The sequence below is a fragment of the Podarcis raffonei genome, chromosome 6 (assembly GCF_027172205.1).
Source record: "Podarcis raffonei isolate rPodRaf1 chromosome 6, rPodRaf1.pri, whole genome shotgun sequence".
Taxonomy (NCBI): domain Eukaryota; kingdom Metazoa; phylum Chordata; class Lepidosauria; order Squamata; family Lacertidae; genus Podarcis; species Podarcis raffonei.
The window spans coordinates 76,172,925-76,461,282 of NC_070607.1; the positions used below are offsets into that span (position 1 = coordinate 76,172,925).

At 44.1% G+C, this 288,358-nt stretch overlaps 4 protein-coding genes across 7 annotated transcripts; 2 read left to right on the forward strand and 2 right to left on the reverse strand.

Moving 5' to 3' along the window:
- The first annotated feature begins 18,535 nt into the window (after window positions 1-18,535).
- On the forward strand, window positions 18,536-114,988 carry PLCG1 (phospholipase C gamma 1). Its single transcript, XM_053394067.1, has 32 exons — window positions 18,536-19,479; window positions 55,439-55,591; window positions 56,918-57,011; window positions 58,525-58,572; window positions 68,593-68,677; window positions 69,133-69,216; window positions 70,019-70,041; window positions 70,794-70,866; window positions 77,125-77,226; window positions 78,785-78,903; window positions 79,942-80,027; window positions 81,170-81,290; window positions 82,977-83,145; window positions 84,640-84,762; window positions 85,570-85,671; window positions 86,867-87,054; window positions 87,320-87,520; window positions 88,861-88,980; window positions 96,217-96,397; window positions 97,938-98,015; window positions 99,026-99,129; window positions 99,992-100,088; window positions 101,294-101,366; window positions 102,645-102,802; window positions 103,280-103,376; window positions 104,459-104,683; window positions 106,302-106,450; window positions 108,300-108,414; window positions 110,795-110,956; window positions 111,540-111,628; window positions 111,777-111,964; window positions 113,472-114,988. Exons 1-32 carry the CDS (start codon window positions 19,278-19,280, stop codon window positions 113,512-113,514), a joined length of 3,852 nt encoding a protein of 1,283 aa, XP_053250042.1. The 5' UTR covers window positions 18,536-19,277; the 3' UTR covers window positions 113,515-114,988.
- Window positions 114,989-120,454: 5,466 nt separating this feature from the next.
- Window positions 120,455-168,017, reverse strand: ZHX3 (zinc fingers and homeoboxes 3). Of its 2 annotated transcripts, none has more exons than XM_053394065.1 (4): window positions 167,713-168,017; window positions 142,682-142,787; window positions 124,556-127,502; window positions 120,455-123,352 (listed from the first exon to the last, which is right to left on the reverse strand). In XM_053394065.1, the coding sequence occupies exons 3-4, from the start codon at window positions 127,353-127,355 to the stop codon at window positions 123,342-123,344; spliced, it is 2,811 nt and encodes a 936-aa protein (XP_053250040.1). In that variant the 5' UTR covers window positions 127,356-127,502; window positions 142,682-142,787; window positions 167,713-168,017; the 3' UTR covers window positions 120,455-123,341. The 2 variants fall into 2 exon arrangements, with proteins under 2 accessions (XP_053250040.1, XP_053250041.1); XM_053394066.1 differs by lacking the exon at window positions 167,713-168,017 and adding an exon at window positions 147,357-147,531.
- Window positions 168,018-182,465: 14,448 nt separating this feature from the next.
- On the forward strand, window positions 182,466-221,901 carry LPIN3 (lipin 3). Of its 2 annotated transcripts, none has more exons than XM_053394068.1 (20): window positions 182,466-182,568; window positions 192,377-192,577; window positions 195,432-195,527; window positions 198,322-198,575; window positions 200,587-200,694; window positions 202,241-202,358; window positions 203,048-203,498; window positions 204,139-204,238; window positions 206,160-206,350; window positions 207,687-207,783; window positions 208,448-208,517; window positions 209,393-209,485; window positions 210,604-210,653; window positions 215,964-216,096; window positions 217,417-217,565; window positions 218,069-218,155; window positions 218,988-219,140; window positions 220,434-220,548; window positions 220,650-220,753; window positions 221,518-221,901. In XM_053394068.1, exons 2-20 carry the CDS (start codon window positions 192,386-192,388, stop codon window positions 221,663-221,665), a joined length of 2,709 nt encoding a protein of 902 aa, XP_053250043.1. In that variant the 5' UTR covers window positions 182,466-182,568; window positions 192,377-192,385; the 3' UTR covers window positions 221,666-221,901. The 2 variants fall into 2 exon arrangements, with proteins under 2 accessions (XP_053250043.1, XP_053250044.1); XM_053394069.1 differs by lacking the exon at window positions 182,466-182,568 and adding an exon at window positions 182,581-182,751.
- A 6,734-nt stretch (window positions 221,902-228,635) lies between these two features.
- EMILIN3 (elastin microfibril interfacer 3) lies at window positions 228,636-249,918 on the reverse strand. 2 transcript variants are annotated; one of them, XM_053394071.1, is made up of 4 exons: window positions 249,326-249,917; window positions 238,953-239,075; window positions 232,007-232,254; window positions 228,636-230,648 (listed from the first exon to the last, which is right to left on the reverse strand). In XM_053394071.1, the coding sequence occupies exons 1-4, from the start codon at window positions 249,523-249,525 to the stop codon at window positions 228,754-228,756; spliced, it is 2,466 nt and encodes an 821-aa protein (XP_053250046.1). In that variant the 5' UTR covers window positions 249,526-249,917; the 3' UTR covers window positions 228,636-228,753. The 2 variants fall into 2 exon arrangements, with proteins under 2 accessions (XP_053250046.1, XP_053250047.1); XM_053394072.1 differs by lacking the exon at window positions 238,953-239,075 and having other exon boundaries at window positions 249,326-249,918.
- Window positions 249,919-288,358: the final 38,440 nt, after the last annotated feature.

Genomic DNA, 288,358 nt, shown 5'->3' on the forward strand with positions numbered 1-288,358 from the left:
AGGAAGCTCGGAACAAGCCTGTAATCCCAGGGGAGAGTGTTTCCCACCAGGGGTTCCCTCCTCCTTTTGTCTGCATTTAAGGCAAGTAGGAAATCCATCTGTTTCAAGGCCTCTCGATACAGTGATGCATTGGCCCTTGGTGGAAACAATGCTGCCAAATGAGAGATAGCAACAGTCTTAGAGAATCTATTCCATAAATAGTTAAGAACCAGCACCTTCTCTAGCTTCAGATCCAATTAAGCCATGAAGTTGTTTCCCCATCATTTTGCAGTGTAGAAATGCATCTCTTCTCATCCAGTCATTTAAATAAGGTCAGAGCGATCAACAGTCTTTTAGATACGTTTGTTGTATTTTGACATTGCGATGTTTTCTGAGCCCACTCGGGTGGTAAACAAAAGTTTCTCAGGCTCTTAACATTTGACAAAAATCCTGAATCTAAACATTTCATGTTGACATTTGCTATTTCTGCATCTGGTTTTGCGTGTGTGTGCTTTGTAGTGCTTCCATAATTATGTTTTAGTTAGGCACAGATTTTGCCATTAGAATGGTGAATATTGACATGCATACACATTTCCCTGTCCAAAGCTTGACCACAAACCAAAAATCACTTTCTACAGCATACGGAAAAAAAACATAATATGCACCTAGCCTGGCCTAGACCACTTCTAGTTGGCATCCAGTGGAGTCAACAGGGTTGGATTTGGCCCCAAGCACTCAAAAGCAGCTTAGACGTGGAGTTCACTGCCCCTACATTGCATATGAGCATAGGAGCCAGCCTTATACCTTCAAACTCTGCGCTGCTAAGTCATGATAGAGAATCTGCTTTGTATGTAGGAAGTTTACTGTTCAATCCCCACCGTCTCCAGGACTAGGAATATTCCCCAGGCAAAGCACTGCCAGTCACTAGAGGTGGCAGTGAGCTAGATGTACCAAAGGTCTGAAGGCCACTTTTTTGGCTAACTGGCAGCAGTGATCCAAGATTCCACTTTTTCCCATCCCTAGCTGGCTACTGAACGTGGGACTTTCTGTTGGCAAATCATGTACTCTACCATTGAACTACAGTTCTTGCCCAACTTAAGCTTAAATTTGGAGTAGGGGAGAGAGAGCATGGAGAAAGTGTACGCAGGCCTGGCAGCCTTGAAAAATATAAGTATACTTGCTAGCAATTTAGCTGCTGCTCAGGCAGTCTTTCAGAAGTCACCCTGCCCTTAGCAATAAATTGGAGCCAAGATCAGATCAGCAGTACCCGCAGCTATCCAGATGCCCTCATGATGGTAGGTACAGGAGAGTAAGGAACTTGGTTTTCCAGTGCCCTTGCTGCACCCTTGAGTGTCTGTGGTGATAAGTACAGCAAGAGGGCTGAATCACTGCCTTCTCCGCCATTCATTTGAATAATCCAGCATATCCCTGAAAACACTGTAGCTCAGTCTTCACCAATGTAGTGTCCTTCAGGTTTCTTTTGGACCACAACTCCCAACCAGTATCTGTTTGGTCAGCCTGCTGAGAATCCAGAATATTTGGAGGGCACCATGTTGGCAAAGGCTGATGCTTCAGCTGTACGCAATAAGATTGAGGGGTGTGTGATACAGATGGCTCCTCCATCAACAGTGTTTTCATACTTGCTTTGCTTTCCGTGTTTCTTCACCTTTGAAAAGCTCTCCCTATATGCCTGAGAACATTGGCTGGATATAAAATGACTGTTCAAGACTTAAAGAAGATAAATGCCTGAACTTGTACAGTGAATATTCCAAATTAGCAAAACAAATGGACTATGTACCAGTGCAGTACTGGGTTCACACTGTCAGGAAGATCATTTGCTCACGAAATTCCATCTGATGTAACCAACAATGGAAGCTCCAGACATTCATGGAGCTTCTAGTTGGCATCATGTATCTGCACCTTCATAATTTTTGTGTGCGCACACAGTTGATTATTCATAAAACAGTTTGATGGAGTCTAATAGCTAAGCATTCCAAAATTCTCCTGTAGCAAGGAGATAATATGGTCCCAGGGTGTGGTCTATAGGTGGCGTGATGCTACCACCTTGCTGGAGCTGAGCAGGTCAGGCTGGTCAATGCCTGGCTGGGAGGCAGACTTCCTGGACTGCATGTATTGGGTTTCACAATGAAAGAAAGGTGTTCTATAAATGTAAGAAAATGCTTAAATATTTGACCTCTGATATGCTGACCAGAATATGCCAGAAGCACTTCATTGGACAATGCCAGAGCTATGTGGGAGGACAAAACGTTCTATTTATAATGCTCTGTAAATAATACAAAAGAAGAAAAGGCATTGTAGGCCATTGCTATCTGACTCCCTGTGTGTCTCCAGGAAGGGGTGTGAGGATGTGAAAAGAGTGCAGGAGTGGCTTTGAGTCTTTCCGGAGAAGGACCTAAAGAGATGCTTGTGATTAGAATCCATCTGGTCAAGAGCTGTGTCCTACAGTTTCCGTCACTGGAGATGGTGGGTGGAAATGGAAGTTATTTCATAAAAACGTTTAGAGCAGCAAAGAAATGTGCCGTAAGTCATGTAGATGTCACAACCATTTTTATTCTCCCCATTCCCACCATCTAATATCGATGGAAGTGTCTCCCCTAGCACAATGTTCATGTTCTAAGCTGCTTGATGTACCCAATACATTTTACTTTTGCCCTTCCTCTGAGGAGTGCATTGTGTATGCATAGTCCTCAGTCCCCATTTTATCCTAACAATAACCCTGTGAGGGAGGTTAAGTTGATGACTGGCCCGAGGTCCTCTAGTGAGTTCCATGGCCAGTCCTAGTTTGGCACTCTAGCCCAGAGATGAGGAACCTCTTTGCCTCCAGCCATTGGACTCCAACTCCCATCAGCCCCAGCCTGCAAGGCTAATGGTCACAGATGATGGGAATGTAGTCCCAACAAAATCTGGGATGCTACAGATGTGCCAACCCTCTTTTAACTACTGCATCAAGTTGGTTCTCTAGCCTATCTTAACATCTTACTTCGTGGTTGCACATGACTCATTTTGAAAACCCTAAGGAGCAAGCTTGCACAAAACCCTGACCACTTGCATAGTGGGAGAAATACCAGCTCTAGCCTTCCTCTGAACAACTTTGGTCAAATGACAGCAGATAATTGTGGAGGCAAGGAGTTCATTCGGCGACTGCAGCGTTGAGTGATGGACTGCAGGCACATCAGCTGTGATTGACTGCAGGATGTGCGCTTGTGTGAACCAACCCAGAGAGGGTAAGCAGGGAGATTGTGAAAATAAATATCTTTTGATTCTTGTATTTTATAAAAAGGGAACAAAAGCAAAGCTAATGCTTACAACTGGTGTAGTGTCAAGAGGTGGTATGCCTCTGAATATCACTTGCTCGGGAACAAGAGTGGGAGAGGGCAGCCATGCTCCCATCCTTCTTTGGGGTTCCCTATGGGGCACCTGCTCAGCCACTGGGAGCAGAAGACTGGACTGACCCAGCACAGCTTTTATGTTCTTCACACCGCAGCAGCACTGCAACAGGGGCAATACACTCTAGGAGCAACGCACTGCAGAGACCAGTCCTACGTGATTCATCAATGCCAGGGAGGATCCATTATGTGGACACTACTTGGGTTGGCCTGTACATGGCAACGGCACATGGAGCCATGAAGCCTGTGTTTCAGAGTTCTTGCAGGACTTGGCTATAGCGGTGGGTGTGGGTGAAGAATTAACTGTCTGTCTGTTCCCTAGCACTTTTCAAAGGGTCTTTGCTAAGCAATCTTCTAGGGACCGCATGCCAGTGCTGGGCAGAGCTAGAAGCAAAGTGGGTGGAACAACAAATGTGAATTTTTACCTTTGTAGAGTCAGCCAGTTTCTGCACACTGTTGCACATCAAGACAGGCATATGCACACAAGGAAGGTCCCAAGCTGGGTTCTTGGCTTTAAAAAAATCTATAGTATGGCACCTAAAATTAATCTTCAGTTTTGCTAATACAGTGGTACCTCGGGTTACATACGCTTCAGGTTACAGACTCCGCTAACCCAGAAATAGTGCTTCAGGTTAAGAAATTTGCTTCATGATGAGAACAGAAATTGTGCTCCGGCGGCACGGCAGCAGGAGGAGGCCCCATTAGCTAAAGTGGTGCTTCAGGTTAAGAACAGTTTCAGGTTAAGTACGGACCTCCGGAATGAATTAAGTACTTAACCTGAGGTACCACTGTATAAAAAAACCTGCCATGTTACACTTCTCTAGCTAATGAGGAACCTATGTGAGTTGGACACAACTAAACCACTAGACAACAACAAAGAGACAGATCTAGTTGGTGCTGGTGGTTCATATTTTTTTTTAAAAAGTGAATTAACCATTTTAGGTGTATTTGTCCCAGATAGCTTTAGGTGTAAACTGAAACCTACATAGCACCCAGTCTAGTCAAATCTGCTACCTCCTACAGGCAAATGAGGCCTGTGACTAAATAGAAATTTTGTGGCTTCAGTGCAGGCCCCTTCCCTTCACCCCAACCCCTGCTTTGCTTAACATCCAGCCTGATTAAAAGTTCTGGGAAACTGAGGTGTTTGCTTGCTACTTTGTGCTGTTTTGGTTGGTCCTGATAAAGGCGTTGCATGAATATGGACTCCGAAAAGCCTGGTGATTGATGTGTTTCTCAGTTTGAATACCTACTGTCACACCTCTTTCTCATAAGGAAATAAGATGAGCCCTGCCTGCCTGGAGAGAGGTAGTGCTGTCCCTCCATAGCCCTCTCGTGGCAGCTTTTAAGCAATACGTTGAGGAGAAACAAGGATTTGAAGGAATTATATTTTTAAAAATTGAAATACAGTAATACAGTGGTACCTCGAGTTACATATGCTTCAGGTTACATACGCTTCAGGTTACAGACTCCGCTAACTCAGAAATAGTACCTCGGGTTAAGAACTTTGCTTCAGGATCAGAACAGAAATCGTGCTCTGGCGGCGCAGCGGCAGCAGGAGGCCCCATTAGCTAAAGTGGTGCTTCAGGTTAAGAACAGTTTCAGGTTAAGAACGAACCTTCGGAATGAATTAAGTACTTAACCCAAGGTACCACAGTAGGTGATGTTGGAGGGAGAGGGCCGCAGCCTTTTTCTTCCCATTCTTTTCTATGGTAGCTTGCAGAAAAGAATTTCAGGCCAGCTATGGCTGGAGACATTAAAGAGAAGAAATGCAAGCTGTTTCCAAGCTTCACGTGATTTGACACCATGATTGTACCCAAAAACTTTATATCTAGAAACATGCAGTTGTAAACAGCTTTGCCTCTGAGGTCAGAGGCTTTGCTTAGAGCTCAGTTCTGGGGGATTTTCCCTCACTGAAATGATGTGTTCATGCCAGTGCAAATAAAAATGCTGTAGTAACCATTTCCCTTCAGGTGCAGCATCACCAACGTTCATGTTTGAGGTACTGCAGGACGTGGTGCTGTGGTCTAAACCACTGAGCCTCTTGGGCTTGCCGATCAGACGGTTGGCGGTTCAAATCCCCATGACAGAGTGATCTCCCGTTGCTCTGCCCCAGCTCCTGCCAACCTAGCAGTTCGAAAGCACACCAGTGCAAGTAGATAAATGGGTACCGCTGTGGCAGGAAGGTAAACAGCGTTTCCATCTGCTCTGCCTTCCATCACAGTGTCCCATTGTGCCAGAAGTGGTCATGCTGGCCACATGACCCAGAAAGTTGTCTGTGGGTGAACGCCAGCTCCCTCGGCCTGAAAGCAAGATGAGTGCCGCAACCCCATTGTCGCCTTTGACTGGACTTAACCGTCCAGGGGTCCTTTACCTTTTACCTACAATATACTACTTTCCACTATCAGACATGTGAGATCACAGACTTATGCCCAATATGAACCTCAAGTTATTTTGATCTGTTCCGTTACATAATAATATGTCCTCATACATATTATTATTACAGTGGTACTTTGGGTTACATTCGCTTCAGGTTACAGACTCTGCTAACCCAGAAATAGTGCTTCAGGTTAAGAACTTTGCTTCAGGATGAGAACAGAAATCGTGCTCCGGCAGCGCGGCAGCAGGAGGAGGCCCCATTAGCTAAAGTGGTGCTTCAGGTTAAGAACAGTTTCAGGTTAAGAACAGACCTCAAGAACGAATTAAGTACTTAACCCGAGGTACCACTGTAATTACAATTTGCTTATAGCTCATCTTCTAAACCAGTGTCTCAAGGCGATTTACACATGAGATAATAAAAACAATTAAAAACAGCAAATTCATTTAAAACAAGACTAAAACCCTACTCGTAGTAAAGATCATTTCAACTGGGAAAGCCAGCTGGGAAAACACCAGTGTATATATGTGAACATTTCCCCCACGAATTACTTGAAGGGTCCAGACTTAAAACTTGGGAAAGTGTCAATATGTTGTTGTGATTAGAGTGGTGAATAAGGAGGAATCAGGTTCGAATTCTCACTCAGCTAGGAAGTTCATTGTGGGTGACCTTGGGCTGGTCATTACCTCTCAGCCCAACCTACTTCAAGGGATGTTGTGGAGATAAGAACCATCCTCACCTTTCGTTCTTTGGATGAAAGATCACTAAAGGTGATCAATACCTGTCACACATTGCATATTTCAGGGTGACGCATAACCCCCAAAATAATGCCTGCCTGCAACAACAAACATGAGTGTCACTCTGGTGCACTATTCTTGAGCCAGGATTGGTTGCAACTCCCTGTTGTAGCATAGTAGCAAACCTAGGTTTACTGATGTGCAATTAGTCCTTCAAATAACATCATTGGTTTGCTTTGAGAAATGGCCCCTCATGTTGTTAGGCTGAGTGTTCGGTTGCTACCTAAAGCCATAAAACGGCTTTAGTTAAATGTCATTGCTCCCATGTGATGATTCACAGAGGAAACAAAGAATCATCACACCAGCAAAAGCTCTTGGACTGATTGGTTAGTCTTTTGTTCATTCACTCATTCATTTATAAACCAAAAAAAGGCTCCCATAGCAGTTTACAAAAATCAGTAGTGAGATTTTCCTCTAACCTCAGGATTCCAGTCTGAAAGAAGGAAAGTGGGAGATGGGGAGGAAGGAAAAGGAAGCTCGGGCACCACTTCTTAAAAGTTATAGTTCTCATCATGACCAGCTGGGATGGGAACAGTTCAGGTAATGTGAAGAAAGGGTTGCTGCTAGGTCAGAGCTGAGCAAGGGCGTGAGGCAACTGGTCTCTCGGGAGAGGGGTGGAATTGCCCTGCTTCTGTCGCCCCACCCCCACCTCCCACTGTAGAATGTGTTTATTTCAAAATTGCAGAGACTGAAAGATGATGAGCCTCTAGTGAAAACCAGATATGGATATAAATTTCCACAAGGGCATCTCCACAAGGTGAAAAGCAGCTGGCGCTTCTGTTGCAATTTAAAAGTTGGCAAATGTTGGACTGTTGTCCAAAGGGTCCAAAATGCACAACTTCCTCCATTGCGTCACACACACCCATTCACACACCACAGTATATGCAACATGGGGCAGGGGTGGGGGAGGCACCTTTTTAAGCCCAGGCCAACTTACTGGGGGCTGCATGTCATTGGGCAAAAGAGGGTGAAGTGATGGATAGGAATCTTACCTTTAAACCATAGGGTACATAGAGCCTACATGAAATTCTGTAAGGCACAGCACCTTACAAAATTACACCACACCACAGCACAGCAGGTCTATGCAAGGGAAGGCAATCTTTCAGGTAGGTGATCTTTCAGGCAATCTATGCAGGGCTCCTCCTTGGAGTCCATTTCAGTACTGGTGCCATATCAACAGATCAGGGTAGCCCACAATGGCATGTTATGTATATGTCTGCTTATCCCTGGCCAAAAGGAGGAGATCTGACTTCAGTACCAAATCCTCTGTATTCATCTGTGGCAGGCTTGACTGGCAACTTCCTAGGCTCCCAGATTGATGTGATATATTCTGCTAATGGAGTTGGCTTTTCCTGTTGCAAGCGACAAAGCCTTTTATGCACAATTCATGGGGCCCTGCTGTCAAGTATGATTTCTCTGGAGATACCCTCCGACTTGAGTGTTTTTAAAAGCGCTGTTTCCTGTGCTGCTAGATCGTATCTTGCCAGCTAGCCTCCCTCAAATGTGCCTGCCTGCTGCAGGTGAGCAGATTCGTCGGATGTGTTGGTGGGGCAAGTGCTTCCTCAGACATCTCTAACAAATTTGGCACTGTGGTGCAAGATTCAGTCATTGGAACAGGACACCTGGGGCATGAGGCTTCTAATTGATCAGTACACAGGAAACTGACTTACAGTGAGTCAAAGCATTGAGCTATCAAGCTCAGTATTGTCTACATCAATGGTGGGGATGTGGGTGGCGCTGTGGTCTAAACCACCGAGCCTCTTGCGCTTGCCGATCATAATGTCGGCTGTTCTAATCTGTGTGATGGGGTGAGCTCCCGTTGCTTTGTCCCAACTTCTGCCAACCTAGCAGTTCAAAAGCATACCAGTGTGAGTAGATAAATAGGTACCACTGGGGTGGGAAGGTAAACGGTGTTTCTGTGCGCTATGACCCAGAAAACTGTCTGCAGACAGGCTCCCTCGGCCTGAAAGAAGAGATGAGAGCCACACCCCATAGCCAAATTCGATTGGACTTAACCATCTAGGGGTCCTTTACCTTTGCCTACATCAGTGGTTCCCAAACCTTTTTGGGCCACCTCCCCCCCCCCGGTTCCATAAACCCATCCCTAAGGCCCCCTACCCAATATAAAGCATTATTCAGAATGGTGGTTTGCATGACCCACTAAGGAAGGGGTCGGCAAGGTTTACCTCACCTGGGCCGGTTCACTCCCACAGAGATCGCTCCGTGAGCTGGATTGTGTGTGCACAGACGCGATTCCCAGCGCCATGGAAGTGAGTCCCTGCTCCGCACTGCGCTGGTTTAGCGCAGTGCGTGGGGACTCACCAAGCTGTCAGCTCGGTTCGGGGGCAGCTTGTGGACCCCCGTGGGCTGCAGGTTGCTGACCCCTGCACTAAGGAATATAGCAACACAATAAAATTCAGAACAGTGAAGATTAATTGTACATTTATTCAAAATCCAGTTAAAATACACCCACCACTGATGGGAAGGCAGAAGCTTCTACTGGCTACCATCCTACACACAGAAGCTTCTACAGGCTACCATCCTACACACAGGCACACATATCTCCAATGGTATTCAAGTTACTATACTGAATGGAAGAGGACTGGTCCCTGCCCCCAAGGAGTTTGGCATATAAAACTCAACATGGGGAAGCCACAGAGGAAGGAGAGGGAAGAGGAGCAAAAATGAATGGAAGGAATATAGTTGCTACATGCACACACGTTTGGGTGGATGCTTAAGGCATGAGAACTAAGGAGTTACAGCAATGGCTTCATTTGGTAATTATCCTCTGAGAGCTCTCAGCGTTTCAAAACTTTACATCCAGCCACATCCCCATGCGGGAGACTAGGCTGTCTGGTTTTCACATTGAGAGATTTATTTATTGCTTTACTTATTTCAAGGGCTGCTTCTTAAACTTTTCATTCCGTTTAGTCTCTTCTTTGTCCTTAGTAAATATTTCTGGTGAACTTTTATTAAAATTAATAAAATAATTAAGCTGGTGCAAAGTCAGGGTGGCTTAACCCAATGATGGAGCAATCCCTCCCCCCCCCCATTTTGTTTTAATTATGTCTATTTATCCAGATTCCTTTGCCTGGTTCTGAGGCTGGGGAGGCAAAGGGAAATAGGGGATTTGGAAAGAATGAGAGCCACAAACTCCCCCTGAAATACTTTCCATATCAGCCCTTCATTCCCATAAACTTCCCTTTGTTCTGTTTCCAATGCAGCTTTGCAATTGGCCTGATGCTTTCAAAAGCGATGGTAAACCTGGTGTTAATAGGAAAAGAAATGTATCCTCTGTCTGAGATGCAAGTTGATTTTTATATGGGACGGGGAGTATGCACTTTCTGAGTTATTTTTACACGAGGTCACTAAGACTTCTTTTCGGGCTGGAGAAGGATGAACTTCTGGCTCAGGTCCTGGGGAATGCAGATTCATTTCCTCTCTCTGCCACAGCTTTCCTTTCTGAACCTGGGTAAGTCCATGTGAAGGGCAAGATGTCTGATACGCCTGTGACTCTCAGCATGCAAATGCAACTCTTGGTACTTTGTGGCACTCTTTTATTGCTTGGAAATCATTTATAAAAAGCATCAACAACATAACACGTGCAGCTCAACCCTGTGCATCTTCATTTGGAAGCAGGTCCAGCCTTATTAGTTGAAATAAAAGATTGCAAACAAAACTGCCACAACAGCTGGGTCTTGTTATTCACAACTAAGGGTACTTACAAAAGGGACGCGGGTGGCGCTGTGGGTTAAACCACAGAGCCTAGGACTTGCCGAGCAGGAGGTCGGCGGTTCGAATCCCTGTGATGGGGTGAGCTCCCATTGCTCGGTCCGTGCTCCTGCCCACCTAGCAGTTCAAAAGCACGTCAAAGTGCAAGTAGATAAATAGGTACCGCTCTGGCAGGAAGGTAAACGGTGTTTCCGTGCGCTGCTCTGGTTCGCCAGAAGCGGCTTAGTCATGCTGGCCACATGACCCAGAAGCTGTATGCTGGCTCCCTCGGCCAATAAAGCGAGAGAGTGCTGCAACCCCAGAGTCGGTCACGACTGGACCTAATGGTCAGGGGTCCCTTTACCTTTAAGGGTACTTACAAGGGACTGCAGTAAATCAGCATAGCACAGGAGGGAACGAAAAGCAGCGCCCTGGATTCTGCAGAAAAGTGAGAGACATTGGAGGTTGAAAGGGGGAGTGTGGGGAAGCTTGCTCCATGCTGATCTTTTCAGCCTCTGACATTAGAGGTTGAAAGTGTGAGTGCCCCTCGAATGGAAACTGCTTTCCCCTCCTACTGCCCATCAGCTGATGCATGATTGTGAACGTACCTTGTTTCCAGCAAAGGAGCAATCGGAAGCCCACCGTGAAATGTCAGAATCAGCTTTTTGGAAGAATTTTTCCTGCAGTTTTGGCCTGGTGCTAAAGCAGGCAATTCCTGCACTTCCAATTCTTTGCACTACAAAAAAATTACACCCAGGAGGACTCCTGGGCCAACTGCTCAAGTGACTAGGCCACTCCAAAGCTCAGCCACAAACCAAAATTCCCTGTTGCTTCTTTCTGCTTGAATGGCATGATTATCTTCTCCTGGAACATTATGGCCCAGGTGTTGCCAGGTGAAAATCCTTTATCACTGTTCCACTCTGGCTATGAATCAGACCCTTGTTCCATTGCAAGGGATTATATCTGATAGCATCACTTCCATTCAGGAGCATAGAAGGACGCAGGTCAGCGTGGGACCATGGAAGTTCTTTAATGTGCTAGAAGAGGTACTTGATGGTGCTTTTGCAAAGGATTTCCCCGAGCCAACATCAGGGATATTTCGACGTCCACAAACATGTCTTGAGCAGGAACACCAAGTGTGAATCATCGTTACTGTTTAACTGCTGCCTCTTTTTGTCCCAGTTCCAGCTCTCGCTAGTGATCTTCTTGTGTGAGATTGATTATTTCATTAAGAAGTGGGGTTTTTCAAGGATGGAACAAGAGGAGCTGGCATTGTCTGAAAGCCAATCCATGAGGCCATGAAGGCTAGATTAAGCAGGAAGCAAACTAGCCTAAGGGCAATGAAAACATAAGGCAATGGGCACATACGTCAAAGGGAAGGCGGGGATAATTGCAATAGTGAGAACAAGGCACAAGAGCACAGACTAACACTTAGTTTGAAACTGCCTCCCTTTACCTGGCTGTTTCTTCGGATGGCTCATTACAACCTTCCCCAACCTAGTGCTCTCCAGATGCTTTGGATTACAGGTACCACCACCCCTACCATTTGATTTTGCTGGCTGGAACTTAATGGGAGTTGTAGTACGAAACATCTGGAGGGCACCAGGTTGGGGAAGGCTGGCTTGCTATCCCTGACCACATTTCCTCTGCCATTTGCTCAGTTGGGGTTCTAGCGCAGGCCTCCACAACTTGTGACCCACCAAACTATTCACCCTGTCCCCCACCTCAAAGCCACATATCGTGTTCTGCCAGGCATTTGTCAACCCCTTTTTTGGCAGTTCCTTACCACACATTGTTTAACAGGGGCGCGGGTGGTGCTGTGGTCTAAACTACTGAGCCTAGGACTTGCCGTTCAGAAGGTCGGCGGTTCAAATCCCCATGATGGGGTGAGCTCCTGTTGCTCGGTCCGTGCTCCTGCCAACCTAGCAGTTCGAAAGCACGTCAAAGTGCAAGTAGATACATAGGTAAGGTAAGATACCTCCCGGTGGGAAGGTAAACAGCATTTCTGTGCGCTGCTCTGGTTTGCCAGAAGCAGCTTAGTCATGCTGGCCACATGACCCGGAAGCTGTACGCTGGCTCACTCGGCCAATAAAGCGAGATGAGCGCCGCAACCCCAAGGTCGGTCACAACTGGACCTAATGGTCAGGGGTCACTTTACCTTTACCACACATTTTAAACACCAGCGAACACAACGTACAAAAAGACATGATTATAGGGGAAATTGTTTCACAAATGTGTGTCTATTTGACCAAACTGCCTACCAAAAATGGTATATTATCATTAAAATACTGGTGAATTTTCAGGATGATTCCCTCCCCCCATTTAAATAGATAAACCACAAACTGATGAAGAAATTGGGAGAACTGAACATAAGGCTAGAGAAATTAGAGAAACTGAAATTGACAGATTCACCCATGCCTTACCAGAAGCACCTGATTTTGTTACAGCTGCCATCCATTTGCTAGGCAGATGTCCAGCTAATAGCTCTGAGTGGCTGGCTGATGGGAGTCAATGATTAAGAGACAGTTGGGAATGAGATGCCCATTTGAGTTTGAGGAGAGACACACACATATACACACAGCATTAAGGAGAAGGGCAGATGTGTAATTGTGTATGTGACAAAAAACAACAGCAGTTTTGAATAGGCAGAAAGGGCACTTGCAATATGCAATATGAAATATTCATTGAAAATACGAATAAAATAAAACATTAAAAACAACAGGACATAAAATTCATCAAAATCTAAATAAAACCAGCAACGTTAAAAAAAATATACACAAAGTGTGTTTCCTAGGGTTGCCATATTTCAAAAACTAAAATTCCTGGAATCAACTAAGTTGTTGAGCATTTTTTTAGGAAGGCCCCACCCAACATGTTGGGCTTTGGGGGGGGGGGAGAACCTCCCCCCAAAATAATGATTTAAAGCTTTTTGAGCTGTTTCTGCTGCTTTTTCCATCGCATTGCCATACATCCAGGTTTTCTCTGACATTTTGCCACTTTGGTAAAATCCCCGCCCCCCGCCCAATGCCATTTTTACACCCAAAAACCAGGACATGTCAGGACTTTTCCTGATGTATAGCAAGCTTAGTGTTTCTACAGAAACTGTTTACTGAGCGCTCACTCATCCTGATTGGTTTGCAGGGAGGTTAGATGATGTTGCGTCAGAGCAAGTGTTACCCCACAATTTTTAGTGCAGTTTCTCATCACTTTCCTTATCTCAAAAAGCCTGATCTTTGGGGGAAGTGGTCTTTGGGGGAAGTGGGTTTGGGGGAAGTGGTTGCACAAGACCACCCAACCAACTAGAATTGTGCAATGCTGAATTTACCAGTATGTGACTGAATCCCACCCCAAAATAGTGACAGCCGGGAAGCATACAAAAATCACACATTTAACATTTCATGCCTGGGTATGAGGACATGGAGTTGAGCCATAGGCTGAGATCACACCTGAGTTTGTTGAGACAGGGCAGCTTCTCCCGCTGACCCCTTTTTAACCCCCATCTGTCATGCAGATGATCAAGGGAGCCACATGGGTTGAGCTTGGTGTTACTTCTGCAGCCCCAGGGTTGGGGAAAGCTTAAATGCGGACTCTGATCTCTCCCTCTCCAAGCCACATGCTAATAAACATTCAGAGCATAAAAATACATTTTAAAAATCAGTCAAAAGTCCTTCCACCCACAGTTTCACTTAACACAGGTGCACCAGGATTCAATTCTGAAGTACTTTGAGACTCAGGAGGAAAAATATCTGGCTGGTTGTAATTGGAAGCAAAATATTGGGGCCAATAGAGCTGGACCTTGTTCTGATCAAATAGGCCATTCTTATGAGATAATAATACAGCTGGGGAAAGTCTTGTTTTGTTTTGTTGTTGTTTTGCTTTGCTAGAGAAAGCAACATTTGCTTCTGCTTTCCATATACAGTTGCAATCAAAATTATTCGAACCCCCATTGCAAATTGGGTTTTTTCATCAAAATTTACACTTTCAGCTGTTTGCAATGAGCAAATCAGACAAAAGCAATTGAAATAGCTCAGCATAATGGATGCTTCAAGTCGTTCCCCCAAATTCAGCTGAAATTGCAACTTATACTGGCTTCTCCAGTCTCACTGTTATTCAACCCCCTACACAGAATCCCTCACAACAGCACCAATACAACTGGGGTTGTCTCAAGCACACCTGATGCAACTAATCAAGGGCTTTATTAGTTGCACCAGGCGTGCTTGAGTCGGAACGACTTTTGTTTGATTGGCTCATTGCAAACAGCTGAAAAGTCTGTCAATTTTGATAATAAACCCTAATTGCAATGAGGGGTGTGTGTGAATAATTTCGATTGCAACTGTAGATCTTAAAGGCAAAGACGACCAGCTAGAAAGAGAAAAACTTTAGCTAGTAACCACAACCAGTCCCCAGCAGGATGTCCAGGTGGTGCAACAAGTCAGCGCATCTGGCTGTTAACCAGAAGGTTGGTGGTTTGAGTCCACCTAGGAAAAGCTTTGGGCAGGATTCCTCCATTGCTGGGGGTTGGACTAGATGATCCTCAGGGTCATTTCCAACTCTATAATTCTATGACACTGTAAAAAAAAAAAAAGACCAGAGAAGTGGGTAAAAGAGGACATGGATCTGCATAAAATGTGCACATGTTCATTTATATGCACATTTCAAAATCATTACTGTACTATGATTTGAAACTAAGATCATGGGCACTGGGCCCATCACCTCCTGGCAAATAGAAGGGGAAGAAATGGAGGCAGTGAGAGATTTTACTTTCTTGGGCTCCATGATCACTGACTGCAGCCACGAAATTAAAAGACGCCTGCTTCTTGGGAGAAAGGCGATGACAAACCTAGACAGCATCTTAAAAAGCAGAGACATCATCTTGCCAACAAAGGTCCGTATAATTAAAGCCATAGTTTTCCCAGTAGTGATGTATGGAAGTGAGAGCTGGACCATAAAGAAGGCTGATTCAAAAGAATTGATGCTTTTGAATTATGGTGCTGGAGGACACTCTTGAGAGTCCCATGGACTGCAAGAAGATCAAACGTATCCATTCTTAAGGAAATCAGCCCTGAGTGCTCACTGGAAGGACAGATCCTGAAGCTGAGGCTCCTGTACTTTGGCCACCTCATGAGAAGACTCCCTGGAAAAGACCCTGATGTTGGTAAAGATGGAGGGCACAAGGAGAAGGGGACGACAGAGGATGAGATGGCCGGACAGTGTTCTCGAAGCTACCAGCATGAGTCTGACCAAACTGCGGGAGGCAGTGGAAGACAGGAGTGCCTGGCGTGCTCTGGTCCATGGGGTCACGAAGAGTCGGACACGACTAAATGACTAAACAACAACAACATGATTTGAACAGAAATGCCTCACCACAGTGAGGAAGATGACTTGTGCGTCAGCTCTGTATAGTATACACACTATACTTTTGAAGCATTTTGCTTGCTCCTGCCCACCAAAGAATCATGAGAACTGTAGTTTGTTAAGGGCATTGGGAATTGCAACTCTGTTAGGTGTACACTGCAGTTTCGAGGAGGGGTGTGTGTGTGTGCTTTCAATGTACAGTGTGTGTGCCGCTGTGTGGTGGACGGGCAACGTCAAGGCATCTGCTCTCCATTCTTAGGGTTAAACCAGGGTTGGACTGGACAGCCCTTCGAACAGAAGACTGTCTTCTGACAGCCATTCAGCTAGAGAAGTGGCCTACGCAAAGTAGGACACACGGCCCCCCAAATCTCAACCCCTAATATTAGAGGAAAAGGTCTCTAGGGTAGAGGACATGGCTTCTAAGCACGTTTGGATCCTCGTTTCTTTCATTACACAAACCAAACATCGCTCTTTACATTCTTCTTTCCCTCTCTGCTTCAAACTTTTATAATAATCACTGTTTCTCTCCCTGAACAGTATCCTTTCCACTAGACACTCAACCCTAGGTGTTTCTACTCAGAATGGAAATAGGGCTTTCTCTCAACTGAGTGTACCTATAGAGAGTTATATACCTGACTGAAAGTCAACTCAGTCCAATACCTCTGCTTCTGACAGTGGCCGGCTTGATGCCTCTGGAAAGGTCACAAGGAAGGCCTAAAGGCGAAAACTGTCCCCCAACAAGTGACATTCAGGAGTATACAGCCCCTGAAGCTGTAAGTTCTATTTATTAACCATTGAAGTAACAATGTAGAGGGCTCTCCCTCTCCCTGTTTTCTCTTCACAACGACCCTGTGAGGTAGGTTGGTTTTTGTAGTATTTTTGTGTTTTTTCTTTGGAGGAGACCAGAGGCCGACCAGGCAGGGCACAGAAGGGCTCCTCTTGTGGGGCTGTTTCCCTAGGTCCCCCATCCCACCACAGCAGTTAGCAGGGGACCTGACGAAGAAACCTCCTGTGCTGTCGAGAGGCCTCATACGAAGCCTCTGCACATCCCAGGAGGCTCCTCCGCCAGGGCTTAACTTGGTCTTAAACCATATTACTTGTGTTGTGTTGTAGTCCACCTCGGGACCTTAGGGTGGAGTTATGTATTATTGATATTACTTCACCATAACATCCTAGGGCTGGCTGCTCTATAAAAATACAATACAGTCGTACCTGGGATCCTGAACGCCTTGGTACTTGGACATTTTGGTTCCCAAACGCCGCAAACCTGGAAGTGAGTGTTCCCGTTTGCGAACGCTCTTTGGAACCTGAATGTCTGATGGCGCTTCAGCAGCTTCCAATTGGTTGCAGGAGCTTCCTGCAGCCAATCATAAATCTCGCTTTGGTTTCTGAACATTTTGGAAGTTGAACAGACTTCCGGAACGGATTCCGTTCAACACCCAAGGTATGACTGTATTAAAATCTCTTAAGATGATTTCCAATCAGAAGAACTGATTTTAACCGTATGTCGCTTTTGACATCTTTCCGCCCAAGCTTTCCCTGACTCACAAGAATGAACCCTGTGGCACATGTTTGAATTTCCGTTTCATTTGCTTTTCTGCTTTTATATCACTGCGTTACTGGTTTTAGGTTTTTGTGTCAAGGCCCTATTGTTTGTTTTCTGCACCAGTGGTTCCCAATTGGTGGCCTGCGGACCCCAGGGGGTCTGTGGCGCCATTCACATAACAAAAGCTACCACAGAGATACCAAAATTTTCCAAAGTAGGGGGGTCTGCAGTACTTGGCTTATTGGGAACCAATACTTCTAGACCATACTCCACTTAACAGCTTTTATTTTGAAAATTGAGCATACAGAATTGAAAGGAGCTGCAGCTGAGACGGGGTGCCTGACCTTACACCGTCTGGGAAACGTCAGGGCTAAGCAGGCATTTGAACCCGGGTCTCCCCAGTCCAGCACTGGAGCCACCATAACACAGTAGCCATTGATCCGAATTCCACAGCGGAGTGGCGTGTGTGTGTGCCTCTGATGCATCTTCTTCTGCCTGTCCCAACTGTAGCCTTCCACCACGCAAGCGGCGACAATCCCGACGCCCTACCCCACCGCGTCCTTTTCCTGCTTCTTCTCTTAGGCGCCGTCACGTGTTCGGGAAGAAGGCGAAAAAATAACAAACCAACCAACCCGCCACTTGGACGCGAGTCGACCCGCGACTCGCAGGCCGCAAAAGGGGCCCTGCATTGCGAAGCCCGGCGCCTCCCATCTTCCTTCCAGCGCGACCACTCCTCTCCCGGGCTCCCTTTTGGGGTGGGGGCGCGCGAAGACAAGACCCAACAGAAACGTGCCACTGCCTCACTTGTGCTGGGATGAAAAACCCACCCGCCACCCCCAAAGTCTCCTGATCTCTCTGCCCCCCCCTTCACATGCAAAGGCAAGGAGGAAAAACTGGATTAAGGAAATCTTCGCTGGGCCCTGCGGACTAGTCCTGCCTGCTCACTTTGGGGAGAGGATCTGGAGACGAGGGCGTCCGAATCCAACCCTGAGCCTCCTCCTCCCTTGTTATAATGTGCAAAGAAAGGAAGGTGGGGGTGGTAGGACCGGGGGGGGGCGGTATGCGAAAAAGAAAATCCTGCTACAACGCCCCCCCCTCACTCCGACCTTGCATACGTTGCTGCAAAGCACGACACAAGAGAGTCATTTAAGAATGTGCAATGGACTCCGATTACTGGAGGTTTTCCTCCCCCCGCTACTTCCAGCCATTACTTGCTGAGCTCTAGGGAGATCTTTATCAGCCTGTCTCTGATCGATTCCGAGAGAGAGAGATCTGCCTGCAGAGTCGAGGCAGCGCCAAAGGGGGCGGGCAGAGGAGGAGGAGGAAGAGGGAAGGGGGGCGGGGATAAGAGGGGCAGTCGTAGGGGGAGGGAGCAAGGCTGCGGGGGTTGCCAGAGCCCTCCTCTCCCCCCCCCCCCGATCGCAGCCAGCCCTTTCTAGCCCCCGGCCAGCCTTGCTTGCGCTTGGGGAAGACCGACTTGGAGTTAGATTTTTATGCATATTTGTTTTCTCTTACCTCCCGCGCCGCCGCCGCCACCACCGTACTATCCGGCCCGATTCCCTTTTTGCTCGCTTTCGTTTTAAAAGACTCGAGAAGACGCGGAGGGGGTGTGGGTAAAACCCCCAAAAGGAACGAAGGAAGAAAAGAAAGCAAGCAGAGGGAAAATGGTGCATGATCGCGAAGGGGAGAGGGGCGATTTTCTCTCGTTTTGGGGGATCGAAGAGCTGCTGGTTCCCAAGAGGGCGCCCACCGACCGGGGCTAAGGAGTTCGCCTCTTCCCTCCCGTTCGCATTATAAACACTGGTCGGTGGTGGCATCCTGGCTCCTTCCCTGGAGGAACGGCTTCCCAAGATTTGAAATTCGTTGCTTCTCGGTTGGAAAAGGCTCGGAGGATGTTGGTGTGGAGTTGAAAAAATAAATAAATCTACAACCCGGTCCCCCCCTTTCCACGCTTTTGCTTCCAGCTTTGGTGTAGAAGAAGCGTTTGAACTCCTTCTTTTGTTTGGGAAGTTTTCTGCCCCCTTCCCCCCCCCTTCATTCGCCCAGCGTTTGCTGAACCCGAGGGGGGGCGAGAAAAAGAGAGAAGAAAAAGGACTCGGGAAGCCACCATGGCGTCTGTTTTTACCAATGGACCCTGCAACCCAAGCGAAGCCGAAGTGGTTCACCTCTCCAGGAGCTTGGAAGTGGGCACCGTGATGACTTTGTTTTACTCCAAAAAGTCCCAAAGGCCAGAAAGGAAAACGTTCCAGGTGAAGCTGGAGACCAGGCAGATCATTTGGAGCAGGGGATCGGACAAAATCGAAGGCGCAAGTAAGTTGCCTGGCGTATGAAAACACACACACACACACATTTTAGGGAGCAGCGTCTGAGTGGAATGTGATGAGCATTTTCATCCATTTTTTTGACGCTTTATAGTACTTCGAGGGTTGAGGCTGGAGTCCTGGAGGGGGGGGGGACTGGCGAAGAAGCTCCATTTGCCACAACTGGACTTACTTGCAAGTAAATTACTTGCAAGGCGTAGCTCCTGCTTGAATGAATGTAGGGGATGCAGCTGATGGTCTTAATAAATTAACAGATGCATGCATATTAATTCACCCCTGCCCTCATGTAATGCTTTATTGGTTTTGCAAATCTACAAATGTTTAGCACACAAATGGGCTTTTTAAAAATCTGGTCACTTGGGGAAATCCTTACTCACTATGGCGATGACTGGCTAGTGGTGATTTACATGCCTAATTTTTGTAAGAGTCATTTGTTCTAGGGCAGCGATGGTGAACCTGCGACCTTGTTGTTGGACTCCAACTCCCATCAGCCCCAGCCAGCATAGTCAATAGTCAGGGATGATGGGAGTTGCAGTCCAACAACATCTGGGGCCCCAACAGCTGGAGGGTCACAGCTTCCCCATCCTGGTCCTAGAATAACGTAGGCTTGGGTTATTTTATGAGTTGTTTTGTGCAAGAACCGTCCCAGAGCAACTTGCTCCATGGTGGCTTATACAAAGAAAAATGCAACATCATTTACAGTGGTAATATATATTAAAAGTGACCAACAATTATACTGCCTTAAAAAGAAAATTAAAAAATCCTTCCCATTCACCAAAAGGATAACCACCTCCAAACCCAAGAGATTGCTCATGAAAATAGCAGGAAGAACCGCGACAATGTTAGCACCCAAAAACCTGGTAGAACAAAAATGCCTTTGACTGAGGATGTAAATGTTGTTGATTTTTCTTGAGGTGACCATTCCACAAGGGGAGTCTGCCACTGAAAAGGCCCTGTCTCTCTTCTCCCAGAGAATGGCCTCAGATAACTATTTCGGGGCTCATTATTGCAGAAACAGCCGTCAGTGAGCTTTTGGGGTAATAATAATAATAATAAATTATTTATTCCCCACCCATCTGGCTGGGTTTCCCCAGACACTCTGGGTGGCTTCCAACAAAATATTAATAATAATAAGTTATAATAATTTATACCCCGCCTATCTGGCTAAGTTTCCCCAGATACTCTGGGCGGCTTCCAATCAAGTGTTAAAAACAATAGTCCTTCAGATATTAAAAGCTCCCTAAACAGGGTTGCCTTCAAATGTCTTCTAAAAGTCCCAAGCCATTAAAAACTTTATATGTCAAAACCAGCACTTTAAATTGGACTTGGGAGCAATTCAGCAACCAGTGCAGCCACACCATAATGGGTGTGATCTATTCTGAGCGCCTATTCATAATCTGGCTGCTGAATTCTGCTGTGTTCTTCCTCTGGCGCAAAGGTTACTGGCCGATCTTGGGCCAGTAAGTATAGCTCAGCCCAGTTTATCCCATGGGATTGTTCTGAGGATATGAAAATACTTCTCTTCCTACAACACATAATTCATGGCATTCCCTGCTCCACAATGCGGAGATGTTTGTGGGCTTAACTTTGTAGGAGACTAGTAGTCTCACGCCCAGTGGAATTATAAAACACAGGGAAAAAATCAGTTTAGAAATCAGTGGTAAATCCAGGGGAGATTTGAATGGTTCTGTCTGCCATCTTGATTTTTAAAAGCATCCAATTGTATCCCAAACATGGACAATATCCTGCTCCTTGATCTCAGGAACTATCATGCAAAATTTCTTAAGAGGTGTCCAAATGCATAGAGAACAGCCTTTCTACAATATACTGCAAAGTAGACAAACTCATGGTTTATCAGTTGTGGTTATCTATAATGGGCAAATAGAACCTCTGGGTTCAGGGGCAGTGAACGCTGAATACCACATTTTTGGGGGGTGGGGTGGGGTCCTGCTCATGATCACATAACCTTGGTCCTTAAAGATCCATACTTCATACCAGCAAGCTTTATTCAAGATTCTGACATACAAAGCCCTGAATGGTTAAGGACTGAGTTATCTGAAGGAGTGCCTCCCTGTCTGTATTGTCCTGGCTGTGATTTTAAGAGCTACTGCTTATCATAGCATTGCCAAGTGAAATCTATGGGACAGAGCCTTCTCGGTGATGGCACCCTGGTGATGGAACAGCTTTCTTGATGTATAGCTGCCACCAACTTTAGTTATTTTTCATCACTATCTGAAAACTTTTCTGTCAAGTCTTTGGGGATGTAATCCTCTAAAGCAGTGGTTCTCAACCTGTGGGTCCCCAGATGTTGTTGGACTACAACTCCCATCATCCTTGAGCTCTGGCCTTGCTAGCTAGGGGTCATGGGAGTTGTCGTTCAACAACATCTAGGGACCCACAGGTTGAGGAAGGCTGCTCTAAAGGTTCAGGTGTGTATTGAGTGGAGGAGGTGAATGTTGCATGGTCTGAAGTGTGCCAATATTGCTTCTGTTTTTATGTGTTGGTTGATTTTATGAAGTGCTGTATTTTTATGGTTGCCACCCACCCAGAGATCACTTGGTGATAAAGGGCAGGATATAAATTTTACAAATAACTTAAATACATAAATGGTGATGGGTGGTTATTATCTTCATACCCTGCTTGTTGGCTTTTGAGAAAGATCTGGTTAACTACACTGAGAAACAGGAAGATGGATGAGACCTTTAGTCGGATCCAGCAGGGTACTTGTATGATAGAAAAAATGCAGGGGTGTGTATGTCTGTGTAACGGGGGAATCAATTATGCTTTCCTGATGATTAATAAATAGATAAGGCCCTAGTCATACATTTGTAAGGTGCCGTTATTTAACTGGGCCAACCATTGCTGTTGTAAAAGGTAATGCAGGTGTTCAAGTTTTACCGAAAGCAAGCTTACTCGGCCTGATGGTGAATTTTGTATCACCCTCAAAGGGTAGTACAAGTGTTTGGCATGCATATAATTCCAATATCCCCTTAGCTCAAACTATGGTGCACAGATTTGTATAGATACTTGCCAATGCAAGAATAACTTTTTTTAAAAAAATGCATTGTGTTGTAAGCATTCCCCTCCTTCCTGATGACATAAGTAGTCATGATCACCTAACCATTCCACAATTTTCCCACTTGCCCTGATGATACATCAGAGCTGCAAGAGGAAAAGACATTTCCTGTTTTTCTCAAGTGATTGATATATATATATAAATTTCATGGCAACTGGTTTTTGACTTGCACATTCTCAAGTTTGAATATCCTCTTGAAAACTTTTTATAATTATTTTTTGGGGGGAGATTCTAAAATTTAAATTGTAACACCTTTTTAAAAAAAGTAAAGGGGAAAGTACAGCTTTTGAAGCAATGTAAAGCTTCTGAAAGCTTTCAGTGCAAGTTTGAACTGTGTCCTGCAGGCAGGGAACAGTTAATTGTCTGGTTCTCTGTGGTGAGTAATATTTGTATCCAGGTGACAAGACAAGGAAGATTTTTTAAAATGGAAGGTATTTTTTCTGCAGTGACTGCACGATAAATGAGTAAGGTCTGCACAAGCAGATTGGCTAATATAAAGTTCACTGCACCAGTAACTTTTTTTGGATTTATTTTCAAGGCTAAGTTCCTCTGTCAGATACACTGTCTGTATATTTTCCAACTTAATTCATAGATCTTCCTCAGTGAACTTCCATTCATTGTTAGGTGCTTAAAGACTGCAGTATCCCATGTAATACAAATATTATTTTCTGTGAACCTGCCTTTTTTTTATCAGTACCTTCTGCTGCCATGTTCTCTGGAATGTAGAGAGAGAGTTGACAACTCTTCAGTCTAATTTGTTCCCCGTTTGTCCCTGCAGGGAGGTTCTTCATACATGAAATGTGGAGGTCTGGGGTGGTTGAATCTCATGCCAGATAAAATCTAGGTAGTGAGCAACTGAGATAGCAACACACTCTTTTCCGTCTTTCCTTGAGCTAGATATCACTCAGCAAAAGGTCTTGTTGCACCTTCAAGACATATAGATACACTGTGGCATAACATTTATTTATTTATTGCGGTGTGTGTAGAAATAGAAACAGAAAGACACTGAAATGTAAGAATACAGTTTATGACATTTCATGCTTCTGGACCTCACTGTTTACATCCCTCCCCCTTTGTACTTGTGCATGTTTGTTTTAATGAGTGAGAGAGATTAAAAATATATATACATACTCTTCACCAATTAAAGACAACAGGTCATGCATCTGAGTCAGTGGGCTCTGCCACAATAAATTTTCTGATTTTTAAAGTGCTTTTTTCCTCTTGCTCTTTTTTTGTTTCTGAAGTAGACTATCACAGCTACCCCTCCTGGAAACGACAAAATAAGAAATGCTAATCTCTAGAGATTAACTATTAGTCACCAATTTATCAGCCTTGCAAGCAAATGTTTCCCCCCCCCTCCTCTGCAGGATGGTGGATTGATTAGCTGTAATCCTTTTTTAAACCCTGCGAGTTGGGCCTTTAATCATACTAATTTAATATCTCTATCCAAGCTTCATGTGCATTAATTTGGGGGTGGGGGTAGGGAGCAGGCAACAGGCCAGATTTCCAGAGGAAGAGATTTAAAATGGGATGTGTCCTTTGCGCCTCTTCACTATTGTCATTGAGGGTTTTTTGCAGGCTTCAGTGTTGGGAGTAATTTTCCTTCTTTGCAGCATTGAGCTGTGATTGATGGGGTCCTATTTCTCTTTCTCATAGTTGTTTTGCTTTCAATTCCATGAGCGGATGGGGAAGAGGAGAGATGACCACGAAATGGTTGGTTTAGCATTATTTCCGAATCCAGGACCATGGTTTGTTTTGTCCAAACCATGGTGATCACTAGCTGTTTTGAAGCCACGGCTTGCTGTTGGCTTAGTGAGCATAATTTTTTGGGTGGAACAAACTCTGTGTTGAGACATAACTAGCTGCTTCTGATCCACACACACAGCCCACTTGTGAAAGGGGGGAAGGAAGTACAGTGGTACCTCGGGTTACAGACGCTTCAGGTTACAGACGCTTCAGGTTACAGACTCCACTAACCCAGAAAAAGTGCTTCAGGTTAAGAACTTTGCTTCAGGATGAGAACAGAAATTGCATGCCAGTGGTATGGCGGCAGCGGGAGGCCCCATTAGCTAAAGTGGTACCCCAGGTTAAGAACCGGTTCAGGTTCAGAATGGACCTCCAGAATGAATTAAGATCTTAACCCGAGGTGGTCTGTATGCACCAGGATGCAGACCATGCAAAGTATGATGTAATGGACAATGTTTTCTGGCTTAGTGTTATGTGTGAATGTGGCCAAAAATGCCACATTCTGGAGTAAGGGGAGGTCTTCTAAAGGAGGAAACTCTGAACTGTGGTTTCGAGGCTAGTTTATACGTGAATGTATTAACTGATTCCAGTGGAAAGCACTATGGTTAAAATGATAAGAATGGTTCCCCCACCTTGCCAGTGGTTGCATCTGGGATGGCTGCTCATTCACACAAATTGCTACTCAACAGGAGACAGTGCTGTCCACCAACCTGGATGGCTTTGAAAGAGGATTGGACGAATTCATGGAGGAGAAGCCTATCAAGGGCCAGTAGCCATGATAGCTCTTCTTTGCCTCTACAGCCAGAAGCAATAATGCTTCTGAATACCAGTTCCTGAAAGCCACAAAGGGAGAGAATGCTCTTGTACTCTGGTCCTGCTTGCAGGTTTCCTATAGGCATGTGGTGGGCCGCCATGGAAGAGAACAGGATGCTGGACTGGATGTGCCGTTGGTGTGATCCTGCCATCCCCTACTTATGTTCTTACGTTCTTAAGCATCACTCTTCTTACGTAGCATGCCAGTCAGTAATGCAGTAATGCAGTGGCGTAGTGTGGGTTGTCAGCACCCAGGGCAAGGCAAGTAATTTGCGCCCTCTAACCCGTGGATTTGCGCCCCCTAACCCGTGGATTTGCCCTAACCCCCAGATGTTGCGCCCGGTGCGGCCGGCCCCCCCTGCACCCCCCACGCTACGCCACTGGGCGTGTGTGTGTGTTTCAAGCATTGCAGCCTGATCCTCACCTGCCTGTAGCTTCCATGTATTTGAAAGGAAAAGGCCAGATTGGAAACATTTCCATTGCCTTTTCTGGTGTGGTAGATGGGTGTGCTTGATGTAACACCTAGAAAAGGAAGAATGCTACAATTGTTAAATGATGACAGATGCTAGTATACTTTGTGCTAGAGTACTCGAACTTGGGAACAGCTGCTCTTGTGAGTTAAGGTCCTATCTTCACTTGTTCTGCTTTTCACAGTGATTTAATAAAGTAGGCCTTCTTCCAAGATGGCCTTAGAATGCATTGATATGAATATCAGTGGCTAAATGTAAGAATGAGCTTTGTATTATCAGAGGCATTAAGGAATACTGTGTGTTCTGTCTTGTGCTTAAGCTGTATACTCTTTTTGTTGTTGTTGTTGTTGTTGAAAGGCTGTCTGTCTAGTCCAGGGGTTGGCAGACTAAGGCCCTGGGGCCAGATGCGGCCCCCCAGGCTCACAAAACTGGCCCGCACTGTGAAGCCAGAACCCGCCACCTGGCGATGGTGACAGGAGGAAGAATCCGGGTGGCGGCGACTCTGCCAATCAAACGCCGCACCTGGTTTACCTGAGCGCAGCATGGGGACGTCTCTGCCAATCAGAATCTGTGCCTGGTTTGATTGGTAGAACCGCCTACGCTCAGCCTGTTCCTCCCACTGCCACTGTCCTGGTGCTCCTGTGGGTCACAGAGCAGAGTGGACAAGCTCGCTCTGCCTACCCGCTTCACTAGAAGTAGCGGTGGCGGTGGTGGTATCTCCTGGGGAGGTAAGCGCAGCGCCTTCTTTCTCTAGGTGGGGAGGAAGTGCGTTTCATGCCACCGCCGCCAGCCCTTTGACGAGTGAGGCAGGCGGCAAACTGAAAAGGCGGCAGGGGCTGGGGTGTGTGTGGGGAGGAGCACTATTTGCCCCCCCCCCCAGTGTGCATAGAAATTCATTTTTTAAATATATGGAGAGAGAGAGAGAGAGTGTGTGTGTGTGTGTGTGTGTGAGTCCGGCCCTCCACAAGGTCTGAGGGACAGTGGACCGGCCCCCTGTGGAAAAAGTTTGCTGACCCCTGGTCTAGTCTTTTTATATCCAGTGCTCTGGATTCTGTCTGAGGAGTGAAAGTTAAGCCATGGGGTCCAGTGCTTGATCTATTCTCTCTTTCTACTCCTCCAGCATATCCTATACCTCCTTTTCAGGGTTTCCATTGCTGAAGAACATCAAATTGCTCTGTTTGTATGATGACACTATAATAGGAAATACTTTAAACTACTGCAATGAATAAAGCTCTTTTATCCCCAGTGACTTCAGGGATACATTGTGGGCGATAGCAGTCCAAGGGCCAGTGCAGCTGTATCTGTTTTGGTGCCCCACAAGGTATTGTCCTCCTTCCACTTACAGTTGAGGGAAGAGGCCTGCGGAGTATTCATGATGCTTCATTAAATATATCATTAAAAGCAGTTCTTTGGTCTGTTTGGCTGCAGGACTGCCCCACATTAATGATCAACATCCATCAAAGGTCTATATGTGCTGTGCTTACTCTTAAGACAACCTTTTGTAGGGCTACTCCACGCAAGATGCCCAGCCAAGCACTTAGCTGAGAAAAGGATGCACAGGAGCAGAAAGCAAGTGAGAGGGTCTTCTCTTTAATAAATCGATTGCCACTTTGCTGTGCAACTGGCTGCAGAATCCATATCTCTGATAACAGTGCATCTCACTTGCTTGATTGCTGGATCATTTTGAGCCATTCTCTGCTCTGCTGGGCCCTTCATCACTATAGCAACAGACTGGAAGTAGCACCACTTATTTTAAAATAGGAGTATTATTTTTCCACACTATTCGTGTGCGTAGCTGGGCCAGTTTGTCACTGCATTTGCGCTTAGTTGCTGGTTGTGTTGATTGCATGGGAAGATTGTGGAGACCTTTGGTCCTGTCCTTTACAGAACATGCTAGGCTTCCATTTTCAGTAGTTCATCTAAACAGGGGTGGCTAACCTGTGCTCATCCAGACTCTTCTGAACTACAACTCCCATGATCCCCCACAATTGGGTATGCTGGTCCGAGTTCAGCTGCATCAGGAGGGCTACAGGCTTCCCATCACTGCGCTAAAGTAATCTTCCATTTGTATCTTCTGTGATGTAAAAGAGCATGGCTGAATTGAGATGATGGATTGGCTATATGAGTGGCAGGTGTGTACACTCCCTCCTCCCCTTCTGCTGAACCTCAAGGGAGGAGATTAAGCAATTCTGCTTCTAATTAGCAACAAGATACCTTTCTGTCTGTATGTGATAAACCATGGTTTGCATCAACCATCGTTTGTCCTCAAAGCAAGATACAACTGTGGAGAAGGGAAGGAGGCAGCATGTTACCCTGAAGCTCACTGTTGTTCTTGCGCCTCCAAACCATGGTTCGGATAATAGTCTAAACATGACCATTCCCTTTCTTCACTCCCAGAGCAAAAATGTCTTGCTGTCGAGAATCCCGTTTGCTGCTTGCGAGAATTGAGTGGGTGATGGAAGAAGTCTCAGAGTGCTTGTATCGTGGGAAACCGGGTGAATTATGCAAGCCTCCAGCTGAGTCTGTACAAAAGAAAGCCAGCGCAAAAGTTAAAATGAAGCAGTTATGAATCCTGGACTGACCAAATAATCTTAGCCATAAAACACTGCTGTAGGCAGCTGTGGGTCCTGACTGCCAGATGAGTGGTCTCAAGTTGCTCTTCTCCAAACGCTGTGGAAACCTCTTAAGAAAGCAGAAACTTTCTTCTTTGTGAGACTGGCTGAAACCTCTTAGCAGATGTTCAGTAATCAGTTACAGGTCAAATAAAATCTGCATTAGGAAAGTTGCTTTTAAGTGTCCTTACATATTTTAAAAACAGAGGTGTTTTTGATTTCTTTTGTTTTTCAACATCTGAGTCTAAGGCAGCGTTTAAAATGCTGCTTAGTATTGATTGTCATCTGAGTCCTCCTCCCTTTTCTGGATGCTGCTAATATAGATCCTGTAAGAATATCTCTGCTTTTTAATGCAAGGTGATGCTGTGGGTTAAACCACAGAGCCTAGGGCTTGCCAATCAGAAGGTCGGCGGTTCGAATCCCCACGATGGGGTGAGCTCCCGTTGCTCGGTCCCTGCTCCTGCCAACCTAGCAGTTCGAAAGCACATCAAAGTGCAAGTAGATAAATAGGTACCGCTCCGGCGGGAAGGTAAACAGCGTTTCCATTTGCTGCTCTGGTTTGCCAGAAGCAGCTTAATCATGCTGGCCACATGACCCGGAAGCTGTACGCCGGCTCCCTCGGCCAATAAAGCGAGATGAGCGCCGCAACCCCAGAGTCATTTGCGAGTGGACCTAACGGTCAGGGGTCCCTTTATCCTTTACCTAGAGAACCTTTTCAGGAAGTCTTCCAGGGGTTTGCAAGCTCAAGGTGGGTGGGACCAGAGGCAAAGTGACTCTTAGCTTTATGCTACAGATGTTTCTATGCCCACTCTCCATCCTCCATCTGAGCAAGCAAGAAGAATGATCATAGTTCAAGAATATACGGAAGTACTTAAGGAGGGTATGGAGCAAGGCCAATGAGAGGTGTGGCCAGGAAGGATGTCCAAGGGTCAGACAGAGAAATCTCAAGGGATGCATTCAGCTCCTAGGATTAAGGTTCCCAATGCCTGCTCAACACAGACTCCTAACACAAAATGATGCCAGTAATTTAATCAATTTTCTTGGGTTTTCTGTTGACCGTATTTCCTTTGGTTAATGCATCTGAAGAAAGACTATAGCTGAAGAGAGCAGAAATGGCAAACTAACTCTAAAAACAATAAGGTGCTTTCCCCCCAAATGACCCAGTAGCAATACCTTTGTTAGATTCTTGTTTGTCTTTCTTTAGCCACATCAAGTAATTTCCCCACCCATTGTCCCATTTCTGAACTCCTTCAACCTGGAGGTTGCTTTCAGTGGTCTGAAGGAGCATAGTTTGTGTATTTCACTGAAGAAGAAGATACCAAAGCTTGTTCCCAATATGGTTGCATTTGCAGTGTGTCAGGATTTGGTACAACCCAACCCACACAACTGAATAATGGTTGCAATTTGATTGAAAAAGTCCAATTCCTGGCCTTTCAAGACGTTGTTAGATGAGTGTTAAGATTTCTTGGACATGTTCATAACATGCCTGTTCTTGTGGCTTAAATTATTATTGAATCTTACTTTAGTCTGGGAAAGCAGCGTAAAATGCACTGAACAGTTCTTTACCTGTAAGTTTTGGAAAGTCAATTGTTTCCCACACATTTTAGCACCTCTTAAGATATCTTACGCAAAGTTTGCATGCTGGTTTCTGACATCAAAGAGCAGGTTTTCATCTGCACTTATATTCAGTTGGTTGCCATTTTGAATCAAGATATTGAAATGAATCTTTCAAAACTTTTAACTACAGATTTCAAACCTGCACTAATCTTTTTTGAATTCTGGAAGAATGCCAGGTAAAAGACTTATAGCCTTTTTTTAATTTGTAAAGTGGGTTGCAGCATAGTTCTCCCTTAGAAGAAGACCCTTGTTTTTGTGGGATGCCGAGGTTGTGAAATAGTGACTAACAGAATAACCCTTTCAAGTCTGACTCTGTGCCAGTGGACAATATTACTTCTTTACTAACCACACAGTCCAATCCCTTGCTGACTCAGAAGTCAGCCCTGCTGATCAGCACAAGGCTTCCTCTCAAATTAAAATTCTGTGAAGAAGATTGCAAGATTTGTGACTTGGTGTCCCATAATTTCTTCCCAGCTCTCCCTGTTACTAATATGTATGAAGAAGTATGAAAATGTGTATATGTTCCTCATAAGACCAACTAAGAGTCATGTGTTCTCTCTGGGGAATGGCCATGTCTGTTGGTTACATAAATGTAGGCGTAAATAGTATCTCTGTCTAATATGGAAAGTGGTGCAGATACTGGAGAGGAAGAGAGGAGGTGGGTTCTATCTCACTTGGAAGATACAGGCTGAAGGCAGCTGCTGGGATGGATTTTTTTCCTGTTTACATACTGGGAGAGGTGCCAAATGGTGATGGAAAGCCAAAAAACCGCTTTACCATTGCCTCTGTGTGTCTATGCGCATACACATTTGTATGTGATTTGTTTGGTTTCTTTATCTTTTGGAGAGCATGTGCCTATCAGAAAGAGAGCTCAAGATTTCTGGAATCTCAAAAGCTGCAGTGCTTCTATATTTTTTGATGCGTACTTATTATTTTCTATCTTCCCCCACCCCCCTGCCCAGGCAACCACTGATACGATGCTTAACAGAGCAGCTTTCCTTTTGATAAATTGCTCTTCACCTGTTGGTCCAGAGCAAGCCACTTTGCTGTCCCTCTGTGGGATTCCTGCATGCACTTTCTGCTGCCAGAGGACTTGTGGGGATTGGTAATTACAGTGCTCAAATCCCACAACCACCTCTTTCAATTGTGGCATGCGCACACACTCTTTTTTAAACACACACACACACACACACACACACACACACACACACACACACACTATGATGGAAATCATCTTACAGACATAATGACTGGAAGTGTTAGAATTAATGTTGCTTCATCTGCAACTGAAAATTGCTCACTCTGTCCTCTCGCTGGCATTTGGGTGGGGGCACTAGCAGGGAGATACAAGAGAGATTAACAACAGTGAAAACCATGCAGTAGTGCATAGGATCTGATGCCATGGTGGTAGGGGAAGCAGACAGCTCATTGGACCTGGCCCATTCTTGTCCCTTTGGACCATTGGCATTGACATAGCAATGGTTCGACCCATTCTCTGCTCTGCTGTGGCAATGCTTTGCACTGGCACAATGCTCTGGGGTTTTCTTCTTTTTCTAAGGGGAGTGGAAAATGAAGAGATTTTTAGTTGCAACTGAGACAGGTCTTCCCACTTACCAGTGTGTAGGACATGGTTGTTTCTGAATATCTGCATCCCGCTTTTTGAACCGAAGCCTCAGCGAAACTGCCAATAGCATTAAAACCAGAGACATAAGAATAAAGCATAATACACAGACAACAAATTAAGCAGCAGGGACAGTGAACAAAACCTGAGGTTACAAAGAATTCAGTAAAACAGCCAGGGAAGCCTTCTACAAACCAGAGCACTCCAATGGCCTCTGAAAAACAACACTGCCTTCTCCTGGCATTGGAAGGCTAACAGCAAAAAAGGAGAATGAAATTGTCTCTTTCCTCGCCCCCCTAGTATTTTCAAGAAACCAAAGAAGGTTGTTGAGGATAGTCTTCAGCAGGTTGCTTCTTATGGCAGGGATTGGTCTTTTAGCAGAGATAGTGCCAGAGAACCAAGAGGCTGTGTACTAGCAACATACCGTATATACTCAAGTATAAGCCGACCTGAATATAATCTGAGGCACCTAATTTTAACACAAAAAACTGGGAAAACTTATTGACTCGAGTACAAGCCGGTTCATCACACCACAAACCTGGTGGTGGTGGCAACGGTGGCGGAGGAAGAACAAGCAGCCCAAAAGGGCTGCTTTTGGGCTGCTTGTTCCTCTTCCTCTGCCGCTGACAGCAGCAAAGGTGGCAGAGGAGGAAGGAGCAGCAGCACGAAAGGGCTCCTTTTGGGCGCTTGTCCCTCCGCCGCCGCCCACCTCACTCGAGTATAAGCTGAGGGGGGCTTTTTCAGCATAAAAAATGTGCTGAAAAGGTCGTCTTATACTCGAGTATATACGATAAGCTTTTGAGAAGCTATAAAACAAGGGTAGCCAGTGTTGTGCCTTACAGATGTTAGACTGCAACTCCCATCAGCCTCAGCTAGCATGGCCAGTGGTCAGGGATCATAGGAGTTGCAGTCCAACAACATCTAGAAGGCACCACATATATATTTACCTCTGCGTTACCTTTTCTAAGTCTTACTAGTGCATGAATTTTATAATATTCATTGTATTCCAGGCTCAGTTCAGCCAGTCTTTTATATGTGGGTCTTGCCCACCTCAATCCTAACTGTAATGATTAAATTGCTAAGTAATTCCTGATGGCCTCATGGGATTGTAGCACTGGTATATTACAGAATACTTTTTACTGGCGCCCAAGGTAAGGCATCAGAGGTGATTCTTCGAATGATGCCAGCAATCTTTATTTCTGCATTAAGCTTGGATCTCTGCACATCCATCCATTTGAAAGTCATCTGCCCCAGGGAGGTACATTGGTAACATATCTGCCGTTGTCCCTTTTGGCTTGGTGCCACATAGTTGCTAAGGAAGAAGGAGATAAGCATTGGAAACCGGCTGGTTTGCAACTCAAGTCTACTGTGAATCCACACGGTGGAGTAACTGGTGACGAAAAGCAGGGTGGATTTGATTTAAATCGATTTAAATCACTAGTCAGTAAGACTTGATTTAAATCATTTTTTTAACAGAAAGACTCATTCTTGCTGGCATAATCTTAATATTTACAACCAGAGGAAGGTTTCATTTTTGGAATAATACATTTTCAGAGTAGTTTTTACAGTTATATAAAAAATTACTGATTTGGTTATACTCTTAGAAATACATAGACAGATAATTATGAAATTATTGTGAGGTTTAATAAGTTAACTGTTTATATTTGGACAACTTTTCTGCTGTACTTTATTGGAAGGAGAAGAAGAATCATTTCCTTAATAACAATGTAAACAATTTATTTAACTAAAGCAATAACATTATAGCATATGTATCCATGTTTGTTAACTGATATGGTTAAACGTTTGGTGGTGGTGTTTTTTTAAAAAATTAGACTGAGTTTTAGCACACATGAGAAACTTAAAAGTAATCCTTATTTCCTGATGAATAGCCTTTGGACTATAATGTAACTTACCTGGGAATAATAAGCATTGGCCTACCTTACAAGTTGGTTTGCTTGGAAGGGGCCATAGCTCCAGTGATCCTCAGGCAAAAGGATGTCATCTGTTTTAACAAATTGTGCCAGAGGGGTCATAATGACACACTTGCCTGTTAAAACCATGAAACTGAACTTAGATCAGCCTGTAGTTTTCCAAGGGCTGGGGGGAGCGGGGAGAGAGAGAGAGAGATCTGAGGTCAGGAAGGTGATCCTAAAGCGAAAGAAGACATGGAATGGGGAGGGAAGTGCAGGACCACCCAGGAAGCCTCAAACAATGCTTTGAATTATTTTTTGCTGACATTGAGATATTGTGGCCGTTTTCACCTCTGTCCTGTTTGGACGCAGACCACACTAAGAGCCCGCCCGAGTACTGTGAACATGCCAGTTTAATTATGACTTGACAGATTGGTGCTTTTGTGCTAAGTACTTGCGGCTTCGGGATGTTGTTTTTGTTTGTTTGTTTCGGGAACAGTAAAGATCTAAAAATTTTGTAATAATAATAATAAAAGGACTTGGAAGTGCTGGAGAGATACCAGTTAACCTCTAGGATTTTCTCTGGTTTCTTCTTGCCAGAGCATCCCTTAAGATCTAAAGCTTTCATTGTGAGTGTACTTAGTTTGAACCTTTCATCTGCCATTTGGTAGACGGTCCAGCAGAGAGCTGGAACCTATTACAGGAAGAAGTGGAGAGGCGTAGCTGGAGTATTTTAAACTTAGATTTTTAGAGCTCTGTTTATTTGTTTCTGCATTTTAAATGAAAGGGCACGAAGTTCAAGTTCAGCGTAAACAGTACTATTATCATGAAACCTTTTAACCTGTTTCTGAAACAAACAAACAAACAAAATCACAGTGGAGAGAGAGAAAAAACAGAGCAGTAAAGCTCCTTCCATTCCCTTTGTCTTTGTTTCTGTGCTGTTTGGACAAGTTGCTTACAATTTTTCTGGTTGCAAGTGTTTAGTCATCTGTATGGACTGATACAGGGTTTCCGTAAGACCTCACCATGTGCTGTGCACCAGATTGCAGATTTTATCACCATTTCTTTAGAATTCTTTAGAATTAGACACCATCTCCTTTCCCGTGTATTTCCCGCATATTGATTTCATATAGTACTTAAGTGGAAACTATGAGAACATAATGAGTCTTCCTGAATCAGACCAAGGGTCTGTCTATAATAATAATTTATTATTTATACCCCGCCCATCTGGCTGTGTTTCCCCAGCCACTCTGGGCGGCTTCCAACAAAATATTAAAATACAATAGTCTAGTCTTATCATGTCCCAGATTCATCAACCAATGATATGATATGATACTGCTTTGTTAAAATAGTTTGTAATATATTTATGTGACTTTATCTTCATCTTTTAAATCTTTGTTATACTGTATATCACTTCGGGACATTGAGGGTGGGGAGAAGCAATATATAAATTTAATAAACCTAAACCTAACTACAGTGGACCCTCTGGATATGAATTTAATTCGTTCCTGGCGTCTGTGCACACTCCAAAAAATCTGTATCCAGAGGCGCCGCTCCTGTGCATGCGTGCGGCATGCAGTGTGCTTCTGCGCATGTGTGAGCAGCGAAACTTGGAAAAATACTTCTGGGTTTGCTGCTTTCGCAACCCAAAGTTTACATTACTCGAGAGTGACGTAACCCGAGGGTCTACTGTAGATTCTTAATCCTAACCTATAGGCAAAATTTGACTCTCACAGTTTCCTCCTAGCAAGTGTTATTCAATGGCACTCTGGTCTCTGAACACAGAAGTTCCATTTGACCACATCATGACTAGTAGCTATTGGTAGACCAATCCTTCATGAATTTATTTTAAACCCCCATTTTAAAATACATAAAGCCGGCAGCTGTCATCACATCTCATGGCTGTAGACTCTCTAAATTAATTGTGTATTGTATGAAAGCTTCCACTTGTCTATGTTGAGTCTCCTGTAAACAGAGGGAGATTGCTGAAAACTGAAGTGAAATCTCTTTGTGGTGGGGGCAGGAACAGCAAGGCTCATCTACGGTTGCTCTTGTAAGGATAAACCATCGTTTATTGTTAGTTCTTTTAAACTGACCACAGCAGCTAAAAGGTGTCAAGTGAAATAAACACGCAAAGAGAGAATAATGTATATATATAGGCAAATCTAAGCACAGATAAAAAAATCCACTGTTTTTAAAGGGGTGAGATTCAAGTCTGAACTCTCCCGTTTAAATCAGTGGGACTCAATAGTTCTTAATGCTGGATGGACCTTCGCTTTTGTATGTGCACATACTCCTGCATTAATGCAATCTTTGTCAAACGTATCAAATCTTCCCAATAGCTTTTTAAACTTGTATAGAAGGACCAAACGAATTGTTAGGCAGTGTGTTGCATTGCAGCTTGGGAGGGGAAACATACTGTACTTGGTAGCAAAGGTATTTCTCTCCCCCTAAAGGAGCTTCTTGTAAACTGAAAGCTGGTCCAGGAAAAAGCAATCATATTGGCTTCATGACATGCAGCTCTGTGCTGTTTATGTGCACAATGGATGTGATTATTTGTTAAATGCTTAACTTTATTCCCTTTTTTCAAAAAGAAAACACCAGCAGCTTCTTCTTGTATCACAAATTTACTCATTCAAAGTAGATATAACAATCGGACATATTTTAAAATTTAGGCACTAGGATCTAAGGCAGAAGATGTAGAAAAAAAGGCTCTGTGCTTATGGGCGGCGGGGGGGGGGAGACGGTCCTTTGGGCTTTTTCTAGCATTCTGAATGTAGATGTATGGCCTTTCCATCTTTGCATTACTAATTTAGTTTAGATGCAGATATCTATCCACATTACCAGTATATTGCGCCACACAATTTCCTTGCCAGTGTGAGAGTGCACAGTTTATTCCTGTGATATATCCAGACTTTAGTTTGAGCCAAAAAGCTGTTTGTGGTTCAAACAGCAGCCCTGCTTTTTAAAGAACGGCTTTTGATCCTGCATTTTCTCATTCCCCATTGCCGCCCACCCCCAACTGCAGCTCTTGAATGTATTGGATGCCGAGGGGAAAGAGCTATGTCAGTTTCTCATTATCAATGGATCTTTGTCCTCTGAGACACCTTTCTCATATTTGGTTAGTGTTGCATCCGGCTCAGAGAATTATACAGGTTACGCTGTTAAGATTTGCTGGTGTGAGAGAGTTTGTGGGGGCAGATGCACCTTCTCTCAACCCTTTCCTACTCTGAATTTTTCTTCTAGCATTTGGGGTTGAAGAAGAGGAGAATGGCTCAAGGTGTGATCATTGCATAAAAGGAAAGTCAGATTTGGGTTGCAAAAGAAATATTTAGCCCGAGTCTTGTTCTGACTGATGGTGGTTATTTTGTTACTGTTATTTTGTTTCATTGTGTTATTTTGTTGTGGTAGTAGGTGGCAAGTGGCAAAAATGTCTTGGCACAATAGGCCACAACAGAGAAAACTGGAGAGGAACTTATTTCCCACTCCCTTAATTTATCCAGCTCTGTCTTGGACCTGGTGAGGTTGTTTGCTACCATAAGCATTCCAGTGGTAGTATATTGCTGCATGCATCTCTTGGGAAATAGTATTGTGTGTATTCTGCTCCTCTGATGTTAAATGCACAATTAAACAACTGTTTGCATGGTGTGCATCAACCCACCTGCAGTTGTAGGTTAATTTCTCAAGAATGCATCCTATTGCAAAAATCCAAATACAAAACAAAACCGATCACACTAGGTGAGATGGCTCACTTTGTCTGCAAACAGATTTCTTGGTCAGAAAATAAACAAGATGCATCTTTTCAATCAATTAGATTTTCTCAGCTGGTCTACACGGTTCCAGTTTGAAGCTGATATTTAAAATAAGAAGTAGAATAGATAACAGCGTAATTAGCAGACAGCAATTCAAGCTTATTGACGTGGCTCTGAAATTGATGGGAGAAGCAGGGAGCATTATGAGCCCATATATCTTGCTTAGCTGCTCTTTGAATAAAATAATCTGGCTCCCAAAGCAGCAGTTCAGATAGGATGACATACTAGGGTGATCGCATGAGACTTCCTTTCAGCAAATTATTCTGCCGGCATGGCAAGCCTTGAACGGAAATGATTTTTCAGAAACAACAAAGGGTATGTTCAGCTTATTAGCGGCCTTTTTTTCCTTCAATGCCCCACAATGTATTTTGTGTGATTTCTGGTGGTGCAAAATACATTTATATTTTTAAGGGCGTGCTAGATTACCGTGCATCCAAATCCTAAATTAGGTCACCAGGGAAAAAAACACACCTGATGTGTGACCATCATAAACAGATAAAACATCAAAAATTATAGTGGTTTTTTAAATGTTATTGGATTGTAGAAGTGAAATTCCATTCTTTGTTGGCATCAGAATCAATGCAAGAACAGTCATACCTCGTGTTGTGTTAGGTTCGTGTTGCATCTTTTCAGCTTGCAAACGCAGCAAACCCAGAAGTGTATACTTCCGGGTTTCGCCGCATGCGCAGAAGCATTCTGTGCTCTTCACACATGTGCAGAAGCGCTCTATTGCACTTGCGCAGAAGCGTCGCTCTAGTTGAGGACTTTTTGGGGTACAAACGGCACCCTAGAATGGATTGTGTTTGCAACTAGAGGTACCATTGTACAAGGAGAAAGCACCAGCAGTGCTGGTGAAGTTTTGGGTCAGACTCACTTGGTGGCCAGTTCTGTACACAACAGATATTTACCACCTTACACCAGATGCCCCTGACTGCTGTACATGCTTCTCACTTCCATCCAGAATATACAACAAGATCTGTTATATATAGCCAAGCCCTGTGATGCAGTTTCATTTGTTGTCATCTACAGCTCCCAGCTAAAAATATTCCACTGTATCATGAATGATTTGGGCAATCCCGCTCACAGGACTTGGGCTGTAGGTATATTGTTGCTTATGACAGGCCCCTTATAAAAGAGTTCTTCTCCAGCAGCAACAGGCTACATGAGAGAGATCCAAAACCAGGGACCAAAGCTTGCAACAAACCCAGACGCCAGCTCCGTACCTGTATCTGCTCAAGCAACAATCTTTCAGGGGCCTAATATCGTCAGTCACCACATCAAGGGTTTCTCTACCTGCTCGTCTTACAACATGATATATGTGACAGCTCCCCATCAGTCCCAGCATTCTTGACATAATCGGCCATTCTCTATGCAAAAATAATGAACGGACAAAAATCTCACTTCAAAAAAAGGCAGCGTTCAGAAACCTGTGGGGAAGGGGTCAAATCACCCAAGAGACTCTGCTGTTGACTTGAAAGTGGCCATTTTTCAGCAAGGAAACTTCCAAGGGGGATTCCAGTTTATCAGGAAGCGTAATTCTGTCACTTTGGGCCTGTATAAAGACCATGGCTTCCTATCACCACAACACGTGTTAATTAACATAGAAGATTACTGTGTGTTCATGACCACACCTAGCTGGACTCTGAGCCAGAGCTAGACCAGGGGAATTCTGGAGACTCAAGGAGACCCTTGTTTGGCTTCTGACAACCAAACAGAAAGTCGTATGGCAATTCTGGACTTTCTGCTGTGACTGCTGCCACTTGAGGTCCAGGGGGTGAAGGGGAAGAATCGGGGATCAAGGCAGGGCTTGGGATATTATCAGAGGAGTTATTGGGGTAGGTTGGAGGAGGGAAGAAATCAATAAGAGGGGGCATTTCAGGCTGCATTGGGGTTATGGTTGGTTCCCCCAGATCTTTATAGTCATAATAGGGGTCCAAAGCAGTCTCCCTGGGGAATGAGGAAAGGTTATTTGTGACTATTTCCAATGGAATTGGTTCAATTGTGCTTTTGCATTTTTTTCCCCATTTGGAAACATTCCCCCCTCCCCATTACTCTGCATATACAGTGGTACCTTGGTTTACGAACTGTTCTGAAAGTCTGTTCTTAAAATGAAACCTTTCTTTTCTTTTCTTTTTTTCCAAGCGTGGGACTGCTTTATTTTTCCATGTCATTTTTAAATATGCAAGAGGAGCAAGTGTGGAAGGTTTGAAAAAATTAAACAAGGTTGCCCCCTTCTAGCTAAGGGCCTTCTACCAATGGGTCTATCGCCCCCCACTCCTTACATGCTGCAAGTTATATAACTTGTCTTTAATTCATCCTAGGAGTTGAAATAGAACTCAGTTTTGTCTTTGTTGAAGAAAAGCCTTGTTGGTGGTGGCTCACCACATTGCTCTCTGTACTCCAGAGAGCTGTGCATGGTCGGCCAGGTGGCGGAAGACAATTCGGCTTAACCTCCATCGCCACACTACAGCTCGTGGACGGGATGTCAGAACACATTGATTATGGATCCTCACTGGGCAGCTGTCCCGGGGAAGGAAGTCTAAGTTGTTATAAGACTAAGACCAGGTTTTGCTGCAGCAGCCTAACATGGCTAGTCCTCTTATCCTTCCATTGATTTGTTCACTCACTAAAAAAAACCTTATTCGGATCAGGATAGTGGCATTGGGAAGGGGAGGGTTAACCCTTTTATGCTTTCCAGTTTTAAACAACCTGCTTCCAAGTTGCTATAAGTTCTCTGCACCCACAGAAACAATAGAAATAACTGCATTATGCCTGCATTGATAGTTAGTTGTTAGTTAGTTAATTGCTGTGGGGCTCATGCCAGCTTTGTGGAGTGATTTAGACCTGGAGAACGGTGTAGGTCAATATAACACCCTCTCTACATTTGCCCCCGTGAAGCTGCTTTTAAATGCAAGGATCTGCCATGGTTCATATTCAGAGGGTTGCATATGAAAGAGCGAAAAACAAACTTGTGGGAACTGGAGAGCCCAAATGGCACCGGGTTTTTGGAAACGTTGACATTATATTGCATTGCGTGTTTGAATTTCCAAGATGGCTGTTGATACCCAAGATTCACGTCATGATACATCCTCATTGTTGGAGTGAGGTGGGGAAAGGGCCACTTTCAGGAAGTGGCAGAGCTAGTATAGATAGCAAACGGTTCTTTTTGGAGTGGGTGGGAAGCAACCATACAAAAGTACTGCAGACAAATACTACTGGATGGACTTAAACATTTTTTTTTGCCTAGGCTTCTGCAGTCTAATTTTATATAGGGTCTGTGCCCTAATGTACCTCAAATAGTGTGATTATTCTTGCTTGTCATGCTACAACCTGTCTTGGTTATTGCTCCACTTTTGGGTTTGAGTGTGTGTGTGTGTTTGTGTGTAAGTAAAAGTACATCATTGCAGAAGATGAAGAATCGCAACTGAAGAGTTTTGGTACCCAGATGGTCTAATCCTGGCAGTCTTTTAATTCATGCTGAGGAAGAAATTGGCTGCTTTCTGCTGACTGGAATCGCAAAACCATTTACATAGCATCCTTTATCAGCTTGTGGCTCACTCCACTGGCCTGGAGAGTATTTGGCCGATAGCTGGGTGGGGTTTGTGGTTCTGTGGTAATTCTCATGACTGAGGCCAGATTAGTCACTAGCAGATGATAAAGGGCTTTGATACATCCCTACAGGAGTGGGGAGTGTTACTGGTATTATTATTATTATTATTAAAGTCAGTTAAAGCCAGGACAATTCTATACCTCCTGAAACTTCAAATAGTATTCTATCAACTCTCACCCAAGGTTTGTTGTGTAAAAAGTATTTGAAACAAGGAAGAAAAAGAGAACTGTTCATAAGCATCACAACTGAAGGGCAGATTCTTGTCATGACTGGGCTTAGGTGCTACCAAAAATTGCTAAGCAAAAACAGCAAAAAAAATCTTGCCATTTTAAGACTAGCAAATTAATTGGTGCATCAGCTTTTGTGGGTCTGAGCTCAGTTCCTCAGTTGCATGAGATGGTAAACCTCAGTAGGCAAAATACTAGGGGATTTAAATTTTTTTTACAGAATGAGATAGAAAATGCAGGCCACAGAGCACAAATGAAGATGAGATATTATAAAAGGAGTAAAAGATAAAAGGAGTCAGTGTGACTACTCTCAATTGAATTGGCAAAGAAAACTGAATAGTGTACATAAACCTCTAAAAAGAAAGACATGTTCTGTTGTGGGCTAGCCACCCCCAGTTTCTATTGGGTCCAAGGCTGATTGTCTCAAACTTTCAAATGAAATTCAGCTCTTCATCTTAATTGCTGGAGTTTCCCTTTGAAATATTTCTGTTGAAAATATGGACGTTTTTAGGACTTTACCAAATGGCCAGGGAAATGCTTCCCCATTGATTATAAGGTAATATTTTTTAATATTGGGAAACTTTGTCAAGATTATCATCTTGACTGAAACAAAACCGAAGCACCAGCCATAGTTAAGTTAGGAGTAATTGAAGAAAACATCCTAAAAGAAGCCAACTCTAATAATTTGTAGAGACAAGGCCTGTTCAGTGCCACATTACTGAATGTAGCTGTGATATTTTTTGGGGTAGTGCTGAGGAGATTATCCCCAGAGCTGGATGTTGCCTAGGCACAACAGCCTCTGCTGCAATGAGCAACTGGGTGACTGCTTATTCCCTTAATAGCGGGATTTGTATAAATCTCATTGCCGCACTAATTGGCAATAACAAAAGGAATGTTTAAGGCAGAAATTGGGGGGAGGAATGGATGAGAGAAGTGAAAAGTTAAGACTTTGGCTTGGTAATTACCTACTGAAATTCCCATTACACCATGTTGCCTCTGAAGCCATGAATGTGGACCCCAAAGTGTAAATTGAGAGTAGGGGTAGGGAGAAATTTGACGCACTCTGCATTCAAAGGCGAGCTTACTAAATTCTGAAACACATCTATCCTTCAAAATTCCCAGTGATCTGCATTTCACAGTGCAGTTCTCCTGCCAAGTCATGTGCTAAAAAATAATAATGATATGCTATGGTAAAGCATGCATATATTAGTGAAAATAACATACAAAAATGCATTCTATTAGGGTAAATGTGGATATTAGGCAGACCATAAAAATATACACAGTAAGAAATTCACACACAGTGTTGCCAATTTTCATGAGGTTCGTTTATTTTATATTTTACAGGCAACTCCCAATTTGTGTGGGGGTTACGTTCCAAGCCACTGTGCATTTAAGTGAAATCATATATACGGTATTTGAAACGCCATTTAAAAAGCCTGCAAATACCCCGTTCTGCCCTGCCCTGCCCTGCCCCTTTTTGTTACATTTTTGCTCCTGGGTTCAGCGTGATGCATGGTCACACACACATATCAGACGCACCTAAAAGTCACTGCCTACAGTTGAGAGAGCTGATGTAGAAATATGGATAATTTAAGATGGAAAACGGGAGACAAACCGAAAATGAATATTCACCCATCCCTACTTGAGAGAATAATACGGATGTATAATATTGCAACGTGCTCCGTGGCCTTCACTGTGCACCCATCTCTTGGTTCTACATATCTAGACCTCTGCAGTGGGTCCATCTGTTGCCCGTTGAGGCCGATGTACACCCCGCTTCGTCTCTGGACCACAGGAACAAATTACCACCCCCGGGCTACTGCGTTCTCCTTCGTGCCAGCCATCTTGCTCCAGCTGCTCAAGTCTCATTCCACCCAACTATGATTGCATTGACAAGGGAGAATGAATGTTTATGTAACCAAACCCCAGTGCGTGGGATTGGTAACCTCTGGCCCTGGCTAAAGTAATCATTGTTTGCTGGAACAAGAGCAGTGCTGTACTCGAGACAAGTGGGTGTGCTGTAAAGCCTGGAGACTGAAGAGGAGTTCCACTCTGGAAGGGCTTCCTGTTTACCTTCAGGAGGGTGGCTGGTGTTGGCCGAGGTGTTCAGTGTTTATTTGTGACTTGCATGACGCTACGCAGGTTGGGAATAGTCGGGAAGGCTTGCATTTGTTTTGTCGCAATCTTAAATTTGTGGATCCAGTGTGCTAGACCTGGACAGAAGGAAAGGGTTGCAGCGCAAGGAGTAGTAAGTAGAATCCAGCACAGAAGCTCATGCAACAATTGGAAGGGAGAATTTAGGTGAAATTAGGGCAGAGTTCTTTAAAAAAAACATTTTTTTTTTTGCTTATTCAGAAGTAGCTTCCTTCAGTATTTCGTACACACATGCCCTCTTCATGTACAGGACTAATGTTTTCATTTCTCCCCCACTTCCTCAGCAAATCCTGAATTTCCACCTCCTGTCCTTTCTAGAGTGGTTGAGAGATGAGTTGAAATGGTGCCAAGCCTTTGCCAGCCTTGGTGGCCCTCCCAGGAGTCCTGGTGGCATTTTATTTTTCCACTTCAAGAAGCATTGCCCTTACTCTTAATTGGCTTCATAGCGTAGCATTGTTATGAAGGGCAAGCGTAATACTTTCCTGCTGGCAAGAAAACCTTGCCAGCTGCCTGCCACCAGGACTCTCAGGAGCAACACCAGGACTAAGGAGGTGGTGGAAGTGATGGTGAGAAAAAAAGTGAACTGGGGTGCAGTTTTGGTAAATCTTTCACTTCATCCCAGATGTCCCCAGTTTCTCACTCAGATTGATTTGAGCGAGGGATTTTGTCTCGTTCCCTAAGGCACCCCAGAAAGAGGTCAACAGTAACTGCTCTGTTCTGGTAAAGTCCAGGTAGTTACTGACAATATGAGCTTTATTTTCTTTCCCATCCTTTAAAAGTACCATTTTCCTGCTTTGGGGGTTTGTGTGTGGTGAATGCGTGGGCTGCTTTGCCTTCTATTAGAGAAAATATTCCTCCCAACTGAGCACAGATTTCCGTTTTCCCTCCAGTGACGCCTCTCTTCCCCACCGCTGCCCGGCACAATTCATCCTCCTACAGGTTACCCTCTGCACAGCCCAAGAACTGAACAAAGAATTTCCTGACAGCTTTGTAAAAGCAAAAACAAAACGCAGGGCAAGCCCCGAACCAAGATCATTCAAGCAAGCAGATTAAAACAATCTGCATAAATCCTACAAACAATAATTTGTGTGTCTTGGCTGCAAGGGTTCTTTAACTGGATTACAACCCTTATGGGTGTGTTACCTGTGCCACTGTAATATGCAGAAGGAATACATGTCCCGATAACCCCAGGCTAGTAAAACTGATAATTTTATATGTTGCTGTTCTCTAGCACTTATCGTGTTGTCATTCTATGGATACATCAGGAAGCTGAGCTGTTTCTTCCATGTTGGGGCTGCTTGAACCTTCACCTAGAAGGCATAAATGTGGGTATTGTGCTGAGAAAGGCAGTTGCATCTCATTTTGGATGTTATTCGAGGTTTTGCTTTTAATGCAGGAAATTTGACTGTTTAGAATAATAGAATAATGGAAGGGACCCCAAGTGTCATCCAGGAATCTCGGCTAAAGCATCCATGACAGGTGGCCCTCATGACCGTTTACAACCTGGAGATGTTTGTTTTTGTGTGAGGAATAAACTAGCTGTGATTCCTCACCTGGTTCTTTCCACTGCCTTTCTTACCTTCCTAACAGAATCATAGTCGAATCATAGAATTGTTGAGTTGGAAGGGACCACGAGGGAAACTGTTGCCTGACATGATGCTTGAACCCACGACCCTGAGATTAAATGCCTCATGCTCTACCAATTGAGCTATCCCAGGGAGCAGCCTTCTATTCCACCCGTGCAATGAGGAGTGATGGTGGAAGAAAGAACAAGATATGGTTGGGAGAAGCTGGGGTTGGCTGATACCTTAGGAAACTAGACACCTGTCTTATATTGAGTCAGACCACTGGCCCATTATGTAGCCTAGTATTTTATCCACTAACTGTAGCACCTCTCCACGGTTTCAGATGGAATTCTCTCCTAACCCTACCTGGTGCAAAGTAGATGCTATACCACTGAGCTTGGACCCTTTCCCTAAAGGGGTCTCTCGCCTGACCTCTGTATATTTTGAAAGTGACAGATTATTCTCTGGGTTGCGAGCTGGCAGCCTTAGGAACCTGGTTGTTCTTGGCCAGGGGTCAGCAAACTTTTTCAGCAAGGGGCTGAAAGCAAGGTTCACTGCCCCTCAGACCTTGTGGGGGGCCGGACTATATTTTTTTTTGGGGGGGGGATGAACGAATTCCTATGCCCCACAAATAACCCTGAGATGCCTTTTAAATAAAAGGACACATTCTACTCATGTAAAAACATGCTGCTTCCTGGACCGTCCGCGGGCCGGATTTAGAAGGTGTTTGGGCCGGATCTGGCCCCCGGCCCTTAGTTTGCCTACCCATGTTCTTGGCTGAGAAAATTAATGGTCCTGAGGGCTTTTTTTTCTTTGAGGATGAGCAAACTTTCCAGGCACGTGGAGTTGAGCGGTAAAAACCACCTGGTGTACCAGAGGGGGAGTAGCTGATCTGATTCTGTAGTGGCTTCCGCAGAGCCATTCTTCGCTTCTTTGTTTGACACGCAGACGTGCCTTTCCTGCTGGTAAATGAAAGGGGTGGGAAGGAAGCTTGAACCACAAGGGTGGCAGCGAAGGGGTGCACTCTGCACTTACTGAGGCAAGGTGCAAGGGAAGTGGCTTCTATTTCTGCTGAACATTTGTGCCCGATCTTGTGCCATTCAAATACCAAAAGGCTAATCTAAGAACTGGGTGGGACAGGTGACAAGAGAAGGGGATACCCTGTGTCAATAATGTTGTGCTGTTTGTTAGGGGTAGGGAACCTATTTTTGCTGAGGGCCTCACTTAGTCACGTGCATTAATTTAAATGGCTCTATTCTAAGTAAAACTTAGTTGACTGCTACTCCATTTTGTTTTTTCTTATGCCACCTTTTTCTTTGAGACAGTCTGCCTGCCCTCAGTCTTATTTTTCTCTGTCTTTCTAACTTCTCTATCTGAGCTAGTTTATCACTGAAACACATTATAGTTGTCTACACAGATGTGGAAGACTAGGAAGAAAATAGCAACTCTGGTGGCTGTGTGTGTGTGTGTGTGTTTGTGTATACGTCTTTTTCAATGTCCTAATGTTCCAAAACAGAAAAGGACGTACAATTGCATCCATTGTCCCTGTATAAGCCTTAAAATTTAATGTAAAGATGTAATGCTTAAAATAATATGGTTGTCCATGCTTCTCAGGCAATTCCCCATCTTGCAGACTTTTGGAATTGGAAGTTGCAGTCCTCAGACTCTGATTCTAATTAAATGGGAATTTCAAAAATGCATTAGTAATCATGGAGTAGTGATGGTTCCTAGAATGACTTGTTTTATATATTGACGCTTAGTGTTGAGTTTTATGTGTTCCATGAGACTGTGTGCATATAGCCTGTTGAAAAAGTATTATATATTGCAGAGGAATGAGGAGTGGGTGGTGTGGAACAAAGGGGAGGGGGGCTGGATTCAGACCCCATCACCTGCTTTTGAACAGCCAGTTGGCAGGATTTCAGCTTTGTTTAAATGTTGGATCAGAAAGGGGAGTCATATGCTGGAAGTTTTCTGGCACTACTTCTATCACCCAGCCATCTCCAATTCCTTAGAGATCAGTGCAGCCACTTCATCAATCCCTTATGGTGTGCCTGGCATTCCACCAAAGCTCTCAGAAGGAACTGGGCAGCTTTGGTTTGCTTGAATTGGGCCACGAGAGTTTGAGTTCAGCTGAGTGTCTGGATATCATTGGCCTCTGTAACCTTACTGCAGCCTGCCCAGCCTCCTTTTAGAGTTTTTGGAAGTAAAACACATTGGTTTTACCCAAAGGACTTGAGGAAATGGTTCAGTGCGCCTGTTTTGCCAGCAGCTTCCTAAATCCCTATTGCATTTTTCATCTAAAGCTGTAGCTGAGGACATGAAGGGCAGGCAGACTGACTCTGCAATTTGTGATGGCAGTTTTGACTCACTCCAGGGATTAGAGGATGTGTGGATTTAAGGGGAGGGGGCTTCATTTTGCTTTTCTCAGTATTTGAATGAAAAAAAAGTCATGGTAAGGTTAAGTCTATTGGACACCCTAGCCATCTTGTTAAGGGCTCCATGCACCTACTAAAAGCTGCAAGGACATATGGGCTCAGAGCTGGCAGTAACCCTCATGTGGCTAGCATAGGAGTGCCAGCCCAACAGCAAATTTCAGATTTAATCCAGCTCAAATGTATATTAATATGTACCCATCAAAGCACAATACATTGTTTTATTCATATTTTTTTCAAGTTCCACTTCCTTCCACATTCTGATATTTGTAGTTCTAAATCTTGTTTGCTATAATTTTGTGTGCATTGGGAAGCAAAACATTCCTTTTGGTGCTGGGCCTAACAGGTTGGACTCATTGTGTTATTGAAAAGGAAGGCGCAGAAATAAACTTAAGTCTTGTGTTAAATTCAACACAATGGCAAGTTCTTTAAAGATATGTCAACACCCTGGATAAGTTAATATATCAAAATTGACGTATTTATTTTCTTATATTTATATCCTGCCTTCCTTCCATTATAGAATCCAAGGAAGTGATTATTATTATTATTATTATTATCCTTTATGAATCACTTCTCATGACTTGTCCTGAAGCGAAGTATGGCTCCCAGGAAGTCTACCATCCAGATCCGGACCTGCATAGCTTCAGAAAGATGGTAGCCTCATCTCACTTCTTCACTTCTCCATCTCTTCTTTAGGATTGAGTGTAGAGTTAGCTCATGGGTAAACATACCTGCCTGCTGTCTTTGCCAAAGCTGTTTCTACTTCTAAAGGCACATTTAAAAGTAAAACAAACATGAGCAAACAATGCCTTATCAGTTGAAATATGCTTATATGATAGGCTGTGGATGAAAAAAACACAGTTTTGTATTTTTACAGTAGGGGTTCCATCACACCTGGGTGTCTGCAAAAGGGTTTTTACTCTGTGCTGCTTGGAAATGTCTTGTGCCTGGAAAACTGTGAGTCACATATGTCATTAATGGATTCCACTGAGGGTTTTCACAGTCATTTTCCAGGAAGGATATTGACCTGACTCTCTGTGTGTTTGTTTTGTTAAACAAGATCCCGTGAACCTCTGTTAGTAGTGAGATGGCAGCATAAATGGTCTCTCCTCTGCTCAATCTTTTTTTTTTTACACCCATGTGAGCCTCAGTAATCTTTGTTGTCACCAGATGCTGTTGTCCTCATCAGTCTTTGAATTCTGCTGTTCCCTTCCATTATTCCTTCCCCCCACACCCCAATTATTTTTCTTTTTCATCCCCTCAAGTCATTTGTGGGCCTGAGAAGCAAAAGTGCATGCTTATTATACCTAATACTAGATTTTAGAATACATAGCCTTGGAAACACAGCTGGATAAATGCAGAACAGTAAATGTTTCCTACATAGTTACACCACTGTATGTGCATGCGTCTAGGGGAATGTAGCCCTTTGAGCCTATAAGAAACAGGTGGATTTCTCTTTCATGAGACTTTATGAAGCAGAACCAGGACCAGCTTATGGCCTCATTCCAGGTGGTGGAGAGGCTGGGGATCTCTGAAAGTTTGGAAAGACTGAGGGGAAATGGAATTGCTCTGTGAGAAGGGAAAGATGGTTAGCTTGTTCCACAGCAAAGCAGGACACTGTTTCATAAGCTTCCTGTTCCTGTCTCCTTCCTGCCTCTGCCTCTTCTTCTGCATTACCATTAAACCTTCCCTATGCTTTCCCCCCTGTCTGGTCTGAGGAAACATAGCGCAGTCATGGGGTGGGTGCACATTACATTTTACCACACGTGTGGCAAGCTAGTAAGGTAAAACATGAGTATGTGACATAGGCTGTGCACACACAGCAGTTTAAAGTAGATTCAGTATACAGTGCTACCTCGGGTTACAAACACCTCAGGTTACAAACACTTCTGGTTACAGACTCCGCTAACCCAGAAGTAGTACCCGGAAGTTAAAAACTTTACCTCAGGATGAGAACAGAAATCATGCGCCGGCGGCATGGCAGCAGTGGGAGGCCCCATTAGCTAAAGTGGTACCTAAGGTTAAGAACGGTTTCAGCTTAAGAACGGACCTCCGGAATGGATTAAGTTCGTAACCAGAGCTACCTCTGTACATCCTATATGTGCATATTTTTTGTTTGTTCACATGATGTCCTCACCCAAGTGGCAGCCTGCTCTCTTCCTCCCCCCCATTTAATTTGGATTTTTTTTGCATACAATGCAGTTGGGGGGGGGGAGATCCAATATGAAATTGCATGTTACCCAATGGTAGACATCCAAAAGCGCATTGTGTATGGGGGTTGTTGTTGATGTTTTACAGATATGTGGTGACATTTTGCAGGATGCCATCTATCATGACACCCCCTGCCTCCATTGGTGAGGTGTTCCTCAGGCTGCTGGTGAGACTTCATGAAACAGAAACAGGACTAGGATGCAACACATAGGACTTTAAAAGGGGTGGTGAGAAATAACTCCCTATTTTGTGCAAGTCTGCTATATCTGAAAACTTTTATCTCAAAAAATAAAAACTGGCTGCATGCCCAACTAAACAAAAATCTGCACACATGTCCAAAACTTGAAACCTCAAGTTTCTGAAACTCAAGATGGGTGGTCTACCCGTGGTCCCAGGCATGACACACACCTTTTAAAACCCACTGTTTTGTGCAGATGTATATAAAATAGCCACACACACAGGTAAAGAAATACCTGCATGCAGGCCCATGATGGACCTCCGATTTCTGGAAATCGGGGAGGATGAGGAATGCAAATTATGGGGGAGGAACAAGAACACACACTATGGATACTGCCCATGGGTGAGGATGGGAAACTAATTAAGAGTGCGTATGTAGGGACAAACATTTCCAAAAGCACACATAGAAAAATTGGATCTGTGTGCCCAACCATAGAGTAAATAGGATCATTGGTACTAGATCACAATGACTAGGAAAATTAATTGTTGGGAAGAAATCAAGCTCGAGTTATAGAATATATAAACCTCCACCAAAGTAAGCCAATGAAGGCAGGGTTGCAGATGCAGTATAGTTCAAACAAAACAAGGACTAGCACAGAGAATCAGTCTAGATCCCAAACATGATGCAGAAGAAAGGAAGTCAGGCAAGGCCAGAGAACACAGCAAGGCAGGGAGACTAGAATCAGGAATTTCATATTTTTTCACCCTGGCCTTTCAAACCTGCCAGGCAGGAAGCAGCACTTTACTACAAAGTAAAGCCTTTACTTCAGAGTAAGTAGCCGTTTTCTGCCTGCCCATCTGCAAGGTATAAGCCCCTGCCTGCCCGGTAGGTTGTAGAGTAAAGGGTTTTACTTTGCAGTAAAAGCTGCTTTCTGCCTGCACAATCCCAAGGTGCAAGCCGCGTGCCTCTTGCTAGAGACAGAGTCTGCATAAAAATAAGCTTCCCTGCCAAAGCAGGGAGATTCAGATCAGCAAAAGATAAGATCCACATGGTTTTTCTTTTGCTTCTGTTATGCAGGTTTAAGGCACACACCTTGCCTCTTGCTAGGCAGAGTAGAGACCCAGTACAATATCAGGTTGATATCAGGCTAAGCATGATATGTCTACAATTTAAGAAGGATATTAACAAGCTGGAGGGCAACCAAGATAATCAAGGGTCTGGAAACCCAGCCTTATGAGGAATGGTTGAAGGAGCTGGGTGTGTTTAGCCTGGAAAAGAGGAGATTGAGAGGAGATAGGGTAGCCACCTTCAAATATCTGATGGGTGTCACATGGAAGATGGAGGTAGCATGTTTTCTTCTGCTCTGGAGGGGGAAGGACCTAAATGAATGGCTTCAAGTGATGAGAAAGGAGATTCTGAGTAAACAACAGGAAGAACTTTCTACAGTAGGAGCTGTTCAACAGTGGAAAGGACTCCCTTGGTAGGTGGTACACTCATTCCTTGGAGGTTTTTAAGCAGAGGTTGAATGGCCATCTGTAACTTAGTTTTCAGGTGGCAAGTGGCACCTAGATGGTCTACCTGACTTTTTAACACTGATCTACACCAGTTCCCAATTTGTTATAGGGCCAAGTTCAAGGTGTTGCTATGGGTATATAAAACCCTTAACAGAACAGTAATATATTCTCCAGAAATATTTAATGGTATAGTTAAGCATGCTATCACTGAGTAAATCTTCATTTAATTATACACATCAAATTTAGATTTTTTTATTCCCCCCCCAATATTTTCCCCAGATTATTATAAGCCCCAGCCTTATTTCAGACATCGTGATATAGTGAGATATCGCAATGTTTAGCTGGCGATATATTGTGATATTGAAAACCAGATATTGCCCAGCCCTACTCATGAGAAGACTGATAACTCCGGTCCTTTAAACGCATACCTTGCTGTTGCTCTTTGGCCTGGACCAAAGCTCTCAAGGACCACTTCAGCTGTTCCTCCAAGAATTCCAGGACTTTGTCATCAAGCACCAATCTGCAAAGCCCCTCAAGGGGATCCTTGGGCTCAGGGGGCCCTGCCTGCTCCTCAAGGTTCTCGAGTTTGGGGATTCAGGGCTAGGGATGACAAAATGGGTGTGTGGAGAGTCACAGCAACAGATGCTAGGAGACAGTTGCTAGGTAGGAGAAGGCACTAAGGAAAAGGATGGTTGGAAAAGGAGAAAGGGGTGTGGGAAAAGCTGCTTGAATAAGGAAGGTTTTTCTCTCTCTGAAGTAGGCGTCCAACCAGCTCTATGGCCAGTAGATGGGTTTTGAAACCTGCCTGATGATCACCATGGGACAGAGCAGCTGTGAGGGACAGGAGAGAGTGGGAGGCCTGTTATATGGAAGTCTCCAGGGCAGCTTGTGGTTTCAGTTTTCTGTCATCCAGCTCTATCTGAGACACTGTGTGTGCGAAAATCCCTGGAAGCAAGGACCGAAAAGATGGCGGAGAAAGTGTTCCTATGAGAAAGAAGGAAGGAGGGGAGGGAATTTACAGTTGTTGGATTTTTAACAACCGATAAAAGCTGCTTAATTTATCCTGGTGTTTGACTGGATCGTGTGTGTGTGTGTGTGTGTGTGTCTGTGTCTTTGCATAAAGCATATAACAAAGCAAAGCGAAATAAAATATTAGAAAGAAATGTGTGGGTGAGTGCAACTGTTTTGCCCGGTTTGTACAAGATCCCCACCTTAGATCCGCATTTAGGCAAGCCTGTGGTCTAATCGGTTATAAATGCATACCTTTCAACGGCAGCAAATGGAACCCTTTAGCAAGGGCTGGAACAAAACACGGAGAGCGGTGCATTAACTTCAGTTACTTGCCTTACAATGTTGGCATCCGTCTGTCTCAGGAGACAGTGGAGGAGTGTGCCTTTGGGGTTTTACCTACAACCAGTGGGTGGGCGGGCAGTATTTGCCAGCTTCTTCCTCTGTCGTCTCAAATGGGGACAAAACACGAATTAGGTGTCACTGCATATACCTTGGCTCTGGCTCCACCTAGTGCCCATCTCCCTGTCTCCCTCCCTATCAGCCCCTCCCCCCCAGCCACCACTGCTCCTGGCCACGCCCTTTACTGCTCAATTGCATTTGCCTGTCTGGAATGTGCCTTGAACAGTGATCATGCCTCTTGCTTACCTTTGTGGAGAATGGAGAGATGTGCATGGCGGGTGGGAATGTAGAAACAGCTGACTTCTGGGTGGCTTCTGTAGCCTCTTGTACAAAGGTAAGAGCCACATCCATCACCCCAGCCACTTTTGCATATGGCTTCACCTGCCACTGGCAAGCAGCTCGCTTTTGCAGTCCAAAGAAAAACATCCATGCACATTTGCTCCTTCGGAGCCTCTAAGAAAGGGGTCGGCAACCACAAGCAGCCCACGGGGGTCATTTAACCGGCCCACGAGCCGCCCCTGAACTGAGCTGCCTGCTTGGCAAGTCCCTGCGTGCTGCGCTAAACTGGCGCAGCACAGCATGGGGACACGCTTCCGCGGTGCTGGAAATTGTGTCTGCGCAGGGGCCAAAAATTGCGTCGACACAGATGTTGGAAATCGTGGGTGCGCACGCACAATCCAGGCCATGGAAGGATCTCTGCTGGAGTGAACCGGCCCAGGCGAGGTTAAACCTTGCCAACCCCTGCTCTAAGAAGTGTCTGCTTGACTGCATTTTCCCTTTGTGCAAAGACATTACAGTGGTACCTCGGGTTACATATGGTTCAGGTTACATGCGCTTCAGGTTACACACTCCGCTAACCCAGAAATAGTGCTTCAGGTTAAGAACTTTGCTTCAGGATGAGAACAGAAATCAGGCTCCGGCGGCGCGGCAGCAGCAGGAGGCCCCATTAGCTAAAGTGGTTCTTCAGGTTAAGAACGGACCTCCGGAATGAATTAAGTACTTAACCTGAGGTACCACTGTATTTGCTACCAGGTTGTGATGCGTCACAGTGGCCTCTAGTGGTCCCAGGTGGACCCACAGAGCAATCTAGAATTACTTAGAATGCAGACAGGGCTTGAAGTGACCAGTGTGAAACTGGCAAGATGTTTTGCTTTAATAAATTCCGTGAATTTATTCCATGAAATAATAAAAAAGCTACCCCTTTAAGCCGGAGAAGGCTTTTGAAGATATACAAGCAGATGTTAGTCTGTGCCTGCACCTTGAGCAAAAGGGGCAGGATGATTGTTGCTTTAATAAGTGGATTTTGGCACGTATGCTTTGGGCATGCAAGCTACACCTGCTGAAATTCTCTCTCTTACACCCCGTCCTCCTTTGCAACTAGCCACCCTATCCATACTATAGGTTGTCTTGGTTTGCTACTGTTTTGGCTACAGTGCCTCCTTTCTCTTATGTGACTGTGACTTTATTATTGCAGATGGAGAAACAGGTGATGCCAGGAACTCACTGTGGTGTGGGCATAGTGGTTGGATCATCATCAGATGGACTCTGCCATTGTGCCCCCATCATGCTAAGTGCCTTGCCCCATCAGTAAGTGGCAGTGGCACTCATTGTTGAGAAGCTGGGTGTGCCACCCTGCCATCATTTGCCCCACCAACCACTGCCACACATAATGTAGTGATGGCCAAAAACCTGCATAGTTTAAAAAAGGGATTAGACAAATTCGGGGAGGATATCAATGGTTATTAGCCATAATGGCTTTGTTTTTCTTCTACTGTTAGAGGCGGTATGCCTCTGAGTACCAGTTGCTGGGAATCAAAACTGGGGAGAGTGCTGCTTGTGGGCTTCCTGTAGGCAGTATGAGAAGAGGATGCTGGACTAGATAGACCAAAGGTTTTCAACCTTTTAGAGTCCCTTGGGAGTCCTCTAGGCAGTAGTTGTTGCCGTCAGGGCCGTCTTACCCATAGGCTCTAGGGGAGCGGGGCACCCGGGCGCCGGGCTCTCAGGGGCACCAGGCCGAGAGTCCAGGGCAGAGATTTGGAGTCTGGGGATTGAAGAGAGCCAGGCCAGCTGACAGCCACTGCCGAGTGGAGCAGAGCCCTTCGGAGCGCCGCAGGCTTTTTTGCTGCGGGTGCTGAGGCAGCCGGCCGGCTCCGGCCTCCTGCATGCCTAGGACTGGTGGGCCGTCAAGAGCACGTGGGCCGCCCAGTGCATGTACGCTGCTTACATGAGGCACCTGGCTTTGCTCAGTTGCCGCCGCCTCCTCGGGCTTGACTGTTGTGGGCTCTGCTTGCTCACTGGCTACCCCCCCCGGGCCCCCAGTCCCGGCCTTACTCTGCCGCCACCGCCACTTTATGCTCTTCTGTTGCCACTGAGGCAGGCAGGCAGCCAGCTCTGCTGTGTGCACGTCTCGGACTGGTTTGTTGCGCTCTACTAAAAAAAAGGTCGACAATTTTGGGCAACCGGGGGGGGGGGTGCCGGGTGGATCTGTGCACCCCAGTGCCGCATATGCTTAAGACAGCCCTGGTTGCCATCCCTGTTCCCTCTGCACTCCAAAGAGAGGTACGTCCCAGAGGCACCATTCGCCTGCGGAGCTTATAGCCAGGACTGCTGCAATAAACAGCTGTGCAAGCCTTTGGGAGGCAGAGACGTGAGAGGGCATCAGAGGAAGGAAGGAAGGAAAGAGGGACAGACGTCAGTGTAGCTTGGGGCACCCCTGACCATTCAAGGCACCCCAGGGTGCCACGGCACACTGGTTGACAACCACTGAGGTAGACTGTTGGCGTGATACAGCTGGGCTGTTCTTATGTTTTTAATGACAGAGGTCTAAACTAGCATTGCAATCCAGGATCAAGCCATATTGAGAGATTGCATATTAGCTAACACAGTACATGATACTGGAACCTACATCACAGGCACCTTAATCTTGCCTCATTATAATTTATCCCTTTCCCTTTTTTTATTTTCTTACAGTTGATATTCGTGAAATCCAAGAGATTCGTCTGGGAAGAAACTCTCGAGACTTTGACCGGTATCAGGAGGATCCCTCTTTCCGGCCAGATCCGTCTCACTGTTTTGTCATCCTTTATGGCATGGAATTCAGACTGAAAACACTCAGCCTGCAAGGTGGGATCTCTTTTCCACTTTCCTATTTTTAGTGGATAAATATAGGTTCAGATGATACACGACGATTGTCCTGTTCCTCCCACAGCCTTCTAAGCACCACTCCCACAACCCACTCTTCCTTCAGGAGAGCCTGGCTTCTAGCAGAAGAGAAGGGAGCAAGGGGTGGTGCTGATACCGAGAGGATGGAAGAAGGTTCTTGGGTGCTGGTAGCAGCTGCCATTATAGATAGCTATTACAGGGAGCACGAGGCTTCTGAGCAAATGGATGCTTGTTCACATCTTATCTTGTGAATCTACTCTGTGGCCAGCCCTGTTGTCGCTTTGTGTCCATTAACTGTTATACTTATTGGAGAGTGAGGCTCATGCTGTTTAATGCATAGCAAGTATCAAAATGGATAAAGTTTGGTTTACTTAAGTTACAATACTCATTTTGGGGAGCCTATGTGAGCTTGCAAGATCGACCATTGATTTGTGAGATGTTTTGTTTTTGTTTAATGTTATTTCATCATCATCATCATCATTATCTGCTACTTCTAAAATGTTTAAAAAATGTACTGGGGCTTTGAGAAAATTCAAATGTCTTAATCATCTGGTTTAACATATTTAAATTGGGGATAGGGAATCTCCAGCCTTTCTCATGTTATCCCATCAGCTGCAGCCAGTATGTCCCCTCTGTACTATAGGGATATAATTTAAGAGTGTATGATATGAAGGATGTCTCCACGACAAACTTTCTCCCAATTTAGAAAAACCCCTTCACCTCACTGCCCAGACCTTGTGGTGTAGTGGTTAGGAGCGATAGACTCGTAATCTGGGGAACTGGGTTCGCGTCTCGGCTCCTTCACATGCAGCTGCTGGGTGACCTTGGGCCAGTCACACTTCTCTGAAGTCTCTCAGCCCCACTCACCTCACAGAGTGTTTGTTGTGGGGGAGGAAGGGAAAGGAGAATGTTAGCCGCTTTGAGACTCCTTCGGGTAGTGATAAAGCGGGATATCAAATCCAAACTCCTCCTCCTCTTCTTCTTCTTCTTCTTCTTCCAGGGCACTGGCGACCAGAGAAGTAGCTATTTATAGGTCTGCCATTGAGTATTAAAAATAAATTCTGGATTTGTTTAGAAAGGGTAGCTGCTTTCAGTCACAAACATTTGAAACACAGGGAATATTCTTGAGGTTTATGAATGAAAGCAGAGAGCCATTAAACCTCGAGCTCGGTGGGATTAGCTTCCTCCTGCTGGAGGCCAGCTGCTCGGGGACTTCCTTCTTGGAAACAGGGGTCAGTGCCTGTATCTCATATCTTTACAAGGCCAGCATGTTCTTTATTTTCACAGCCACATCCGAAGAAGAAGTCAGCATGTGGATCAAAGGGTTGAACTGGCTCGTGGCGGATACCCTAAAGGCTGCTACCCCGCTGCAGATTGAAAGGTAAATCAAAAAATTGGGAGCAGGAAGACACAGGCAGCTGGCTCTCACTTAATCCCTCTCGTCGCCGACATATTTGAGACTATGCATGCCAAAAAGAATATCTGCACTGCCTTTTCATAATAAATTTATGTACAGTTCCATAATTTACAGCTTCCGGGAGTGAAAGATCCTGAAATTGTCTTGATTGATTGATTCTGAAGCCACCATACAGCTGAGAGAATTAAGAATGTGGCTTCATGTCTTCCTTGATCTGTGCCCCATGACAGCTTCTCAATCAACCAGGCAGTCAACAAATGCACTCCCAAATCTTTCACTCCCAGAAGCACAATAATGCTGCTCAATAATGTAGCTCAGATGCTCAGCCACCTCTCTGCCGTTGCACTTAGCTAAGCTGGACACCCCCATCAGCAGGATGCCTGGGTTCCTTCACTCTTCTTTCTTCCCCTCTCCCTGCCACCCACACCTGGTGTCTCTTTATGTCTGTGGAAGCATCCATTCCAATGGGGACAGGACTTGGGAGGGGAGATCAGTCCTGCCTCTTCCGCAGAGTCTTCCTCAGCAGCTACCAGGAACCAGCCAGCCAGCCTCTTCTGCGTAATAGGATGGTGGAAAATAGCACAAAGGCTTTGGCACAACAGCTGGGCAGGGCACGCAGAGCATAGAACAATTGCCAGTTGTGTCACACATCCACATAGCCATCAGAGCCATCAGAGCAACTTTGCAATGATGATGATGATGATGATAATGATGATAATGATAATGATAATGATAATGATAATAATTTATTATTTATACCCCACCCATCTGGCTGGGTTTCCCCAGCCACTCTGGGCGGCTTCCAGCACAATATTAAAATACAATACAGTAATTCATCAAATATTAAAAGCTTCCCTAATCAGGGCTGTCTTCAGATTTCTTCTAAAAGTCAGATAGTTGTTTATTTCCTTGACATCTCATGGGAGGGTGTTCCACAGGCGGGCACCACTACCGAGAAGGCCCTTTGTCTGGTTCCCTGTAACTTCGCTTCTCGCAGTGAGGGAATTGTCAGAAGGCCCTTGGAGCTGGACCTCAGTGTTCGGGCTGAACGATGGGGGTGGAGATACTCCTTCAGGTATACAGGACCGAGGCTGTTTAGGGGTTTAAAGGTCAGCACAAGGTCAGATGTAGGTTCTCCATCCCAGTTTTATAGGATTCAATTTTGATACCTCTTCCTGTGCAATCCTATGCATGTCTAGTCAGAAGTGGCAGGGATTTATCAGACCATTTTGTTGCATAACCTTTCTAACTTTGCTTTTCAGAGACATGGGGTAGGGAAGCATTGGAGGTCAACGTAGGTTATTTGCAATTCAACCCTTGTACAATGCTGTAGAAACCAATCATGTATAGCTCTTCTTTTTCTTTATCCAACCATGCTTAGTGAGTATACTTCCAGGGTAACCTGTGGATAACCTGTGCTTTGAAAGGTCAGCACAACACTGGAAAGACTAAGATTTCAAAACCTATTTTGTTTCAGGTGGCTCCGAAAGCAGTTCTACTCAGTTGATCGCAACAGAGAAGACAGGTAAATAGAGCAAACGTTTCTCTTGTTTACAGTGTGGTCTCATTTATTGGGGGCATCCAGAAATCTGTGTAAACAGCAATTCTGTTTTATGGCTGTTCCATTGCGCTGGAAGAGTGGAAGTCTTTTTGCACATTCTTCAGTCCGAAGACTAAGAAGACTAGACACACATTTGAATTTTAAACAAGTACAGTCAAACCTTGGATCCCGAACTCCTCCATTTTGGAACATTTCAGCTTCTGAATGTCGAAAACCCAGAAGTAAATGCTCTGGTTTTCCACCGTTTTTCAGAAGCTGAACGTCCGACGCGGCTTCTGCTTGAGTGCAGTCACTCAATCAGAAGCCGCGCCTCGGTTGTCGAACATTTCAGAAGCCAAACGTGCTTTTGGAACGGATTACGTTCAACAACCGAGGTTTGACTGTATTAGGAATTACATTTTAGACCAACTAGGGCTGCAGCATTTAATAAATTCATCAGATGAAACAATGACAACCTTTAATTAATTAAAAAGATATCCTGATTAATTGTGCAACCTTTTCTTGGATATGTAAACCACCTGGATCCATGGTTGTGATTAAGAAGCCTGTGTAGAGCTGTAAAGGGGATGTACTATCGGCAGAAGTAGCAGAGAGCACCCTTCTCCAACCTGGTGCCCTCCAGATGTTTTGGTCTACAACTCTCATCTGTCCTGGCCAGTATTGATGATGGTCGGGGATGATGGAGTTGTAGCCCAACAACACCTGGTTGGGGAAAGTTGGTGCAGAGAAAGGAAACAAAAGAGAGCTGGGAAGCTGAAGATAAGTGAAGCAGGATCATATAGGTCTAGGGAGGTGGGAGAAAAAGAGTTGAAGCCAGGAAGTGATCAAATGAATGTGCAGGTCTGTGCCTGGAGATGGGATGTTGATGTAGATTTCCTTGCCAACCAAAGGCCATCCTGAGTGTCAGCCACAAGAAATCCTTGAAGTAACTTAAAAGCTGGGGGTTTTCTACCACTTTCCAAGCAGCCTGAGGTCATTGAGTGAGAAGAATACTTGGTTTGATGGATCTGCAAACTGGTCGCGGTAGTGCCAGCATGATAAGTTTGCATTCCCAAGACAACTTCACAACTTCACAACTTCTTCTTCTTCCTCTTCTTTTGTTGTTGTTGTTGTTTAACTTTGTATACTGCCTTTCATCCAAAGATCATAGGGCGGTTCACAATGTTAATATTCAAAAACAACCAGTAACTCCCCCTCCCACAAACACATTTAAAAGCCCATAGAATGATTCTACTTTGCAAGCTGCTCCCTATTAACCACTTATTTTAGGATCTGTGAGTACATAGGATACCTTTGGCATGTTGGCTTATCTTGAATCCATGGAGAGGAAAAATTGTGCTGTGCATTTGCTGTCATGTTTAGAAGAGAGCGAAATGCTCCCTTTTTAAAAAAGCCTGCTCTTGGTGTCAGTGCCAGTGTGCCTTGCCATCTGCCCTTCCATCTTAAATGTCCTCTTCTATTGCCTCTAGGTCCCCCCACTCCGCCACTCAACACAGATTTCCTTTAATGATGTTAAGAGAGTAGTACATTAACCTTTCAGTATTGATTTTTTAAAAAGAACTTTTCCCCTAGAGAGATGAAATGTTTTAACCATTACCACTGAGTGCAAAAATGGGAGTTGGAGCCCAGGCCCTGCCAATAGGAACACAATAGGAAGCTACTTTGCACTAGGTCAGACGGTTAGTTCATCTAACCCATTATTGTCTCTTTGGACTGGCGCTGGCTCTCCATGGTCTCAGGTGAAGGTCTTTCCCATCACCTTGATACCTGATCTTTTGAACTAGACATGGTGTCGGCAGCAAAAACCACCTGCCTGCAAAATAAACGCTGCAAGAAAACTTTCCGAAGGTTCCACCTTACAAGGGCATGTGCAACCAGGAATAATGCCATTGTTGCCATGGTGACTGAGCATCTGATGGATTGGGTAGTCTGCAGGATCATCTGTTTTGCCCGTTTCATTTTTTAAAAAAGTATTCCTGCGAGACAGAGATTGAGCACCTATGTTTGTTTATTTAAAAACATTTCTGAATGGTTTAATATTTAAAGATCTCTTAAGGGAGTCGGGTTTCTTTCGGCCAAGGGAATAATGCACAATTAATTCACTGTGTTAGGACATGACGTTTCTCCTTTGCAAACAGGAAAAGGGTTACATGTTGCTGGTAATATCTCTGCTCATGCTTACATTACAGCTTTCAGACCTTCCATTCCTGAAATGTAACCATTTCCCATCAGTATTGATCTTGTTCTGCAGCCACAATGGGGACAGTTGGATGTATTCTAAGGTGCACTTTTAGACTGCACAGGGGAACAGTTAAGTCCAGCACTGTCTACACCCTAGATTGCCCTCCAGAATCCTTTGCAGTACAGATGGCAAGTAAATCAATGTGGAGAGTCTTCCCTGAGATAGGTTTGGAAGCCACTGCCATGAAGGAGGAATGCTAGAGAGTTCATCCTCTCCCACTACTGCACTGATGTGCTGGGAGACACCTCACAAAAGTTACTCTGCCCAACCACTAAAAGCACAAGAGCCCGTTTGTATATTAAACCTGCCAAATGTAGTACAGTTGCACCTCTGCTTATGTATCCCTTTGGATATGTAAACTTTGGGATGCGAATGCGGCAAACCTGGAAGTATTTTTCCAGGTTTTGCCCCATGCGCAGAAGCACTAAACTGTGCCGCACGCATGCACAGAAGCAGTCCTCCAGCTGTGAATTCCTCAGCATGCGGCCGGACCTCCAGAACGAATCCCGTTCGCAACCGGAGGTACCACTGTACGTGTTTGATACCACAACTTGAAACCCTTTGCATCTCTTTCCCTAGCAAATAAATACAAGTTGCATTTCACTTGTGTCTCCAGTGCCAAAGGCTGCCTGGCGCCTCTGCTGCTTGCTTGTGTCCTTTCTCCCTTGTGCAGTCGGTCTTCCTATTTCCTGTTCTGGCAGAAGGCCTTGGCTTGATCGTTATTTAACCAGGAGCTGGGACAGAGGCAGCCCACAGCACCAACGCAGCGTGGAGGCAAATAATGAGCAACATCTGTCAGGGAGGGCGGGGTACATTTTTGCATGATTTGCATATTGATGAGTTTGTGTCGTGTCTTCAGGAGATTATTGCCACCTGCTTTCTGAATACTCTGCTCCGCGGACTTGAGGGGATGGTTCAGCCTGCAAAGCAGAAAAATGCTAAGTGCTCTCAGTGGATATAATATGCCAGCCTGGTGTTCTAAATGAATCTTTGTCATGTCTTCTTGTTTGTATGTGTCTTCTGAGTTTCCCTGTTTCCACAGTCCCTCATCTGAGAGGGCGAAGAAACAAAGACGCAACTGGCTGGTGTGCTTTGAGCAAGAGCCATTGTTGCCAGAGGAATAAATAAGCTGCTCTTTTGTACAAGAGACCTAGATGGTCAAAGCAAGGTCTCTCGAAATCTGAATGGCAGTTATCTTCTTTGTGTGTATTTGACTGGCGCTCTCTCGCTCTGTGTGTGTGTGTGTGTGTGTGTGTGTGTGTGTGTGTGTGTGTTTGACCATCTCTTCATCAAGGGAATCTTTACAACCTGAACAACAAATAAAATTTGCCATGCTGGCAAGCGATATGAGATTGAAGTTGGTTGGGGGCCCCCAGGGCAGTAATAATTGAGGGTGCCCCTCAGGAGAGAACTGAAACAGCAGAGGTGCAGCTAGGGAGGACTGGGGCGGCGGTGAGGTGCACTGGGTGCCACTTACCCCAGGCGCCCAGCTATGCCGCTGCTTGGCAGCGTCCAATAAAAAAGATACATTAAAATTACAATGCAAAAGCAGCCAGTAGACCAAAGTAGACATAAAATAAATAAATACAACCAACAGGTACTAATAGCCAGCAAAAAGCTTGGGAAAATAAATGAGGTTTTCACAAGCGCTGAAATGTCCTCTATGTTGATGCTAAGCTGGTTGCATAGAAGGCACCGCTCACACATACCTGGCAGTGGATTGCTCACATGTTTTTGCTTGCTTGTCGGCCTGCTATTTGAAACCTGCATGTGTACTTCGATTGTTTGAGTAAACACTGGATCCAACACATTTGCAGTTAGGTGTGCTGCAAATATATTTTTATAAATAAAGAACAATCAGAGTTTGCAAGCTGTTCTTTAGGCTGAGGACAGCTGGGGAAATCTGGCATGCTCGAGGTAGTAGTCTTCCTTGACAACTGAGCTGTCGATATAGTTTCTTCCCATACGCACCCGATCCACACAGTAAACCCATGTGTTGGGGCCAAAGCAGCATGGGTTGCATGCACACCAGGCCAGCAGCTGGAATTAGACTTCGCATACTTCAGGAAATGCTTTTTATCGCATAAGTTCTTCCTTCTAGCAAAGATCACCAAAGAAGGCTCTGCATTAGGTACTAAGCCTTGTTGAGAGGCTCAAATTGCCAGGTTTGGCAGAGATCAGGCATAGGCAAACTCTGGCCCTCCAGATGTTTGGGACTACAAATCCCATCACCACCGACCACTGGTCCTGTTAGCTAGGGGTGATGGGAATTGTAGTCACATCTGGAGGGCCGGAGTTTGCCTATGTCTGACATAGATGCTCCTTGGTGGTATCATCTGGTACTCTCTGTCTAGTGAAGCTCCCTGGTTTATATCCTGATATACACCTCTCTTTAAGGCACTTAAGTGGGTCTGTGTCAGCTATCCATTTGTTCATATTCCAAAAGTGGATGGACACCTTCCAAATAGCAAGGCTTTCCCTATTAAAAGGTGGGACTCCGGAAATTCAAGGATGTTTTCCCAGTTCCATCTTGCTTTGAACTTCCTGGCCTTGATTGAACTTCTTTCTTGCTTGCTCTTTGTTCTCAGAGAACATGTGCTATAGAGTATAATGGAGACTAGTGGTGGGTGTTCAGTGGCTTTGATATGGTTTTGGAATCTGTACATTTAATTTCTAGACTCCTGCAATTATGCAAGTAAGAGACATGCCCTTTTTACCATCGTGGGGGGCGGGCAGAGGAAAGCCTGCTTCTTAGACAGATTGTAAATTACCTTTTCTTGTTTGTGCCATGTGTTTTTGATTCCTTTCAGAATAAAGCCATTCAGTAATACAGTTCCTGGAATTAGCTGGGTTAAGCTTACCCACATCGCCTGCTTTGGTGTGCACACTCTGCTGATAAGCAGATATTTTGGGTTTTGTAAGAGAGAGAAATATCCCTAGTTGCCTTGAAAATTTCAGTGGTGGGAAGTGAAACTAACGTGTTTTGTGAGGTTTGGGGGTGTTTATGTTTTTAAGTTTTATTCTGTGAGGAAATAGTAGGTGGGATTGCTTGTCTGGCAAGCTCTCAGGGCCCCTCTAGATACCCCTTTCATTGCACATTCATTATGATTTGTGCTCATGATACTATTGGAGCAGTCACACATGATGCCACTTTCAATACTATTTGCACCTGCAGAAGTTTTGGAATGGCCACACCACACCACTTCCAATCCAATCTCTCGCTGAAATCCCATAACTTTGTATACTACAAATGTTCTGCTTTATCTTCGTCCCACTTTCGTAGCCACTCTTCAAAGCAGTAATGTGGTAGCATTGGGGAAGCACTGCAGAACAAACTAAAGCAGAATAAATCTACCACTAATGCACTATAATTGAGTCAAGAATATGCTGCAGAATTATTGCCAGCATCTATCTTTCTTGAGTGACAATGGAGTGTGCCTCTGGGGGTGAAGTCAAACTGTTATGTTAGCAGCCCTGAAGTGTGCAAGCCTCAGGGCGCAAGCCTAGGCAGTGTGTATGGAGCTCTTGGGATGCCCAGATGACAAGACTCCCCTCTCGGCCTCACAGTTGGGCCAAATGAAAGCAAAGCAATGTGTTTGGCACCAGCTTGGCTGCAGGAGTTGCTGGAAGGAGGTGTGCCAGGCGCCATCTTAGGGACTCCAGTCCAGATTTGTGTAGATATCCCACAAGGCAGCTAAGGTTTACAAGCCCCATGTGCCCCCCACTTCCCTCTGCAGAATATGCCTTCAGTAAAACAGCCTGGTTGGGTTCTGAGCTGGAATGTTCATACAACCTTTGCCACTGCACATGTGCAGCAACATGGAGTGGTTTTTTTACTACAATCTGAATACGAGAGTTGCACAAAGTCATTGAATTTGCAGCTGTTATAGTTACAGAAATCCCTATATGCTGATGTTTGTTTGTGTGAGTATATGTGTGTGAGAGAGGGGTGAGTTGGGGAGATGAACTCATGATTACAGTGTGGAAAACTGATTAGTGGCCATTGGTCCTTTGTTCAGTTTCTCAGTTCCCCTCCCTCCTTTTGGAATGCAGACACTGTTTTCTCACCCACTGAGATCTGGAACTAATAAATGGGTAGTTACTGGGTTCCATTTCCTGACCTAATGACTGGAGCTAATCCTCAAACTGCAAGGTTGTCTGTCTGCAACATGCATCTCTCAGGAGTTCAGCTGGGAAGGATTTTTTAACTGGATTAAGTCCAGTGCTTTCCTGTGCTGCTGTGAAGGGAGTTCTGTAGTCTCTCTTCCTGGGGAGAAGGGACCATAGTGTCTGGGTTGCCAGGAGCACATGATTTCTTTGCCAGCAAATCCTCATCTGAAACTGATTTGCTTGGATTTCATCAGTCATCATTTGGCTGACAAACTGTACTGAATTGTTAGGTTTCTTCTCTCAACATCAATTTGCTCTGTGGAACAGAGAGAATCCCTGGACAAACGTAAACCTTGGCTAATTAGCAAATGGTCAAGATCAGAATGTTGAGAAGGCCCCTTTGATTTGATTACACACTGCAGAAAAGGTAAAATATGTTGATTACATAGAACCGCTGGCAGTAGCGCCCTTAAACTGAACTCACACAATCAGAGAAGGGCAAACTCATTTAATGACAGATAACTTACTCTACTGGAAAAAAGGCTGTAACTCAGTTAGCAGGAGGTCCCAGCTTCAATCTTGCACATCTCTAAGTAGGGTTAAGAGAGACCCTTGTCTGAAAACCTGGAGAGCTAGCGGTGGTCAATGTAAACATTACTGACCTAGATGGACCCATGGACTTATTATAAGGCAGCTTTCTACTTTCCTATTTTGGTAATTGGACCAGACAATTATCCCATGTTATTGAAATTCATTTAAGTTAACAGCTCAGTATGCATGCAGGGCACTCAGTGAAGAAATGCTGTTCCACAGCACCACACTTTGGATTCTCCTTGCCAGATAGGAGCAGAGTCTATCTTGAGGTAATAGCAGTATTACTCTACTGTGTCTTGCGTTAGAGTCACCAGCAGTTTATAATGAAATGCTGCTGAATAATCTAATCAGGCCAGCAAGGGAGAATTCCCTGCAACTAGCAGACAAAAATGGTTGACTAACCACTGTTCCTGTTTTGAAACCTTACTGGATAGCACATTGGCATGGGTTCAGATACCCAGTCACATCCAAATGATCCTGGCATTGCCGAGCAATGACCCATGGGAAATAGAGTTTATCAAAAATGGGAGGCTTTTAAATAGCTTTAACATAATACGTGGAGAGGCCTTCAGTAAAAGGATCCAGAGTTCATAACCTATTCCATAACCTATTCTGAATCTGTGGCAACTAATTGCACTTTAATGATCATCATATGCCTGCTTATGGGAGTGGGTGAGTCTATAATTGGGAATATAGCTAACTGGGGGTGCAGACCACCAAGGTGAATTGCTTTCTTTGGGCAAAAGTTGTGAATGTTGCCCATTGTATAGCCTGGTATATAGTTCTGGGGCAGAATTGGTGGTCATGGTGCATATTGGCACCAATGACATGGAGAAATGTTGTCATGAGCTCCTGGAAGCAAAATGTAGATTGCTGGGAGGAAGGTAGTCCCTGAAGTCACAACCTCTGGCCAATGGGCCTAACTAGCCTCCCCAGGCCATTTCCCCCAAACCCACATGCACCTGCCCTGCACCGGATGTCATGTGTCACAACAATTGTGGAGTAGGCAGATGCACAGGTGCAGAAGGCAGGATTGAATTTCCCACATATTAGCTGGTGTGTCAGGAGTTCAATCCTGCTTGGTCCACATCTACCAGTGAGTTCCTGTAGGGAACTGGCTTGCATGTCCAAAGCTTGCAGAAAGCAGAATTTGAATCAGCTGATGTGCAGAGAATTTGATGCTGCTGCGGTGGTATATCCCACACCTGTCACCCACTTGACATTGATATGTGCAGGAGGGAAAATAAAGATCTGGCTTGTTAGGACAAAAAGGTCTAGCTTTACCCCTCTCACATTTAAACAATCATAACATTTTTCATCTTCATCTGTGGGGGAAAGTTATGTGGCACACCAAATCTTCCTCAGCTGCTGTCCATTCCCCATCCTTGCTCCCAGTCAGTTTATTTTATTTCACATTTTATTTTTATTTCACTTAAGCACCTGCTTAAATGAACTAGGTGGGCTTTTCTCTTCATTCAACAAGCTCTTCTAATGTCCTTGTGTATGTAAACTAGAATAAAGCTTGAAAAGCGTTAGGAGGGGTGAACTTCAGTATGATTATGGATGGCATTCAGTGAAATAATTGCTCAAGAATTACGCTTGTGTGAGGGGATTTCCCCTCCATCACCCCCAAATCCGCTCCAGAGGGAAAACCTTAAACAGAAGATTTAGGGAGGCTGCTGAGGAAGTGGGTGAAATGTTCTGTTATGCAAGGAGAAATCCATGCACTGCTTGAACATTTCTGCTCTGTGCTGCTTTGAATACAACCCAATGCCTTAAGACAACATTTTTCAAACGTTTGACTTTTTTCAGAACTCTGTTAACATTATTGGTGGCAGAACCACTGCACATCTGCCACAAAACCCCAATGCAATGTCATATTTTTGGCACACAAGTGCATGCAGGGCATGGGCTCCCTGCTGCCCTGTATGAATAGTTGGCGCAACCTAGAATGTGTTCCCCCGTGGCCCCATGTGGCAGAGCAGTCCTTGAGGATAGGCTGCCTTATTTTCTCATCTGGGAACCCCGGCTAGGCTTCCAGTGAACCTGAAACACAGTTTGGAAACCCATTTTCTTAAGCAGACCCATGAGACCCACGAGGACTTTTTTCCAACAGCAAACAAATAGATTTTTGCAAAAATGACTTTCCCCATTCCTCTTTTTAAAAAAAATCCTCACATCTTACATCTCAGTGCTCTGCCTCCTTTTCCTTTATTTTCTCCTCTTCTTCCTGATGCGGCTTGAAGAGAAACCATTTCCCAAACAATTTCTGAAAACTGTCCAAGTGATGGCTGGGAAAGCAAACAGACCTGTTTTTCTCAAGCTGCGTTTTGTTTTTTTCAAGCTCTTTTGAAATCATTTCAATCTGCCGTTTAGGAAAGGCCCACAGGAATTACAGCCTTGTTCCTTCCCAAGTAGTATCCTGCAGAAGTGGCAGCTTTAATAGGCTTTCTGAGGTGTGTAATTTTGGAGATATTTAGAGGTAACCACCACTTCTGCAGGGACTGTAGCTGGTTTTGACCTATCACCCTCCTTTCATTGAGTTGCCTTCGGTTTTATTGTATTTGCCTCTTATTCTGGATTTAAAGCGAGAGCTCAGATTTTAGGAACCTGACAGCAACCAGGTTGTCTGTGGCAGTTGCAGCATCTGAGGACTGGGGTTATAAACACATTAGCTCCCCCAGTGACTCTGGGGCCAGACACCGGAGACGGACATTGTGAGAGACATCAGCAGCACTTTGAGTGAGGAAGCCCTGCCCTCTGAGGAACGAACATCTGGCTGCTTTGGCAGCCATTTCTGGGCCAGGGTCATTTCCTGTGAGGCCAGCTGTGACCCATCAGGGTGGCAGTTAGAACATCTCAGGAACTGCGGTGGAGGGACCTATATGTACTTTTTGTCCCTCCTCATTGGCTCTTGGCTTTTAAATTGTATTTTAAATGTATTTTAGGTAGTCTCTGGGACTTAGGGGTTCGTGAGGGGTATAAATGCTCCACATGAACATGCCTCCAAAATTATTTTTTTATTCTTTACCACCTAGGATTTCTGCAAAGGATCTGAAAAACATGCTGTCACAAGTGAACTACCGTGTCCCTAACATGAAGTTTCTGCGCGAGAGGCTAACAGTAAGTGCTTGATATTCTTTGCCCCTTTAAACATGCGTTCTCTTCGCAGTCATTGCCATCAGCTGCACCATAGCATCAACTGGGGAAGCGCCATAGCGCAGCATTGTCTACTCCAGCTAGCACCAGCTCTGCAGGGTTTCAGAGAGAGAAATGTTTCTTCTGTTCACCTGATCCTTTTAACTGAAGATGCCAGAGATTGAACCTAGAGCCTTCTGAATGAGCGTATGCTACAGCATATGCTCTACCGTTCAGCAAACTATTAAGAGACTCTGGGCATGCACTCCCACTTTGTATATTTAAAAACACATCATGGATCGCAAGGATTGTAGTGTTAAAATACCGCAGTCATCTCAGCACTCCGATTTCCACAAATAGGAGAACTGAGGTGTCATACATGACTGAGGACGAGTGTTATTTATTAAGAGGATTTTCTACTCCCCAATTTCTCATTTTAGGATGTGGAGCAGAGAAATGGTGATATCACATATGGACAGTTTGCCCAGTTGTACCAGAGCCTGATGTTCAATGCACAAAAAGGGGTGAGATACTTCTAATCGTAATATTTGATACTTTGTAAAATCTATGCCTCCTCTTTTGTTTTGGTGCTGTTGCACTTCCTATTACTTTCCCTTTTGTTTTATCTACACATTTCAAATAGCAAACTATTTCCCTCATCTGCACTTATGACCCTAACTAGAAAAAAAAATCTGTGCCTACAAATGGAAGGTGGAAAATGGAAGCTCCTTTTGTAGTTTAGTTTCTAGTGCCGTGTACAGGTAACCCTGATCAGAAAAGTGAAGATCACCAGCTGTCTCACATCAGTTATCTACACGGACCCAGGACTTGCTATTGCTATGTGTGCTGCTGACCGGCTATTGTGAGAGAAAGGGACTCAAAGACAGACAGCAGAGTTCGGAAAAGGAAGAGGTCTCAAGTTTACTTGCCATTTTATCTTTGTTTATACAGAATAAAAGTGTTATGTGAGCTCTCACCATTTGTCCATCTCCAAACCCCAAGCATCTCTCTAACTTATTTTATGTAAGAACTACATGACACTCTTCAGTAAAAATATTTTTAGAGCAGCTTGCAAATAAAACAACAGAACAATAATAGTAAAACAATGATGAGAATGAGTGTCCTCATTGAGTTGTCCCCCCCCCCCAGCCCACATCTTTTATTTCATTCATTTCATGTGTGAGTATACTGAAATAATGATGGCAGGCACAGCCTAATATAAAAGGCTGTGATTAAGCCGTTGCATATCTCTACTGAAGTGTAAAGTGTGACACTGAATATACCAAGCAGAATCAGCTGATGTATGCATTTTTTCCCCTTATGCAGATGGCTATTCCATTCTTGGAAAGGTAAACTGCTCTCTTTCCTATATACAGTGGGAGGGTTGAGTGGGTTGGAAATTAGACTTGTTTATGAATGTATGTTGACATTTGACTGCAGACTGCTCGTTTCCTCAATAGGACCCTATTCTCAATATGTCTTCAATGAAGGGCCTTGTTATAAAAATGCTGGGCTGAGCTGTTTGGTGATGGAATTTCTAAATCAGGGGTGTTCAAAACAGACTCTGAGGCTAGGTTTCTCTCTTCCCATTCTCAGTTCACCATTGGCATGGCAATAAATCTATTTTGCAGCAAACTGCAAAATTCAAACAAGTTGGAGTGATTTTTATGCCCGTTGCCGTGGCCACAAAACTTGGAATTTTGCAGATAGATTGAACTAGCTGATGCAAAACCCAGCCAACTTTTCATTTTAGATCTGTTACTATCTTTTGATTATTTGGATTTATGCCTGCCAGTGTCCTTGCCCAGTGGTAAAGTGGGTTATCTGGAAATGATCTATGTCTATGTAGAGATCCTCTAGCACTGCTATTTCTTCCTTTGATTTCTTTGACTCCTTATTGCCCTGTGGGAGAGGGAGGAGCAGAGACAAGGAGCACGGCTGTCATGTATGAGGATGGTTGAGGCTCCCTAGTTGCTTTCAGTAATCCATCTCAGCTCTGACACTGTCTTCCTTGTTTAGCCGATTTCTCAGTGCAGCAGCTGCTTGTTCTGTAGGGTGATGCTTTCTAACCAATGTGTCTTGTCTGTGCTTCCTCCTTCAGCAGTGCAGAGAGATCTGAACACTGCAGGGTATCACTGAAGGAGTTCCAGATGTTTTTGCTAGAATACCAAAAGGTGAGTTTGTGCAATAGAAAGGGAAATGGAGAAAGAAAGCAGCACAATGTGATAATCAATGGTTTTTTGGGACACCACTCAATACTGTGTGACCACTCATAGGCAATTGAGAATTCTGAGTTCTTTAAATAAAGTTGGGTTCCTTGCACTGGTGCTGAGAAATAAGTGGGATCTTTCAGCCACAGTAACAATTAGAAAATTTAGAACAGCAGTGCCTTATTTCACAGGTTGCACTGACACATAAGAAAACAATATCTAAATCCCATGTAACTACTATTAAATAATACCTAAACAAGTGCTCTTACTCGGAGACCTGGCTTCTCATCAGGTCTACTGTGTTAGCAGTCACCTAAATAATGCATATGGAGTCCAGAGAGAAAATAAATCCTGATAACACTTTACTGGGCAAAAGTGAACAAAAACAATGTATATAATTTGAGGGGAAAGTAACAGAGAGGCATTACACCAGGCTTTGTCCATAGCAGGGAAACACTGAACCCAACATGCAGAGGAAAAGGTCCCTCAGGAGCACACAGCCAATCAGAGCATATGTTGCCTCAGTGTTGATCCTGCCACTATGCCTGGTTGCTAAGCAGGCCTCCTGTCCCCCTCTTGGCTAGTAGACTTTAACACTAACAGAGTTGGTGGTTTTTTTTAAAAAAAAACCCACTGTGTTGCTATGTCTCATTTTTATGTTTTAAAGCTAGATGCATTTTAGTGGTCTGCATTTATAATTGTTTTATAGACTTTTCTCTTTGTCGTAAGCCACTTCAAACAGAAGGGAAGTGGGATGCAAATAATTCCGATAACTGTACGGCTGGAGAACAGTCTGACGTCACATGATGCAGAACACTTTGGATGCAAAGGAAGGCTGCTAGGATGGTAGAGAGGCTGCCTGAAAATTAAGTGCAGGCCACTCTGAGCTCTCATAAGAGATTGGGAGAATGGGTGGTTGGGTGTGGAAATGCAATACGGCTATCACCATTATTACTTATTGCAATAACCCTGGTTCACAATGGTACAATGCAATTTGGCAAATGACGTTATTGGAAAAACTGACACAAAAATTAAAAGTAGCAAGAGGCCCAAAGAAACACAACAATTTTTATTCTGCCTGGTGTGACTTTATTGATTGCACAAATAATGAGGCATATGGTAGAACAGTACCCACACAGTAAGGCATGTGTGAAGTAAATATTTCATTTCCCCTCTCCCTCTCCCCCCCTCCTACAAATTCTAATTGTTACCGATGCAAAATATATTCAGAAATGTCTTTCTGAGTGTTTATGGTTGTTTTAATTTTATGTAATTATTGCGTGCCATTCGATCTAACGTAAACAAATATATATATCTCAATGCAACCATGTTAAACAGTTCAAAGAAAATGGAAATGAATAAAAACTACATTAGGGGAAAAAACACCGGTTTGAATTTAAATAGACCAGGTAAACTGGAAAAACACTCTGTGCTTGTCTGAGCTGTTTCATGTTGCATGTGGCTGCCAGCTTGCAGTGGTCCCGGGAGTGCATTAAGATATTCACTAACTAGCACAATTTCTGTTTCATCCTGCTGATATTGTAGAATGAGGACGATATGCCACTAGAGAAGTAAACAAAAAGAAAACAGCCTGTTTTCTGAGCACATAATCATAGAATCATAGAATCATAGAATCATAGAATCATAGAGTTGGAAGAGACCACAAGGGCCATCGAGTCCAACCCCCTGCCAAGCAGGAAACACCATCAGAGCACTCCTGACATATGGTTGTCAAGCCTCTGCTTAAAGACCTCCAAAGAAGGAGACTCCACCACACTCCTTGGCAGCAAATTCCACTGTCGAACAGCTCTTACTGTCAGGAAGTTCTTCCTAATGTTTAGGTGGAATCTTCTTTCTTGTAGTTTGGATCCATTGCTCCGTGTCCGCTTCTCTGGAGCAGCAGAAAACAACCTTTCTCCCTCCTCTATGTGACATCCTTTTATATATTTGAACATGGCTATCATATCACCCCTTAACCTCCTCTTCTCCAGGCTAAACATGCCCAGCTCCCTTAGCCGTTCCTCATAAGGCATCGTTTCCAGGCCTTTGACCATTTTGGTTGCCCTCCTCTGGACACGTTCCAGTTTGTCAATGTCCTTCTTGAACTGTGGTGCCCAGAACTGGACACAGTACTCCAGGTGAGGTCTGACCAGAGCAGAATACAGTGGCACTATTACTTCCCTTGATCTAGATGCTATACTCCTATTGATGCAGCCCAGAATTGCATTGGCTTTTTTAGCTGCCGCGTCACACTGTTGGCTCATGTCAAGTTTGTGGTCAACCAAGACTCCTAGATCCTTTTCACATGTAGTGCTCTCAAGCCAGGTGTCACCCATCTTGTATTTGTGCCTCTCATTTTTTTTGCCCAAGTGCAATACTTTACATTTCTCCCTGTTAAAATTCATCTTGTTTGTTTTGGCCCAGTTCTCTAATCTGTCAAGGTCGTTTTGAAGTGTGTTCCTGTCCTCTGGGGTGTTAGCCACCCCTCCCAGTTTGGTGTCATCTGCAAATTTGATCAGGATGCCCTTGAGTCCATCATCCAAGTCGTTGATAAAGATGTTGAATAAGACCGGGCCCAAGACAGAACCCTGTGGCACCCCACTAGTCACTCTTCTCCAGGATGAAGAGGAACCATTGATGAGCACCCTTTGGGTTCGGTCAGTCAGCCAGTTACAAATCCACTGAGTGGTAGCATAGTCAAGACCGCATTTTACCAGCTTCTTTACAAGAATATCATGGGGCACCTTGTCAAATGCCTTGCTGAAATCAAGGTAGGCTACATCCACTGCGTTCCCTTCATCTACCAGGCTTGTAATTCTGTCAAAAAACGAGATCAGGTTAGTCTGACATGACTTATTTTTCAGAAATCCATGCTGACTATTGGTGATCACAGCATTCCTTTCCAGGTGCTCACAGACTGTTTGCTTAATGATCTGCTCCAGAATCTTCCCTGGTATTGATGTCAGACTGACTGGGCGGTAATTATTTGGGTCCTCTCTTTTCCCCTTTTTGAAAATAGGGACAACATTTGCCCTCCTCCAGTCTGCCGGGACTTCGCCTGTTCTCCAGGAATTCTCAAAGATGACTGCCAGTGGTTCTGAAATCACATCTGCCAGTTCTTTTAATACTCTTGGATGCAGTTCATCTGGCCCTGGAGACTTGAATACATCTAGACTAGCCAAGTATTCTTGTACTATCTCCTTAGTTATTCTGGGCTGTGTTTCCTCTGCTGAATCATTTGCTCCAAATTCTTCAGGTCGGGCATTGTTTTCTTTATCGGAGAAGACTGAGGCAAAGAAGGCATTGAGGAGTTCAGCCCTTTCTGTGTCCCCTGTTTGCATTTCACCATCTTCTCCTCTGAGTGACCCCACTGTTTCTTTGTTCTTCCTTTTGCTACGAACATACCCATAAAAGCCTTTTTTGTTGCTTTTAACCTCTCTAGCAAGCCTGAGTTCATTCTGTGCTTTAGCTTTTCTGACTTTGTGTCTACACGTGCTGGCTATTTGTTTGAATTCCTCTTTGGTGGTTTCCCCCCTTTTCCATTTTTTGTACACATCCTTTTTTAATCTTAACTCAGTTAAAAGTTCTTTAGATAGCCACCCTGGCTTCTTTAGGCACCTTCCATGTTTCCGTCTCATTGGTATTGCCTGAAGTTGTGCTTTTACTATCTCCCTCTTAACAAACTCCCAGCCATCATGAACTCCCTTTCCTTTTAGTATTACTGTCCATGGGATCTCACCCAGCACTTCCCTAAGTTTTATGAAGTCGGCTTTCTTAAAGTCGAGAAATTGAGTCCTAGTATGCTTGGCTGCTCCTTTCCGCTGTATAGTAAACTTCAGAAGAGCATGATCACTCGCGCCTAATGATCCTTCCACTTCTACCCCACTAACCAGGTCATCAACATTGGTTAGGACCAGATCTAAAATGGCTGTTCCTCTTGTAGCTTCTCCCACTTTCTGGACAATGAAGTTGTCTGCAAGGCCAGTGAGGAATCTGTTTGACCTTATGCTCTTGGCTGAGTTTGACATCCAACAAATATCCGGGTAATTGAAGTCCCCCATTACTACTATCTCCCTTCCTTTTGCATGCTTGGCCATCTGTTCCAGGAAGGCATCATCTATGTCCTCCGTTTGGCTTGGGGATCTATAGTAAACTCCCACAATGAGGTCACTGTTATTCTTCTCTCCCTTAATTTTGACCCAAATGCTCTCACTTTGGCTTTGAGGTTCTAAATCTTGGATCTCTTCACAGGTATACACATCCCTGACATATAACGCCACTCCTCCTCCTTTCTTGTCTGGTCTGTTTCTCTGAAATAGATTGTATCCCTCCATTATTACATTCCAATCGTGGGACTTATCCCACCAGGTTTCAGTGATGCCTATTATGTCATATTTAGTTTGCTGTACCAAGAGCTCAAGCTCATCTTGTTTATTTCCCATACTTTGCGCATTAGTGTACAGACATTGAAGTCCATTAATCATTCCCCCGTGTCTCTTATTTAAGGATTTTTTCCTCCCACCACTAGGTTTGCGTGCTGTTTGCTCCATTCGGTCTATGACATTTGGATGATCATCTTCATCAATTGATAGACTCCTACCTTCAGGAGCACTGTCCTGAAGGAGAGGGAGCCATAAAGTCAAAGAGCAAAATAAACCATGTCTCTCCTTGCTCTTTCCCTCATTACTCTGATGGGAGTTGGAGATATTATCCGGCACAGGTCATAATCCAAGCTCGGCTTGGGAACAGTGGCAGAACCACTGCCATGTCTGAAGCCCTGTTGCTCCCCAGCCTGGATGTGGAGCAGTAATTACACTGTGTCACGCTGGCACAATAGAGAACACCTATTCAGGTCTATCACTTAGGATCCAGTGGGTCACTGCTTGGCCAAGCTCTGCTCTCTCCTTGGCCCCAAACACCCCATTTCAGGGGTTTACATTGGTCTACCTGACTTGTGAAAAGTCATTTAGGGCCTCTTGAATATGTGATTTGTTGTCCACGTGAAGCTAATTTCTGTGCATCACTGATTCCCAGAGAGGTTGTTTATTTTCCTGCAAATAGGGGGCAGCTGATGTGTGCCGGGGCCTCAAACTCTTACGCTCAGGGTGAACTAGACTTTCCTGCCCCACTTTGAACCAGGTGGTGTGCACAGATTGTTTTTTGGATGCACACAAGGTGAACCAAATGGCCGTAATGATGATACGTAAAGGGCACTGTTCTCTAACAATGAACCTCTGCTGTGTTGTTTGGGTTTGATTTGCATTTTCTCTTGTCATTTCTCTTTCTTTATCATTTTGTTTTTCCTTGCATGGAGATCATTTTCATCTAGTAAAAATGACCTGCTTAAAGTTGTGGTCGTCCAGAAAGACACACTGGCTTGGATGTTGGCATGTTTCAGTGATGCTTTGAGCAGAGAGGGGTGAAATTTTGTGCTGCATAATGGTTAAGAGCTCTGAGCTGTGAGGTCCTTGGTTGAAATTCTGGCTTGGCCACAAACCCACCATTCCACATATTCCCCAAGAAGATCAGGGCAGCTTCCTTTGTGGTTTGCCATTTTCTCTTTGTAGCTACCTTGCTAAAAGGACCCTGACCATTAGGTCCAGTTGTGACCAACTCTAGGGTTGGGGCGCTCATCTCGCTTTACTGGCCGAGGGAGCCGGTGTACAGCTTCCGGGTCATGTGGCCAGCATGAATAAGCCACTTCTGGCGAACCAGAGCAGCGCACGGAAACACTGTTTACCTTCCCACCGGAGCGGTACCTATTTATCTACTTGCACTTTGACCTGCTTTCAAACTGCTAGGTTGACAGGAGCAGGGACCGAGCAATGGGAGCTCACCCCGTCACGGGGATTCGAACCGCCGACCTTCTGATCGGCAAGTCCTAGGCTCTGTGGTTTAACCCACAGCGCCACCCACATCCCAGCTACCTTGCTAGATGTAGGCTAAGCTGAGAAATAGCTCCTTCTCCAGGCTTCATGGTGGTGCAGGGATTTGAGCCTAGGCAATTCCAATTCAAGCTCAACACAATCACCCATCTGTCGCTCTTCATCTGCAATTCAGGGGTAATAATACTGACCCACCTTACAAAGCTATTTTAAGGATTTTTGGAGCAATAGATGTGACACATGCCAAGCATTTTAGGATTGAACTGAATGCTTGGATATGCTGGAAGAATCTGGCTTCTGAAAGTTTCCTTGTCTTCCTCCTTCCTTGTGTTTGCAGGAACTTTGGGCTACTAACCTCCTCTTTGTCCAGGACTTCATGTTCAACTTTCTGAAGGACCCATTGAGGGAAATCGAAGAGCCTTATTTTTCCCTGGATGAGGTAAGACTCCCAAGAATCTACTGATGTGGGTGGCTGCAGCGGAGCTGGGGGGTGGTGAAGTAGGAAGGTACATTGCACAAGCCCCTTTTACAGTTCCCCTAGGATGCTTTACAATTCCCTGTTCTCTGATAGGCTGCCTGCCGGCCACGTTGGAACTAATGAACACTTGGCCTCCCTCCCTCCTCTTGCCCTTGCCATTTCTCTGCTGCTCCTGCGGGGGGCATCACTGGTACCTCAGTCCTGGCTGCTGTGTCTGTTATGTACTGAAGTTCTTACCCTGGGCCAGCAGGGGGATACTGTAGATAGTTATGCAAATAAGGGATCGAAAGTGACGTTCAGTGATTGGATAGTTTTAGAAAGTTGTTACAGTAATGTTGTACTGGAGCTCTACATAAGCAGGCTGACTGAATCCTTCAGTTCAGTTCTGTCCTGGCCTGTGAATAAACAAGAGCTGTTTGAAGAATCGCTGTGTCGTCTGATATGTTCACCCACAACTTAACAGTGTCTCCCTGTGTTACTGCACATGTGGACAGGTAATAGTCTTCAGGAAGAAGCAGGTCAGGAGGTAGCTATCCTGACTGCTGCTCACTGTAGTGAGTTAACACTACAATGCGGCATAGTGCAACACTTCCCCCCCCCCTTCATTCTACCTCTCTTTTTCTCCCTATCTATCTTCTGATATACATCCTTCTCTCCTGCCAAACCTCCTTACCCACCACCCTCGGTCCCACATTTAGGCTTAAGAGGGATAACTCCCACTAATGTCCCACCCTATTTTGACAACCCAAATTTCTCTGCAAGGAGCAAGGCCAAGTGGGGGAATGCTGTGGGCCAAGTTCAAAAACCTTTTGGGCCATATCTGGTCCCCAGTTAATAGCTTCCCTATCCCTGCCTTATGTGATCGATATCCTGAGAGGTCCGGAGGGTGGCAACACGAGAACGGGCCTCCTCCCCATCTGTCGAATGCTCTCCTCAGGGAGGTTCACCTGCGGCCTTCATTATATAACTTTAGGCGCCAGGCAAAAATGTTCCTTTTTAACTAGGCCTTTGATTGACCTGATCAACATCCCATACCCTTTTAAAATGTGGCTCTTTTGGGGATATTATTGGGTTATTGTTTTTATTTTATATATTGTGATCTTTTTATGTGAACTGCCCTGAGACCTTCGGGTATAGGGCAGTATATAAATTCAATTATTATTATTAATAATACCTCAGTTTTCAAATGCGCCTCAAAAGTCGAACAGGAAACGCGGCTTCCGCTGAGTGCAAGACTTTGAAGCCTAGCTGTCAACTATTGAGTTTCAGTTTTTGAACATTTCGGAAGTCACACGGTCTTCCGGAATGGATTACGTTCAAAAACTGAGGTACCACTCTAGTTTTGTTATGGTTTCAATTCTTGTTTTGTGCTGCTGCCCTTTGGATCCTATGGGATGAAGTGGTGGCATATAAATGCTGTAAAGGAATAAACACAATTTTAAAAGCTTATTTAAAAACTGCCCTTGTTTTAGTGTTTTATGTGGGTTTTCCCCTCCCTTGTTTTTTCCTCTCTGGGCAGTTCCTTACCTTCCTGTTTTCCAAAGAGAACAGTATATGGAACTCGGAGCTTGACGTTGTACGTCCTGAGGACATGAACAATCCCCTCTCCCACTACTGGATTTCTTCCTCGCATAACACGTAAGAAGATAAAGGATGTTCCCTGTTTTGTTCTACTTTTGAGAACCTGATTTGCATGATGAGTTTGGCCTGGTTCTCCCCCCGCTTTCATACCTGTCTCCCATTTGTACCAGCAGGTCAGTATGTTAGCCAACAGCAGTTAAGGGATCTCAGGATGACACAAAACCTGAAATGAAACCATCTACTTAAGTGATTTCCATATTTTTGCTAAAAGAAGTCATTAAAGTGGGACATTTCTGGACTGATACTGTGGCACTGGGGATGAGTGAGATGTCTAATTCCCTTATCCTGTAATCCCAGTCCAGGTTGCCTCTGCAACTGGAAATTTCCAGTAGTTGCTCAGGTTAGAGTAGGTTATACCTTGTGCAGCTAATGGCAGCTTCATGTGTGTGATCTGAGTTGGGGCCACACCCTCCAGCACTATGACTTCTGTACCGATTCCTCCCCTGCCCCTCAACAGCAGCTACTTCCCACAGCTACGTTACATGCATTTTGTAATTTTTGTCATCTCAGAGCTTCCTGAACCTGTGCTGGAGATGCCTGAGCTATTGGCACTTGCATTGCTTGTTTGTGGAAAACTGGAGGGAGGAGGAACAAAGTGTGAAGCTGGCTCTGAAATCCTCTAGTTTGGATCCTTTGCATAGACCTCTGTAGCTTCACCAGCATTTTGGAAAGTCCGTTGAATTCTTTTTGCTAAAAGAATTTTAGGAATTCTTTGCATTGGTGCTGTGGCACTGAAGCAGGTGAGGTGGAGTTCTACTCAGCCCTCTTCACTAATTTCATTTTGTGCATTGCTGGGAGAAGGAAAATGTCAGCACATCAACCAACCCTTCTTGCCTGGGACACCATGAACCTAACGCCTATCCTGATGCAAACTGAGTTGTACAGTGTACAACGCCCCACCAAACCCTGCTCTTAAATTCTCTGTTGCATTTGAGTCACTGATGTGTATGTGGTATTGTTTTTAACATCGCTGTGTTCATAGGACCTTCACTGTTGGTCATGTAAGCAGTTTCCCTGCCTTCTTCTCATGGATAGGTACCTGACGGGAGACCAGTTCTCAAGTGAGTCTTCGCTGGAAGCTTATGCTCGATGCCTGCGCATGGGATGCCGCTGTATTGAGCGTGAGTGCTGGCCTCTTCCCCATTGATGCCTCCAAGGCTGTTTTCTTCAGCCAACTAGAAGTGATTTCGCCTTGGAGCAGGGCTTCAGCTCAGTGGTAGAACACATGCTTTTGCACACTGAGGTTTGCAGCTTCTGTCTCCCGTTGAGGAGAACTGGCAGCAGGTGATGTAAAGACCCCTGCTTAGAGTCCTGGAGTGCTTCTGCCTGTCAGAGTAGCCAGCCCTGGGCTAGATGAACAAATAGTCTGACCTGCTATCAGAGCCATCTTTAGCATATGCGCCACTGAGGTGCAAAGATCTGCCCAGCACCCCCAAATTTAGTATAGCCCCCAAATTAACTTTTATTATGCTTATGTCAGACAATTGCCGACAGTTAGCAAAAATAAACATTATTTTTTTTAATGATTTCTCTAAACGAATTTGAACTGTAAGTGATGAGATTAAAATGTGCCGTTGTGAATGATGCTGGTGCGGCGCGTCTTTGGTAAATGAGCGCACAAAGTCGAAAGGTCTTTTAGTGAAACAGTAGGTATACATTTCGGTAATACCTAGGTATATATGTATTTTGTTTTTCTAGCTTGATCAAAATTATTTTTTATTTCATAACAGGTAGCTAGTTAAGAGCTTAGGCGGCTTTAGCGGTGGGCACCTCGTGCCCCCCAGAATTTGGCGCCCAGGTGCCCCGCACCCCTGGGTAAAGACGGCCCTGTCTGCTATAAGGCAGCTTCCTGTGTTCCACATGCCGCTACACAGGCCCAGCCCAAAGTTCTCTGCATCAGGAACTTTTCAAGGAAGCCAGGACACTTAATTACAAGAGTTTCCTGTAGCTTGTGCTCTGGTGCCAATAGCATCACCAGTGCGCTGTATGCTACGTATATTCACAAAACTGCTTTGACCTGCCTTCCCTCCCACACATCACTTCCATGTCTGTTGACATCAAGAAGGAAAAGGAAATTATATTGTTCACCAGAATGTGTGTTCTGCCAGGTTGCTGGCTGCCAGAGTGCTCATGATGCATGCCTCTAGATCCCTTGCTCACTAGAGATTTCCTGCAGAGCTATGCCTTGCCGCCTTATAAAGATAATGCTCTTTGCTTGGATTTCTTGAGTTAGATGCCTTTTCTTAATTATTCCCCTTTTTAGTTGACTGCTGGGATGGCCCTGATGGAATGCCAGTGATTTATCATGGGCACACGTTAACTACCAAAATAAAGTTTTCCGATGTCCTAGCCACCATCAAGGAACATGCTTTTGTGACCTCTGAGTAAGTAAAGCGGGGATTGTGGCATTCTGTCCTCCAGGAATTTGCAGCTCATGAACTTGGATTCCAGGGGCCTCCGACATGCAAACCCTAAATTGCATGTGGCAGCTTGTCTGGGTGCAGTACTAGAATTTATACATGTGAACCGCTCTCACAGTATTTCTGTCTGCAATGATGCATTGGCATTGTAGTCGGTAAAAACACCCCACCCTAAATATTGTCTTCCTTCTGTAACAAATATTAAAACTGGGCTGTAAATAACTCATGATTCAGTGTGCATTCCGCTCATACTTTTATTTATTTCATAAAATGTATTTACCGCTTGATTGTATGAAACTTCAAAGTGCTTTACGAAAGAATAAAACAGGAGAATCAAGAAAAATCTACAACCCTACCTTAAAGCGTGCAGAAGTTTTAAATACTAAAACCGTTTAAAATTACCTCAACTTTCTAGGCATCTGAGAAGGCATGTTTAAGCAAGAATGTTTTTAGCTGATGTTGAATAAGCAGGGAGTTCCAAAGTCCAGGTGTTGCTGCACTAAATGATCAAGTTCTTACAGATGTGCACCAGGTATTACATGCACCTGTAGGAGTGCCAGTTCCCCGAGGGAAGCGTTTGAGTGGGCATATGGGGCAAGGTGATCTCAAAGGTAAACTGGTCTCAAGTTGTTAAGGGATTTGTATACTAATAAAAGGTAAAGGTACCCCTGCCCGTACGGGCCAGTCGTGTCCGACTCTAGGGTTGTGCGCCCATCTCACTTAAGAGGCCGGGAGCCAGCGCTGTCCGGAGACACTTCCGGGTCACGTGGCCAGCGTGACGAAGCAGCTCTGGCGAGCCAGCACCAGCGCAGCACACGGAAACGCCGTTTACCTTCCCGCTATAAAGCGGTACCTATTTATCTACTTGCACTTAGGGGTACTTTTGAACTGCTAGGTGAGCAGGAGCTGGGACCGAAAGATGGGAGCTCACCCCGCCGCGGGGATTCGAACCGCCGACCATACAATCGGCAAGTCCTAGGCACTGAGGTTTTACCCACAGCGCCACCCGCGTCCCTGTATACTAATAACAGCACCTTAAACTATGTCTAGTTGGTTATCGACAACCAGTGGAGGTCTCTGAGCACAGGTCTTGCATATCAACAAAGCATCACTCTGGGACGAAAATGTTTTGTTTTGTTTTTTTAATGGAACTAAGAAAAAAACTGGCATGCATGCTGATTTAAGCTACATAATTAATTTTATTTTGCATAAATCATCATGCATTTTTTTATAAAGTTATATAATGTGTCCCTTTTCTAATCTTTGGTAGGGTGTAGGACCTATGCAAGGCAGTGAAACTTCATCTCCAGCTACTGGAAGTTTTAATCTGCAATTCACTTGACATGAAATGTGGATCCAGACATTTCAGCAGGCTCTGCTAGTGCCCTTTCAAGGATATATTTTTTAAAAAAACTTAAAACTTTTAAAAACCTTAAGCTGAGATTTTCAAGAAACTGAATACTCTGCCTGTTACATTCTGTGCTTTCTCTATGCTCCCACAGAGTCACCTGTATATACACAGCCTTGATCATACTGAGAGATGGGTGCCTGCTGAATTACCATAGAATAATAGTCTCTAGCAGCTAGACTATTCAGTCCACATTATTCTGGCCTAATGGCCATCACTTGCTGTTTTTGTTTGGCTTTCAGCTTCCCTGTTATTCTGTCCATCGAGGATCACTGCAGCATCGCCCAGCAGAGGAATATGGCTCAGAACTTTAAGAAGATCTTTGGAGACATGCTGCTAACCAAACCAGTAGATATCTCTGCCGATGGGCTTCCATCTCCAAACCAGCTGAAGAGGAAGATTCTCATAAAGGCAAGTCTTTTTCATGGCCTTTGCTGCTGAGATAACTACTAGAACTCAAAATGGGGAGTGGGGCACATGGTTTCTTGGCATTACAGCTTCAGACACACTACTTTACTGCAAGTTGCCTAAGGCTAGTTGGCTTGTAAAATCTAACAACAATTGATCTGCCTGGCCAGGGATGCTGTGGACTACAAGATGCATCTTGCAAAAACAACAACAACAAAAAACCCTGCTTTTGCAAAAAACAACAACCCTGTTTTTGTGACCCACTGAATTCCTATATATGTGCCAACCAATATAGCATCCTTGCTGTTTAAATTATTGCAGTTTAACTGGATATGTAATGTATATCATTCGTTTTTCTGGTACTGGGGATTTATACAAATAATATAGAATCACAATTATTGCATTGTGAAGGCAAATAAATGGCCTATGAAATGAGATGAAGATTACCGTAATTTTCGCCCTATAGGATGCACTTTTTCCCCTCCAAAAATGAAGGGGAAATGTGTGTGCGTCCTATGGGGCGAATGCAGGCTTTCGCTGAAGCCTGGAGAGCGAGAGGCGTCAGTGCGCACCAACACCTCTCGCTCTCCAGGCTCCAGGAAGCTATCCAGGAAACTCCCCCCGGGTGCGCAAGGCTTGTGGGCGGCAGCCTGGAGCACGGGGCGCCCTTCAGAGGACGCCCCGTGCTTCGTGCAGGTGTCGGCAAGCCTTGCGCACCGGGGGGAACTCCCCCCGGGAGCGCAAGGCTTGCGGGCAGCAGCACGGGGCACCCTCCGGAGGACGCCTCGTGCTTTGCACAGGTGTCAGCAAGCCTTGCGCACCGGGGGGAACTCCCCCCGGGAGCGCAAGGCTTGCGGACGGCAGCCTGCAGCGCGGAGCACGGGGCGCCCTCCGGAGGACGCCCCGTGCTTCACGCAGGTGTCCGCAGCCTGCCGCCCGACGCGCGGGGCGCCCTGAAGCAGAGCGCCCCTCGCGCTGGGCAGACATCGGCCAGCCCGGCCAGCGGGGAGGCGCAGTGCCACCATCCCACTGTTCCCCGACCTGGTTTTGGGGGGGAAATAAAGGGAAAAAATTTCCTTTATTTCCCCCCCAAAAAAGTAGGTGTGTCCTATGGGACGGAGCGTCCTATGGGACGAAAAATACGGTAGATTTCTTTAGTGAGCTAGGAAAAAAATCTAATATTTATCTTGTGCCTTAGGGTGTTTATGAGAGCTCAGGGGAAAGCTCTCATTAGCTACTGAATGTGCCCTATAGGTCCACAGTTATAGATCCACAGAATTCTCTCCCTTTCTGCCTAATGACTTCACCTTAGTAATATTCTCAAAGTTGAACTTCAGGCAGGATTTAGCTAGGAAATCTTCAGGGTCATTACCTTAGTGTGCAAACTCTGTTGTGCCCCATAATTAGTTGTGGGTGCCCTAGAGATATCCAAAAGGCAGGTCTTGTTCTCTTGGGTTCATTTTTTAGAGAAGCTGAGGTGTATACCTCTCGTTGCAGCACAAAAAACTGGCTGAGGGCAGTGCTTATGAAGAAGTGCCATCCACAGCTGTGTATTCAGAGAATGATATTAGCAACTCAATAAAGAATGGAATCCTCTACCTCGAAGACCCCATCAATCATGTGAGCTTCTTGTTACTGCTGCTTCTGACTCAACTGCTTCACTACTAAGTTGTCTAGACTTGGATAGTCTGTATGATCAAAACAGCAATTAAGCTGTCTGAGAAAGGATGCTGTAACCCCTCTTTTGACCATAGATGTATTGTGATCCATTTAATGCACACAAAAACTTTCTCTTTTCACTTCTACTGACACTCTGGTTACACCTAGACCTTTCACTTGCTACAGCCAGTGATTGCTGGCATCCTAGACCTGACCATAATGACACCTTAGAGTGATTAAAACGAATGCATGGTAATGGAACAATGAACGAAAGCTCCGCATGTAAATATATTTGGGTACTGCCACATGCTATGTCTCCACCCTATAATGAATAAACAAGCCAACTGGGGCAGGGCTGCCAGGGGGCTTGGGGGGCAGCATGTGGCTGAAAGTGGTGTCTTGGGTCTGGCCAACATGAACATTTATTTAAATGATCACATGGGCCTTTGCAGGGCAGTGACTGTAAGAAAAGTATGTTGTAATACAAAGCAAAGCCAAATCTTCATAGGATTCCATTTTACAAATGGAAGCATTTGACACTTAAAAAAAAGAAGAGTTTAGGCAGGTGCTGCTTATCTTTCTTCTTCTTCTTTGTATGGCACTTACAAAGCAGACAGGTCCTTGTCCAAAGGCTGTCTCAACATGTTGGTTGATGTTAGTCTCAGGATAAGCCCCCCCCCCCTCACTTCTGGTCTTCCCGCAATCCTTTCCTAAACCCGATAGACTTGATGTCTAGGATGAACATCTTTTCTACATGTGTGTTTGCAGGATTGGAACCCCCATTACTTTGTCCTGACCAGTAGCAAAATCTATTACTCTGGAGAGAGAAGCAGTGATTTGGGAAATGAGGATGAGGAGGAGCAAAAGGAGGTACGTGAAACAACTTGCCACAATTTTTCTTCTGAGCTGCTGAAGATCTTCAGGCTTCTCAGCCATTCAGGTCTGGAAGGAATGACTCTTCCTACATTAGAAGGTGCTTGTATGGGTGCAACGTATTGAGCAGTGGCAGCTGGAGATGGGCACCACTGTGCACTTAGCATCCCACCAGCCATATCACTGTTCTTACTCGGAGAGTTGAGGTGGTGGAAAGGTCAGTGTGGTGCAGGTATAGGAGCATGCATTGAACTGATCTACCTGTTGCCTCATCACCCTACTTTCCAGTAGCCAGCTGTCTCAGCAGTATATATTACCACTGTACCTTGAGCAGCATAGATAAATATTCATTAAATACAGTCATGAATTTTTAAAAAAAACACCTATGAACATTATGGGCATTTGCAGTATTTTTTGTACTGCAATAAATGACACAAGATGCCCTATTGGTGTGAAACTTAAAGAAAAAAACCAAATAAGACTGAACTTCTAAGTGGGTTCCCCTTGTTATACCATCTTCATTCAATTACCCTCGATCCAGTGATTAATGACAGTGTGCTATGGCGATTCACTTTTGGAAGGGCTAAAAGCAAGCCAGACCAATCATGTTTTCTTTCCCCTCTGTTAATTAGTAGTGGTCCACTTTAACACTGAACTCCTCATCATATTAGAAAAGCCCATCTTCATGCAGTGAAAAAAATGGTGAACAGGAAGGCCACTATAAAAAAGAAAGAAAAACAGCGAATTAAATCCCAAAATAAACATGCATTGATTTCCCACCAAAAATAATATAAACAAAGGGCCCCACTGAACATTCCCTGTGAAGCTGTGATTATACGGTACCCTGCAGCTGCCTGCACATTGACATGAGTGCACTGTTTTCACAAATATTGGTTATAGCCTGTTGTTAGATGTAGAGGTTGCATGCCTCAACCCCTTGGTCTCTCTCGAGTTTGCTTGTCCATTTATGCTGTATGCCATTTATGCTATAATAGCACATTGAGTATTTCTGAATCTCCTGAGAACACTGGTCTCCTCCTGCGCTGAATCTAGATTCCTGAAATCTGGAAGGAGATTTACTGGGAAGAGGAAGTTGAATTCCAAGACAATGTAGTATGGCTCTGCCTTCATGCAGAGCTGGTCCTGTCCACAGGAAACTAAGCTGGTGAGCCTTCTTTGGTTTCCATACTAGGTGAGCAACAGCACTGAACTCCACTCCACCGAAAAGTGGTTCCATGGCAAGCTGGGAGCTGGGCGTGATGGGCGGCACATAGCAGAAAGGCTGTTGACTGAGTACTGCATAGAGACGGGAGCCCCTGATGGTTCTTTCTTGGTGCGAGAGAGTGAGACCTTTGTTGGCGATTACACCCTTTCTTTCTGGTAAGAAACTCTTGGGCATGGTATCCACGCTTCAGCTATCTCTGTAAATAGATGTGTAACTGAAAGACACAGGTTAATGGATATGAGGCATTACACAATCTCTCTCTCTCCCTCTAAAATAATATTTCTTTATTTTAAAAAGCAATTTTAGGCTGTAATTCTAAATGCATTTACTAAGGACTGAGCCACACTGAGTAGACTGGAGCTTATTTTGTGTAAACACACATGTGTTTTCACTGCTGACCTTTGTTTTTCTTGCATGCAGGCGCAATGGGAAAGTGCAACACTGCCGGATCCATTCCCGGCAGGATGCTGGCAGCCCCAAATTCTTCCTCACCGATAACCTGGTGTTCAACAGTCTTTATGACCTCATCACTCATTATCAGCAAGTGCCGCTCAGATGCAATGAATTTGAGATGAGGCTGACTGAACCTGTGCCACAGACCAACGCTCATGAGAGCAAGGAGTAAGCCAACGTGTTTTTGGCCTTTTGCTTATGTCAGAATTCCAGTAGAATTGTTGTCTATGAAGCGCTAGGGCTGAGATCACTCAAGAATATTGTAGCTTGAATTTAGCACCTTAAGTGATGATTTTGGATATAGCTCACACTTTACTGGAGTTGTCTTATTTTGGTTAGTTCTATTGCCCTACTGCAGGGTTGGGGACCTGTGGCCCTATGGATGTCCCTTGACATCATTTCCCATCATCTCTGACCATTGGTGCGATGGCTGGGGCTGATGGGAGTTATAGCCCCGAAATGTCTGAAAAGCAACCGCTTCCCCATCCTTGCCCTACTAACCTACTTTGCTTCAGAAGAGGAACTACAATGTCATAGTTTTATGCTATTTAACCTGCTATATCTGCCTTCATTTTAGCTGTTATTCCTTATTATGTGCTTGTCTTCTATTGAATTTTAATCCTGTTATGTGGGCCCTTGGAACATTTCAGTGGAAAGGCAGGACAGACACACAACTGGTGCTTTCAGGCCATTCTCCACAACTTGGTTAACATAAAAGACAAATTGCCCAGAAGTCTCCAAAGAGTCTAATCTGAATGCTATTCTAGAATGCTCCAACCACTCTTTTACATTTAACTCATCTGCACTGTTTATGTAAAGCTGCAAAGCTTTCTCCCCTGCTGACACACATTTAATTTTAATAAAAATCTACCTCTGAACTATTATGGATCCCTAGTTTAGAGATGCAGGGAAATGAAATGGAGCTGAACAGAGCTCAGGAAGGAAGCCAAAGGACCACATTTTCCTTTCCTTCTAGTTTGCTTTAAGAGCTGGGAGAATTAACATTCTTGAGATTTGTGCCTGCAGTATCCCATTGTGCCACAAAATCCCTAAGCATAAAACCTGCCTACATCCGTTTGGAGGTTAACCATGGTTATCCTAACTGATGTGTGCAGATCAGCTTGGAGCCTTAGTTAGCATTCACCATGGTTGGGATGTGTGCAGAAGTCACCTTTAAGCATGGCTTTGCCACAGGGAAGGATTGGATTTGCACGTAAGAGAAAGACCCACAGACCATATGTCTGTTTCTGACCTCTTAACAGTGGAAACATTGCTTCTGCACTGGCCCTTAGTGAAAACAAAGTCTTGGCTTGTGGTGCTGCATTAGCTGGTTTCCTGCTTCCGCAACGAAACCACAATGGCTCTAAATCTCCAAAGGAAACAATACAGCCAAGTGCTTTCGATCTTTTTGGTATTCTTCTGTGAAACAGAGTTAATCCTGGGGTCCAGGCATTTATCAGGTACTGCTGTGCTACATTCACTTACATTGCAATATTTTCACCCCCCAGATGGTATCACGCTAATCTCACCCGGCCTCTGGCAGAGCGCATGCTGATGCGGGTGCCACGGGATGGGGCCTTTCTGGTGCGCAAGAGGAGCGAGCCAAACTCCTATGCAATCTCCTTTCGGTGAGTAGTTTGTCTCCCAGGTACCATAGACTGCCTTATATTAGGGACTTCCGGTTCAGCGCGACTCTGAGTCAGGCGGGGATCTTTTCCGTGGAGAAGAATCCCGAGCTTTTCGGAGGAAAATAGGGGTTCCACAGGGCGCCGTGGTCCCCTGAAAAGTATCTGGTGGGCGTCCAGATACATTGGTTCCCGCAGAGCCAAAAAGCGGACCTTCCAGCCGTCAGGTAACTCCGTTTTTGGAGCGAAGAGTACGGCGGGGGGGGGGAAGCGGGCTGAGGGAAGCCATAGCTGCCTCCGAAACGCGAAGCCCCGAGCCTGCAGGAGAAGCGCTGGATTCTCAAAAGAAAGGAATTCGAGCCTTAAAAAAGGGATAAAACTAAAGTGGATGTTATCTAAGGAAAGACTCGAAAAAGAGGAAGTTAAAAAGAGCTCGACTCTTACCTGAAATCAGCGTGGACGCAGAGACCTAAGCAAAGCGGGAGAGAGTGTAATTGACGCTAGCGGCTAAAGTTCTTCTCCCCCGCCCTACGCCCTCTAAGATCACATTAGAGGATACAAAATATCTGGAAAGAGAGGAAAGTAGAGGGGGAGCAAAGAAGTAACATTTGGAAACTGTTTGACATAATCTAGCCCTCTTTGAGATAGCGGGAAAGAGGAAGAACTCAGTATTATTACTGAAAGTCCTGCGCAGCGGAAGACTCCATTGCGTTACGGCGTGGGCGCCATTACTTATTGCTTTTTGTGCTTTATTGCTTTTTGTGCTTTAGAAGAGAGAGGGAAAGGGAGGTACGGTATTGGTGCTTCCCTACCCCCTCTGAAACTCGGAAATTTAGAAACTTTAACAAAAAGACTGGCTATAGTGGACATTGCCTTTCCTTCTCCGAGGAAAGGAATTGGAAAATCTTCTCCTCCCCCTCTCTCTCTCCGTGTGCTTTCCCTCTTCACTCTATTGCTGGCAGACCTCTGGTGGATGGGAGAGAAACTACAACTCATTTTGTTAGCATTTGCTAACCTCGCTGGGCTGGCTTAACGCCTTTGAAAGTATCCGAAAGTCGGATTTAAACATCTGAGGGAAGGATTTTGGTTTGTTTGGATTTCTTTGGGACCCTTCTGCTGATTAGATTTGTAGTGGAATTTAGCCCAATTGAGGGCAAGAAGATAATGAAGACAAGAAGATAAAGAGTGGTTCTACTAAAAAGATATATTCTGCAAACGATATCATAAGGAATAGACTATTAAGAGGCAGGAAGAGCTGGTTTAAGTATCTGATTGGATCTGATCTAAACTCTGGATATCTCCGACTGGAATATAATTTGAACTCTGATCTGAGCCCTGAACTTTGATTTCTGACTTTTTCTTTGGTGGGACGCTGGAATACTTTATTTAGTGGACTATTCTAATAGGGGATACCAAGAAGAAATTATTCGATATTCTAGTGGAATTGGTTTTGAGTTTTGTAATTATTGATAGAATTGAATTATCATTATCATTAGTATTTTTTTTTTTTTTTACATCTAACCGAAAATGTCCCATCAACCAAAGAAAAGTGGGAATGGGGGGACTCCAGTAGAAAGAAAGGGGTCTAAGCAAGAATCAGATTTCAGATCGGAAATTTTAAAAATGTTTGCAGAAATTAGACAAAGTGAGAAGAATTTAGAAACAAAGATAGAACAGGTAGATCTAAAGATAGGAAAAATGGATAAGAAAATAGATGAAACTGTAAACGAATTGAAAGGCCAAATCAAAGAGGTATCCAAAAGAACTCATGTATTAGAGGAAGGAATGAAAAAGACAAAATTGGAAATGAAAGAACTGAAACGTGAAGATGATAAAATTAGAGTAGGTCTCTTAGAAACTAATAAATCACAAGAGGAAATGTGGGATGCGATTTCCATGAACGAACTTAGACAACGGGAAGTTAACCTAAGGCTGAGGGGGGTCCCAGAAAACCAAGGTGAAAACATCAGACAAAAATTAGTAATAGAATTGGCACAATGGTTAGAGTACCAAGCAGAAGAGATAGCAGGTATGGTACAGAATGCTTTCAGAATGAAAGTGAAAACGACAAGGGCAAGAAGATTGCCAGGGGATTGTTTGATAACCTTCAAGGACAGAGATATGAGGAATTTGGTACTCCAAAAAAATAGAGAAAAAAGACTTATGATAGATGGGAGTTATATAATTATTTTTAAAGACATACCAATTAGATTGTTAAAACGAAGAGACCCCTATAAGCCACAGGTGCAGATTCTCAAAAAGAATAATATTGAATTCAAATGGGAGTTCCCGGAGGGGATCTCCTTTATTTATAAAAATAAGAGACATAGACTGTCCAGCCCGGAAGAGATAGGCAAATTTCAGAGGAAATATAAGGAGTTATTAATAGAGGAAGAAGAAGAGCTTAAAGGAGCAACAGGAGGAGTGGAGGTTAAAGGCATGAAGGATTTGAGGGAGAGGGAAAAATTGGGAGAAAGGCTAGAGGGAGAAGAGGAAGGGGAGGGAGAGGAGGAGGAGGAGGAGGAAGAAGAAGAAAGACTATAAAGAACTGCTATATAGGAAAAATAATTTCTTTTTGATTATTCGGAAATAAAATGGCGTTAAAATTATGGAACTGGAATGTTAATGGACTGAACGATAAAAAAAAATGGAACAAGGTGGAACAATTTCTAAAGAAAAAAAACTTAGATATAATCTGCTTGCAGGAGACACACGTGGCGAAAAGGCATAGGAAAATTTTGGTTAATAAAAGACTTGGAAATGAATTTATATCCTCAGATAAAGAAAAGAAAAGAGGAGTGATACTGTATATAAAAAGTAAACTTGAGGCTCAGCAAGTATTTAAGGACGAGGAGGGAAGAATCATAGCTGTCCAAATCAATTGGCAAGGTGAAAAATTAATAATTGTTGGGATCTATGCACCTAATGGAAACAAAACTGATTTTTATAAAAATTTGGAAGAAAAACTGCTGGAATATGTAGATCAAAAAATAATCCTGATGGGTGATATGAATGGGGTAGTGTCAATAGAAATGGACAGACTGAGAGACGGTGGGACAAAAGAAGGTAAATTACCCAAAACATTTTTCGAAATGGTTAAAGATTGTAACCTAATCGATATTTGGAGGTTTAAACACCCGTTAGAAAAACAATTTACCTTTTATTCAGAGCCAAATCAATCGATGTCCAGAATTGATCAATTCTGGATCTCGGGCGAATTAACCCCAAGAATTACTCAGGTAGAAATTGAACCAAGAGTAATTTCAGATCATAATCCAATTAAACTAGAACTTAAAGGCTTCGAAGAAAGATCATTCAGGTGGAGAATAAATGAAGGCTTATTTGATGATCAAAATCTTATCCAAGAGGCACAGAAGAAAGTGAATGAATACTTTGTGGATAACTGCAATAAAGGAACGAAGATGAGCACAGTATGGGACGCAAGCAAGGCAGTGATGAGAGGGTTTTTCATACAAAAAAATTCACTAAAAAAGAAGAATAGAGAGAAAGTTAAGACAGAGATTTTAAAGCAAATTATGGAAAATGAAAAAAAGCTAATTAAGAAACCAAATAATATAAGAATTAGACAAAGTATTAAAGCCCTGCAAACTCAATTTGCAATGATGATAAATAAAGAGGTGGAATGGAATATTAAAAGAATTAGACAAAAAAACTTTGAGTTTGCAAATAAATCAGGAAAATGGCTTGCTTGGCAGATTAAGAAAAGGAAAGAACAAAGTACAATAAACAAAATTAATGTGGAAGGAGAAGAGATAGTTAGCCCCAAGGGTATTAGAAAAGGATTTTTCGACTTTTACAGACATTTGTATAGGAATAAAGAGAAGAACAGTATGAGGAAAATAGAAAGATATTTAAAAGGAAAAGAAGTGCAAAAGATCCCAACAGAAGCAACAGAAAGGCTGAATACCCAGATTAATAATGAGGAGATTAAGGAGGTGATTACAGAATTAAAAAATGGGAAATCCCCAGGACCAGATGGGTTCACAGCAAGGTATTATAAAGAGTTAAGAACAGCACTAACAATACCATTAAAAGAAGTAATGAACAATATCTTAAAAGAGAAAGAGATTCCGGGGACTTGGAAAGATGCATTTATAACCTTCATTCCAAAAGAGGATGCGGATCAAACACAAGTAAAGAATTATAGACCGATTTCCCTATTAAATACGGATTATAAAATCTTTGCAGGAATAATGGCGAAGAGATTAAAAAAGGTGTTACAAGAAACCATCCATGAGGATCAAGCGGGTTTTCTTCCCGGCAGACAGATGAGGGATAATGTGAGGAATATAATAAATACGTTAGAATATCTGACAGCTAGGAACGAAAGACAGGCAATGCTAATGTTCGTGGATGCTGAAAAGGCATTTGATAATGTATCATGGGATTTCATGTTGAAAATTATGGAATACATGGAACTGGGAAATGACTTCTTGAATGGAATTAAGGCAATATATACTGAACAGAAGGCGAAATTGATAGTGAATAATGTGATAACAGAAGAAATCGAAATATCAAAAGGTACTAGACAGGGTTGTCCGCTCTCACCCCTGCTGTTTATAATGGTCTTGGAGGTTTTTCTGAATTCAATCAGGGAAAATGAAAGGATAAAGGGGGTGACAGTAGGCCAAAATGAATACAAAGTTAAGGCCTTCGCCGACGATCTAGTAATAATGGTGGAAGATCCGATGAATAGCGTTTTTGAAGTGTTAGAGGAGATTGAAAAGTTTGGTGATGTGGCAGGCTTTAAGCTAAACAGGAAAAAAACCAAAATTATAATCAAAAATATGGACCAAACAAGGACTGAAATGCTACAGCAACAAATAGGTATTGAAGTTGTTAAAAAGGTTAAATATTTGGGAATATGGTTAACTCCAAAAAATATCGATTTGTTTCAAAACAATTATGTCCCGGTTTGGAATAGAATTAAGAAAGATCTGGAGGGATGGGGAAGGTTAAAACTATCTTTTTGGGGTAGAATCTCAATGGTGAAGATGAACGTGCTCCCAAGGATGCTATTCTTATTCCAAATGATCCCAATATTAAAAGGAGTAAAGATATTTGAGGAATGGCAAAGAATGATCTCGAGATACATCTGGCAGGGCAAAAAGCCGAGGATTAAATACAAATTATTAACAGACGCAAAAGAAAGAGGAGGCTTTGCCCTGCCAGACTTAAAGCTATATTATGAGGCATCATGTCTTTGCTGGGTAAAAGAATGGATAAAACTTAAAAATACTAAATTACTGGATTTAGAGGGTTTCGATGCAAGATTTGGGTGGCACGCGTACTTATGGCAAGAGAAGAAACTGGGTTATAAATCGTTCGAAAACCACATCTTCCGGAAATCGTTATTGGAAGTGTGGGACAGATATAAGAATATATTGGAAATGGGAGTTCCACACTGGCTATCCCCATTAGAGATTATGGGAGTTAGGAAAATCAATATGAGAAGTAACTGGATTACTTATGGAGATTTAGTGGTAAAAGAAGATGGGAAATGGAGACTAAAACCATACGAACAAGTAAAAGAACATGTGTTTGACTGGCTGCACTACTATCAGATAAGCAATATGTTTAAAAAGGATATGAAAGAAAGAGGATATAAGGAAAAAGATTCGAGATTCCAAACAGAAATTGTTAATAATGATTGTAAGATAATCTCAAAAATGTACAAAATTCTATTGGAATGGTATACGTTGGATGAGGAAATCAAAGCAGTAATGATCCATTGGGCCAGGGATTTAGGGTATAGTATAGATTTGGAAGATTGGCAAAAAATATGGAATGAAAACTTGAAGTTTACAGCTTGCACTACGTTGAAGGAAAATACCATGAAGATGGTATACAGATGGTATATGACCCCTGCTAAATTAGCAAAAATGTACAAAATTTGTAATAAATGTTGGAAATGCGGGGAGAAGGAGGGTACATTTATACATATGTGGTGGGAGTGCAAAAAAGTGAAGGGATTCTGGGAACTGGTTTACAATGAGTTAAAGAAAATGCTGAAATATAGTTTTGTGAAGAAACCAGAGACCTTCCTGCTGGGAATAACTAGAAATGATATAAAGAGGAGGGATCGCAAAATCTTCCAATACGCAATAACAGCTGCGAGAATATTGCTGGCCCAAAGGTGGAAGCAGAAAGAACTTCCAAACATCGAAGAATGGAGAGAAAAACTGACAAATTTCGCAGAACTTGATAAACTAACGGGGAAAATAAGACTTCAGAGAGATTATGAGTTTTTAGAGGACTGGGGGAAATTCAGGGATTATTTGAAAACTGTATGTGAGGAAAATATAACGCTAGTGTGTTTTAAAGAAGCTTTGTGAAAAAACAAGGAATATTGCAAAAATGTAAAAGAGGATGGAAAATGTATTAAAATGGTAATATTATAATTAAGGAATGTGTAGATAAGAGATTAAGTATGGATGATTGTCAGAGGAGTTGAGGGAGGTCGGATAAGTTAAAATAAGTGATGTTTAAAATTGTAAGATTGGAGATATTATGAAAAAATTTCAATAAATATTATTAGAAAAAAAAAATAGACTGCCTTATATTAAAACAAATAAATAAATAAATAAATAAATAACTCTGGGCGGCTTCCAACAAAATATTAAAATACAGTAATCCATCAAAGATTAAAAGCTTCCCTAAAGAGGGCTGCCTTCAGATGTCTTCTAAAAGTCTGGTAGTTATTGTTCTCTTTGACATCTGGTGGGAGGGCGTTCCACAGGGTGGATGCCACTACTGAGAAGGCTCTCTGCCTGGTTCCCTGTAACTTGGCTTCTCGTAGTGAAGGAACTGCCAGAAGGCCCTCGGCGCTGGACCTCAGTGTCCAGGTAGAACGATGGGGGTGGAGATGCTCCTTCAGATATACTGGGCCAAGGCCATTTAGGGCTTTAAAGGTCAGCACCAACACTTTGAATTGTGCTCGGAAACGTACTGGGAGCCAATGTAGGTCTTTCAAGACCGGTGTTATATGGTCTTGGCGGCCGCTCTCAGTCACCAGTCTAGCTGCCGCATTCTGGTTTAGTTGTAGTTTCCGGGTCACCTTCAAAGGAAGCCTTTTATATGTGTCGCCGTGGCTGTGAAATGTAGGGTAGGAAAGTAACGCCCCCCCATCATCATGCAACAAGCACCCTCTTCAGCCATTGTTAAGTGGTTGTTTGGGAAATGACTGATCACTTGTTCTGCTGCTGTTTTGATCCCCAGGGCAGAAGGGAAGATAAAGCACTGCCGAGTCCAGCAGGATGGCCAGACCGTCATTTTGGGTAACTCGGAATTCGAGAGCCTGGTGGATTTAATCAGCTACTACGAGAAGCACCCGCTGTATCGCAAGATGAAGCTGAGGTATCCGATTAATGAGGAAATGTTGGAGAAGATCGGGACGGCGGTGAGTATGGTGTTAGGAATGGAATCCAGTGTGTTCTTCCTGGGACTGTGGTCGCAACTGCTCTTGTTTTTCTAGAATATGGCTCTATGACAGGGGTGGGGAATCTCCAAATCCCAGTCTTTGCTTGCCAGGGGATCTAATTTAGCCTGCAAAGTCATTCTTCAAAATCACTCTCACTTGTCCATCACCTGATATCACTGGGTTATGTCAGCTGATGGGCAGGGTTTTTCTTTCAATCCTACTGGGTGTTGCTTTTACAGCATTTTCCGAGCCCCACCCCTCTGTCAAAGTTGCCTTGCAGTGTGGTGGTGAGACCTGACCTGACCAAAAAGGTTCCCTATCCCTTCTCTAAGGAAATGGAATAGTTGGATCTCTGGTACTGCCTAGCTAGAAGACCGACCTGCATTTGTCAACCGGCCTACTGGTATCCACAATATCCTCTCTTCATTGAGATGTCCACTTCTTGAGCAAGGATGGAGAACCTCTGTCCCATGGGTCAGCCAGTGTGGTGTAGTGGTTAAGAGCAGTAGTCTCGTAATCTGGGGAACCGGGTTCGCGTCTCCGCTCCTCCACATGCAGCTGCTGGGTGACCTTGGGCTAGTCACACTTCTGTGAAGTCTCTCAGCCCCACTCACCTCACAGAGTGTTTATTGTGGGGGAGGAAGGGAAAGGAGAATGTTAGCCGCTTTGAGACTCCTTAAAGGGAGTGAAAGGCGGGATATCAAATCCAAACTCTTCTTCTTCTTCTTCTTCTTCTTCTTCTTCTTCTTCTTCTTCTTCTTCTTCTTCTTCTTCTTCTCTAGTGGTCCGAATTTGACCTGTGAGGCATTTCCCCCAAACCACACCCACTAACATCACATTGAACGTCATATGAGATGTCAGGTGCAGGACAAGTATTGGCATGGCTTCAAAGGAACAACTGAGAGCTTAAGGCATGCTCTTACCATCCAGCTGTTGGAAGGAGGAAGTAGTTTTCCTTTTGCAAACAGCTCTGCACTGCTCCTTGGACCTTTGGCTTTTGGGTGTTTAAAGAACAGTGTGAGGCTGCTTGCAAAAGGGCTTTCTAACAGCCCTGAACTTTTCTTTGAAATTCTGAAAACTGGAGATTCAAAGTGCAGTGCTAGGCTATTAAAAAGCCTTTTGTAAACAACCCCACACTGATTTTAAATCTCTAGTTTTTGGAGGTTCAAGGAGCAGCACATGGCTGTTTGAAAGCCCTTTTGCAAACAGCTCTGCTGCACTTTGAAATCCCAACAACTGGGGCGTCAAAGTGCAGCTTCGCCTGAGGTCACAGTAACATCTGGCGATTGACAGATAAACAGTCCCACCTGCCTGCCAAATTTGTCCCACCAAGGGTTGGGGAGCAAGTTGGCTAGAAAAAGTTGCTCACCCTACTCTATAGCGTGGGGGGAGACTCAACCTGTTTCCAAGCTACAGAATTGCCTTATAAGTGAGTGGCTTTAGCCACCTCTTCTAACTCCTGTTATCCTTGCCTGAACAAGCATACAGATAGACTCATCCTCTTTCCTTTGCTCACCAGGAACCAGATTACGGTTCACTCTATGAAGGTCAGAATCCAGGATTTTATGTGGAGGCCAATCCTATGCCAACCTTCAAGGTATTTTCCTTGTATCTCAAGATGTGACTGGGATGAGACCAGCTGATAAATTGCTTGTGTGGCCAATATGTTTACACTACCAGGGCAAGTAGCAGCTTATGAGGAGGTGGCTTCCATTGGGGAAATCATCCAGAGTGGAAGGGTTAATATTGCCCTCCAGCACCACGGTGGTCCCTGTGGATCAGTCCTTGCCTTGGCTGCATTTGCCTATCTCCATCATAAATCATAATCTTTGTCTGGAGAATGCTCTTAACAAACCATTAGCACATTGGGGCCTTGATGTAAATGCCTACCCTCCCTGCAAACATTAGTACACTAAATTTTAAACCCCAGGCACTAGCGTATTCATGAAGTTATTTGCATATGGAAACTTCTGACTTTCACACACAATTGGAAAGAGAACTGAACCCTAGTAATGGGAGTCTGAAAGGTAGGCAAATTCCTGGCCAACCATTAGTTTTTCCTATTGATTGCACTGTATATCTGTATTGATTGCACTGTATATATTTCCTATTGATTGCAAGACCACGGTGGTCTTGCACGTCACAAAGACTTAGAGGCAGGTATTGATACCTGATTGTAAGTGGATTTCTGCAGAATTCCTTGGTAATAATAATAATAATAATAATAATAATAATAATAATAATAATAATTTTTTATTTATACCCCGCCTTCCCCAGCCAAGACCGGGCTCAGGGTGGCTAACAACCAATAATAAAAACAAGTTGATTAAAATACAATTTAAAAGATTAAGGTACAACATTAAAACATTAGGGTGCAGTCTCTTCATAGGAGGAGAAAGGAGAAAGAGGGGGAGGGAATCAAATTGGCTCCAAGCCAAAGGCCAGGTGGAACAACTCTGTCTTACAGGCCCTGCGGAAAGAAATCAGATCCCGCAGGGCCCTGGTCTCATGAGACAGAGCATTCCACCAGGCTGGAATGAGTGTTATGTGACTTCATCTCGGCTTCTGCCATGATCACCTGGCCTCATTATTTTGTATGTGTTTCAGTGTGCTGTCAAAGCCTTGTTTGACTATAAGGCTCAACGGGAGGACGAGCTCACCTTCACCAAAAATGCCGTCATCCAGAATGTGGAAAAGCAAGAAGGAGGCTGGTGAGTTTCCTTTAATCGCCAGATGATCGGTCCTTTTAAAAAGATCTCCCAGAGATCACATCTCCAAGCAGCAACAGGGCGTTTGCTGACTTTCCCATTCCTGGTAAGGCCTTTTGAAAAGAACTCCCTCCCTTTTATATGTTTTAAACAAGCAAAATGCCAAACTGAACACCCGCCTCACTTTTAGAGCCAAACGCTTTGGTTCCCAGACTCTGGGAACCTAGGTTGCTCCTGAACAGCTGAAAAGCAGCTAGAGTTGGTAGAGGTGATTTGAAAGGGAGACTTAACCCCTTCCCCCATCCACCACTTTCCCCTTACAACTCCTTCCAACAACTTCTCCACCCCTCTCCTCTCCATCTTGTATTATAAACTCGCCATGCTGCTTTGCCAGTTTTGGGACTACAGTTCCCATCATCCCTGACCACTGGTCCTGTTAGCTAGGGATGATGGGAGTTGTAGTCCCAAAATAGCTGGAGGGCCGAGTTTGGGGGTGCCTGGACTAGGGTTTCCAGATACAGGGTCTGCTACTGAACTTCAGCATCAGTCCTTAGTCAAGATCACTTTACACTTTGGCACAGGGAAGTGTTTCTGCTAGTGGTATGATAGGGCATGAATTTGGTAACTTATTTCCATTCCTTGGAATCAAGGCAAAATTAACAAGAGAGTATCCTCTTTTGCCCCCCTGCACACTCCACTACTGGCAGGTCTATAGCTTAGTGCATAGCTAGCTAGCTCTGTTGGTCTGCTTAATGCCAAACATTTACGTTCTAATCAATGCATTTTGATCACCTTGGTACAAAATAACACTAGTTTTGTGTAGAACGTGTATGGCTTTGCACCTGCATCTTTTCATTTCTTCCAGGTGGAGAGGAGACTGTGGCGGTAAGAAGCAGCTGTGGTTTCCATCTAACTACGTAGAAGAAATAGCTAGTCCAACAGGCTTGGAGCCTGAGAGGGAGGTGAGCATTCAGTTTGGAGAAAGATGGAAAGAGAGCTGCAGAGTCTTTTCAGCTTCAGATTCCGGGGAAAGCTCAGCTTGAGTTTTGGTCTCGAAATAAGGCCTTCTAAATACCCAAAGGGCCACCTTCTTCCACGTGAGCCTGCCTGCTCAATAAGATCTTCCAGATGGGCTGTCCTATGAATCGCACAAACACCTAGTTTACATTCAGCTGGGATGTGGAAGAGGACCTTTGCTGTTGTTGTCTCTGGGTCTCTCTGCCCAGTGAGACTTAGAATCACAGCGTTGGAAGGGATCCCCAAGGTCATCTAGTCCAATCTCCCGCAATGCAGGAATCTCAACTAAAGATGGCCATCCAACCTCTGCTTACAAAACTCCATGAAGGGAGAGTCCATTGCCGACAGCCTTCTGTTGCTGCCTGAATACATTTACATTGGTATATTAGTTTCAATTTGGCCTTCTGCAATCTGGTTGTTCTTCATGTGTTTTAGACTACAACTCCCGTAAGTCCCAGCCAGTGTGATCAATAGTCAGGTTATGTTGAGAGTTGTAGTCCAAAATTTAATTCATTCATTTTAAAGTGCTTTATTTGAGGGGGTTTTTGTCTGTTTTACAAACAATCGGTATATAAATGTTACGAAATAAAATAAGTGTTATCTGCCACAATGATGAAAACAATAACTAATAATACATGGTTGCAAGCTTCTGCAGTTCAGAGTTGTGTATGGATAAGAGAAAGATTGTGTTAGTTATCCTTCCTGGCCTGGTTCTGTTCACAGTTAACACCTCTATGCAAGGACTGTATGATGAAATCACACAGGCAGGTATCTCAGAAGAAAGCTCCGCTGTAATAAAATTCTTTCCCCTCAAATGTGGCAAATCTAAATATTATCCAGAATTAATTTTACTACTCTTTAGCATTTATTCAGTGTCAGATGGTCCTTTCCCAGAGGACTGAGTAGCTCTAATTTGCTATCCACAAATCATATTGGACGGTGGAGGCTGCCAAGCAGGGGGTAGTCAGCTGGCAATGGAGGGGGAGGCCAAGGGAAAGATAGGCATTTTGAATATTTTTAGAATACTTTGCTATTTTAAAGCAGAATGCATTTATGTGGGTGAGTGCTATTGCCTCCCCTGAGGTTCTCACGATAGGGTAGACTCTAAAATGTGAAGAAATGTAGTAATATGCTATGAACTTGCTTCCAGCAACAGATAGATGAGAACAGTCCACTGGGAGACCTACTTGGAGGAGTTCTGGACGTACCAGCCTGTCAGATTGGTAAGTAGATGCTTTGTGTGGTGGGTGGGAGAGGCAAGAAGCAATAACCAATGCTGATTTTCGGCTGCAACTATTTCCTTAGAACCCACCTTTCCTTGCTAATCTGCAAGTTTTCAGTTCCCAAGGCTTTGCTCCAGAATAAAGACCTTGTGTGGCTAAGTGCTCAACCGTGCAGGACCAGTTCCCTGGGTTGCTATTTAGCAAGGGCTGTGCATGTGAGAATGTTTTGTGCATGTGAGAATGTTTTGTGGGTCTGACTATTGGGCAAGATCTGTGCACCAGTGATTTACACATAAGATTCTTACAGGAATATAGAAGAGTGGATAGACTGCTCATCTACATACAGTGCCTGGTTCTGAAGATCAAACCTGGAACAGGATGGTCTGGTGCAAAGTCTGGTGCAAACACCTCATTGTCCATTCTGCTGAGTTGCTTCTTTGCTGCTGAACACCAATTCTCAAACATACTGATTGTTGATTTGGTGTTTAAACCTGCATTTTTAGCTGACTTGGGCTTGTTGGGGAAAGGCAAGATATAATAAATAAAAATTGGGTAGTGTTTTTGCAGGAAAGCTCTGCCTGAGACTTTGGGATGACATTGCCTGTCAGAGTGGACAGTACTGGGCTAGACCAATAGTCTGGTCTGGTCAAATGCTCAAGAAGAGAAGAGGAAATAGAGAGGTGTGTGTGTGTGTGTGTGTGAGAGAGAGAGAGAGAGAGAGAGAGAGAGAGAGAGAGAGAGGGAGAGAGATAGATTTTAAATATGGGCCTGGGGATTAAATTTAGGCCCTTGGTCTGGGAAGGTTGATATCCACTGAAGCTACCTCTTAAAAAATACCATTGCTGCTTCCTTTCTTTCAAAGAGACTTTGTTTATTGCATCTATATACTGCCTTTCTGACAAGGCACCCAAAGTAGTTTACAGTTTTAAAATACCAAAACAAATGATGATACACCATGTAAAATTGACTCAGCGGACAAGCCAACTTGAGAAGGCCCTGATGTTAGCCTACCTTCTTCCTTCTCACAGGGCAGATGATATCTATAGGGGCAACAGTCTGTCTGCAGCTGGCCTTGTGGGGTGCAGAAACAGTCCAACTAGGATGTTGTCTCTACCTCCCTTCTTCAATCTCTTCTTCTTCCTCATTTTATCAGTTATCAATACCACCTACATACTATGGAGAAATTTTTAACTATAACTCTGGTATCGATCATGTCCGTGAGGGTCTTGAGGCAGGCTGTGGCCTAATCCTTGTTTTTCTCTCATTCCTCATCCACAGCCATCCGCCCAGAGGGAAAGAACAACCGCATGTTTGTCTTCTCTATCAGCATGGCTTCCATCACACGATGGTCCCTGGATGTAGCAGCTGACACACACGAAGACCTGTTGGACTGGGTGAAGAAGATCCGTGAAGCCGCCCAAACTGCTGATGCCAGGGTAAGATACGCGGCCTCTTAAACTTTTGTAAGCCATAGATGCAAAAGTTAAGGAACTTGTTATGAAAGCTTTTGTGGTCACTGCATGAAATGTGAAAATAAAATTAAATATCTGGGTTCCTGAGTTATATAGGAATGCCCAAAGAGTAACAGACCTGAATGGAGATACCCCACTCATCATGTTTCGTATTCCTGCAAGTGGTTGGTTCCCTGCTGTCTTTGCCAGCTATATACATTTTATACATTTAAGTGATTGAGTGCAGTGGGGAGAGGTTTGCTGGCTGTCTTGAAGATGTGCCTTTGTAGAAAAGCACACACTTTTCACAATATTCCACACACTTTTCAAACCACAGTGAAATCCACTTGTCCTGCTGTTCCTGTTTTCTGCTCATTGAAAGTTGATTCTGTTAGCGTGTACCTGAGCCAGTGCTTCCGCCCATACAATTAATAAACCCTGTTGTCTTTTATTCTTTGTCAGCTTTCGGAAGGCAAGATGATGGAGAGGAGGAAGAAGATAGCGCTGGAGCTTTCTGAGCTGGTCATCTACTGTCGTCCTGTCCCCTTTGATGAAGAAAGTATGTGCAGATTCCATTAGGCAAATATTGCAAATCCTGTGCAGTGACCCATTGCACAGCTAGAGCTGATTACTGGCATTAGTTCAGCCTTGTAATGTTTTAGTTGAAGCTTCTAAATCATTGCACCAATCTGGCAGGGTAGACTGGTAAAGCTCTCACTTGTAGGTATTTGAAAGGTGTTTGCCAACCATGACAAAAACACACCAGTAGTTGCAATATAGTATTTCTTTTCTATATTGGTTCAAAACCTAATTTTTAATCATTGCAAATTGATTATCCTTGGATATACAGTACTTTTCTCTCTATAAGATGCACTTTTCCCCTCCTAAAAAGTAAGGGGAAATGTGTGTGCGTCTTATGGAGCGAATTCAGTCTGCGCAACTATCGCTGAAGGCAGGAGAGCAAGAGGGATCGGTGCACACTGATCCCTCTCGCTCTCCTGGCTTCAGGGATAGCCACGCAAAGCCTCTTCAGGGCAACGGGAGGAACGCTCCCCTGCCCTGAAGAGGCTTGGCACGGCTATCCCAGAAGCCAAAACAGCAAGAGGGATCGCTGCTTTTGCTGCACAGCGATCCCTCTTGCTGTTCTGACTTCGCTTTGCTGGAGAGGCGCTGTGCAGCACCCCTTCAGCAAAGCGGGAGGAGAAACGGAGCCCCTTCCATTTCTCCTCCCACTTTGCTGGAGAGGCGCTGCGCAGATAGGGAGAGAATATATTTTTTCTTGTTCTCCTCTAAAACTAGGTGTGTCTTATGGTCGGGTGCATCTTATAGAGCGAAAAATATGGTACTATTCAGTCATGACTCTGGTTTATCTAATTCACAACTTGAACAATCCCACTGAAGAAAAAGTGGACATAGATTCTTATGGCTTAATTTTTTATGGATGTGAAAATTGGCTCTAGATTTCTGAAGTTGATTTATTTGGGGGTTTTTTTTTTAGAAATGACTAGAAATATGCATATCTATTTGTGGAACTGAAAAGTTCTTTCTCTCCCCACCGCTCTTTCTTCTCCTGTTAAATATTGTGGTGGGATCATTCTGACATAGGCTGCCCTATCATTGTCTGCCCTGTTTCCTGTACAGAGATTGGCACAGACAGGGCTTGCTACAGAGACATGTCCTCCTTCCCTGAAACCAAGGCAGAGAAGTATGTCAACAAGATCAAAGGCAAGAAGTTTCTGCAATATAACCGACTACAGCTTTCCCGCATCTATCCAAAGGGACAGCGTCTTGACTCCTCCAACTATGATCCTCTGCCTATGTGGATCTGTGGCAGCCAGTTGGTGGCACTCAACTTCCAGACACCAGGTGAGAGACCCTTTTCACTGGGCTGTTGCAGTTGTGTGATGGTTCCTCTCTGTGGTGACCATAGCTTAGGGCAAGGGTATACAACATGGTACCTGCCATATGTTGTTGGACTGCAAGGCCCATCGTTGGCCATGCTGGCTGGGAGTTATGGTCCACAACAGCTGGACGCCACAAGGTTGGCTAGCTCAACTTAGGGCATGTCTACTTTGCAGGGAAAAGGTATTGCTTCTGCATGGTCTGGTGTCCAACTGCTTGCATTGTTATACTACAACGGGCAAAAGCTTTTTGTGCTTATGATTGGGAGTTGGGCCATATTTTCTTCTTCATTTGAATGTTTACCTATAAAGCCTTAAATGGCTCAGGACCAAAATACCTCAAGGACCGCCTCTCTCCATATGAACCTACCCAGACCCTAAGATCATCATCTGAGGCCCTTCTTCATGTGCCTCCCCCACAAGTGGTCCGGAGGGTGGCAACACGAGAACGGGCCTTCTCTGCAATGGCTCCCCGTTTCTGGAATGCTCTCCTCAGTGAGGCTCGCCTGGTGCTTTCATTGCATATCTTAAGGCACCAGTCAAAAACGTTTCAACCAAGCGCTTGGCTGATACTCTGTGGCCTTTGAAATGTGTCTGGGAGAGGGGGGTTGTTGGTTTGTTTTTCTTCTATTCCTGTTTTATTATATATTTTGTCTTTTCATGTTGTATTTTTATGTCGTGAATCGCCCTGTGGTCTTTGAATGAAGGGAGGTGCACAAATCAAAAAAATAAATAATGTTAACATTTTAAAAAAAATTGGGTTGTGCTGGGTTGGTACATATGTCAGAGTAGCTAGGATGCTGTCTCAGAACAAATTTATATAACCTTAAAACCGGGGGTAGCCAACATGGCAACCTCCAGATGTTGTTGGACTACAACTCCCATCATGCTGACCCAGATGGGAACTGTAGTCCAGTGAAGCCTGGATGAAACTGTTTTGAGAGCCAGTGTGGTGTAGTGGTTAAGAGCGGTGGACTCGTAATCTGGTGAACCAGGTTTGCTCCTCCGCTCCTCCACATGCAGCTGCTGGGTGACCTTGGGCCAGTCATACTTCTCTGAAGTCTCTCAGCCTCACCTCACAGAGTGGTTTTTTTTTGGGGGGGGAGGGAAATGGAGATTGTTAGCCGCTTTGAGACTCCTTAGGGTAGTGATAAAGCAGGATATCAAATCCAAACAACAACAACAATTCTTCTTCTTCTTCTTCTTCTTCTTCTTCTTCTTCTTCTTCTTCTTCTTCTTCTTCTTCTTCTTCTTCTTCTTCTGGCTACCCTTGCTGCAAAATGTGGGAATGGGTTGAAGTCTGAAAGTAACCACAGTATTGCCTCATCATCAATTGTAACGAGCCCTTCAGTGGCGGCAGATACTTTACTGTGCCCTTCTAGCAGCATTATCAGTATGGTAAATTACCTTTACCTTCTAAAAGAAACTGCACCTGAGGTGTTCAGCATTTTGTGAGCTGGCCAGTTAGCACTGACTTTCCTTAGGGGCCTCATTCGAACACGGGTGTTATGCCCTGAATTGTCCTTAATTGTACTGCATTGTACTGGAGCTGTTCCTCATCAAAGCCCCCTGTACTTTTGCAGATAAGCCAATGCAGATGAATCAGGCCCTGTTTATGTCTGGAGGCCGATGCGGCTTCATGCTGCAACCGGGCAACATGCGGGATGACATCTTTGATCCCTTTGACAAGAGCACTCTGCGGGGGGTGGAGCCGCTTTCCATTTCCATTGAGGTTGGTGTGTTATGCTCTTCTCTGCATGCCTGCTATAACAAAGCCTTATTTTGACTTTGGTTTGTGTGGACGTGTCCCTTCTCCTACAGCCCCAGGCTTCAGAATACTGCTACATTACATCATGAAGAGACATTGTGTGCGTTTGTGTGTGTGTAATACATTTATTTCTTCACCTACTTGATCCTCTGGCCCTGCCCACCACCAGCATGGAGCCCTGAGAAAGTTGCCCACAAGGGAATGCAACTCTTGGGCTGAAATATTTTTCCCCCTTTTCATTTTTCATACAAATAGCATGCACTGAAATGCCTCCTCCACTAGAGGTCCGGAGGGTGGCAACATGAGAATGGGCCTTTTCTGCAGTGGCTCCCCACTTGCAGAATGCTCTCCCCAGGGATGTTCATCTGGTGCCTTCATTATACACCTTTAAGTGTCATGCAAAAACGTTCCTCTTCAACCAGGCCTTTGGCTGACTAATATTCTACGGCCCTTTCAACGTGTTTGTTTTGGTGGGGGCAGGGGTAATTGTTTTGATTTCTTTTTGTTTTAATTATTTTTTTGTGATTTTTATCCTTTATTTTATCTTGCAAAGCACCCTGAGATCATCGGATGAAGGGCGGTATTATTTAATAAATAATAACAGTAATTTTGTAAGCTAAGGCTCTTCTCTCCTAGCAAACAAATCACCAAATGTTGAGCCGGAGGTGCTTTTGTCTCAGCCGGAATAACAACGGACCATCTTACATCAGTGTACTGAGTAGCCCTCTAGAGATGGAACCAAATAGTCAATGCCACCCAGGCAAAAAATCAGCAGCGCAAATTGACTTGAAATAGATGACAAAAGGGAGCAGAGGCGCACCAGGACTGCACGGTGTGGGGCGGAGGGGAATTCTATGGGGGCAGAAAAATGGCATGCAACCTTTTGCCACCCATAGGTGGCACCCTCCACTTGGAAACCTCATGTGTTCTTTATTTAGCTGGGGCTCAATGTAAAAGCATTGTTGTGACTCTGGCTTCATGATTTAAGTCAAGTGCAAAGCAGGGGAGCAAAGAGCAGTGTGATTTGTTTGTTGCTCCTGTCCTGGCACACACCACCAATTCTGTCATTCTGTTGTCATTCTACTTTTATTTAGAATGAAAAGGGCATATGAGAGGCAGGACAAAAGATTTCTAAATCCTATCTAGGGTTGTTCATGCTGATTGGGATTCAGTCATGATCAACTAGCCACTGAAAGCATGGGACTAAGTTAGTTATGACTGACTTGTCCCAGCGGCTTGAGTGTAGTCCCTGTGCATGTTTGCTTGGAAGTAAGTCCAACTGTATCCGATGGGGCTTCCGCCCAGACATGTGTACATGGGATCAGGGCCAGCGACTTTAGGCTCTTTCATAAGATATCAGATGGGCAAATGCCTGTAAAAGTTTTCCCTCCATTTCTGCATTTTTAATGCCATCAAGTCAGATCCTGTGTAGACTTCAGTTCTGTACCCACCATGTGACGAGAGTAAACCTCTTGTTTGTGCAACCTTAGCCTCCTGGGGATGGGATGAAACACTCGTCCCCAGCTCTTCAGTTTGCCCGTGCATCACTTTTGCACCACATGCACCTGTCAAATAGGTGTTGGCTCTCAACAGACTTACTATGTCTTGTTGGAGAAAGCTGTCCAGGGGCCACAACCAATTGTATTTAGTTTCAATGGTTGAAACGTTTTGTTTGTTTGTTTTGAAAATGTTGTCTGTGCTGGAGTTACCTCAATAGATCGAGGAATGGGCCTGTTGCTGCAGTGTGCATAGCCATTCCTCAAACCGTGCAAAGCAATGGCCTAATTTTGTCTTCCCTACCTGCCCTGCGTAGGTCCTCGGGGCACGACACCTTCCAAAAAATGGAAGAGGGATTGTTTGCCCCTTCGTAGAGGTTGAGGTGTCTGGAGCTGATTATGATAACGCAAAGCAGAAGACCGAGATGGTGGGTGAGTATCCAAACTACCCAAAATTCAAACGGGTTGCAAGGCATGACAGTGTTGTTTGTAAGTCCAAGCCAGGGCCGGATTTAGGTTTAAGGAGGCCCTAAGCTACTGAAGGTAATGGGGCCCTTTATATGTCCAGCTGTCCTTTGTCAACAACAAATTGTCACTGTTTTTTGTGATGAATATATGCTATATGGTAATTTATGGACCTACTAGGTATCTAAAGCTATTTGCACATGCAGAATGTAGGCACCCTATATATAGAAATGAGCAAACCAGTGATATTTTAGGGAGCAGGCTAGCAGACGGGGCCCATTACTTACATCATAGGAGCCTACACAACACAAAACACTGTTTTTGTATGTGGGTTTTATTTTATTTGTTTTTTATCTTCTATTTTGGAAACGTACATCCAGGTTTTTTTTCCTTTAAATTTTTTGGGGGACCCCAAGAGAGTGGGGCCCTAAGCTATAGCTTGTTTAGCTTGTACGTAAATCTGGCACTGGTCCAAGCTAAGAAAAGGACCTCGAAATATTCACCGCTCCTGTCACTCCTGTAAACTGACTTCCTTCTCATCCCCAGACGTATATGTGTACTTTACATTAGGGGTCTCCTTCCTGTTGCCTCTTACTCTGGCCTCACGCCTTCAGCTCAATGTGTGAAGACAAGATTTTCAAAGATTTGCTGTAACACTAGCCAGTCCCAAGCTCACTGCGGCCTCTTTGAGGTGGCAAGAAGTGTTTCCTGTTCACTGAACCAGCTTCCTTCTCATCGCCAGAAGTATATGTGTACTCGGTGACCTGACATTTGGGGTTTCTTCCTGTTGCACGCCTTACCCTGTGCTGCTTTTTCTCATGTCTCAAAATCATTGTGTGAAGGCGAGGTTTTCTGAGCTTCGTTCTAGCACTGGCCAGTTCCAAACAGTCTGTGATGTGGCAAGGAGTGTTTCCTGCTCACTTGACATGCAAGAAATGCTAGGCAAAAGAGGGGGTGGAAACCACTCTAGTGCCAAGAGTGGAAGCTACAGTCCACTGCAGAAATGAGATCGTGTAGTAGCAGATTGCTTGATATGCATTAGATTACTGAGGTGGCTGGGAAAGAAATGGAGACATGGAGTTGATTGTACGAATTGGCCTAGTCATCAATAAGGAGCCGGTTTGTGCAGCCCTGGCAAGTTCTTGGAGCGTTTTGTCCTGTGTTAAGAAACACTTAAGGAGTCTCAGAGAATGCTGTGTCTCAGTAAGACAGGAAAGAGTCCAAGACCATCGTCTTAGGAGGGAAGTGGGGGAAATGGCAGGTGAACTGTGACAGTAACTGCAGCAATAAATGTGCCACACATGCATGTTTGTGGTAGCTTAAGTTTGAGAGCCCGTCTGATTGCATTGGATTTGGAGTTGAACAGCTTGGCCTCAGGTCCCTGCTCTGCCCTGAACCCAGTTGCATGGACTTGGGCAGGTCTCAGTTTAGCCTCATTGTGGAAGGCAGTTAAAGTGGTGACAAATTTTGGACAGCTCTCTGAAAAAATAGCACCCTTTTCCACGTACCTGTCTATGATGTGCACCACCTGCTCTTCCTTGAAGATGGGTAACAACAGATCCCATTAAGCTGGTGCCACAAACACATGTGAACACTCCTCTTAGAGGCAGCACCCCCATTCCAGGCAAACAGGTTGGTGCTTGGTGCTGTGGAACAGCTGTGAGATTCTGGAAGATGGTTAACGAAGGATTAGGGATGCAGGAAGGTGAGCATTCCCATCAGGTACTTGCAAAGGTCACAGGGCTTTCATGGTTTCTTGAATGAAGACATACAAGAAAACAGTCACTCCCCTCTCCCGAATTGAAAGGTTGCTCTGGGAGGGGGGAGCATTCAGGATGAGGGTCTGCTCCATTGAGAGGACTGTTGCCCCCACTCCCCAGAAACAACCCTTCAAGCCACACCCTATACAAAACCATGGAGAATACAGCTCCCCCCCAAACTTCATTTTAAAATAGCCCCTTATGTAAAGCAATGGGCTGGTCTTCTACATGCTGTGAAGGGTGGTAGATGGAAGCAGGATCAAAGTGAGGTGGGCATTGTTAGAGGTGGCTTGTAGCTGTTTTTAATTCTCACCTGATTTGTACTGAGGGCAGGGTTCACTAACTTTAAACTGGGAAGGTTCATAAATGGATGTGAAGAACTGTGGCCCATTTAAAAGTGCTGCTGTGGAAGTTAATTTCCAGAGAGTAGTTCTGTAATCTGTTGTTGACAAAGGAGTTCTGCGACACCAGAGATTTAGCAGCTTACTGTGGATTAAGCTAAATGACTGTTAAAAGTATTGAAATACTTTCTTTTTAAAATACCGGAAATGATGGATATTGTATGTATGTTTATTTATTTAATATAGTGGACAATGGCCTGAATCCTGCCTGGGCTCATAAGTCGTTTCACTTCCATGTCAGTAACCCAGAGTTTGCCTTCTTACGGTTTGTTGTGTATGAAGAGGATATGTTCAGCGACCAGAACTTCTTAGCTCAGGCCACATTCCTGGTTAAAGGCCTGAAGACAGGTATGTGGTTGAAAGGTGTTTCCAATATCATTGGAAGCACATTTCTGCTGATAAGATTCATGGGAGCATAGATGTTGCCGTGCAATCAGTGAAAAGTTGCTTTGTAATAAATTGCAAACGTCTGTTGTTAATTGGGTGAAAAAAGGAAGGCTGCAATCCTAACTGCACTTAACTTGGGAGCAATTTGGGGAATCACTCCCTGCAAAGCATAATCTGTAGCCAACATGTGTTTTTTGTTTGTTGATTGTGGTTTGACATAAAATAAGCCAGGGATGGTAGTTTGCTTACTTTGCGCCTAAGGCAGTGATGGCCAAACTTGGCCCTCCAGCTGTTTGGGGACTACAATTCCCATCATCCCTGACCACTGGTCCTGTTAGCTAGGGATGATGGCATCTGTAGTTCCAAAACAGCTGGAGGGCCAAGTTTGGCCATCACTGGCCTAAGGAGTGAAAAGGCCCTTTTAGACAGACACAATCATAGTAATACAGTAACTTTGGTTTGCCATGATGTGTGAATGGGGCCCGTGAAACTATGTGGCTGCAGTTAGTTGGCTCCCATTGTAGCTCCTTTTGCTGTCTTTTAGGGTACCGAGCCGTGCCTTTGAAGAACAACTACAGTGAGGATCTGGAACTGGCTGCCTTGCTGGTGGAAATCGATATCACCCCTGGCAAAGTAAGTCTTACACTCTCTAACTATTGATAGAGCTGTGCAGCATCCTGCAAAAGACTCCCTAAGCTGAGGCTGAAAAAGTTGAATATGTGACAACTGTCTTGTCACGATTTTTTTTAAAAAAAACTTTTTTCTCTTTTTGATTCTGAAGCAGGAGAATGGGGAGATTAGCCCCTTTGGAGCTTCGGCCTTCCGAGACAGGTCAGCAGATTCTCCAAGCCAGCAGACGGGAGGCAGAGCCAGAGAAGGCTCCTTTGAAGCCCGATATCAACAACCATTTGAAGATTTCCGGATGTCACAGGAGCAGCTAGCAGACCACTTTGACAATCGAGACAGAAGGTGAGTTCAGTAGGGTTTAGGTGCTCTGGATATTTAAGGTAGACTGATATTCTTAAAGTCAGGTAATGTCTCCTAGTCAATCATTTGGGAATTGACCATTTATGGTGGTGAGCTTCAGTCCCTTCTACAGGGCCAGGTTGTCTTTACGTATTGCGGAGTTTGAAATGTTGCATAGCATAAGCAGCCTTTGTCTTGATGTATTATTTCCCGTGGGAAGCTTAGACTTGCAACTGAGCCATGCATGCAGAAGGAAAAATGTTTTGCTTTTATAAGGTTGCCCTTGCAAAGGCCAGTAAGCATGCACCCAGATAGGAGAATTATCATTTTTCTTTGTTTTGGGAATAGGGTTGATTCTGCTGGAATGCCAGCCTTCCCTGATGGGGAAAGCAAGCCCCCTCACTGCCTGCAATGCTGCCAGCATCCCAAATGATTGTGGCAGGGGGCTGCTGAATTCTGCAAGGATATGTTGGGCAAGAGGCAATGTCATGCTTTCGACCACCTCCCCCACAAAAGCCACGAGCTGGCTAGTCCCATGGGAACAGGGAACATAGAGGTCTGCTCCCATTGCATGCCTCTTGGGGATGGCACTACACATACTGAATGGAACTGCTGAATGGAACCCCTCTCATTCTCTGAATAGCCGTGATGCACTGTTCCCATGTGTGGCAGTGGGAGGGTGGGAACAATGGCCTAGGGCAGCAGTTCTCAACCTGTGGGCCCCCAGATGTTGCTGGACTACAACTCCCATCATCCATAGTTAGCAAGGCCAGAGTTCAGGGATGATGGGAGTTGTAGTACAACATCTGGGGACCCACAGGTTGAGAACCACTGGCCTAGGGGGTCTCATTCTGCTTGCAAGAGATGTATCATTGAATGGGGAAGTTTTCAGTGGTTTCCCCTCAAGTGGGAAAAAAAATCAGATTGCCAGGCAAAATATTCCCTGTGCAAAATTGCCATGGCAACAGCTCCTCATGAGAAACCATAGCATCAAAAAGTAAGAATCGAGCCTCAGAGACGGCAGGTGCTAACTGCTAACAGCCAGTTCACATATTGATCATTTCCCAGTCATAGAAGATGGTGTAAATTTATCTGATTATTATAGAGTAAATGACTAAACTTTGGTACCCACCCAGCAACGTCCCATAAGGTTAGTAGTGCCAGTGTGTTGTAGTGGACAATGTGCTGGTTTGGATGAGACCTGGGATTAAATCCTGGTGCACAAGATGGCCCTGACTGGTCAGATCCCTGCCTCTCCAGCTCACTTTCCTAACAAATGGTTGTAAAGATAAAAAGGAGGAAACCTTGAAGTTTCTTGGCAAAAGGACAGGATACAAAGGTGGAGAAAACAAAAATGCCATTACATTTTCCTCTCAAGAAAATCAGCACAGTGTCACTAGATACGTGGCTCTTGAAGAAATCCCTCAATGCACTTCCAAATGTAACTTGCATTTTTATAGTCTGCTGGAGAGCTGTATTGTTTTTCAACCCCTTTTCCCCTTCCCTGCAGGGTCCTGCGAAAGACACGGGTGAATGGGGACAACCGCCTCTAACCCAACCTTTGCCTGCTGTAAAGCACCCTCCAGTGCTTGTGATTCTCACGGATTGCTGTGAACTGGTTTCTATGGAAACGTCACTGCTTTGGCCTACTTTCAGGCAGCTTTTCGAGTTTCTCTTCCGAAGGGTGTTCAAGTGGAGAATTTTTTTAAAAAAAGAATCTACGAATCAATGGTTTCATTGTCTTGACCATGACCTGTAACAAAAACTCAACAGCAACAAAAGACCCTCTGCACCAAGCCGTAAACTTAGGTGTGCTGAACGTGTATGTCTTTGTCAGTACCTAAGGCTGGATGCAGCGGCCTCTCATCAACATCCTTCTTCCCCAAGACTGTAGCTTATAGAGATGATAATGCCCTCAGAGCTGTCCAGCAGAGCCCAGAGGACCTGGATCTATCTATCGTATTACTATTATAGTTATTAAACTCCTTAATCACAGCTTGTGCACAGAATGTGAGGTGATTTTCATGGCAGAAGGAAGTAGGAGCGTTTCTCGTGGTAGTCAAGCACAATCCTGGTAGGACCTACCAGGCCTGGCCTCTGTGGCCATCTCAAGCTATGCAAGGCCCTAGAGTCTGTCTTTTCCCAAACAAAATGTTACTAAAAGTGGATCATGTATTGCATTAGCTACGGTTTTAGGCACACAAAGTGGCCACCTATATAATCTTCCTTTGGGTGACCAGTTCATTGAAAAGTGTGAGGCAGAATCACATGAAGACTACATTCTACTGTTTAAAAGTGACTGAGATATAAAGGGTTGAGGAGGGGAGGGGAAACCTGAGCCAAAGGCAGCTCTGCAGGAGTTAGAGCTCTTGCCACTGAAGACTTTTTAAAATTTGCTTCCCGTTCTGTTGAATTTCAGCCATCACTAATGGGGCAGGTATGTGCAGCAGAAGCTATGGGCTCTTGCGCCTGGTCTCCCTGAAGAGAGGCACTGTGGCTGAGGCCAAAGTTTCCAGGCCAGGAAAACTACAAAAGGCAATGTTCACTTGCTCTTTGACTTCACTGTTGTACCTCCTTATGGGGCAGGGGGAGATTTCTGCATATTGTCAAACCATCTCCCCCTTTCTGAGGCAGCTGCTACCAGTGTCCATGGACTCAGGCCACAGGAATTAGGCCATCTTCTTCCTGCTGTGGTTGAGCAGGTGGGGGCAACTTTAACCAGCCATTCCATGTTGATGTGACAGCAGTGATAGTTGTGCTGCTGTGCTTTACTAGAGAAGCTATACCACCCTTCCAACAGAACGGAGTTGTTTTTATTTGGGCTTCCCAGACAGGAGCAGGAGGCAAACATGCCCCAGTCTCCAAAGGCAAGTTCCATTTTCTGTGGCAGTATTTTACTATATATTGTTTGACTCTCTTATGAGGAGCAGAGTCCTGCCTGACTCCTCCTGTCCTATGGATTCTGATCAGCTGGCTGTTGGCTGGGACGGATCAGACTGCACAATAAAAAATCCTCAAGTAACTTTATTTCAGTCTTTCCTTGTGTTTTTGTTTGGTGGAAGCCCCAAAGCCCTGCCTTTGGAATACTTCACTGAGATGAGGAGCTGTTTTCACATGTGACAAATTTCCAGCTGGACAACCCTTCCCACTAATTGGGTGGTGCTCAAGATCCCAAGTGTTTCAAGGAAATTCAATTGCAAGGAAGCTTGCTTAAAAAATGGAACAGAAGAAGAGCCTGCTGGATCAGGGCAATGCATCCTGCTCTCACAGATGCCTGTGGGAAACCAGCAAGCAGGATTCGACCACAAGAGCATTCTTGCCTCCGGTGGTTCCCAGCCACTGGAACTGCACACAGTACCACAATGTATGTGGCTTACTGTAGTTGCCTGCTTATAATGGACAGGAAAGTGGATGGGACAATGGACTGTCACCAGTGCAGGTGTGCAAATAAACCAAATTGTTCAAAAAGCGGCAGCTTATATTGAAATTTAGGACAGTTGTATGGAACTATACAGCAGGATAGTGAGTTATTTAAATGTCAATACACCTGTTGGGGACAGAATCATTTTTTCATCTCATAACCAGAGTTTGGAACTTTGCACTCGCCAAATCACACTCCAAATCCAGCCACAACATAGTGACAATTTTATGGAAGGAGCCACTGTGGCTGTAGTGTTAATAGACTGTCATACTAGGGCCAGGGAGACTCAGATTCAAATACACACCCAACATATAATTCATGGGCTGACCTTGGGACCTACCTCACAGGGCTGTTGGTGAGGGTAAACTGGAGGGTGAGGCCCATGTACACTGGAACTCCTCAAAGGTGGTATATAATGAAATAGACAAATTCAGAGAAAATCAGCACAATGCAACAGGCATCGCTTCTCTTGTCTACCCCTTCCCCTCCCACCAAGATCGACAAGCTACAAATGTGCTTTTCCCCCTTGTCGTTTATTAGGAACAACCAAAAAGGTCTCATATCACCAAACTGTACAAGCAAGCTCTTCCCACCCTCATAGCCACATATACAAAATGAAGGGAAACTTGCAGTTCACTTCGCAGAAGTGGCGTCATTGCTGAAAAGGAGCGAGTGCCATCATACCAGGAGCCAGTTCCCTCTGGCCAAAGGAGAACTGGCATTCACCCGCACCAACACCTTCAGCTTTTTCCTCTTCAAAAAGTTTTACCAAAAGTACAAAAAGAATCCAATTTTTCTTCACGTAGTTTGTAAGTTAGCCCCACCCCCCTCTTTCCCCAATACGAAAGCAGACCACCACCCATCCGAAGCTTGGTGCTGAGGGCCCCTTTTCAGCTACATTACAGCAACCTTGTGGATAAACCAAATTTCTATGGTGCATTAGAAGGTGCAATTTACAACAGTTTTCCATCAGCTTTGAAAGTCAGTAAGTGTTGCGGTCTGCTTTGAGATAATTTCACCGAAGTTGAAGAAAAATGGATGATAATAATAAGTTATTACCCCACCCATCTGACTGGGTATCCATAGCAAAAACATCCTAAAGATAGAAACTACCCAGGAACATCTGCAAATGTTCTTACTCATTTGTTCCAGGCATTCAGGTTACCTGCTAGGATTTTCCCATAAAAAGAAAAGCATGTTAGGGATAAAGCCAACAGGTGGGGAAAGGAAGGAGCTCTAATTCAGTAAGAGCAACAATTCTTGCTCTGGCACAGATTGCTGAGAGGTCTTTTTCACTCGAGAAAACCCCACTGTTTGCATGCCCTCATAGTAACACTTTCATTTTTCAAATAAAACATATCCTTCATCAGCATGATCCACGCATCATCTGTCATTATCCGAAGACCTGGAAATGAGAAACGGGCGAAATGGCATCAAGTAAAAGTAGGAGCCCTAAATTTTTATGGACTTTCCTCAACACACACACACACACACACACCACAACCATCCAGTAGGCCAGCTGCCATTTGTCTCTTTCCAATTTGCTTTACAGATTCAGAGGCACCCAGCCAGTGTGGCCAATGGGCAGGGATGATGGGTGTTGCAGTCCAATGGCAGCTGGCACAGGTTGATAAAATTGAGAGCAAACTATGGAGAGGCTCTGCGGGGGGGGGGGGTGCATTCTCCATATTGTGCATGCCAGTTCAAACTTTAGATTTCTGAGACAAGCGAAACAATGCTTATACACTAGGGCTGGGCGATATCTGGTTTTCAGCTACACATCACGATATACCAATATATCATGATGTCTGAAATAAGGATGCAGTTACAGTTGTAGAGGCATAGGCTGGCTTCATGATTTTTCCTGCATTGTGATATTTGCTGGTGCCTGCTGCTGTGATTCGCTGCCTTCTGCATGAGGCAGCGCTCTCTTCCTCTCTCTCTTTCACACACAAAATTCACAATATGTTGCCATGTCAAAAATTATGAAACTGATATCACAATATGGTCTTCAAACTGGTTTTGGATGATCTATCGATCTACCACCCAGCCCTTTTATACACACTGAATTATTAACACATGAATCCAGTTCTGACAGGCTTGTGCATTTTCAAAGCTGGTTTCAGGGTTGGAGTTTCATTAGGTCTATGAGAGAGCCATTCATTTACTGCTAGTTAATGGAAGAGATGCACTGACACTATGTTTACATCATTCCTTGACCTAGAAGCTTTCCTGCTAGCCCCATAGAGAGAGAAAGTTGCACAAAGGAAGCTGCCTTATACCTAATCAGGTAGATTTCCTCATCTGGCTCAGTTTGGTCTATTCTCATCGGTGGCAGCTCTCCAAGGTCTTTGACGACACCTGCTGCATATCTGAGATTGCAAGGGTTGAATCTTGGACCATCTGAAGACAAAGCATGCACTCTACCAATGAGCTGTGGGTCTTCTCCTACATACAGATCTCATTCAGTTCAACAGAGGGCGCACAGGAGAAATTCCTAGCAGCTCACAAGGGCTTGCCTCTTTGTAAAGAGACTAAACAAGCTGCCTTCACAAGCAGAGCTCATTCTACTGGTGAGCCTCACGCACACCAGCCCATTATTAAGAATTTTACAGTGTGCTATTCCCATTCCAAAGGGTGGTTCAACTGGCTTTCAGTTTTAAAAACAACAACTAGCAGAAGTTTCACTAGGAACCAGGAACAGATGAAATTAAGATTTCAAGTATGACTAATAAATACCACATGAAGAGACACTGTGTGCTTGCAGCTGAACACACTCCAATCCCTTCCCTTGATCTAAAAACATTTTGCATTCTGGTTCAGAATGCTTTGCATCTCCACATTTCATCTGTCATGTGCCTATTTTGTATAAATGGAGGGGGGAGGAGATTTTTTAAAAAAGGTTTCAATTATGAACAATGGTTTCTAAGACCTTGTGTGTGTATGATCTTGCCTGGCACCATTTCCAAACTCTGAAACCGTCAATGATGGCACTAGCTGCAATGCTATGCCATCATTATGTCAAGATTTATTTGATGAGATGGCCATATGGAGTGTCATTGTCAAGTCAAAGCATCTACTGAGCACCTCCTAATCTCACAGCTTGAGCAATGCCGAGAGAGCCAGTCAACAAGTTATTGTTTATGCAAAAGCTGTACCACTGGTATTAATCCTGATTTCACTAAGCCAATACAGACGCCAAGTTTGTGTTAATATGGTGGTGTGGCTCTGTTCAACTCAAAGCTAGTGTGGGGTAGTGAACACCCCATTGAACTGGAGCTGGGGAGGCTTGGGCTCAAATTCCTGCCCAAGAGGTGACCTGGAGTGAGCAAACAATGCCAAGCCTGAATGGGGAACTAGTGGCCATCTAGATGCTGTTGGACTTCAGCTCCCATCAGCCCTTGCCAATGGTCAAGGGTGATGGGAGTTGTAGTGCAGCAACATCTTGGTTCCCCATGTCTGCCTTACAGGGTGGTTGTGATGGGAGGGGAGACACACATGCACACGGACTAACTTGACAGGGGAGGAAGAGTAAATGTAAGGTCATAATCCAAGTTCAAAAATAAGCCAATGAGCCAAAATAAATTAATGCAATTATGTTTGCAAAGCTGACTGATGGGCTTGAGTACTTTGGTTCCTACCCAAGTACTTTCCCTCCTGCGCTTGTGAAACGTGGGGGCAGGAGCAGAATGTAATGTGAAGGAGCAGATAAATGCTTTCAGAAATTGAAACACATAAATAAAACATCCTCAGTGCACCAAGAAACCCAGCTCCTAAGTGCCTTGCCTAACTGCCCAGCATGTAACAGTGTCTACAACTAGCTAAGCAGCCACATTTCTAACCAAAGTGCTCCAATATCCTTAGGAGAGGTGTGAGGATAACTTTTCCCCACTGTAAATTCTACAATGGTACTTAATTTTCTAGCTACAACTGAGACTGATTCATGTAGATAAATCAGTGTAAAAAAGACTTGTTTTACCACCAAACGTCCAATCTCTGTCAAAATTAGCTTTTGTATTGTGGGGTGGGGTAGAGACCTACAACTCATTCTCCAGACAACGACTCACAAAAACGACAAGCCTCTTTGAATTAGGAAGCTGTTTTATACTGAGTCAGACCACTGATTCATCTAAGCAGCTCTCCAGGGTCCCTTCAGTATGCAAAGCCTCTTCCAAATTTTCTACATAGTTCAAGAGTTGGAACATCTTACTAGAAAACCTGTGCAAAATTGTGGTGATGCTTCTTGTGACATGAAACACAGCTGTGAAACCACTGCGGAGATCAGCTAAAACTCCATGGTTTTGCTAGAGAGAGGAAGCAAGAGGATGCATTAGCCATTGCTCATAGCATCGTCTCTTTGGAATCAGTCCTGTCTTGCAAACTCAAATTAAGGTACTGAATATGGCTTTAAATTGGGTACAGGTCAGCAAGTCAAGTCCCAATTATGCTCCTCTGTCCACATTTGTTCTGGAGAGAGGGAGTTGTGTGCCCCCATTGGAATCCACATGCCCAAAGCTAGTCAGTCGTTGGATCAGACACCAATGTGATAGGAACCACCATGAACTGTGCGTTCAACTGATCCATGCTATATGACTGCACTGCAGACTGGTACAGCCACACGGCTAGTGCCTGCAATGTTTTAGGAGTGTTGTTGGTGTGTGACTGTTGCATACACCAGGGATGCTCTGCCACAGTTCCAGCCTAAATGATAATCAATTTAAATTAAATACCTACTTAGTTACAAGCTAACGCAGAGTCCACTGAAATTGCAGGTCTGCAAACCGCAAACCTGAACTCAAGGCTTGCAAACCAAGTACATCATATAAATGTCTGATCTGCTATTAAAATTGGCTACTCTAATCGTACACCCAGTTACATGGAACTGGGTCTCTCTGACATCCTGCTTTCTGAGTAAGGATGTTGAACATCACAGCCTTAGGAATCCCTTCACCCTGCCATCCTTAGGTAGACCTCAAGACACCCACTTCAAATTTGATGCTAATTCCTTTTAACTGCTCACAGAACTATTTTCCCCTCTTAAGAGCAGAGTGAGATTTCCAATTACACAGCAATCTGTACATGTACATTTTTAATATTGATGCTATGCATAAAATACCGGTAACTGCATATATGTACTGTATATGTGTATACTTAAAACAAACCTGTATGTATGTAGGCATAGAAAAGCAAGGATATAGACTGCCAATAACTGTTCCTGTGCCACCTCCATTGAAGTGAATGAGGTTGCTCTTTCATTTGAGAGCTTTGGCTTCATTCCCATTCACTCCTATAGCAGTGGCCTACAATCTCCTTTGAAGACTGAACCCCAAGACAATTACCCACATTTGTTCTCTGAAGGCATTGCAGTAAAAGGAAGCTACAATATTTTAGTCAAAGCTCATTGCACAAACTTTCCCTGGATCCAGGCCCCTTGCTTCTAAAGTAAACCATAAACAGGCCTGGCCATGCCATCAGTAGGTTCTAGCAGCTATCCCACACTGTTTCTCAAAAGAGCTATGGAAGTGCTAATAGGGTCATAAGGCTTCTTTCGTGTGAAAGCAGAAAGAAACTCCAGCAAATCTATCTACGTCTTAAGAGTAGGTTCCTGTGTTTGAAGCTCTAACATTGCAAGCTAGCTGGGCTCCTTTTCCTACCTGAACATGAAGAGCAGAAGCTGAACTCACAAGACCTCTTTCATAGAAATATATTTGAACCATAGATGGCCTTCAGGTATGATGCTGAAGGGGAGAGCCATGAGTCCCCACTTTGGACCTAACAGCAGAAGCAGAAAGATGAGGCCTTTTCTTTTAATATGTGGATTGTTGCTTAATATAAGCGGAGCTTGCGGACCTGCACATTCCCCCCCCCCTTTTGTGCTAAAGTATCTCCTATTGTGTGCAAAAATATTTTGTATGGCGAAGGGTAGAACTGGGGTGGGATGGGGGGAGTTGTAGAATCAGGCTGGAAGGCGTGGTTTTCACAGAAACATGATACAAAGGGAAAGGGTTAAGAGGACACCGTCCCCCTCCTCACATAATGAGCTGTCACTTCAAATTGTAGCATCAGTGGTTGCGTTGTGAAAAAGATCCAAACTAAGAATCCAAGAACTCCATGCAATGTGTGCACAGCTGAATTCTGAGACTGAAAAATACCATGTTGTGCTTTAGGGGGCTTGGACAACCCAAACATACTTGTGATTTAAAGGCTCAAGATACAGTCATGCTTTTGGGGAAAGAATTCATGAGGACACAATAGCCACAAGCTAACAAAATTTAGGTGGAACGAAGTATCACACAAAGACAACCTTTCTGAACCAGAGACTTGAGATACACTCAGTACAGCAGCCTTCAATCAACACAGTGCCCCTCTAGACGTTCTGAGAGGACGATTCCGATAATCCCTGCCCATCTGGAGCAGACAGTAGTCCAAAACATCTGGGGGCACTAGGTTGGGGGTGGCTGCAACATAGGTGCAGTAAGAGAGCTGGGATTGGATCCAGTGCTACCTCTGGAGAAGATACCTGAGGTGGTTCTAAGGAAGGGAAAACTCCCCTACTTAGTGCCACCAAACTGACTCACTTAAATAAACATTTTCAGCCACTACAAATAAACTCCAGCACATTAAATTATATTTTTTCCATACTATTAAAATAATTAAATAAAATACTTAAAAAACAACAAGAGGCCAAGACTTGGGTAGGTAGGGGGAGAAGCAAACCTACTATAACCATGTAAGATTAATTGTGCAATTAAGATAGCGCAAAGCTGCTTGACAAAAAAAAAAAGGGGGGGGGGAGCAGCAGCTCATAAATGGCTAGGAAGTCTGGGAGAAATGGCAAAAGTTTCCAACAGATCATCCCTCTGAAATAAGGTATGGGATAAAACACAATTCTGGTCCAAACACAGAGGTAGGGTAGGGGTATGCAAAATATGATGATTGCCTGCTAAATGCTTTCATGCCCCCCCCTATAGTCTTCTTAATAAAAAAATTAAGTTTGCTTGCTTTCAACAAGGGATCTGGATTAAGATGTGTTTTAAAAGTGCATTGATTCATATACTTGCAGATTAATTCAAGTAATAGATTCTGCTGCAGAAAAGTCTCACATTGTTTGTCACTAAAAGATGAATGAATGACAGATGCCAGAGTTCGGGGTCATCGTTGTCGTCCGACACCCCCCCCCCCCCCCAGATTTCCACCCTACTAGCATGCATCAAATGCCCAATTAGAATGGCTGTAATTTGCCATATTCTTATTATCCTGGTTTTGCGCACAAAAACTAGGAATACTGCTCATCAGAGCTGTCCCTAAAACACACACACATGATTAGCAGCACAACCCTATGTCAACTCAGAAGTTCCATAGAGTTCAATGGGACTTGCTCCTGGTGAGTGGGTGCCAGTTGCAGCTTTTATTTCCATACCTAGAGATTCAATGGTGAAAGGATGTCTGTCTCTCTCTTTCTGTATATGCAATGATTCAGCCTTCAGAGAACAAACACTGAAAGATTATGAATGTATTATGCCAATGATAGTCCAGTTCTATGAAACAATAACGTTTAACACAATGCCCCAGATTCATGATCCTGTTTGCAGGCCACTTTATAAGAAAAACCGATAGGAAGTTTGAAAGAAATTGTCCACTGGAAAACAAAAACGGAGAATCTATTTGAGAGAGAGGAAATTTTTGCCACTGTGGCAGTTCTGCTCCTATGCTTGACGAGGCAGCAGACTGCTAGACTAAAACTAAACATACAAAAATGAGCCCCTTCCCACACACAAAAATAAGGTCTTCTTGAGTAATCGGTTCCCTCTTGCTTAACTCCCCAATGTGCTTTACAAAAGTATGATCTTGGCATTATGGCAGTGTTTCCTCAGGACCTTCAGAGATTCAGAATGAGGCCCACAGCTGCTGAGTCTTCACAAAGTTAGCAGCAGATCTTTCGGAGGAGGCAGGGCTGGTTCACTCCATTTCTGAAAACAACACACAGGCGTGTTACAATGCACTCTACAATACTGAAAGAATAAGCAGGTAGAAAGGCCAAGAGTGAGTTTGTGGAGTGGAAGGGACGGACCCAAAAAGTCATTATGACCTCAGCTATTTTGAGAAGGAAGTGTTCATTTGTTTTTGGAGAACTGCTTTAGAATGCCTGCCCAATGCTACCACAGTCTGTGTGCTTAAGAAGTTGCTCTTTGCCTGCCTATCTTTTGACCTTATCTGTATTATGTAGCTCCCTTTCATTTCCCGTCCTCTAACTTTTCTATCTGTAACTGACCAGAATTCCCCTCTCCTGAATGATGCAGTCTTAAAACACAGGAAGCTGAGTCGGGCCACTGGACCATCTAGCTCCGTGGTTCTCAACTTGTGGGTCTCCAGATGTTGTTGGACTACAATTCCCATCATCCCTGAGCTCTGGCCTTGCTAGCTAGGGGTGATGGGAGTTGCAGTTCAACAACATCTGTGGGGACCCACAGGTTGAGAAAGGCTGATCTAGCTCAATACTGTCTGAACTCACTGGCAGCAGCTCTCCAGGGTTTCAGACAGGAGTCTCTCCACAGCCCTACCTGGAGTTGCCAGGGGTTGACCCTGACGCCTTCTGCTCTACCACTGGGCTATGGCCCCTTTACCCTTTCGGAACATAGGAATCTGCCCTATCCAGACCATTGCTTACATAGTTCAGTACTGTCTAACCAGCCTTTCTCAACCTGTGGGTCCCCAGAGGTTGTTGAACTACAACACCCATCACCCCTAGCTAGCAAGGCCAGAGCTCAGGGATGATGGGAGTTGTAATCCAACAACATCTGGGGACCCACAGGTTGAGAACTGCTGCCAGTGGCTCTCCGGGGTTTCAGATGCCTTGGAGATGCCGGGGAGTGAATCAGAGACCTCATCTGCATGCAGAGCAGATGCTCTACCACTGAACAATGGCCCTTGCTACGCATTATGACTGAAATTCCCTTCCAGAACATTGATGTGCCATCATTCCCCCCCTCCAAAAAAAATCTCTCTCAGCCCTCCATTCCTGTGAAATCTTTAGCCTCCTCTAAAAAGGGGGAGGGAAGTGATTTCCTACTGAAGTTTCATCTGATCATCAACACTTGTTTGTTTAAACCACTTTTTAATGCTGAAATGTGAAGGGCCAAGTTAGCAGAAACAGTTAAGATGAAATCACTTACCAACGTGAACGGCAGGCAGATGACTCTCCGGATCTCCAAGCTCAGAGCTGCCATCTCGACCTCCAGGCTCCCAGGATTCACTGTTCTCAGAAACCTCAGAAAAGGCATCGACTGTCCCTTTTTGACTGCCGGCTGGCTCACCAACACTTGAGGACTGATCTTCACTTCCTGTGTCTGACACTCCCCTGTTTTCTTCATCTAGCCTTTCGGCAAACCACAGCCTGATCTGTTGAGTAGTCATCTGAGTTCTCTCACACAGTCCTGGGAGGTCATCTTCACAAAGCACCTTGTTCTTTTGGAAATAGTCCTGCAGGACCACCCTGCTGGTCTCACTGGAGGTCGATAGATCTTTAGGAAAGATACCATGCTTGTAGTTCTCATACCACCTCAAATTTCCATTTTTTAAACCATAGCGACTATCTCCAAACCAACGGATCACCTCAGTCCTGGGAAGTCCTGTATGAGAACATATTTGGTCATATTGTTCATTTGTCGGCCGCTGGGTCTGCACAAAGAGCTGCTTGAGCAAATGTCTCTGCTGAGCAGTCTTTTTAGAACTTAGCTTGGGCTTCCGGGGGTTCTCTCTTTGGACATCTTCACTCAAGCCTAGCACCTCACTTTTGCCATTTGACTCAGTCACCTTAAAGTTCTTAAGGTTGATTTTTATAGGGGTTACTTTGCGCTCTCCTGGCATTTGAGAGCTGGTGGCTGCATCCAATGAGCCATTTTCACTGGAAGCTTTCACATCGTCCGAGGAGCCCTCGTCTTCCCCTGAGTCGTCTTCGGCATCATCGTCCCTCTGCCGCTCTGCGTCTTTGATCACCTGCCGTTTCCTCCGCTCCGAGAACCAGCTGTCAATCTCTCTCCTCGTCATTTTGGTTTCGCTCCTCAAACGGTCCACTTCCTCCTCTGGAGGAGAGGGATTTTGTGCAAAGCTGCTTTCCAACGCTCTGAGCTGCTCAGGAGCCCTCTCTTTATATTTTGTAGCAGAGAAATCGGGTGTCTGATGCCAGGATTGCCGGCGGGCTGGGGTGTGAACAGCAGGTGTTGCTGCCAACGTGGAAGTTAATTCTGGGGTTGCTTTAGGAGAAGAGGTGAAGGTAATTTCAGGCACAGAATCTATTATTATTGTATTATCTCCAGCATGTATACCTTTGCCACCTCTGATGTTCCTGCAATGGTACCTCCTATCGCTAAACCATTTTCGAACTTCCCTTGTACTAAGGCCTGTGATTTTTGTAAGCCGCTCCACTTCAGCATGTCCAGGAAACTGGTTCCTACAGAAGCTGTCTTTCAATGCAGAGAGCTGCTCATAAGACTTCTTATTTTTGTATATACTGGGATCTAAGAATGCCTGTGAAGTTATAGTTGGGCAAGCAGTGAGCTGTGATGGAGCAGCACTCACCACTTTCACAGGGGACGAAGTGCTAGAAACTGACACAGCGGCAGGCGGCTTTGCTATCTGAGTCTTTGGAATGGATGTGACTGCTATTGCAAGAGATGAGGTTGTCCCTTGAAGTCCATTTGATATTATTGGTTGCGTAACCAATACACCACCTGCTCCTTCGGGTTTCCCAACAGAATGGCCAGGTAAACTGGCCTGAATGAGATGCTGAACACTACTGGGGCTTGCAACTAGGGGTGTATTTAACACTGTAATGGTGGACTGGGGTATGGACTGAATCACAGTGTTAAACATTTTCTTCCGTGCATCTTCTATCTCCTCCGGTGACCAACTGATACCCTGCTTCAGCCTCTGGGCAGTAAACCAAATCTTCAGCTGTTCTTCTGGGTACTTGGTCACAACAGTCAAATAGCAAAGCTCAGCTTTGGTAGGGTAAGGGAACTTATGGAAAGAGTTTTTCAGAAAGCTATTAGAGTCCATTGTTGCATTGTATGTTGGGATACTGCTCAGGGGAATCATTACCTTGGGAAGGGATTTTGAAGTGGGTAGCTGCTGGTGAAGTTGTTGCTGCTGCTGCTGTTGCTGCTGCTGCTGTTGTTGCTGCTGCTGCTGCAGCTGCACAAATTGAGTGAGGCCTGCCTGCAAAACAGGTACATTTCCTATTATTGAGCCATTGACAACATGTGTTGGTTTAACTGTTCCTGTTGATGATTGGTTCACTGGCACCGGTCCATTGGTGAATGGCTGCTCGCCAACTTTTTTCTCTAGATCCTTGACTGGTTTACTAGATACGTTTTCTTTCAGCGTGTGGATTTTTTTCACTTCTGGTTTCGTTTTCATTATCTTCATAATGGGTGTTTTGGTAATGATAATTTCAGCTTGGCTGTCTTGACCTTCCTCAGGGAGGTCCCCCAGAAGGTCCTGGCTGCTGCTGGCATCTCCAATGGTTTGCTCCACAATCACATGCTTGCCTTGTTTCACGACATTCCAGATTAAGCCAGTTTCCCCAATGTGGCACTCTGCGTTGTGGCAAGAAAGTTCTTTGTGACTCTTGACCAGGAAACTGCACTGCACACACACAAAGGATGGGCCTTTGCTAAAGTCTATGTGCTCAGAATCAAGGTGACCAAGGAACTGATTAATGTCTCGAGAGCCAAAATTGCAATACATACATCTGTAAGTATCACCATCTAAGATACCACTATGTCCATTGGACAACAGCCCATTTTTGTGATTATTGTGAACAACAGTGTCACTAATAGGCAGAGTTGCAGGAGTAACAGACTGTTGAGATCCTTCACGATCAACTCCAACAGAGTCTGGTTGCGACTCCTGCAGTGCCAGTGTTTTTGGTGGTATCATGCAAGGCGTTGTGGATTTCCTTTTGCTGGCCATTTTTACAATCAGTGAAGATAATAAAAGATTAGAGGGCAGGTGCTACTTTTTGAGACTGCTTTGCAGGCTATATTCCTGAAAATCCATGATGCCCAGAAAAATGTGTGTGTCAGGAGTCTTGACAACCATTTAAGTCAGCCATTGAATCTGAGGAAACAAAAAGAATAGCATCTCAGCAAAATATTGTGCTAAACATTTTCACCAGCACAACCGCAGGCTGTTTATTACTCAGTTATATACTGTGTTGCATATACATCATAAGATAGTTAACTAAGAAACAGCATTTCTCTTGGTCAACTGAGAAACTGAAAGCAGTTGTCTTTATAGAGCTAAGGAGAGACAGATATGTTGGCCACACATCACAGCATAGCTGATATTTTGGAGAAAACACAACCTACAATATAGGAAAAATTTAAAGTGACCCAAATTAAAGCTGTCATGGAGGTTTTCTAATTTTGATTCTCCTCTACCCACCCCTCCAGGTAATGATGACTATATCTGTTTTCACTAAAGTACAATGCAGTTTTTAAATCTAAATAAAAGATGGAATACTAGTCAAAGTTTGATTTTCAGTAGGTCTCCTCTGAGTATGACTAATATTGGATATTATCCATGGGGTGCGATTCATCTAATGAATTGCATTAGATGTATGAAAAATCACTATAAGACTGGCCAGCCAAGTGTGCAAGCAGGAACCATCAATGCTGGAACCAAAAACAATTCCAGAAACTGGTGTTGCAGAGATTATACGTGCTGGTTTTTGTAGCAAATGCAGGTCACAAATACACCTTTATTTTAAAAGGAGGAAAACACTTCTTGTTTTGTTGATACATGTCTGACACATTACTCAACGAAGCAGGATAAATTAGGTGATAAGCTACAGGTTTCTCACACAAACATTAGCAGAAGCAAACTTATAGAACCTTATATGCCTATGAGAGTGAAAGAGAAGCTACACAACTGATTTACACTAGAGGGGATAAGTACATGGAGGGTGGGGGGAGATACCTGACAGCTGAGCAAAGTCAACATACACATGCTGAAAATTAGAAAAAGGGCTTTTCTATGCAAGTTTCCCTATGCACATGCACATAATTAAACTGCACTGGATATATCCATAGGAATAACTAAAGAGGGCTTTGCCTGATTCCCACAGTGTTCATGCATGTACAGTGGTACCTCCGGTTGCAGACAGGATCCATTCCGGAGATCCGGTCGGATCCCGAGGTTTCCATAACCTGAGGACCGCTTCTGCACATACATGCGTGGCAAAACCCAGTAAAATACTTCTGGTTTACCATGCGCGCATCCCGAAGTTTACATAACCAGAGGGTTACGTAAACGGAGGTTCGACTGTATTCGGAATAGGAAGACATAATGCAGTTTCTATACTCTTAAGAGGATCACTTTTGTTGATGCAAAGTGGATACACCCCAGAATTCTCCCAAACTTCGCCTCCTGCAAGACAATCAGCCATGCTCCTTCTGGTGGTTAGAGGCACCTTTGCAAAGGAAGAATGAACCCTTATGGCACTTTCACACAAACAAGCTGTGCGGGAATTCAGATATCACTCCAACTTGGAAAGGGTCCATTACTCTGATGGTTGGGATAGATATACAAAAACACAGAGCTACCTTGTGCAGAGCCACTACTGTCTGCTTGGAATGTTTTCCAAGATTCCAGACAGTGTCCCTTAGCCTTACCACTCTGGGTTCTTTTTCACTCGTAATGCATGGGACTGAAACCCCCGATCGAAATAAGCCTGTGATGTGTGCAGGGGTCTTCCCCATATGGGTTGTAAAGTGGCAACCATATGGCAAGGTTTAAGAGAGCCCCAGAAAGAAAGAAAGAAAGAAAGAAAGAAAGAAAGAAAGAAGGAAGAGTTAAATAACATTCTGGTTTGCTAAACCAGAGTTACTGATTGACTAAATGTTCCTTAAGTTCTTTAGCGCTCCATGAAGGCTAGATCTCCAGAATGAAAAGCAGTGATGAGTGTGTCATTTACAGAACAACCACAGGGAAAGCTGTTTTGATTCAGCTGAACCGCTAAAAAGGCCAGATCTGGAACACTGTGGCAGCCTGACCTTATTCCCAGAGGAAAAAGTTAATATTTGCTCGGCCCTCTCATGTAAAGTTAGCTGGAGTTTAAGCACAGTGACAACACACCAGACAAAATGTAATCGAAGGGACTGTTTGTACATTTCTTTTCCCCCTAGAACAGTTATATAAGCACTATGCAGAAGGCTGGTGCACACTTGCATTTGCAACTTGAGTTGCGTACTGAGCAGACCACAGGATGTTTTAGATTACTAAGCAGGCAGGGCTCGTGTATTTACAAGTTGCGAAAGAGCCAAGCTCAGGGGCAACACTTCTTAATTCACATCACAACAGGTTAGGCCCAATTTCTAAATTTTCAGAAATTGTTCATTTAAGCATGAGTGCGTGATGCTGTCATACAATTAGCCAAGACCACCATATGTTCCAGCACTGTCTTGTCTAATAACAGCTCCTCAATGTATCGGGGAGACAGCTCCTCCTCATCACTTGCAAGCTATGATCCTTTTAACTGGAGGTCCCAAGGGTTGAATCCTAGAACTGTAGAGTTGGAAGGGACCCCGAGGGTCATCTAGTCCAACCCCCCACAATGCAGGAATCTTCACTAAAGCATCCATGACAGACGGCCATCCAACCTCTGCTTGAAAACATCCAAGGGAGGAGAGTCCAGCACCTTCCAAGGGAGTCTATTCCACTGTTGAATGGCTCTTACATTCAGAATCTCATTTCTTGTATCTTAAATCCATTGGTTTGGGCCCTACCCTCCACAGCAGGGAGGAATCTGGGACCTTTCACATGTAAAAATGCTGTACCCATTTCCTATGGCCTCTTCTCCAAAATAAACAACTTAAAACTGCTTTAACCAGTGCCAATTTATATTACACATTGTTTTCCTACAGTAAAAGCATCATAATTGCTCAGGGATATTTCAAAACTTTCATAGAATCCTAGAGTTGGAATAGACCACAAGGGCCATCGAGTCCAACCCCCTGCCAAGCAGGAAACCCCATCAGAGCACTCCTGACATATGGTTGTCAAGCCTCTGCTTAAAGACCTCCAAAGAAGGAGACTCCACCACACTCCTTGGCAGCAAATTCCACTGTCGAACAGCTCTTACTGTCAGGAAGTTCTTCCTAATGTTTAGGTGGAATCTTCTTTCTTGTAGTTTGGATCCATTGCTCCGTGTCCGCTTCTCTGGAGCAGCAGAAAACAACCTTTCTCCCTCCTCTATGTGACATCCTTTTATATATTTGAACATGGCTATCATATCACCCCTTAGCCTCCTCTTCTCCAGGCTAAACATGCCCAGCTCCCTTAGCCGTTCCTCATAAGGCATCGTTTCCAGGCCTTTGACCATTTTGGTTGCCCTCCTCTGGACACGTTCCAGTTTGTCAGTGTCCTTCTTGAACTGTGGTGCCCAGAACTGGACACAGTACTCCAGGTGAGGTCTTATTTTACTTTCTTATTTTATTTTTAAGTTTGGCAATTTCACTAATTGTTCACTAAATTTAACCATCCAGGGATCCTTTACCTTTACCTTACCTAATATTTTCTCTCTCCAATTTTTACCTTGTTTTAAAGAAAGTTTATGTTTAATGTTGTTGTTTGTACTTTTATATAGGCATTGGGGTCAGGTAGTTTCAGCCCCTATCCTGTCCCAAATTCTAATCTCACTAAAATAATCTTATTTAACAACAGCAGTTACGTTCAGATGGTGTTAGCCATTGCGTACTATGGTTTTATTTATATTCTAGGAAGGTTGAAATTTCATTTTTTAATTTTTTTTAAAAAAATAATATTTATTAGAGTTTCAGACAAATCACAAAAATAAAGAAAAAGAAAAAATATCAAAGCAAAACAAAAAAGAATAGAAAATACAAAATACAAAGAAATAAAGCCAATTAAAAACAAATCAATCCTTCCATATCTTGTCTTTCATTTGCTTTTTTCCCAGACCTCCTCACACCTCCCTTTTTTGTATTCTAGTTCCATAGCTGTTTCAGCAAATCCTTACCATTTTTTCCTTTATCTTAATAGTTTATCTTAATATGTTGTAACTTTACATTCTCACCTGTTAACAATCCATTTTTACATACCCCTTAATAACATTACTGCTAAAACCACATAACTTCATTCCAACATCCTTCTAACATTCCTTAATTTTACAATATTTCTGTAAATAATCTTTAAATTTCTTCCAATCTTCTTCTACCGACTCTTCTCCCTGGTCTTGGATTCTGCCAGTCATTTCCACCAGTTCCATATAGTCCATCAGCTTCATCTGCCACTCCTCCCGGGTGGGTAGATCTTGTGTCTTCCAATACTTTGCGATGAGTATTCTTGCTGCTGGTGTTGCATACATAAAGAAAGTTCTATCCTTCTTTAGCACCAGTTGGCCAACCATGCCCAGGAGAAAGGCCTCTGGTTTCTTCAGGGAGGTATATTTAAATACCTTTTTCATTTCGTTATAAATCATCTCCCAGAATGTCTTAATCCTTGGGCATGTCCACCAAAGGTGAAAGAATGTACCTTCAGTCTCATTACATTTCCAACATTTATTGTCAGGTAAGTTATAAATTTTTGCAAGCTTGACTGGTGTCATGTACCACCTGTAGATCATTTTCATTAAATTCTCTCTTAAGGCATTTCATGCCGTAAACTTCATACCTGTGGTCCATAACTGTTCCCAGTCAGCCATCATAATGTTGTGTCCAACATCTTGTGCCCATTTAATCATAGCAGATTTCATTTTTTTTAAACCCACTTAACATCACACCTACTAACTGTTACACTTTGAGACAGCTAAGTTGAAAGGGGGAGGGTATAAGTAAAGTACCATAAGATCTTTTAAGAAACAATATTAGAGGTCCTCTAAGATGTACCAACCCTACATAGCTCATGGCTGTCATACAGCTGATGCTACCCAAGTTATTTTGATGGCCTTGAACACTTATTAAGGAAAGCACAACTCTGGGTAAGTGTAAGTCATCTATACATTAATGTAATTAAGTTTTAAATAAGTACCGCTAGGTAAGAGTGCCCCAGTCCCTTTCAGCTGGCTTGTAAATGGCTTATTTTCATATAATTAATAAAGGCAGGGTTGTTAATGCAAAACATTCAGTCTGGTCAATGCCAAAGTCTACATTTAGAAGATTAAAAGTGTGATCTTCACCCAAGGCTTGCTTAGCAACCAAAACTGAACATGTGCCATGTTTGAGCTTAGATTCTTAAGACCACTGAATACTCAATAAGGTTTTCCTTTTAATGAGCTTTCAGTACCAGTTTACCTACACAACTAAGGTGGAAGAATATTAAGAAAAGAGAAGTTACGACATGAGTGATCAAGTCCTCTGATCTCCGAATATGGATGTGTGTGTACTAAATAACCCCAGAGGCTAAGGGTCTACAGTGCCAACAGCATCCACAGGTAGCTTTTGGTGACAGCTTGCTTGGCATACTCATTGCCATGCTAGTGGCAACTGGCACAGATGGCAAAGGCAGATTCCCTGCAGCACCCATAAGCAGCTGGACCCATATCTTGTGAAAAGTTTACTTCTGCTGGGACCATATGGAAGGCCCATCCAAATATAGACTGTGTATGAGTGGGTCAGCATTGTGCCCTCCCATGAGGTGGTAAGGAAGCCACATTCTGCAGCCTTTGAAATGCGTTTGTGGGAGGGGGTTTATTATTTTGTTGTTTTTCTTTTAACTATTTACTTGTGCTTTTACCTTGTATCCTTATCTTGTGAACCACCCTGAGATCTTATGATGAAGGTATATAAATCTAATAAATCTAATCTAATATATAAATCTAATAAATATAAATCAAATAAATAAATCTAAATAAATAAAATCAAATAAATTATCAGTATTAAGTCGGTTAAAGTTATAATTACATTAGCTGTAGCACACACCCACAGACACAAATATAGGCAGGCATGTGGGCTGAGAAATTCCTTGTAACCTTAATTTTTAAAAACAAACTATGATGAAGTGCTGCTTTCAAATAACATCCAATTAAAGGGACACTAAATGAGCCATAATTTTGACATGAATGCTGTAGGTATTTGTTTTCATGTCATTAAAAAAAAAAACCCAAGGCAACTTATGATAACATTAAAAAAAACCTGCAAAAAAATCCCCAACAAAATTCACAGACTAGAACAAAGGTAATCACAGCAGCACAACTAGATTAAGTGGGGAAATGGCATAATTTAAGAGGTCGGGTTGAGGCTCCAAACTGCAGCCCTAAGACATGGAATGTCCTCAAACATTTCCTATCACCTGCACCCAGGTTTGAAAGTGGAAAGGCCTGGTGCACAGGCAAACTTGGCACATCGTTAGATCACAGCATTGATAAACATGTCTCCGAGCTGGTTGGATCACTGTTTGCTAATACAGAGAACCATTAACAGCAGAGAACCATTTCCACATTGATTTATCTGCACATGAATCTTTGTATTACAAAAAAGATTTGGGGTGCACTTCAGGAGAAGCTTCCAATTTACCTGGAGCCACTGCCACACCTGTTCAGCTGTCATCAACCCACATAAACTGAGTATGCTAGAACACATCCAATAATCCTCTGAAACTACTTTGCAGAGGGAAGATTGGTAACGGATTTTTATCCAACTGCATTTCACAAAGCTTTTCTTGTTTTTAAGAATACGGAGACTGCAGAAATTCTACATAGACTGTGCCACTTTCAAAGACTTGAATCTTTTAAATAAGAATCCACTTCTTCGTCCTTATTCATTGCAATATTTCTGCAATGCCTGAAGATTTGCTCTGGTCCTATGTAGAAGCTCAGATGTTAAGTACTCTGAAGGGGAGACCAATTGTGGGCAAGAGATGCAGCTTTGCACACTTACATCCAGACATCTCAGGATGCTTCTAGTAAGTAAGGCAATAGCATTTCCTTCGCATTGGTAATCAGCGCTTGCCAAACTGTTGCACAGTAGTTCCACCATTCAGCTTAATTATCCCTTGATCTACCAACTGAACATGTTGCCGGGGTGATCAAGTGATGAAGGGCTGAAATCTTAATGTTGTTTCAGGCCAAAAACTAAATTGAAAAATAATAATGTTGAAGAGTAAACTAAGGCCTGACATCACAATACAAGCTTGGACAAACACCTACATGGAGGTAGCTCCTTCCTTGTTCAAAAGTTTTATCTGATCTCAGAGAGCTAATCAAGAATTACATCAGGAGAGAAGCTGGGGGAATAAGCAATCAAGTGGCAAGCCTAACTGAACTGCAATTTTTAGATTCCCCGTGCGGAACACAGTTCATAAAGTTATGAACCTTCAGTTCATAAAGAGCATCTCAGAACCTGAATTACAGGTTGAAATGGACAAAGTGGCTCAGAAGCAGATCAGGTTAAAAAACAAAACAAAAGATGCATTTACTCTATAAGACATACCTCCTCTGCTATGTCACCATTACAGTCATTTAAAGGAGCCAGCCTATGTGACATAATTGCTGTGTGCAGGCAATGCCTCTCAACTCTGCTAAGAACTCATGGTACCCTTAGCCTCCCTCAGCCCTCTCTCTGTGAAATGGGGGCAGTAATATCAGCATATCTTTGCTTTTTTAAAGATTACTGGAAAATATGGTGAGAACCCTTAGCACTTAGCTGCTATGTTAGTAAGGTTAAAATCAGGGGGCTCACCCAAAACAAACAAATCACCCACTAAGAAGAAAGAAAGAAAGAAAGAAAGAAAGAAAGAAAGAAAGAAAGAAAATGTTTGTATAATACTATCAAAATGTAAACACTGGAACTGCTGCCATTTTAATCTGTAAAACAGCCCCACGCAGTTTGCATCAGTATCAAGAATGGCTCTATTGTGCCCATCCTTCAATTGTGCTTTGTAGATGTTGCCTGGCTTTCAAAACGCTTGGATGGTTTATGGGCACAGAAAGACCAGTTGAGTGAATGATCACATTCATTTCCCAAACCAGGGCAGAACGGAGATTTGTTTATTTTTTTAATCTGGATCAAACTGTTGAGAGATGCGTTTTGTCCAATTGAGCCATGCAGCATAAATATTTAGGAGCTGCTTGCCTCTATTTGCTCTTGTTAAATCAATTCTTTGTAGAGCACAATATGAAAGCAGCCAATTTCAGTTTTCTTCCATTTGCATAGATCTGTAATTGCATCTCTCTGTAGGACTACCCTTGAGGTTGGTTTGGAGGATGCAACTGGTGCAGTGGTCCAGCATCCTGTTCTCACAGGCCAATCAGATGTCTATGCAAACAGGACCTGAGTGCTAGAGCACTCTTCCCTCCTGCGGTTTCTGAAAGGCAACTCTGGCGCAACTTCTGGTTTAGAACAAGTACTGTTTTAATGCAGAGCCTCTCGGGAATTGTGGGTAGACCCAACGTTCTTTCCCTCCACCCAACTTTTATCTCAAAACTTCACCTCTGCTTACAGTATTCTATACCTTTTGCTATTGGCATTTGATTCAGTATTTCGCCCTTCCATCCTACAACCAGGTACAGGGTTACAAAGCTTAGGTTAACAAACTCTCTGAACAAGTGCTCTGCATCTCTTATTGCTGCCTCCCACCCACCCTCCCTTTAAAAAAAAATCTGCTGTGATACTTTTTTTTTTGCTCACAATCAGTTTCAAGTTTCAGAACACTGAAGATAAGCAATAACAAAAATCCAGGTGACTCAGGTGGCGGCAGGCTTTTATAACACTGATCAAATGAGAGGACAATCTTGATAGCAGCATTAAAACTAATTCCTTCTGTGGAGGTGCACAAGAAGCTTAGTGAGTTCAGAAGAAAGAATTCTGGGCTAGAACTTCATAGCCAGCTTAAGATCTTTTAATTTGCAGTCTCCATGCCAGAAATTTCGCATGAGGCAACAGGGGCATTCATTGCCAGATCCTAGCATCCGCCACATTCATGGAAATTAGTGACATTTTAAATGCAAATTACACATACCAATTATTAGTGGGCATTCATTAACTGCACATGCTTTGTATATATCAGACCACAGAGGTTTGAAACAGAAGGTCTGGTATACCCAAGTTAGAAAAGTTTGAATGCTTTCTGCAAAATGTTGAGATGGGGAGTAACAAAAGAGCCCGCTCTTATTCTGAATGCATGCACAACTTATTTCTGATGTATTTCATGCTATGGTTAGCTGAAATGACTATGGGGGGGGGAGAATTGTCCCCTTAGAAAATATCAATTATTTCCCCCTCTTTTTCTTAAGAGCTTGGTTTCAAGGCAACTTCATTATAGCCGAACACTTTTTCAGTTTTCTGAATATGCTGGTTTGCTGCTCTGAGTTGTTCTGCTCACTGAACTGGCTCATTCTTTTTGCAGAACAAACTGTTCCATGTTGAAGCAGGATTTGGCACTGTGTTAACAAAAGAGTCCCCCCTCTACTTTTGACAGCATTCTGCCAAAGACCTAGTGCATTTCCAGTGCCAAGATACAAAAGGTCAGAAGGGGTCAAGCCAAACAACGGGTATACGCTACAGCATGTGTTGCAGACAGCAAAGTGAATTGAGAGGGGGAGCAACTGTACCCCATTTTTTTTCAGAATAGCTATTGAGGCAGAACAAGAAAAGTATCACCTGTAAGCCTTAAAGCATTTGCTGGTTTGCAGAAGATCAGAATGGCATAGAAAAGATAATTTACTCCCAGTTTCAGCTATGCATGCTTCTTTCTGGGACTGAGATGTGTCGATCCCTCAAGCTGGGGAGATTTTAAGGAACCTGAGAGTTTTGAATGGGTTGGTTCTGTCCACTGGGGCCAAATATTCTTTGCCATTGCTCTCATCTCCCGCTTGGGATTTAATGAACTCTGGCAATGAGCTACTCTCCGTAAATCACAAGCAGTGATAAAACTGAATATCATCTTACGAGAAACAAAGTCAACTTTCAACATGTACAACAGTAAGTTCATTTACTCAAGTCCTGAGAATATGGGATGGTGCTCAGAGTCATGCTCCATTATTCAGAACACGCTGAACACCAGGAAGGAATAGCTTGGGTGCTTCAGTTATCAGCTTCTTGGTTTTTTAAAAACATAAAAGCAGCGCATGAAATTAACTCTGTTTTTTCTAAGATACCAGTTTTTCTCCCATCCCCTCTAAGCTGGAAGAGAAAAGCAAAGGTGTGTGGGGGGGGGAGAAGCGGATATTGCATCAATGTGACACTAAGTCAGGTTTGATAAAGTATAGTAAACATACAGCAACTGCATTCAGAGGAAAACCATGGAGACACATGCTTCCAATATCAGGGGCATAGAAGGGACATGTGCTATACAGTCAGCATAGATGGACAAGCATTGCACAGATTTACATGCATATGCAAAAAAAGAAGAAGTATTTTTTGGTTGGCGGAATAAACACACTTGAAGGAGGTTGTAAAGGCTGGTTCTGGAACCAAAAATAAATCTGATCTAACCTAAAGTGTGAAAAGGGTTTTAAGTGTCTTTGGGTGCTATGCAACTACCATATCCCATGATAACAATAATTTCTGCTTGTGCAATGGGACTTCCCCACTCTCCTCCCACTATACCTTTTACCAATCTGCTCCAGAGGGTTGGGAAAACCCCTAGAACAGCTTTAGAGGTTGCACCAGGGGAGAGGTCCACTGCGCAAGCAGAAATCCTTCCACTGACGTAAAGTTCGCATAGCACTGCACTGAATACAACCTTCTTTTGCTAGGTGATCTCATTCATTTGGCTTACCTTGCTCGCTCAGTGTAAAATGAGAATACCTAATTTCTTATGAAGCATGGAAGGCATGCTCTCTGAAGAAGCTCCCTCTCCTAACAAGCAACTTGTCTACTGGAAAAACATTGTTATTTACTTATTGCATTTATATACCACCTTTCCTCCATGGAGCTCAAGGTGCTGTACGTATATAGTTCTCCTCCTCTCCATTTTATCCTCACAACAACCCTGTGGGGAAGGTTAGACTGAGGGGCAGTGACTGGCCCAAAGTCACCCAGTGCATTTCATGGCTAATTGGGGATTGGCAGCTTTTGCCAGTAAATTTTGCTTCCCACAGCAGACATATCCTTGGAAGGGCTTAATGCTGAACGCAAACAACTGATATAAAACAAATGAAAGTGCAGGTGTGTAGCTGGAGGTCACCCAAGACTGTTTGCACCTGAAGCGAGGATTTCTTTTCCCAGAAGAGAAACACACAACAAGACAGGAAGCGTCAGATGGGAGTGTAGCAAAGATACAGTATCAAGCCATACAGAATCCCAAAATGCATCTGTAAGATTTGGAGGCTGCTTAGGGGAGGGAGTTAGCTAACCAAATAATGCCCAGGGGAAACCAACCCTGCCTGTTAGTACTGCCACCAGCCCTGAAAAGGCCCCCCAAATCAGGGAACACTCCGATCTGTTTGTGGACACTCTTTGGGATTCAGCCAGGCAAGAGACAATGATCACTCCTTGCCTTCCAAGCCCCCAAGGTACTAAGTAGCAATCGCCAAGCAAAGCAGGCAGGTGCCAGAGCTTACAGCAAGAAACCACACCAATAAAGACAAATGCTTTATTAAGAGACAGCAAAGACAACCCTTTTATACTAAAGTTGTGGTTTAAGAAATGAAAGACCCTTCCGACATTTCGGGTACAGGCCAAAACTACTTGCCTCTTCCTAACACCAACCATTAGAGTCACAGGAGCACCAGCAAACTGCATCCAGACAAACATGGTTACATAGCAACACGATTCTTCATCTGAATGCGGCCCCAGAACCAAGTCAATGGCCAGGTTTTTTATATACCTAAAGGCCTAGACACAGGAGGGTAGATTGCTAGATTTCCCTTTAGCCAATCAAGCCCTAGGGCCTATTTTCCCCAGCACTAGAGGGTATACGTGCTGGAAGACAATGCAGCTGCAGCTACTAAGTTGATTTTTGCACCACCACTATGACCTTGAGCAGTCTTTCAGCCAATGATTCACACAGGTGGTAGATTAAATGATAAACCGGAGCTTTCTCCTTGGAAATACTATAACCAGAATCCCAAGTAAAAAGCCATTAAAATAAACCAAAGATAAAGGGGGGCAGGAAATACAATATAAACACATTTGAAGCATTTAGTGGGCATGAAAAATCACACCCCCCAAAAAAAAAGCAGCAGGGATGCACTGCAATTCTAAGCTTGTTTCCTCAGAAGTGAATCCCACTGGACTCAATGTTGTTTATTCTCAGGTAAGTGCATAAAAACGGGACACGGGTGGCGCTGTGGTCTAAACCACTGAGCCTAGAGCTTGCCGATCGGAAGGTTGGCGGTTCGAATCCCTGCAATGGGGTGAGCTCCCGTTGCTCGGTCCCAGCTCCTGCCAACCTAGCAGTTTGAAAGCATGTCGAAGTGCAAGTAGATAAATAGGTATCGCTCCGGCGGGAAGAAAAATGGTGTTTCCATGTGCTGCTCTGATTTCTCCAGGAGCGGATTAGTCATGGTGGCCACATGACCCGGAAAAACTGTCTGTGGACAAACATCGGCTCCCTTGGCCAGTAAAGCGAGATGAGCACCGCAACCCCAGAGTCGTTCGCGACTGGACTTAACTGTCAGGGGTCCTTTACCTTTACTTTTTACTAAGTGCAAAAAACATCTGTTGTTTTTTTTTTAAAAAAGCACCTTCAAATACTACCAAAAATGGGACGTGGGGGAGCGACAGAGCCTGTTCATACTTTCCCAGGAGGATAATTTCATAACTGGGGTTTCTCCAGTGCATCTTAAAAGGAGGAACTACCTTTGTACAGGAGAGGAAAGAAGGGGAAATAGGCAGAATCACATTTACCAGTTTCAGATACTTTCTCTCCTTTCCATGCAGGAGAGTCCCATGGCTTGTCTGAGGGAGAGTTAAAGGCTAGGAGACACAGCAGGGGGCACAACAACAGCAAAGGCAGCAGCCTAATTTTCAGTTAGTTGATAAGTTTGGTTGAAATAGGTGGAGATTCTCTCATTACATAATAATTTTCAAATATTGGAATATACCGACTATAAAAAAGGGGGAAAATCACATATATATAACATGAACACTGATATAGTGCAATATTTGTGTGCATTTCACTTGTGTAGTACAGTATATTTCACTGGTGCAGCAAAGGGGAGGACACCTCCTGTACTTTTTCCATAGAAGGAATGATGCTATCATCTGCAGGAGCTGCAATTGCCAGCATTGTGAGTTTGGCTGAGGGTGGGAGGGTTGGAATATAGAACATGCTCTGTTCACTCCTTTACTGGCAATAACCTTTGCTGTGCTGTTTTAAAAGGCATTTAACGGTCTGTTCTTTACATTATATTTATGTTAGAAACTAACACAGTTATCCAACAGTCTGTTTTAAACAGTTCAAATGAGCCTCACTGGCATCTGAAATGGCAGCTTGTGCATGACAGGACTTTAGTGTTTATGTTTTTTCCAGTTCTCCAGCAGTTGAGCAGGTGGGTCGCTTGGTATATATAGCTCTGTCTGCAAACTAGGGATGCAAGGAACTGTCAACTTTGGTTCACTCCATTTCTCATTGTCCCTAGTTTAAATTTGCTTTGCCACAAATCCACATCAGTTTGCAATTCTAAAAAATCCTCAGAAAAATTCTTTAGCATTCTGAGTAAATTTCCCTAATGTACACATCTTTCTATTCAATATACACATTTTTGAAAGCCAATTTTACCCAATATAATGTACAGTTGAACCTCTACTTACCACCGCCTCTTATTATGGTCATTCCAAGTTACGACCGCAGCAAACCCAGAAGTAACTGGCGGGTTTGCCACCATTCATGCATGCACAAGAACGACAATCGTCGTTCACGCATGCGAAGAAGCGGCAGTTGCCATTCGACATGCGCAGAAGTGGGCAATTGCCATTCACACATGCACAGAAGTGGGCAATCGCCGCTTGCGCACAATGGTGCCTCTCCCAGCAACCCATTTTGACCTCTGGACAGACCTCCGGTACTGATTATGGTCGCAAATAGAGGTTCCACTGTATTTTTCTATGTTATTTCCACTAATTTTTATGCACATTTTTGTTAGAATTCCATCTGTGTGATTGCAGTCATGGAATTGTTGTCTTTCACATGATGGTGTATGTTTTGACTCCACAGAGTGGGAAGTGACGGAGACAGGATGTTTGTGTTACTGTGTTCTATGAAGTGGGACTATTGTCCTTCGTTCATTCTCTTTGCTGTCTGATGCTAGAGAGAGAGAGAGCCATGTTGCAGTGCTCCGTGTATGTTTATATGTAAATAAAGTAGATTAGCCAAAATGCTGAGTTGCTGAGGTCTGTTACGCAAGCTGCAAAGACTCTGCGAATCCCTAAGTGTGCCGATGTCTGTTGGCATCGGTCGCTGTGATGTTCGGGCTGAAGAAAGCTTTTGAAGCTCCCGAACGATCGACCAAGAGGGAGGGAACATGCCAGTCGGGCATATGTCTCTGCCAAGGTTCTACTCGAGAGTAGGACGAGCTCCTGACAATTTTTACCCTGGTTTGTGCATTTTAGTACACTTTTTTTTAAGCTAGAGAACTACACTGCAAAATTCAGAAAAATGTGAATTTTGAAGGACGGCTGTATTTCAGTTCACATACTGTTTCAGAAAGTGTGAACTGCATTTAAATGCAAACTGAAACAAATTTCTTTCACACTCCTAGACGAAGTCCAATGTTCTAAACACAACACTATCTCTCTCTTCCAGGAGTGCCAGCTTGGCCCCACGACCATGCAACATGGTCCTGGCACCAAAATTTGTGGGCGCCCAGTCCCTTCATAGGGAATTTTGTTGATGCTCAGGCACCCAGGGAGTTGGCACCTATGCTCTCTTCTATGAACTGATACAACACTTAACCAAACCATGTTTGATTTTTTGATTTACAGCTCATGGTTCACCTGGAAGAGACAAATCATGAGCCCAGGTTTGGGCAACATACAAAGCCAAATCATAGTTGAGATCACAGCGCTGCAGCAGCAGAAGGTCCAGGGAAGGAGTACAGTGGCTGTGATCGCCTCTGCAGCAACCCTTGATGCTTACATATTCATACTAAGTCTATGACTGTGAGCTGAGACTGCGCATTGTGATATAGTGCTGCTGGGATGTGGGTGTGCGTATACCGTGGCCTACATTTTTGAACTCTTCTTAGGGGCATGGCTATGGGGCTGGTGTCATAATGAGCTCATGCTCCAAAGTCTTTACCACTGCATCACTGGCATACATGACCTTTACATTAAAAGGCTGCAATGACCCTATGTATGAGAGCCAAGTAAAAAAATACCAAGACCAATGCATACCTGAAAAAAGTCAATGTTTTCTTAATGCATCACTTTCCATTTCCTTCTCTTTCCTTTTAGGCATCATTAGATATTTTGTCCGGACAGCTGCAATCCCGATTTAGCCCTGGAATTATTAAAGAGACCGTGATTGCATTAGTAAATTTCTAGGCAACTTTTTAAGAGCATGCACTAAGTTCTGCCAATTGCAATGAAACTGAAATGAACCACCAAGACCGTCAGGATACAATATGTCTGAAAAATCAGGCACATCCCTGCAGCCCCTTGGAATATTCATTCATAGGATACTTTGAGGCAGACAAATCTCTTTTTTTATAGAAGTATGCAGTCTAGCCCTCCTGGTTGGGACTGTATCACTTCAGGATACTGGAGGTGGGAGTTGGTGGGAGAAGAAAGAATGCTTCAATAAAAAACACTAATCCCTGCTATTAGAGAGAGAGAGAGAGAGAGAGAGAGAGAGAAGCATCCTAGCCTAAGAACCAGAGTTTGTTTCATCCGTTCTGAGGTTCTGTCCTCCTCTTCTTTCCCCCACTACAGCCTCCAGGAATCCATCTTTTTATCATGGCATGACCAATAGTTATTTTCCTGTAACTATCCATTATAAGGGACGCGGGTGGCGCTGTGGGTTAAACCACAGAGCCTAGGACTTGCCGATCAGAAGGTCGGCAGTTTGAATCCCTGCGACGGGGTGAGCTCCCGTTCCTCGGTCCCTGCTCCTGCCAACCCAGCAGTTCGAAAGCACGTCAAAGTGCAAGTAGATAAATAGGTACCGCTCTGGCGGGAAGGTAAACGACATTTCCGTGCGCTGCTCTGGTTCACCAGAAGCGGCTTAGTCATGCTGGCCACATGACCGGGAAGCTGTACGCTGGCTCCCTTGGCCAATAAAGCGAGATGAGTGCCGCAACCCCAGAGTCAGTCACGACTGGACCTAATGGTCAGGGGTCCCTTTACCTTTATAAATGATATTGTTAGTAAATACCTTTAGACCCACAGCAGCAAGCAATCCTGAGTACAACAATGGTTAAACAGGCCATATTCATAGCCCATGTTGTAAACTGCAATCCCTAACACTAAGTCAAGATTCTTTCAAAGCAAAACTAAACTCAGTATAAGTCTTCTCCAGGTAGGGCTGGGAATGTCCCACTGGAAACCATAAAGATCTGCTGCCAGTCAGTGTAGACAATTCTAAGTTTGATGGGCCAACGGTTCTGACTTGATACATGGCAGCTACCTATGATCCTATGTAGGGGGAATGTGTGAACCTGACACTTCACTCAAGTCTCATGGAATCTCATCCATGTAGTGCTAAACTATGGTTTAGTATTATGTGCAAATTAAAGCTACTGGAGTTCGATTTTACCATGATGGCCAATTACCTTTCACAGATAATTCATTTGGGAGTATCCAGAAAAAAATTAAATGAATAAGCATTAATCACTCAGATACTGATCAGCAGCAGCAGCATGTCATCTGTGTGCTAAAGGTTCCAAATGCCACAATCAACTAGCCAGGAAATTGTTTAGAGAAGCAATCACAACCACCAAACCAACACCGTTACAACCAATGGCTATATATAGGTCTTCCGCTTGACTTTCCACTATAGGCTTCCTCTCTTCAAAGTGGCAAGTCAATTCTATCTGTTCAGAACTGGTAAATTGCTTAAAACAGTTTCCTTTAAAAGATTGAGGCTAAACTCAAAGACAGATGTATAACCAAATATAAAACTCACACACACAAAAGAATGCACAGAATACAGGGAAAGCAACCTTTAAGATAAATCATTTCTTTTAAGAAAAATCCATGATATAATAATAATATAATAATAATAATAATAAATTTTATTTATATCCCGCCCTCCCCAGCCGAAGCCGGGCTCAGGGCAGCTAACAACAATAAAACAGTACAAAAGTACAACACAAACAACACTCTAAAATCATTCATTATAAAATTAATATAATATATTAATATATTAATATATGATATAATAAAATGAAAAAAAGAAAACAATCAGCTTTACTTCAAACTTCCAAAATTAATACACCTGCCAGAATATTGAGATTTTTGTCCATTCTAAAGGTTGAAGAAAGGGACTGGGAAAGATTCTTGTTTGAAAACCTGGCTATTTGCTGCCAGGAATGAGGAACTGGCAGTGGCAGTCAGTGTTGTAGGGAGGGGCTTCCCTCTTGGTACCACTGTCACTACAGCTTACCTGGACAGGGCTGGGCTGCGGCAGGGTGGCAGTCAGGTCAGGGCTGTGCAAATTCACCAGCAGGAGCATTGGCTTGGCTCTGCTGGTGCATCTTTGCAGCGCCAACCTCTTCATAACCCTGCCCTGCCCCAGCCCATGTCAGCTAACTCAATGATTTCCCCATACTGCACTAGTCAATCCTGAGAATATATGGCTCTCCAGATGTTCCTAGACTACAGTTCCCATCATCCCTAACTACTGGCCATGATGTCTGGGGCTGATGGGAGCTGGAGTCCAAGAGCACGGGGAAGTTTGCATAGGATTCTCATTCCTGAGGCAAACTGGTCTGCCTAGTTTATTTTTGTTGTAGACTCAGTATAAGTCAACTTCTTAGGAAGCCTCCCAGCCAAGCACCAACCACACCCAGACTTAATTATTTTCAGCATCATGTCACTTCTGTTCAAACAGCAACACATGATACTCATGCTTTGCCCCTTGTTGGAAAAACTGATGGGCTAAAGGACTGTGGCAGAGGTTTCAAGTACTGCTAGTGACTGAGCACAAACTGCAGTTGCCGTAATAAAACCTACATCTGCACAAATTTTAAAAGTTAAACCTCTTAATTGACAATGGACACCAGATGTCCTTGTAGGAAATGAGAGGTTCTCAGTTGTGTCACTAAAAGGTAGGGAGAAATTCAAAGAAGTTCACATTCAAAGGCAATATGCTAACCAAAACAAAACCGTCCTTCGTAAGTTGCACTTCTCCGAATTTTGCAACTCAGCTCACCACCAGAGTAATATGTTCAAAAATGCATCTGCTAGGGTAAATCATGCATAAAATGCACATTATTAGTGAAAACAACTTACAAAAATTCAATTTAATGAAAAGTGCTTGCAAAAATGTGCATATTGGGTAATATTACATTTAAAATGTGCACGTTAGGCAAATTTTGCAGACAAATGATCATGAGCACCGCTTATAAATAAATAAAGTAGAGAACTGAACTTAAGTTTCGAAAAATGACAAATGGAGAGAAACCAAAACCAACACATTTGCCCATCCCTAATAAGAACAGACATCCAGGCAACAGATCCCCATGCTGCCAGCTATGCGCTATACTGTGTAACTGGAAGACACATTGTGAGAAGCAGTAGGGGGTTGGAAAGGGATCAAGAAAGATGTCTTTCCCCAGGAGAGACCCCTGCACTAATCCTAAGAAATCAGGGCACACAGATTGTGTACTGTACTATATATACACTGTCCTAAAGGCCACATGGACCAACAAGAAACCCGTGTGGGCTAAATTGGCCTACAAACCAGGCCTGGAATCCAGGCATCAGATGTATCCAAAGAGTCCAATTAATTTCCCCAAATTACTGCTGTCTATATCTGTCTTCCGGATAGCGGTACACATAATGATTGCTCTGAGACAGTGAAATTATACCAGTGTTTCCAACAGCAAACATGTGAAGTGTGCACATCGTACAACTTTATTCAAGTCTGAAGGAACACTGGCCCATTCAGTATTCATTCCATGAAGTGTGAACATGGATGCTTAAAGACCCGAACATTCATATATTATGCCATGTGTTTGTTGCAGGAGGCAGCAATGTAACACAAGGGTTTTCACAAGTAGTGTCAGTGTTAACACGTAGCAGCACCCTTAGCACGGGTTGATTCCCAGAAACATTTTGTATAGAATAATAACTACTCTTCTGCAAACAAATGCCAGCTCCCTCAGCCTGAAGCAAGATGAGCATTGCACCCCATAGTCAAGTTTGACTAGACTCAACCATCCAGAGGTCCTTTACCTTTACCATTATTTCAATTGCTGCTTAGGTGCTGGTGTTATGATGCTGCAAAAGTATTCCAATAATATCCATTTCAGAAACAGCTTACTAACTGGGAGGTGGGGAAGAGGGAGGCAGAATGAAGACAGAAACTAGTTAGGTAAAGGGACACCTGGACAGCTAAGTCCAGTCAAATTAAACTGTGGGGAAGCTAGTTAATCAATATATTGTATAGTGGCCTAGAAGTAACAAGGATTATTCTTACAAAATTCTTGTGAGGCATTAAAGGAACAAAAAATGGAGTGGATTCTGATGGCCAAATGCCACATGGTAAGCTGCTTACAAATCTTACTGCGTGGGTCAAGATGCTAGCCGGTTAGCATGCACAACAAGCTTACAAAAGATATAAAAACCAAAGCTCTCTCACACAGAACCTTGGTTAAACCCAGCATAAGAATATTTGTAAAATATAATAAACCTATTTGTAAATATTTATAAATTACCACCCTTCCAAAGTTGCCAGTAAAATGAAAGTATGGCAGCAGTTGTCTTGCCTGAAGGGACAGAGGCCATAATGCAGTCTCAGATATTTTAGAGCAAGTTTATCTTAGCAGCTATCCCATGTCTCCACAAACAAGAGCAAAAAAAATATGAGTGTTTTTAAAAGCCGAGTGGATGGGGAAATGCATCTTACCACTTTTTCAGGAGTATGTTTCAACAGCTTACAAACTCACTCGGCCCTTTTTTTCCTTTATTAGTCTTAATTTCTACCCTTAAAAGCCAAAATGCCCTTCTGCATTAAACCTCTGCAGCGAATGTACCGATGCCACTATTCCTGTGGTTTTCCCCCCACCTCAGCTGTGACTCTCACAATATTTAACCCAGCTCCATACACAGGATTCCAATACCTTTCGGTAACTATAACAGCAGAATGTGGTTTGTGACGTCACAGCAGACGCTACGAAGGCTCATCCAGGTTTTCCAGCCCACAGTCATTCTTCCATGTTTTGGTTAATCAGGAGGCACCCAAGCCCACATTTCTGTATTAGCTCGCAGATAAAGATGAGATATTCTAGAAAGTCTGGCTCCCACGACAAGACAATAGCTATTTGAAGCTTGCATCTTAAAGTTTCAGGGTAAAAAGAGTCTACAAAACATATATTCTTGTTATTGTTTATGGGGTTAAGATTTCAAACACACTTTGGAAAGCGATCAGAGCTGAATGCCAAGTCCTTGACCTGCGAAGTTACCAAGAATTTGCCAGGAAAAATTTAATACGTAATGAGAGAACAAGTGGTGAAAAGTGCTGAATGAGGGTGCTTTGCTTTGAAAAGCTGCACAAAAGTTCTGCTGGAGCATACTATGCCCTGGCCTTACATTCTTCTGGGCTAGTTATTGTTAATTCTTGTTATGCAACAGGGGAAATTAGAGTAGACTAAGGTCCTGTAGCCAAATATCTGGCTGATTGTTTCAAATCACCATACAATTCTACAACTCTCTCCTCTGCCCATTTTCTCCCCACTCCCTCCAGCTTTTTCTCCCTCTTACTCCCCTAAATTTCTTCCTCTCTTAAATGTCAACACTTTGTATCCCAACTCACTTCCCTTGGCATGTTTCCTTCTCGTGCCCTTGGCCCTGTTTCCCTGTTCTCTTAGACTCTTGCTTCACCTATTCATTCTTACTGTCTGGATAGCTCTGTTGGTAAGAGCGTGGTGCTGCTAAAGCCAAGGTTGAAGGTTCAATCACCATATGGGACAGCTACCTATTCCTGCATTGCAGGGGCTTGAACTAGATGATCCTCAGGGTCCCTTCCAACTCAACAATTCTGTGATCAGAGCAGGTCAACCATCTGCAGCCAGAAGCCACGGACAGAAACCATCATAACCAGGACAGTTGCATTTAAACTTTTCTTCAGTTGTTTGGAACAAATCTGGGATGGAATTCCAATGCAAGAAGAATACATGAAGGCACCCAACCTGTTATTTCAAATTGTGGCTCCTCACAGACCACCATTCAACGTTAAGCACCCCACCAAGAGGGAAACCAAAATCAATTTGCAATAACAAATATGCGGGATTCCAAATCTGCCATAGTGTATTTAATTGCCTGCAGGCTTATGAGGCCACCATGAGGTTACCTGGGAGGAAGGCCCAGTGAACTCAGTGTGACTAACTTCTGAGTAGACATGCCCGGATTGCACAGTTACTGCCTGTATTTTCAGCAACTTGACTAGTTTATAATAGCCACATAAAATGTTCTCCTGTAATTGTATATTGTGTGTCTTATGACACTTACTTGAAATACCTTTTGAACTGGCTTCTTTACTTTGGTTCAGCCCAATTCATTTAGCATCTTCCGAATTAGTAGATTAAGTGATCATCTAGTTTGGATGTAACAATTTGGATTGTTGAATGACTCATTATATTGTGAAACTGTATTATTTTATTTAACCATACAAGTTTAAGTTTTTCAGTGGCAAATACGGTGGTACCTCGGGTTACATACGCTTCAGGTTACATACACTTCAGGTTACAGACTCCGCTAACCCAGAAATATTACCTTGGGTTAAGAACTTTGCTTCAGGGTGAGAACAGAAATCGTGCTCCAGAGGTGCGGCAGCAGCAGGAGGCCCCATTAGCTAAAGTGGTGCTTCAGGTTAAGAACAGTTTCAGGTTAAGTACGGACCTCCGGAACGAATTAAGTACTTAACCTGAGGTACCACTGTAGGTTAAATACAGAAAGTTTAAATTAAGTGCCAGAGCATTAAATAAAGAAAACTGAAATTCCAGATTATTTTTCTGGCACAATGGCTCAGTCCCATTATAGGTCTTTCTCAACAGATGAAGGTTACAACTGAGACACTTTGTGTACAGTTACAAGGGAATGATTTTTTTTTAAAAAATCTAATAGATTGGTTAGAATGCCATACTGTAAAGACATGCCTTTAAAATCTAATTTGGTGAAGTAAAACTTAGTAGAAATTGCATTTGCAATTTTCAGAAAACAAGCAGTTTTCCTTTGGATACTAGGCTTAGAAATGCAGTTTCTTAGCTTCAAAGGGAGGCAGATGAACAGCTGTGGAAAGGAAGGTCAATTCACATATACAGCCGCAAAGTACACCACATTCCTTTTGTCTCAGAATTAACATATCATTTGTTCTCATCAGTGGGAAATTCAATCACTTTGCCTTCTCTTTAAACTTTTGCTTGTGTGGCAGAAAACTTGACCTGCACTTGATCTTATAACTTCAGACCAAACTCTTTTGCCTGGCAAGGCAGAGAGTATTTCTTCCCTACTCAGAAGTTTACAGGCTAAAAACAAGAACTTTGGGAAGATGGGGAAATTTTTCATTTTAAAATAATAGCCCACAAATGGCAATATTAAAATAAATTTTAAAAATCAATAGCTTTTCTTGAAAATGCAAGAAGAAAGCTGTTTGAAATATTTTATCTTAAATATGGAAAGTTTTGTTTTGAGGGCTATGGCTTAAATCTATCCAAATTTGTTTTCTAAAGAAATGGGTGTGGATGGGGAAAGAGGGGACAGTTATTTTTCTCCACAGCTTTAAAACATGCAGATGTTTCATTCCACAATCCTATCCCCTCTAGGGAATGTTCCAGAGAGTTTGCACCCAATAGCATAATTTGAAAACTACTTTGTAATTTTCAACAATATAAAATTTTGCAACAAAATATTGTGCCAATAAAAACTGAGGGGGAGGACAGAGGAGGAAGATTCTGGACTGTGAAATAAGTTTGTGCTTACTTGGATCCAAGAGTAACATTTCTGCTGAAAAGAGGATAATGAATTACATATTTGTATAAATGTGTACATGATTTGGGACCTGCCCTAGCACAAAAAAAAGGTTTCTAGTAAGCTTCATTCCTCCCCACCCAAATGAACATTTAACTTCAGGGTCGCTTCCCATTGATAAACTCTGGTCCATGAAACCATTCTATTTAGTCTAAGAGAAAACTCCACGAAAATTGTTCATGAATTTTCACCTGAGTGAATGATACATATTCAAAACTCAAGGAATACATCCTACTGGTGGCACTGTAGAGCCATAGGGACTTATTGGTACCTATGGTGGACCTGCCCTTGGACAGCTTTCTGGACTAAAGTTATGGGGGAAATTAGCAACATTAGTAACATGGTCTACCCAGATCTGGCTGCATCTCCTCTCTATATTTAAAGGCAACCGATCTGCAGTTATTTCACAAACCTGAGTTGCAGCTCATGGTTTGGTCTGGAGAGAGCTAAACCACAAACCCAGAAGTGGATTAAGGCAGGCTTCCTCAACCTCGGCCCTCCAGATGTTTTGAGACTACAATTCCCATCATCCCTGACCACTGGTCCTGCTAGCTAGGGATCATGGGAGTTGTAGGCCAAAAAAGTTTGGAGGGCCGAGGCTGAGGAAGCCTGGATTAAAGCAACCCATAGTTTAGCTATGTGCAACAGCAGAACGACTGGGGAGGAAAAAAGCTGCCATGTTCTCCTCTCCAAGAGCCTGCATGTTTGCTAATTCATACTAAACCATGGTTAGGCTTACCGTTACATGTGAAACAGGCCGAAATACTTGAAAAGGCAGGGTATTACATAAATCTAACCAAAGGCAGTGATCCACATATGAGGAAACCTACATGCACAAATGAGCCCAGGCCAAAGGTCTGCTTTTGTACAATAAATATGCTTATGTTTCCTAATTTGTTATATAGAGACAGTAAGTCTCTTCAAGTGACAGCCCCTAGCCTAAAGTATTCACATCAGTAATCTGGCTCTAGGTCAGTTTAATTGACTCTCCATTAAAAAGAGGAGACACTTTATATTTTCTGGCTATGGACTCTACACACACACACACACACCCATTCTGAGCAAGGTTACCTTTATTTGATCTAGAAACCTAAGCAACTGCAGATAATTACAGACTTCTTACCAAAGGTGTTTGGGCTGCATGAAAGAGTTACTGCAGAAAGTAAAGGAAACTTTGTAGGCAAGGCAGTTCACAACATGATCTCAAACAGCTGACTTATTTTGTTAATAAAAAAATAGTCACCTTGTTTACTCCCCTCAGCTGATCTTGCTTGACCACTAATACGAAGGTGTTTTTAGCTTGCCTCCCCCTGGTTTCCCCCCTTATTTTAAAGAGCAATAGGCTTAGTCACCTATTGCTTTTAGGTGTTATTTGGCTGTGCGGACACACCGACGCCAGCTGCTACCTTTGGTGCATCTCATATTCCTGGCTTTCCTGGTTGTGCCCTTTGTGGCAACAACATTTGAGATGTGTCAAAGGGCTGTGAACCTGAGGCAAATGTTCATGTGGACATGACCTGCCTTAATCTACATGAGGTTTCCTATGAACAAACCACACACTCCATTTGCTCATGTCTCCTTCACAGGTTCAAAGAGAATTTACTCCCCCCCCCAAAAGGAAATACATACGTTTCTTCAATGTTAATATATATTACACCATAACTATACAGTCATACCTCATATTACGTTTGCTTCATGTTACGTTTTTTTCAGGTTGCGTCCCGCAGCAACCCAGAAGCACCGGAAAGGGTTACTTTCGGGTTTCGCCACTTGCACATGCACAGAAGTGCTAAATAGCGCATGCGCAGAAGCACCAAACCGCACACCTGCGCAGATACAGCGCTTCACGTTGCCGGCTTTTCATGTTGCGAACGGGCCTCCGGAATGGATCCCATTCGCAACCAGAGGTACCACTGTACTTCATCAATTTATAATTTTAAAAGCCCAAATTCAGCTTCCCATATACAAATTTAAGACCAATGTTCACTGTGCTGTGGTATGCTAGTTACATCTATATTTAGCTTGTCTTCTAAAAAAAAGAGAGTGCCCACCATCGCTGACAGTCTTGAAGCAGCTCTAGGGTACAGGGCCCTTTGGAATGGGGTACATCTGACATAATCAGTGATGGGGGGGGGGAGAAAGTGGCATTCAGTTCCCCCTCATAAGGTTACCAGGCAATAAGAGGTCCTCTTTCTTTCAAAGAAAAGATAAAGTATTTTACAGGGGGTGACTCTTGGGTATTCGTTCCTCAGTACTTTTAAGAGGTTAAAAAGGACAGGTACGTGGAATCTGATTATTCTGTCTCGGGAATAAGTTGGTTTAGCTTGATGGTCCTCAGCAAATATCAAGCACAAGATAATAGCAAATGCAGGCAGTCACTCTCGGTCAAATGTCTAGCTTTATTTTGGAACCTAGAGAAACTTTCTGTTATTCACAGTCATGGAAGTTCCTATTCACCAGAAGAATAAGAAATCAAGATAACAATAAAACAATAACAATAACAACAATAATTTATTATTTATACCCCGCCCATCTGGCTGGGTTTCCCCAGTCACTCTGGGCGGCTTCCAACAAAATATTAAAATACAATAGTTCTTCAGATATTAAAAGCTTCCCAAAACAGGGCTGCCTTCAGATGTCTTCTAAAACTTTGGCAGTTGTTTTTTCCTTTGACATCTGGTGGGAGGGTGCCACTACTGTGAAGGCCCTCTGCCTTCTTTTATAAACTTTTTATAAAAGAATGGAAATGGTTTGTAGAATATTTACAGATAAATTGTAAACAGATAAGATCATTGGCATGATTATTGTAATAACCTGCAGTTTTATAAGAGTATATATTTAAAGTAGATGAATAAATGAGCAAATTAAGTTAATTTGGATATGCAGAGGATATTAAAAATAAATTTAAGGAACTGCAGAAAGAGGAGGAAGGAAGTCAAGTTTTGAAATGTTAAAATGATTGTAAAATTAGTGAAATGTATAAAACTAGTGAAATGTATAAACTTGAAAAGTAGAAATAAAATTGGAAAAACTGAGGAAAAAAGATGTTTCTATTCACCAGGGTGGGGGGGAGTGAGTGATCTGTAATCAAAATTCCTAATACAGTGGTACCTCGGGTTAAGTACTTAATTCGTTCTGGAGGTCCGTTCTTAACCTGAAACTGTTCTTAACCTGAAGCACCACTTTAGCTAATGGGACCTCCTGCTGCTGCCACGCCTGCGGAGCACGATTTCTGTTCTTAACCCGAAGCACTATTTCTGGGTTAGCGGAGTCTGTAACCTGAAGCGTATGTAACCTGAAGTGTATGTAACTTGAGGTACCACTGTAATTCAATACAAACTAATACTGAAAGGCAATTTGAGTATTACACTCTTGCAAACAATTATCACTTGTGTACTTCAGCTGAACTATGCTAAATAAAGTATTGTATATTTGGTTTGCATTTCCCATCCTAGCAGCTATACAAAGACGTCTGTCTGTATTTCACTGTACTGTCAGATAAATTAAATGGGTATGGCTCTACCCAGAAGGGAATTCATAACATCAACAAAGTGAAAAGCTCCTAGGTTGGCTGCAGTAATTCATTGCTCAGTAGGGCTCCTAGAATACACACAGGCACTCCTCCTTGATCAGATTCCTCCCCCACCGTCAATATTAGGGTGTTGTTTTGTACACCTGAAGGAGCATCTCCACCCCCACCATCCATCCTCTGACATCTAGAATCACATGGGAAGGACCTCTCTCCTCCAACCCTGGGTCTCAATCTTTCACCACCACACCATCTTCTCTGCCTTCCTAAGAAGAGTTTGGATTTGATATCCCACCTTTCACTCCCCTTCAGGAGTCTCAAAGCGGCTACCATTCTCCTTTCCCTTCCTCCCCCACAACAAACACTCTGTGAGGTGAGTGGGGCTGAGAGACTTCAAAGAAGTATGACTGGCCCAAGGTCACCCAGCAGCTGCATGTGGAGGAGCAGAGATGCGAACCTGGTTCCCCAGATTACGAGACTACCGCTCTTAACCACTACACCACACCACACCACACTGGCTCTCCTACTGGTCCATCTGAATTTGCCAAAGCATTCCTGCTTCTGATGGAGCTGAGGGGTCCATGGCACTTGGAGAGATGGAAGTGTATTTATTATCATTATTTCTGACTGCTCTTTTGTGCAAATCTGGCATATAGTGGTACCTCGGTTTAAGAACAGTCCTGTTTATGAACGATTTGGTTTATGAACTCCGCAAAACCAGAAGTAGTGTCCCGGTTTGCGAACATTACCTCGGTCTAAGAATGGAATCTGAACGGTGGAAGGGCACCGGTGGCGGGAAGCCTCATTAGGGAAAGCGCACCTCAGTTTAAGAACAGTTTCAGTTTAAGAACGGACTTCTGAACAGATTAAGTTTGTAAACTGAGGTACCACTGTACTAAAAAACTTGTTCTTCAAAAATAAAAAATAAAAAAAATGTAAAAGGTGCTGTTGCAAGGACAAGCAAATACGTGTGTGCATGGCCACAGCTGGACAGGTTTCCGGAACTTATGGATGACAGGAAAATACTACTTGATGGGAGAGGACAACAGAATACAGAACAAATAAATTCCATGAAGGACCACCCACTAGTGTGGTCAGGAAACATCAAGACTGATTTCAGAGGCATAAAATTGAAAGCACTTGTGTGTGAACAAAGTTGCACAACTGCACACAATGGAACAGCAATCCACATACATATTATTGCCCTGGTGTGTGCACAGCCCTCTGTTAATGCCCCATTCGTAAAAGAGTTTTGCAATCTGATGCCAGCAAGAAACTTGAGGGTAATTGTCGGCATATGCCCCCTAGACCACAACCTGAGATTTGAAAATACGGGAAGTAATCTCAGCAACATCTGTCAGTGAGAGAATTGTCATGTCATGATGATAATGAATCTGAAGCATTAGAGTCTTAGCTTTCTGACAGAATCCGTGCATGTTTCAGAATGCTAGACTAATCTTTAGTGAATGCAACACAAGCAAACAATTCAGTGGTAGAGATCTGCTCTGCATGCATAAGGTCTTTGGTTCAATCCTTGGCCTCTCCTGGTTGGAAACAGCTCCTGCCTCACAGTAGTACAATTTTGAGATAGATCAACTTGTGGTCTAACTCAGTATAAGGCAGCAGCTACCTGTGAACTCACACTGACAGTTTAGGTTTGACTTAACATTGGAACGGCCATAGAATCCACTCCAATTACTGCTGGCAAACTGATTTACAGGTACCCAGTGGAAGCTCTATCATAAAATGTTGTCGTGCCCTTAGATAAACTAACCAGATAGTCAGGAAACACTTATTTTTATATATTTATTTTATTTATTAGACTGACATTCCACCCTTCATCAGAAGCTCTCAGGGCTGTTCACAATATAAAAACACAAATAGTTAAACAGAAAGAACAAAACAATAACTCCCTTTTCCAATGCTGAACTCTGGCAAGTCAATCCAGTCTACATCTGAACTCTTGCAAATCTTATCTTCTTTCTTTTCAAACACTAGACTGTAAACAAGAAGCCAAAACACAAGCCATCTCATGAGGTACGCAAAATTCTTAGGAAAATTAGTCCTACTGGGGACTTCCGGGTTAGCGCCATCGGCTAATGGCGGATTCCCTCCGAGCTCCGGAGGGAATCGGCTCCACAGGATTAGGGTCTTACCGCTGCGGCGACGCGGGGACCCTTAAAAATCACAGGCGGTGAAGCCTGTGAACCTGGTGACTTGGCGGGCACCATTTGCGCCCCCCCGACCTGCGAAGGAGCCTTTTTAAAGGCTTCGGAACGGGGGACGGGGTGAGCGGCGCGGTGCTGAGAGTCGACTGCTTCTCCTGTGGAGTGAAGCCGCGCTGCCATGGCCGGAGAGCACTGACTTCTTCTTCTGATTAGGACTTTAAAATAACAACCCGTGAGTACTACGGAAATTGGATTTCTAAGGAAATTTTTCTTTTGTGAATTAGGCACGATCGGGGAAGGCGTAAACAGGAAGTCCGTCTCCCCGTCTTGTAAACAATCTAAAGCAAGGACCTGCTAACTAAGGTCGAGAGAATTCTTTCTTTTATTATTGGGTAAAAGACATTAATTTCACGATTTGGCACTAGAAGAAATTTTACTGGAGGATAAGAGCTAATTTTGGGAGCTGAAGTGCCACCCCCCCCGGACCCGGGAGTGATCCGTGAGAGAGCCTGTTGAAAAGACATTGAAGAGTTTGACAGCTGTCAAATTAGCTGTCAAGACGGAAAAAGAGAACTTTGTTTCTGCTGCTTCTGCTGGCTATATTTGTTATAATTTGACTATACTTTGTTGAAAATAAGGAAGAACTGATACAAACTAATTTGACTTTTGGATTTGAACTGGAAGGAATACTAAGTAACCAAAATCCCTCTAGAGGGGATTTTGGGACATTACAAGAATGGCTGAAGGAGGGGAAATTCAGGCTGAATTGGACAGAGTGTTTTTTCTCTTGGGAAAGTTACAAGGCCAAATTGATGTTTTGGCTATAAATGTTGCAACTCTGGACTTAACAGTAAACAAATCTATTGAATTTGATAAGGAATTGACTCAGGAAGCCCATGCAGCTGGAAAAGAAGAGAAACTTGAGAGTTCTGAGAGTGTGAAGAGATATATGTTGTTCCTGAGGAAAAGGAAGGAGGAGATGTAATGTTACAGAAAATAAAGGAGGGCCAGAGGCCTGACATGATGGTTACAAAGGAAAATAAGAACTTGATGGTGAAAATTTGGTCTGAATTGGAGACTGAAGAATGGAGAGATCTCCTTATGTGGAGATCGGAAGACCCAAGGATTACAAATTTGATTAAGGTGGAAGTTGGAGCTTTGGGGACATTTGGACTTGAAAGGAGTAAGAAACAAGATTCAGGCTCCACTTTTAAGTATGGAGGTCTGGCTGGAAGAAACATGGACCCTATTGGACTAGTGCTTCTCCGAGATTTGGTGCTTAATACCAAGGACTATCAAAAAAACCGGCAGAGAGGAACTGAGAGAGAATTAAGAGCCTCGGACGTGAGATCTCCAGGCTGATAGTAGATTGATTGATGGACGTTTGTTGGGGATTGAAACCGGGAAAGGGGGGTGGTGGAGTTTAGGAATCCAAAGGGTGCATAATTATAATCTGTTTTGTTTTTACTTTTGTTATCTGTCTGAGAATTGAGGAAATCGTGGAAGGGAATTTAGGCCGACTTTAGAAAAAGGTTTTAAGAATAAGCACTGATGTATCACTATTGATGTTTATAAGGCAAAATTGGTTTTTTAAAATGAACTAAATATAAAAAGGTTAAAAATTAGGGATAAGAACTTGTTGAACCAACAATTTGAATTGGAATACAAGAGGGGGAGGTGTGGGGAAGTCAGGGAAATATGTTATTGAAAATAAGGATTGTGAATTCTATGTGTTTTTAAACTTTTTTGTTTTTTCTTTTTTGATTTTTTAATGTATTACAATGGAAAATTTTAATAAATATCTTTTAAAAAAAAGGAAAATCAGTCCTACTAATGACTATTCTCAAAAGAGAACTAACAAATCTGGAAGTGTTTAATATCTTAGTTTTGAAGCTTGTTACGAGCCAGATGGCTCAGTATTAGCACACCAAGACTGCAGCACAGGGCTAGAACATTTGAGTCATTATTGACTCAGAAGAAAATAAAACACTCCATGTTGCCTCCATGCTTCCCAAGGTGATTTCATTTTCTTACAAATTCTTCAACCCAAATATTAGCAGCTCTCCCCCTTGAACTTAGAAGACAAGCTACAGACATCACTTTTTTATATAATTAAAAAAAAAACAGTGCCCAGGAAGTAGTAGTAAGCAGCACTGTTAATACAGAAAGAGAGTGTGGTTTAGACTTGTATATCAAAATAGTAGGCAGGAAGATTAATATCACACTAGAGATAATGCTTGCTTCTTGTTCACACAGCTAGAACAGTGCGGTTAATTTGACTGATCACAAGTAAAACGAAACTTAAAACAGAGCCTCTGAACCTAGGACTGACCACACCTGCTCCTGCTGCAATTAAAAAATGCCCCAAACTCCTGCACAGCGGGAGAACGTTAAATTGGCATCACATTTTCAGTAAACATGGGAAGAGGAGGGACAAAAAAAGAGGGTTACTGCTAATGAACTATTCAGACTAGCACAACCATTCTTGGCTGCACCAAAAGGATGATTTTTTTAAAAAGGGAGAAAAAGCAAGAAACTGATAAGAGAACTAAAAGGCTGAGAACACAGGTGGCTGCTTTCATATAACTCAGGCGGCTGAGTTCATACAGCTCAGTACCAACTGGCACCACCACCCAGAGTTTTAGACAAGGGTCCCCCAAAACCTACCTGGAGCTGCTGTGAATTAAACCACGATATTTTGCATGCAATGCAAATGCTCTATTGCTAGAGCCCATTTCAAATTAGCCCTCTTACAATACATTGGCTATTTTGTTAACCATTTTCAAACGCAAATATGTAAAGAAACAAGAATTCAGAAACAGATATCAACGCATCTTGCAACATTACCTCAAGGACCGCCTCTCCCCATATGAACCAAACCTGACCCTGCGATCAACACTGGGGGCCTTCTTTTTGTGCCTCCTTCACAAGGGGCCCAGAAGGCAGCAACACACAAACAGGCCTTTTCTGTGGTGGCTCCCTACTTGTGGAATGCTCTCCCCAGTGAGGCACTCCTGGAGTCTTCATTACATATCTTCAGGCACCAGGTGAAAACTCTTCTCCATTACCAGGCCTTTGGCTGTTTAACATTCTATGGCTTTATAAATGTGTGTGGGGGGGTTACTGGTTTGTTTCTGTTTTCTTACGTATTTTGTATTTTCATTTGGTATTTTTATGTTGTGAACAATCCTGTGATCTTCGGATGAAGGATGGTATACAAATTTAATAAACAATAGTAATATTCTACTGTGCTCATAATGATTATTGTTGAGCATAAGAAATGCTTCCAGGCAACTTCATCTCACCTTATTGTATTTTGTTTATATTTCTGGAAGGGAAAAATCTAATGAATATAAATCCATCACCATAAGTGTGCATATGGACCCATAGTACAATGTTTTTTTCTATTCCTTAAAATAAGTAAGTCATGCCTGGGTTTTAGATGACAAGAGCTAGATGACAAGTTTTAGGTATCTGTCCTTTAGCTGGGCCGAAATTTTTCTGGAAAAAACTTTCCTACGCACTTTTCTCTGGTGTCTAGTATTTTTCCAGTACCACCAAAGCTTTGGTGTTGCCACAAAGGTGTACAAACATCTTCAGAGCAAACTAATTCCAATGTGAAGAGTAAAGCAAACCCATATTTCCGAGACATGAGGTAACTCTGTTTGGGAAAACGCTTTTGCCAACAATGAAATGAACAAGTATCTAAAAGCAGGATGTATGGAAGGCTCGCAATGTCACGGTGAAAATGTGGCCAACAGCATGGGAAGGCCGCTTCACACAAAAACATATTGTTCTGTGTGGTGCTGCCTGTAGGTGACCCACACCACAGATTTTCTGAATCAGGCCTTATGCTGTCACAGCTGGTGCCTTTAATATTTCATTGTCTACCTGAACACACTTGCTTTCAACTGTGCTGGAGAAAACTAAAGGCACCTCTCTCACTTAAAGGTTCACTCTTCTACAGTGGCTATCTGGTGTTCAATACAAGGGGCTTATCTCATGCTGACAGTTCTGAGAGTCTATACTTCTCAATAAAACCTATGGGATCCACAAAACCAACTGCAGCCCAACAGTTGTGTATGTGGCCTACTAGGTGCTTGACACTGATGAAGCAAGAATGAACATCTTGATATTCTACAAGAAACATTTTTCTTGTTGAGTTTCTCACCAACTTTTTAACTAAACACAGTGCTTCAGCAGGTAAAAGGTTTTGTATATTCTTAGCCCAATAGAAGCATTGATCCAATAAAGAAAATTCTCATTCCAATCAATCACAATCCTAAATTTTTAAATAAACTTTGTGAAGTGTTGGGTTCACTTTTCTGCTCCTGTTCTAACTACCCTTACCCAATAAATGAGGGTTATAATTATTCCCAGTCTAAGTAAAATGGATTTGTTTATTTAACAGACCTTAAAAGAGGTTTACAAAAAAACCCCACCAATATTAAAGTTAGCAATAAAGGACAGTTAAAAAGAGCTACTAATAAAGGATATAGCTTTTGCCTCTAACCTGTTGTATAACGGGCAACCTGTAAAAGCAGCCACTTCTAAACAGACACTAAACACAACCAATTGTCACTGTGGAAAAATGTACCAGTTGGCAACCATTGTGGAAATATCAATAACTACTTACTTTCAGAAGCCAACACCGGCTTGTTTACAGGGCACAAAATTAACCCAGAGAACTTCCATGTGAGGTGTGGGCACAATGTTCACTTTGAATCAGGGTTCAAATCCCATGAGAGAATCTACCCTTCCAGCTCTAGTCCCTCATCTGCAAATAGAGACTAATTCTAGCTGACTTCATGGAGCTTTTCAAAGGCTGATTGAGGGAAGCAAGGAAATCACCCTTCCTTTCCTTTGACCTCATAGTAACACGAAAGGAATTTCTAAGTATTCATTAAATGCACAGTGAGAACCAAAGCTCATATAGCTCCTCAGAGGCTGAAACCCCAGGGCTGGCAACACCTCATATACCCAGTTTACAATCTTCTGAAAGGTGAATGCTGGCAGCCAGCGATACCCAACAGCAAAACTGTATTCAGACCTGCGTCCTAATCCCAACTCCAAGGTTTGTCAGGATGCAGTGCACTTCAGCTCCTCATTTGCGATAAAGGAGTCCCACCATGCTGTTATAAAGACATTAAAACCAACAGGAAAATATATTTAAATTTCATAAGATGCCTAACACAAATACTTGTTTGTCTTGCGGCGTCAATCGTTTCTAACAATTCATCTCTCGCTGACAGATGAGATGCAGTACAGATGAAGAAACCCAAATAGCAGAAATGGTTCAGGTGCCAAGGCACCTATGTTCCAGAAGGAGCATAACAAAGACATTGAATATCTTCTTACAGGGCTCTTACGTAAATGATACATAATGTTTATATGTTATTAGCAAGAACAACACAAGACAAATTGTGTGTCTATTTCAGGGCCTTTTGGGAGAGTTATTATTTTGTTCTGTTCCTTAGGAACATATGAGTCTTGCCGGGTTAGACTGAAACCTGCCTAGTCCAACATCCCATTTCCCAGAGTGGTCCACCAGATGCCTCTGGGAAACCCACAAGCAGGACATGAGCTTGCAATATGTCTAACTTGTTGCTGCCACTGCTCCTCTTCCTGTTCTTTATAATACCTCTTATTCTGGAGACAGCATATAGAGCTGTCATAGGATAGTGACTAGAGTAACTAAGACTTGGGAGGCCAGGAATGGTATTCAGCCGAGTTTCAAAATTAGTGGATCTATATTAGTCATCTTCATTAATTTCATTGGGTCTACTCTTGAGTAAAATAAAAGGCAGGCCCACACCATACATTTAAAGTACATGCAGTATACATTTAAAGTGAATGACTTTCCCCAAAGAATCCTGGAAACTGTAGCCTGTTAAGAGTACTGGGAATTGTAGCTCTGTGGGGAAAACTAGAATTCCCAGGATTTCTGTGTTTTAAATGTGTCCTGGACATGCTTTAAATGTATGGTGTGGACCTGCCCTTAGTTGAATACCACTGTAGGGTTCAAAGCCTCACTCAGCCATGAAGCTCAGTGTGTGATCTTGAGCCATTCACTCTTTCACAGTCTAACCTACCTTTCAGGGTTGTTGTGCAGGATAAATGTAGGGGGGGGTGACCAAATAATTCACTTTGAGCTTCTTGAAGAAAATGTGAGACATAAAAGTATAAACAAATCCAGCCTTTGCAACTAGACGACCTTGGAGAGCCACTGCTATGCATTTGCAATCACAGAGTCCCATGTTCAATTCCATGTATTCCCAGTTAGGGAAGCCACTGTCAGTCTAAGTTGACGAAGCTGGGCTAGATATGGTTTGACCCAGTGCTTTTTTTCTAGAAAAAGAGGTGCCGGACCTCACCATGAACACCTCCCTCGTTCTCTTAGAATGGCAATTGCAACCACCTGAAAGGTGCCAGAATTGAGTTCCTGTGAGTCTCCCCTGAAAAAAGCCCTGAGTCTACCCCCATAAGGCAGCTTTACATACATTTTTGTTTACTTCGACTGGAGTCCATGACAAACAAACTGAAGCAATATCCTGCAGATGTATACAGATTTGTAAACGTATCAATGGGAATGTTCATACATTCAGCTACGAAAGAAATTTTCCTAACGCACTTTGCACATTCATGCTGCAGTCTTGCTGTGCACAAGCTGCATTGGCTATAGTGGGGTTTATTCCTGAGTAAGCATGCATATGACTGCACTGTAAAATTGATGGTCAGGGAACAGGGAATATGAATTTTTAAAAATTATCGTCATCAGATCTGGACTAGAATTGCAACACTTCAACACGCAGCCAACTTAATTAACACAGCAACAATTAAGCAAGGCCTCTCTGCTGCTATAAACACAATTCTCCTTTCAGTTCATTTCCTTCTTCTCACAGGTTCTCTGCTCCACTTGATTTTGTTGCTCTTTTGTAATCCTTCATGCTCTTACGGGGGGGGGGGTGTCAAATTCATTCGCCATAAGTAGTTCCAGTTCATGAGAAAACTTTTGGCTCTTCCCTATCCATGGAGAATTAGCCAGCAAAGTTTCTTAGGACACAATGATCCCAAGTTTGGGACTAACAGAATGCAAGTGCTTACATGGAAAGAACATGGAGTAAACTAAAATCTAAATTAAAATTGCAGATGGGGAAAAATATTGCCCAAAATAATAAATGGTTACACTGTGTTTGTTCCCAACACCTGCGATTAGAACTCTTGATGGGTGGGATTGAGAAAAGGTTAAAAAATAAAGATTTGATAGGGGAAGGATAAATGTTATGGGAGTACGTAAAGCATTAGATTTCAGAATTTCTTCCTTTCTTTAAAAAAAACAACCCAGCAGGAGAGTTTTTAAAACATAATAATTCCAGACCAGTCATTTCCCAGAAATGTTAACTATCCAAGTGAAAGTGACGCAAGACCCCAGCACACGCTCTTTCCATCTGGGATTGGCATCCCACTCAAACATTTCCAGTTCCCAAGATCCTCTGCAGCTAGCTAAATGCAAATAAGAGGTCCCTGAGTCCAGAGAGGTCTTGCCTGCCAACGCAAGTCTTGCAGAAGGCCTGATTACAACACTACTCCTATCAGTGACATATTAGTTTTGGTTCCCGGTATCAGGAGAAGCAGAAAAACCTAGGTCTTAGGTTAGGATGGGAAGATATGTGTGTTGCTTCCAATAATTGCTGCAAATTCTTCAAGTGATCATCTTCAAATCATTTCATAGCAGTTGCTTCTGTTGGTTTTTATCACTGCTGTTCCCTGTTATTTATACAAAACCTGTAATGTGTTTTGTAAAAAAAAAAATTATCTTACCTGTCATCACAGTAATTCAAAAAAAGGCAAGTAACTATTATTCCTAATATACAGATGAGGAATCCAGATGGATGCAACCAGTCTACTCATTATATGCAATTGTGAGTAAATTTGCTCTGCCTTAAAAAAAGAAAAGAAAAAGCAACAATTGGGAGCAGCGGAAGGGCCTGTGGGAGTTTAAGTCTGTCCCTGTCCATTGTTCCCTCTCTCCCTAAAAATTGCTTCCACCTGCTTTTAGCCCTGCAGCGAACCATATACCAGTTCCCATACACTTCAACAAAGGGAAAAAAGAAGCTGGGGCAGATTTTGAGTGGAAGAGCGCTTCAAGAGGGAAGGCTTAAGCACACTGCCACTGGTCCATAAATTTTCCACAGGCAACTGAACTCACTCTGTACAAAATTACACTTCAAAAAAATGTTATTTTGTACTAAAACCATAGCACACAGAGAAGGAAGAGTGGCTATGCTAAGTTTTGACTGGCGCTGCTCAGAGTCCAGGAACTTTTAGTGTCTCCTCTACTTGAACTTTTCCATTCCAGCTGGTCATCAGGATAACTTGTAGCCAATAACTTGAACCTGAGTTTGCTTATTCGCTTATTTCCTCCTCCCTCCCAATCATTTTTTCTTTTTGTGTCATTACAAAAGGGGCTGTGATTTTTTTAAATTTGGGGTGGTAGTGATTTGCAAGCCATTCTGGGAGTCTTTATTTTTTGGCTAAAGATAAGGAATTGGGGAAAGAAGCTTTAAATGAACAAAAATTAGAAAGTTCTTGGCTAGCTCGGACCACACCATCAAAAAAATCATTTCTAAGCAACAAAGACCAAGTGTGTCATGAACTTTTTTAGGCAGCTGCTACAGCCACTTGAAAGAAAACAAACCTGTTATGTTTATGCATCAATGTCAAGCTAAGTACTTAACGTGGTGTTGTTTTCAAAAAGGGAGAAAAGGCTCCGGAGAAAATGCCAGTGGTTTATTTTAATATACCAAATGCGGCTGCCATGCTGTGTCCGGTTTGAAGTTAGCAGCACGTTGCAAAAACAGACTGCGCTGGCAGCCGCTTGTTACAGAGGCGCAGGATTATAAATGAGAAATGACACAGGTAAATACACTGTTCGCCACAAGCTGGCATGAACGCAACATCAGGGCCAAGCAAAAGTGCAATGCACAATGCAACTCAATGCTGTTGTGACACACATACCAACTGCTCTCAACTGCGGCCCACTGCATATGAGCATCACCTCCAGGCTGCACCTCAATAAACAAATACCAACTTCTGACACACTGAGGAGATCTTAGCTTCCATGTTTAAAATCCACATTTCTAGTCCTCAGAAATATTTGGGAGAGGGTGTGTAGTGTTGGGGCGGAAGGGGGAAGGCATCCACATTCTATGAAAACCAGAAACTTGGTACTAAACTGATGTCTTACAAGGTAATTTACACAATATATTTTAACTGTACGTAATGTAGGCAACTTCTGAATAGAGCAGTTGTTTTTAGCAAGAGTCAACACAGCCATGCCAATACACAGTGAATCTTTACATTGCAAAAATATTTTTCTGAATCATGTTTTCCTACTTTCAAAACACCTTCCTACTATTGCAACTTGCAGGATAAACAGCTTTCTGACCTTAAGAGATGCCTATTGGAATAAACAGCGAATAAAATCTTTTGATACCTGAAACACTTACAGATTTAATGTGGAATCACTTTCATAGAATAGAGTCCACTTCATCAAATAAAGCTGATGCTTGATTATTTTATATTTTTATATGTGTATGCATGCATGTGTGTGTGTGTGTGTGTATACACAAACATATAAACATATATATATATTTTAAAGTAGATTACCCTTCATTAGGAATTCAAAAGCAGTTTACAAGAATCTTCATAAAAATCAGTACAATAAAACCAGGAAATATACAAAAATCACCACAGACCGTACTTTTTAGTATTTCATGGTCATTTGACCTCAGTTTATATTTTCCCCCCTATGTTTGTTTGTCCATGTGGCTATATAAACACTGATAAATGCACACACCCTTGTCAAATGGGAACAATACTCCAGGTATCTAAGTAGATTCCAGGCCACAAAAGCGTAGGCCACATTAAATTTGTAGTCTTCAAGGTGCTACAACATTCTGTCGCAGTCCCTCCTGCCACACACACACACACACACACACACACGGAGAGTTACATAGCTAGGGATGGCAATCTCAGAGATCAGGTAAAAAAAATTCTCAAGGCTTTCCTTTCCTTCCTAGCAAAATAACACAGTGTGAGAAGTAAAGAATTCAATGGGAAAATATGAAGGCAATGAGATCTAGGATCAGTGACAGAACCCAACAAGGGGAGGAAATATTATCAATAACAACATTTGTATAGTGCTTTCAAGTGTCTCATGGAAGTGTTCAAAGTGCTTCATAAGCATTATCTAGATGAAATCCTTTAAAATCCCGTAAAGCAGGTATGGCGAATCTGTGGCCCTCTAAATGTTGTTCAACTACAATTCCCACAATTCCTGATAAGTGGCCATGCCAGCTGGGGTTGATGGGAGTTGCAATCTCAAAACATCCTAGGTCCCCCATCCCTGCTGTAAGGTTAGTCAGTGTTATTATGGCTGGGTAGCCCGTAGCCAGGTACAGGTAATCAAAAGAAAATGAGCTATCCAGCAAGACTTTAGGGTGGGACTGAGAAACAATGATCAACCCTAACCTCACTTAACTGGGAGTAAGCCCCATTGAATTCAATAGGACTTACTTCTAAGTAGACATAGTTAGAATTGATTGCACCGGAAGAAATCAGAGTCACCATAAATATAGCCCTTGCAGTGATTGGAAAGAAAAGTAAACAAACCAATGGAGAAGATTTAAAAAAAACTTTCTGAAGGGGCATAGAAGTTAGAAACCTAGAAAAGTTTAGCAAAGGTAGCATGTCTCTCTCTCTCTAATTCTTGCCATTCTTAAGGCAAGGGCCAGGCTGTCAAAAGCAAAGCTATTTAAGGAATGGAGCTGAGAGGCGGCTTCCCGGATGAGATGGAGGAGTGGGAAACTGAAGGATGGATTGGACAAGTTACTAAAAAGTCCAGGGGCCAGAGGGGTGTGTGTGTGTGTGTGGATGACAAGAACGTGTAGGTATGGATTGCGTAAATAAGAGAGTCAGGAGAGCCAAAGATCAACGACAGCAGGCTCGAAGCATGGAGTGATCGGGTGGCCACCCCGTCCGGGGTGGGTGGGGAGTGAGAATCCTGCGACGGGGGGGGGGGGAGCCGTGGTTCTGGGAAGACAAAGGGACACGGATCCTGGGATGTGTTGATGTGGGAGAAGAACCATGTCCAGAAGCGCAGGGTGGGAGTTTCCGGAAAGGGGTGGGAGAAGCAATGACAGGCTGGGAGCCCAGGTTGGGGGTCCTGGGGTCAGGGGGAAAGGGCATGAGTGGGAACCGAGGGGGTGTAAGGTGGTGGGGAAGACTTTGGGGGGGGGGGTCCTATGCTTGTTCCAGGGGAGAGAAGGGGGCATGAAAGACAGGGAGGGTCTGCGAGGAGTAGGGGGCGTGTGGGGGCCACTGACGGAGAGAGGGAAGGAAATTTGGGGTTTTTAGGGGGGGCGAGCCCCCCAGGTGGCACTTACTGGAGTGGGACCAGCCATGGGCAGCACCTCCGAGGTGGGAGGGGGGCAGGCTGAGTTCGAGCCCCCGAAGGGTCGCCGCCGGGCGGGACTCACCTCCTGCCGTCGCGGCTTCGCCGGCTCCGGGACCCGAGCGAGGCGGGAGGAGGAGGAGGAGGAGGAGGCGCGTCCTGCTGCCCAGCTGCCGAGGCCCCGACGGCGGCTCCGTCCTGTGCGAGGGAGGAGGAGGGACGGCGCGTGGGGGGGGGCTACCGAACCGACGTAAGGCTCGGGAGGGAGTGGACTCAGCGGGCGCGCAATGCTGGGAAGTGGGAAGGAGCGCGGGGGGCGGGCGGAGTGGCGAGCGCGGCGCGGGCGGGCGCAGCAAACAGCGCCGATTGGCAACACTGTAATCTGGAGTGGCCGCGAGGAGGGCGGGGGGAGAGGGAGGGATCTGGGCCTGGAGGGGAGGGCTGACGTCACCGGAGTCGGGGCCGGGGCGTGCGCATGCGCCGTGCTGGCTAAAGTCGAGTTGGGCGACGTTGCTTTGCTCAGCCGGCGAGAGGGGAGATTGCTTCTTGTTTTCTCCCTCGGCTTCTCATTTTTCTGCGCCCCTTCCCCCCCCCCAAAATTCAGCAGTTGTTTCCACGTTTCCTCCTTTTATTTTATTTTCCAAATTTTTTATTGGTTTTCCATAAACAGACAAACAAACATAAATCTTAAGTGTATTAATTCCACTTTTGTTTACATTGTTGGGTGACTTCCTCGACTCCCCCAGCTGAGTTTCAATGTATATGGTTGTAACAGTTTTCCAAAACTATTTTCACATAAAATTTACTTAGTCAATTAACATCTTTCTTTCTTTTCATTTTAACTTTAGACATATTATTCTATAACATCACATATTTAAACCCTAGGCCAATCTGGTACTTGCAAGAAGTTCTATTTAGGTTATCTTAGCATATTTAGCTAAATGGTCTTTAAATATTTAGCTAAATAGTCTTTAAATACTCCTTTTATTAAAAGAAAACAAGATTGGTGGTCCCCAGCTCAGCAGAGCAGAAATTTGCAACGGCGGGACCTACATTTGGGATACCCCTTGGCGACCAGCAACATAGGGGTCCAGGGGTCTTTGCCCCCCCATATTTTATTCAAGTTGGCACCCCTGACTAGCAAGGAGGTCTCTGGGCATTCATTGCCATTCAAATAGTGTGTGTGCTCCGTGTCATGTGATCGATTATGTGGGGTGGGGCTTACCTGCCTCTCCCCCCCAAATATTCAAGTTGGCACCCCTGGCCAGCAAGGAGGTCTCTGAGTAACCACTGCTATCTTCTTCAGTGGGGCTGTTCCATGACAGATCACACCTTTACAACCTCTGTGCTGCTGACCCTCAAACTTTGTGGTGGTTGAAATACATACAGCAACAACAAATCAATTTGAGCCATGGCGACTCAAATTGGGTCCACTAAACCCAATGTTTTTAAACAATGTGGACTAGAGTTGCTTATGGGGCCCCTATGGGATTAGAGGTCCTGAAGCTTAAGCTTTATTGGTTTCATAGTATATCTGACCCTGCCTGCAAGCTATGGCAAAAGGGGCACAATGCTGCACATCTGAAGAGCCCTGTTGGATCAAGACTAGGGCTCCTCCAGTCCTCACAGTGGCCAAGCTGTGGGCCAGCAGGACCAGAGCACAGCAGAATTCTCCCCAGTTGTGATTCCCAACAACTTTTATTCTCAGAGGCATACTTTCTCCCAACAGTGGAGGTAGAACTTACTCGTCTGGCCACTGTCACCATAAATTGGTCTAAATCCTTTTAAAGCGATATAGCCGCCACAGGGTTTACACCAGTTGGAACCTCCAAACCAGGCCCATAGACCCAGAGCCGGCTCTACCATTAGGCAGCCTGAGGTGGTTGCCTCAGGCAGCAGAAGTGCACAGGACGACAACCCTTTTTACCTTTATAGGGTAAAAAACAGCACATGGTCTTAAAACCTGACACATGGGAGCAAGAAAAAGGGGATTTGTGAAAGGACAGTTTTGGAATGCGCTGCCATGTGGATGAGTGCAGGGATTAGCATAGCACACAGGTCTCAACTACTTGTCCCCTAGTTGACTTGCAGTGTGACAATGTAACCCACCCACCAACAAGGCTATTTAAATATAACTACTCAATTGACATCAGATTTAACCTGGGAGTAAATTAGGATTGCACTATAAACTGGTAGAAGCAAGGGGAAGTACCCTTGCCTGCTTATCTCATCTGGGACATGGTTGGCCAAGTTGTGTCCCCTTCCATCACCACTTTCGATAAGCCACAAACCAGGGGAAAGACCTCTTGAAAATAGGGCACTGGGAGGCAGACTCTGGTCTCAGTAGGGACATGGAGTGCATACAGTTCTGTAGAGGGCCAGAACTGGATACAGCTGATATTTAGAGAAGCCTAGCAAAAAGTAGTAGTGTTGTTGTTTTAAAAAAGATGGCTAGATATGGTAGTTTGTAGCTGGTTGTAAGCAACTGTGTCATTTTCTGAAACAATTATAATTTGTCAGAAATGTTCACAAAATAGTTAGTCTCTGTTTTTTGTTTTGTTTTGTTTTCTGCTGTATACTGTCTCAAGGCATATGTTTGCCAGATACAGTACTTGTCAAATTATTTTTTAAAAAAACCCAACAACCTTCAGAGAACAGGAATCCGTGGCTTCCTAAGCAGTGCAATGCTATGCATGTCTATTCAGAAGTAAGTTCTATTAACTTCAACAGGACAGCAGTTTAGGCAATGCATCCTTCAAGGACAGTTTTTCGTGTAATGAGACCAAGCAATGTGACAATACGGGGACAGTTTTGTAGTTTATTCATATTCCAGAGAATGGCTTCGAAAATGCAAACTTTTCTCATTGGGGCAAGGTTCAAAAAGAAGGGATTAACTATGAATGCAGGGCAAAAACCATGCATGTTTACTCAGAAGTAAGCCCCACTGTGCGTAATGGTGCTTAGTTCCAGTCAAGTGAGAATAGGACCGCAACATAGTATTATGATTATTGAAATAAATACAATGTCTATGAAACAAAACACACACACTAAAATAACCAAAACAGAACTGTTTCTCTTGAGAACACTTGGGGGGGGCGGAATAGTAGGTTCAGAAAGTAACACATCAGTTTACAACCAGTTACTTTTGTTACAATGTATTCACTATATTTTATTTAAAGGTACAATTTATCAGGCTTCAAGCTGTCTCTCCTGCGGAGTTCAGGCCAAAAAGAACATAAACTTGTTTCATACATACGGGTGTGACTTTATAAATAAAAATATGTGCCAATATACTTCCTGCACTCCTGCTATTTCCATTTCAGGATGGCTTCCCAGTACAGCCTGTTTAGATAATGATGTATTTGTGCACACCTGACTACAGTCTTCACCCTGCACTGAGTCACCAGAATGGCACCTATTGATTTCAATGGGATAACAATATTTAACTGCCTCACCCTGAAGATCTGCTTTAGATGATGGTGCAAACAGTAGCATGTGCCACCACACCTAACAGGTGGGGCTGTGCCTGTATGGAGGCTGGAGGAACAAAGGAAGCTACCTTATACAAGGTCAGCTTACCTGATATTGTCTAGTTTGATTGACAGCATCTCTCAAAGATTTGTCCCATAACCTGATCCCTTTAGCTGGGGATGCCAGGGGCTTTCAGTATATAAAGGGTATCTTTTATATATTTATATATATCTTTTCTAGGGACACAGGTGGTGCTGTGGGTTAAACCACAGAGCCTAGGACTTGCCAATCAGAAGGTCGGCGGTTCAAAACCCCGCGACGGGGTGAGCTCCCATTGCTCGATCCCTGCTCCTGCCAACCTAGCAGTTCGAAAGCACGTCAAAGTGCAAGTAGATAAATAGGTACCGCTCCGGCGGGAAGGTAAACGGCATTTCCGTGCGCTGCTCTGGTTTGCCAGAAGCGGCCTGGTCATGCTGGCCACATGACCCGGAAGCTGTACGCCGGCTCCCTCGGCCAATAAAGCGAGATGAGCGCCGCAACCCCAGAGTCGGTCACGACTGGGCCTAATGGTCAGGGGTCCCTTTACCTATATATATCTTTTCAGATTCCAAGGTTGTGTGCACACCATATATAATTTCCCCCAAAGAATCCTGGGAACCTCACAGAGCTACAATTCCTAGCACCCTTAACAAACTACAGCTCCCATGATTCTTTGGGGGAAATGATGCACTTTAAATCCATGGTGTGTATGCAGCTTTTTGAGTTGGGTCAAATATCAATTCAATGCTACCATACTTAAAATTAATAACATAAATACTGAGACTTAACTTCTACACCATATACTTAAAGCACATGACTTTCCCCAAAGTATCATGGGTACCGTGATTTGCCACTCACAGAGCTACTACTCCCAAGCCCCATTAACAAACTACAATTCCCAGGGTTCTTTGGGGGACGTCATGTGCTTTCAATGTGCATTAAATGTATGGTGTGGATGTTTGACCTCTGTTGCTCCACTTCTCAGCAGAGCTTCCAAAGTACCCTATGGAATGAAAGTCATAAAAAAAAATACAATAAATGCCAATACACACTTCAACAACAAAGGGCAATAAGCAAATGATGAAACAGAATCGTAAAAACCAAACAGGCCATAATCACTACTCACTTTATGCCACTTTTAATATGCACTCAAAGTGATTTACAACAAAAGCATGACCAAACAAAAAACTGCATATGAAACCATTCAAAACAACGTCATAATAAGAAAAGTATGTAATAAAGCAATAACAATCTTTTTCCTTTCTTTTTCAAAAATTACAATAATTTTGTCACCAGCAGGAAAGAAGCAGCCTCTGGCCTAGATGGCAGCAGCAACTGGAGGGTGACTCCTTTTAAAATAACTGCAGTGGGAGATGAGGACACAACACTCAGGGTCAGCAGATGAGTAAACCATCTCTCAGGGAAGAGTTGTATCCAGTTAAGTTAGGCTCATAGTAGGCTTATTGAAATTAATGAAGTCCGTTCATTTTACTGGGTCTACTCTGAGTAAACTAACATTGGCTACAACCCCAAGTCTACAGGAATTCAGCTGAATAATATGGTGCCAAGTAGCTACTGAGATGAGGGATAGCTCAGTTGGTAAAGCATGAGACTGTCAACCTCAGGGTTGTGGGTTCAAGTCCCACGTTGGGTGAAAGATTCCTTCATTGCAGGGGGGTTGGACTAGATGATCCTCATGGTCCCCTCCAACTCTACAATTCTATGTTCTTTGAGGGAGAATTGTAGCAGATTGAATTTGCCGGCTGGCCACAATCCCAGAACTTTATGGTAACACAATAATAAATATTAAAATTTCAGCACCAGCTCAGGAAAGCAAAAGGCTCATTTTCCAAACAGAATAGTCTTCACTGTCATTTGAAACGTTGACATTGAACTTGGAGATGTGAGCATTTTACGGGAGTTCCAAAGATACAAAGCCAACACTGAGAAGCCTCATAGCTCAAACAGTGGCAGAATCATCAACCGAACCTCCTCAGACAATATCAGACCCCATGGAATGGGAGGAGCATATAAACAAAAGTGTTGATTTAAATAAGCTTCCACCACCCTAGTGCCCTTCAGATGTTTTGGACTACAACTCTGATCAACCCCAACCAGCATGGGAGTTGTAGTTTGGAAACAACTGGAAGACATTAGATTGGTGAAGGCTGATTTGATTCTAAGCCTTGAAACCAGAAACCTCAGGACTCATCCATTAAAACCCATGACCCACTGGTTGAGATCGCTCATGTGCCCTGAGTGACTTTATATTTAGTCTGCACCTTCTGCATTTAATTTCCCTCTGACAGCATTGTTTATAATTCCACCATGCCACAACCATGTGTGCACCTGTAACTCAGGATAAGCATTTCATGGCTTCTGATTATAGTTTGCAGAAATGTATGTCATAATAGATTTTATAGTCTTTAAGGTGCCACAAGTGTCTCTGTTGGTTTTGAAGACATTTCTGTGGAAATGCATGTGAGAGAGTAATTAGGTTTGATAGATTTTATGATATGTGAAATGTCTAGGCTTTTATACTTATTAACAACATTTTAAATTGTTATTCATATGTGAATTAATAGACTAAGCTAAAAATTATATTTACATATTGGTAAAAGCAATATTTCTGAAGCAAAAACATACTTTGTAGAGGACTTCCGGGGAAGATGGTGCCGGGTCAAGTCTCAGCTGAGTCTCTGCTGCGTGAGTAGGAGCTCCAATGATCAAATTACCCTGATAAAAAGACTCAACCTATGAAAATATCTGCCAACTTTTATCAGTAAAAGACTCCAGGAGCTGTCCGGTGGACTTTTAAGCCTCCCCTCACCTTTAAAGCTACTTAAATCAACTTTGAACCACCTCCCTTGAAAAGCCCATAAAGCTGTGGGCTGGATAAAATAGCCCCATTTATTTCTGAGTACAAGACAATGTTGCAAAGAACTGGGGATTTCACCTTTACAACCTGTAACAACTCCCACAAAGAAAAAACAGGCCAAAATTTCAACCTACTTTGTAGAGTATGGACATGTTTGCTTGCCATTCACAGTCTTTATAAACATATTACAAATTATTATTTTTATTATTTAATTGCTATCTTTTTCATCAATTAAATGAGTTTTAAATGATATTTCTATCCAGCGCTAGAAATGACATTTGATACACCCAAGCAAACTGAGTTGGCCATCTCCTGAGTGCACATTTTCTATCTTTGCCCTGTTCTCAGAGACCCTCAACAAAACTGTGGACAAATACCTGACGTTTTCCAAAGCACACAATCCATGATCACTGCATTTTGAAATCAGTCAGCCCTGAAAGTGAATCCATCCAGGCTTGGCTAAGGTTTTGTTTCACTGCATGGGAATTTACATTCTTCAGAGAAACTGACACCGAGTTTCAGTCATTCTTTATTTTTTATTTTTTTTATCCCTGTGTTACTGTATGCTGAATCACCTCTTTTGAAAAGCCTCTTTGTTGATCTTCTGCGGAAAACCAGGGCCCCCTTTTCAGAGAACCATCTGAGAGGAGGCAGAGAGAAGCAGCAGCACACTTTGCCAGGCTTCCTCCCTCTGTCTGTCTCTGTGTCTTTAAATGGCTCTTTATCGCTCTTCCTGAGAGAAGAGTGGGCAGGCTGGGAATTCCCTTTAAATGTCCCTCCTCCTCTCAGTGGGGATTCCCTCTGACCTGAAGCAGTGTGGTAAAGCAGAGAGGAGAGGGTGTCACAGAGCCAGTTGCTAAGAGAGGGCTGCTGTGTCTCCTTTTCACTCTAGACCACAGCAATGCAATGTGGAAGCAACAGCAACAGCTATAACTTGTTCAAACCCAGGTCTCACTCCCCACCTCCCCAAGTACTGTATATTTTTGCTTGCTATTTGTCTGCCAAAGCAGGATTCCTGGACTGACTGCTAAAGAAGCATGGTGGGCTCATCCACGCTCCCACTTGCCCCATGCCTAGGAAGCATGGGTCTGAGAGGTTTTCTGCTTGCCCTGCACTATCTAGGCACAGGTCCAAGCGGTTGTGCCCTTGCCCCACACCTTTTCCTGGGAAAACTCACTCTTCAGCTCTGAATCAGAGCAAACATCAGTCTGGAGTAAATTCAAATTGCTATTTGCTTAGATCAGGGGTCAGCAAACTTTTTCAGCACGGGGCCGGTCCACTGTTCTTCAGACCTTGTGGGGGGCCGGACTGTACTTTTTTGGGGGGAGGGGAAATGAACGAATTCCTGTGCCCCACAAATAACCCAGAGATGCAGTTTAAATAAAAGGACACGTTCTACTCATGTAAAAACACCAGGCAGGCTCCACAAGTAACCCAGAGATGCAGTTTAAATAAAAGGACACATTCTTCTCATGTAAAAACACGCTGATTTCTGGACCGTCCGTGGGCCGGATTTAGAAGACGATTGGGCTGAATCTCGCCCCTGGGCCTTAGTTTACCTACCCATGGCTTAGATTGAGCACTAAAGTGTTTGTGTCCCCCCCCCCGGGGGGGGGGGAAGCACTAGGAGAAGAGGAAGTGTGGATAAACCCACAGTTGCTACACTCACACTTTCTTTCTATATATCTTGCCGTCTTCTTGTTTATATTCCATGTATCTGTCTAGGGAACCAGCATTTGACATGCAATGGCATGTTATTAGATATTTTTCGGTTGTACTGTGGGCCACTTTGGAATGGATATAGCAACAGCAATGACAACAGGTTCCTGAGAGGTGTTGCTTTGGTTTCCCCCATTACTAATACTCTTACAATACCGAGGAACTGAAGTACCCAAGTTTAGTGTATTCTAGCAATGCCATCAGTATAACCGGATAGGTTGCCAAGTGTGTGCTGGAAATTAATCTGGAGTTAGAGCTGAGCCAGATGGTTTTGTGTTCATCTGAAGAGCACTGGCCTCAGTGGGAGAACATCTGCGTGTGTGCAGAAGGTTCCAGGTTCAGCGCCTGACACCATTAGGTAGGGCTGGAAGAGACCCCTGCCTGAAACCATGGAGGGCTGCTGCCAGTCAGCACAGACTATATTGAATTAGATCAGGGATAACCAACCTGGTGCCCTCTATATGTTGTTGGACTGCAACTCCCATCAGCCCAAGTAGCATGGCCAATTGTCCAGGATGATGGGAGGTCCATGACATCTGGACATCGCATTGATTACACCTCACTGTTCTCTCTGCAGTTTTCTTTCTTCATCTTCTTTGCCCTCATTGGCCCACACTGTCATTGACTCTAAAGCATGTGGGTCACCCCAGCCAATTAGATTCAATAGTTTTGCTTATGATACCTCTATTCCCCACCCCCCTCTTTCTCTCTCTCTCTCTCACACACACCAGTTCCTAAAGAAGGGCTGGCAGACCTGTGGTCTAGATGTTATTGAACTACAACTTTCATCATCCCTGAACATTGCCCATTCTGGCTGGAGCTGTTGGGATTTGGAATCCAGTCATATCTGGGGGGAATATATTAGCCATCCCTAGCCATTACATTAGGCAGACACTTCTCCACTTCTTGTATTCTGAAGTGGATTTTCCTGCTGAGCTAGTGTCTGGAAAATAGAGAGCATTAGTAACACAGAACACAACTGTCTCCCTTTTTCAAATTGAAGACTGTTTCATAGACTGTTTAGTCTCATCCTGTTGTAATTACAGAACAGCTGCAACTCAGACACATTTGTGCAGGATTTGCCCACACCTGTATTTGAAGCTGATTGTGTTCCTATTTTGCATTGTCCACATGACACCCCCATTAAAGAGTTTCTATCTCTCTCGTTTCCCTCTGTAAATGTGTTTACTTGATCCAGGGATAATTGGATAGGTTTTGAAAAATGCAACTATAAACCATGGCACTTGAGACAGTGGGTGGGTTGTCTCGTTTTTTTCCTGGGGTTAGATCAAACATTCATCCCCCCCCCTTCCATATACCCTACATACCGACAACAACAGTATTGGCCGTGGTTGTGACAATTTCTGGCAAGCCCTGCAGCTGTGTGTGTGTGGGGGGGTGTGTTGCTGTTGTTGCTGCTGCTTTTGCTTTTGTTTTTTTAAAAAGCACAATAAGATTTGCACAAAACAGGAAAATTGAATAACTGAAAAACAACGATTTCTCCAGATCTTCCTGCTTCATTTCCCCCTACAGGTTGTACTGTATGTTGTTTTCCTATTTTGCAATGGGAAGTTCCGCTTTGTAAAGAATTGAGCATGAAGTGCATACCATCCAACTTTTTCTGATGCAAAACCAGGACTCACGTCTTCCGGGATGCACTCTTGGGCGAGTCACATTACCTCCACCTCGCTCTCACCCTGAAAGGGCCATCAAGATCTCATGTGAAAAATGGGAAGTCCCATTGTTTCCAGGACACTTGGAAGGTATGAAAGTGCGCACACACAAGAAACCATTTCCAGTGCAGCAACACCCTTCCTCTCCTTTCCCTTCACTCCACCCTGTCACCCACACCAGTGCCTAGACTCCTCTGCTGCTAAAAGTGAGGTTACAGGGAACCAGGCAGAGGGCCTTCTTGGTAGTGCCGCCCACCCTGTTGAACGCCCTTCCATCAGATGTCAAGGAAATAAACAATTATCTGACTTTTAGAAGACATCTGAAGGCAGCCCTGTTTAGGGAAGTTTTTAATGTTTGGTGTTTTATCATGTTTTTAATATTCTGTTGGGAGCCACCCAGGTGGGTGGGGTATAAATAATAATAATAAATATGATTATGGTTATTATTATTATGCTGATCAATCTGCCTGACTTTAGACTAGGATGAGGATCTATTTGGAAGATGCTATAATACAAAGAGGAACTGAAAGTATCATTGTCTTAGAACTGGTTCATTTAAAGAGAACTCCTAGGTGTGCCTAGGCATGTAGATTAGACTGGAAATTTCAGCTGCTACTTGCTTCTGATTTCCAAAGAAGAAGAAGAGGAGGAAGAGGAGGAGGAGGAGGAGGAGTTTGGATTTGATATCCTGCTTTATCACTACCCAAAGGAGTCTCAAAGCAGCTAACATTCTCCTTTCCCTTCCTCTCCCACAACAAACACTCTGTGAGGTAAGTAGGCCTGAGAGACTTCAGAGAAGTGTGACTGGCCCAAGGTCACACAGCAGCTGCATGTGGAGGAGCGGAGACATGAATGCAGTTCACCAGAGTCCACTGCTCTTAACCACTATGCGACACTGACTCCTCCTCCTAACAAAACTTCCCTCAGTTTCAGCCAAACAGGACATGACACGGATGATGCCTGATTAGAATCTCTCAGGCTTTTCATACTGAAAACTTCTTACCAGTTTGTCATACTGAAAACATTTCAATTTTTTAAAAAAAGTTTTTTAAAGGGTTGGGATTTGTAATGGTTCTAGGGGTTGCTCGTGCGTAAGCTGGTGCAAACACCTGGCTGGGTTGCCTGAGTGAACCTTTTCTGTCTGGACAGTCACTCACCCGTGGCTGACTCAATCGCTGGCAGAATCCGTCAGTGGGCGTTTCTTAAACATCTTCCAGCAAAGAAGCTCTTTGACGCCTAGTCTCCTCCTACTCTCTCTGCACGAAAGCCTTCTGCGCAAGGAGGGCGTAGGCAGCGGAGGACCCCTACTCTCCCCGCTGGTCCCTGGCAAGGAGTCATGGGACCGCCTCGCCGCTTCCCCCATCTGCCCCGCTTCTCCACTGGTGCTACGCTGATTCTCTTCCCCAGAAGATGGGCTGCCTCTCCCAATCCCGGGACGCTCTCTGGAATCCCTCTGGATTTTGCTCTCTCCCTCTGGCACTGATGGCAGTTCCCTGACAGGATTGAATGATCAACTGTTTCATCTCTTGCCCTTTCCACAATTTAATTGCACTCCTCCCCTAGAGCCAGTGCTCCTTTCATTTTCCTACTCATATTGAAATTCTGCCCCTAAATGAGGCCAAACTTCGATTCACAAAATGTTTAGGGGTATGCGTACCCCTGTGTCCCCCCAGAAAAGAGGCCCTGCCTAGAGCTATTATTGGTTCTGCAGGGGAAGGAGGGGGGAGGCAGGTATGGCATATATACTGTCCCCCCCTAACTAATAGAGAGGAAGTTTTGATGGGGGGGCAGATATGGAAAAACACAGGAAGAAAGACTTCAGAAGGATTCCCAGAGCACCACTTTACTAATCTGCAAAGCAGCAGTGTAGGTGTGCTAATTCGTTTTTTCAATAACAAAAACCAGCAGTAGGAAACTCCAAACCTTGCATCACCAAAATCTATCAGCATCATTTTCAGCTGGTGGGACTCAGCTCTGCCCCCTTTCAGGTAGGCACCAGTGCCACAGCCCACCCTGTCTCCTTGCGTATTGTTGTGTTCCTTCATTGCATTGCTTTTGGAGCCTGCTGAAAACCCTTTTGCATAGGCAAGCCTACCCAGACAAGTCACTTTTAACATATAATTTTATTGTGCATTTGTTTTTAAAACTGCTGATTTATAGTTTGATTCTATTTTGGGTCAATTTGTTTTTTATGTTTGATCTTATTGGTATTTTTATGAATATTTTGTGTGTGGGGGGGTGGTTAATCTAAATCACAAAGAGGGTTTTGTTGTTTAAGCAGTATATAAATATTGCAAAATGCATATTTGTTCATTTATCGACTTGGGAAGCATAACTTTAATGAAACCAAATTTCTCCCTGATCTCTACCTTGAAGAAATGTGCCCTTGACAGAAAAGTATAATTACCTATCCCTGATGTACAGGGCTGAGCTATAAAAGCCTGAATGTCTCCGTTCCCTTCTCCACCAGGGAAGACCAAATAAAGGAATTCAAACTGAACCAGTAAGTCCCTGCTTTGGGCAATGAGTATGTACACTTTAAAAATCTTTATGGTTAGTACCACTGCCCTAAATAGCAACCATTTATAAGTAAGACTTCACTCATGGGCAAAAACACTAAAAGGCAGGCGTGTGGTCATTTTTCATAAAACCACAGGTCACAATAGTGTCTGCACATTTTGCCTCGTGTGTTCAGTTCTACAAGGTCTCTTTCTTTCTCTCTCTCTTTTTAAAATGAAAGCTAGAAATCTAAGCCAGACAGTGGTGCAAGCAGGCATCTCTGCCCGCTTCCTATACTTAGCATTCCTCTGTGTGTGTCAGATTTCTTTCGAAAATGAAGGCATGTACATAATTGAGGGGAAGAACCAATAAAGTTGAGGCCACAATATACCGGTAGCTTGGTAGAGATAGACCATTGCCATCTTGTGGTGAAATGAAATACTTGCTTTTCCCTCAGTGGTGGCGTTGCAACTAAATGTTGCAGTGTGGAAGGCTCACATTAAAGGTTCTAAGCAGCCGGCAGCCATCCTCTTTCCCAGAATGCACCATTCCATTTCTTTCCCATGCCTCTTTGAGCCAGTCAGTGTGTTTAGTCCTCATTGGGCTCTTTTGGAATTCCTTCTCCCCTTCCTTCTATGATTTCTCATACAAAGACTTTGTTTTGTAAGTCTGCAAACTGTGAAAATTGCTCAAGACTGCCATGCTGATATCTCCTCCCTGTCCACAGAAGGTGCATTTGGACAGCATAAGGATCCTACACTCGGAGGATGAGTTCATTGTTGGTAGATGGCTGTGCATTACTTTTTCGCTCAAGCGGGACTTGACAAAGCGTTAGGCTAATTCATGAATGCTTTGTGAGCCACCTGGAGAACTCCTGTTATAGAACAGCTATATAAATGTAGGAAAAGAAGAAAGTGTGGCTTTATGACATCACATGCTGTACAAATTAATATATTACAGAATAACAGGAACAGGACAACTATCCCAGTTGAAGCCTATGGATTTTTTTTAATAACTTTTTTTTATTCAAAATTAAAACAAAACATATTATCCAGAAACATATCATCCTTATCCCATTTTCCTCCCTCCCCCTCCCTCCCCCCACAGAACCCACCCACACCCACCCGACTTCCCTCAGTTCCCGTCTTTGATTTCTCTAAAAATGCTGTTTTCTGCATGTTACACAGTTGTATATATCCTCAAACTATTTAGCTGATTATTATCAATAAAAAGTTTGTGAATGTTTATTCAAAGCCAAATGCCTATGGATTTTAATCTACTCCTAATAGGCCTAGATAGGTAAAACTAGAAGGAAAGCGATAGAATAACACAATGGGAAGGAATCTTAGGGACCCTCCTGACCTCGTTTTTATTGCACATTCATGATGCGATCCCACTTCCAGTGTTGTTTGTGCTTGCAAAACTTTTGGACTGATTGTTTGGACATTGTTTCATTTCATTTCCAATCAGTGCATATGCTGTTTATTTTTGTCCTGCTTTTGTTGCACTATAGCCCCTCCGGACATCAACAATGTGGGGAAGCATCTCAGAAAAAACAAAAACATAATTAATCCACTATTACTGGGCAAGGAGCATGTTGCAGAATACACCTGTAATAAAGTACTGGTCTAAAGAGGCCCTTGAAAACCATCTGGTAGTCCAAATCCCTGCTTATTGCAGGAATCTACAATAACTACAGCATCCCTGATAGGTGGCTGTCCAGCTTCTGTTTAGAAACATCTTTTAAAACATCTTTGCCTTCCAAGGCAATCTGTTTTACTGACAGACAGATGGAACTACCTTAATGCTTAGTAGAGCTTTTTCTGAGATGGTGCTAAATGGGTTTAAAAGCTTCACCTCCTTAATTTCTCTGTTTCAAACTGCATGCACAAAAGACATTTAAAGAAACATTCCCCCCAAAAGGAATCCTGGGAACTATACTTTCCCCATCACACAGCTACAATTCCCAGCACCCTTAATAAACTACAGTTCCTAGGATTAGGGGAGGGGGCAGATATGTGCTTTAAATGTATTGTGTGCTCAAAACGCAACCCTCATTCTCAGCACTTTCACTTTACAAGAGCATAGGTCCATACTCTTTCCTTGCAACACAACAGGAGACACACACTGTTGCCCGAGCTTTTAAACCTTGCTTGCAACACTCACACGGAATTAGTCCTTCCACGAAAACATTCACAGTCAAGTGAGTCCAACTTCTGTCGTTCTGCAAAATCTTAAGCCGCTTGAAAATCCAGCTCTTGGAAATCACATAGCAAAATCCATTGCCTGCAAAATGAATGATCAATCAAACAGCAGGGGGCTCCTTGTTGCTAATTAGTGGCAATCTGTCAGGTCTGATAAGCCGGTGAGAGAGACAGGCTGAACTGTCAAATACCTGCAGCTCAAACACTCATCTGCGGCTTAATACAAGGAAGCCCAGGAGAGATTTCTGATGTCCCCATAGGCTCAGCCCGCAGTAACCTGGTAATGCTTGTTATACAGACTCCTCCCCTCATTCAGGTGTGAGGAAAACAGGAAGCACCAGGTAAGTAGGTGGAGCACAGAAAAGATGTGTCTGTAGGTAGCAACCTGTTGGAATCTTGAGACTGTGCTCATTTCAAAGTCCAAGAACCACTGAAGTCAGGTTGAAGGTCCTATCCAGGTAATGCAAGCTGGCTGGCAAGTATACGAGGAAAACTATTGTTGTTTTGTGTGTACATTTGGGGAGCTCTTATGGCAGAGAATGTAAGCAAGTAGTGCTCTGTTTGGAAACAGTCAGACAGTGGAATCCTATAATGCCTACTCAGAAATAAGACCTGTTGAGTTCAGAGGATCTTACTTCCAGGTAAGTGAGTATAGGATTGCAGCTTGAAGATTGTCGCACACAGCCTGGGGTGGGGGATTTTGGTGTGCAGGAAGTATCTCGCTGAACTGTCTGGTATATTGGACAATGAGGAAACAGTTCTGTTTGCTTGATGTTTTCTTTATGTGTATAGCATAAATGGAGTGAAGCTTGCAAATTGGACAGCAAGCTGAGGTTCTTTTGGCGGGGGATAAATTCAGTAGGGCTAAAGAACTGTATGGCCAAAGGAATTTCAGCTTACTGTCTTAGTTTAACCAGCCTCACGAGGTGGTTGTGAAAATAAAATGGATGGAGAACAGAAGGACCATTTAAGCCTGCCCCGTGCTCCTTGGAGAAAGGGTGAAATAGATATATAAAAATAAAGTTGCCTTTATGTACTGTCCTCCTGAAGAATTATGTTAATCCTTTCCCCAGTGCTCCTCTGTCTGCTGCTATGGTCTGTGGGAAGAACTTAATTTCTGTATTGCATCTAAACCTTGTTGGCTTGCCTTTAGCTCCAGTCCTGACCTGAAGCTGCCTTTCTGGCTGCATCCTCTTAGGTTCCCTTCATGCAATATTAATGTCAGCTTCAGCTGTGCCTAGGCGCCTCCTCCCTTCAGAAAAAGCACTTCTGCTATGCCAGGTTGACAACTTTGGCTTTACCTGTTCAGGGCTACAATTCCCATCACAGTGAACAAACTACAGTTCCCAGGATTGTCTGGGGGAAGTCATGTACTTTAAATGAATGGGGCTGTATTCAACATAGTACTAAGGCGAAGGTAGTAAAAAGCTTTTTTCCTTGTGAGGTGTAGCATTCTCCATCTTCTTCCCCATGTACCCCCTAAATCTGGTCTGGTGATTCCTCCAACCCTCTGGAGCAGATTTGGTAATGGGCAGAAGAAGATGGGAAAATCCTCTTGCACTAGTCATTGTATTAGTTTAATGCCTCTCAGGGTCTCAACCGCAGCCCTCTTCTCATAATTGTTTTCAAACAATATTAAAGGGAACAATTCACTTTATTATTAGAATATAAATCACAATGTTGTACCCTTATTTCAGCATGTAGCCATCTATAGCAATATTATGACTGTTTTATACGGGATTAACAAGCAATTTATGGGGCAGTTTCTAATACAAGTGTATGGCAACCCTTAATGTCTGTTCACATCTTGCGACACATGAATCCAAATATAGGAACATAGGAAGTCTGACCACTGGTCCACCTAGCTCAGGTGTAGCCAATATAATGTCATCCAGGTGTGGTGGACCTCCCATTAATCCTGACCATTGGCCATACTGCTGAGACCAAAGTATGGCAGGTACCACATTGGCTATCCCTGGTCTAATTCAATATGGCCTACACTGGCAGCAGCCCTCCAGAGATTCAGGTGGGATGTCTCCCAGCTCTAAGTTAAGTTGCTAGGGGTTGAAGGTGGCACCTTTTTGCAAGCAAAGCAGAAGCTCAATGAGTGACCTATCGCCCTTCACCAAGCAGCTCACAAGCTATGCATTGTTGCTTGCCAACTACCTGACAGCTAGCCTGTTCTTCTGCTCATGGCCAGGCAGCAAAATCAGAAAGGCTGTTAAGCTCCTTGTGGCCTGCACCTGGTTTGATAGATCACCAGTGAGACAGGCCAGCCTCATTTCCGTGGGAGTTGTTGAAAGACAGCAGATAAAAATTGCATGTTTCTACCTGCTGTGTTGTTACCACTCAGCTGTTGGGTGGTGTGTGAAGTTGCTACAGATGTCCTATGAGCAATGTTGGAGAACTGAGTCAAATACACCGAGCATGTAGGGAAACCCAATTTAATAAGTTGCAAGTGGAGATAGGGAGATCGGAGTAGAGTTTCTTTCTAAGGTGTGCCAGTCACCAGGTGAAGGAAAGATGGGTGGCAAATGCAAAGGACAGCAGTAGCCTAGGAGTGAAACACTCGACTGCAGAAAGGGCTGAGCAGTTTAGAAATACTGGTGCATGATCATGACAAAATGTGGTTGTTCTCAGTGTACTCTAGCTGGGGAGAAGAATGCTTTGTTTATTGTGTGGCTGTCCTGCAGGTACTTAGTGTGTGGATAAAGAAAATAATGATGGCTTTCACAGCATTGACACTGATAAGGGTACAGGATGCTTTCTTTGCCATCCTGGCCTACTTAGCAGTTCAGGAAGGGAGAACAAGCCTCGGCTGAATTTCTTGTTAGCAGGGACTGGCTTTAGAGTTCCTGCTTTGTTTTCCGGCAGGGCACTTGTGCCTTTAATTACTAATGACAGACAGAAACCCAGCTGGTGTGTCTGTCTCTCCCTTTACTACATGGAGGTGCAATAGCGGGGAAAGCTTTCTTTGGTAGAGCTGTACTAGAAAGCAGCAATGACCTTTGTGGCTCTGAAGTTCCCTTATGAGTGTTGTTACACACAGCTTTCAGGAATTTGAATTATTGGCCTCTTCTACCAGGTAATTTTAAAATTTGGAGCCCTGGGTATTACCTCTGAAAAGTGTGTGCTCCAATGAATGTAAAGTTTCAGTGTGCTCAAGTCCAAGATAAATACTAGGTGTGTTTATCTCTGCATTTGCAGCCTGTTTGAGTCACTCTCTGTGTTATCCCTTTGATCTGCAATTCAGCTCCTGTGTAACTCTATACAAAATAAAACCACTGTGTTTCCCTATTCAGTATAACAGGAAATCTAAAAAAGGTTATATCCTTTTCTCCTTTTGGCCAAAGTAGATGAAATTTATGGGCACAGGAGCCCCTTCAAAGTGGTTTAAACATACCAAATTGCAGGGTAATTGGTCCAGGGCCTTTTTGTTGCAACATCCACTGTGGGAGGCTTGGGAGTTTGTTTCTTGCTCTCTTACCTTAAAATAATGAAGAAGCAGCCAAATGGTGTGTATTCTTGCTTGTACCTTTTTTAAAAAAAAACTTTGTAGTTTCATGTCAGCCTTTCTTTCTGGCGATTGTTTGGGAGCCAGCGTGGTGTAGTAGTTAAGAGCAGTGGACTCGTAATCTGGTGAACCAGGTTTGCTTCCCTGCTCCTCCACATGCAGCTGCTGGGTGACCTTGGGCTAGTCACACTTCTCTGAAGTCTCTCAGCCCCACTCACCTCACAGAGTATTTGTTGTGGGGGAGGAAGGGAAAGGAGATTGTTAGCCGCTTTGAGACTCCTTAAGGGAGTGAAAGGCGGGATATCAAATCCAAACTACTACTACTACTACTACTACTACTCCTACTACTCTTCTTCTTCTTCTTCTTCTTCCTCTTCTTCTTCTTCTTCTTCTTCATCATCTTCTTCTTCTTCCAATAGGCTTTACAAGCCTTCAGATAAGTTTTTACAGTTTTCTGATGGGCCTTACAATGTGTCTTGAATGCCCTCATACAGATGTAACTTTCTCTTAGTAAGATTTCATAGCCAGGTCCTATTAAAATTTAGGCCTCCTTTTGAGCCTTTTATATAGCTTAAGTTCTCGAGCCTGGATAGAGTTCTAAAGTTCGACTTCCACGAGACTCCATGACTCTGAAGGCAGATTATTTATTAATGTGATTCACTGACTTCATAGCTCTGGCTCACTGGAATCATTCCTTTCCTGTTTTATCTAAAGGTTGATACAGAACTATAGTCACTGATGAGCTCATGACAACATCATCAGCTGTCTGTGTAAAAAGTCAGAAATGCAGAAGTTTGATGTGGCTTTATTGAGAAATTACAGTGCGCCTTGGGACCTGTTATTCTGACTCCTACCACTTTCTATCTGCAGCAACAGAAGGCCTGCAGTCTCTCTGCTCCTGTGTTCTGCTCTAATGAACCACTACCATTTTTTAAGAGTGGGGTAGTTCATTGGGGTGTCTTCTAGATGATGTTGTACTCCAACTCCCATCATCTCCAGCCAATGGCCAGGAATGATGGGAATTTCAGTCTAACAACATCTGGAGAGCAATAGATTGGCAACCAGCCCCTGGTTTAAGAGTATACTCTCTACCTTTTAGCTCTTGGTGTTGGATCATGTCATTTGACAGTCTTCCCACAACCTTAGGCCTGGGATCTACCTATGGCTGAACTTGAACCTGCAGCTAGGCTTGCCAGCTTCTCAGCCGGCCACTGTAGCTGTGTCTCTTAAACTGGGTCACAACAGGAGCACGACCACCATGCAATTATATGATAAAAGATTAAGAAATGGTTCCTCAAATACATGTTTGGGTTAAAAGTGGGCCCTGGATCTGAAAAGGTTGAAGATGACTGTTCTAGAGTACTCTGCTGAAAGTTCACAAATATACCGTTCTGCCACAAATGCATGTTGCTTTCTTTATGGGTGCAAACTCCAGGCCTCTGATGGCTTTGTCCAGCATGGAGATCTGAGAAAAGAGCCCCTGCTGCTGACTTTTGCTTGTCCTGAAGTTGCTTATAACCCAGGACCCTGTCCACAACAATGTTGTGTCAACAAAGTATGATTTTACACAGTTGTGCACATGCACACTATTTATGAATGCTTTCCAAAGCTGCCCTCAAGACTTTAGGTGAACATAACTGTTGAGGACAGAGAGGGGAGCTCTAACAGTTTCTGTGCTATGGGCTGTGAGCTTGCCTGCGTAGCTGCCAATTAAATTGCACCAAAGAATGCTCAGCTCAGCAGGTTACTGTGGCAAGGGGACTGTCTCATGACCTTCTCTCGGCTCTGAACAGCATGGAGCTGACAGAGGCAATGAAGTTTCCAGAGTCAGCCAGGGCCCCTTCCCCCTGCCTCTCTAGGAATCACTTTATCCTTGATATTTGCAGGATAGGAAAGGTAAACACCTGCAGCTCTTCTGCTGTCTGCTTAGAAAGAGAAGCCTGGTCCTCATGCTGGCTCAGTTTGGCTCAGTGTAGATTCCAGAGGGCCTTATGAAATGTTTGGGAGCAAGATCGGCTCTCTCAAATTGCTCAGCAGAGGTGGGTTTCTTTCTAGGGAGGGAGGCAATGTGAAACTGCCCCAAATTTGCTGGGTAAGAAGCAGCTTACTTTGCTGTGTGTGTGTGTGTGTGTGTGTTTGAGATGCTCTTCATATGGCTGTGGGCATTTCCATGGGTTCGTGGATTTTGTGTGTGTTCACATACAGTAATTGTATAATAGTTGCAGTGGAGCATTCTTTCCCCAATAACGGATCACTGTTGTAGGTAAATGGTGTTTTTTAAGGATACAAAAGTTTTGCTGCTGGAGGGTGTCTTTCTGCTTGCTGTGGCTATTGCATTCTGAAGTGCTGCATATACTTAATTCATGGTAGCATTAAGGAGAAAGATCCCCAAGTGCAAGCATTTGGCTGATAGAATGACCGCCTCTTCTCCCCCTGAATTCTGTCCTGGGGTTCTCTCGACCCTCCCAAGTAAGCCCCACCTAGCTTGGTTGGACTCTTGCATGTCTTACTTCTTGAGACACGCATTTAGGGTAACACTAGGACACTCTGTATTTTTTCAGGACACAAGTCATGTGCCCAGCACTTTGTGTTAGCACTCATGTAAGCTCCTGCACAAAAATAGAGGTCAGGGATGGAGCAATTGGGTACCAAGGACATAGCCAAGGCGAGGCAGGGGGGCTACTGCCCCCAATCAATAAAAATGCATAGCAAATTGAGGTTCTGCCCCCCAACAGAAATCCTGGCCACGCCCATGACAGGCACAATCCCAATTTCTCCTTTCTCCTTGACCATTTCGAAACACTTTGGACATCAGACCCAGGCTCTATGTAGTGTAATGGAGCAGTGTTCATTTTTAAATATTATGGGACAATGTGGATAACAAATACCCTCTTTTTCTTTACATTAGTACATTGCCGACTGTGGCTGAACAAATGAGCACAGCACACAGGATGTTACAAAATACACACTTGTTCTTATTTTCTTTTATGAAATGTTGCAGGGTTGAAAAGTCTAAATGAGCACTGCTAAATGACATTGTGTACCAAATAAATCAAGTCCCTGTGATGTTACTTCCTCCCCAGTGACCATTTATAGATTGTCAAGTGAGAGCCATTTGAAAAAGATGAACTCACGAAAGGGGCAGAAACACACAGAGACATTATTTAGAGTTTGCTTTCAATGAGGCTCTTTAATAAGAAATGGAAATGTCAGGACCTTGGTGTCCATTAGTAACTGTTGGGGGAATAAACTGCTGCCAGATGACATCCTTGAGAATTAGTCATAGAATCGCAGAGTTGAAGGAAACCTCAAAGGTCATCTAGTTTTCCACAATGCAGGAAATGCGCTGCTCCAGCATTCCTGGTAGGTAACTATTCAGCCTTTTGGCAAACGGTCTTGACTTGCTCTGTGTTATCACGCCTTTAATGGCTGCTTTGTTGTAGTATATCTCATCGTGAGGAAAAGGTTGTGTGCGCAAGTGGGTGACCTGAGACCCAAGGATTTGAATGAAGATGAATATTGCATCTTTGATGTACAAGTAGCACTACGCTTAATTTGACTGTGCCAGTTCCTATGAAATAATTCCATGCGGCCACTTCATACCAAAAAGAAAGTAAGCCATTTCACACACTGAAGGATAACTGAAGTATTTTTGAACTGCGATTGGATGTTGAGTTATTAAATCAGTTGCCAAGATGATTCTATTCCTACATGATGCCTTATTTTAGCACTGGATTATTATTTTAATTGTACATCTTATTACCTATTAATTGGGAGTGGTGGTTTACCTTAATGTTTCCGCATGAATTGGCAGTGGTAACTCTCTGGTTCCATTTGTGGGCAACTTCCTATGTACCAGTGACTTTTATGCTACCATCTCTCTTCACTAGTTCCCCCATTCATTTTTAGATGAAATTAAATTGTTGTAGATGGCTGCTCATATCAGAGAGAGCATTATGTTGCCTGTGTAATGGGTGCCTGGAGTAAGAGTGGTGGTGGGCTGACTTACTCCTGATTCTACAGGGAGCCCCATGGAGGATGCCACATATTTTCTTGCCCCTTAGCTCTTCCACAGTCAAGGTCAAAGAAGTTCTTTGTCCATTTTGTTATAGACTGTAATAACGACTACGGCTTCTGCCTATGCTGTCCATTATGTGTTTTATGTAAAATAAGCTTGTAATGACATCTTCAGTGTAAGAAGAGTGCATCATGATTACTTAATTTGCGTAGGTGTGTAGTGTACTGGCACAGCCAAGGGGCATCAGTGCATGGTTACTATAGACATCTGAAGTCTTCTTAATAACTCCTCGTGACTTAATTACAAGGTTCAAAGCCTTTCCCATGAATAACGCGAGTGCACACCGGGTGACTCATATAAAAAACAAAGTTGTAACGTTGATCAACACTGGAATTGCTCACTCTGCCGAGGTGCAAGTTTCTTCAAGTATTCTATATTTTCTGATCTTAATTTCTTGGATGTCAAGGATGGAAACTAAGCTAATGAGCAAGGCTGTCAGATTGGTTGAATTGAATGGATTAATATATATATATAATTTAATTGACTAGAAAGGTGCCCTTGATTAAAATTTCACAAACATTAAAAAAATTAGAAGGCCAAAGGGCATTTCCCCTTTCTCTTGCATAGGTGGACGTGCCTTTTCCTGCGATACCTGCTATGACATTTGTGTGCATCCTCTAAAATCAAATTGTGCTGCTTCAGAACCAATGTTTTACCTATATGTAAATTTCATCTATAAAACTGATTTATCAGCTAAAACCCATATAATTAATTGGCTGGCGAAACAGTTGCTGAATGTTCATTTCTGTGGTGTCTGTTAAAAATCTCATGCTTAGAGATAGGGCATTAGATCTAGGCAGAAAATAGAAGCTAGCAAAGGTATATCAGTCCACTACCCCTAGCCAATGAATCTTCTCTTTGTTGAGTAGCAGGCATGCTGATTCTCCTTAGGGAGCAAAGGGCCACACAAGTGGTTCTAATTCTGTCTCCTTCCATTGCAATGCTTCAGAGACACCTAGGAATATTAGTTAGGGACACATGTATTATTTCTAACCCACTTGCTGGTCCTGTATCCTGAAAGCAGATCGAGACATTACAAGGGAAGCACAAGATTCCGAAACTTGAGTTTGCCTCTTAACACCAAAATGTTTGTGGGAGATACTTGCATGGGAGAATTGAGTAAGAGCGGGTGCTTAGATGTTCTCCTACCTAGTCATTCTGATCATTTGTATTAGTCTATAAATAGTGTTTAGTTCCATTGTTATTGGCCATCGTGTTGTGTTATATTGTTCAGCTAGTCATTCTACCCAGCAGGTGTGGCCCAACTGGATTTAAACCTCTCTACACACCCAATGGCTCTTAAAATGGAAAACTAGCCTGTCCGGGAAGATGGCTTTGGGGAAATTATTTTGGTTTCTCTATGATAGTCATGTATCTGTTGGCTCTGTGGCATTTGCAACCTCTTGTTTTCAGGAAGGCATTATTCATATGTCACTGATGATATCCTTCTTACCAGCTGAATCTCCTAGTTATCTTGGGTGACACAGAACCCTGGAATCAGTAACTTCCGATGTGTAAAATCATCCACCATGCATTCCGTAGAATGAGTTTAGGAAGCAGGAAAGCCTAATATGTTTGCTTTCATTGGTGGTGTCCTTAGGCTTCAGGAGTCATATCACAATGGCTGACTAGAGATGACTGTTTGCCAAGTGGTAACTGCCCACACTGCAAACTTTATAAAATTAGAGCTGGGACGTGGCTGAACTTCCAGATCCTTCTCAGAACAGATAGTAACATATAGAACACAAAGTAGTCCAGAAATGGCATAACACCTCCTTTGGATTAAAGGTGCCATATACTAAAAGTTGCTGACCTTTTTGGATCTGTGGGTACATTTTGAATTTTGGAAGAGTGCTGGGGGTGCCAGTCCTAAAATGGCTGCCATGGGGGTAAAGCATAACCCAAAATTGGCTGTTATGGAGAGCACAGCATAACACAAAATTAGAGAGGCAACTATCCCTGACAACTTCATCCTTGCCATAGGAAGTCAGTTATGCCCTGATTGTGGGAGATTACAGAATACAGATTATTCCCATCCTCTCCCTCTCGCTCTCCCGCTCTCTCTGTGATGGTGTTACTGTCTAATAACAGGGAGCATTCCTTAGTACCAGGAAAAATATACATCACTGTCACTCTCATGTCACATCAATTAGTTAGAAGGTATGTGCACATTTTGCCCCATAGCTTGCTTTCTAGGAGGCTAGAGACAAAGGGCTTATCCACACTTACCTTCTGCCTCGCTCTTTCCTGGCAGAGGTCTGCACTGAAAAGCTCTGTGTCTGAGGGCATTGTTTGTTTGTTTTTTGCCCCAGAGCTTTCCCTGCAAAAACCCTCTCTTTATTGCTCGGAGCAAACGTCAATTCAAGTTTTCCACAAATTGCCGTTTGCTCTGATTGAGCTTTAAAGAGCAGGATTTCACAGGGAGAGCTCCCAAGAAAAGGGTGGACAGACACAGACCTTTGAAGTGTGGACCGTGCCTGGAAAGAACAGAGGAAGGGTAAGTGTGGAGAAGCCATTACTTCTTTTTCTTAAAATGGAAGCTGAGTGTCTGTGGGACCTGCCCAGTGATATCAATGGAAGCATTCCTAGATAACATCCATGGGTTGGGGACCCTGTATTACATGATTATTCGAAAACTTTTAAAAATCTGTCTCTTCCTCCTTTCTGTTTGTAGTCTCGGACAATGAACTATGTGGGGCAGCTCGCTGAAACGGTGTTTGGCACTGTGAAGGAGCTGTATAAGGGCCTGAACCCAGCCACCCTGACAGGCTGCATTGATGTCATTGTGGTGAGGCAACCAGATGGCTCCTTCCTCTGTTCACCTTTCCATGTGCGCTTTGGGAAGCTGCGTGTTCTGCATTCCAGTGAGAAAGTGGTAAGTGACACTCGATGTGTGTTGACAAGGACTAATATGCTTGAAGATCAAGGAGGTCAAATGTGGAAACTACCAAATTCCACCACGATCGACAATTCTCACAAAGTTACGCTTAGTAACCTTAATGTTGCAGGATGTGGGTTATGGATTATTGCTGGGAAGTTGATTTTGTTTTTGGCATCTACTAACAACTTTTTAGTCCCAGCAAGGCTATCCAGGCAGGTGATTTTAGCAGCTGTGAGTGTTTTTAAATTACTAATTTTATTTTGTATGTATTTTTTTAGCTCTTTAAAATATTTGCTTTTTATTGGTATTTTAAATGTGTGTTTTAGACAGCATTGCAAACCACTTAGATGTATATATCACTTATTATTTGGCTAAATAAAAAAATGAGTAACTTGTGTGGGGGATGCCCATTCATACAGTCTTCTCAGCACAAAACCATATGGATTACTGGTCTTGTGACATTTGAGCAAATTTAGTAATCTGTGTACAGTACTGCCATGCTAAAAAGATTGTATGAATGGGCCATACTTTTCAAGTGCCATTCAGAACTTCAGACTTATCTCACATTATAGATTGACTATTGGTTAAAAATTCTCTAAACATGCCTGCCAAATAGGAAAGAGTTGAACTTCCATTAACCCTTGAGCCCAAATTTGTTGCCTGTCCAGTCGTCTCCTGTGAGACATATAAAGGTAAAGGCACCCCTGCCCATACGGGCCAGTCTTGACAGACTCTAGGGTTGTGCGCTCATCTTAGTCTAGAGGCCGGGAGCCAGCGCTGTCCGCAGACACTTCCGGGTCACGTGGCCAGCGTGACAAGCTGCATCTGGCGAGCCAGCGCAGCACATGGAACACCGTTTACCTTCCTGCTAGTAAACGGTCCCTATTTATCTACTTGCACCCGGGGGTGCTTTCGAACTGCTAGGTTGGCAGGCGCTGGGACCGAAAGACGGGAGCACACCCCGCCGCGGGGATTCGAACTGCCGACCTTTCGATCGGCAAGTCCTAAGCGCTGAGGCTTTAACCCACAGCGCCACCCGCGTCCCCTGTGAGACATATGGGAAGCCACAAAAGCACAATCTAGAAACACACTGGTCCAAGGTCACATTGGCTCAAACAACATAACCAGTACACTTCCGAGCACAATTCAAAGTGTTGGTGCTGACCTTTAAAGCCCCAAACAGCCTCGGCCCAGTATACCTGAAGGAGTGTCTCCACCCCTATCGTTCTGCCTGGACACTAAGGACCTGCTCCGAGGGCATTCTGGCAGTTCCCTCCCTGCAAGAAGTGAAGTTACAGGGAACCAGGCAGAGGGCCTTCTCGGTAGTGGCGCCTGCCCTGTGGAATGCCCTCCCATCAGATGTCAAGGAAATAAACAATTATCCGACTTTTAGAAGACATCTGAAGCCAGCCCTGTTTAGGGAAGTTTTTAATGTCTGAAGTTTTATTCTGTTTTTAATGTTCTGTTGAAAGCTGCCCAGAGTGACTGGGGAAACCCAGCCAGATGGGTGGTGTAGAAATAATAAATTATTATTATTATTATTATTATTATTATTATTATTATTATTATTTATTATTATTATTTATTATTATTATTTATTATTATTATTATTTATTATTATCAGTTTTACAGTGGAGGTGGGTACTTGTCATGCATCCTGCTGAGGGCCATTTTTGAATTGGACCTGTGTTCTGCACAGTACAGCCAAGTGATCCGTATTGCACAAAGATGTGCCTGCTATGTGGGGAGACGAGCTTGTTTGTTGCTTTATCTCATGCCACATTGTTCCTGACCTTTTAAAAATATATATACACACAATGAGGTACAACATGTACTTCAACCTTTCCACTGGCTTCCTGCAATTTCAAATCTGCTATGCTCATTCGTGACGATGGGGTTTAAGTGAAGCATAATATTTATGAAAGGAAATGTGACTAAGTGTATTTTCTCCCTTGTCTCTGACCAAAGTCCTGTTAATGTAGTGGGTGGGGGACAAAATGGAAGTATGGGCCGCTAAAGAGGGTTCATGATGGAGAAAGGCTAGTTTTATGGCATGGAGAGATGAGGTGCTTTCTTGGACGCTAGAGGCAGTTGTCCATTTGGAAAGCAAGCCCCCATTTAAATTAGAATTATATCACTGGAATGTGCTGTGTCAAAAGTTCTCACAGTAAAACCAGGCCTGCAGCCAGGCTGATCTTTTTTAGAAAAAGAAAAAAAAAACAGGCCGGACTGTTTTTCTTTCACTTAGCCTGAAAAAGTCTAGCATGTACAATTATGAATTTGCATGTGTTTCGACTGAGATTATAAACTAAGCAGTGCCTAGTTTAATTTTATTCTCTTGCTATAAAAAGCAGCGACTCATATCAAAGTTAGTGAGGTAACATTAAACGATTCCATGCTGTGCTGTTTCTGCACTAATCTAATATGTGTTTATGAATAACCTGCATGAAAATTCATTTTTAGAAATGAAAAATGAAAATGTTCATCAACATCTATCAAAATACAAATTTCTCTGTTGTATCGTCTTTCAAAATGTGCATTTTAAAATGATTTTTAATGCGTTTGTTAATTAACTGCACTATATTTGCATGTCATCCCAATGCATAAAGTTCCCTGTGTGGTTTATTTTATTGTTTTTTGAGCTGAAGCACTGGAATATTTTGGAAGTGTGAAAGGCAGGGAAAACTATTCCTCACAATGCTGATGAGGTCAGCTTGGTCTTGGAATTCACAAAGATCAAATTCCTCATACATCTCTAAGTCCCAGATATGGAAAGCGGTTAGAATGCTTTTTGTGTTAACTTCACTGTTGCTTTCTAGGCTATAAACAATTAACCCTCTTTTTTTAGGTTGACATTGAAATTAATGGCGAGCCAGTCAATCTGCATATGAAGCTGGGTGACAATGGAGAAGCCTTTTTTGTCCAGGAGTCAGAGGAACGGAAGGTGGGAAGATATTAACATTCGAAAAGACATTAAAAACCACCCCTCAACTTTTCAGCTTCCAAATAGACTACACTGAAGGCTCTTTTGCCTTACTTCTCACTCCTGAAGTCCTCACCACTGGTTTTAGGGTAGTGCAGGTGGTTCTCCTGCACGGGGCAACAAGCAGAGGGCGCACAAAATTGAGAAGATCCATTCAGAGGTGTCATTTTTTTTGCCTCACACAGAGCACCATATGACAAAAAGATTACCCAAGTCCTTGGCCATGCCTCTCAACAATCTGGATAAATTCCTCCTGATAAATTCCACCTATATCTCAGACCATAATCCACTGGATTTCTTGTCTTGCTTTTAATTTTTTTTGCTAGTCCAGTGCTTGGCCCTTTCTTGGGTCACATTGAAAACACATTGCTTTCCCTCCCCCAAAGGATCCTGGGAACTTTACCCATCAGAGTTACAATTCCTCTAACAAATTACATTTTGGGGGGAAGCAAATTTTCGGGTGTGATCTTGGTAACCTTCTGCGACAGGGCTTTTCTGTTCTCTTCCTCGAAACCACTACAATGTGTGTGAAGTTGGTACTGAGAAGGCCCTGATTCTCTGGAGCATAGTAAATCAAGACCATCTGCATATATTTTCTCATTTTAAATATATTTTGTCTGTTTTGGCTAGTTTCTGAAGCTCTGTTCTCTTGAAATCGGACAACTCTATCTGCCTTTTGAGACTTTGCCAGGCACTTCTTCTGGCTCATTCAACAAGAAGTGATCACATTTCAATAGATGTCCAAAACTTTGTATGAAAGAGAAGCTTCTCTTCAGGGGAAAAAGTTCATGAGAAAAAAGTTCATCTATTAAATGGATCCTCAGAGAAACATGCTCTGAAGCCCATCATAATTCTCTACTGAAATTTTCTGGGTGCCAAATTCAGACTTTGTGGCACTGTGTACAGTAGGCTTCCTGTATTTCTCAGCTGACTCAGAGAGGTGGAGCAGCTGATAAAACATTTTATAGATGTCTTTCAGCTGTTCATTACCAACAATGTAAACTAGGGGGGCAGCTTTCAAGCAATGACCCACCCCCATGTATGTTCATTGTCCCCTAATGAATACATGAAAAAAGTTGGAGTTATCCTCTTTTTTCTCTCTCCACACTCTATTCATTTGCTATCCTCACTACCTGTTTCTATATCCTGGGCTTTTCCCATTCTCTGGCAGTAATAGTACTCCAAGAATTTGGTCCTATAACAGTGGACAAAAACGAAGGGCCTTTCTTAAAATGCCCCTGCCTTTTCATCGCTAACTTCCCATCATGCCAAAGTTCGCCATAACAAATGAGAGAAGCAATTCTTACTTAATAGCCTGTGCACCTCAATCCCTGGGATGAAGCAAGGAATGGGATTCCAAATTCTTCTTGCACTGGTCTCCCAGATAGATCATAAAGCCTGCTAATCCTTTGCATTTGACACTGAGGGCTCATCCAGTCTTTCTTTTGCACTGTGCTTTCCAGGTCTGTGTCCAAGTGGGCTGTTTTTTGTTTTTTTGTCTTTGTCCTTACACCTTTCCCTGGGAAAACCTGCTGATTACCACTGAATCAGAACAATCAGGGGTTTTGCAGATTGACACTTGTTCCAATTCAGAGGTTGTTGTTGTTGTTTAGTCATTTAATCGTGTCCGACTCTTCGTGACTCCATGGACCAGAGCACACCAGGCACTCCTGTCTTCCACTGCCTCCCGCAGTTTGGTCAAACTCATGTTGGTAGCTTTGAGAACACTGTCCAGCCATCTTGTCCTCTGTCGTCCCCTTCTCCTTGTGCCCTCAATCTTTCCCAACATCAGGGTCTTTTCCAGGGCATCTTCTCTTCTCATGAGGTGGCCAAGCCTCAGCTTCAGGATCTGTCCTTCCAGTGAGCACTCGGGGCTGATTTCCTTCAGAATGGATAGGTTTGATCTTCTTGCAGTCCATGGGACTCTCAAGAGTCTCCTCCAGCACCATAATTCAAAAGCATCAATTCTTTGGCAATTAGCCTTCTTTGTGGTCCAGCTCTCACTTCCGTACATCACTACTGGGAAAACCATAGCTTTAACTATATGGACCTTTGTTCAGATATGCGCTTGGAAAAACACTGGAAAGCACAGCACAAAAGAAAGTCAGGATGAGCCCTAACACATAAATTTACAATTTTATCCAAGGTTTATCTTTGTTTGTTTCTATGGATTTATACCCAGCATTGAATGAAATGATCCCCGAGGTATATTACAAGAGATTGCAATAACAGATGCACATCAATAGCCCTTACTCCTCAAGTCAATACATGGGGTCCTGAGTTTTCTTCATTTCTACTGCATAGTCACAGAGCAACATATCATTAAATACAAGTGTTCTTTCTGGTGGGGAGGAGTGGGGGAGAAGGCTCCCTACAGCTATTCTTTCATTGGCTGATGAGGCATGGAGCCAGGCTGTTCTTCCCCTTGCTGTGATGATTGTTTCCTGGGAGGGAGGAGTTTCAACCTCCCAGCATTCCTTTGTCTCCTGACCAGTTGCAGAGGCCACAGTGCACTCTCCTTCCGTTTGCCATTCCAGGTATTGATTTGCCTGGTTTTATAGTAGCCACAAGGAACCTGTGGCCCTGCAGATGCTGCTGAACTACAACTCCCAGCACTCCTGACTGGGGTTGATGGGGAGTGAAGTTCTACAACATTGAGAGTCACAGGTTCCCTGTTTCTGTTTTATAGTTTAATCAGCTCCTAACTTGGGTCAGAGGTTGAGCATTTTTGTGTGCGCCCCTCCCCTTGTTCCAGGAAAGCATCCCCACTTCCATGTGCACATCTCCCATCCCACTGGAGAAAAATGCAGAGCCTATGTCCAGATCGTCCAGCTTGCATGGAAACCCTGAAGTCTTGGGCTCAGAAACAACCCTTCGCAAGAAAAGATGGCGCAAGAAGAAACCAAAGAAGAGGGAGTCACTGGGAGACTCCACTTCAGAAGAAGAAGAAGGAGGAGGGACTGAACGTGAGAAATCTCTGGAGGAGAAGCGGAAGCTGTTGACTTCCAAGTAAGTACCGTATTTTTCGCACCATAGGGCGCACCGGACCATAGGGCGCACCCAGTTTTTTGGGGGGGAAATAAAGGGGGAAAAATTATTTTTCCCCCAGGCGCGGGGCTGGGGCGGGGGAAGCTCGAGCTTCCCCCGACCCCAGCCCCCAAACAGGCAGCTCTCTGCAAGCCGTGGGAGCGCTCCCACTGCTTGCGGAGAGGTCCGCGAAGCCTGGGCGCGCTGATCTCAGCACGCGCAGGCTTCGGCATGCTGGCAACTCTCCGCAAGCAGCGGGAGCGCTCCCCCTGCTTGCGGAGAGGTCCGCGAAGCCTAGACGCGCTGAGCTCAGCGCGCGCAGGCTTCAGCATGCAGGCAAGTCTCCGCAAGCAGCGGGAGCGCTCCCCCTGCTTGCGGAGAGGTCCGCGAAGCCTGGACGCACTGAGCTCAGCGCGCGCAGGCCTGAGCATGCAGGCAACTCTCCGCAAGCAGCGGGAGCCCAGCGCTGGGCTCCCGCTGCTTGCAGAGAGGTGTGCGAAGCCTGGAGAGCGTGAGGGGTCGGTGCGCACCGACCCCTCTCACTCTCCAGGCTTCAGCGAAAGCCTGCATTCGCACCATAGGACGCACACACATTTCCCCTTCATTTTTGGAGGGGAAAAAGTGCGTCCTATGGTGCGAAAAATACGGTAGGTTGTAACCAAAACTTGGATTACCATCATGTGTTGAATTGCTGCAAATGCCAGCCATCATTGGTATTTGCACCAGCTTTGCAGCTGTGCAATACATTTTGTTGTTTTGCTGCTTTGCTGCTGGGAGTTCAGGGGTTGGACAGGAGAGCATTTGCTGGGGCTAGAGGACTGTTTAAAGCTCCTTAATAGTCAGAGGTCAAGTGGGGCAGAGGCATCCTTTTTTAGGAAATTACAGTGAAAGGGAGTGGCACAGCCCTGCAATGCCAGTATATAAGGGGTAACCTGAGAAAGTGCTCTCTCAGCACAAAATTGATTATAACCAGTGCTTTTTTTCTGCAGGGACACATGGGTACACATACCTCTAAAAATTTTGTGAATCTAAGTTTGGCTTTATTGAGGAGCAGTATTTCAATATGAGTAGGAAAATGAGAGTACTCCTAAACATTTTTTTTTTTTAGAAAAAAGCACTGATTATAACCATATAAGAATGCACTTTTGATTGACAAATGGCATGGGACAGGAACAACATGAGGATAATGCTGTGTTTGTACAATGCCATCAAAAGTCCAATGCACTGAATGTGCAGTATATTATCACACATTGTGTGCACACTCTAAATTTAATTGTCAAACTTCATAGCCATATTAGAAGGCTAAGCTAAGAGAAAAGGAAACATACAGCTTTTTTATAGTGTAATGATTAGGACATTTGCGGGGTCTTTCCTTGGGATATCTGTGTGACTAATTGGTTTGTATTTCACTTGTCAGAACAGTAAGGGGACTCTCTAGGCTACTGATCATGTGCTCTGTTTGCTTTGTAGAAAAAAGTAGTAATTGAGCACATCCTACTTTTCTCTTGACATCATTTAGACTGTAGAGTCATTGGTGGTTTACGCATTGCCATACCGATGAATTTCCCCATATGGTATCTCAGAACATACTGGGTGATCATCCAAGATTAATGTCAAGAAACTATAACAGGCTATGTGGTTTTGTTTTAGAGGTCTGTCCAAATTCCCCATACAGTGGTACCTCGGGTTACATACGCTTCAGGTTACATACGCTTCAGGTTACAGACTCCGCTAACCCAGAAATAGTACCTCGGGTTAAGAATGTTTCTTCAGGATGAGAACAGAAATCATTCTGTGGCGGCGCGGTGTAGAAGAAATACATGCAAGAAACTTGCAGATAACATGCTCTGGGTTTGCATTCTGCCATGGGAGTAATGTTAAGTCAATGTTAAACAGACGCGTGCAAGTAGAGCCTATTGAGACACTTCAGCACTCAGTTAAGAACTATTTATTTGTCATTGTACCTAATTTTCCTTGTAATGTTCCTTACCAGCAACACAATGTATTACTCGTTCACTGACACTCAGAATGAAGGAGCTGGAGCCCTGCAACCTAAAGAAGCTTATCCCTATTCTGATGGAGAGCTAGCTCCCCTACAGAGGTCAGTATATGATGCAGCAGAGAGCCAAAGGCTAAACTGTTTAAAAGAGAAAGGTCCAAAAGCCCACGTGTTAATACAGCCCCTTGAGCACATGTGAAAAAGGTTTTTTAGAGGCAGAGTGAGATATTCCATTAGCTTGGCCAGAAGCATGGGAGCCCAAATGTTATACACTGCCACAAGAAGTATTGATGGCCACCAACTTGGATAGCTTTAAAAGATGGTTAGATAAATTCAAAGAGGATACATCTCTCTAGCCACAATGACTATGCTATGCTTCCATGGTCAAAGGCAGTACTGGTTAGCTACTCAGGGCAGTCTTTAGCATATGTGCTGCTGGGGTGCAAAGATCCACCCAGTGCCCCCAAATTTAGTTTAAAAGGTAAAGGTAAAGGGGACCCCTGACCATTAGGTCCAGTCGTGACCGACTCTGGGCTTGCAGCGCTCATCTCGCTTTATTAGCTGAGGGAGCCGGCGTACAGCTTCCGGGTCATGTGGCCAGCATGACTAAGCCACTTCTGGCGAACCAGAGCAGCGCACGGAAACACCGTTTACCTTCCCACTGGAGTGGTACCTATTTATCTACTTGCACTTTGACATGCTTTTGAACTGCTAGGTTGGCAGGAGCAGGGACCGAGCAACGGGAGCTCACCCCGTCGCTGGGATTCGAACCGCCAACCTTCTGATCGGCAAGTCCTAGGCTCTGTGGTTTAACCCACAGTGCCACCCATGTCCCAAATTTAGTTTAGCCACCCCCTTATTAACTTTTATTGAGCTTTTTGGGGAAGCCAAAGTTGTTGACCTTTTTTAGGGGGGGCTCACCTGTAACAATGACGCAGCAGAAAAAACTGCTTTTCTTTCCTGACTCGTTGGGAATATTTGACGCTACAGAGTAACAGAGCGATGGGGGGGGAGGGACTTTCACTCCATTGCTTCTCACTGCTGCCAATCGAGAAGGACTGGTACACATTCGGCACCCCCAGTTAAAGATGGCCCTGTAGCTACTGCAAGTGCAGGATGCTGGATGAGATGGACTGTTGGCTTGATCCTGCTGGCTCTCCTTATGTTATCCTGATGAGTTTCAGGTCAGGAGAACTGCTTTTGACAAGAAATGCCTTGGGCTAAGCCCTTTTTCCTTTTGCCTGATGCCCTGCCCCAGTAGGCTTCTCCATAACAGCTAGTAAAAAGTGTTTGCTTTTGTTATGTACTGAGTTGAATAGGATCCAAACTGCAGCAGTCTGATTGGATCTAGAACAATAGGATTCAGAATGCAGCAGTCTGATTGGTCCTAGAACAATGCAGCAGTATGATTGGTTGGCAGGAACCACCCAATCATGCTCCAGATAGAAGTGAATCCACAACCTGATTGGCTTACAGTAGAATTCCGGAATTAGCCAATCATGTGCAGCCCATTGTGTAAATAATGTATATAAAGCAGATACTTTGAGGGGACATTCATTCATTCCTCCTCACCACTATGAGCTGAATAAAGAGCATGAAATCACTTTGCGACTCTGAGTATATTTCAGCTTTTATCTTCTTTTTACAGCCTTCCTCCAAACTGCGCATCAGCCCCGAAAAGTGACTCTGAGTTGGAGATGCGAAATCCTGAAATGCCACTTTGCTCTGAATCACACATGCAGTGGTCATGGGGAAGGTTGCCTGAGGTGAGTGTGGTTCGAAAGGGAACTCTGGTGCACGCTACTTTGTGTATTTCATATGCTACTTTTAGCATTAGCTATATTGTTTCTAACTAAATTGCCCTTGCCAAACTGGGAAAGTGTAATTCCTACTCTAGAAACAATATTTAGATGCTTTGAGTGCCTTTTGGGCCCCTCTGCTTTGTGCATGCAGTATTTACTTTGATGTGTAATCTGTAGTGGAAGAGCGGTATTATTCAAAAGACTTCTATTACAAAGTGATCTAAGCAAAAGGGTACCATTTGCAATGAATGCACATGTGATTTTGTGTGTTTTTTTGCAAACCACATGATTATTCCTCAGGAGTCCCTTATTTCTGATGGTTATTAGAGGTGAATAAATTTCTCATTTTCCTTCCACTGTGGCTCTTCAGAGATTCTAATATCCTTGGTCCTCCTTTGTTTGAGTTCTAGTAAGAGTTATCTGTTTTGAAATGTCATAAATTGATTATGCACACTGTTTTTTATTGTTATTACAAACAAAAAATCCCAATCATTTGTGCACCCACACCTACCCCCTGCCCACTTGTGGAAGCCATAGAAATCACAGATTTCTATCTAGCCTCAGTCACATATCTAGCCTCTGAAAACAATCCTAAATTTCCTCTTTTTGTGCTGTTTTGTGATCCAAACTCAAGACATTTCTCCTCCTTTAAGGTGAGCAAATCTGACAGAGTAGAAGCAGCAAAGTCTGCCACAAGTGTCTCCATGACAGCTGCAACCATTCCTGTAGGTGAGATGACTCACTTCGCTGCCATTACACCAGACTCAGAAAGTGACCTCGACGTGGAAGACTCTGATGAAGCATCGTGTTCTCCAGCTGCTCCTGTAGTTAGGCCGACACCTGTCTTTCCTTCTGGAAGTGGCCTCCCAGTGAGTGAAGAGACCCTTTCTTCCATTCAACCCATTGGCAGTGCTCTACAAACTACTCCCGGCCTTTCAAGTGATATGCAAGTCCTAGCAACTGCTGCAGAGAATGAAGGAATAGCATCAGTTGAGGAGATTATTGAACCAGTTTTGGATGTGGAAGTGCCATCCTTAAGGAAAGCTAGTTTGACAAACCCAGAGCCCTGCAGCAGCCCAGAGTTGAAACAGGAGAAGAGAAGGGGTAAGACAAGTTTGAAGACATGTAAAATGTGTGCAAAATGGGAGCTACGACAAAATGTTGCAGCTTATCCCCACCCCCTAAAAGTGTGTTTCTGTTTATGGCTCCAGCTAGCCTGAAACAAAAGGTTCATAGTTCTACCTGCAGTTCACAGACAGGACTTTTTGTTGTTGTTCCTGCTCCTAAAACTGTCCCCTGCTGTGCTATATCACTGAGTACAGCTTGGGACTAACTCTGCCACCATATAGCTTTCTTTGTGTGTAATGTTCTGGAGGGGAACTTTTGCTTTTTAAAAGAAAAACAACGGTGTGCATTTCTCCTCCCTTCCTTTAACCTTAATGCTCACCTCCAGTATATTGTAAGCTGCTAGTGAGCTAGCCACAGAAACAATGAAGAAAATGGACAATGGCTTGTTCACCTGTTTTGTGGATTAAAAAAAAAGTATTTCTTTCAATTTACAAATTTTTGCATATCTAGGGAGTCCCTGAAGTATGTACAAACCACTTGACTTATTTCTGGATCACCCATTTTGGTTCCTAAATGATAGGCTCTGACCACTGAAGTCTGCTGTTAGAGGGAATGATTGCAGAAATGGCTGTTGAGCAAAGTCTTCTTATTGAAATGATAATTCTTTTTGGATCAGGTTCCATGAGGAGAAGCTCTCATCTGGGACCCACAGATATTTACTTGGAGGATCTCTCAAACCTGGATGCAGAGCAAATAGCACTTTATTTCCCTAAAAGGTATGAAGCATGATTCGTTCAATAATTATTGCATAGTATATGCAAGGATGTATGAAGAAGCCTGTTTTCAAGATGCTTGACGGCTATTGCATCATCAAGCTGTCATGCCTGAGTTGGTATATTCATTTCTGTATGTTCTTCACCATGGTTCCTAATGAAATTAACGTATCTTAAAACTATTCTCTTGGAAAATTGAAAGAAGACTCCACCAAACATGACCAGCACTAAATATGTACATATTCTACTGCATCTGTCTTGGACATTTTATTAGATAGTGTCCAGACCAAGTAGAAAGCATCCTCTCCTGAGCAATTTTGGAAATGCTTTAAAAGGTGTCTTAACTTTCTTAAATAAAAAAAAAGTTTGCAAAATAATTTGTATTCATTTGCATGAGGGTCAGCTCTAATATAAGTCACAGAGAGCCACATGGCTTAAGTGACCATTATTGCCTGCCATTGCAGAAAAGCTGTGATGCTGGAGCTGTCCCATGCTGCCTTATCTCTGTGCCTCCCTCTGAGGAAAGGCCCTTTTCTTAGAACAAGCTCAGGAAGCCATGAGGCAAAAGTAGCTTACATGTGGGGTCTAAACTATGGTGGAGGGGAGGCCCGCCTAACTCAGGTAGCACAATGTCTTGTGCCAACTCATGGATGTAATTATTTTTTAAAAAAACATTAATGGTCAGCAAACTAAGGTCCGCGGGCCAGAACAGGCCCAATTGCCCTCTGGATCTGGCCCACAGACAGTCCTGGAATCACTGCTTGGATCGACGTGATCGTTCGGGCTGTGCCATTTTTTTTGCAATTTTTTTGGGGTGCCATTTCTTCCCCTCCACCCCCCCCCCACTGCAGCAGCACCTCCTCCCTCCTCCCTCCCTCCTCCTGGCTTCTCCCCGCCCTGCAGAGGAAGGGACCTGGGCTTTGATTGGTGCCAGCAGCCAGCCAATCCAAAGCCTCGCTGCCCATGCGCTGAGGCGCAGCCCAGACTTGCCACCCGCCTGCCGGCCTCTCTGTCCATGGCCGCGCTATGGGCATCGTGACAGGTGCATCATGGGGCTTTGGCTGGAGCCTGGCGCTCGGGAAAGCTGGCTCGGGAAGGAGAGGCGCCGCCACCACTGCCAGCTCCCAACCGCAGGCAGAGTGGCAGAGGAGGTAGGAAAGCAGGGGGAGAGGAAGGGCTGGGGGAGAGAGGGGGAGAGAGAGAAAAGTTTGCCAACCCCTGTCTTAGCTTGTTTGGACAAACCATAGTTAAAAACCAATTGTAGTTTGCCCTGCTTTGGACATCATGACAAACTGCAGCAAATGCTTCCAGTCTCCTCATGGCTGTGCTGCAAGAAGGAAGAGGAAGGGAGAAGGCAGAACCCCAGTGCCCATGCACATAATGCTAAACCATGATTTAGCACTATGAGCAAACCAGCTCTTTACCAACAAGTTTATATTCTGATCATTTAATATTAGCCAAATTATTCTCTAAGGGAAACATGGCATTTGCATTTCTTTTTTTCAAGAGTAATATTTATATATATATTAATTGGATGTTTATCCACCCTGTGATTATGTGATTACATACCATATAAGCAGCGTCCGCATGATGTTGGAATGTATCACGTGCGCAGAAGCCTGTGTGATACCTGGGCTGAAATGGGAGCACCCACAGATGCAGCACCACCCATGTCAGTCAAAGTGGCTCTCTTGAGTTGGTGGCTTGACAGCTCTTGAGAAAGCTGTGCGCTTGAGTGTAACTGCAACATTCTGAAATAAGAATGAACCTTAATATTACTGACCCGATAATTAAAACCAGGGAGAACTTCCTAAAATACCAGGGTCCTGCTGCCTTCTCCTTTCTCACTTCTGTTCAATTATTGAAGGAAATGTAGTAACTGAGTGGCCTGCATGGTATCGATGCTTTGTTCTTCTGTTGTCAGTGATGCTGAGCTGAGTGGCCAAGTACAATCTGACCCTGGCAGCTTCTCTTCTGAGCACCCGCATGGTGGTGGTGCTACTACTGTTGACAACAGCGCAGATAATCTCTCGGAGCCTTCAGAAAGCAGCCAGGTGCCTCACATGCTGCTGTCTGTCTGTGGAGGTCTTGGGGATGATGGGGAATTATCTCATGGTACGTCTGAAGGAGAGGGAGTAATTCTAGTGTGTGGTGCCTCACAAGGCCTTCAGGCACATCTTTGCACTCACTAAGGCCTCCTGCCAATCATAACAGATTGGTTTGGACTTTTTGTTCCTTGGTTGACTGGGGGGGGGTGTTTGATGCTGCCCGGTTTTTGGTTTGGAGGGGGGAGCACTGACTGCCACACACTACTGTTCTTGTTCCTAGGAGAGAGTGGTGACTGTAGGAGGCAGGGGTGGCACACTCTGTTTCTGCATGGTACATACCCACCTTCCTTGCAGCTGGTTATGCAGAACCCAGCTGAGGCTAAAAAAAAGAAAACCTGCTTCAAGCTGCTGGGAAAGTGAAATTGAATGGCAGGCCAGCTGGTGGTCTACACACCATAGTGGATTTGCCCTATGACTCCTTGCCAGGCTGTGTCTTAAAATGGAAATATGGTTGTGTGGAACGAGAGCCCTAGTAAAGGGGAATTTGGGGAAACATATCTACACTACAAAGGGACGCGGGTGGCGCTGTGGGTTAAACTACAGAGCCTAGGACTTGTCGATCAGAAGGTCAGCGGTTCAAATCCCCACGACGGGGTGAGCTCCCGTTGCTCGGTCCCTGCTCATGCCAACCTAGCAGTTTGAAAGCACGTCAGAGTGCAAGTAGATAAATAGGTATCACTCTGGCGGGAAGGTAAACGATGTTTCCGTGCGCTGCTCTGGTTCGCCAGAAGTGGCTTAGTCATGCTGGCCACATGACCCGGAAGCTGTATGCCGGCTCCCTTGGCTGATAAGGCGAGATGAGCACTGCAACCCCAGAGTCGGTCACGACTGGACCTAATGGTCAGGGTTCCCTTTACCTTTACCTTTATTCACACTACAAACATTAGTAGGTCTAAGTGTCTGTCCTCCCCAGGGAACTGTATTTTGCAGGATTCTTTGCGGGAAACCATGGCAGGATAACTGTCATAACAGCAACAAAAGTTTGGACAGCAGTGGCTGGTGTGGTGGGGAAAAGCCCCCCTCCTGACACTGTCAGCACTGCAGCTTACCTGGAGGGGCTGGGGAGGGGGCAGCACAATTGGGATTGTACAAGTGCATTGTTTGGAGTGCCAGATTGGCTTCACGGGTGTGCCTGTGTATCTCCATCCTCAGTGCTGTCCTGCCCCAGCACTGCCTCAGTGAACTGCAGTGGAGTTGAGAGGGTGGCTCCACCCTACCGCTGGCATGAGGGAGCGGCTCCTTGTTTGTCGTGATCCTCTAGTTAGCAGCCACCACTAGCTTTGCAAGTTGCTGGAGGGTTGCTGGCCAACTGGCATGTATTTCTCTCTCCCTTCCATTTCTAGCTGAGAAGTTCATGAAGCACATAGTTTCCTACCAAGAGTTTTTGGAGAACCCAGCAATACTCGAGGACCCAAATTTGGTGATCCAGATCCACAAGAAGTTAGTAGAAAGAGCACTTTCTGCTCTGCTCCTCTCCCCTCCCCCATAACTGCTTTACGTGTGCAAACATGCATGCACACATTAACCAGCTTCCATTATGTGAGCCTAGATAAATTATTGGCTATTCTTAGAAATCTGCCTCCCACTGCCCACATCCATCAAAGATGAAGGTGGGACTTTCATTCCTCTCTTATTCTGCTGTGTCTGCTATGTTCTGTCTGCACTGAAAATACTCCCTGTGCAATCTAAAGTTTGCTGACATGTATAAAGTCCCACAGCCCTTCATTATAAGCTCGCTGTCACTGACAACAGTAAAAATAAGGTGTGCTGGGCTTGGCTTGTAGTGCTTGTAGTGCGTGTGGATGGCTGCAATTATGGGGTAGAATTCATGCTGCACTGTACAGAGGAAAACCTTACCAATATGCCATTTTCAGAGTCGTCTTGGGTAGTGCACGCCAAATTTCACCTTTCTATATGTTGTGGAAGTATAACAGTTTGGGTACCCCATAAGGTGTCAGTGAGCCCAGGTGTGTGTGTAGGAGTGTTCTGAATGCATGCCTTTTCATGCTGCATCCTCACTGGTACATCCATATCTCAATGCTTTGCTACCACATGAATGGGGCTATAGGCAGAGTGAAATTTCTTCCCCTCTCTTTGCTTGCAGATATTATAACTGGGCAGTTGCAGCCCCTATGCTCCTCTCCCTACAAGCTTTCCAAAAGGAACTTCCCAAGGTAAGTAGTCTAAACAAAGTTGGAGAACTGAAATGCCTTACTTAAGCTCATAGGTCTCAAAACTCAAAGAATGCTTTCGCACAGACGTTAAATATCTGAAGACAGCCAGCTCTGGATGGAAAGGAGCAAGTGTATAGCATGGGGTTATTCCTGGATCCATCATTGTCACAGGCCACAGTGGCTATGAGTACCAATTTCTGACTTTGGTTGGTTTACCGGCCTTTTAAAAGCCTTTATTTTCACTTCACCTTGATAGCTGGAGTCTTGACACAGCAGAAGTTTTCTTACCTCCTGCATTCCAGATCACTGACAAGCTGGTACCTGTATTCTAGAGCAAGAATTTCTAAGCTGACTTTAACATGTCCCGTCTCTATATACATGGGCATTCTCTTTGGCTAAATTGCATCTTCTCACCCCACAAAACTTTAGTAAACCTTTGTAACACCTCATAATTCTCTGCACTTCTGGTCTGGAAGACAAGCTGGTGCAAGTTCTGTGCCAGCACTTGATCAGCTGTTCATTCTGGGGGCTCTCTGCCTGCTTGGTCATACTACATCTCCTGGGATAGTAATTGTTGCTCTGTGTGGGGAATAGGGGTCTTCTTTTAGCATCCTTAGCAAACTGAAGCTCCTATGATTCTTTGTGGACAGTTGTGACTATTTCAAAGTGGAATAATACTACTTTAAATGTGCAATGCGGATGGAGCCTAAGCATTTGATACTGGCTGCTCCGGAATCTAGGGCATATCCTACATCTGTATGACTCATCAATTGCTGCTTTTAATTATGGTAGTAAGAATATCCTGTCATGGTATGTGGATGATCTCATTTGGGGTTGAACCTAATTCACCACTCGTTCTCTCTTCATGTCACCAGAGTACTGTCGACAGGCTCATGAAGGAAAAGATGCCCAAGAAGGGAGGCAGGTGGTGGTTTTCCTGGCGGCGAAGAGAACTTTCACATGAGGAGGTACTTTGTGCACCATGATTCTATGAAGTTACGCTGCAAGAAGGAAATGTTGCTCTGTGGCATTGCAACATTGTGGACTGAACTTCTGTAGGCAACTGATCTGGAGCTGAACTTCAATTTGGGATTAGCTAACATGAATGTGAAAGTGGAATATTTTCCCTTTGGATAAAATTCTAACATTTACTCAAGCACAGGAAGAAGGTGTGATATAGTCTCTTCAGTGCTGCAGAGGTAGATTTGGAGGAGGTCACATTCACACCTTACATTTAAAGTGCTGATATGCCACTTTAATCAGGTTTGGCTCCCCCCTGACCAAATAATTCTGGGAATTTGCTGTCTCCAATGGCCATTATTTCCTCTGGCTCCTGCTTCTCAGGTCAACGTTCTTTAGTCACCCTGTCTCTTCACCAGCTTCACTAGCATTCCTTCCTCCCCACCCCCACAAAATAGCACACAGCCCCTCCTGACTCCAGCCATGTGAGACAATCAGTGGATAAATAAAATGTCTGTGTCATTACAAAGTCAAAATGCCAGATATAAAGGCCTAGCTTCCCCACAACATGACAGCTTAGCTGCTAGAATTGCAAACATCCTCCGGCAGAGGAGGGCTGACTTTGAATCCAATATGATTCTGTCTACCAGAAATAGATAGGCAATCTCTCTGTTGTCACCTTTTCACTTTCACCTTTCTGCATTATTAAAAAGTGCTAAGGGCCCATTTTCAGACTTGTTCCTTCCATGTGTGTGTTGGAGATACTATGTCAAAGTGCTCCTAGTATACCCAAGCTCACATTGCCATACTTGGCTGGGTGATCCTCCTCCCACCAATTCCTCAGTGTTAAAATTAGGATTATTGCCTATGAAAATGTGCCACGTTGTGAACACTATAGGGGACCTGTGCTCCTTGAAATTCCTCTTTAAGGCTGTTGAGAATCCATCAATAGCTTGAGGTCCATGAGTTCCTTCACCCCTGAGGAAAGAATATTTTCTTAGGTATATTTGTCTGTGCTTGGAGATGCCATTGCACCTGCTTCTTTGTGGTGTGCCTGAGACCTTGGTTTTCTGCTTGAACTGTTGCTTAAAGAAGATTAGTGATTTTCAATCTCTTGTGTCCACAGCATGAATCCAGTGCACAGAAATCTAGGAGAGCAAATTCCTCACTGCGGAGGTAAGATGTCAGCATGCCCTGAGGTGAAGCAATGTTCAGGACAAAGTTACTGGTTTTGTTTTTTTGCTTTTTAAAAGTTATAATGAGGAAACCATATTTATTTTTAAATCTTGCAAAACCCTCAATCCCTGTCTCAATTGGGCCACATACGCCTGTATTGTCTGCATCTCCTGACATCAATTTTCCAGGGTTTCAGACAGAGAGCCTTTCCCAGCCTTACCTGTAAATTCTGTGAATTGAAACTGGGATCTTCTGTAAGCAGATGCTGCATCATTGAGCTACAAACATTCCTTCCCTTTCATCGTTTAACATGGAACCTTGCCTGACAATGGTTCTATGGAATGCTTCTGCTCTTTGTTTCTCCTTCCTTCAGGAAGATTGCTGTGTTTTCTAGACCCAAGTTTATTCTGGATATTGTATTACAGTCTCTGGAGAGCAAGGCTTAGGAACGTAAGAAGGGCCTGCTGGATCAGGCCAATAGCCCATCAGTATCCTGTTCTCCCAGTGGAAAACTCACAAAGCAAGACCCAAACACAACAGCACTCTCCCCTCCTGTGGCTTCTAGGAACTGGTGTTTGGAATCATCACTGCCTCTGACCATGGAGGCAGAGTATAGCCATCATGGTTGTTGATTGCATCATCCTTCATGAATTTTGTCACACTTTTTTATGTAGCATCTACTACTTAACATCTAGGCAAGTCTATGCTTGCTGGTAACTGCTTAGGGCAGGAATGAGAACTCTTTGCCCTCCAGATGTTGCTAGAGTTTACTTTCCATGGGAGTTGATTATCCATGACCATTTGCAGTGCTGGCTGGGACTGGTGGGAACTGGGAACCCAGCACCTTCTAGAAGGCCACAAGTGGCTTAGGTGATGACCTTGACTCATTTCAGATTCCCCAGAATTATGTAGGGTGACATCTCTTTTCCCTCAAATAGTGAATAGCCATTTCCCCGCTCTTTGGGATTTGGCCGAGGGGGCAGGGCTTCTGTTGAGGTAGGTGATTAGCTGTGGGAGGAGCTTGTCAGAGCTTGTAGGGCAGCGGCGCGCGCCTAGTGGCGCGCGCAGTTTGATCCATCTTTTAGATTTAGGGGAGCTAGTCTCAAACGTTTGTTGGGGGAGATATAGGTTTATTTGGGGGGATTTATTTGTCCTGTCTTCACGCTTTTTATGATGGAGGAGCGCTGTAGTCACCCCCAACGACACCTTCTCAAGATGGAGGGTGAGGGAACAGCTGCAGTCGCCTGTGGTTCCTGCGCAATGTTTGCCATCTTGCCAAAGGTTGCAGGCAGCTTTACCTGCAGCAATTGCATGTTGATTGCCCTCTTAAAAGACAAAGTCCAGCAACTGGAGGAACGTGTAGCTACGCTCCAAAGAATTAGAGAGCTGGAGCTCTTCTTGGAAGCTACAGAGCACACCGTCTCCACCAAGGAGGAGACAGGGGACTCCCCTGAGAAGGAGGCTAGTTCACCAACACAGGAGCCAGATATATGGAGAAACGTGACTCAAAGAAGTAGGAGGCCCAGGGTTCGCTCTGATTGTTTAGAAATACGCAATCGCTTTGAGGTCCTTTCTCCTAGCATGGAAGACGAAGAGCAGACTCCATTTGAGGATCTCTCCCTCATTACAGTCGATCAGGTATATGAAGACGAGCAGCAAAGGCAGTCCTCAGGGAATGTGCAGGCGACCTTGGAACGGACAGCTCACGGAAGAACCCCGACCAGACCTAAGAGGAGGCGTGTAGTGGTGATAGGGGATTCCCTACTGAGGGGAACAGAAGCAGTGATCTGTGGGCCTGACAAGATGTCTTGGGAAGTGTGCTGTCTCCCCGGGGCTAAGATCCAAGATGTAACTGAACGACTGCAAGGAATCATAAAACCCACTGACAAATACCCCTTCCTCTTGGTTCATGTGGGAACCAATGACACTGCAAGCAATAGCCTCCAGAAGATCAAAAGAGATTACGAGGCTCTGGGCAGGAAACTGAAGCAATTAAATGCACAAATTGTCATCTCATCTGTCCTCCCAGTTGAACGACGTGGCCCAGGGAGAGAGGGAAAAATAGTGGAAGTGAACAACTGGCTTCGCAAATGGTGTAAACAGGAACGGTTTGGATTCTTAGATCACGGAATGCAGTTTCTTGAAGATGGACTTCTGGCAAGCGATGGGCTGCACCTCACAACGGTTGGGAGGAATGTTTTTGCAAAAAATCTCAGAAACCTCATCAGGAGGGCTTTAAACTGACTAATGTGGGGGAGGGAGACAGTGCTCCTGAAGGTAGGAGTCTATCAATTGATGAAGATGATCATCCAAATGTCATAGACCGAATGGAGCAAACAGCACGCAGACCTAGTGGTGGGAGGAAAAAATCCTTAAATAAGAGACACGGGGGAATGATTAATGGACTTCAGTGTCTGTACACTAATGCGCAAAGCATGGGAAATAAACAAGATGAGCTTGAGCTCCTGGTACAGCAAACTAAATATGACATAATAGGAATCACTGAAACCTGGTGGAATAAGTCCCACGATTGGAATGTAATAATGGAGGGATACAATCTATTTCAGAGAAACAGACCAGACAAGAAAGGAGGAGGAGTGGCGTTATATGTCAGGGATGTGTATACCTGTGAAGAGATCCAAGATTTAGAACCTCAAAGCCAAAGTGAGAGCATTTGGGTCAAAATTAAGGGAGAGAAGAATAACAGTGACCTCATTGTGGGAGTTTACTATAGATCCCCAAGCCAAACGGAGGACATAGATGATGCCTTCCTGGAACAGATGGCCAAGCATGCAAAAGGAAGGGAGATAGTAGTAATGGGGGACTTCAATTACCCGGATATTTGTTGGATGTCAAACTCAGCCAAGAGCATAAGGTCAAACAGATTCCTCACTGGCCTTGCGGACAACTTCATTGTCCAGAAAGTGGGAGAAGCAACAAGAGGAACAGCCATTTTAGATCTGGTCCTAACCAATGTTGATGACCTGGTTAGTGGGGTAGAAGTGGAAGGATCATTAGGCACGAGTGATCATGCTCTTCTGAAGTTTACTATACAGCGGAAAGGAGCAGCCAAGCATACTAGGACTCAATTTCTCGACTTTAAGAAAGCCAACTTCATAAAACTTAGGGAAGTGCTTGGTGAGATCCCATGGACAGTAATACTAAAAGGAAAGGGAGTTCATGATGGCTGGGAGTTTGTTAAGAGGGAGATAGTAAAAGCACAACTTCAGGCAATACCAATGAGACGGAAACATGGAAGGTGCCTAAAGAAGCCAGGGTGGCTATCTAAAGAACTTTTAACTGAGTTAAGATTAAAAAAGGATGTGTACAAAAAATGGAAAAGGGGGGAAACCACCAAAGAGGAATTCAAACAAATAGCCAGCACGTGTAGACACAAAGTCAGAAAAGCTAAAGCACAGAATGAACTCAGGCTTGCTAGAGAGGTTAAAAGCAACAAAAAAGGCTTTTATGGGTATGTTCGTAGCAAAAGGAAGAACAAAGAAACAGTGGGGTCACTCAGAGGAGAAGATGGTGAAATGCAAACAGGGGACACAGAAAGGGCTGAACTCCTCAATGCCTTCTTTGCCTCAGTCTTCTCCGATAAAGAAAACAATGCCCGACCTGAAGAATTTGGAGCAAATGATTCAGCAGAGGAAACACAGCCCAGAATAACTAAGGAGATAGTACAAGAATACTTGGCTAGTCTAGATGTATTCAAGTCTCCAGGGCCAGATGAACTGCATCCAAGAGTATTAAAAGAACTGGCAGATGTGATTTCAGAACCACTGGCAGTCATCTTTGAGAATTCCTGGAGAACAGGCGAAGTCCCGGCAGACTGGAGGAGGGCAAATGTTGTCCCTATTTTCAAAAAGGGGAAAAGAGAGGACCCAAATAATTACCGCCCAGTCAGTCTGACATCAATACCAGGGAAGATTCTGGAGCAGATCATTAAGCAAACAGTCTGTGAGCACCTAGAAAGGAATGCTGTGATCACCAATAGTCAGCATGGATTTCTGAAAAATAAGTCATGTCAGACTAACCTGATCTCGTTTTTTGACAGAATTACAAGCCTGGTAGATGAAGGGAACGCAGTGGATGTAGCCTACCTTGATTTCAGCAAGGCATTTGACAAGGTGCCCCATGATATTCTTGTAAAGAAGCTGGTTAAATGCGGTCTTGACTATGCTACCACTCAGTGGATTTGTAACTGGCTGACTGACCGAACCCAAAGGGTGCTCATCAATGGTTCCTCTTCATCCTGGAGAAGAGTGACTAGTGGGGTGCCACAGGGTTCTGTCTTGGGCCCGGTCTTATTCAACATCTTTATCAACGACTTGGATGATGGACTCAAGGGCATCCTGATCAAATTTGCAGATGACACCAAACTGGGAGGGGTGGCTAACACCCCAGAGGACAGGATCACACTTCAAAACGACCTTGACAGATTAGAGAACTGGGCCAAAACAAACAAGATGAATTTTAACAGGGAGAAATGTAAAGTATTGCACTTGGGCAAAAAAAATGAGAGGCACAAATACAAGATGGGTGACACCTGGCTTGAGAGCACTACATGTGAAAAGGATCTAGGAGTCTTGGTTGACCACAAACTTGACATGAGCCAACAGTGTGACGCGGCAGCTAAAAAAGCCAATGCAATTCTGGGCTGCATCAATAGGAGTATAGCATCTAGATCAAGGGAAGTAATAGTGCCACTGTATTCTGCTCTGGTCAGACCTCACCTGGAGTACTGTGTCCAGTTCTGGGCACCACAGTTCAAGAAGGACATTGACAAACTGGAACGTGTCCAGAGGAGGGCAACCAAAATGGTCAAAGGCCTGGAAACGATGCCTTATGAGGAACGGCTAAGGGAGCTGGGCATGTTTAGCCTGGAGAAGAGGAGGTTAAGGGGTGATATGATAGCCATGTTCAAATATATAAAAGGATGTCACATAGAGGAGGGAGAAAGGTTGTTTTCTGCTGCTCCAGAGAAGCGGACACGGAGCAATGGATCCAAACTACAAGAAAGAAGATTCCACCTAAACATTAGGAAGAACTTCCTGACAGTAAGAGCTGTTTGACAGTGGAATTTGCTGCCAAGGAGTGTGGTGGAGTCTCCTTCTTTGGAGGTCTTTAAGCAGAGGCTTGACAACCATATGTCAGGAGTGCTCTGATGGTGTTTCCTGCTTGGCAGGGGGTTGGACTCGATGGCCCTTGTGGTCTCTTCCAACTCTATGATTCTATGATTCTATGATTCTTGATCCTTGCCCCATTTCCACTCTTGAATTCTCATTCTGCTTCTTTGTACTGCAGAAGAGATGATGGTTCATCCAGTGATGACGACTCTATATCCTCAGGCCGAGGGGAGAGACCTGTACCAGATGCTCTCACGCAGAAGTTTCTTCCAATGTACAAGAAATCCCTAAGGCTCTCTTCAGATCAAATTGTACGTAGTTTTAAGGGGTTCTTTCCCCCCTTGCTGCCTTTTGTATGTATTAATGTGACTTCTTTGCTTTGAGAGATGGACCTCCAAACAGGCTTGCCTCACTGGAATTTCTGGATGGTCCTTCCCAATCAAACCCCTCAAACCCCTTAACTATGAGTTAGATCCCAATGGCTTTTGGATGTTAAGGTCCTAACTACACATCACATTAATGGCGTAAGATGAGCAGCAGTAGTTTTTTTTTTTTTTAATTAAATACTAGGCTGAGGTTATGAGTGATTGTCATTGGAACTGCAGCATGTGAGGACAATAAATTTAAAGCCTCCTCTGCTCCCCACCATCTTGGTAAGGACATGGCACTCATGGCAGGACATGGCAATCGCCTTTAGAAAAAAGCTCCCGTTATCACTGCAAGCTGGAGGAGGAGAAGGAGAGTACAGAGGGTGAAGAAAGAGCTATGAGTAGAGGAGGATACTTTCCCCCAGCCTTTGGACAACCTGGGAAATTCAACAAACCTGCTGTATCTGGAACTTGGTGTGGAGAGTGCACTTGAATGAGACACAGCAGTGGGCAGGCTGAGGACATACCATTCACCTTGGGACAGCCCGTGAAAAGCAAGTCTAGACTGAGAGACTAGGGTGATGTCTGCTGTTACTAGGAACACTTCTTGTTATGAGACTTTTGTGGGGGGCGGTCCTGAAAGTTTGTTTGGACCTGGAGTAAGAACCTGGAGGCTGAGAGGGAGGGTGTATCAGAAGGAAAATGAACTAATACTGAGATATATATATTATTACATTTTTATATAATAATATAATTTATTATTTATACCCCGCCCATCTGGCTGGATTTCCCCAGCCACTCTGGGCAGCTTCCAACAAAAGATTAAAAATACATTAAAACATCAGTCATTCAAAACTTCCCTAAACAGGGCTGCCTTCAGACGTCTTCTAAAAGTCAGTTAGTTGTTTATTTCTTTGACATCTGATGGGAGGGCATTCCACAGGGCAGGCACCACTACCGAGAAGGCCCTCTGCCTGGTTCCCTATAACCTCATGTATTTTTTGTAATATTTTTGCTTATGTTGTCTGTGGTTGCTTAAGTTTTCTATACATCATTTAGAGATATAGCAGTATAAGAATGGTGTAGATCACCCTTCATCATTGCCACCAATTGCATCCCTTTTCCCCTGACTGATTTTTTAAATAAAATAATAATAATAATCCACTATGTGATGGCTAATCTACACTAACAGCAATGGACAGATGCTGAACATGGTGTGTGGGTTTTTTTGTTTTTTTTAAAAAAATTCTCTCTTTACTGTAGAAAAGTCTGAACCTGAGAGACGGTGTCAATGAGGTAGTGTTCAGCGTGACCACTCAGTACCAGGGCACATGTCGTTGTGAAGCCAACATCTATCTATGGAACTGGGATGACAAGGTGGTGATCTCTGACATTGATGGAACTATCACCAGGTAAGTCCCTTTGGCATCACTCCCATTAGCACTGAACATGGTGCCACCATGCCAGCAGGATTGGAGGCAAAATGGGGCCACTGAGAAACAAAAGTAAAGTGTCAACATGCACTGGGAAACAAAAACAAAGTACTGAAATGGGCAGTGAAAGCTCCCACCCCCAAATAACCTAATGAGGACTGTACAGGCTCACATGTTTCCAGCAGCCATGGAATGTTAAGTATCAGCTGGAAAAGAAAAATGGAAATGGGCCTTTTATAGCTAATGCTTTCCTGGAGGATGGCATGGCTAAGTACCGGACTGAAACTCTAAACAGAAGCTCTTCCCTTAGGAAATGAGGAAGCTCTGTAACAATTTGTTGCCAATCCCACATAACAACATATAACGGTCACCAGATTTTCACTGTAAGGTAGACCCTGAACCATGAGCCATGAGCTACACTGCAAGGAGTTCATAGTTGTTTTATAGGCATATGTGTTTCTCATTATTCCTCTTCCCATTAGGTCTGATGCTCTAGGGCATATCTTGCCACACCTTGGGAAAGACTGGACCCACCAAGGCATTGCAAAGCTCTTCCACAAAATCCACTTGTAAGTTGTAGCTACTTTGTAGTCCATCTTTGGTGGTAAACTTGTCCCTTAGGTGAGAACAGGGTCTACTTACGGGCTTCGCCAAATTAATGTGTACGAGTATGTAAAATCACTGGAGAGTAGGATATACTTTTTTATTCAGATATGTTTCGCAACTGCTCAGCATATCAAATTCTGAAAGTCAGGGGGAAATGTTATTTTCTTCTTTTCCTCCTGGTCAGTTTGTTAAAGGTTTTATACTTCTTGATACCCATGACAACTCATCTCCTAGGAAGTGATTTCTTTTAAAACCAGTCTCCTTTAAACAATGTCTGTATTCTTCTAATTCTATTTTCCTATGTCCCTAGCATTGTTTTGTTTTTTAAAAATATGTATGTTATTTTGTTTATATCCCTCCTTTCTTCCAATATGACAAGGGCAATGAAGCAGCAGCAGAATGGGAGAGGGGTGACAATGACTTTTAAAAGGCAAATGTTATTGACACTAGAGGGGTCTTTGAGAAATATTTCAGCGCTCCAAGCTACAGCCTTGCTTTACTCTAAGAGTAAGGAATGGGCCTGAGTAATTAAAGTCAAGCCATTGAAACTGGAGGTGGAGACTAAGATCACTTTCATTCATACCATACCTCCCAAAGAACCTTGGGAACTATAGTTTGTAAAGGGTGCTAAGAGCTGCTAGGAGAACCTTAACAAACTACAACTCCCAGAGTTCTTTGGGAGAAGCCATGACTGTTAAAGTGGTATAAAAGTGTTTTTATATGGTGTGGATATGACCCAAAGGGTCTGGGCATTATGCAGGTATTTTCCTTGTATTAATTATACCTTCGTTCCAGGAATGGATACAAGTTTCTCTACTGTTCAGCCAGATCCATTGGCATGGCACATATCACCAAAGGATACCTGACATGCGTCAATGACCAGGGCTGTGTGCTCCCAAAAGGTCCCATACTGTTGGCGCCCAGCAGTCTCATCTCAGCCTTCCATAGGTAAGTTCCCTTTTCCATCCCTCACCATGTGTTGATGCGACACAGCTGGTTTGCTTTATGCAGCAGTACTTTGGTGTTTCACCATTTTCTGCTTGCTTTGTCTTCTCCAATGTAGAGAAGGACACGCAGCTAATTAAGCACTTAGGGATAGATAGATAGATAGTTTATTACGGCCATAGGCCCATATTCAATACATCATACAGCAAAACAGGTATAACAAGATAAAATTAATAAATTAAATTACGTTTAAATCAAATACATCTCAAACCGTAAGTTTCTAAATTCCATTAAAATAAGAACAATATAGCGCTTGAAATATCAAATTATCAGTATAAATCAATATTATTTAGGCAAAATCAATAATCATAGAGTAATCCATTTTTCCTTTTATAGGCTAATACTGTTATCAGAAATCTGGCAACAGAAAGGGACCTACTCGGATCAGAATCTTGCAATAAATGTACTAGCTGTGTTTCCAAGGAGTCACCTGAGATTTCCAATAATAAAGGGGACAAAAATCTGATCCGAGAAACTGAATGTAGTGAACAACAGAATAGTATATGTTGTAAAGATTCTATAGATCTATTATCACATACACACACCGCTGAGATCCGACCATTGGAAAATCTACTAAGCACTTAGGGATATATTTGGGAAACATTTTATGCATTGGAATGTTTTCTGTTTTTTTTTTATGCATGGAATATGAGGCTCAACCAACAAAGATACACACACACACACACACACACACACACACACACGACATTGCAACTGAAAACCAAGTTAAAGAGAAAAGAAAGTGTTAACAATACAGAATTCTTTATTGCAATAAAACAATTATCCATACATACCAAGACTCAGATAATAAAGCTGGTGTCGGTTCTTCTTCTTTTCTCTTATATTCTTACTTTATTTGGCCAGGGGATGGGCGGGAGCAGCACCCCGCCGTGGTACTAAGAAGCTAAGTTACAGGGAACCAGGCAGAGGGCCTTCTCAGTAGTGGCGCCCTCCCTGTGGAACACCCTCCCACCAGATGTCAAAGAGAACAGCAACTACCAGACTTTTAGAAGACATCTGAAGGCAGCCCTGTTTAGGGAAGCTTTTAATGTTTGATGTATTGCAGTATTTTAATATTTTTTTGGAAGCCACCCAGAGTGGCTGGGGAAACCCAGCCAGATGGGCGGGGTATAAATAATAAATTATTATTATTATTATTATTATTATTATTATTATTATTATTATTATTATTATTTTATTATTTACTAATGAAATGTCTGCCCACCATTGTTATAGGGAAGTGATTGAGAAGAAGCCAGAGGTGTTCAAAATTGCTTGTTTGACTGACATCCGGAACCTCTTTGGCTGCAACAAGCAGCCTTTCCACGCTGCTTTTGGGAACAGACCAAATGTGAGTGGGGTCACCTAGTGTGTGAAGGGGGCGGGGGTCTTCCTTGTGGGGAATTCCTGCCTTGCCGTGACCTTGGTCTTTCTCTATTTCCTCCTGAGCAGGATGTCCATGCCTACAAAGAAGTGGCGTTACCAGAAACTCGTATATTCACTGTGAACCCCAAGGGGGAATTGACACAGGAGCACATAAAAATCCACAAGTCAACGTAAGCCTTCAAATTTATCCAGAGCATTTCCTGCATTGAATTTGAAGCTCTTTGCAATTCTGCAGACACGGTGCTTTTAACGTTGTTGTTACGTTTATATCCTGCCTTTCCTCAAGTGAATTGAAGGTGGCATACATGGTTTTCCACATTCATATCCTCGAAACAACTCCGTGAAATAGGTTAAACTAAGAGAGGGTGACTGCCCTTTGATTGCCCGAAGAGCTTCATGATGGAGTGGAAATTTGAGCCCTGGTTTCCCAGGTCCTAGCCTGACATGCTACTCATTATACCACACCAGTATGCATTTAAAAATCCAGGAAAAGCAAACTCTGCAGCCAGAACAGCAGTTTCCCCTCCTGCCCCAGTAACATTTAAAGGCCACATGGTACAGTGTGATGTTTGGATTTTCTTCCCTTGATCAACAGCAGTCATTGATGGGAGAGGGTGACAGGGGAAGCTTGCAGTGTCATTGCGTCACCTGGTGAGCACTACTAAAAGTAATAGGTGGATGAAAGAACTTGCCATGGGGATGCCATTTTCAGTGGCATCCCCAGTGTGGATGTAATGTCTGCTCCCATCCTTTTGCTTGTCCTGATCCCCAACTGGTAGTGTGGCAACTTGTTTTTTACCTGCCCTATATGTGGATAAAACTGTGTGTGCTGCCTTACTGAAATTCAAGGGAGATGTGTGCTTCCAGGGCAGTGGGTGAGAGTGCAAGGAAGGAGGCTTGCTGTCTTTAATCCTTTATATTCTATTTTTTCTAGATATGACCGACTGAGTGAGGTGGTAGAGCTCCTGTTTCCACCTATTGGCAAGGATGTGAGCATTTCATTGGCTTCCCCAGAATTCAGCCAGTTCTCTTACTGGAGACCTCCATTGGCCACTGTTGACTTTGAAGATTTTGTCTTGTGATGCAGAGCCAACAACATTCCAAAGCATCTTTCACTGTTGGTCCTCTAGTATGACAGACAGGCAGCAGACACCTCCTGTAGCAACTTTCCCACAATGTGCAATACTTGAGCATTCAGATAGCAGGGAGAGGGGGGACACCCAGGACTCCATTTCCCATTTGTGTGGGGCGAGGGGGATACATTTCCCAACCCAGGGTTTGACAAACGTGTTTATGCCGCATGACAGAATGCATTTTACCTGCATTTAAGAGTTGGTGATAGTGGGTTTGACTGAATATTAATAATGGCTGGTAGTCTCCCCCCTCCCGTTTCTGCCTGATGACTTGCATAGTTGATGGCTGCAGAAACCACAAGCTTTGGATGGAAGAACAGGAGAAGAATACTCACCTAATGGACATTTAGGAGCTCCGGCCTGTTGGGATAATGAATTCCTCTGGCTTTGTCATATAGCTCTTCTCTGGATTGTGGTCAGTATTCAGTAATGGCATCAATATGTGCCTGGACACTAAGTGCCTTAATGATCTTTGATGGGGTGGTCTATCTGTCTGAGTCTCGCTGTGTGTCCCTCCCTCCCCCAAAGAGCTGAAGGTGCTAATTTTGCTATTGTACACAACTTCTACTGCCATCTCGGTTCTCAGGTATTGATTTTAGCATTTCAAAAAATTAGCAAATCCAGTTTGATCAGCAATGAAAGTTGGACAGAAACAAAGACAACTCAGCTACTATGAGCCCCATGTTTTAGCTGGTTATAATAATACCTGAAGTACTGGGTGTGGATGTTCTTATACCACAAGGTGTGTGTAGCATATGGGTTTTTTTGTTTCGTTGTTGTTGTTGCTGGGTGTGTTTTGTATGGGAAGGCACCATAGATGTATGATGATGTATTCCTCCACTCCCACCCCAAAATAATGTGCCTTTTAAAGTACTTGGATTAGCAGTTGGGAGGGGAAAGGTGGAAGGAAACACATAAGGACAGATGATGAAGTGGAGAAGTAGTCAAGTCACTCTGGGGCACTTTGGAGGAGTTCTACAGGCTCCCCTCCCTTCTGAACATTGCTGTGAAGATAGTCTCTAAACTTAGGCACCAATTCTTGTTCTACCTCACCTTTACGTACCTCCTTTTGTGAAACTAGATGGTACTTCAGTACACAAAGAGGTGGATTAGACTATAGCTACTATAAGTTGGAGCCAAAGGACTCTACTGTGCAGATACAGCAATAAAGTTTTTTTGCATGTCTGAAACATCTTGTGCATCTCTCATGGTTTCCATTAAATCTGTGTTTCCACCCAACTAGGAGGGAGGGACTCCAATCTTGGGCACATCCAGTGATAAACATCAGATGGGAAAGGCCTCTGCCCAAGACACACTACACAGAGCCCCTGCCTATCTGAATCAATGTTACTCTGCTGAATGAACCAATATTCCGACTTTATTATAAAATATTTTCCTGGGTCCATATTTAAAACTATTCAGTTTACCGCCACCAGTGGCTTTCCATTTGCTGCTGTCCCAAGCAACAGATTTCCATTTCTTAGTTGCAACTTCATTCTCCTTTATAATAGTTTCTATCACCATAACAGGAGCCACCCAGAGTGTTGGGAGCTGCCCAGAGTGGCTGAGACAACCCAGTCACATGGGCAGCAAATAAATTATTTATTTATTTATTAACAGGGAAGTGGGGGACCTTTGGCCCTCTGGATGTGGGACAATTGGTGTTGCCCTCCCACACACCATTTTGCACATACACCATTTTGAATGGCAAAGCTCATCAACTTTGGGGGCACCTGGCCCCCTCAAATATCTTATTGGGTAGGTGAAGGGACCTTGGCTCCTAGGAGTTCTCAGTGTGCCAATAGGAGCCAACTCCCACCATCCCTGGCCATTGGCCATTGTAGCTAGGGTTGCTGGGAGTTGGAGTTTATCAATGTCTGGGAGAGCCATGGCTTCCTCATTTATAGGGCCAACATATCTTAAAACTAGATTACGTGCAGCATGGATTATTTGGTTTGAAATTTTCTCAGGGAGAAAGAGCAATGGGGGGGCTGTCCATATTGGTGGCAGGTGTAACAGCCCATCAATGGCCTCCCTATTTAATTCATTGCCAGAGTCATGTGAAAAGAATGTGCTAGGTTTCCACCTCTCTTAGCCTTAAAACTCCAGATGCTTTCATAATAAGCAGCTGCTACCCACCCAGCTTAAAGACCTAGCCCTGTCCTTGATCACAAAATCCTAGCATATCTGGAGGAAATCTGATGGGTTGACTTGCTTTACCTCCAGCCTATGAATGGAACTCTACATTATATATAGTTCCATGTCGTTTCTTTTTTCAAATCATATATGTTGAAGCCTCTGAGGCTACTATTTGAAGCAGAAGACTGATTCTCTCACCATATTTCTATTGAAAACATTTCCGCTTCCCATTCCCCCAAGTTGCATTTACCTCTGCTTCAGAAAAAAAGCAGCAAGACATCTTTCCTTGCTGAGATCTGTATAATCTAAGATTTCAGGGTTGTTTTTTAATGGACAAACACTTTGGCCCTTTAATTAGCTACAGGCGGGCACAGAACAGGCACGACAAGCATGAGGAAAGTGCTCTTATCTGCAGACTTATTTCCCCCTTTCATTTCATAATTTATTTCATGGAATTTATATACCTCTTGGTTGTAGAAAGAAACCTCAAAGCCCTTTTGCATGCCACCAAACCTTCACGTTCCAAGCAGATATGAGTGGTAGTTTGTGTTCAGCACATGCTCTTTCCCCCAAAACGTGGTTGCTTTTGGGGGGGGGTTGTTTGTTTTTTTGCTGCTGTATGTAGGGCTGTTGTAGTGGAGAGAAGACAAAATGCAACTGAGAGAAGGAGTGACTTGCCAAAGGTTAACTGGTTGTGAAATTTGTAGTGGGGTCTTTCTGCTTAACTCACAAGTCAAATCTCTTAAGGGAGGGATGAGAAACCTATTGTGGTCCTCTCCAGATGTTGGTGAATTACAAATCCCATCATCTCTAACCATTCACTATAATGCTGTTTTCCCCAATTGTCATACCCCTGGTTGATCTGCCCACACAAACTCCCTGCCAAAGCTTCCATTAGCCATGCAATTAATCTTTCCCTCTGCATGGCTAATACTTCTGGCCATGGACATTTAACTTTGCATTCAAGCTCAGTATTGTTTTGCTAACAATTAAAGCACTTTCCCATCCATGCTACAGACCTGATCCAAATGGGTTTTTCTCCCTTCTCTAATCTCCCTGCTGCTTTTAGCCCAACAAAAAAACCCAAAAACTCCAGGGTGGTAGATATAATCTCCTTCTTCATCTGTAACTTGGCCTTTAGCCCCTCTGCAATCCTTGCTCTGATAAAGGCTGAGATTATTTGAACTATGCTTCTATTGGGCCAATATAGAGGTCAGTACTGGGTCTACACAACTGAAAACAATGCTCATGCATTCAGCTAATTTGGATTTTGGCTCTTAAGGAACTGAGCCCTAGATGGGAATGTCCAAGAAGCTGCAGGAAGAGGCATCTTGCAGGTTTCAAGGAGCAGCAAAGATTTCATTCTCACAAGCGGTGAAAATGTTGGGCAGTGGTTGCACGCAAGGAGCTGTAGATACTGTAACTGCTACGAACCTACACCTGTTTATCCATATATAGCAACCCACATCTCCCACCAGCAATCTGGAAAACAAACTCTAGACGGGTGTTGTTTGATTTTCTCAGTAACTCAAACCTCATGTTTTGTAGGTGGGGGTTTTTGTGTGTGGCTCTTTATGTTTAGAAGATACAGTAATCCAATCTTGGAAACCTTGGTGAGAGTCTTTCTCTCTCCTGCCCAACAGTACAAACAGTCATTCAACTTTTACAATCTGAACAAAATGTACAATATCTTTAAAAAAAATACAAACTGTACTGAACAGGATCTGTTACCAGCATTGGCAGAAACCCCATCAGGACCAGCAACTGAATGTCAGAGTCTTTCTTCAAAAGTGACACAATGCCCTGTTTCTTGAAAGCAACCACAGAGTGATTTAGTCTTTAAACGAAGAAAACAGATAACTGTGAAAAATGTTGAAATATTCAAGTTCCCAGCTAAGAAATAAATGCAGACATTAGCACCATTGCTGAGAGATAGTCACATAACCATTATTTCTCAAACTCTGCTCACAGAAAACTCCCAACCAGCAGTCTGCAAGAAATAGGTTGTAGATTAGGTTAGCTTCTGATTTTGTGATACTATTTAAACTCCTATTTTAAATAAGGAGTTTCTTTTTTTAGGATTTGCATAGCCCGTCTGATCTCTATCCCACATTTCAAACTGGTGCCCAGTTTATATGTAATATGGACCTATTAGTGAAACACCAGTGTAGGCATCCAATGCACAGCCTGTCACATTTAAATGCACCTGCGGTTGTGCTATCCTGTATGCCCATAGTATTAGTATGGCAGTGGGGCAAATTTCTTCCTCCTCACCCCTGATAGGGCCAGTGCTACCATTAGGCAAAGTGGGGCAGTTGCACACAATGGATGCTGGGGGTAATGTCTTGAGCCAGCCCCACCTGCTGTACATGGCTGTGCTAATATGTGGGTTTTGGGTGACGCACACAGTAAGTGGGTTGAAACGACAGGGTGCATATGAAATCTTCCCATGGATAAACTGCTTCACCATCCGAGATGGTTACGGGTGCAAGTTATTTCAGCAGAGCTTTTATTTCTCCATCTCTCAACATGCAAGGACCCCAAGCCGAGGTTCTGAGGAGGTTGGGATAGATATAAGAAAGCACTTTGTGAAATGAGTCAATTGCAGAGTCCATCGTTGCAGCATTCAGTGATGGCCACTGGCTTATAGAACTTTTGAATAAAGGGGGAGGTTAGAAAAAACAAATGATGCTTCCCTTATTAGAAGCATGATGCCTCTGGATGCTGGGGAAAATCTGTGAGCTTCCTATGATATAAGGTTGGCCACAATTGAAAACAGAATACTGGACAGGAACTGGGTTGGAGAAGCTTTCCTCCTGCTCCTTTCCCTTGGTAAACTCACTTTTTAGCTTTAAATTGGAACAAACAACAATCCCTGGATTGCCATTGCCGTTTGTTCCATTTCAGCACTAAATATCGGGTTTCCCCAGCGAAAGTCAGCCTGGCAAAATGGAGGTGTGGCTAAACCCTCAGTTCCTTGAATGAGAATGTAATTTTCATCAATGGAATTCATTGCAAAGTAGACGTGTTTACCACCTAGCTGCCATGCTTGAGGGTAGAGGTTATGAAATAGAATGGGTAGCATTAGAAACCCTCTGAATACTTAATGCTTTGTCTAAAGAAATACTGACGTCTTTAAAACAAAAAACAAAAACCTTTGCAGTTGAGATGGTGACAAATGAATAGCTTCACTTGAACATACTCCAGATCCAGTAAGAGATCCTCACTCCCCCTCATGCCACGCACATACTGGGCTAGATGAATGATCATTGATCATTTCAAGGACATTCTCCCTTTGGTACAGGGAGCTCAAGTTAAAGCAGGTTGGATTTGGCGAGCTGGTGAAATGAATCCAAATGATGGAGGCCCCTCACAATGTGCTGCTACTTATATGACCACCTGCTAAGGCCCATCCCGTAAGGGGAACATAAGAAACTGCCTTAATACTGCGTCAGATGTGCGTGCAATGATTCACTGTGCTTCTAGAGCACCAGGGGCTGCATCCAGTGCTAGTCATATGCAGAGTAGACTCACAAGAATGAATGGACCTGACTAACACATTAATTGATTTCAGTGGGGCTAATCTGAGTAGAACTTAGTTGGATACAACCGTAGGACTGCCATTGTGTGTTCAAGAGTGTCCCTGAAGAGGAACTTTGTTCAAATCAGGTTGGTCTTTTATCTTTTGACCTGCATGTCTCCCTCCTTCCTTCTCTACAAAGGCAGGGAGTGACAGCATAGCGTTCCTACAGCACCATATGGAGAAGTTCATGTGCTTCCTTCTGCTAGTCTCTAGGCTTACAGGAAGCCACCTAAGGGCCAGACTTGATGGTACATTAGCTTCATATTTGTGTCCTTCAGTGCAGGTTTAATGCAAGTATTTAGCACAATCCCTAGCAGAGAGGGCCTCTGTGTGGGAGTGGGAAGGTATTAACCCTTTGTCTTCCAGTTAGGATCGAGTTTCCTGGGTCAGCAGTTTGCTCCCCTTTTGCTTCAAGGGGGGAGCATTTCCCCATTGCAGATTAGCTGGGGGATCAGGCAGAACTATGGCCTCTCCCAGGGACTGAATCCAGATCAGGTGTCCCATGCATTTATGGACACAGATATGGAGCTACCTTGGTCCTAAGCAGGTGGTGCATTCAGCCTGCCCCCCAGTTCTTTCATACAAAGCGCATTCTGCACTCACAGTGCTTGAGAACAACAACTGTCAGAAAACTGTCCTGAACTTTGTAGCAATGAATGCATTGGAGGAGAAGATAGTGAATATAGGGTGTTCTCTTCCTGGATGCACCCATGCAATACCTGTTGATTTCTGAACTGAGTGTTCCTTATGCTTGTATCAATCAACGCTGCCATGAAGAATTCCAGTCCAGGTTTTGTACACATGTATAATACGGAAGTGGGGGAAAGTCTTAGCTAAAACCAAAGTGTTTCTCATAGCGGCAGTATTGCTTAGAATGGTCCCTGAACCAGACCTTTGCATCGAGTAGATAGATATAATGGCCAAGAACCGATTTTCTTTGCCCCAGCTCTTAAATAGCAGGTTTTTCATTATTCCCAAGGCAAATAATCCTATAGATAGGTCTGTCTCCTCTGCAGTTTCTTCCTGAACTGAACCGCATATTGGAAATGTAACCCAATGTGACCCCATCTATGGGAAGGCACTTTGCTACATACGTACAGCTGCTAAATATCCACAGAGAATACAGTAATGGCAAATGTACAGCTTAAACTGTAGCGGGAAAATGTCGTTCTTCTAGGGGCGGTATGAGAGATGGGATTATAGCAGCTTTTAAGATTTAGTAACCTCCCCACCCTGCAAAAATAAAACAAGATCCTGGTATCATCACATTGGAGTCTGCATGATATAAGTTAGTTGTACTTTGGGTTTGACATAGCTAATGCTGGTTGCCTTGCAGCTTGGTTTCTAAGAGGCTGATGTCTTCAGCTAATTCCGTGACTTTTGCCTGGCAGTCCAACAAGTTATCTTTGAGTACAGTTATTTCCTGAGAGTGGGCAGCTAAGGTTGCGTTCATATGGTCCATGTAGCCCCACATACTTCCTGCGTTATTTTCCAGCTCACTTTTGATGTGGTCCAGGCTTCCCGTTACCATGCCCAGTCTGCCACACATGTCCTCCACCTGGGCCACACGGTCATCAAACTGGAGCACTTCCTTCTGCAGGCCATGAGCCACACTCTTGCAGTTGCTCAAATCACTGATGATTCTGGACTTGAGCCTTTCAAGGTCTCCTTTTAGGTTGAGGACTCGCTTGTTGCTGAACAGAAGCTGGGAGCCTTGGTTGTTGATCTTCTCTTGAATGGAGTGGACCTCATCTTCTATCTTGCGCTCACGCTCGTCCAGAGAGGAGTTGACGTGGAGCACCGTGTCTGAGTACTGAGAAACAGAATCCTTCAGCCCAGTTAAGGACTTGCTCATGGTGTTCAGGTTGATCTTCAACAGAGTGATCTCACCTTGCAAGGACTCAGCTGCTTCCTCTTCAATCCGCCTCTGGATTTCCAGGATAGTAGCATTAAGTTTCCGAAGCAGGTCAGAGTTGCTGTCCATTCTGAGCAGTAAATCCTGGTTCTTGCTTTGGCAGTCCTCAATTTCTGTGCGAAAAATCTCTACGTCTTTGGAGGTGGCCATGCAACCCAGTGAGCATGTGCTTTCTAAGGTAGTCAGCCGACTCTGGAGTACTTCCAACTTCTCATCTGTTCCCTTTCTTATGATAGCAAGCTCCCCTTCCAAGAGGGGCATTACAGCTCCATCTATGGCCACTGTGGAGCTGACATTGTTCACATCTCCTACAATGGTTATAAATCTTTCCTCCAAGGTTCGCATTTTGTCCTCAAACAATGTCCTTGTGCCATCCAGCTCTGACCCCAACAGACCTCTCATGTTGTCCTCTACACTGGAGCAACAACTTCCCATTTCCCTCTCTGTAAAATTCAGCCTGGCTTCAAAGTCCTCAAAGCGCCCTTCAACTATGTTCCCCAAGGTAACAGTGGAAAGTTCATTGTCCAACCTGGAGTGTAGATTCTTCTGAGACTCAGAAATACTGTGCAAGCCCTTCTCTAGGATATCCATCCGTTTGGTGAGGTAGTTTAAGTTGCTACAGCAGCTTTCCACAACGGTCAGCCCTTGGATCTGGGTTTCCAGCTGGGAGATCTCCTTCTTGATTTCCAGCTCTTTTCCATCCAGGGTCTGCTGAAGACGGAGATTGGCAGCTTTCTCTTCCTCACATTGTTGCTGGACTTCCTTGATCCGGTAATCGCATGTGCTCTGAATGTTCACCAGCTTCTTCTCAAAGCCATCCAGCAGCTCCACCCGCAAATTGCTAAGCCTGCTGTCCACATATTCTTCTAGCATATCAATGGAGGTGAGAGGAGAAGGCCGGGCTGACTCCAGCAGGTGTTTGATCTGTCCATCGTGGTCCAGCACCATGCCATGCACCTCGTCCAGCAAGTTAGTCTTGGTTTTCAGTGAATCACTCATCTCAGTCACTTTGCTTAGGATCTCACCCACAGGTGGATAAGGGGAGAGGTCTGCTTTGTCTGCAGCATCCACAATCCCATCGGGAATGACTCCAAACCCCATGGTTGAATCAGGCACACTTGGGCTGTTCATCAGCGATCCAATCATCTTACTGGTATCCTCCTGGATGGCAAGCCGCAAATGGTCTCCCAGGCCATTCACCATGTTGTGTAGGGTGTCATAGGACTGTGAGAGACGTCTGATTTCATCCTCTAGCCGATCTAGTCGGTCTCCAAACAAACTAGGCATTTTTCGACCTATAAACAAGAAGAAGCAAACCTAAGTTATAATCAGGGGCACAATTTCCCTATCCGAGGGCATGTTCAAGTGGTGTCTGCCTAGACTTTCCAGTTCGTCACAAGTGAAGAAAGTTACTTACAAAATGCTTATAAACCTACTGGAAAGTACATGTATGAACAGCTCTGCTGGATCATGCCAGTGGCCCATCAAGTCCAACATCCTGTTCTCACAGCGGCCAACAAAATGCTTGTGGGAAACCTGCAAGTAGCAGCCGAGTACAAGAGCACTCTCCCTCCTGCAGTTTCCAGCAACTGGCATTCAGAAACATCACTGCCTCCAACCATGGAGGCACCCCAAAGCCATCATAGCTAGTAGCAAGTTTTGCACAACATCCACACAGTGTTGTCCTCCTCAAATGCTTCTGCCTGGCTGGAATGTGTCCTTGAACTGCAATCATGCTTGCCTGGATGGAGGATAAAGGTAATCTGACTTCTCCATCTGAAATGTAGCCTACTGTAGAAAAAAATGCACCACCTCCATCAATATGCTCACCGTCCCCAGTCACCCAGCCCATCATTGGAATTTAGCCCCAGTAAGATTATTATTGAGGGATGCAGGTGGCACTGTGGGTTAAACCACAGATCCTAGGACTTGCCGATCAGAAGGTCGGCGGTTCGAATCCCTGCAACGGGGTGAGCTCCCGTTGCTCAGTCCCAGCTCCTGCCCACCTAGCAGTTTGAAAGCACGTCAAAGTGCAAGTAGATAAATAGGTACCGCTCCAGCGGGAAGGTGAACGGCGTTTCCGTGCACTGCTCTGGTTCACCAGAAGCGGCTTAGTCAGGCTGGCCACATGATCCAGAAGCTGTACGCCGGCTCCCTCGGCCAATAAAGCAAGATGAGTGCCGCAACCCCAGAGTCAGTCACGACTGGACCTAATGGTCAGGGGTCTCTTTACCTTTACCTTAAGATTATTATTGAGGGAATATGAACCTTGGGCTGAAAAAGGTTCCCCAGTCCGGCTGGAAAGTGACATCTGGAGAAGGACCAGGGCAGAAGGATCAGGAAATGCCTGATTCACATTGTACAGCTTATGGCCCTCAATCACTCCCTGCAGCAGGGCTTTTTTCAGGCAGAACTCAGTTCTGGCACCTTTCAAGTGGGTGCAATTGCCATTCTAAGAGAGCAAGAGAGGTGTTCATGGTGAGTTCCAGCACCTCTTCTTCTAGAAAAACAGCATTGCCCTGCAGGGACCTTCTTGACGGGTGAGAAGTGTTCTTTATCTGCATCTTTAGCCCACGAGCTTCCTGCGTCATACATGCCATTGGATTCTGTGAATGGAACTCAACAGACAATCCTAAATGAAGCTGCAACTCACCATAGTGGTTCTTTTTTGGTCCTGGAAATGAGTCCGCATGAATTTTGGGGTGAGGGGGAACTCTAGGACCTGGGAACATCTTCTGAGTAGGAGGCAACTTGGGACTGGGGTGCTGGGGAAGAAGCCCTGGCTGGTCAGTGGGACTGTCGTGACATCCTTCTCCCATGAGGCCTGGGCAGCACCTCCACACAATCTCAGTCACTGTCTTGTAGCCAATCTTGTACCTGGGTCTGAAGAACGTGCGGTACCTGAAGGAAAGAAGGCAGAGCAAGATTAAGAGCTGTACCTCTGTGTCCCAGCTTCCGTAATGTGTAGGTCAAGGAAATCTTGGCAGCACTCACGGAGAATTTGCATCAGTGATAGGTAACACGTCCATAAAGTGTGCACATCTGGTAATTTATATGTATAGAGCAAAATTTAGAAATAATTACCATAATTTGTATAGGAAAATGATATCTCTGCTCACATGGAAGCAGCCTGCTGGATCAGATCAATGGCCCAGCATTATATTATGGGAAATTGTTTGTATATTAGGAGAAATTTAAACTAAAATGCTGGTGAATTTTCAGGAGGCTATTTTTTTAAAGAAAAAAAAATGCAACCTGATGTGAAAATGTGGAGGACTGAACTTAAGGATGGAGAAATGAGAAACTGAGATAAACTGAAACTGATGGATGCACTCATCCCTATCTGTTTGTGATCTCTTCTCAAACCCTCTATGATTCTCTGCGGGGGAAATGTATCTGCCTCTCCACCCTAAGCCATGCATGATATTAAATCTTAAAAGTGCTGTCTTTTAGCACTAGAGGGCAGCAGCTGCCCAGCAGTTGTAGGTCCTGCCTGTACTATCATTCTTCTGATCCTTTGCCCAGGGAATATGGTAATGATAATCTTTTGCATTTATAGTGGAGAATCTCAAGACACTCTAAGAGGTAGTACTTAATCATCTGGGATTCATAAACCAGAGGTTGGAGAAAGCAGCTTAAAGAGAAATATGTAATCCCCAGATAAAAAGATATGCAGGTACATAGATATGTCTTTAAATGCAGGGATTGTGTGTATATGTATGTTTAATATTTTATTGATTTTGAATTACTGATTTTGTCTTTTGAACTCAAATGCACAGCTACATAGGTGCATGTAGCTTACCCATAAAGCCTAACACATTTTACACTACTTAAGGAATGTGATCTACAAAGGCAGAATGAATTTTTATTATTTTGGTCACAGACCAGTTCCAGCCCACATACAATATCAAGGAAGTCATAAAACATGATAGGGATACATTTGAATTCGCAATTAGTTATAACAGGGACAATACAGATATAGCAACAGTTAAAAAATATATAAATTAAAACTTAGTCACTAACATATAACCTAAAATTATCATTTAAGGCCTTAATCATTATGATAACACAGCTTGTTCCGTAGGTTTTATGGCAATCGCACAGAATTTGGCTACCCTTAACGTGATCTCAGGATCCTTGTCCTCTACCAGGGATTTTAGACATTGAAGTTCGGATTCATTTGGACAAAGGCAGAAATGACACTTACAGTCCAATATGAAACCCCACTGAGCTCAAGCATCAGGCAACATTAATCAGCACTCCAGAGCCATTTTGGTCTTTAAGTTGCACTGACTATTCAAAAGCTGCAGGCCAGCTTACAAGGGCCAATCTAACAATCAGAACTTAAAATTTGCAGCAGCAGCAGCAGCAGCAAATAAATGAGTTAGGGTTGTTTGGGGTTTTAGTCCTACTCATGTACACATTTTTTTTTAAAAAAATAAAATAAAGTGAAGTATTTTAAAATGCAGTGGGCTTCCACAATCATGTACTGTAGTGGACATTACTGTGAAAGCATCCAAGTACATCACCTGATGAGTGTAATAACAAGCGATGAGCTTTGTCTTTGAAACAGCTATCACTGATCAAAGCAGAGCTTTTCATCTCATGTAACATGACTTCAAAACACTGTCATATTTTCCTGTGAAGGCAGCTCATGCGCTCAGCTGCCAGACCTTGAGTGATAGATCACCAGGTGTCATGACACTGCCAGGGACATCCTAAGCATGTTTGCTGAGAAGCCCCACTGCTTTCAGTGAGCGTTACCTGCCAATAAATCAGTTTAGGATCACCACATTTATGATTTATATTCATGTGAGAATCGGCCCGTGAAGATGCATAGATTGCAACATTTGTGGACCTGTGTATGCATGTTGCATATATACTGAAGGACTGGGTCTCCTGACCCAAAAAGTGCTTGTGATATATGATTGGAACCAATTACATCTGGTTCTGATATGCCAAGAACACATGGAAGTGTCACCAACCTCAGAAGTTTTTTTAGGGGGATGGCAGCCTGAGGAAGCCCCTAAACTGTGGAATTTCCTCCATCTGGTACCTTCATTATGCAGTTTTTGCTGTCAGCTGAACATGCACCTGTTTATTCAGCCCTTTGACCCCGAGATGCATATTTTTAGGACCAACACTCTGTTGTTCAGCTTGCAAATGGTTTTAGCCAATTTTGATATTGTATCCTTACATTGTTCTAACCTGCCCTGGAACCTTAAGGTGTGAAGGGCAGGTAAGAAATCTAAAGTAATACAGTGGTACCTCAGGTTAAGTACTTAATTCATTCTGGAGGTCCGTACTTAACCTGAAACTGTTCTTAACCCGAAGCACCACTTTAGCTAATGGGGCCTCCCGCTGCCGCCGCACCACCGGAGCACAATTTCTGTTCTCATCCTGAAGCAAAGTTCTTAACCTGAAGCACTATTTCTGGGTTAGCGGAGTCTGTAACCTGAAGCGTATGTAACCTGAAGCGTATGTAACCCAAGGTACCACTGTAATAATAATAATGTGAGTTGAGCCAATTGGTTCCAAGTTGGACACAAAACGAATCAGCTGTGCGGTTCCTTGACAAGATGCCTCGAGCCAGATTATACCGCGCTCCTTGTTGTCACACATGCATATTTCATGCTATTAAGCTAATTTTTTACATATCTGTAAGGCTAATGGTAATCCTCTAGAAAATGCTGTGGATTAGGTTGGATGTAGCCCTGATCGGATGCACAACATTTCATTCTTTTCAGGAATTAAGTAGTGCTGGTTCATGATGGAAATATGACCACTTTGTCACACACTCATAGGCATCACGGCTTGGCTTAACCCACTGCATCTTAGTGCTGATTTTGTCACAAGAACTACCGCCCCGCCCCCCCATCTGATAACTTTAAAAGGGGATTATTAGACCAATTTGTGGGAGGGGTAGGATAAGGCTATTAATGGCCACTAGTCATCCAGAATCAGAGGCACCAAACCACTGTCTGAAGACAAGTCACTGGAGAACATATGAGAAAGTGCTGTTGGACCCATGTCCTGCTTTTGGGTTTGGGAGCCAAAACGTTCAGGAGCTGAGGTTCCACTGTATTTTTTAAAAATAGTTTTATTTATTAAATTTGGATACTGCCATATACCTGTAGATCTCAGGGCAGTTCACAACATAAAAAACAGAAAATACATAATAAAAACAAAAAGACAACCCAAGAGACTCCCGTTCCACAGCACATTTAGAAGGGTATCAGATGTCAATCAGCCCAAGGCCTGGTTAAAGAGGTGCCTAAAGGTGTATACTGAAGGCACCAGCTGAACCTCCCTGGGGAGAGCATTCTACCAATGGGGAACCACTGTAGAAAAAGCCTGGTCTTGTGTTGCTGCCTTCCGGACCTCTTGTGGAAGAGGCACATGAAGAAAGGCCTCAGGTAATGGGGTCCAGGTAGATTCATGTGGAGAGAGGTGGTCCTTGAGGTACTGAAGTCCTGAGCTGTTTAATGCTTTATAGGTCAAACCAGCAATTTGAATTGGGCCTGGAAACTAACTGGCAGCCAGTGCAGTTGGGCCAGGATCGGTGTAATATGCTCAAACCATCTTGCACCAGTGAGCAACCTGGTTCGACACTAGCTGAAGTTTCTGAACTGTCTTCAGAGGCAGCCCTACATATAGGCATCTGTCGGCAAACAGGTTTGTTGGCTTAATAGACAGCCCTTCTTATGTAATGTTCCTATGATAATTGTTTGCGGTGATGTGCTTAGGACTGGATGAGTCCGTTGTTATTTTTCCGGTGAGCTACTGGACATTGGAAGAGGCTCCTTCTCTGGCAGCCCTCTTTTGGGAAGCTGCCACAGAACTCCAGGCTGTACCAGAACCTGCCGTAAATGTCTGTTTGTTCTCTCTGTCATTGATTGAGATGAGTGGGATTGGAGAATGCAGGCCTTTACAGATTATGGCTCCCTGTTACAGCTCCTCCAAGTTACAGCGGTAGTTTAAAAAAGAAAACAACTCTGGTGCGCATAAACCCGCTTGGAAATCTTGCTGAGTCCAGAGAAAGCTGCCCAGCTGAGCCACTGTCAACAACAACATTGGCGCGAGCCATCGGCTTGGCTCTCTGCAGACATCTGGGCCACTGCCCACGTCTCTCTCTTTCTCTTGGCAGGGAATCAGGCTTGTAAAGAGAGCAGAACCTTTTGCGGGTTAAAGGGGGAAGGCAGTTGGCATAGAGGTGCCTCGGCAGTGCCATGTTGCCCTTAAGTGCTGCTTTCACTTAGAAAGGAGGCTGCTTCTTTTCAGGAAAAAAATGTCCTTTCAAAGTGCAAAAAACTCCACTCCACATGTCAGCAACAGGAAGTATTTATTGCAGCTGGATAAACAGTTACCAGTGGCCCTGGTGGCTGGAAAAAGCTACATCTCTTTCTCAGTCTTCCAAGCTATGTAGAAAGTTCAACTGGCAGGACTCGCTTGGTTCGAAAAAACATCCTTTTAAAAAATACCCTGTGCTTGTTATGAAAGGGTGGAGATGGTGGTGCCATGGTAGTAGGACTTTGGGACAGGAGCCCAGGGTCCCACTCAGGAGAATGAGCAAGAGGGCTCAAATGCAGCAAGGCTGGCTTGAAGTAAGTGAACACGTTCCCTTTTAGAGAGACTCACTTCTCTGTAAGACTCCAGAGTCTAAAATTACCTAACTGGCCAGGGTGGAAAGACTGCCATTTCCTTCTTCAGTGGGTTAATTAATTGGATGTATTGTAGACAAACTTCTACCCCCAAAAGGTGGGATATAAATAACAGTAATTATAATAATAATAGCCAAATGGTTAGGAAGTATGCCATATTTACATATAACTGCCCAACCAGAGGTGGCACAGATGGGCAACTAGAAGTGTTTAACTTGGCTTGGGTCTGCTTTTCTCAATCAACTCCCTCCATCTTTAACACAACCAGGCATAAACTATCTTGTCCCAAACTCTCCCTAAGAAAAAAAGGTAAAGGACCCCTGATAGTTAAGTCCAGTCGCGAATGACTCTGGGGTTGCGGCGCTCATCTCGCTTTACTGGCTGAGGGAGCCGACGTTTGTCTGCAGACAGTTTTTCTGGGTCATGTGGCCAGCATGACTAACCTGCTTCTGGTGAAACCAGAGCAGTGCACGGAAACGCCATTTACCTTCCTGCCGGAGCGGTACCTATTTATCTACTTGCACTTTCATGTGCTTTCGGACTCCTAGGTTGGCAGGAGCTGGGACCGAACAATGGGAGCTCACACTGTCACGGGGATTTGAACTGCCAGCCTTCCGATCGGCAAGCCCTAGGCTCAGTGGTTTAGACCACAGCACCACCCACATCCCACAAACTCTCCCTAGACACTTTGAAAGCCATTTGGAGCTTGGTAAGTCCCTATCAGAACTTTGCATGTTTTACCCCTATCTCAGTCCTGCTAATGAAATGCATCTGTTAGAAACCTGGCCTTAAACACATTTGCTTGGAAGTAAGTCCCACCAAGTTCCAAGGGACTTATTCCCAAGCAAGTGTGTATAGAATTGCAGCCTTAAATATGCAGTACTGAGTTGATACATTCACATTAATAGCTCTGTTGCCATTCCTTTGTCTAAAAATATAGAATCGAGAAGTGCCTTTCTACATACGGAAGACATTGCCTGCTCAATGAAGGACTGTATTCCACCTGGTCATAAAAATGGTGACGTTAATTCCTAAGATGTTCTCCTAACTGTGTTTTCTCTTGCGCAGGCAGAAGCACAAGAACTGCTATTGAACCCACCTCTGATAGCACTGCATGAACTCTCTTGTGCAAGTGTTTGTGGAATGGTGCTGACGGCTATTTTCCTTCCACTCACGGTGCTTTGGACCTACTCCACAGCATGCGAAGGATTTATGCTATATTTGGGTGAACTTCCAAGAAATACACGGTCATGCTGAGCTGTTTTTGGACTCTTGGCTAGCATGGGCCTTTTGCTGGAAACAGGCAAGCATAAGAACCCTTCCAATTTTTAAGCTTGCGCTATACAAGAGCACTTCTGTCACTTAAATATATGACATGGGAAATCAAAACTCCCAATGGGAGCATGGGAAGCTGCTGCCTGGTTTGCCCCAAATAAAGCATCACATACCACAAGCAGCAAGTGTCAGCTGTCTGTCTCTGTTCAATGGTTTTCCATTGCAAGTTCTAAAGTCATTCAATCAATCTTGTCAACTACAATGAGAATGGCACATAGGCAGTTCTTAAGCACTGAATGATGAGAATTCCACTCCCAAGGTCCCCCAAGTCCACCCTTAGCAATTAGTTTACTAGATTTAACTTCTGTGACATCATAGCAGCTAAGCCAATGGTGCCTAGAAAGGTTACATGTGGCACATTTGCTCAACAGGGCTCCCTTGTGGCAGCAAAGAAAGCAATGGCCAGACAGGCAGAGAAATAAGATTTGATAGGAAAATGGGAAAAATATGTTCATGCGTGTTGGACATCTGCTGCTACTTATTACGACGTTTAATCCACAGGAGTTGCTATGGAGGCAACCGCTTCCTCTGACCATGTCAGAAGATGCTGACAGTCCTCTGTAGTGCCTACCGTGCTACAACTGCAACCCAACATTTACTTACAGGACTTTCCCAGGACACTTGGGTCCCCAGCTGCACTTGTGATATTCGGCTTTCACGTAGCTCTCTGCTCCATCCTGAAGGGTGCAAGTTACATTCCTCTGCACCACATATGCACAGTAGCTCCTGCATTTGAAACAAAGCAAGATTTGGTCAAACATCTGGTTGCTGGATCTGGTTCCCAAACCCCTTCCAAAAACTCCAGGCTAGGCATTGCCTGCAATTGCCCACTTATTTGCCGGGTGATTTCTCCAGCTAAAGGGTTCTCTGGGAATAACCAGTTCACTGATGCCATACCACTGACCCAAAGAAAGGGAAGAGAATGGGTGCTATTCAACTAAGTTTTACTCAGAGGGGACCAACTGAAATCAATGAGCATGACTAAATTAGGTCCAATAATTTATCGTCTATAGACTTAGCTGACTACCACACCACGGGAAAAAGAAATAATGTTTGTTCTTGTTAGTGGCATTGACAGTCACACCCAGTTGCATTGACAGTCACACCCAGCTGCAGAAGCATGGGGCTAAATCATCTTTTGGCTTTTTATGGTTCTATGCTTAAGCAATCAAAGGCAGGATAGATTCTGCATGAAAGGTCACAGTGAGGGAAGATTGCAGGTGTATAGTGCTGGACAGATGGAGACTTGAACAGTATTTCAAACCAGCGTTCTTGGATGCAAACAGAAAACATATGGGATATGATGAGAAATTCAGGATGCGGTGAGTAAAAGATGGCAAAACTGCAAAGGAGGATTAAGGACACAGGGCTGTAGCAGATGGTACCATGAGAGGAGAAAGAATTCAGGGATCAAGGGAAAAGATGGGGATAGTAGGTCCCTGTGACATGGCAGATGGGAAGAGATGAAGCTCAGGATGCTGAGAGTGGAGATATTATTCAGAGGAAGGTGTAAGATCTCTCTGGAAATGTCAAATGTAGTAGTTTTGTTTCTAGTAGGCAATGATGTAAGAATAAGGGACAGGTCTCCTGTTTGAGATCTCATCATTTGAAAGGAAATGCTAATACAGTCCTTATCAGACCTGATACATAGTGCATCTGACACCTGAGGATTTGAAATACAGGAAATCTGAAATGTGAGGGTTTGACATACAATGTTATCTTCTGAAATCCATTGCAATCCTAGTTAGGAATACTGGAGCAACCGCTGTAACAATTTGCCAGTGGAATGCCATGTGTTTGCAATTTGATAATAACGAAACTCAGTTTAAAAAGAAAAAAAGGAAAGGAAAATTGGCATGCATAGCAAAGGACAAGGGGAAAAAATCCTGAACATCTCTTCGGCATTAGAAAGTGCTGCAAATCTTTAGTGGATTTATTGGGGAATATTGAGTGCGGGAAGTTAGCTAAAAGTTTATATATAAAAAAAATGCCAGCGGGGTTCATCCATTGTTGCCAAAATAGATGGGCCTTTTATGAGATCCACTAAGGCAGTTCTTACACACTTATACAAACCTGCATCCACCAAACGGAAAAAATATACTCCCAAATCCAAAGTCCACACAATAGATTTGAAGCTTAGAGGTTGAACTCTTAAGATACCCATATAAAATGAGTCTGGGTGAGATTTTCCCCTCCTGACATTTTTTCCAACTCTAGTCCATTTAAAATTGGTCCCAGCATTTCTTACAAAAGCATAAGTTACAGGCTTCACCAAAGAAATGTGGTGGGCTTCATATAACGACGCCATTGCAAAGAAAGATGCCCACTATGAGTGGGATAGTGGAGGCTGCTGTACTGGGGACAAAAGGATGCTGATTGAAGACAGGAAAAGAATGGAACAAGGGCATCCCCATCTCCATTAAGAGTCTTACTGTTTAGGGTTTCACAAACCGGCTATTCCCTTCTGCAGGATAAACATTGTACAATGGTACTTCAGGTTACAGACACTTCAGGTTACAGACGTTTCAGGTTACAGACTCCGCTAACCCAGAAATAGTACCTTGGGTTAAGAACTTTGCTTCAGGATGAGAACAGAAATTGTCCTCCGGTGGTGTGGTGGCAGCGGGAGGCCCCATTAGCTAAAGTGGTACCTCAGGTTAAGAACAGTTTCAGGTTAAGAACAGACCTCCAGAACGAATTAAGTTCTTAACCCGAGGTACCACCGTATTCTATTCACCTCCCACCCCACAACAGACAACCAACAAACTTGACTGCATTTTCACCATACATTTGGAGCAAATGGCTTCCCCCATAGAATCCAGCAAACCCAAGTGTGTTAACCGTAGCTGTGTTAGGGGTAAACTGCTGTCCCTGGGAATCGTTGGGAGAAGTCATGTGCTTAAAATGTGCTTTAAGCCACTGTGGTTACTCAACATGCTCAGTCCTCATTGAGCTAGTTTGGGGAGAAAGATTTTGCTCCGTGTGTGTGTGGAGAGAAAGAGTTTGGGTTTGGGTTTTCTTAACTCTTGCAAACCTTGGGGTTTCTTAACATTGTCAATACTGCCTGCTTTCTCCTCGGTGACCTCATTGTGGCTCCATGTCTGTCAGTGCTCACCACCTGAGCTTGCTGTTAGAGGGAGTGATAGAATAGACAGATGGAATGAACGATCTTCACATCTGCTCACTGCCACAATGAAGGCTCACTTGTGCTTTTTATCTCTCCACAAATCAACTCATTACACTGCAAGTATAAAAGTTTCTAAGGAGAGAGAGGCAGAGAGAGAGGAAGGAAGGAAGGAAGGAAGGAAGGAAGGAAGGAAGGAAGGAAGAAAGAAAGAAAGAAAGAAAGAAAGAAAGAAAGAAAGAAAGAAAAGGTCAGGCTCTCATGCTGCATATGCTGAGCCTGGACTTTTCATTTTATGTAGTCCAGGCGCTTTTCAGCTGAAACAGCACTGGAGGGAGAATGAGAGCGAATGAGCACATGCCTTGAGTGGCTGGGCTCAACAGGTGACAAATAGCTCCAGTCAACTATACAATCCGCAGCCAGGCTCAAAGGGAGCATCTTTGTCTTCCGTAGCACCACCCACAGGAAAGATGGGACACTGAGTAAAAAACGACATGATGGGGATGGTTACAGGATGCAGCAGGGCACTCAGGGGCCCTTTTAGTGTGGGTGTGCATACTAGGCATGAATGCCCCAAAACAAAACACAAATACCATCTGTCGAGAAGGAAGAGTGTGTTGATGCATTCCACTTCACACAAGGGATGGCTGGAGCTGGGATCACTTGCATTTTAAAGGAGAAAACGCCAAAATGTGCATGGGCAGCACATGTGCTATTTTTATTTAGTTATCCCTACAATGTATAAGCTGCCACGTACAGTGTAATAAAAATAAACCAATTTACAATTGCATCCATGTCCAAGTACACTCCAGATGCTGCTGGAAAACAGCTCCCATCACAGCCCAGCCAGATGGGCAGGGTATTAATAAAAATTATTATACATTATTATGGCTATTAGCCATGCTGGCTTGAGCTGATAGGAGCTGGAATCCAGTAACTTCTGGGGTGTCCCAGGATCCCCATCCCAGCTGTAGGAAGTAGCCCTTAGCTCTGGCAGGCAGCAGATAAGACCTCATGTGTCCCAGGGTAAAAGAAGACTTTCAGGGAACACAAGAGCAGCCCTGTCTGGATCAGACTACTGGTCACCAACTGAATTCTTCCCAAATTGGTCACCAACTGAATTCTTCCCAAAAGCCCCCAAGCAGTGCAGAAAGACAGGAGCCCACCTCCACTATTTTACCCCACTCCAACCAAAATGACTGGTATTATTTGCTAAGAACATAAGGAGAGACTGGCAGATCAGACCAAAGACCCGCCTAGTCTGGCATGCCTAAGAGATGCTCATAAGCAGGACATGAGAAATGGAACCACCCCAAGGCACTTCACTGCCTGGAACAAAGATATCATACACTCTGTTCCACATACAAAAACGGATCAGACTGATTGGGCTGCACCTGAGATCAGCAGGTTAGTTTAAGGGGTTCAGGTTAGGGCAGGTTAGGTGCAGTGGCGTTGCGTGGGGGTGGCGTAGCGTGGAAGAGTCTCGAGTGCTAAAATCCAGGGGTTAGGGGGCGCAAATTACTTGCCTTGCCCCGGGTGCTGACAACCCACGCTACGCCACTGGTTAGGTGGCATACACAGTCTGCCCTGTCACAGAAATTATATAAGTGTGTTTATAGTACAGTAGCATCCTGCACCAGTTTATGTAGTTTGCCATATAAGTGGTAAGGGTCATGCTGGACTCACTATGATTCCCTCATAGGTAAAAGAGCAGTGCAGACCCAGGGACTGGTTGTGGCAGACCGGTCACAGCTGACTCCTATGAAAGCTCCATGCATGCGCATGCGCGCGCGCACACACACAGAACCTATAGTCCACCAAAGCATGTTGACAGGGCTGGGAAATATCAGGTTTTCAACACCATGAAAAGAAATGAGCATTGGTCTCGGTCCTGGTCCCACAAAACACCAGCGTGAAGTCTCCACCACTCTTGTTGGCACCCAAGGCAGGGGTGGAGGAAGGGGGTGTGGTGGGTGTAGGCCACCCTGGGTGTCACCACTGAGGGGCAGAGTGATAAAATACCGGGCGGCACTCACCACAGGGCCTGCAGCACGCCTGAGCCATGCGTCTCTCATGGGAGAGACACAGTGGCTTGGGTGTGTGCAGGCTCCACGCTGCCCAAATGGTGTGTCCGCTACCTCTCCCCCAGCTGTAGGGCGGCTGAGTGGGAGGAGGCAGGCAGACTCCAGAGGCCCTGTGGTGTGCCCTGCCCCTATGAGCAGCTCGCCCCGCCCTCACCCCACCCCTATGGGCGGCTTGCCCTGCCTCCAGACACCCAAGTGGCTTCCTTCGCCGCTGACCAGGCATGTAGTGGGCAGAGGAAGGAGCATTGGCCCCTGCCCCATGAGGCACCAGGGTGAAGCCCCCGCCGCCTGTACCCGATATACTGCCAGGTCAAGACACCATTGCGGTCCAGCCCTCAAACCAGTGCTGGACAATGTATTGATACATCGCCCGGGCTTACATGTAGATGGTGGGCTTTCAGTGCAGGCTGCTCCTTCCACATGGCTAGGAGTTCATTTCACTCCCACTCTTCTAACATGAGATATATAAGTAATTGAACTGAGGAGTGGAGACCAAAGAGTAGGAGAACCCCACACTCCAGAATGTTCAGTTCTCAGAGATGCAAAAGAAAGTAGTGGCAACCTTCAGTATGCCAGGGGTCTGGAGCTAAACCAGGCTTGGATGTTATGCTAGGTAAAGCTGGATTTGTTGACCTGGGTAAATTATGCAAATCAAGTCTATTTGCATATATTTGCTTCATATCTTTAAGTTAAGCTTCTTTAAATCATGGCATGCAAGGTATGGCCAGTTTGCCCACCTCATATCCTTCTGCACAGCTCCTTGAGGGCTTCTTGGTTTTTCTAAATCCCACAGTGGGAATCCCGAATATGCACACAACCCCTGATTGTGCTGTATGCTGCACCATGGTGAATCCAGCCCTGGGGTGAATGTCTTCTTGTATTCCATAAAGCACCATGCATGCTGATGGTGTAACAACAAACAACGTTATCAACAGCAGTACACTTGGATATGCTAGGAGCCGTAGTCCTTCAAGAAATGGAGGACCATAGGCTCCCTGCCCTGGTTCTATGACCTCAGTGAGTTGCTGATGGTCAGAGCAGATAATACTGGCATATACAGACCACGGATGTGTAACACACCTACAAATGTCCAGTCCCCTTGCAACAATATCCTATTCTTCTACCTCAAGAAGAGCTCTGCTCTTTGTCCTCCGCTTGACTAATGGACATCAAATTTCATCCAACTTGGCCCTGCTTTCTCCTTGTTGGTACTACTACTTTGGCTGTGTATATTACATTGTATAGGAAGGGGAGAGTTGGGTAAGGTGAGCACACAAAGCTCATATCATTCATTGGCCTGTCTGGCCATTTTGTCTGCTTTGATGGTTTCTGCAAAGGTCAGCTTCTCCTCAGTTGTGGCTGGGGATTTTCTTGTTTACTTGAAACCATGGACTTAATATCCCAATCCTTTGCACACTTACTGCAATGAGACTTACTTCCATGAAAACATGCTTAGGATTGTTGCAGTCTGTGTGACACTTTTTGTGGCGAGACATTCTGAGCCTTTATGAGGTTAGCTGTTACAGCAGGAGACAAGATGTGAGGCTTACCAGCAGACTTGATGTACAGCTGGAAATGGAATATGAACACAAGAATAATATTATGATAGTTGGGTAGGACAGAGGGAGGGCATGGATTCCAGTGGACACCCTCATGCAGTTCCCAGCCCTACCCACGGCTTACACGCCTACAGTCTGCTCATATCCCATCTATAAGTATATTGAGTATATTGTCTGCTGCAGTTTGAAATACAATGTAAATTTCTCAGTGTTGAAAGGATCGAGGAGGAAGTCATGGTGTCGTGGTCCAGGGTCACAAGAGGTTGAAGCTGTGTTTCCATATCTGCAATGGGGTTCCTGTCTCCAGCATCCTAGAGCCATTTAATAAAAATTAATGGGTAACCTTTTAGCCACAATATGCTCTGGACCTAAGTAGTCAGGAACACTGAAAACACAAGGTGCTTCCATTTCAAGAGAACGGTGGGCAAGTCCTGTTATGCACAATGGAACTTCAAGGAAAGCACAGCTTAAGTCATTCTGAAAGATATGAGAGCACTCCAAATTATTTGCCCACATATGTGCACAGAAAATAGTAGATCTAGTTGAAAAGCAATACATGGAGATCTGAACCCATTGTTGCAATGCATCCCCAATTATTATTGTTGTATACTTGTAAAAAGATGATATGATCAGGGCTTCTTCTTTTTTCAGCCGGAACTTGCCAGAACTCAGTTCCAGCACCTCTCAGGTGGGTGCCACTGCCATTATAAGAGAACAAGGGAGGTGTTCATGGTGAGTTCCAGCACCACTTTTCCTATAAAAATAGCAGTGAGTATAATCTTAGGCTGTATACTCTCAGAAGGGGTGTGGCTGTTGACCATCATGAATGGATCCTACACTTCCGAATTTGCTGCTACACCACTGGGAGGAAGTGCGCTCTCAGTGACCACTACTGCAGTCTAGGATAGAGTCAAAATCAGAAGTCTCGGGGTGAAATCTCATTCCTGATCTTATCAAGCCCCAGCAGTGAGGTGGGCCACTCCAAATGCATACTCCCTCTCTCATCCACCCCTCGCCATCCACACATAACAGCCCCCACAACCATTCATCCATCCATTCATCCATGCTCAAGACTTAAGAAAAGCTCTGCTGCATCAGACCTATGTCAGCAACCCATTTCCCACACTGCCCAAGCAGATACTTCCAGGAAACCCACAGCCCCCTCCCCTCCAAGCCTTGCAGTTGCCAGCAGCAACTGGTGTCCATTGACAAGCTGCCTCTGCACATGGGTATTCATTGATTAGGCTATCCTCCATGGCTTTCTCTAATCCCCCTTTAAGCCATATAAGCTACCACCATATCTCAGGGCAGGAAATTCCATAAATTAATTCTGTGCAGTTTGCCTAACTTGGTGAATGCCTTGCCATTGGGTGACCCCACATTCTATGTACTATGGGGGAGGGAGGGAGGGAGGGAGGGAGAGGAGAGGAAGAGAGGAAGGCAAGAAGCAGCCCTCTTCCAAACCACAATTTCATATCCTTCAAAGAACTTACTGTCCGGCCTCTTAGGCAAGTCCATACCTCTCAGTCTCCATCCCAGGATGTTCACTGGACGTTTAAGGAGGGCAGGGGGTTATCCCCCAACTCCATTTCAGACCCTTTGTGACTATGGGTCAGAACTACCAGCACTTCTGCCAAGCTTTCTACACAATGAGCAGCAATTGTTACAAATTATTACATGGATTTACATGCCAGCGATAATGTACAGTGCCTTTTTTGTCTGTAGAAAACCCCGGGTTCAGTTCCTGGCATTGCCAGGTTTCTGTCTGAAACCTGGGAGAAGCACCGTTGCAATAATACTGAGCAAATGGACTGATGGTCCAACTCAGCATAAGGCAGCTTTCTGTGAGCACACACCTGGCAGCCTCGGGATGCGATGGGATCTCCTTTGCCAGAGATATTTAAGTAGAAGCTGGATGGCCACCTGTCAGGGATGTTGAGGTTAAATCCACACCATACATTTAGAGGACATTTAAAGCACATGACTCCCCCACAAAGATTCATAGGATCTGTAGTCTGTTAAGAGTGCTGCTGGGAATTATAGTTCTATGGAGGGGGAGGTCAAACTACAGTTCCCAAGATTCTTAGTGGGAAACTATGTGCTTTAAATGTATGTTGGGGGTGTGTTCTTTGCACACTGCATCACAGCTCCTAAATGATCTGGAGGCTAAATGATCTCCAAAGTCTCTTCCAGGCTGATGATTCTGTGAAACCCCTTTGATTTGATTTGACAGTGTGCGACTGTCCTGTCCAGATATAGATAATGCTGCTGAAGTTACTGTGTGGCATAAAAAGCAACAGCAGCAAATGCTCCCAAAATAAACGGCCACTTGCAATTTAATCTTGACTATATCTACCAGTAGATTATTAAGCTAGGCTGAAAATCTCTCCCCACTCCCTGTTCCTTCTGATTCCACTCAGCCCTGAAAGTGCTCTCAGTTCCCCATTAAATGAGAAGCATCATGTTGTACCTCACATAGTTGAAAGGAGGAAAGCAACGAAGTTTTGAAGCACTTTCCAGTTTAAAATTGATAGTGATAAATATGAACAACTGAATTGAACTGGTCCTCCATCTATGACTTCACTCAGTTACCCTTATAGTAACTGTAAGGCCAGAATCACCAACCTTTGGGGCACTGCAAACCAGAGAAATAGTTGTGGGTGCCACAGATACACTGAAACCAAGCACAACCGGTTCTATTTGCTGTGCTATAATGCTGCTTTCATGCCTTATTTCATCAGGAGACGGAGTGGCAGAAAGGAACCCCATGAGCTCCAGGGAAAGCTCTCAGGGCACATGGGTGCCCATGGGCACCACGTTGGTGACTTCTGCTTAAACAATCAATGGAACCTTCCTTCAAGACTAGGGCTGAGTGCACACTATACAGCTTAAAGCACATTTGAAACACGTTTCCCCCCTTCCAAGAATTCTGAGCACTGTAAGGGGGAAAGGACGCCAGGAAACAAATGCATTCTTCCCTTGGAATTATCTTGTTCCCATATCTAAAAAAGTAAGTCCAATTCAGGGTTTGCTGCTCCCCTGGATTTGACCGCCTGGATCCCCTCCGCCTTTGGCAGAGAGGCCTGATCCCGGCTAAATGCCCCCTCCAACGCGCTCGCTCCTCCTCCAGCACTGTCCAAACTTTGCCTGGCTCCACCCAGCTAGGAGATGAATTCAGACCGAGGAATTCTGAGAGAGAGAGAGAGAGGTCCTTAGCCAGTCAGGCAAAAGGTTACGGGGCAGCGCTGGCTGGAGAAACCATCCTTCCCCACCTGCGGCTTGTAGTTAGATGCCAAAGTGCTCGGCCCGGTGTTTTCACGGCGTGCAGACGGAAAATCTCTCTTTGCTGCCGGTATGTGTGTGAGAGAGGAAGAGAAAAACCATCGGCGATGGATGCATGGGTGGAAGGGCGCGGCTGGGGAGAGAGAAACCTCTCCTTCAGTCCTGCAATCTGCATCCTTCCTTTTCTTTGCAAAAGAAGCTCTCCTGCGCAGAAAGCAAAGCAAACTCCGGAAAAGGGGCACCCTCCCCGCCATTCAATGCAGTATCTCCCCACCGACCCACCCCTTCCCTGAGCATTCCAGAATGCTAAAATCCATATGAATTTTTGGCAGATCCGCTTTTCGTGGAAGGAAGAATGGAAAGGGGTGTGTGAGGGAGAGGGGGAAAGGCAACGCTATATACGCGACTGACCAGAAGAAAAAGGCATTTCAATCGAGTCTTTACACCCAGAGGCAGAAACAAGCAACTTCCATCATTTGTCCCACATCGTTGTGCCTTAAAGTGGGGAATGGGAGGTCGTATCCAACTAAGTTAGAGCAAACCTACTGAATTTAATAGGTCTATATTAGTCATGCCCACTATTTTCAGTGGTCTACTCTGAGTAACGTTGAACATATCGCATTATCTCTATATAGGCATGCATATGTCTGTTTTTATCTATCTATGCGCACATCTGTGCATACACGCCCAGACGTATATCCCTCCAAGGAATTGCCCCGCGGGTGAAACTGCCACAAACCGGGTGCAATTGGCCAGTAATGCCACTGTGCTAGGAACGTCCCTCGGATGAAGAGACCCTCGCCATCCTTTCTCCCCACTCGGGTCTTTTTTGAGAGGAAGAAAAGAGAGAGGAACGGAAGGAAGGAGGGAAGGAGCGCGAGGAGGCTCGATGAGCCGAAGGAGCGAGGAAGGAGGCGCAGCGCTTACTTGTGCTTCCCCATGGGCTTTCCCGGCGTGAGCTGGGGGCTCGATCCTGAGGTGTAGAGGTTGTATCGGTTGCCGTAAGGGATGGGCACGGGGTGGCGGTAATAGGTCCCTTTGGCATCGGCGAGGCCAAGCAGGGCGCATAGCAGCGAGATGGACGCGCCAGAGAAAGCTCCCGCCGAGAATCGCCTTGCCCTGTTCATGTTCTCCCGGGAGAGCGAGGGAGATGCGCGGCTCCGACGAACTCTTCCCCTTTTCCCCCTCACCGAGGATCCGCCGAAGGAGGTTTGGCTGGAGCCAGTTTGCTCTTCGCTTTCCAAAGTGGGGGAAAACCTGGAGGAGGGGGAGAAACCCTTCAGGGGAGAAGATGAGCTGCGCTTTGCTCCTTTACGCAAAGTTCTTCATCCAGTTTTCTAAGGCGCGCGGGGAAAAGATCCTCTCCCCAAACCGAGACTGGCCAAGCGAGGGCGAGGATCTCCGCCCGCTGTTGCTGGAGCTCCGCGCTCGCCAGCCAAGTCTCTCTTTTTGTACCTTTCCTCGCTCTTCGGCTCGCTCTAGTTCAGCCCCGGCTCCCCTCGTACGGCCGGGGAGAGGGAGGCGGGTCCCTCGTTCCCGATTAGCATAATACTCCAGCCGTCTCCTCCTCCAGCCGGCGGGCCTTTGAAATGCGCACCCCTACCAATCGGGGGACGAACCCCCGCAGCGCAGCATCAAACAAATGCCTTCTAAAACGAGAGAGAGAGAGAGAGAGGAAGAGGGAAACAAAGGCAGGGATGAGAGACAAGAGAAAGTGGAGAGGAGGATGCCCCAGTCAAGGATGCCAGCTGCGGGGAATGTTGGTCGGGGACTGTGCATTTCGTAGGCCTCTGGTGCCCCGATCCAGCACATCTGAGCCGCGTAAACTGCCATGTGCAGCTGGCACCCCAGTAGCTCACAGACAAACAAGGGGGGGGGCGTCTGGTCCAGCATCCTGTTTTTACAATGGCCACCCAGATGCTTGTGGTAAACCTGTAAGTAGGACCCAGGCACAAGAGCACTGTCCCGTCCTGGGCTTTTCAGGAACTGCTATTCAGAAGCACTGCTAGCTTCCTCCAGCTGTGGAAGCAGAGCATCGCCATCATGGCTAATAGCCTAATGATTGCCAGCCTCAACCTGTGGGTCCCCAGATGTGGCTGAACTACAACTCCCATCACCCCTAGCTAGCAAGGCCAGAGCTCAGGGATGATGGGAGTTGTAGTCCAACAACATCTGGGGACCCACAGGTTGAGAACCTAATCCTCCATGAAATTCTCTAACTCTCTTTTAAAGCCCTCCAGGTTGGTGGTCATCATTGCCCCTTCTGGGAGCGATGTGTCACAGATCACACTGGGGAAAGACGCAGAGCTCTTTCGGGGTTTTGCCATCTATTCCTTTTTCAAAGCATCGAAGTAGGGAGATGGGTTGCTCTTTGGTGGCTAGGTTCCCCAGCCTGCTGTAAGGGAAAGGCACTATAGCCAGTGGAGGCTGGTCTACACACCAGTCTCAGACAGCTCTTGCCCACTCCCCACTTGCCAGGCTTCTTACAGGCAACCAGCCAGAGCATGGCCCTGTCTGTCATTGACTGTGGCTTCACCTACTGCCAGCATCTTCAGCCCTACCACTCCCAATGGGCACAAGCCACCGTTGTAATTCCAGGGATCTGATGCCTCATATGCTGCACCACCTGGTTCAATCACCTGCTCTTAGGTAGCACAGCCTGAGAGCCCCACCAGTCAGTGTTATATCAACAAAGTGGGAGAGCGTTCTGGGCCAGGTGAGCGAATTGTCAGATTCAGTGAACACAACAACACCTTACATCCTTCTGTCACCTGTGTGGCAGATTAGGGGAGGGCCTGTTTCCATTAACCAGGTCACAGACCTAGCACACAAGTGACAATGAAGAAGAACATGCATTTTTCTTTTTTAGCTTCTCCAATGTTGTTTCCCACCAAGAGCAAATAAACACAACCAACGCATTTTGGGGTGTGTATGGCTTTTATAGAACAGCTTCCAGAATGGATGTGCAGTTTGGGCAGACTGGACCTCTGGTAGATCTCATCTTAAGATACTAAGTGTTAGTAGAAGCACACTTGTTTTTCATTCCCATGGATCTAGTCGCCACAAAACGTTCAAAGTGGTAAAATTATCACAACTGTTTGCATATTGACCTGATCTTCTGAACTTTCTCCTTTCCTTGACACCCTCAGTCCATTTGGAACATTAGATATATTGTTGACTTTGGACCTAAAAACCTGGGTTCACGTCATCAGCTACTCAGACCTGCAGTACCTCTCCAATACATCCATAGAGATTCTTGTAAGTGGTGAACACACAATCCTTTCACTGTGTACACATTACCAGCTTAAGGCACAGGTAGGTGATCCCCCCCCCCCCAAATTTGGATTGAAGCTGGTTTTGGGGGAAATGCAACAAAATGAAGTTTTTAATAAGAAGCAATGGGATAGATATGGTTTGTGGCTTATGTTGTGTGTACACATTTTCCCAAACCAGTGATGGTAGCGCACTGGATGCAGAATAAACAGGAGTGCACACGCAGTTTTAAGGTTGTATTCAACTAAGCCCTACCCAGAGTAGACTAATTGTAGAATCAACATAAGATGTCCATGTCCATTAATTTCAGTGGATCCACTCTTGGTAAGACTAGCATTGGCTACGGTCCTCAGAAACTGGGACTTGCTCTCGCAAGTAGATATCACGCTTCTTCTTTCATGTGTAAACATGGCCAGTACTCAGCCTCAGTTCCCCAGCTGTCAATGGGGATCAACTTTCAGGTAAGTTGTGAAGATAAACAAGGTAAGAATATGTACTGTACAACTTAAAAAGGCTACTAAAGCAATAGTGCCATATACTGACTGATTGTTCTGTATGTTGAGATCACATCATACTAGGGTTTGGAACTTTCTTGAAATGTGGCTTAGAGAAAGTTGACAGGGCACTTAACTTGGCTTTTGCATTTCCTGCCTCTGTAAGGTTTGCAGAAATGGCACTAGTAATTGAAAATAATGCTCACTTCCACTTCCTACAGATGCATGTGCAAAGTGTGGGATAATAGCAACATCTGAAAATGTCGTATAACCTGTGCACACACCAACCAGAATTAATGCTCATTATACAGCAACAACACATAACCGAAGTGCCAATGTCATGTAAATGAATCAGCTTGAATGCTCAATAAGCAGGTCATGTCAGTGGAAGGTTCACCAGTAGTGAACAATGGAGTGGTGGTGTTTACCTGATCTCCTGGCTGCTGGAGGGAGAGTAGGAGGGGCAGGGCGGTAGAGAGGCTGACACCGTGCAAGCACATCTGCAGGGGCACTGCATTGGCTCTGCTGGTGGGCTTACACAGTGCTGACTTCTCTGCCACCTTGTCCCTGCCACTCTCCCACCTGTTAAGCAGCAGTGACTCCACTGCCAGGAGGTCAGGTAAACACTACCATCTCACCCTGTGCCCCGTTATGGTTTGTCACAGTTACTGCCAAGCAGTTCCAGCATTCTTGGCCCTCTGTGATTTTTCTCAGCAATACCTATACAAGATCTTTATGTGCTCGAAGGGTAGAATTATGCAAAGCAGCAGATATATGTATATATAAAGAACTATGCCCAGTTGTGCAGTATTTGAGTGTCCTCTGTGTGGGCTAAACTAACCCAGAAGTCCTGGTCTGCAATGAACAGGAAAGAAGCCAAGAAAAGGTTTGCTGGATCAGTCCAAGAACCCAACATTCTCTTAAAAGAATTGCCTACCAAACACTTATGGAAGCGTGCCCATCCTGTCTTCCCTGTCCCCTGTATCTTGGTTTCTGTGATGTGTCCCCACTGAGATATGGAGACCTTGTTCAGCTTTCAATGGGTTGGCAAGGGCTCCACATGGGGTTTGTGGATATTGATTCCACTGAATTACACAACAGGTTACTTCGTGAGAAGTAACGTACACTGACTCTTCTAGTGTGATGTTTCAGATACAGAAGTGATGTGTGGAAGCACTCCTTGATCTCGGAATGTGGCCCTACATCAGCCATTATTGCCTTGGGAGTGGCATATCTAAACCCCATATCATGCTGCAACCGGGAGAAGATAGCCCCCATGCAGCCCCACTTAGGCAGAAGAACACAAGAAGCTGCCTTATAAGACCATTTGTCCCTCAGGCTTAGTATTGTCTATTCTGGTTGATGATGGCTCTCTTAAGGTACCAGGCAGGGGTCTTTCACATCACCTGCTACCTGATCAATTTAAACTGGAGGTGCAAAACATGGGCTGTGTTATGGCCACTCCCCAAGAAAGTGGGTTAACAAAACCCAGGTGCTTATCCTCCTTCCTGGCCTTGTCCTTTCTGGTTCCTAAAGTCACGATGAAAGATTATCCTTCTGTCCACCTTTCCCTCTATGTTTCTCCATGCTCCCCACATGCTCACAAAGCACCATGAGTATTTCTGATCTCACAGCGGCTCAGGAATGTTGTCCCTTTCAGTGACATGATGATTAAGTAACTACATACCCATCATCGCTTATCACCCTGGCAAAATGTGTGTGTGTGATCAATTACCGTTGGGTAGTCTAATGGTACAGTGACAGCTATTCCCACACACAATTCTATAATGGTTTAACTACCATAGCAATAATAATAATAATAATAATAATAATAATAATAATAATAATAATATTTGTACCCTGCCCATCTGGCTGGGTTTCCCGAACCTCTCTGGGCAGCTCCCAGCAGAATAATAAAAATACGATAAAACATCAAACATTAAAAACTTCCCTAAACAGCGCTGCCTTCAGGTGTCTTCTAAAAGTCAGATGGTTGTTTATTTCCTTGACATCTGAAGGGAGGGTGTTCCACAGGGAGGGTGCCACTACCAATAATAATAATAAACCGATAAGAAGACGAAGACGAAGACGAAGACGAAGACGAAGAAGAAGAAGAAGAAGAAGAAGAAGAAGAAGAAGAAGAAGAAGATTGCCCATACAAGGTAGACATATGAAGCCAGGCCCAAACTACTGCAGCTACTGAATCACTAATTGGATTGATAAATTTGTCAATTTTGGTTTCTATCTTTTTCTAAATTCATTAGGGTTTTAATTAAATTTCTCCTAACATACCCATTCTTGTATGCATATTTGCCTCTCACACACTTTTTTGCATGCAATTTGCATGTTATTTTCACTTATATATGCATTTTTATCCACACTTTCTCCTAATATATGCATTTTTCTGTACTTTTTCGGTTGGAGAACACCATCAGAAAACTTGGAGAAGTGTGTTGTATTTCAGTTCATAAATTGTTTCAGGGAATGAGAATTAGGTAGGTTCACGGTCATATTTCTCCCCTACCCATAATTGTGGAGCTACTGGTTTAGATTTTTTTTGTCTCATGGGGTAGACACTGAGCCATTTTGAGGCCTACCGGTGAGGCTCTGGTCCTGGGCAATCCAAAGAGGAGAGAATTCACTCCAAACTGTAACATTTTTCAAAAGAAAGATCAGCCTGTCTTCTTTCTCTACTAGCATGGGTTTAGTCAGTGAGTGACTCCCCCCCCCCAGCAAGAAGAAAACTAAGGCTGCAATCCTAGCACCTGGGAGTAAGCCTCATTGAATTCAATGCAACTTCATTCTAAGTAGACATGGTAGACTTATTTATTCTGTTACCTGCCAAAGAATTGTGGCTTATCTGTTTCATTGATTTAAAATGCCTGTTTTATATGCTGTACAGTCAACCCTATGCATGCTTATGCAGAGGTAAATTCTGTTGAGTTTACTGGGGCTTACTTCTTAGTAAGTGTGCATGGGATTGCAGGTTTCAGATATTATTTATAAGCCAAGAGCCTTCAGGATCCGAGACGGCTTTGAAACAAATTAATGAAAACTTGTCCTGCCTACTCTAGCCAAGTTGCTAAAAGCACACAAAAATTAAATAAAAGTATTCAGATAAAGCTTTGTGTTTGGACAATCATCTATCTATTCCTCCTATTTTTAGTCAACATCTAAAGTTGATTATAGGTGTTTGGAAGGCTGTCAAGTTTACTCCACAAAAATCCAGAGAGGCCTTCATGACCTCTCTCATACCTGATTGCCATCTTCATGTAATTTTTTTTTTGAATGGCCTCCAGGGCAGCCAATCAGGGGGTCTTTTGAGTGAGCTATCCCAGGATAAATAATCACTGGACAACATCGCCTCCTTTGTCCAGCAGAGGTCACTCCATATCACCAGAAAGGTGAGTAATTTTGAAAAGCAGGGGCGAAGGCTGTGTCTGTGCCAGAACTGATAACACTCTTTAGCTGCAGCACCAGGTGAAGGAATAGGAGGCAGACCAATTATAGAATACTCCCTTTTAAACAAGAATTGCGGGGGGGGGGGGAGAGAATGCAAATCTATAGCATCCAACAGTCTTCCCTTGGCTGTGACCAAAATAAAAGGTCCTTCCCCAACATGAAAATGGGGAGAAACATGTTCCTTATTCCAATGGAATGAAACAACATGCCTAAAATTGTATCATTATCATTTGCAAAGTTATCTAACACTGCCATTAACCCAGCTTTGTGCAGACAGAAGCAGGGCCGATGTAAGGCTCATCTGATGTGGCTGCTGCAGAAAAATAGCTGGTGTGAGCAAACTATGAATAGTGATGCAATCAAATCCTAAATTTTGGGTGGGGGTTAGATACCAGGTTCCTGAAAACCTCATAGACTGCTTAGGAACTCAAGGCTTTTGGTGTCCTTTAAGAAACCTGTAGAAGAACATTTCGACTTCACGGGACACTGTTAGTGACCTATGGTGGCCATTCATGAACAAAGGGATTTCAAAGGGTGACTCAAGTTATGCTAAGGAGTTCAGTTCCATCACCTGTGACCTGAATCAGGATAATGGGTTGTTATTCCACCAACAGGTATCATAGAGTATCATAGAATGGTAGAGTTGGAAGGGACCCTGAGACCCAACTAGTTCAACCCCTGCAATGCAGGAATCTCAGCTAAAGCATCCAAGACAGATGGCCATCCAACCTCTGCTTAAAAACCTCCAAGGAAGGAGAGTTCACAACTTCCCCAGCGAGACCGTTCCACTGTCGAACAACTCTTACTGTCAGAAAGTTTTTCCTGATGTGCTGATTTATTAATTCATAAATGCCCGTATGTTTGTGCTGTCATCAACACTGCTTTGTGAATGGTCGCTTTAATTATATTCCGTGCATTTAACCTTTCGCACAATTATCAATGGCTCTCTTTCTTTCTTTCTTTCTTTCTTTCTTTCTTTCTTTCTTTCTTTCTTTCCGTATTTATTTATTTTCATGGTGCAGAAGATAAATTTTGAGAAAACAATTGTTACAACAATAAACAACAAGTAACATGTCCTGATAAAATCACAGACTTTTATCGTGCCATGTGTTAAAGTTTCATTTGATTTCTCTAAGAGATCAAGTCACATTTTCCCATGAGTGCTAGGTGGATTCCTGCCACAGTCTGAACGATTTATGTATTCAATGGTGTCTGTATTTCTTGCATTTCATTTCACTCTGACCTCACAGCCTCACAGCTACCTTGCTCCACCCACCTGCCCCCCACTCCCTGTGCCCACCTGCCTGCCAACTCAATACAACATTCCACGCATTTGATGAAGTGCAGTGGAGAAAATGAGTATCTCTAAACATGTAGACGGCCATATATAATGACCTACTTCCAATATTCTACATCAGAATATGCTGTCTGCCCATAAGTCAGAACATAGGCAGCCTGAGTCTGTGCAGAACTGAACATCAAATGGACTTAGGTGCCACCAAACTACATGCTGCTGTGTCCCTGCTATAGAAGAGCTATAAACTACCAGTGGTTTGACAAGAAGGTGTTATTTTCTGTGAAAGGAGGCACAATATAAGCCACCTAGAGGCTAATTTCACAAGAGACTGACACCAAACAGTGACCTCCTCTCCCTGATCTGCTTTTTAATTAGCACCTGTACAGAGTAATCACCTGAATAATTGCCTCTTTTCATGGGTCAACAAATCAGCAAGCTCTGACCTCCCTTCCCACCTGGGTAAAAGATTTTCTTGGAAGTATGTGCAGGGGCAATTGATTTGTTTATCTTGCAACGGCTGTAGAGCCGATGAAAGGTACCGTCTTCCTGCCTCCCAAAAAATCTCCACAATGTTCCTTATTTGCCAGAAAACAAAGTACAGTAAAGCACTCCACTTGGGGTTGCCTTTGGCGACTGTTTAGAAACTGCAGTTAGTGCAGAATGCTTTATGATCATATCACAAATGGGTTATGTCAGCTGCACTGATTCCAGGGCCCAGTTCAAAGTGCTGGTTCTGACTTTTCCTGCCCTTCATGGCTTAGGACCAGCAACATTGAAGAACTGCCTGTTCTCATATTCTGTGCCTGCAAAAATGTGTCGAGATTTCTGCATTGCAAGAGGTTGGACTAGACAAACCTTGGGGTCTCTTCCAACTCTACAATTCAGTGTTTCTATGATTCTCTGTAACCAGGCCTTTGGCCTCTATCTGTCACCCTTTAGAGTTGGTGGGATTTTAAAAATGCATCCCCCCCCTCTTGGTTTTAATGTTTCTATGTGGACTTCTTTGTTGTTTGGTTGCAAGTTTCTTTGAGTTGCCTTGGGCAAGAGAAAACAACTAACAACATTGAATAAATAAATAAAATATCTGCCGCTGAGGAACAACAGTGGGAGGGTGGTTGTTTTGCTGATGTCCTGCTTGCAGGCTTCCCAAAGACATCAGGTTGGCCATTCAGGGAAGATGATGCCGGATTAGACGGTCCTTTGGTCTGATCCAGCAGCCTATTTTCAGCCTTGTGTGGATGCCCTGTTCTCATGAAAAGTGGCATCTGGGGAAAATAACTTTCTCCATGCAGACATCTCAATGGACAGCTGGGGCATTAAGCAGTACAGGCAGAGAACACAGTGCTAGTTAATGTTAACAAAGCTGATGCCCAAGTTATTTGTGCAAATCGAGTGTTGGATGACAGACAGAGCATATGTTTATACTCCTTATAAATGCCTTGTTTTCATGGGTATCTGTATGCTTTGTGGGTGGCAGAAAGAGAGGCCTAGGGCAACAGCCCCTCTGGCTTGAAGCCTTGGGGGATGTTCCCTAACATTCCAAGCAATAGAAAGCTTAAAAAGCAGGGAATGGGGGAGGTTTTCTGTGATTTACCCTGGAATAGATGCCCAGTCCCGCTTTTCAGGAATGTAAACACACAGACACCCATAAAGACTGAGCAGCTGGATGCAATGGGTGTTCACCCCTCTACAAGAGAAGCATTCATCTCATGTCATATGTAGCCAGCCACCCCCTCCCTCACACGCAGAAGGCATGTGAGTTTGTCTGGGGGTCTCAAGATGGAGAGATTTCAGCTCCTCAGGAAAAAAACCCCTGCCCCTGTTTCTTCGTGGGGAAAAATATGCCTGCTTGAAGTGGTCACACAGCCTTATCGCTGGCTTGGCAAACCTTCCTCTTGTGATCATTTGCTGACATTAACTGCATGTCCTGGTGAGGATGGAGCCTGTCCAAATCCACATTAAAACCTATTCACGGTTCTCATGGTCATTCACAAAATTGCTTGGGTAGCAGCAAGCAGCAGCACATTGGATGAAGTGGATGCAAAAGGCAAATGCAATATGAAATCCCAGGTGGTGGGTTGGAAGTGAGGCTAGCAGAAGGTATGAACGGGATCAGTGGGAATGAATTTTGGAACTAGAAGGTAATAATAGCATAGATGGAATGCAAAGAAGACCATGCAAGCAATGGTGTCCTTAAGGTAAAGGTACCCCTGCCCCTACGGGCCAGTCTTGCCAGACTCTAGGGTTGTGCGCTCATCTCACTCTATAGGCCGGGAGCCAGCGCTGTCCGCAGACACTTCCGGGTCACGTGGCCAGCGTGACAAAGCTGCATCTGGCGAGCCAGCGCAGCACACGGAATGCTGTTTACCTTCCCGCTGGTAAGCTGTCCCTATTTATCTACTTGCACCCAGGGGTGCTTTCGAACTGCTAGGTTGGCAGGCGCTGGGACTGAACGACGGGAGCGCACCCCACGGTGGGGATTCGAACCGCCAACCATGCAATCGGCAAGTCCTAGGCGCTGAGGTTTTACCCACAGCGCCACCCGCGTCCCTAATAGTGTCCTTAGGTAAAGGTAAAAAGGCAAAGGACCCCTGGACAGTTGAGTCCAATCAAAGGCGACTATGGGGTTGTAGTGCTCATCTCACTTTCAGGCCAAGGGAGCCAGTGTTTGTCCACAGACAGCTTTCCAGGTCATGCGGCCAGCATGACTAAACCGCTTTTGGCACAACGGAACACCGTGATGGAAACCAGAGCACATGGAAATGCCATTTACCTTCCTGACGCAGTGGTACCTATTTATCTACTTGCACTGGTGTGCTTTCGAACTGCTAGGTTGGCAGAAGCTGGGACAGAGCAAGGGGAGCTCACCCTGTCACAGGGATTCGAACCACCAACCTTCTGGCTGGCAAGCCCAAGAGGCTCAGCGGTTTAGACCACAGCGCTTCAGAGTGACATGGAAGAAAATCTTATCAGGAACTGAGTAATCCATATCCCTCACCTTATGTCAAGCTTGGAGAGGTTTGGAATGAGCATAGATGTCCCACCACTCAGCTCTGGTGACTGAGCCAGCCTCTCAGCAGCTAAGCACTGCTTGCACTTGCAATGCTTCTGAATGCCAGTTGCTGGAAACCACAGGAGGGGAGAGTGTGCTGGTCCTCGAATCCTGTTTGCAGGTTTTCCACAGGAATCTGTTTGGCCGCTGTGAGAGCAGGATGCAGGATTAGATGGACCATTGGCCTGATCCAACAGGCTTTTATTATGAAAGGAGATAAAAAGAGTGGAGCTGATAGTGAGAAGAGGTACAAAAGAGAGAACTACTAGGTTTTGCGGCTGCAGTAAAGAATAATATCCTGGTTTCACCCCCACAAATTCTTGCTGAGGATATTCTGGCTTCACTGGCTATGGCTTGGCTGTGGGGGACAGCCAGTGTTTGTGAAGCTTTCCTGAAGCATTCTTGGAGAGGGCAAAAATACACCATGTACAAGTCTCACATCATGTCACAGAAACAACATGAAACCACAGAGCTTCTACAGCCCACAATAACATTTATTTATTTGTATTGGTCTGGTGCTGACAAACCTCTGTTATCTTCTCCTTCTGGATGGTTGCAGTGCCAACCCAATGAAATTCTTCTCTTCCATCACAAAGAGTGAGGCCAAGTGTCAGGAAACTGACCCTTGGCTGTCTCTTGCCCTCAGGTTTTGCTATGGGCCAGTTCTGGTTTCACAGACACTTATTGCACCTCTGACCTCTGTTGCTTGCACAAGAGATGAAGAGAAGGGTCGTGGCTCACACACAGGGAGAAAATGTACTTTGCATGCTAAATGTCCCAGGTTCAGTTCCTGGCATCTCTAAGCAGCATTGAGAAAGACTCTGGAACAACTGTCCATCATTGTCGACCAGCAATAAGGAACTAGATGGAACATTGGTCTGAGGCAGCTTCCTATGTTATGAAGATATCTAATGGGCTGTTGTGATTTTTCAGGGACGCATTACAGAGCTGCACAACCTGCTCACCCCCCACTTTCCCCTAGCATTTATGAAGAGGCACTCCAAAATGTTCAGGAAATTGCACTGGAGTTTTAAGTATGAGAACCATAAAATACTGGCTCACTGTCCTTGGAATTACCTGGTAAAAAGCAAACTCCAGTATTCCATGGGTTGGCTGCATAGAGCTGCTAATATGTGAAGGATATGCATTGTTGTTGTTGTTGTTGTTGTTGTTGTTGTTGTTGTTATTATTATTATTATTATTATTATTATTATTATTATTATTACTATAAAAAGCTATCAGTTAAAGAAAGCACACAATATGTCTTCCAGCTAAAACGATAAATTATCTTGAAAATATATTATATTATTAATATAAGGAGGCAGTTTATACCAACGAGAAATACATAAAGGGCTTTTTTTTCACCTCTTAAGTGGGTGCCATTGCCATTAAAAGAGAACAAGGGTGAGTTCATGGGGAGTTGTGGCACTTCTTTTTCTACAAAAATAGCATTGAATAAATATATGGTTGATTTTTTTTTAATCTTGGTATTTAATTCTGGGGGGAAAGTGAAAAGAGTGCATTTTTCTGTTGGTTTGAGGAATGCAGTGACTTCTAGCAAAATGTGTTGATATTATAGTGCAGGGGTCTACATCCAGTGTCGCCCAATCTTTGGGGGGTGGGCAGATGCCAGTGGTAAGTGCTGTGGAACATATACAGTGGTACCTCAGTTTATGAACTTAATCCATTCCAGAGGTCCGTTCTTAAACCAAACCGTTCTTAAACTGAGGTTTGCTTTCCCTAATGAGGCCTCCCGCCACCAGTGCCCTTCTACTGTTTGGATTCCGTTCTTAGACCGAGGTAAAGTTCGCAAACCAGGACACTACTTCCGGTTTTACGGAGTTCGTAAACCGAATCGTTTGTAAACAGGACTGTTCTTAAACCGAGGTACCACCGTATATGGCTACCCCCTCCCCAAAGCAGATCTCTCTCTCTCTCTCTCTCTCTCTCTCTCTCTCTCTCTCACACACACACACACACACACAGCTCTCCTCAGCTTACCTGTGCAGACCTGCAGAGAAATGGTTGCTCTGATGATGAGGGAGGAGCAATTTATATCCACATCAGACTTGCTAACCTGTATCTATTTTAAATCCTGCCCCCTTTTACATTATTTCAAAAAACCACAGGGGTCTTAGCTGGCAAGGGGGAAAAAATTCTTGGGGGAACCATCCGGATCAGGCCAGTGGGTTGAGGGGTTAGCCACTCCTGTTGCAGAGAAAGACTTTTTTTCTGCACAGAAATATACGCCTGGGAGTGGAATTGGGGCCAAAGTTAATTCCCTCCAGCATGTTGGCACAACATCAATCTATTTATTTATTTATTATTCTATGAAAACCAAAGCATGCCTTTCCTCCCCAAAAGGAAACCAGGGTGCCTCACAAAACAAAAATCGCATTAAAACATTTAAAAACGAAAACACAATATATTACATACACCAGTTAAAAGCCTGATGAAAAAGACCCATCTATTGCCATCGACCCGCAGAGTCTGCCAGCGCTTTTGTTCTCTGTGCTTACTTCAGAATAAGGAACTCAGGTTTTTGTGTTTAAAACCCTCATCTCACTCTTTGTTTCTGAACTTTTTTTTAACCTTATAATGCTCTGCTTTACTTTGTCTCAATGCTTTTTGAGGTGCAGATGAACTTTGCAAGAAGCGAGGCTGTCCAAAATGTTGCCATTTTGAAGAACGTTGGAAGAGCCAAGGATTTTTCCTGCTACTGTTGTAGTTAACGGCTTTGTTTAAATTTTATTTTAATCCTATGTTGCTTCACAGCTCTCCAGAGTTCTGCAGCAGCGTTCTGGGCAACCTCATGTTGCAAAGCCTATTAGGTGCCTGTACGACCTAGGACTGGAAAGGCAAGTGCAAAGGTCCAAAGTTTATTTTAAAATGTGCAAACAAAAGGAAACACCACTCAACCATTTCTTAATTACTTTAAGGTAAGAAAGAGCAAGAGGCAAACAAATCCCTGCTCCGCCTCTCCAAAAATATGAAGCTAATATGGATTAAGGAGGAGAATGAAATCCATTTTAATTCCCCCCCCCAAAGCCCCATTGGCCCATTTGTCTGCAGTTTGGCAAACGTTATCCATCACCTCCTGGCAAATAGAAGGGGAAGAAATGGAGGCAGTGAGAGATTTTACTTTCTTGGGCTCCATGATCACTGCAGATGGTGACAGCAGCCACGAAATTAAAAGACGCCTGCTTCTTGAGAGAAAAGGAATGACAAACCTAGACAGCATCTTAAAAAGTAGAGACATCACCTTGCCAACAAAGGTCCGTATAGTAAAAGCTATGGTTTTCCCAGTAGTGATGTATGGAAGTGAGAGCTGGACCATAAAGAAGGCTGATCGCTGAAGAATTGAATTGATGCTTTTGAATTATGGTGCTGGAAGAGACTCTTGAGAGTCCCATGGACTGCAAGAAGATCAAACCTATCCGTTCTGAAGGAAATCAGCCCTGAGTGCTCACTGGAAGGATAGATCGTGAAGCTGAGGCTCCAATACTTTGGCCACCTCATGAGAAGAGAAGACTCCCTGGAAAAGACCCTGATGTTGGGAAAGATGGAGGGCACAAAGAGAAGGGGACGACAGAGGATGAGATGGTTGGACAGTGTTCTCGAAGCTACCAACATGAGTTTGACCAAACTGCGGGAGGCAGTGGAAGACAGGAGTGCCTGGCGTGCTCTGGTCCATGGGGTCACGAAGAGTCGGACACGACTAAATGACTAAACAACAACAACAACAATCCACTCTGGAGTGGTGCTTGTGCCTGTAAGTTTCATCCATTTTCACCAAAAGGGGGACAAATTAAAACTGTTTTTAGATTGGCCGTGATAGTGAATGAAGCCACAGAGCTTCATTCTAGATAGGGTAGCTTGGAAACTGAAACACAGATAGAAGCAGAGAGATCACAGATTTAATAAAAATGAACAAATAGCTACAGATACAAAATGAATCTTGGGGCCCATGTACACTCTTACTCTTTGTCATGTTTTTTAAATGATATTTTAATCACCCTTCATAATATTACAGTGTCAAGACTTTTCATGATGTGAAAAACTATCTCTTATACTGCCAGAATAAGGAGACTAGAATGGTCATTGAACCATTTGTGGAATACACACAAGATATGGGTCACTGATGCTGTGTATATTATATTAAAACACATGAAGATAAATTGAAATAGGTCAAGTGCCAAGCTAACCACTGGACTGAGACTCTTGAGTTTTTCCAGATACCACCAGAGACACGCATTAATTTCTACATTATTTCAGAGCGATCTTACAGCCTCAAAATAATTTTTGCATTACTTCAGAGAATTTTTATAGGCTCAGAAGTGAACTTTCACATCCTGGGAACTGCTATTCAAAAGCCTTATTTTGGCTGGCTGTACTTTATGTGGTGGTTCTTATATTGTGGATTTTTATAGCGCAGGGTTTTTTTTATAGATATTGTTTTGCTCTGTTTGTTCTGCAAGTGAATATATTTTATTGCTATGTGTCTCATTGCTGGAAATGATGTGTTTGAGGGATACTTCTCCCCCCCACTTGTGTGCTACAAAAATATGAGTGGACAGAAACTCTCTCAAACTGCAGTGTCTGATTGACTGCATGTATACAGACACATTTGTTATAGGGAAATGTGCCAGATAACACAAGACCAAAGGATGCTGACCTGCTTAGCATATGTACTACATGTGCATTAAATGTGTGTGCTTGCTGGCTTGGTCATGTCAATAGGCCCCAAATGAGAAGACTCCTTACACAACACAGTTTGCTTATCAGCCTGTCATTTGTGATCAGTCATGGAGATAAGATTATCAGTGGCTACTAACCACTATGGAAATGTTCTGTCTCCTATGTCAGAGCCACTATGCCTTTGGATAACAGTTTCTGGGAATCACAAGTTGGAAGAGAGCTGCTGCACTCAAGTTCTGATTGCAGACTTCTCATAGGCATCTGATGGGCTACTGTGAGAATCCTGGAATAGATGGGCCTCAGCCGGCTCCAGCAGGACTCTCCTTATGAGTAGGGGTGGGCGGCGGCGGGGGGGGGGAGTGGGATTTGATTCGGGTCCCATTTATAGTCTTACCTACCCAATTTGCACTTTCCAAAACAATATACAAGCCACAACATAGTCATCCTTCCTTCAAAATTCACAGTTCTAATTCTGCAATGCCGTTATGTAGCCAACTAAGGAGTACACAAATACATATGCCTGGCTAAATAATGATAATGATGATGATGACGATAACGATAATAATTTGTTATTTATACCCCCTCCCATCTGGCTGGGTTTCCCCAGCCACTCTGGGCGGCTTCCAACAGAATATTAAAATACAATAAAGTGTGTGTAATGCATGTGTCTGTGAAAATAGCATACAAAAATGGATTATATAAGGGAAAGGTGTATCTGTTAGGCAAATTTGCACGCACAGATCTGTACAGTAGAAGAATGCTGGGTGATTTTCATAGGGAATTTTTAAAAAACACACACACACAAAACTGCAAACTCCAGTGGAGAACCGAAAAGAGTGGAGAAAGAAGAAACTAAACTTGACAGATTTACCCATCCCTACTTATAAGCATAGGGACATGGGTGGCGCTGTGGGTTAAACCACAGAGCCTAGGACTTGCCAATCAGAAGGTCGGTGGTTCAAATCCCCGCGACGGGGTGAGCTCCCGTTGCTCGGTCCCTGCTCCTGCCAACCTAGCAGTTCAAAAGCACGTCAAAGTGCAAGTAGATAAATAGGTACTGCTCCGGCGGGAAGGTAAACGGTGTTTCCGTGCGCTGCTCTGGTTCGCCAGAAGTGGCTTAGTCATGCTGGCCACATGACCCGGAAGCTGTACACTGGCTCCCTTGGCCAATAAAGTGAGATGAGCACCGCAACCCCAGAGTCAGTCACGACTGGACCTAATGGTCAGGGGCCCCTTTACCTTTACTTACTTATAAGCATCCCTGTTAATTTTGATCAACATCAATATCATACCCTCCAACATTTCTCCAATGAAAATAGGGATGTCCTATTCAATAATAATAATAATTAACAACAACAACAATTTTATTATTTATACTCCATCCATCTGACTGGGTTGTCCCAGCCTCTCTGGGTGGCTTCTAACATATAAAAACATTTTTTAAAAATTATTTTTAAATTTTCAGATGTCTTTGAAAGCTTGTATTGTTACTTATCTCCTTGACTCGGGAGTCGCATAACTCCATACCCTCCAAGAATTATCTGATGAAAATAGGGACATACTAAGGAAAAGTGGGACATTCCGGAATCAAATCATAAACCAGGATGACTTCTGTAAATCCAGGACTGTTCCTGGAAAATAGACACTTGGAGGGTCTGAAATATACCATCATTTCTGCATGGCTCTTTGGTACTTCTTTCTCCAACATTTATGAAGCAGAGCTCTAGGTTGTCCAGGAAATTGAGCTGGAGCTTTAAGGATACAAACCATAAAAGAGTGGTTCTCTATTGCTGCAATTACCTGCTCAAAGCAAACACCATTCGTCCCTTAGCCAGGTGCAACGTGGGGTAGTTTGTTTTTATTTTTACACAGACCTACTCTCTGTTCTGTTCCTCCAGCCAAAGCTTTCCTGTAAGACGTTAGGGCCGTGAAGTGGGCGCCTTCCAGCAGGAAAATATGATGTCATCTGCTTCAGAAATCATTCACTCGTTTCCACACCGTTTAAATAGCTCAACCCCATCTCAGCACCTTGCAGTTCAAACATGTCCTTTCATTTCTCCTGTGCCAAAGGTTCTGTTTACAGATTGTGTCACTGGAACAGGAAATGAAGTTTCAATAGGAGGGCTGGAATTACCTATTGGCTTTCGAGGGTGTGGGGGGATTGGAGAAGCCAGGCTGCCTCTCCTGAGATGTCCCTTAACTTCCCCTAAAATCCAATCAAATCTTTTGCAAAGTGCCCAGTAATATGGAGTCAGACCAAGACTCCTGCATTTGAGAAAGGTTTCTTTTCCTCATTGTATTTACTATGCACATAGAGCAGCAAGCTCATTTCCAGTGAATTTATCACTATTGCCAGAGACTGGGATGTATGACATCTTTGTTATCTAGTTTTAAATTCAGTCACCCCATCAGTCTGCAATTTTTTTAAAAAAAAAAAGTTTGCAGGAAAATCCATGTGCATTTTTGTGGATGTTGCTTCTAATAGGCACATTTCTGCAAGCATTTCCCAGCAGTTTTGCGTGCTATTTCCCCTAATTTTTGTATGCACATTCCCTTATTGCATGCAAATTTCATACCCATTTTCCGATTGGGGTACTAGACCGCAAAATTCAGAAAACAGCTGCATTCTAGTTCACGTATTGGTTCAGAAAGTGAAAAATAGATATCTATATTTATGTTTATAAATATGTATGGAAGTGAGAGCTGGACCATAAAGAAGGCTGATCACCGAAGAATTGATGCTTTTGAATTATGGTGCTGGAGGAGACTCTTGAGAGTCCCATGGACTGCAAGAAGATCCAACCTATCCATTCTGAAGGAAATCAGCCCTGAGTGTTCACTGGAAGGACAGATCCTGAAGCTGATCTCCAGTACTTTGGCCACCTCATGAGAAGAGAAGGCTCCCTGGAAAAGACCCTGATGTTGGGAAAGATGGAGGGCACAAGGAGAAGGGCACGACAGAGGACGAGATGTTTGGACAGTGTTCTCGAAGCTACCAGCATGAGTTTGACCAAACTGCGGGACGCAGTGGAAGACAGGAGTGCCTGGCGTGCTCTGGTCCATGGGGTCACGAAGAGTCGGACACGACTAAATGACTAAACAGCAACAACAACATATTTATGTTCTGCAAAAACGGAACAGTATGGTCACACATTGGAAGGTGTTGAGTCAGGACTCCAGCAAAAACCAGGGGCTTGAGAGATGACGGATGAGTGTGTATATCCTGTCTACATCACTCAGCTCTGCCCCAAAGAGGGAATTATGGGGAAATCAGCCAGGCAACAAGGAAGTGTCTTAACAGTCTAGCGAGGGTCATGTGGTACTCCTTGACATCTATAAATGTTCTCTAGCTAGGTTTATGCAAAGTTCTGAAAAACAAGGAGACCCTTTGGCCACTGGGCTCCTACTGAGGGCAAAGCTATATGTTACATTTATAATTTGAAGAAGAAAACAGTCAAGGGCCTACAACCTGAAGCTAGTTCCCCGCTATTTGCCCCTGAATGTGCTCCTTGCAGCACTGCCAGGCAAATAGCAGCTTGGGGTGGATTTTAGTCAGGAAACTGGTGCCACATTCCAGACGGAGGTTCTGTGTTTACTTTTTCTTCAAAATAAAAATGGCCAGTTTAGGGGTGCAACCCTATACCCATTTATCTGGAGTAAGGCTTATTGAACTTACTGGAAATTACTTATGAGTAGGCATGTACAGGATTGAATTGTAACTACGTATGTTTTTACATGTATACTTAAGTGTGATTTTACATATACAAATAATGAGATACATAGTTTCATCCTAAGAGAATATTTTGGCCTTTGCTAGCTTGACACATTAAATTCACATGTTGCTAGAACATTGCAAAACTCATTGAAAAGGTTATATATAAGTAGTTAATAAGGACAAATAAATAATTCAGATCTCCCACTGAAAACTTACAGTCTAAGTGCCAGAAATGGGAAGAAGAATTAAGAGCTAGTTGTTTACATGGCCACTTTAAGGGCTTTTCCCCCAACCTGTGTGCCCATTTTTGTTTTGTGTTTTGTCACATTGGATGGAAAATAGAAGTGAAATGCCTACCACAATGCCAGAATACTTCAACTTCTGCCAACCTGGCATTTACCAGATGTTTGGTAACATAACTGGGAGTTGGAGTCGAAAATATCTGGAGGATGCCAGGTTGGCAAAGACTGCAATACTCTACCAGTGCAAACAATGGCATGAGTTGGTCAAGTTAAATGTGGAGAAGTGAACTCAATACTGGGGAAATTAAAAAGAGATAAATTGAAATTGACAGATTACTCTATCCCTAGTCAGACTAGGTCATTAATGTGCATGTGGGTTGCTTTTTTTCATGTGCACATTTGTGCACTGTCATTCACGCACAAGTGCTTTCAGTTTTATGCCTCCAGAATCTTAATACTTGTGCTGTGCACGGTTGTCCCCTCCCCTCAATTCCTATTTCCCTGCCCTCTGGAAGCTCCAGAAACCTGAGGTCCTTTGTTTATTTATAGCAGTATTTCTAGACCACCATCTCACAAAATATCTGTGTGCTGTACAATTATAAAACATCCAACAGCATTAAAAACAACACAAATAATTGTGAAAGCAACTGATGGCATGGAAGCAGATTGTGACAGCCTGGGAATCGGATTCGGATGCTGAACCTGAGGAATCTCAGCCTGCACAGGATTCCCCGCCTCCAGAACCAGCTGAGTCAGGGCTGGGGCCTGAGCCTGAAGGGTCCTCACCTGTGCTGGATCCTCAGGTGCAGGCTCCTGGCTCCTGCTCTGGCTCCTGAGGTGATGGAGGACCTATTGCCTGCAGGTGCTCCACTCTCAGCCCCGTCAGAGGAGGCTGGGGTTGCCTCTGGGTCCGGTAACCCTCCAGCATCTCCTGAGCTTAGAGGCTCAGGGCAGAGAGGCGGAGGGAACTAAGTTCCCGCAGAAGGAGTGCTCGCCTCCAGGCCAGGAGAGGCGAGTCACCTGAGGATCAGGGCCTCCCTATGCCTCGGGGGAGATAAAAGCCAGCCAGCCCCAGTCCCAAGCTGCGGGAGCAACATTGTTGGTTGTCAGTTTCAGCCTGATCCTTGACCTGCTTCTCTGCCGGAGCTCCTGACCTCACCTGACTCCGTGCCCTGCACCCAGCTTCAACTTCTACGGACTGCCTCCATATTGCACCATCAACCTCAGACTGGACTCGGACCTTGCCTCTCAGTTAGCCCACAGGACCAGCACACAGGTCTTTGTTTATCTGTGTGCAAACACCTTAAAAAACAGTTTTGTCCATGGAGTTGTGCAACAATTGTGTGGTGATAGCTAGGTGCCCACTATTTGCACTCAGGCAGGCTCTATTTGGATCTGTAGCTGACTGCATAGAGTTTTGAGCAGCGGAAAATGGGCACAATCCATATTCACCCTCTGTGAGTTCACTGAAGACGTGAAAAGCGTTTCAAAGTTTCGAAGTGCTCCTGGGTCCCTGGGGAGAAATAAAGAGGGTGCTGATGCAATGATTGCTTAGAATTCCCAACAAACTGATAGGGTCTCCCTTTTCTTTACTGGGGGCACCACAGAACACTTTTAGGCTTTGAAAGACAGAGAAGCAGGAGAGGAAAGGAGAAGCGGGGAAAGGAAAGCAAGAAATGCAGCTTGAACGCAGATGCCAGGCAGGGGAAATTGCTGCTTTAAAGAAGTGTTTGTCTCTAGTTTGTTTAGTTATTCTCTAGGCAATTTCACAGCTGATGAAGCCAAGGCTGCTCAGGCTGAGAAGCGAACAATATCCTCACTGTTTCAGCAGCTCTTGCTCAAGCCCTGGCTGCCGATCTGGAGGGACGGCAGAGAAGGCTCCTTTAGAAAAGAGCTGAAAGTGTCCCTAGAAAACGTCACAGCAGAGGATGTCCTGTAATTAAGACATTGTTTAAAAGGCCCAACCTGATCAGCTGTCAGCGTCACTTGGGATAATGCTCAGGCCAAGACTTTGGTCTTTTGCCTCCAAGGGAAGGTCTTTATTTGGGGCTGTCTAATGGGCCCATTCTCTCGCTTTGCTGAATTTCCCCCTATAGGTGTTACAGGAGCTGGGAGCCAAGTTGCTTGGCATAGATATGTTTAGCGAATGAAATGTGTGTTGTGTGTTGTGTGTTGTATGAATGTACTTGAGGGGAGGGTTGCCTCTTGGGTGGTGTGGTGATGTGGTTGTGGACTGGTTTCACCAACTGCTCCCCTTCTTGATTTACTGTGCCCCCACAAAGCTTTGGAAACTGTGGGAAGATGTAGAAAAATTGAGAACAGAGCACATGGCAAAGTGGCTGAATGATCAACACTCTCACCATGCCCTGACAGGAGGAAAACCTCAAAATCCATTAATGAGCTCTCCATATCACCACCAAAAGGCCATGAGCAGCACAGAGTTAGCTGTGGTTAAGACCACTGAGATCAATGAGCACTCAGTTCTGTGGTGGATTGCTCTGAATAAGTGAATCAGACATGAAAAGGAAGCACAGAATGCAGAAGCTTGCAGCATGAAATGAGAGAGTACAACTACTAGCACAGAGCGATTACTGGATTTCAAAATCATATGGGAGATTACATTATCCTGCATTAGAAGATACTGTTACGCTTGTCCAGCTCAGAGCCAAAGAACTGGAAGATTGTGTAGTAACACAACCCAGGAAATCTGCTGCAACAGGATCCTCGATAGGTGGCTTTCAGTCTCTGTGTAGAAGCTTCTGATGTAAAAAGACAAAACAAAACCCCTCTTCCTTGAGCAGTACAGCACTTGCCCAAATTGCCACTTGTTCCAATTTAGCAGTAAAGAGTGGGTTTTTGCAGGAAAAGCTCCAGGGCAAAAGAAAAAAGACACTCAAACACAGCACTTTAAATATGGACCTGTGCCTAGAAAGCAGGGGGCAAAAGTTACCGGTAAGTGTGGATGGGCTCTCAGCTTACCCAGTAATTATGGGTGTAGTTTGAGATTTTTGAACTAATTCAGTACACTTTGTTGAACTGAACTGCTTCATTCCAAGCAAAGGGGTTTCCAGATGGGTAGCCAACCCATGTTAGTCTGTTGCAGCAAAAGCTCAGTGATGCCAATGATGGGAGGCCAGGTTTGTAATGGTGCCCCTCTCCACTGGCTGCCCCTGTTTCCAGGGCTGTTATGGCTGTCTTCAACAGTTTTTTATGCCTCCTGTCCAAACGCCCAACCTTACACCACTACATGTGGACTTACGCAGTGCTGCTGCGTAAAGGTGCAGAAAACGTTTCACGGCGAAATCAGTCTCTGCTGCTAACCTTGCATCTTGGTAGAAACCATTGCTGATAAAGCTATGGAGCCTTCCTTGTTCCGAAGGGGGATAGCATACTGTTCACCCTGTATACAGATTATGTCAAAAATGCAGAATGTAAAAAGCAGTCACGTACTGCTTTGTGTTGCAATCTGAACGCCGGAGAAAGTAGCGTTATAAATAACGTACGATCAGATACTTATAAGATCTGAGATGGTCACGTTTTTCCTGTTTACTTTTCGGTTGAACGGCTTGCTCATGAAAAAGGGGAGCTGGACCGCGATGGCTAGACACAACCATTGTGCAAGGAGAAGGCACTGTACAAACTGTCCCAGAAAGCTTTGCCAAGTGCCAAGCCGCATCACTTCTGATCTGCGTCCCATGCTCCCACCCTCTGCTGCCAGAACTCATTGGTCCTTTGGGCCGTTCAGGAAATGTCAACTACGCCACTAGGAAATGCTGTTTCTGGGATGTGCACGGAAAAGTAGAATGAAAGGTCACCGTGGCCTCGTGCCAGGATTCAGTGTAGCGAGCTCTGTGTTGAATGATATTCTGGGACCTCGTGCATCTCAGACACATAAGCTGTGCTTTTCTGCCCTTTCAGCATTCATGCACAGAGGCAGATTCATTTATTTGAAGCTGGAAGGACACACAGAGATTGGGAGCTCTTCAAGTTAGGTTACTAGGGCATAGCCCTCCCAAAGAGAATGTTAAGCCATTGTTTAAACTCCTTCTCCACCTCAAAACCCCAGAGCCATGCATACTTCCCTGTCCCACATATATTTTATACTTCTATGAATTTATAGAGGCTTGGCCAGGCGCTTCTGTCAATCTCTTTTTCTCTGTCCAATCAAGGCTGGCCAAAGACATTTTGCTGCTGTAGGCAAAATGCCGTGGCTCTGCCTCTTCCCCACGGTGATGCCCCCCCAGCAGATCCGGGGCCCTGCCCTGCCCCTCCCATCATGCCCAGCTGCCACCATCCTGCAACTGCACCCTTGCCTGTGGCTGTGTCCACACTGCCTCTGCAATGCAGCAGCAAGGGGACAGCACTGAGGGCCATGGCACTATCGTGGTAGTTCATCACTATAGTAGTGAAGAGTGGCTGGCAATAGCAGGGGTGTGGGGCTGGGACCAGCTGTGTTTCTGGGTAGAAAAACCATGTGAAATTTGATCATTAGGACTGCCAGCTTTCCAGCCCCTGGTGTCAAGATTTCCATGCCCTCCTATTGTTTTAAGGGTAACTTCAGCGCCTGAACAAGACTTGGTAGAGGTACTTGAAGAGCAGTCTTCCCTGCCTTCTGAGCATGCTCAGAGTTTGTGGGGGTTTTTTAAAGACAACACCCACCCCCAAATAGCTCAAAACAAATTATTTGTAGCTGGCCAGCAGAATGGTGTGGTAGCTAGTTTGAGCAGCTTGTTTTTTTAATTAATATTTAAGAGAGATAGTAGGCACAATGTGTGAGTCTCTTTTTATAATAAATATCTGGTATTTTGCTTAATCATTTGCATTCATTTTTGTGAATGAGGGGGGGAAGTATTGGGAGAATAAATGGTGGGTAAGAGCCAGTGTGGTGTAGTGGTTAAGAACGGTGGTCTCGTAATCTGGTGAACCCGGTTCGCGTCTCCGCTCCTCCACATGCAGCTGCAGGGTGACCTTGGACTAGTCACACTTCTCTGAAATCTCTCGGCCTCACTCACCTCACAGAGTGTTTGTTGTGGGGGAGGAGGGGAAAGGAGATTGTTAGCCACTTTGAGACTCCTTCGGGTAGTGATAAAGCGGGATATCAAATCCAAACTCCTCTTCTTCTCTTCTTCTTCTTTGTGTGTTGGAACTTTTGGTGCCTGTGTGTTTTTGGAACTGAAGGTGTGGTTTTGTTTTTTTTGCTTTGGATAGGATACCATAAATATGTGTGCGACTTGAAGTTTGAGAGAAGTTGGGATGTTTGTATTCCTGGTTTACTTTAGGTTTTAAAAATGCTGTGTGTGTGTGTGTTTGGTTAGCTACTGTGAGAACAGAATGCTGGACTAGCTGGCATGATCCAGCAGTCTCTTCTACCGGGGTGATTATAAGACGCCCTGTTTATAGAAACGATACCTGTTTTGGAATACTCTGCACATGCACACGCTATTCATTTCAGGGGCTCATAGTTCCTAATCATCTGTCTTCCCTGCTCAAGTCTGTCAGAGAGGAGTCTGTGCTTTGCCAGGAATAGCTAAACCACTTAAGGTACACTACCCTTTGCTTGCTTAGAATACTGCCTACGCATTTTCTTTCTCACTAAGCCAGTTGGTAAGAGCCTCCTTGTCTTTATACCTTTTAAAAAAACAAGCACACCAAAGGATCTGGAGACCTAACTTTAAAATCCTCCTCCCTGTTAATGGACTCATTGTGTGGTGCAGGGTACATTAGTCTGGCACCATCTCAACCAAAGGGATAGCCAATTAGCCATAGCTTTAAGCAGAAATGAAACAATTTTCAAGTAGCACTTTAGAGGTGAGCAGATATGCTATCCCATAAGCTTTTGTGGATTACCATGGATTGCATCTGATGGAGTGGGCTTGAGCCCCTCAAAAGCTAATGCCACAATTAATGTGTTCATCTTTAAAGTGCTAGTGCTGGGGGGGGGGGGTTGTTTTTGCTGTGATGAAACTACCTCTGTCCTCACGCATAAGAGTTTCTTGCCATTCACTCTTATGGAGAATGAATGTGCACCATTCATTCCTATGGAGAAAATATGTCTGTATTCATCCGCAATCAAATATTTGCCATTCAGTCCTATGGAGAATGAGGGACACGGGTGGTGCTGTGGGTTAAACCACAGAGCCTAGGGCTTGCCAATCAGAAGGTCGGCGGTTCGAATCCCCATGATGGGGTGAGCTCCCGTTGCTCGGTCCCTGCTCCTGCCAACCTAGCAGTTCGAAAGCACATCAAAGTGCAAAGTGCTCCAGCAGGAAGGTAAACGGCGTTTCTGTGTGCTGCTCTGGTTTGCCATGCTGGCCACATGACCCAGAAGCTGTACGCAGGCTCCCTCAGCCAATAAAGCAAGATGAGCGCCGCAACCCCAGAGTTGGCCATAACTAGACCTAATGGTCAGGGGTCCCTTTACCTTTACCTATGGAGAAAGACAAACTGCTGCAGTCTGGACACTGCTATATCAAAGGGAAAAATGCTTTTTCCTCACTCATAGGAATCCTGTAAGAGTGCACCGCATGTCTCAGAGTCTACAGAGCTGCACAGCACCCTCAAAAGAAAAAATAATTTCAGTGCCCCAGTTCTCCTCCCTTCATCTGCTTATCATCTTCATGTGTATTTTCCTTATCAACTATGAAGGTTAAAAATGCTTCTGTTTAAAAAATGACAACAACAGAGACAATCATATCCTTTCTGGAATGCATATCATTGCCAGAGCTCAACTGCACAGACATACCCGCACAAGCATATATGATTATATGCAGATGACTGCAATTGCACAATCAGGCATAAACAGAATGTAAGACAAACAAACAACACAGAAGATGAATAAAAGGGATACAGATATTTCAAAACCCTGTGTGCTCCTTTTCACCAAGAATGCCTTGCAAACAGCAACTGACTCTTGTCAGTGAGAATATTGCAGCTGAAATCCATAATAGATTTGGAGCATGAAAGCACATATTCCTCAAGGGGAATGTTCTCTCTTATTCTCTCCATTTCTGACAGTTTTCAGAAATATGAACAGATGTCTTATTCAACTGGTGATATGAAACACATCCATGATTTAGAAAGGGAGTAGTATTTGGTATGGTATTTAGAGGGGCCAGGCACAAGAGTAGAAAAATTTCCCGTGCATGCTTAGTCCCTAATTTAATGAAGTAATGCAGTTAGCCTCTGACTGGCTCAAGACCTGTTGCTATGACAATGTAATCAATATGTAACCGTTTTGCTGCCATCACATCAAAAAAAGCCACCATCTTCATCAAAAACCTTAAAGAAAGAGGAGGCTTCCACTGGCAGGGGCAGAACATTTTCAACAGATAAAATGCCCCTTATTGTTGCAACTCAATGATGGGCAAAGCTTCACCTGCTGAACCTCTGCCAGCCATGCAGATGTTGCTAAAAATGGGTGGGGAACCTTTGCCCCTCCAGATGTTGCTGAACTACAACTCCCATGAACCCCAGCTGCCCAAACCTGTTTTAAAAGATGACTGTTTGCTGGTTTGTGTAGCACTCTTTCTAGCCTTGAACCTCGTACCTGTTACACAAGGTAAAGGTAAAGGTAAAGGTACCCCTGCCCGTACGGGCCAGTCGTGTCCGACTCTAGGGTTGTGCGCCCATCTCACTTAAGAGGCCGGGGGCCAGCGCTGTCCGGAGACACTTCCGGGTCACGTGGCCAGCGTGACGAAGCTGCTCTGGCGAGCCGGCACCAGCGCAGCACACGGAAACGCCGTTTACCTTCCCGCTATAAAGCGGTACCTATTTATCTACTTGGACTTAAGAGTGCTTTCGAACTGCTAGGTGGGCAAGAGCTGTGACCGAAAGACGGGAGCTCACCCCGCCGCGGGGATTCGAACCGCCGACCATGCGATCGGCAAGCCCTAGGCGCTGAGGTTTTACCCACAGCGCCACCCGCGTACCTGTTACACAAACCACCCAACAAACCCAATAGGCCAGAACTGAAATGAAAGAGAGATCAGACAATCCAACTTCAGTTATACTCCAAAAATTATCAGTTTACAGATCAGGAAGCTGTCTGCTACTCCATCCACTCCTTCCCAAATCTGCTCCAAAACACAGACCCTGAAAACATGCTCTCCACGTTCACAGTGCTCTTCTTACCAAAAAAAGTGTTTCCTGGCAGCCCTGATCCTCATCTGCTACAGCTTCTGGGAGCTTTTTATATCAGTCTTCTGTCTCGACTCATCCCAACTCCCTCTGCATGTGATACTCAGCTACAAAAACCACTGCCAATAAAAACATACAAACGTTAGGTTTTTTATGGATCAGACATAAGGTCCATCTTGTCCAGCATTTTGTAACCAAGTGAGTCAAGGAAGCACTCAAACAGAGCATGAAGAAAGCAGGCTTCTACTGTTGTATGCCCCAGTATCTACTGTATAGATGTATATTGTGTCTGTGCATTGACAGACTCAGCATAGGCACCAGGCACAGCTGGTCAAATGCCAGGGCCCACTTCAGGGCCCTGGAAGATCACCTGGACTGATGCCAGTATTTTCTTCTTCTTGTTCTTCTTGTGAGAGAAGCATTGGCTGAGACAGCTACTGCTGCCTCTTCATCTAGCATCTAACCTTACCACTTTGGGTTCTGCTCCTGATGTGTCCATTAATGGATATAGGAAGTGCCATAGTTCAGTGGCAGAACATCTGCTTTGCCCATAGAAGGTCCCAGTTTTGATCGCTGGCACCTCAATGAATTTTGCGGGTCTGAAACTCCACAGAGCCTCTGCCAGTCAGTGTAGACAATGCTGGACTAGAGTGATGAAGGCTGTGACTTGGCAGAAGGCAGTTTCCTATGTCCCTGCACTGCCATGTGTGCTGCTGTGGGTGGGTGACATCAGTGGAAGAACCTTATAGCCCCTAGTATTGCAAATAGAGGTGCTTCTCCTCCAGGGCTGGCCAGGCACAGCTGCTTCCACCATCCTCGCCCATCCTACAATACTGACCCGGGCAGTGGCTCAGAGGGACTGCACAGGTATATTGGTGGAGCTAAATCAGCTCTCCTGCCATTGCACCTCCACAACCCCAACCTCACTGCTGCTCTGCCCTGCAGGGATGCTCGTGTATGGAGGGTGGCTCTGCAGCTTCGCCCCACCATAATGGCCACTACTGGAATCAGGTGAGGGGAACCAGTGCCTCTCTATAAGTTGCCAGACTCCAGCTTCCATCAGTCCCATCCAGAATGGCAAATAGCTAAAGATGATGAAATATGTAGTCCAGCAACATCTAGCATCACAGGCTATGCGATATAAATCTTCTAGTTCTGTATTGCAAAAAGAAGAACGTCTTGTGTTCCAGCCTGATCCCACCACTAATTCTGGTGGTAACCATTTACCACAGGTGATGAAGATGCTTGCTACAGTCTATAACATTCACCCTCTTTCCTGGGCTGAATTCATTTGGTTTCACTGCATTCACCCAAAAGAAAGAGAGCAATTTTTTACAGCAATTTCAAGGGGAGAAGAAGACAAAGAAGAAGAAGAGGAGTTTGGATTTGATATCCCGCTTTATCACACTACCCGAAGGAGTCTCAAAGCGACTAACAATCTCCTTTCCCTTCCTCCCCCACAACAAACACTCTGTGAGGTGAGTTGGGCTGAGAGACTTCAGAGAAGTGTGACTAGCCCAAGGTCACCCAGCAGCTGCATGTGGAGGAGCGGAGACGCGAACCCGGTTCCCCAGATTACGAGTCTACCGCTCTTAACCACTACACCACACTGGGCGGGGGAAATGTGCATGGCTCCAGTCCTCAGTTGATGCAAATTGGATGGGACATCATTACATAAGTAAATAGCCCAGTGTAGTTTGCAAAAGAACATTCCAATTGACAGGACCGATTTCCTGTCAATTCTGCATCTATCATAAATTTGCCTGTCGTTCACAAAGATGCTTTTTTTGTGGCATTCGGTGAACAGAGGTGGTTGCAGAAGTATTCAAAAAAATTTGTAAAAAAAATAATAAAATCCTAGACTTCTGGCCCGTCACACTGCTGTAGCTTACCAGGTAGTTGAGGGAGAGGGATGAGTTGGTGGCAAGGTTGCTGTGGTGCAAACGCACTGATGGAGCTAATTCAGCATTCCTGCTGGTGTGTTTGCACTGCACTAACATCACCACCACCTCACTGCTCCCCATCCCAATAAGCAACAGCAACATGACTGACAGGAGGCAAATGGTGCTGCCCCACCACGCTGCCCGCTCCTGTCGAAACGTAAGTCACACAAAACTTTGTGTGTTTTATTCCAGTAGGCACAAACTTAGTTTTAGTCATGTTAACACAGTCTCCCAATGAGCAACTGTTTGAAGAATGATTCCTTCGACCTTTGTTATTGTTATTTTTCCAAGATAAGGTGGCATTCTGTAGCCACCCCTCATCACGGAACCCCACACATATTTTCATCTTGTAAATGGCTCAATACATGTTTCAGTCTCAGGTCACTACAAGTTCAGCAAGCCTCAAAAAAAATCCCATCTGCTGAACGCCTGTTGGCCTGCGGTCAAAATGTGTATTGAACCATTAATAAGAATGGGATCCATCTGGATGTTCACCTAGTGCTGAAATAGAACAGCAACCAGTTATACAAATCCATAGTTCATTGCTGAAGGACAGGAGGCCTCTGGTGCACAAAGCAGCTTCTTATGTCTGATTCACACACGCATGTACATGGTTCCTCTGTGTTTTATTGTTTGGAAACTCACAACTCTGAATCAACAAAGATGGAACGGTAATGCTAAGGTTGGCTACACCTGTAAAGATTGTGCTACTGTTCAGTTCTTTCCAAAAAGTTGCTTTCCTCGCAGACTTTAACAAGACATCCAACTAACACATTGCAGAAGCGGAACAAACGTCCACTTGCGCAACAAAACTTTCCCTCTCTCTCCTCCCACAGCTCAGTCCCTGCACTCCCCCTCAATTCTGCTTTGAGGAATCTCGCTGGAGGAGATTTGGAGGGTGATACACTGAGGGAGGAGAAGGAGGGTTCTGTGAGTGGAAATTGTTCTGCTCACAGAGTGACGACTTCTTCTTCTTCTTCTTCTTCTTCATTAAATGTATATGCCATCCTTCATCAAGAGACCATAGGGCAATTTACAATGTAACACACACACACACAAACTTTGTTGGATTCAGCTCAGAAAGAGCTCAGGGAAAACACAGGAAGGGTTTGATGATAATATATAGATGCCCTGTAAAAATTGAATAAAGAAGGGGTCTCTGTTCCACAGTAAATGCATAGAATGGGGCCACTCCAAGTTAAAATTAAAATGGGAGATCTGGTCATGAATCCCCACCTCACCCTGGTAGCAGAGTGCTTGACCATTACCTGATAGATGGCATGCAGCAATGGAAATAAGCATCCTCTTCCCGTTACCCAAACTTCCAGTCCTGATTCAAAGTGGCTTCCTGCAGTGGTTTTGGGTTAAACAAACAAGCAAGGGCAAAAATTCTGAGGAAACCATGAATGCAACTGTGAACATGCAATTAACTCTCAATGCACATTCATTGGGAATGGTAGGTGTCCTTTTCTGTTTGTGCTACTACTTCCCACAGACTTGATTTGTAACTGTGAGAGATTATCCAGAGATTCTGTTTCATTCATAATTCTACACAATTATGGAACATGCATTATGGCCTCTCAGTCTGTAGCACACATTAGTAGAGGAGTTTATGATTTAATAAGCATTGAGGATAACATCGCAGCTACAACAAATGACATAAGTCTTGGCATCTTTGCTGCAAACCCATCAAAATAACTTTTAAACTGCTCAAAGCTTCAAGGAAAAACCATCCAACATCAGTAAAGCCTTGGTCTCAGCTGGAAACTTTTAGCGAGGCTATAATGCCGGTATGGAATAATTAAACTATATCCAAAATTATCAGTTGATTCATTCCACTGAGAAGATAAATATTTCATCTTCTTTTTTAAAAGTTATAAGACATACAACTCATTCATTTGAATTATGGCCATGGTTTGTCAACCAATGTCGTACGTTTTAATTTTTTGCCAAAAGAAAAAGTGCTCCTATGTATCTGACATTTTAATGCGAACAAACAAACTCTGGTTGTCACTACATTTTAATAAACGTGTTTTGTTTCAACTTACTTCGCAGACGATGGGGTTTTATACCCTGCTCCAAAAACAGCAAACATGGTTATCTGAATCCTCTCAGCCTCTCGGGGCTTCTTGAGGCCTGATTTTCCTACACTGATACCACTCATTTCTAATGAACGCATCCTTGCGCTATGTTCCTCTCTGCTCCCAGATCTAGCACAGACTTTTTGTCCTTGCTTTCAAACTCTCCATGACATTCAGCCTTATATTTCTGTCCATTAGGCCCATTTATTTATTTACTCTTCCTTTGACATCCCATCTCTTCTCCAAGGAGCTAAAAGTGACCTTCACAGTTTTCCTCCTCCCTACTTTATCTTCACAACAACCCTGTGAGGTAGGTTAGGCTAAGAGACAGTGATGGGCTCACCACTGAAATAACTCATGTAAGATGAAAAGGACATGGTGCATGCCAGCAGTGGCAGACCTACATTTGGGGGGCCCTGAAGCATGAACTGCCATCCTTTCGCAACCAGCAATAGGGTCTGGGTAACCACTCTTGAGAGTCCCATGGACTGCAAGAAGATCAAACCTCTCCATTCTGAAGGAAATCAGCCCTGAGTGCTCACTGGAAGGACAGATCGCGAAGCTGAGGCTCTAATACTTTGGCCACCTCATGAGAAGAGAAGACTCCCTGGAAAAGACCCTGATGTTGGGAACGATGGAGGGCACAAGGAGAAGGGGACAACAGAGGATAGTGGACAGAGGATAGATGACAGAGGATGGTTGGATAGTGTTCGCGAAGCTACCAACATGAGTTTGACCAAATTGCGGGAGGCAGTGGAAAACAGGAGTGCCTGGCGTGCTCTGGTCCATGGCGTCACGAAGAGTCGGACACGACTAAATGACTAAACAACAACAAACCACTCTTACCTTCTGCAATGGAGTTGTTCCACAGCAGATCACCACACCTTTACAACATTTGTGCTCCTGGCTCTCAAGATAAGATAAGATAAAAACTTTATTCACATTAGCCAATGGCCATAGCAACAATAAAACATTACAGTATACGCAGAAAGGGAAATCTGATATAAGAGCACTATTTAAAGTTCTGAATCAGCAGCAAGTTAGTGGCCCTTATTCTGATTGCCCCTGCTATGAACCTAGCAACCTTTGCTGTTATCTGCTCATTTTGATCTGATAGAAGAAAGGACATTGTGGCAGTGGTTGAGTGCCCTGGGATCTCGTTCCTCAGGTATTTGTAGAGAGTGCAAGACAGGAGGACGTGTGCCACTGTTTCGGTGCTACCGTCTCCACAGGGGCAAGGACATTTCTCAGACAGGATCTTTTGGAATCGACCCTCAAGTACCACAGATGGCAAAACATCCAGTCTTGCAAGTGTAAAAGCACGTCTGTATTTGGGGATAATAAGTTTGTGCAGATATGGGGGCAGAGAATAAAAATGGAAAGGTGGAAAATAAACATACCAAGGGCAGAATTTCCTTATAGTGGCCAGGTTGTTCTGATGCTCGATATCTTTTAGACGTTGACCAATTAGACTGTTTGTTTTAGTGGGGCCCATAGTGAGTAGGTGTTGTGGGGATAGGCCACAAGAGTGGAGTTTTTGATAGACGGTTTTAAGCCAGGCACTTTTATGGGAGTCTGGCTTTCAAGCTTTGAGACTGTTGAGATATATACTACTACTACTACAACAACAACAACAACAACAAGCAGCAAGCAATTTGAGTTCTGCAACTCAGACTGGGTCTACTAGACCCAAAAAATTTAGGCAATGTGGATTAGGGTTGCTTCTGGGGCCCCTCTGGTTTTAGGGGCCCTGAAGTAGAATAATTTCATAGCAGATCTGCCCCTGCATGCCAGTGCAAAGGCATAGCATGGGCGGGGGGGGGGCGCATTGCATCGGACACAGGCTGTTTTTTGGTTTTTTTAGGGCACATTTTGCTCCTCACGCTGCCCCTGCCAGCCCTGTGCTGTTTTGTGTGTCTGATCCCACATCTCAGCTTTGCAAAGCAGCATGAGGCTGGCAGGACAATGCCAGGGGGATGCAGCAGGCATGCACCCTTAAAATCAGCCCAATCTGACTGTTTGGAAGGGTGTGTGCCTGCCCTACTGCATGCTCCTCATGTCACCCTCTACACACACACCCAGTGCGGCCGCCCACCCTGGGCCCCACCGCTGTGGCAGTGAACCACCAAAGAAAAAGAAATAACAGCTAGTGGGGAAATGGTCAGAACAAGTGAGTGTTCTCCCCCCCAAAAAATTTCTAAGAAATATTTTCACCCCTTGAAAGTACTTCCTTTGATCCAAAAACTGAAACAGGAGAACATTTGACACATCACTATAATTTTGAAGTTCCTTTCCTCATACCATATTGTGCTGAACGGGGGGGGGGGGGGGACCAGTTTCCTTGCATCCTTATTCAGACGATGATCAAAACAAGCAACAACACTACAGAGAGGCTTAACCAATGCCAACTAGAGTAGTATTTTTAATTTCCATGAATTACATGCCCTACATTTGGGTTTATGCAACCTAAATGGCTTTTTTGTACACTGTTGTCTCCTATCCAGCTCCAAACCCATTGTCATTTAAGTGGTATAGCCAACTTGTTTGTTTCAGCAATGCTGGCTTTGGTTAATTCTTGACAACTTTTATTGAATCTAAGAGACACTTCCTTCCACTGCCAGGACATATGCAGCACATACTTCTAACAAACACAAGTTATACAAAACATGTTACATAAACCCATTCTTGTGAGTACCAAATAGCAAAGGGAAATTCACTTAGCAAAATATCAATAGTTTGTGAAGATGAAAATGCCAAACGCTTAGACAAACTATGCATCTAAGGACCAGGATAATCTATTCCATAATGATCTGGATAATAATAATAATAATAATAATAATAATAATAATAAATTTTATTTATATCCCGCCCTCCCCAGCCGAAGCTGGGCTCAGGGCGGCTAACAACAATAAAACAATACAAAAGTACAACACAAACAACACTCTAAAATCATTCATTATAAATTAATTAATCAGTTACGATTTTTCTCAGAAATCCGAGTGCAGTCATCCAGGCCAGTGTAAAATGACTGTTCACCATACAGCTATAGCAAACTGAATTTTAGTTCCAGGAAATTTGATCTGACATTAATGAACTTGGAAAGTGCAAGATAGTGAGATATCAGTACTAGTTGCCTTCAACAAGCAGCAGCAGCAAATGTAATGTAGAATTTCCACGTGCCCTCCAATAATGGGTGACGGGTGGACTCCCTGCATCAGATTCTAAGTTAATCAGATAAAAGGATTAATTCAGCAGACATCTGAAAATGAACCCAACTCTGTTGTCTCTGTGATGCCAGATATCTCAAAAGCATGTGTGCAGGCTGCCTGATGCCTCCCTACAGCCTATTCCAACCCTTTCCAACCAGGACTGAACCCTGCCCATTGCCCTTGTTCCCGGAAGCAATGCAAGTGGTTATGGCAAGGAAGACCCCATCCAAGAGATGTCCCAGGCTTCACAGAAGACTCTGTACCACATCATGCTCCTGATGGCATCACTGGAAGCTCAACAGGGGTTAAAGTTTCAGGTTTATATCCTATGCAGCACTGTATCAGTATAGCTCAGTCAGTAGAGCATGAGACTCTTAAACTCAGGGTTCGTGAGTTTGAGGCCCATATTGGGCAAAAGATTCCTGCATTGCAGGTGGATGAACTAGATTTATCATCTTTTAAATATTCTTTTGGGTGCTGCTCAGAGTGGCTGGGGAAACCCAGCAAGATGGGTGGGGTTTAAATAATATATGATGATGATGATGATGATGATGATGATGATGATTACCCTCATGGCCCCTTCCAATTCTGCAATTCTATGATTCTATATGAATGTTTCATTTGTGCAAAGACTTCTGCTTGTACCAGAGAACGTTCTCCCTCTTCCCTCTCCCCCCATGCCCACTAAATCTGTCCTACAGGCTCCCCCAGCCCTTGGGAGCAGATCTGGGGAGAACATGGGACATACAGGAGAGAATGGGGGGATGGCCCATCGTGCAAGTAGAAATCTTTCCATTGACAAGGCGCAGTATTTTAATAGCATCCTCAAAGTTTGCCACAGCTCTTCCAACGCAGCTCAAGCTCACTCCCCTGCCCATTGCCACCATCTCAGACTCGTCTAAGAATTAACCTCAGGGTGCCAACCATATAGAAGGAATTTCTGGTTCTGAGTTGGAAGTGGGGTCCCTGTTCTTTTCCTTGTAGGCAGAGCTGGCCCTACCATTGGGTAGAGTTAAGTGGTTGCCTCAGGTAACTGCACCAAATAGTAGCAGTAGTAATAACAACAACAAGAAGAGAAGCAGCAGAAGCAGCTATTTGCTGGGGAAAGGAAGAGGGGTTTGTAGGATCCCAAAGAAATTTGACTGACCTCGGTTACTCTGCATCTTGACCTGGTTGCAGGGGGGCCTTTGCTATTCTGCCCCAGGTAGAACAATACGTATGCAATATGCTGGTATTGAAAAGTCTAGGCAAATGCCTCTGGGTGAGGCCTGCAAATCAATTTACTAGTCATGTGATGAAGTGAAAGAACTGCATTCTTAAGCTCTGAAGGGGGGGGGGAGGCGCAAAGGAGCACCATCCCAGCTATTGTGTTATTGCTGAGTGGGAGGAGTGATTAAGAGGATTGTAGACACAGTTGCTTCACTAGTTGCCAAAAGACTAAAAAGAATGTGCAACAGACAGAAAGAAAATTGTAATTGGGCATTTTTCTTAATCCTTTTCTCAGCTCCTGAATAACAGCTGGGAGGCTGTCAGACTGGAACAAACCAGTGGTCCATCCATTCCATCCTCCCATTGCTGGTGATGCTGTGAACGCCTCAAGATGCAACTCATTCTGCATTCTGCACCTTGCTCTGCGCCGTCAACAGTCTTTTGTTTCCCTGAGCTGGTTATTTCTATGGAAATCTAGGGTGGCAATAATAGAAAAACCTGGGAGCAAAGTTAAGGTGGAAAATTTAAAGCAGAGGGGTCCCTAACAAAGAGAGAATTAGTGTAAACAATGGAGTTCTGTCACACAGCCTCTTATCATGACGTTTCTATGGACATTCTTGAGTGTTTTGTCTAAAATGCTCTACCTCTCAGCTCCCCATCTCTCTCAGGAGCTGAAGTCATCTGTTTTTCCCCCTTCTAATTAAAACATATAGTTTTAGAGTTCACCCACCCGCTGCATGATACAGAAAATTCAGCGTTAAGATATCCTCAAGCTGTCCGATTGCTGCTTGAAGACCTGCAATGGGTAACTTGATCACACAGCCAATTCCTGCAGAAAGCAGATTTGCCAACCTTATGCTCAACAAAGCCCCTTGTGCTGCAGTTCCCAATCACCTGACAACCAGCTGACTGTTGGGTGCACAAGCAACTTTGACAGGTAGGCAGGGCAACCCACCTGTCAGTCACCTGATGTCATCTTTCTTGCATTCTTGAATTCTTGTGACGGTAGGGATTTGCTTCTCTGTGGATCTTAACAACATTTAGCAAACATACCACTTGATCAAGTTCCTCTTTCTCACAAGCCCATTTAATTGTCTACATTAATCCATGCTCAGGTTGCAGGGAGAGATAACATTAAAACAGAAGTCACAGCAACTTTTTGGCCCACAGGTGAGGCCAGCTATCCAGTGGCGGAGATTCATGCTCCAGCACGGGGGGTGGAGAGCAGGCGGCGGCGCTGTCATGCGTCCTGGGGGCATGGCGCACCACCTGCGGGGGCCTGCTGCCCAGGGCAGGTGGGGGGGCAGTCGTGATGGCACCCCACCAGGATCGCGCTGCTGGGGGCGGTGCTCTCCCCCCCCCACACCTCTTCCTCCGCCAGTGCAGCTATCTATTGTTTATTTCACTACACATATGTTTGCATCTCCCTGCATGATTACCTCTTCCCATCCAAACCTCTGTGGTCATCATCTGAGGCTTTTCTCCAGGCGAGGCATATCATCATCATCATCATCATCATTATAAACATATGTCAATTTGTGAAATTTGCAATAAAATGTGAGTTTCCATTACGTTTTTAAAAATTAAAAATAAAAATTGCAGATTGCAGAACAAATGTGGGCCATTGAATTTAAGATTGGAAAAATAGAAGCAGAAAGAAATTGAAATGGACCTAGTTATAGCATACCTGCAAGAAAACAGAGTGTTAGTTTGAGTTTCATCCCATCCTCCTATCTGCTTCACCCTCCTACACTGCAGAAACTAAATGGCTATAACCAATGGGAGCTGAACTGAAAGCTATTTGCACTTGTCAGAGATCCCTGAGGCAACCTATAGTGTAAATATAAGCCCACCCCATGCCCGGTCTTTATTTATAAATGTGAAACATGCAGCCGAATCAGTCATGAATGACTAATAATAATAATAATAATAATAATAATAATAATATAAATAATAAATATTATTATAAATAAAATTATTTATACCTGCCCATCTGGCTGGGTTTCCCCAGCCACTCTGGGTGGCTCCCAGAAGAATATTAAAAACACAATAAAACATCAAACATTAAAAACTTCCCTAAACAGGGCTGCCTTCAGATGTCTTCTAAAAGTCAGATAGTTGTTTATTTCCTTGACATCTGATGGGAGGGCGTTCCACAGGGCGGGCGCCACTACCAAGAAGGCCCTCTGCCTAGTTCCTTGTAACCTCACTTCTCGGAGTGAGGGAACCACCAGAAGGCCCTTGGAGCTGGACCTCAGTGTCCAGGCTGAACACTGGAGGTGGAGATGCTCCTTCAGGTATACTGGGCCAAGGCCATTTAGGGCTTTAAAGGTCAGCACCAACACTTTGAATTGTGCTTGGAAACGTACTGGGAGCCAAAGTAGGTCTTTCAGGACCAGGGTTATATGTCACCAATTTAGCTGCCTCATTCTGATATTAATTGTAGTTTCTGGGTCACCTTCAAATTGGTGGCAGCTCTTTATAATTACTTCTTGTTCTGACTCTATTTGCTACATTGCCCCATAAAATGCACCCCTTTCATATGCCAAATAGACCTGAGACTGGCACCACTTTGGGCCTCTCTAATGGAAGCCATCTGGTGGACCTGGCAGATGCTGGCGTTTGTAACTTGAAGTGTATGATAGAAACCTTTTTTGGATCCAGCGAGAGCATCTTAATGATGTGGTGTACCACATACACCACCACAGTGCTGCCTCATGGCTTCTGTCAGATGGAATAGCGGGCCTCGAGAAACATTGTGGTCTAATGCAATTGAGCCCACCCAGCTCAAGAGAAACTCTGGGAAACCTGAATAAAAGACGAGATCGTGCCTCTCACCGGTTTTTTGAAAGAGCAACTAAGAGGCTCTCTGAAACCTATGGCAACATCTGGTTTGTAGGAATCGTGTTCTGATTGAGGGTGGGGTTTGTGGAGAGAGACCAAGCACTGATATTTCCTGTGTTTGAGCATTTCTGTATTTTTCTATATTTCTGGAGGGGAAAGGCCATAGCTCAGTGATAGAGAATCTGCTTTGCATTCAGAACTCAATCCCAGACAATTCCAGGCAGAGCTGCGAATTTCCCTCATCTGAAACACTGGACAGCCGCTGCCTGCCACTGTGGACAATACTGAACAAAATAAAAGCTGGA

Excerpts from the sequence above, each read along its gene's own strand:
- PLCG1 (XM_053394067.1), top strand. The coding sequence starts at position 19,278 with ATGGCGTCTGTTTTTACCAATGGACCCTGCAACCCAAGCGAAGCCGAA. Across the intron at positions 84,763-85,569 it reads TCGAAGACCCCATCAATCAT|GATTGGAACCCCCATTACTT; the intron begins GTGAGCTTCTTG and ends GTGTGTTTGCAG. Across the intron at positions 85,672-86,866 it reads ATGAGGAGGAGCAAAAGGAG|GTGAGCAACAGCACTGAACT; the intron begins GTACGTGAAACA and ends TTTCCATACTAG.
- EMILIN3 (XM_053394071.1), bottom strand. The coding sequence starts at position 249,525 with ATGAACAGGGCAAGGCGATTCTCGGCGGGAGCTTTCTCTGGCGCGTCC. Across the intron at positions 239,076-249,325 it reads AAGCCCATGGGGAAGCACAA|GAGCTACTGTGCATATGTGG; the intron begins GTAAGCGCTGCG and ends TTTCAAATGCAG. Across the intron at positions 232,255-238,952 it reads AAGTGTCCTGGGAAAGTCCT|GTACCGCACGTTCTTCAGAC; the intron begins GTAAGTAAATGT and ends TCTTTCCTTCAG.
- LPIN3 (XM_053394068.1), top strand. The coding sequence starts at position 192,386 with ATGAACTATGTGGGGCAGCTCGCTGAAACGGTGTTTGGCACTGTGAAG. Across the intron at positions 204,239-206,159 it reads GCACTTTATTTCCCTAAAAG|TGATGCTGAGCTGAGTGGCC; the intron begins GTATGAAGCATG and ends TTCTGTTGTCAG. Across the intron at positions 220,754-221,517 it reads ATAAAAATCCACAAGTCAAC|ATATGACCGACTGAGTGAGG; the intron begins GTAAGCCTTCAA and ends TATTTTTTCTAG.
- ZHX3 (XM_053394065.1), bottom strand. The coding sequence starts at position 127,355 with ATGGCCAGCAAAAGGAAATCCACAACGCCTTGCATGATACCACCAAAA.